General features: G+C 48.8%; 6 protein-coding genes across 9 annotated transcripts; 2 read left to right on the plus strand and 4 right to left on the minus strand.

Moving 5' to 3' along the window:
* Positions 1 to 18,043: 18,043 nt before the first annotated feature.
* On the minus strand, positions 18,044 to 43,200 carry LOC149347905 (uncharacterized). Of its 2 annotated transcripts, XM_089587730.1 has the most exons (9): positions 40,820 to 40,935; positions 40,345 to 40,438; positions 36,540 to 36,665; positions 33,373 to 33,498; positions 30,247 to 30,358; positions 27,640 to 27,751; positions 25,722 to 25,830; positions 21,799 to 21,920; positions 18,044 to 18,295 (listed from the first exon to the last, which is right to left on the minus strand). In XM_089587730.1, the coding sequence occupies exons 4-9, from the start codon at positions 33,386 to 33,388 to the stop codon at positions 18,137 to 18,139; spliced, it is 630 nt and encodes a 209-aa protein (XP_089443856.1). In that variant the 5' UTR covers positions 33,389 to 33,498; positions 36,540 to 36,665; positions 40,345 to 40,438; positions 40,820 to 40,935; the 3' UTR covers positions 18,044 to 18,136. The 2 variants fall into 2 exon arrangements, with proteins under 2 accessions (XP_089443856.1, XP_089443854.1); XM_089587728.1 differs by lacking the exons at positions 30,247 to 30,358; positions 33,373 to 33,498; positions 40,345 to 40,438; positions 40,820 to 40,935 and adding an exon at positions 43,099 to 43,200.
* A 4,807-nt stretch (positions 43,201 to 48,007) lies between these two features.
* LOC149347906 (uncharacterized) lies at positions 48,008 to 157,820 on the minus strand. Its single transcript, XM_089587686.1, has 13 exons — positions 157,661 to 157,820; positions 153,900 to 153,971; positions 153,005 to 153,196; positions 148,205 to 148,301; positions 146,502 to 146,603; positions 144,307 to 144,456; positions 126,754 to 126,945; positions 119,208 to 119,309; positions 62,456 to 62,604; positions 54,166 to 54,320; positions 51,953 to 52,014; positions 49,456 to 49,551; positions 48,008 to 48,453 (listed from the first exon to the last, which is right to left on the minus strand). The coding sequence occupies exons 2-13, from the start codon at positions 153,914 to 153,916 to the stop codon at positions 48,172 to 48,174; spliced, it is 1,596 nt and encodes a 531-aa protein (XP_089443812.1). The 5' UTR covers positions 153,917 to 153,971; positions 157,661 to 157,820; the 3' UTR covers positions 48,008 to 48,171.
* LOC149347907 (uncharacterized) lies at positions 153,209 to 186,456 on the minus strand. 3 transcript variants are annotated; one of them, XM_089587736.1, is made up of 7 exons: positions 185,929 to 186,456; positions 180,591 to 180,808; positions 172,232 to 172,422; positions 163,221 to 163,324; positions 162,452 to 162,625; positions 159,379 to 159,482; positions 153,209 to 157,835 (listed from the first exon to the last, which is right to left on the minus strand). In XM_089587736.1, the coding sequence occupies exons 4-7, from the start codon at positions 163,266 to 163,268 to the stop codon at positions 157,817 to 157,819; spliced, it is 345 nt and encodes a 114-aa protein (XP_089443862.1). In that variant the 5' UTR covers positions 163,269 to 163,324; positions 172,232 to 172,422; positions 180,591 to 180,808; positions 185,929 to 186,456; the 3' UTR covers positions 153,209 to 157,816. The 3 variants fall into 3 exon arrangements, with proteins under 3 accessions (XP_089443862.1, XP_089443861.1, XP_089443860.1); XM_089587735.1 differs by lacking the exons at positions 153,209 to 157,835; positions 159,379 to 159,482 and adding an exon at positions 166,552 to 166,635 and having other exon boundaries at positions 162,592 to 162,625; XM_089587734.1 differs by lacking the exons at positions 153,209 to 157,835; positions 159,379 to 159,482 and adding an exon at positions 166,552 to 166,638 and having other exon boundaries at positions 162,592 to 162,625.
* LOC149347908 (uncharacterized) lies at positions 173,223 to 178,587 on the plus strand. The gene is made up of 2 exons (XM_089586046.1): positions 173,223 to 173,916; positions 178,535 to 178,587. The coding sequence occupies exons 1-2, from the start codon at positions 173,223 to 173,225 to the stop codon at positions 178,585 to 178,587; spliced, it is 747 nt and encodes a 248-aa protein (XP_089442172.1).
* Positions 186,457 to 223,080: 36,624 nt separating the features above from the next.
* LOC149347909 (uncharacterized) lies at positions 223,081 to 226,988 on the plus strand. The gene is made up of 2 exons (XM_089541648.1): positions 223,081 to 223,673; positions 226,613 to 226,988. The coding sequence occupies exons 1-2, from the start codon at positions 223,081 to 223,083 to the stop codon at positions 226,986 to 226,988; spliced, it is 969 nt and encodes a 322-aa protein (XP_089397774.1).
* Positions 226,989 to 227,316: 328 nt separating this feature from the next.
* LOC149347910 (uncharacterized) lies at positions 227,317 to 264,651 on the minus strand. The gene is made up of 7 exons (XM_089587739.1): positions 264,563 to 264,651; positions 257,826 to 257,951; positions 250,343 to 250,451; positions 248,191 to 248,299; positions 244,513 to 244,634; positions 228,580 to 228,645; positions 227,317 to 227,568 (listed from the first exon to the last, which is right to left on the minus strand). Exons 2-7 carry the CDS (start codon positions 257,836 to 257,838, stop codon positions 227,361 to 227,363), a joined length of 627 nt encoding a protein of 208 aa, XP_089443865.1. The 5' UTR covers positions 257,839 to 257,951; positions 264,563 to 264,651; the 3' UTR covers positions 227,317 to 227,360.
* Positions 264,652 to 285,965: the final 21,314 nt, after the last annotated feature.

A 285,965-nucleotide genomic window follows, 5' to 3' on the forward strand; every position in this document is an offset into this window, starting at 1 on the left:
GTGATTCAAAAGCGGCAATGATTCTTGTTTGTAATCGCGTAATACCATGTTGTTACAACCTAAACCGAAATGGCTAGCGGAAGTGTTCAGTCACCCATTCATCACGCCGATATGTTTATTGCAGGCAAATGTGCGCACAGCCGGCAGGAAATAAAAATAAATGACACTCCCGAATAAATGACACTGCACCGATGTTTTCACACAGGTTACACAGTTTCTCCGGCGAGTCGTAAACCGAGCACCCATCATCACAAAACGTACTGAATGGAGCACCAAAGCGCAGAAGGATGGCGACATCGCTGTTGTTGCCGCAAAACAGTCCTACAGCCGTGCATCCAAGCTCGCGTCGCGTCACGTCGCACACACGGCAATTCTCCAGCACAGTGCCAACACGAATCGCGAACAAAATGGTAACGAATGCGTAGCCAGCAACAACGTCATGAGCACGCTTCGGTCGCGATCACTGCAACCATCGCAACGAATGCGACTAGCTGCACAACGCCACGTTCATTTCAGCATTCGGAAAGCACGGCGTGCGTAGTGAGCTCTCGAAGGCGCACATTTCACTGCCTTGACGTAAAAGCACTCGCTTCGATCGCAATCACTTTCACTACGCGGACACTAGTCACTGTGCTACGCAGCTCATGCACGCACAAAAGTTCACCGTGAGCAGCTGTTGTTCGCCGCTGTGCGTGATGATCCTCGCAGGAATTAGGAACGCTTGCAGCAACCACAAACAGCTCCATATAAACACTTCGTGACATCGTCAACGCGTAGGTCTTGCGTCGGTTTGAAGAGGCGCTCTGTCAACTACATCAGCGTCGATTTCAACTCGGGAAATTGTCGCTGCTCGCCGCTGCTGCACGCGGAGAAGTTCGCAGTCGCTCTGAACACTCGTAATATCAACATGTGGCCAATATAGTATGCCTCGCGGCATAGGTGCCACCACTACAGCCACGACCTATGCCTCGCTCCCCAGTTCAGTCGACGGACGGCCATCTTGCCCGGCAGGAGCGGATGCCTACGTCACGTAAAAAGCAGCCAATCGCTGCAATTCGGTCGCCGGGCGGTTCGCTCGTCCGCCCCAAAGTTGAAGTTCACCAACTTTCCTTTCGCCTGCCGAATGGGGCGAATGCCTATTGTCTGGTCGTTCGGTCCGCCAGTCCGCCTGCCTGGCGGATCCGCTCAAAAGCGATCGTACAACGGCCTTGAGCTGCGTTAATCCACCCAAGCAGGAGGGGGGGGGGGGGGGGGGGGGCATGCCAAACACAACAACGGTGGAAAGCAACAAAAGGGCGACGGCGCGGGAGGGAGAGGCTTACCACGACTGAATTTCCCATCCGTCCGCGCCGTCGTCAACCCCTGCCATCAGTCGTGTACATGCGAGCCGCTGCAAAATTCTCTGCAGGGTGTTGACCCCACATGCCTACAGGGCATGCATGGACACAAAAGCTTCTCTTTCCTACCTATCTTCTCCAGCGTCGCCAAAAAAAAAGTTGTTCCCTTTAGCGAAGCACACCAACCTGCAGGGGGGGGGGGGGGGGGGGATAAAGTGGCCCACGCCTTGCATTGTGCGCAGAAGGGCTATGGGCGCCCTGGAAATCTGAATGTTTAAAAAAAAAACACGTGTTTCAAGAGCGCTACGTTTGTATAGCTGTGGTGGCACCTTTCTGTTGTTTTGCTTGCTTTCTTTGCTTTCATAAATCACAACTTGAAAATTTAAGGAATTCTAACTCAGAGGATCAAGTTATTTTTGAACCAAAAAACCCTCGTTCGGAGACTCCTTTCGTTTTTTCACACATCCTGCTCGGTCCACAAAAGGCGAGGGAGATTGGTTATACTCCCACCATTGTATTCTTTTCCGGGAAGGAGAATGCCCCTTAATTTGCGTGAACCTGAATTGGTGGCAGTTGGCGGAAGAGGAACAATGCTGCCTAATTCCCTCCACCAGTACCTGTCTGCACTTGGTTCTCGCGTTCGCATCCCTGCTCTGAACACAAAAGGGGAGAGCGGAAGCAACGGTCCTCCTACATTTCTTCAATGCCGGCGTGACTCCCTGACTACGCTGCACCCCCACGCGGACTCCCATTACGCTTTTTGAGGAATAAACGTTTGCTCTCACAGAGTTTAGTGCTGGTGAGAAGTTGGCACCAGTGCGCCCTAGTATCAGTATAGTGCTGGTGAGAACACATGGCACCATTGTGCCCTAGTATCAGTGGAAGCTTCGGATTCACTGGAAATCTCTCCTCTTCCTTCCGAAGAATGCGAGATTAGCGTTTGAGTACGAGATTATTTGGGTGGAAAGCACCATTTCGGACTCGCGAATGCCACTCGTCGAAAGTGACACAAAATGCGCTCGAGTGTCTCTCGAAGAATCAGCGCTGACTAGGTCGTTCTTAGGTCTCGGAAGTGTCAAACACAATTAGAAAAACGGCGGGAAGGACGCAGACGAAGAAGAGAAGACACAAGACACAAACACAGCGCTGACTAACAATTGATATTTATTTGCAGAAGTGTACAAATATATATACATGCCTTTATGCGTGACAGAAAAACAAAAACAGATGTGATGCGCATGCCGAAGATGAAGCAAATCATCTAGTCTTTCGCCTTGCCAAGAACGCCAGCTCTTTGTCAGATAACGCGAGAGAAGGAGTGCTAATGCAACTGTCCCACAGCTGCAAAATTCTTTTAGCTTCTATTATCTCCCTTGTGATGCGGTCTTTGTTTCTCTTATAAGTATTGCATTTATCGAAAAGCGGTTTGCATTCTATTTTGCGTTCTTTAATGCATTCGAGGCAGTGAAGAGGCAGGTTACGGTCGTTGGAATTTTCGACATCCTTATTCTGCTCTCTTAATCGATCGGTCAGGCAGCGTCCCGTTTGCCCTACATACATTTTCCCGCATGAAAGAGGAATCTCATATACCAGTCCCTCAGTGCAGTCAACGAACTTATTTTGATGTCTTGTCTTGCAAGCAAGAATTGGCTCAGTGCCGGGATTACTGACGCGACTATGCATTGACAGTTTACTCGGAGCGGAGAAGCTTACTCGTACATCAGAACGTTGTGCTATCTTCTTTAGATTGTGAGATAGGGTGTGAATGTAAGGCATGACAACTGTCTTTTTCGGCTTGTTCGAGATATCAGGTTGTCGGTTTTTTCCGTTGATAAGTTCGTGCCTGAGCAGACCTTCCGCAACAGAAACCAGCATATGGATCGGGCAGCCTAGGGCAGCTAATCTAGATGCTTGCTGGGCAAAACTGATGTCGAGTAGGTGCTCACAGGATTTCTTAAGGGCATTCTTAAAACACGAGGTGACTACGGCTCTTTTCACTAGTTTGGAATGCGCCGAGTGAACTTGCAGTACTGGCTTCTTGGAACGGGGCTCATACGCCCAGCACACATGTTGGTCAGAAAATGTAATATTTAAGTCTAAAAACCGAATCGATTCACCTTCTGAAAGTCCGTGAGTCAAGGTTAGTGGATTAAGACACTCACGAAAAATGGTGAGTGTGTTATAAACATCATGCTCGTAAAATGCAGAGCTGATGTCTAAAACTAGTAAAAAGTCGTCTCCGAATCTGAAAACTTTAAAAACATTTGATCCCTCAAGACGGTCTTGCAGAAGCCGGTCGTATTTAGCTAGTGGTAAGTCACTAAGAAGAGGAGCTATACATGAGCCAATACATATGCCCTCTTTTTGAAGATAAAGGTTGTCTTTCCATTTAGCAAAAGTTGAATTAAGATAAAAAGATAAAAGTTCCAAAAACCCACTAGCAGTTATTCCCGCAGAATTTTGAAAGGCCACCACTCCAAGTTCATCAATGCCTTATCTTATCTTGAGGCAGGGAGTAGTACAAATCTTTGATGTCAATTGACACTGCACCGAGACGGTTCTTATGGCAGGCGTTCAGAAAGTTGACGACATCGTCAACTCAAACACAATGTTTTTCTATTTTTGCATTCCGCCGTAAACGCTTTCGCAGACTTTCATTACACGTGGTGGATTGGCGGGACTGACTTAACACGATTAATGCAACGCACTCTTTATCAATGGTCGTGTCGAACGGAAGACCGATATCCGTCATGGCAGATGCGCAGCGCTGCTGTCTTAGTTTAGACGGCCGGAAAGGAAAAAAAATCTGACTGGAAGTATAACAGCTGGCTCGCTTTAGATATCACGCGGTCTCCCGCTGTCCGGCTTCATGTACATTTTGTTTCGAGGGCTCGAAAGAGGCAGATGATTTGATGTCAATGAATAGAATAGATACAAAATTACCTTGTGTTACGAACCACAGCGCAGTATATGCGACGTTATCACTGCATTGTGTTTTATCTTTACATACCCACGATGAAAAGTACCCCAAAGTTCATGCAGCTATGCATCCTCTTTGTAAAGACCAAGTGCCAGAGATGCACAGAACTCGGCACTAACCGGATAGTGTCATGTGGACGCAAGTTTGGCATGATCGCCACGCACTGGAGCAGGGGATATTCACTGGAGTCACAAACGGAAACGTGCGGACGAGAGAAGCAGTAGGAATGAGCCATAGCGTTCGAGCGCAGTTCAGAGGGCCGTCAGTGTTGGAAGGATTGTCCCCCCTCCATGACTAATCACCCCAGTCAGCCGGGGATCGGAAGCCAGATCAGGGGAAATGGGTGTAAAGAAGTTGCCCCGAGAGCCTCGGGCGCGCTTTCTTTTCACTCCACAGACATGTGGAATAGTTCTGGCATTGAACTTTGTCCACTATATCACTGCCTTGATAAACCCCCCCCCCCCCCCCCCCCCCCCCCCCCTCTTAACAGTCGGAGGTCTTGTCGCTTGGAGACGATAATAGAATCTCCATTCGGTGATTCATTGCTGACAACTGACCGGGTGGAACGTGTCGAGGAGAGCTGAATCTGTGGGGTGTGTGCTTTTACCCCCTTCGCAGTTGCCCTAGAAGTGGGATGTTATGGTGAATGCGGTTATCTTAACATTTCGGGGAACGCGTATCCGGATCTAAAGATCTCAATCGAAAGCTTCTGAAAAGGAAAGCCGAGGTCAGAAAGCAGCTTGAATGGTTGTTTTTCTTCACTTTTTTTTTTTAAAAAAAAGCTGGAGCCAATTCCTATCTATTCAGCCAAACAACTATGCCCAAGAATGTGGTTAGTCAGCATGTCTTCGAGAAGACAGGGCAGCGCTATGCAGCACTTGCTCCCGGAGTTTGGGTTGAGGAGGGGAGGAGGAATAAGGGGGGAAGGTGGGGGGGGGGGGAGGCAGGGGAGAGGTTGAAGGGACCCTATAAAGAGGCCAACATGCACAGTTCGCAGCCAGTTCGATTTTGTGCCTGTGCGAGAAAGTTTTCCTTCTCCTGTCAGCGAACGAAGCGAGCAACTGGACGGCGAAGACAATCTTCCTACCCATCCAGTCCTTCACCGGTAAGCGCTACAGTGGCTTTTTTCTATCTTCCTGTACGTGTAGTGGATCGTTAATTCGGAAAATGTTAATGTGAGAAGTTAATTTACGAAAACAATTTTAATTATCCGTATCTATTAATTATCCTGCAGCCTGTTTTCTTGGCAAGAGAGAAAAAAGAAGAGACGTTAGCTAACGCTGAAATAAAGAGGTGAAGAAGAAGAAGAAGAAGTAACGCTGAAATGCCGCCGGTTTGCTCAACACGTGCTTCTTATGGGGCAGTGCGTGGCCGGCAGCGAACGCAGACTATTTGCTTGAAACAGGGTCCTGTAGGGGTTGACACGAACGCAAAGAGGAAACAAAGAACAGCGGTGGTGTTGCAGGAAGATGAAGTGGGCGTCGGTCGCCCCAAATTTCGCCTTCCATGTGTCACCGTTCATTTTACCCCGTTTTTGTTTGTCGTTTTACTCTCCTTATACTTGGCAGCCTAGTGTTTTTCCCCGTAAGAGAACAAAATACGTTACCAGCAATTCGTGACACCAACCTAGGTCACTTTTTGCGCTACCATGTGGCATATGACAGGCAAGCTTGGTTCGCCCCCCGAAACCTTTTCATGCGATATCGCACATGCCAAACAGTTCTGCTCAAAAGCATTTTTGAACGGGAAAGAATTTATGAACGCAACTTTTTTCATCTATTGCAAGATTTCACTACAACAATCAACTCGCACATCTCCCGTAGAAAACCTTTCGTTTTTGTTTCTATTAGGTTTGGGTTATTGGGTTTTTAACGTCCCAAAGCAACTCAGGGTATGAGGGACGCCGCAGTGAAGGACTTCGAAAATTTTGAGCAGCTGGGGTACGTTCTTTAACGTGCACTGACATCGCTCATTCACGGGCCTCTAGAATTTCGCCTCCGTCGAAATTCGGTCGCGGCGGCCGGGATCGAACCCGCGTCTTTCGGGCCAGTAGCCGTGCGCCGTAATCACTGAGCCACCGCGGCGCTCCTTTTGTTGCTATTAAAGTTTCTGCGATCGTCAAAAGCGTCTGCATAAGCAACAGAGAAACTTTAAAATAAAGATTTTGCTGCAGATCGGAAGAGTGGGCTATTACTTTAAAGTGATTTCCATTGATGGAGCTTACAATTTTCTAATATTCAAAATTTGTCAGAAATATTGGACATGAAATACGGCAAACGCGGATGTGCTGGTTTCTGACCCTAAACAAAATGCGATTATGAAAATGGGCAAGACAGTCTAGAGATGCACCAACTTTTATATTCAAAGAATTCCTGTCTCATTTATTTCATTTTCCCCAGTTTCTTGCATAACATAGGAGTCCAACTTTGGTTTTTATTTTGTGAAATCAGCGTGCTTGTTTCTGTCTATTTCGATTTTTCGCTCGACTGTATATTCTTCAACGAAAGAATTATGCCTTTTTAGATGGTTTATTGCCGTAATCCGGTATGTTCAAAATCACTTACATTCTATTATCTCCGCGTTTGGTCAGCATATGCGCGTCTGTTTGCAAATAGTTCACGCACAAAGCGGTTTCCTGTGATTGTCTTTTTTCTGGTCTGTCGTCTTTTGGGCTGTTTTATTATGAAGGCTTTCATTGGGAACTTTATTACAGCTTGCGCTTTTGGTCGTTCCTCAGCCCTCAGTTTGCGTCATCGTCGAAGACTCAGGTATCCCCCTTCTGAGTAAGCTCAGGAATGTCACCATGATTAAATGAACGGCGGCGCAACAAGGACACTAACAAGAGAGGGGACACCACATGCGCGCACTACCAACTGTTTATTGCATGGAAAGGTGGCATATTTAAACATACAGTTCAGGCGATGACACTCATCGCGTTATCGCTCCGAACCCAACACGTGGAAAAAAGCAGCAACATCAGGATAAAAGACAAGAAACCTTTAACATCTGCAGAAAAGACTAAAAGATTTTCATAACAGAACTTTGAGCAGGCCATCTCGTAGCAAAAGCAAAATTGCTTAATGTGTTTAACTCTGCCTTTGCTACGATTATAATCTTTTTTTTTTTTTTTTGACTGCGTTTGCTTCTCTTGTTTGACTGCTTTTGCTACGAGATGGCCTGCTCAAAGTTCTGTTATCAAAATCTTTAGTTCTTTTCTGCAGAGGTTAAAGGTTTCTTGTCTTTTATCCTGATGTTGCTGCTTTTTTCCTAGTGTTGGGTTCGGAGCGAAAATGCGATGTGTCATGCCTGAACTGTATGTTTAAATATGCCACCTTTCCATGCAATAAATAGTTGGTAGTGTGCGCATGTGGTGTCCCCTCTCTTGTTAGTGTCCTTGTTGCGCCGCCGTTCATTTCATCATGCACTAACTCGCCCCTCAGGCCATTCTTCTGAATGTCACCAGTTTAAGGTGGCCCCGAGATAGCCGTCGAGACTACAATTGCTGTCAACCTACTGCGGTACTGCAGGTTCTAGAGCAATGTACTGCGGTAGAGGCGCCTTTGTTCCTGTGCCTCATGTTAAACACTCTAAAAATGTTCTGCTGAATAACACCGCCGTTACAACTTCCTCTCTTTACCTTCCTCCCCCCCTCGCACCCCTACCCCTGCCTAGACTCTGCTGCAGGCAGACTACGACTAAAGCCCCATTACTGTCGCTAGCGACTTCATGAGTAGGGAGGGGGGGGGGGGGGGAGGGGGTGCTCTAAGTGCGACCAACCGGAGTTTTCATTCGCTAGAGGTATGTGAGCGCGTAATCTGGGTTCTATACCTTTTGGTTGGAAAACAAGCCTTGCAGAGATAGACGGGGTTTTCACTAACTGCTTCGCTGCTGCTTGAATAAACAGCGCGAACGAAGACGAGCACAAAAGACAAGGAAACGGACGACTTCGCTGACTGAAGGGGTGGGAAGGGGGTGGATGAGTCATCGCCCTCCACTATCCTTCCTTGAAAAGGTGAAGGGGGCCTGCCCCCACCCGCTCCTCGCGTGAGCGCCCTGCTGTATTGTGTCCTTCCAGCAACTTCCCTCTCTCACAGATAAAGGGGCATCTCCGCTCTCCCTTTCCGAACAAAGCCGTCTCCGTGTTTGGTGTTGGAAAATTTTAGAGGGCGCTCATTATTCTGCAAGTTGACAATTATGTCGCTATTGTCGTTTTCTTCTCTTGTGAAAAGGAGTAGCCCGCGACGCTAGCAGGCACCCAAACCATAAAGCCTCTCAAACATCCCCTTTTCATGTCCATGTAAAGTTGTAATATTCTGAGATCCTACCGTACTAATTTCCCTTATAGCCCTCATGGCGGAGCCGCGCGCTGCAGTGCGCACGTGTACAAAGTATCCAGTCACGGGACTGCCACGCGTTTTACCGCGAACTCTTCCAATGGTCTCGCCGTAGCTGGGGTTCTTGAACCCGCGAACGTAGCTTTCGCGACGTGCAGCGCGTTTTTTTCTCCCTCTATCTGCGACTTATACCCCTGCTACACGGGCGTTTCGAATGCCTTCCATCCGAACGTCATTCGACTCGACTGCCAAACGTGCGCTGCTACACGACGTTTTTGAACGGCATTCGGTTGGAATGACTTTCCAGTCGAAGGAGCTCCGCGGAGACATTCCAGATTTTGGAATGCCTTCGAAACGCGACTCAGCCCGAACCAACCAATAGCCGTCGCCGCCTCCGTCGCTTCGCCCCGCCCACCGCCGCGCGACTGCTTTCGGCTCTGTGGCTGTTCATTTCGATACCCGCTACTCGCTTTTTTCTGCTGTTTGTTTAGCAAATTGTTCGTGTTCCGTCTAAGTGAGTGCTTGCAGATAATAGTACACCAATGAACATTTACCGCGTGTGCATAAAATTTCCCCAGGAGTGCACCGATGAGGACGACTGCAGTCATACTACTGTTTACATTGGTTTACATCGCTTCGTATGAACAGCTTGTGCTCGCTTGCAAGACACAAAACGAAATATACGCTTTAGTTCTATTAAGTAATCTCTTCTCTTCTGTACCAATTGTACCCGTGCTTGTTTACGCAGTGCGACAATCTGTGGGAAGCGCCGACGCGATCGCTCGCCTGAGAAACGCTTGACAGCCGGGTTGTTGACATCGGATGATCGGCGCTTCTCGCTAATTTTCCCGGCTTCCTCCGACATGCCCAGTACTTTATTTTAAACTACTTTATCCAGAAGTATGTTTCGTGACCGTTCGCGCTAACTGATATGGCCTAACTTGTTAGTCACAAGCTAGCGACGGCGACGACTGCTGCTGGCCGTAAAGCACTGCTCGGCAGCTCGAGTCACACCGCCGCTTCCCGTTCATCGTATGCGCTTCCTGCGATGTAAGCAATAGTTGATTTCATGTCACTGTTGTCAAAACTACACTCTTTGACCATTTGCATTCGCTAAAACTTGTGAATTCGTTCTTCACAACCACCGCAATCACCGATCCAACTTTGCGGACTCGCTAGGCCTAGTCGTCGCTGAAGGGAACGGAGTCGTCGTCGGCTGAAATTGATTTGGCAAGTGGTTATCGCTATTGAGTGTCCAAGTGTGCACATGTGAAATATAGCCGTTCGTTTCGCTTATTTCCAATACGGATAATGTATAAGCGCGCATGTATTCGCACTGTCCCCTCATCAGCGTGTTTTCGCTCAGCCGCCGAACTCCCGAGGGCATGAAGGCTGACCGTCCGCCGATCGGATTCGTCGGTGTCGTTTAGCCAAAAAACTTGTCCCACTGCAATCATGTTATAGTAAACTAGATAGTTCACTATAATCACATGATGCTGTACACCGTGATAGTGCCGTTGTCGGACTAGTGTGACCGTCGTCGTCGTTGTACACTGAAAACGAGCTGAGAATTTAGAATGCGTTTGGAAACTGCCGTGTAGCACCGCGGGAGTCCGTCGAGTTCGAATGCCATTCCAAGTCTCGAATGCCATTCGACTCAGATGTCATTCGAAAGTACCCGCGTAGCACAGGTACCCGACCTGCACTGCGACCCCCTTTCCCCGTTTCCACATTCCCTGACTCCTCTGCAGCCCGGTTGACGTTGCGAACCTCTCGAGGCTCCTGTGCACACTTCACCTCTTTCGCACAGCCCTACGGATCTGGCTTTTCCCGTTTGTCGTCCTTTTTCCGTCGATATTATTTCATAGGTATTTGCGGCCATCTGCGGAGTACGTGAGTATATTCCTTGTATACGTATTTGAATTATTGTAGGTATTGCTTCACACGTGCTTACAACTCTCGACCGGCAAACCTCCAGAATATAAGCCGTAATGAGTTAGCCTTTGTCGGTACTTAATTTCAGGGTGGCAAGGTTTTCCGGATTATGTCGAACGATACGAATTAAATAAAACACTCAAGTGTGATTAACACAGGTGTTATGTGGTAAAATTTTCACCTGTATATTGCATTGCTGACTTTGCCCATGATTTTGTTAAGTGCTGCTCCCCAAGGAATTATTTCGCTGCAGTGGTGTTCCGCTTTCCATAGGATTCAGCTGCCATATAGGCTCTTGTGTCCGCCTCGCTTTTGCTCCTTTTCACATTCATATTTTTAATGGCAGCAAACCGAAATGGTGCGATGCGCACCGGTGGACGTTGCACATGAGTTAGGAGCTGTACGTCTTCGGCGGAGTTTTCTCGAGGTGGCGTGATCGTTTCGGCCTATTACATCGTCTTCCATTATTCGAACTTCGAACGGTTTTGCAACATGTTTCGTGCAAAGCATCGTGACGCTGCTGCCTTTGACGTGCACGGCAGATACCCTAGAAATTAAAGCGTCCAGAACATTCCAGTCCGTGTCCTGCAGGCAGCGAGGCTTAGTGGCTCTGGCTAGCTGCTGCTCCTAATCATGGTTATCTCATCGTCCTGGCGCGATGCTAACTGTCTGCCAGTGCAGAAAATTTGTGGCCCTCGGCAAAAGTACAGTCGCGACGGCAAAAGAAAAGTTACAGGATTGCACTTAAGTCTGCTTGAGAGCGTAAATTTGAGAGCCTTTCCCTCTCCTCTTTTTCCTCTTTCCATTTTTTAGTTTTGTTTTTTGTTTCGATCTTTTTCAATTAATTTTTTTATTCTTGTTTTCACATCACTACGGCGACCCGCATAGGAGCAATGTGAAAACAAAACGTCCACCTAATATTTCGAGGCCATGGCTATTCTGACGCCCATGGGTATTGCGACGTCTAAGCGGCTTTTTGGCATTTAATTAATTAAATAATTGCTCCACATCACTCAAATTTGGAATTTACGAATTTTTTTGCACACTACCTAATGCAATCAAACTTTTTCCATATATCTTCATAAAACGACATGAATTTGGGGGCGAAATTTGCGGACACTTTTTTATGACGCGTATATAGCCATATACTGTCTTATAAACTAGCACAATGACGTCACCGAAGCGACGAAATTCGCAAAGTGCCACTGGCGCAGCGTCGCGCTTCGCGAACACGCCTGGATCTTATCGGCATGTTCGTGACTCGAACGCCGGGCGTTGCCATCTACTGCTCCGGTAACACGTCACAGTGGTAACTATTTTTCGTCGCGACTGCGCATTTCCAGCCACCTGCTACTCCTTGAATGTGAAATTCTTGTAAGTAGAATCCTCATATCGAGCGTCTTCTACAATTTTTCAACACAAAACCCTCATACGCGGACGGCAATCTCGCCTTCTTGTTCATAAAGGCAGACGGGAGATCTGTGTGAGAGGGAGGTTGCTGAAAGGACACAATAGAGCAGGTGTGCGAACGCGAGGAGCGGTTCGAGACAGCTACTCGTCAAGGGAAAGCATCGTCGTAACTTTGGCCGACGTTACATTCGATCTCGAAAGCTGGGGGTGACTGTCGGGGCTTCAGCTTCAGGTTCGCGAGCCCCACTCACCTTTTCGAAGAAGAATACAGTGGAGGGAGTCGAGCAGGACAAAACGTGGAAGACAAACCGTGGTCCGTGAACTAGAGGTTTTGGTTGGAAGAAACCTTCCTGGAAGTCAGCTTTCAAGTTGGGTCCTTGTTTTTTTGTGTGTGTAGGGTGGCAGGATTCGCAAAGGTGGCCGGTGTAGACCCTGCAAAGTCTTTCCAGCAGGAGCAAGCGTGCGCTTCCCTTCCAGTTAGTCATTCTCGAGTGCTTTGATTCATGCTCTTGCCTTTGTAGCTGTAAGAACTTCACAAAGGTGCAAGCCGTGTGCCCTTCACGCATTCCTGTCTTTTTGTAGCGAAAGTATTTCGCCGTGAGAAGTAACTGAGTTAATCTTGGCCATTTTTCTCGCGCGACTGTTCGATTCACTGGTAATTACCGAACAGATAGCTCTGCTAAGAGCTGATCTTCCGGTAGGTGGTGTTACCGTCATTAGAAATCGGCAACAAAAATTGGTGGGGGTTCAACCGAGGAGACGTGCGATAGCGGGTGTTTATTCTTCACTTGGCGTATTCTTCATAGATTCATGCCCATATATGCAGAATTGGCGGCGAGTCCTCATATACCAGTATACCAGCGCAGTGGCGCAGCGGTTAAACGATGCGCCACTGCACTGGCTGTTTCTGTCACAGCCACTGGTAGGGAATGTGAAACCCAAGTTCCTCTTCCCGATCAACTCTCGCCCAGCTGGCGCGACGCTCCTCCGAACTTACTCGAGTCACTATCCGAGCTTACCCGAGTAACTAATCGCCCTAACCTGAGGTACTACCCAAGCTTACCCGAGTAACTAGGGTTGCTAGATAACGGCGCAACAAAATGGTACGTACGCATGTATTGGCGCTTGCTCACTAATACTGCTGACAGTATCGAACCGTCACACAATTACGGCAGCGGAACTCTAGCTTTAAAACAGTGCAGTTTCTTTCATTTTCGAAAGTAGGCGACATCATAAATTGCATTGAGAAAAAAGCCATCGCGCGATTAGGATGCCTCAAAGGAAGTGATATCCACAAAGTTCTAAAGCCCTCCTCAGCGTTTTCTGTCTACCAGTTTAAGTAGCGTGAACCTTCCACTCCCGCACGGCGCTTCCTCCTCATATAGCTTTCAAGCCACCGGTATACAACAGAACCGCTGCAATTTTGGTTTCTCGGCTCCAGTCTGACTGCAGTGGCGTTGCAGAGCCGCGGTTTTCAGCTATCGCCTACCGAGCGCTAAAGAAATCTGACCAACTATCCGAGCTTACCCGAGTAACTACCCGACCTAACCGGAGTGACAGAAGGGCACTACTGGCTCCGGGCATTTAGAAGCGCAGAGGGAAGAGATGGGGGAACGTGGGGAAGAATAACGAAAATGCCAAAGCCTTTCACTGTACTCTTTTTCCCATTCTAATTTTTTTTAAATTCTTTTAGTTATTGTATTTTTTATTGTTTGCTTTTTGGTTGTAGTTTTTTTGTTTTCATAATTTTTCTTTTAGATTTTTCTCTTGTGTATTTTTATTTTCCTGCTTATATTCTGTTTTTGTTTGTTTTGTTCTGAATTGCTGACAAGATAGTGACTGATTAGCGATGGTTAATTGTGCGGACACTTTTTGCTCACCCAACCTGCGGACACATCCTGCTGACGTCACTCACAAGCCAAGAAATGCTTTCGCATTACAATATTTAACCCGTGTAGAGCGAAATGGAGTCTTATAGTCGGCTAGGCTGACATCTTTCTTCATATATTTAACTCTCGCTCACTATCTTTTTCCCCACTTTTATCACACAGCTCACACCACAGGACCTCCTGGTTGGCCACATACCCGACCTTGGCCATGGAGCCAGCTGCCGACGCGGTCGGGTCGAAATCCCAAGCGGTGGACGTCCCACCACAGGCCACCTATTGCGGGAGCATGGAACTTAAATACGACAGAGTGTCTACGTCTATCAAGGTCCAGCTGTCCGCGGCGAAGGTGGCGATAGTCGCGCAGTTCATCGAGGCGTCGCCTTCCCTTCGGGTCGTCACTCTTTCAACGTGGCGCAGAGACGTATGGCTGTGCCACGATGACCAGTGGTATGTGGTGGACGAGTGCTTCCAGAAGCGGACTATTCGGGAGCTGAGGATCACTTCGCCATTCTTCACCGAGCTGGATGCCGAGTGTCTGGGCGCTGCCGTCGGCCGTAGCCGAAGTGTGCGCAGCGTGACTGTCAGGAATTATCCGCCGAGCACGCAGTTATGCTCCTTCGTCTGTGGCCTCTCCGCCAACATCGGGGGCAACCGGACGCTGCTGGAGGTCACCCTGAATGGCACTTTGCGTAGCCACGCAGGCGTAACTGAAGCCGATCACTAGGGCATTCTCCTAGACCACAGCGACAACAATTGGCTCCTCTTGTATAGGGCTGTTCTGTACGCGAAACGCGAATGCACCAAATGGTAAGTGCACTTGGGATTGCATTATTTCCGTTATAAGCAGCTGTAAACCTCCGCTCCATGGACTCCGCTAGTTGGTCGACGAGGCAATTCTTGGACGGCGGAGGAAGCCCCCAGTTCACCACAGGCGCACTGCTTCGATCACCCGCAGCCGCCTTAAACTTACCGTAGCATAAATGCCTATTTATTCAATGGCCTGAAATGATTTCGACGGGCGTAATGTAGTCCAACAAATACGTATAGGCTGTGGATATTCGAGTCAAATTTGGAAACTCTGCTTGGACCTTATAATTCAGAAATAATTAAAAAAAATCGTTGCTCGCAGCAGCTTGCAACAGATTAGGCTTAACACACGTCACCACGCGTCCCCGACCCCGATGTCGTCAGTCGACAGATGGAGCGACTTTGAAGGCTGACTCTTCAAGCTCAAACACTCTAGGGAGATTCCTAGCAAGAAATGGCGCGCCCATCACGTACAGTCTTTGCACAAAAATTAGGCAATGGCTTAGCTCTGGTTAAGCCTGGACATACAAGCGAAAAGCTTCAGTTACGCTTGGTTTTAAGTCGTGGCTGTCGCAGTTGGCGCACAGTGCACTGGGAGCACCACGATAGCGGTGGAGGCGTTCGGCCGTCCACACACTGCTTGTGCGGAGGAGGAGACGGAAATCGGAGCGGTTAAAATTCAGGGGGCACTTGGCTCTTTAAAGTGCTGCAAGGCGAAAGCGTTTCCTGGCACACTGCATGTCTTTTTTTGTTTCACCGTCTACTGTGCGATGTCAGTGCACGTTAAAGAACCCCAGGTGGTCGAAATTTCCGGAGCCCTCCGCTACGGCGTCTCATAGCCTTAGTCGCTTTGGGACGTTAAACCCCGTAAAGCAAACCAAACCAAACTTTTTTTCATTTTTTTGTTACATTTTTTTTACTTTTTATTACTTTTTTATTTATTTCTTATTTGAAATTTTTTCATAGTTTACTTTTTACATTTTGTTCTTCGTTTTTTTAGTTGTATTTTTTTATACGTGTAATGCTGTATGGGCTTTGTTTAATCAAAAATTAAAAGACGGACGCCAGGAGCAAGTCTACATTCCCAAGGATCCCTACCCTCTCCTACTATGCTGAAGGCCTCCGAAAAGAAAACATTCAAAGCGCATTTTTTTTCCTTGAGCTAAAAAAAAACTTTGAAGCGACCCCCGTGCACGGTGGGTATGCAAGCACCTGAATACACCGAACAGCGTGCTGCAGAGGACCTGGGGGATGTTTTTTTTTTTTCGATTGAACAGGTTTTATTTCCATCATAAAAGACGTTTATCCCATTCCCCGGCACGCAGGCCTGGGAGACCGGGAGTTCCGCGTGCGCGGTTAGAGGCTGGCTGGCAGTCCTTCACTGGCAGCGACCTTTTCCGCCAGATGGATGGTGGTGCGCTGGAGCTCAGGGTCCGGCCTTCTTAGCAGGGTCTCCCATTCCTCTATACTATCAATAGCACGCCCTTGTGACGTCAGTGGTCAGAAGTTATCAGAACAACAAGCTGTTCGCAAAGAATAGTTCTAAAAATGCCCACGACACCGAATCAGTATACTGAGACTTCAAGCAATCGTAAGCACAGCGCGGACGAAAAGAGTACCGTATTTTCCGATGTATAAGACGCACCCGCCATATATGCAGGTTGTCATTGAAAAAGGTTGTATACAAGACGCACCCGTGTATAAGACGCACCCCAACTTACCCAGTTAGGCTGAGGCTTAATTATTTATGCTTTAACAAGCGGAAGCTTTGGGCCAGTTGGTCTGACATGTTGGAGAGGAGGAATAACCGCGAACTTAGACGAGACTGAAGAACGAGAACCGCTCGTCCTGTCCTCTTCTCGTTCTTCAGTCTCGTCTAAGTTCACGGTTGTTCCTCCTCTCCAACATTAAATATGCTTGTGCGACCAACGCTAAATGCACCGTAACTGTGAGAAGTTCTTAAGCAATGCTAAGTGATTGAAAAAGGCAACACTCACGCCATACCCGCCCGCGTATTAGCAAAAAAAGCAAAAAAATTAAAGAACTCTCCTTATGTCCACAAGATTTTATTTTTACTTGAAACCTTTGAAGTCTTCATCTTCGGAAGCGTGATCAAAAAGTTCGCCCATTTCTGGAGGCAACGCGGCTGAATCATTCTCTTTGCACTACGTACGTACTACGTACACGGAGCAAAGTTGCAAACGGTGGCTAAAAAGAACTCCGGCTTGTCTTGGCTTGTCTTGACAATGGCGAGAAGGGCGACTGTCGCCATCTTTTGGCATTTCGCATTACTTTTGTTTGCGGCCTCCGAAACGGTCGTTGGTTTATGATCCCGGAAGTCGTCATCCCCGCCGTTTCATGATGAAGTTCGCCTAAAAAAGTTGCGCACGGCGGTCCCCGTATTGAAGTATTAACCTTGTTGCAACCGCGTGATTGGTAGTGATATTTTTTCCGTGAAGAAAGCTCGAACATGAACCCGAGTAATTTCAGACCTCGCAAAAAAGAAAAGAAAAATTTGCGTATTAGACGCACCCTTGTATAGGACGCATCAGCAATATTTTTGAAAAGAAGCCGCGTCTTATACACCAGAAAATACGATGTCATGGCGCTTTTAATTGAGTGCTCATTTTCTTTTCCTTCGCCACAGGGAACGCATCGGAGCACTCGGAGCACTGGAGACTATCAGTCACTATCCCACACTGATGGAGGAGTTGTGTAAACAGCTCAAGGTCAGCAAGGCGCGAACTGAGTGCTTCGTGCGGAAAGCGCTGCGTCAGTCCCAGTCTCTGGATGAGTACATGATGATGGCGGGCGTGGTCAAGCACCGTGTCCAGTGCCTCCCGAGGGACGACCACCGCACCCAGCTGGACTGCCTCAATGACTACTGCTGGGCTGCGGTGAGAAGATACCTCAAGGTGGACGACGTCTTGCGTGAGAAGCGCGATCCCGATAGTAAGTATACTTACAAGACTCCGCATTACAAGTTCCTTGCGGAAATGTGGAAGAAAAAATTTAGGTTTTAGCTCTGGGAGGCTAGCTTTGGCTTTACAGAAAGAATATATCTTCATTACTCCAGAGAGAAGTGAAGGCTAGCTCTGGATGAATAGAAAGTAACGATGTATCTTCAGTGCTGCAGAGAAAAGCGGAGGCTAGCTCTGGATAAATAGAAAGAATGAATAACCACAATTTCAGAGAGGAGCGGAAGCTCTCCGGCGCAATGGAAGGAATGAGTATATGCTCCGGCTGTATAGAAAGAATGAATACGTCTTCATTTTTGCAGAGACAAATAGAGGCTAGCTCTGGTAGAGAGAATGAATGCAGCTGGTGCCGCGTTAAGGTACACACATCAAAGACACGGCTTAAAAGTTCTTTATTATATATTTGACTTCGACGCATCAAGCTTCTATATTCTGTTGATTCCTAAAAGCTCGCATGAAGGAGTTTCTAGTGCTTCGAGGGTGTACGCTTGGCTGTAGCATCCGGAGTGTTTTTTGTAGCAAGTGCCGCGGAAAATAATAGCTGATACTTCGTTCGCAGTCGGCAGACACCAAGGCATTCGTCGCCGCTGTAGGATGCGTCGGTGCTGTCGACTGAGACCATCTCCTGAGTCCAAACGGAGAGGGGAAAAAGAGGAATCTACGTGATTCGAAAGGACAGCGACGTCGCTTGCGCACCATCGACACGCTCAAGGTGGTTATTTGTCGTTGGTCCGTGTAGTAATACTGCTGAGAAGCACCAGACACAGAAACACGCCGAGCCTCAACAACAACAGCACGCCCACCTGGTGCGCCCCCTCTCCGGACTTATTGAAAACACTGTGATACGTCCATCATACCAGAAGTGGCTGCTTAATCATCATCATCATCATCATCAGCCTGACTACGCCCACTGCAGGCCAAGGGCCTCTGCCATGTCTCTCCAATTAACTCTGTCCTAATGGCCAGCTGTGGCCACCCCATCCCTGCAAACTTTTTAATCTCATCCGACCACCTAACTTTCTGCCGCCCCCTGCTACGTTTGCCTTCTCTTGGAATCCACTCCGTTACCCTTAAGGACCAGCGGTTATCTTGCCTTCGCATTACATGCCCTGCCCAAGCCCACTTCTTCCTCTTGATTTCAACTAGGATATCATTAACACGCGTTTGTTCTCTCACCCACTCCGCCCGCTTCCGATCTCTCAACGTTGCACGTATCATTTTTCTTTCCATAGCTCGCTGCGTTGTCCTTAACTTAAGCTGAACCCTCTTTGTTAGCCTCCACGTTTCTGCCCCACTTGACTTGCAAGGTTTACAGAATAATTCAGCGTTCCTTCGAGCGAAAGGGAGATGTGGCAATATGCGCAAGGGAGCGGTTGGGAAATGTGGCAAGAAAAGTGGCAGATGAGGGAGTCCTCATACCACTCGCCAGGAGGGGTACGAAGACTCCCAGGAATCTATGAGTGTAAAGTAGAGAATGACCTTCTGCATACATGGGAATTAGCCCATTACGCTATCGCGTAATACCCTTAATTTGTACCCTCTTATTTTTATTTTCACTTGGCCGGGCACCATTTCATCAGGAGAGGGTAACAGCGTGAGGGAACCACGACCTAAGAAGGAGAAAAACAGTATATTGAAACGAATAAAATAAAACCAATGAAAACATTGCATCTGGAGTGTGATAACACAGTCATGGCGTCCAACGCGTCGCTACGGGCCAAGAAATGGCGAGCGCTATGACGAATGAATCAGCAAACCCCTCGTTGTGCGCTGAGCAGCGAAAGAAGCTGCTCTCTCTCTGATTTCTTTTATGCCTTTCCTCACTGCTTGGTTCAGGTGCACGCCGAGAGCGAAATAGTTACTGTTTCGTCCAAAACCAATTATGTCAGCTCCGCGGGACGCTAACCGGCGGCGGATGCCAACTATCTGCCCACTTGGAAACGCGGGCGAGAGCAGCAAGAAGTGCAGCAGCCGAAAGATCTGCCGTTATCTAGAGTTGTGGTTCGTGCTTGTTCTTGCTGCATGACTGAGGGGATTCGTTCCCTTAGGTTTACTTCCCCGCGATGGGTCCTTCCTAGTTTCTAGTTACTGTAACTAACAAAGGAGGGCGTCGCAGCGACACGAGTGCCACGAACAGCGCCACTGCTGCGCGCGCACGCGGTTGATAACCCTTGCTCTTCGGCTGGGGAACTAGCGGGGTGACGCAGAGACGTTTCGGCGCGGTGCGCCGCTCTCCTTCAGCGAGGCGAGACCTTCTGGGATAATTTCCCCTCTAGCTCGTCCCGTCCGGCCTCGGAGCTTCTCCTCTGCCCTTGCGTAGGCCGACGTTCGCTCGTAACCATGCTGGGGAGTCGGATGACCTTGATTCCTGAGCATATTTTGTTGCTAGCTGGCGTTATTGATGTTACCGTAATAAATGCCTTGTTTGTGTCAGCCAATGTGTTCTTTTGTTCGCACCTCACAGCAAGGCTCGCCGTGATTGGCGTGCGTTCAGTAACGCTCACAATCACGGGGTCGGCTGTTTTGAACTGTGTCGGCTGTGGTTGAGCGGGGAGAACGTATTTATCCGCCTTAATACCCCCCCCCCCCCCGTATGGCTACCATCTGTGAGTAGTTCTAGAAAGTCCATGCCTTTTCTGCAATACATTTCATGTTTACGACTTCTCAAAATGACGAAGTTGACTATACTGAATATTTTTGCCCCAGCATCATACATCGTCGCCACTGACACTTTCACAGACTGCGTAAAATAAAGCCATCGTGTCATGCACTTAGGTCAAAGCATAGTCCACATTCAAAGACTATGGTCAAAGTTGCCTTCTCTAGTTTAGCGCCGCTATAATGCGTAGTGATTACAGTTAGCGGTGAGAGAGACTCCTGTGCAGACTGCGCCCATACCGGCAATATTCGTCGTTACGCAACTCCCGCGTTCGGCGAGCCACCACGCAATGCAAGTGGTATTGATATAGTGCGCATTTTAAGTGAACAGGGCCGGGCGTGTACGGGGAACGGCGAACTCATTGTGCATAGTTAGGAAAAGGTCGCCGGGTATCACGCACTGTCGGTGCGCACTATGAACTAAAGAAACACTGTCACACAAGATTCCTTTACGAAGCTATGAAATTCCACTAACATTAGATGTCGCGTATCCAGTGACTAAGAGAATGTAATACCAAAGAGCATGTATCCGCCATCAGTGCGATAACTACTTGAGACCTGGATATGAAAAATTAATGCGTGAGACTGCACAAGAGAACCTCAGGGAGTCATCCATGGAAGGAGGTTAAGTGGCATAAAAAAACAATTCTAGGCTTTTGTTGTGAGCCTTGCTGCTACCTGGTAAACATGGTCAAAGTCGTAGGCAATCCGAGCGCCTAAGCCCAAATTTGTCCGAACATGGAGCTTTCCTCTCTGCTTTAGAAATTTCGTAATTCTCTCTGTATTCGAAAATGGGGGGCCTGGAGCCGAAAGACATAGAAATAATAAATTTATGTTTATCATGTTTTAGAGCTACACTTATATCTAAAGCGTTCGAAAAAAATTCGGTCTTCATAGACTTCTGGCGTCAGGAAGATAAAGCACATACCGCATCCACGTCACCACCGATACGTTGCCGGCAATAGTGACTTTTTAACTACAAAACAGCGCTGCGACCGACGAAGAAAGAAGTGCCCTGTGGTCGCATAGCTGTTTTGGTGATAAAAAAATGTCACGACTAGCTCAGCTTTCCGTCTTGCTGAGGAAAAACGGTAATACTGAGCGCGACATTAGACACCTTTAGCATACCGCGTACCGTGTTACCGGTACCAGAGTACCGGGAGCCTGCGCACAGCCAATACGCGTGAGCTAATCGCCTCACGCCCGGAAGCTGCGCGCGCGCCTGCAGCATCGGGACCAATCAGCGCGTGCTCAGCGGCGGTGCGGGAGCTCGCCCACCACCGGTGAACACACGCTGATTGGTCCAGTTACGACATGCGCGCGCAACTGCAGGGTACCTAGTGCCGTCAAGGCGATCTGCGCATGCGCACTGATGGCCCGCGGACTTTGGGCTGCCCGGGAACAGTAATCGCAGCACCGTATGATAAAGGTATCTAATAAGAGCATAAGGCTGCCTGCTATGCTTCTCACGTTTCTTCCGGCGAGCCATCCGTTCCTGACGTCCCGGCCTCGTACCCACGTGACGACTGCACTCCAGACGCACTGGACCCCTTCACACTGGGTCTTCCTCTGTCCACAGGCTGCCGCTGGTGCTTGGGAACAAAGCGATGCGTTTGTATTAGGAGAACTTCATAAGCATCCCAAACAATAATCAAATGAGGAAACATTCTGACAGGAACACTTGAGCGAAGCTTACAGCTAAAGCATCATCAGCCTGGCTACACCCACTGCAGGGCAAAGGCCTCTTACATGTCCCCATGTCTCTCATTTGATTCTGACTACCTTTAGTCTTACCCGTAAGTTCCTTTTTTTTTTCACTGCATGAAGTTGCCAGTCACATGCGTATGGCCGATTCCCCTTTCCTTTCATGGACATTCTGCAGACGTGCTCCTTTCACCTTTTGCACTTGTTTTGAACAAACCATGCGCAATTTCGCAACGATCAATTTCGACACTGCGCTTGTACAGACTGCGTGACCATCATGCCCCGCCAAAGTTGTGCTCATACTGCTTGCAGGTCTGCATGTACTGCGTGCCCGTGTACTGTGTGATGGCAGTGGACGCTATAAAGAACCCCAGGTGGTCGAAATCATCCGGAGCCCTCTACTACGGCGTCCCTGATGGCCTGAGTCGCTTTGGGACATTAATCCTATAAAGCCATAATCCTTTATGCTGAAGCATACTAACTTATACCCCTGCCACACGGCAAATTTAATGTCATTCTCATCGAATGACATTTGTTCGACTTAATGTCATTTTTTCTGCGCGCTGCTACACGGCAAAAACTAATGTCATTTGCAAATGATGGCGATTGCGATGGAAAGAGAGTACAGCATACAAAAAATTCGATGTATGCTTCAATACGTTGCAAAAAGTATTGCTTTGCTAATGGAAACCGATTCTAAAATCTTCATCCTCATTTTAATCAACGTATTTAGATAGGCGCGCTGTGCGAGGGATCTAAAAACGTTGATTTCAATAACGTGTTGATCACTGCTATCCACCACAAGTTCAAGCCAAGCCAAACTTCAGCCAGCGGCGGCAGGCAAATGGCAAACGTCATATTGTGAAATGCTCTCTATGGTGAAATTAGACAGTATTAGCTGTGCGTCCGCAAAAGCTTTGCGCATGCTACGGGCGCACCTTGCGCGCACTGCCGCCCGTCCTCACAACAGTTTTGGTAGGGAGCACGGTGGTTGGGTGTGACTAGCGTAGCGCGCGAGAAGCATAACATACTGTGGCGCCATCTAGACGATAGCAAGTCAAACCTCCTGAACTGAGTGCCGAAAAAAACGTTTTTCTCTTTTATTAACGGCAGTAATGAATGCATTCGAAGGCTTTGTTTTTTTTTTTTAATGTAAATCAATTGGATGAAATGAAAATGTAGATTCTAGTGCAAAGTTGGAGAAATACTTCGCTCGGGGTCGTTGCTATGACGACAGTGTACGCCGTACATAGTTATGCCTAGCATCAAGAAATTCTGAAATTTATCTCAAAAGCGACTGATATTTCAAACCTATATTGTTACGGAGGGATGAGAATGCACAAAATAAAAGCGAATACAACCGTTTAGAGCAAGCTATCGCGTCGAAAAATGCAGCGGTGACGCAGTATTCGGTCCGAAGCGGGCGATCTGGGCGTCGCCATGTTGTGAATGTTAACCACGCAAGGCTGGTAGCGAGAGTGAGTTTTATTTTTTTCCAATTCTATTTGGCATTTTTATAAACATAAATGAACGACAGCACAATCGTAGGGACGCGGAAATATTACAGTGCTTGTGACGTTTTTGTAATCGTGTTTTTCGGTGTATATTCTCACCAAGTCTCTGGTGTCGAGGGAACACATTAGCTCGGACGTCGCAGGCGAATGTGTTCAGGGAACTCATTCGATACCTAATGTCGTTTTCATCGAATGACATTAGAGTTTCTCGTGTGGCAGCAAACTAATGTCGTTTTGAACGAATGTCATTCGATGGGAATGACATTAAATTTGCCGTGTGGCAGGGGTATTACACACGCTTCTGAACAGGAATGTTTGCAAATATTTTGCAACAATACAGCTTTAATCTTCATTGCTTCTGGTCCCAGCTGCTACTTTCTGTGTTTGTGCATCAAGCAAATAGGAACATTTTCAGTGCGGCTTCCTTTCAACTTTGTGTTGCTCTTCATTGCACCCTGCGTTATTGGCTTGCGTAGACAACAAACAGGGCTCCATCCCTGAAGCTGGACGGTGCCCGAAGCAGTTCTCGCTATCAGACTCGGCGACAATTTCATTCCGCAACACTGACTAACGGAGTTCACGTTATCGGTGTATGCGACTGTTCTCGTAAGCAGCCGCATGGCAAACGTAAATTTTTTTTTTGACATATCTGCGCTTACACACTTAACATGGTGACTGATGACAGAGCATTGATGGGTGACCTTGAAGTTTCAAGTGCTTTTTAGAAGTTTCCACTCAGCAGTTGGACCTTGACTATAGTCGGATACAACCTAAGTCTGGAGTGAAGCTCCGCCCATATTAAGGACCGCCGTACTGGATTCCTTCAAGACAAAAAGTTGTCCGCTGTTGTTAAAACTTTTCTTGTTGCCTGAACAAGAAGCTAATGACAAGAAAAAATAAACTCTAGCCTCATGACAGCTGCATTAAAGCCAAGCACTAAAAAGCTAATTTCACTCACTCTTGTGATTGGCAAGCGAAGGAATACAGGACGCCGCAGACTGTAACCCACTGTGAACAATGTAACTGCTGTTTTTTTTTTAAAGTTGTGTCCTTCTATAAAAGCCAATCTGAATATTATTCTTGACATACACTGGTAAGCAGGTCTTCATGACTTGAGAAACTGAAATTCATTCCGCGTAAATTTTATTCCTCTTGTTACTGCCCTCCAGCTGTCCGGATTTGCGTTGTTGGTTTGCCTGAACAGAATTATTCCCTCATTAGTTTCAATAATACGTCACTGTACTATTCGCACGCTCGTCAACATCACTTTAGTCTCAACTTTAATCCTGTTGCAGTGTTCATGAGTTCAGGTCCTCAAATAAGCGCTGCTATTCCTCCACCGAGTGGCTTAGCAAACAGTATGTTACTGGCACGGTTTCCAGTAACCCTTATGCAAGACTTTTTTTCCATTCAACCCTGAATATGCGTCTTGTTGACGTGCAATGAAAAACAGCCGAGATATTCTGTAACCTTACTTTACGCGTATTCCACCCGTGTCTACTACTGAGGATGACTAGCGACCGTGCAGTCTACAGAGATTTTAATGCCAAAGCTTTTATTCGCCCATCAGTGGCGTTCGTCCGACGAGAGAGATCCACAGCCAATCCAACACTATCCACAAAGTAACACATACATTGGCTAAACTGACTAAGCAGTCCTTTCTTGGTAAAAAAAATAATAAAAGAACATTTTAAAAACTACTAAAGAAAAAGAACCAAAAGAAACAAATATACGCGACAAAAATGAACAATAAGTAATAACAAATATACACCTTTGCACTAAGGGTCCCCAGCCGCTCCCATATTGGTTCCTGGACTGTCCTGAGCACATCGCGAAGTGGCAGTGGAACCGGTTTCTAACAGTCCAGAGAGGAGGTACTTTGGCAACTCCCTCGCCCAATGGATAGGTATGCCAAGGTAACGACATAAAAGGAAAAAAATTGCGGGCAGGAAGAGAGGACAGGGAAAAGCTTACGCATTTCCGCTCTTAAGCAGGCGTAATTGCCATCTTCTAATTTATTCTCGCCTCAACATATGCGCCCCCACTGCACCTAAATTGCCCTCACTTTTTCTGAGCAGCGAATGCCAATGCACACTGCTCGTTTGCTCTTTCCAATCGCGGTCTTAATCGCAAGCTTTAGACAAAAGTGTAGCATGGTGTTCATAAAACACTTACTGCTTTCAGCCTCTGGCTTGGACTCTGCAGCCCGACTAGCACAGGAGGAAAGAGACACCAGTGGCCAAACCTCCGAAGGACGTTGACACATCCAAGGCGCCGATGCACCCTGCGGAGATCAGTCATACTTCTGTGCATGAACAGCTCTACGTTGTCGTTAACCACTCTGCAATTTAGTCAGCAGCCAGCACCACGGTTCTCGGCATGAACTTTGTGCATGCTGAGATGAGAGGATGCATTTAGTTTCTGTCACTGTCAGGGCGTGTGTTTGGGTTAGTTGGTTTTCCATGTCGTACAAAAGTTGGCGCAAAGAACAGGACGACGGAAGACGCAACTTCCGTCACCAGTGTGGTGTCTTCCGTCCACCATTAGCTACACAGCTGAATTCGGAGTATGAGGAAGCCTCTAAAGGATGATATTTTATTGCACCGAGCAAATTTTTACGGTGTTCCTTTGATATACCAGGAGTTTCAGGGAAGACTTCAATGTCAAAAACAGTTTTTTTCGAGCTACAACTTATGTTTTCAGCATGGTACTATTACTTTTGTAGGCAGATGAAAGAAAACAGGTGAATCGCCTTAAGTAGTAAGCCGGCTAACCATTTTTGAATAAGTAGCTAATTTCTAATAGTCCACTCTTAGAGTTAGGCACCTTGTTGCAATTAGATCTTGAAACTAGGAAAAACCACCTAGGCAAAAATAGTTTCACAACGACAAAAGAGACGAGGAGACAACGGACAGGCGCCTGTCTGTTGTCTCCCCGCCTCTTTTGTCCTTGGAGTAATTTGCGCCTAGGCGGTTTTGTTCCAAATTTCAAGATGCAAAACCGACTAGCCCGTCAACAAGCCTTACTGTGCAATTAGATATTTGTCGCCGATCATTAAACTTGGCTTATTGAAGATAAAACCTTATGATGTACCATGTGTACCAAAGGTACACAATGGTGGCTTGTTCTTTGACCTTGACGGTCGACCTTTGACTTTCACCTTAGATGGTTTTCGCCGAGTCGTCAACGTAGGGCGCATGTACAAAACGCCGCGTAGCCGGGCTTGCCTCATTAAGCATGGAAGAAGAGTCGGGACCGTCTGTCTGTCTATGCCACAGCTGCCGCTCGACCTCTGGGTATAGCCGTGGTTAAACCCTGCCTAGCTTTTTAATGCAGACATGCATTCCTGGCCTCGAGCTTGCTCTTTTCGTGTACATGTCCGGCAACTCACCTTTGGGGTTGTCTTTGGGGCTTGATGGATGGGCATTCGTTCGTTGCTGCGATGCTCGTACTTAACTTGACGTCACACTATGCCCATGCTCTCAGAGATCGAAACCGAAACTGACTTCGTTAAATGGTGTGGTAGTTAAGTCGTGCTTCGAAATTCCACCGTTCTGGACCACGAGCTACCTATTGAAGTAAAGATCTCAAAACATAAATATGTGTCTACACACCTTTAACAGGGCTAAGCGATAGCATTCCTTGGTGGTGTGCCTGGGTTGCGCCAGAAGGGACGGAGGTTCGATTGCAGCACTTGACAAACCAGTTTTTCTTTAAAGCGATATTGCCTGGCGGTGACGTCACGACCCAGTTGACCAACCAAGATCTTCCTGTCACAACACCGACATTCGCCCGGTTTTCAGCCGAACTACAGTCTTAAAGCCATGGAGTTAAAAGGGGGCTAGTCGGTTAGCCGGACAGCAGAGTAGATTGAAACCCCCCCCCCCCCCCGCACAGTCCTGCAGCGTGAATGGGAGCAACCTTTGAATTTACCTTGCCTCTTCTCTTCCTTACCGTTCTTTTCAAAAACTTTTGTTCCCTCTGTTTCTCTGAATTGGGTGCTGGCCGGCATGATTCTCAAGGCCGCGACCATCGTGATCAAATGTACCACAGACACTGCCGATAATAAGATTTCGGAAATCTGTAAACTTACAGGCCGGGGGGTCGAGGACAGCGGTTCCGGAGCAACGGAATCCATCCCGTCGATTGAGGAAAAGCAGAGATTGTGATCGTGAGTGGAGGCGGGCCCCGGCGCAGAACGACCGCTGCGGAAGAACGAAAGCGAATAAAATTAAAAGGAAATCTTAATACATCTATCTGCGCATAATCTAATGCATAACACTAATACCTAATACACGTCTCGTCCGGAGGCATGGTTGGCTTGCATAAATTTGCCTCTTCTCGGGGGCATATTGTAAACGTTGGCCAGCTTTTGCTACATGCCACACGGAACACGTGTACTCCCCTGAACGGGCCACCTGAAGAAGGCGATGCCCCGAAGACGATGACGCCCTGAAAGCAATGCCTTCTTTGTAGAGCATGAGCCGCCGCGGTGGCTCGGTTGTTATGGGGCTCGACTGCTGACGGGAAAGACGCGGGTTCGATCCCTGTAGGGAAGCTCGCTTTCCGATTGCGGCAAAATGCTAGATGACCGTGCGATGTCAATGCACATAAAGAACTCGAGGCAGTTGTGTTTATCTCTGGAGTAGGAATAGAGTTGTTGGAAGGGTCGGTGAGCTGTGCTTCAGAGACTTTTTGTAAGGTGTCAACTGGAAGAATGAGCAGGAGTGTCGCTCATTAATAAAGCATATTTGACTTTCTGAGACGATAACAAGTTTGACAGAAACAATGCATCTTTATTGTTTCATTTTGTCTATACATAGAAAGAAAAATGATTAATGTTAGAAGATCAGAAGGAGACAGCCTGGGTGAGGGAACAAACGGGAACTAATGACATCTTGGTCGAAATCAAGAGGAAGAACGGGGCTTGGCATATAATGCAAAGGCGAGATTAGTGCTGGTCCTTAAGGGCAACGGAGTGGATTCCAAGAGAAAGTGTAGCAGGGGACGGCAGAAAGATAGGTGGGTGGATGAGATTATGAAGTCTGCGTGGTACGGGGCAGCAACCGGCGAATGACAGGGTTAATAATTTGAAAGACGTGAGAGAAGCCTTTGCCCTGCAAGGGCCTAATCAGGCAGATGGTGGTGATGGTAATGTCGGTATCACGTGCCTGTAAGTTTGTATTATGTATATATTTTTATTTTTTGACACATTTTACAGTCAACATCGCTTTTTTGTACAGCGCATTCTATGCTCATTACTTGATACGCTGCTTGCTATGGCATACTGAGGCCAAACAATGTTGGTTGTATGTAGGTTGTATGGGGTTTAACGTCCCAAAGCGAATAAGGGTATGAGAGACGCCGTAGTGGAGGGCTCCGGAAATTTCGACCACCTGGGGTTCTTTAACGTGCGCTGACATCGCACAGTACACGGGCCTCTAGAATTTCTCCTCCAAAGAAATTCAACCGCCGCGGCCGGGATCGAACCCGCGTCTTTCGAGTCAGCAGCCGAGCACTATAACCGCTGAGCCACCGCGGCGGCCTGAGGCCAAGCAATGGAAAAATTGTCCATTATATTAGACAACAGATACGCAGGCAGCCGAGGAACGAGGTTCAATGCCAAGCAATGGAAAAATTGTCCATTATACAAAAGATACGCAGGCAGCCGAGGAACGAGGTTCAATGCCGTTAAAACCTAATTCTCAGCTTTTTCAAAAAACTATGCTGCTGTCTAGTCAGTGTACCCAATTTGGCATTGCTTTTTTTCTCTAGAGAAGCTGTTATAAACATGGGATTTAGTTAGAGCATATACAGTGGCGGTCACAATAAAGCAGTCCGAATCACTCGCAACTTACAGAGGTCGTAATGTGCTGAGCCCACATTAGCGCTATTAACAACGGAACCAGGACACGCACACCCAATTCTGGACAAAATCACTTTTAAACAAGAAACCTTCTATGAACGCATTTTTTTTCATTCAATGAAACATTTGACCTTAACAATCAATATATCCGCGCACAAACCGACAGCAGTATTGCATTTTTTTGTGCACTATCGTCTTTGCCCTCGCGAAAGCATTCGCCATTGGTTTTTTATGGCAGCGTTAACTGTTCGATGTGATCGGCGCTGAAACCCTTTAAAAGAAAAAAAAATATTGCTACGTATCAGAAGAATGGAGCATTAACTGAAATGTCTCCCTAACAGTGTCTTGCAATTTCCAAATTTTCAAAATTTTTTCTCGGGGAATGCTGGACAAATATAACCACACTTCTGGGAGGACATGGGGCTCTGATGTTTCATTAAGTTCGAATTGGAGCTAAAAAAGAAGGCGCCAACGTCACCAGCGGTGCGTTGCAGGTGCACAACTAAGAGCGCAAAGCCATCAGCAATGCTCCTCGTGTTGAGTTTTGTAGCGAAAGCTACATTGGCCATGAACTTGCGATTTCGCTGTGGCGGCGCTCCGAGGAGGCACAGAGACCGACCTTGAGCGGTTGCCTAGCAACCGCCGCAGCTGGCGGACGCCGCGCGCTCGCCACGCCATCTGGCGTGACCTCACACCATGGGCCTCGCCGCGGAGCCGCCGCCGCCGTTTGGTATGACGTCACACCGCTTGCCTCGTCGTCGCGCTCGCTTTCGCTACGTGTATCGCGGCATAACCGAGGTAAGCCACTGCCCATTTTTCTTGCGGGCCCCTTACGTGCTCAGGCTCTTCGGATTCCTGTGCTGGAATGGACCCACATGACTGCACTCAAGGCATACTGGACACCGGACTCCGTTGTCTTGATACAGGGTTGTCGCTATTGCTAGACCTTCGGAACAAAGCGATGCATGGGTATAAGGAAAACATTATTGACATGGAAAAAAACAATCGAATGAGTAAATTTTCTACTAGTAAATCCAGAGTGAAGGCTACAGACATAGTCGGATACAAATTAAGTCCGCAGTGAAGCTCCGCCCACGTTCAGCCTCCGCACACAGAATTCCTCCACGACGAAAAAGAAGTCCACTGCATAAACTTTTTTCTAAACACGAAGCTTAAGAGAAGAAAAAAATTAGGAGCTCTAGAATTTTGATACGTGGATTGTTTGATATTGCCACGTATCATTGTAGTGTTTGTTCACGCTCAAGGCTGTAGGAAAGGGTTATCACTTTTGTTCGTGACCCGAGAAGCGACCAGTCTAATCTCGATTGATCGCAGCCATGAAAGGCTGCATCTAGGTTTTTCCAGATTACTGTAGATGATCTTGTCCTGCTATCTGGAAGTTTCCTTGCTGGCTTTAAATTGAGCGATGCCGCTAGCGGAGGACGTTCGTAGTTCGACGACTGACGAACATGTTTGTTGCTTACGCCGCCGCCGAGTGATTCAGTTCTTTTGCGGGCGCAAGTCAGCCCAAATAAAGAGCTTCGTTTACAAGACTTCTTGGTGTCTTCTTGACCGCTGGACTGCCGTCACTACAACGTGACATCTGGTGGAGGTGCTGGGTAGCCTTCCAGGTACCGGACAACCCCTGCAAGCCGTGACGCCAGCCCTTTGAGTTATTCGCCGGAAGACCTGACTCCAGTCTACCACGCAGCCTCTGGAGCCTCCAGCCATGACGTACGCCGCAGCAGAGCGCCGTCCTGTACCTCGACGACGGGACCCAAGCCCCTATCGCCCTTAGCCAGCTGCGCTGGAGCGCCGCCCTCTCGCTCCAACTCGCCCGTCCTACGAGCGTCGTACACGGCCGAGGAAATGCGTCGAGTGGAGAACACCCGAACAGCGCCGCCCACAATGCTTCCACTGCGGAGAAGCCGGTCACATTCTCCGGTACTGCCCATACAGGAGAATGGGCATCCGAGGGCTCCCTTACGACGCCCCACGACCCCGACCCGGCCAGCGACCAGCCGAAATCGAGGATTTTTTTGCGTCGGGAAGGATACTCATCACCGAGCCGCCTATCGCGTTCTCCGTCGCCATCGTCACCGCGCTAAGTATCTCCTAGCCGAGGCTACGCAGTGCGTGGACGCTTCCCCAGCCCCCGAAGGTTAAACTGAATAAAGCAGCCTCTGGAGGTGAGGTTGCTTCTGAGCGCAAGAACTAAGATCCTCCATCGACGAAAACAGAAGACCATGCCCCCTACGACGACGACGAACCCTACGACAACGGCGACCCCTACGACAACCTACGACCCCTACGACAAGGACGACCCCTACGACGACGACGACCTCTACGAAGACGACGACCCCTACGAAGACGACGACCCCTACGAAGACGACGACCACCTACGACGACGACGACGATCCCTACGACGACGACGACGATCCCTACGACGACGACGACGATCCCTACGACGACGACGACGATCCCTACGACGACGACGACGGTCCCTACAACGACGACGATCCCTACGACGACGACGACGATCCCTACGACTACTACGACGACAAATACGACGACAAAAACTACGACAACACCGACGACAACACCGACGACGACAGAGCCAGACTTGAAGCTTTTACCTTTGCCCTTGCACCTTATTAGGAAAGCTAAAGGACTCTAAGTTCTCGAAGCCTTCTCCGTGTTTAATTTCATTTTAAAGCATCGAGACGATGCTTCTTTGGAAGGGGGGTAATGCCACGTATCATTGTAGTGTTTGTTCACGCTCAAGGCTGTAGGAAAGGGTTGTTATCACTTTTGTTCGTGACGCGAGAAGCGACCAGTCTAATCTCGATTGATCGCAGCCATGAAAGGCTGCATCTAGGTTTTTCCAGATTACTGTAGATGATCTTGTCCTGCTATCTGGAAGTTTCCTTGCTGGCTTTAAATTGAGCGATGCCGCTAGCGGAGGACATTCGTAGTTCGACGACTGACGAACATGTTTGTTGCTTACGCCGCCGCCGAGTGATTCAGTCCTTTTGCGGGCGCAAGTCAGCCCAAATAAAGAGCTTCGTTTACAAGACTTCTTGGTGTCTTCTTGACCGCTGGACTGCCGCCACTACAACGTGACAGTATAGTCAAACACTAAAAAGTGTATTTCGCTTACTGTTGCGGTTAACTAGCGGTAAAACACAGGATGCCGGGGAACGCAACAGGAACCCATGTGCTGTGCGATGTCCGCGTAAAGCCCTCCAGGAGGTCGAAATTCTTTCCGCTACGGCACCTCTTTCTTCCTTTCTTCGCTTACTCCCTCCTTTATTCCTTCCCTTACGGCATGGTTCAGGTGTCCGCCGAAATGTGATAGAAATACTGCGCCATTTTCTTTGCTTAAGAACCAATTCTCTATTTGCATTTGGACACAACTGCATTCCCATAAATTCGTGCGTGTCATGAACGAATTCCAGAGTGACAGCACAGGTGTAGACGGGTAAGAGGAGCAGGCACACGCAGAGAGCACACACTGCTGAAGAAACGGCGCATTAATGTAACGCGTGATACATAATGAGCCATTAAAAAATACCTCGAAGAAACTCTTTCGATGGTGCCTCTGATATTAGCGTGCTGCTGATGCTGCTTAAGTACTAGTACCAGTGCGACTCACACACGCGCCAGAATATTGCCACTGCACCGCCCAAATCTATTCGTGCTGTTGCTCTGCTATTTGTGCTCCGATTAGGTCTATGATATCGAGTTATACCTTCAAATCTATGTGAAAATCGATGTTCGTCTTAGTGCTTCGCCATTCCATTCCCATACACTGACAAGCTGCGGCGAATCGGACGCTGAAACAATCCAATCCCGTTACTCTCACCACTCCTTCCGAGCTCATTCATCAGCTAGCACACATCGTAAACTTAACAGAGATTGCTAATACGCAGCCCAGAACGACGCACTTAAAACACTTACCCCCTTGCACATGCATCACGGAAGTCTCGGTGCCACTAGCGCCAGAGGCAGCCTAGTCCCAGTCAGAGAAGCAGGTTTTTGCAGCTGCTTCTCTTGACGACGTCGCATCCAAAACGCCGGTGCTCCCTGCGAAGACCATGGATGCCCACGTCACTAGATGCACGCAACACCAAACAGGCAGAGGCTACCCGCGGTCCCTCCAAAGTAAGGAGCAAGTTTCGATGTCTGGGGCGCTGCAACGGCGAGGCCAGAAATTCTATAAACAACCTAGTTTTTTCGTAAGGTCTGAGGCTCTTCCGTACTCCATTCTGTATGCAGAAAGTCGCTTGCATATTTTTAGAATATTTTTACTCTTTTACAATGGACCCACATGACGACTGCACTTTGAGACAATACTGGGCACCGGACTCCGTTGTCTTGACACAGGGTCTTCGCTATCGCTGGTGCTTCCGAACAAAGCGATGCATCGTTATAAGGAAAACAGAAAACATTATTGACATCCAAAAGAACAATCGAATGAGCAAACTTTCTACTAACTTTGGTTTGTTTTGGTTTGTGGGGTTTAACGTCCCAAAGCGATTCAGGCTATGAGGGACGCCGTAGTGGAGGGCTCCGGAAATTTCGACCACCTGGGGTTCTTTAACGTGCACTGGCATCGCGCAGTACACAGGCCTCTAGAATTTCTCCTCCAAAGAAATTCCAGCTGCCGCGGCCGGGATCGAACCCATGTCTTTAGTCTTTAGGGTCAGCAGTTGAGCACCATAACCACTGAGCCACCGCGGCGGCACTTTCTACTAAGTATATTCTGAGTGAAGTGTACAGCTACAGGTCGGATACAACTTAAGTCTTCAGTGAAGCTCCGCCCACATTCAGCCTCCGCGCACAGAATTCCTCCGCGACGAAAAAGTAGTCCACTGCATAAACTTTTCTTGTTTTCTAAACAAGATGCTTATCACAACAAAAAAAAATTACGAGGTCTAGAATTTTTATACGTGGATTGTTTGATATAGCCAAACATCAAAATAGCTGATTTCGTTTACCTTTGCGGTTAACCAGCGGAGAAATACAGGATGTCGTGGATCGCGGCCCATTGTTAGGAGCTGCTGTTAAGTTGCATTCTACTAAAGAGCAGGCTCTTAGACATCTGCTTAAGCAATGAGATCAGACTTAACCCAACTTTCAAAAGTAGGCTTTTTGAGTTATAATGGCGCTTTTTTCGGCATAACATTGTCACGGGTGTAGCACATCAGAATACAGCTCAGACGTGGTAACTAGCAGATTTATTAACTGATATTGATTAGTTAGCTCTTTAACTATTATCGTTAGCCTGCCTAATTTATGAGAGGCTTGTAGCGCACCGTAAGCAATATCCATATCAGTTTTTAGAATTTCTCAAATGCAGTTACGCTCTGCACTGTGATCCAACAAACTTTGGCCATTTCAACGAGTTGCGTGCACTGGAGACGTTGTTTTGCCTGCAAGCTTCTCGAAACGGCGTGTATCTTAGCGCGATGTAGCCAAAATTTGTTGGGTCACAGCGCCGAAGGTAAGCGCGTTTTCTAAATTCTAAAAACTTTTAGTGATAATACTTACGGGGGGCTACACACCTCTCAATAATTAAGGAGCTAATAGCGATTGTTAAAAAGTTGACAATTCAATATTAGTAACCAGCCCGCCAGTTAGCACGCTAGTTAGCTGATAGCTGTTTTCACAGACGGTAATGTGCACCTACCACGAACTGCAAATAAGACCACATTAGACGAATAATAGAAGGCGCTCGTCTACCTAGCCGGAGTAACCCGGTTCGAACCCGACCCTGGTGGCCGCGTTTCGATAGAGGGGGAACCAAAAGGCACCTGTGTGCTGTGCGACATGTGGTCGAAATTATTTCCGCTACAGAACCTCTTTCTTCCTTTCTTCTCTCATTCCCGCCTTTATTCCTTACCTTAAGGCATGTTTGTTCAGGTGTCCGCCGAAATGGGATTCAAATACAACGCTATTTCCTTTCCACAAGAAACAATTTTCAATTTCCATTTGGAGAAAACTGCATTCCCACAGATGCGTGTCTTGAGCGAGTTCCAGAGTGGAGCAGTGACGTAGACGGGTGAGAGGAACAGACACAGGCAGAGAACACACAGCGCTGAAGAAGCAGCGCATTATTCTAATGCGCGATTAAAAAATTTCTCGAAGAAACTCTTTCGGTGGTGTGTATGCTATTTGTGTGCTGCTGATTCTGCTTAAAGCTGCGCTGAACAGCAATCTGAACTCATGTTTTTACCGCCGGAACTCGATCTACGCGTTCCGAGCGTTCTTAGAAACTTCCAATTAGCCCTGTGCGGCCGGTTTCCCTAATTCAAATCCGATTAAACTTCCCGGCTTCGGCCTCTTTCTTTACTTCCCCGCAGACGGTGGGAGGAGTCCACCAACCTTTCAACCAGTCCCGTGGCGGCTTGCCGCTGTGCCGTCGACGCAGTGACACGTAGTTATCGGCGAAAGCAAAGAGTCCAGGCGTATTTTTATTTTCGTGGGCCTAATTTGCAGCTATGTAGTCTCTGGCTAGACCAATTTATTCACGGACGCCTAAAAAAACAAAATAAAAGCGAAAGCAAGCCGCTACGCGACTGCCTTAAAGGCCCTCTATGCGTTGGTCGACACCGCCCACCGTCTGCGGGGAATTAAAAAAAAAGCGCGAACCGAACGTTAATCCCATTTAAGTTAGGGAAATCGGACGCACAGGGCAATCATTCGGAGTTTTTAAGAATGCTCGGAACGTTTATATCGAGTTCCCGCGGCAGAAAGACAAGTTAAGATTCCTCTTCAGTGCACCATTAATTAGCACCACCAGTGCAGTTGACACGCGCGGTCGAATACCACCACTGCACAAACGAAATCTTTCCGTACTGTTGCTCAGCTATATATGCTCCGATTAGGTCTATGAGATCGAGTCATACGTTACAATCTATGTTAAAATCGATGTTGGTCTTGGTGCTTAGCTGTGCCATTCCCACACTCTGACAAGATGGTCGCTGCGACGAATCGGACGCTGAAACAATTCTATCCCTTTATTCTCACCACTTCTTCCGAGCCTATTCATCAGCTAGCACTCATCGTAAACTTAACAGAGATTCCTAATATGAAGCCCAGAACGACGCCCTTAGCACACTTACTATTGTGCAGAATGAAGCGCAAAAGATCCACCGCGATTACCGCCAGAGGCAGCCTGGTCGCATGCAGAGAAGCCGGTTTCCAGGCTGCTTCTCTTGACGACGCCGCATCCAAAACTCCGGTGTTCCCTGCGGAGACCACGGATACGCACGTCACTAGCTGCAAGCAACGCCAAACAGGCAGAAGGTATACCCCAGGTCTTTCCAAAGTAAGGAACAAGTTTCGATGTTTTGGGCGTGGCAACGGCGAGGCCAGAAATTTTTTACCCAAAACAATAAACAACCTCGTTTCGTCGTAAGCTTTAAGGCTGTTCCATACTCCATTCTCTGTGAAAGCATTAGTCAAGCGAGAATGGCCAGCGTGTTTAGGCGAAACCATACCCAGCGATTCTAAACGATGCTAAATGATGGACTATTATCATAAGGAACTCATTTAGATGGCGGCGACTATTTGAGGGTTCTACGACCCAAAAAAGAATGTGCGTTCGACTTGCACACGCGCACATGTAGCGGGCAAGCCATCGCACTCGGCAATTATCCTCTGCTCCTTTCCTGCCGCAAGCTCACTCTGGTGTTACATTGTTATAACTTCAGTTTAACCATAGCCCACAAACTGCGGGCAAGAACATCAGCCAGCGAAAGAACGCTATACGCCCTTCATGGAGCATATTGGCGAAGGTATGGCCAGCAATTGCCGCTTAATTTTCACATATGGCAAAACACGACTGCTCAAAAGAGACCACACGAGTAACATATGAATAACATGCTTCTGAGTGTAAGTAATAAAGCAGCGGTGCATCGATTTTTCTTTCCTCAACAATCAGAAAACGGGCGCCACGAACGAGTTCGCTTTCCCAAGAATCACTAGGCTCTCGTACTATGCCGAAGGCTTTCGAAATGAGAACACGGAAAATGAATTTTATCTCACTAAGCAAAAGAAACAAACTTTTTGAGCGACCCCCGCCCACGGTGTGCATACAAGCACCTCAACGCAGCGAACACAGCGCAGCAGACGACGCGAGGCATGCCCTTGTGACGTCCGAGACCAGAGGTTGCGAGACCAGCAAGCAGTTCACGGAAGAAACGAAAAAAAAATCATTGTAAAGATATCGATCGTACAGCGGGGATTTCTAATTTAACGTGTCGGTAGTTAAATGCAATGACCAGGATATGCGCGAAAATGGACTGCCGTGACCCCTTAAAAAGAAGTATTTTGCCGCATATCAGAAGCACGGACCTTCAATATATTCTTAAAAGTATCGTACAATATTCCAATTTTCATATTGTTTGCCCGAAATTGCTGAACATCATCTCATTTTTGTGGAGCGCTCTGCAGACGGCTTCAACACGAGCAGTGCAAAACAGCTAATAATAGACCCTCAAGCACCACTGCGAAACGATAAAGCAGATTCTTAGAAGTATTCCTTGAGAAAATAATGACACTTGGTTAAGGCAACTTTGCACGTGTGACTGCGCTTGCATACGCGTCGACGACTCCTTAAAAGTTCTCGCAGGCAAAGTTGGTCTCTTCGGTTAACCACGCCTGTGCTATACGGTAGCGCTAAATAGAGCACGCCTAGAATTATCAGAATTAGGCCTCATTTAAAAAAAAAAAAGAGTTGCCAACCGAACTACACTTCCCAGTGGGCATTGGAACTCTCTTAGACATCCCATGGACGTCCTATAAAAGTCCACAGAACGTCCAGGAGAGTTTCAGTGCCCATTGGGCTCCCGCTTTCGCGATTAAAACAGCAGGTTAGGCAGCCGGCTTTGCTTTGCTCGCCAGCAACGCACGCACGCTCTGAGGCCGTAGTGTGACGAAGTCTGCGAGCTGAACTCGGCATCATGGTGACAGGGGTGAAGCCGGCGGCGAGGTGACAGAGGTGGTGCTGACGCTCACGCTGCTGTGCTGTTCCATGAACTCCGGCAAGGAATGTGCAGTGGCTGGCCCGTCTTCGTGGGATGGTCCATTAAGGTTCATAGCGGCGACATCTGGCGCTACAAACACACATTGACGACGCTAGCTTGGACGAGTTTTTCTTCTTTATAATGAAGCGCAAGACACTATTATAAACGGTTGACCACGCGGTATTCTCCCGCGACCGCTAATTAATTTATAATCGAATTTCTTCCTCGTGCTGTTTCGGTTTCAACAGCCGAACGATGTCTGTGACGTCAGGCAAAGGTTATAGGTCACGGGAGGCAAGCATAACTGCAATACATATATAATCGGTGCTTCTACATTCGTCGTCATTCGGCTTTAGTGGAAAGCTGGTTTCAGCCCTGTAGTGAATTCAAATGATGAAGCAGCTTTTTTACTGCAGTTTTCCTCCCTTCCATTCCTCCTTTCCTCTACAAACAGATGACGGCTGTCCACCGAGATATGCGAGACAGTTACAGAAGTTGCTATATCGTTTCCTCAAAAACAATTTTCATTTTCTTCATTACGGCCCCTCTTTCTCTTGTTTCACTCCCACTTCCTTCCTTCCTGTACTGTGTGGTTCGGGTGTCCACCGAGCTGCCACCACGGCCGAGGTGCAACCACAGCTGAAGTGCGACCATGTTGAAGAGGCGGAGCGGCTGGCATAGTGTAGCTATCGCTAGAAAAAATACTGGTGCTTTAGCTTTGGTTAAACTGAGTTAGAAGCGGTAACTTAACGATGGTTTAGCCTGCCGAAGTCTTGTTATGCTGCTCGTTGAGCGTCTCTTTGATATCTTCCAGGCTAAAGCATCGTAAAGCTATCGCTTCTCACTCGGTTTAGCCAAAGCTAAAGCACCGTCAATTTTATTCCTAGGAGCACCGGAGCTCCTTCCGTCGTGTACTCGGTTAAAGACGCCGCGACGTTACGCCGTATCACGTAAACGCCGCCTTTAGGCTCCTCGGCGAGCCCAAAGTCGATCACGTAACCAAAGTTTGGTTGACCTTGATGTGACCTTGACGTCCACGGCTTAATTGTGACCCTTGACCTGGCCAATTGCTTTACCCTTGGCCTGTCCAATTGCTTGAACATTGGTCTGGCCATTGACCATCCACTGGTTCTCCAAACTTATAAAGTGAAGGTTTGACATTGGAATACTGGTTTGGCGAATATTAACCAGGCAGTGTTGTTTGTGCCACTAGTCTCTATAGTTGAGCCGCTACAGTATCCCTAAGGACCACAATGTCTGGAATGGTGCGGATGAGGGTTTGCCTTAACTTGCGCGAGATTAAGATCTCTACGTGCTCGGATGCACCGCTAAGAAAGAGAAGCCGTCGGTCGGTTAGTTTTGCCAAAGGTGAAAGCATCCATCGCGCATGTCTGCATTCAGTGCTTGGCGAACGCCATACGATCATTTGTGATTTCTAAACGACCCCAACAGTATTGAAGTTTACAAACACCTTTTGCGACAACATGACAGGCTCACATTTTGTTTTCTTCCTTTTAGACGAGACGAAGATACTTACTTACCCAACAATTCTGGACGAAAAGCATTTTTCAACGGTAAACATTTCATGACCGCAATTTTTTATGTATTGCAAGATTTCGGTATAACAATCAATATATCCGTAGATCTCCCTTCGTGCCGGATTTCATTCATCTTTTCCATTAAAGTGGTTCTGAGACACCTTCCGATCAGAGCACACCAACCCACATAATAACTCCATTGTGTTGTCGTGAACACCTGAGCCAAATAATACACTTCTACACGCAGCAGAGAACACAGAATCTCGTGCGAACCCTGTTCGGGCGACATTTTCACGTTCGCACCCTCCTCCGTAGCATGCACGATCCTCCGTAAAACCTCTCCAGATATGTCTATTGCTTACGATTATTTCAGACGTCTGGCAGCTACCACGCGTAGCTGCGGCGGGTCAGGAAGCTCCGCCCTCGGCGGTAGGGGGCAGGAGCAAGTGCGTCGACCTTGCAGCGTGCGAACAGTGACAAGAAGAAAGGGAAAGGCGCGAAGACACTGAGATTTAAACTTTGACCACAGCACAACAAAAAAAAGGAAATCTTGTCAAGAGGATATTCGGGAAGCGGCGTCTTTTAACATCCCAGGCATACCGCAACTTTATTAGAGCCCCTTTAACATTTCTGCTGCCGTCAAAAGCGTTTCCCACTGGTTTTCTATAGCAGTCCTAAAAGCTCGATGCCAGCGATGGAAACACTACAACGAAGAACTTTGCAACATATCAGAAGAATTGACGATATCGGTACCTTACAATTTTCCAATACTCAAAATTTTTGTCGAAGAATATACGACATGTGTCGCATGTCCAGTACGAGGATGTGGTACGCTACCTCACTGCTGCTCTGCTGGAACCTTGGGCGGACGCCGGCTGGTGCACGGGTGTGCAACACGGAGCTGTCTCTCGATGCTGCCGCCACATTCCCCTTGCGCCGCTGCGAGGAGGAATCTGAGGGACGGAATCGGATGAATAAGATTAGGCATACGGTACGGTATAGCGACGTTACGGGGGCCGCATATGCGCATATGGGCTGTAGCAGTGAACGGTTCGGGTTAAATTTACACAGCCTGGCGTTTCAAAACGGGTTTTGGCGTCACATAGCAGACCGGAATTTTTGGTTTGGTTCGGTTTGGTTTGGTTTATTGGGGTTTAGCGTCCCAAAGCAACTCAGGCTATGAGGGAGGCCGTAGTGAAGGGCTCCGGAAATTTCGACCACCTGGGGTTCTTTAACGTGCACTGACATCGCACAGCACACACGCTTCAAGCATTTCTTGGGCGGAAACACTATACCGATGGGTCAACACCGAGGAAGATCTTCCGGTGATTGTAGGCTTGCACTGTTTGTCGTTTTGTGTGAAGTGAAAGTTTTAAACTAATTGGAAAAAGATCAAATAAATATCCACGACTGGGATTCGAACCCCGCGGCGGCGCGAACAGGCCTGCTTCGCAGGCCGCCGAGCGACAGCACTATAGGCTACCGCCGCATCCTCACACGGCTCGTGCTGAACTGCAACACCCTCTCGCGCTGTGCACTCCCCATCGTCGTATTCATCCACTAATACTGCTATGAAACTAATATTCGCGCTTTGAGCCACGTGGCTGTAGTGACAGGTGTGCACATCATGCCTTGGCGTGAATAACGTCGTGGCAGAAACATGGCACTGCAGAGCCATGCACTATGGTGTCGAAAACATTGCTGCAGAAACACGGCATTGGAGCATAGGCCGCTGGCGTACTTTGGGGAAATTGACACTGAGGATGAAAAAGTTGAATAAGTACTTTGACTTGGGCTAGTTGGTCCGTAGCCATGTTTAAAACAGAAAAGCCGCGTATGGGACAAGGAGGAACGTAAAGCAACAGTACAGGCGCCTGTCCTGTTTGAAGAGACTCATAACTCGCTCCCTGGGTCAACCTCAGTCGCGCTTTCAGGTACGTGGCAGTGTAGTTCACCTGGAGAATACTGGAGAGGCTAACAGTCCGTTATTGCAGTTAACTTCAATAAAAAGGCAGTCATCACGACATCGACCCCGCATTCTCTAGGGTAAATTATAGGAAAGAATCGAATAGAACCGCACGGAAACAATGATGAAGTAGCGGCCTTTCGATCTGTTAGTTCCTTCGTTTGAACGTATCACGAAGAAACAGTGTCCAAAGGACAAAGGCTCAGGTGCTCAGAGAAAGCATTGCAAGGGGGAAAAAAACAGTGGGACATCGTAAAGCTCGCTTTTCACCTGTACGCATGAAAACAAATGGATACTGGTTTGGTTTGGTTTATGGGGTTTAACGTCCCAAAGCGACTAAGGCTATGAGAGACGCCGTAGTGAAGGGCTCCGGAAATTTCGACCACCTGGGGTTCTTTAACGTGCACTGACATCGCACAGTACACGGGCCTCTACTGTGCGATGTCAGTGCACGTAAGCATATATCCATCAATGCTGGGCAATATTTTTTTTCAACAGGAAATAGTTTATGAACGCAGTTCTTTGGCATCATATTCCACCATAACAAGCAATCCGCAGATATCCCTCCTCGGTAGACTTGCATTTTTGTGCTACTAACACGTTTTTGTTATCGGCAAAAACGTTACCCATTGCTTTTCTATGGCTGATTGTACTCGATGCGAGCCATGGGTAAACTTTAAAAGAGCACTTTTTCTATGCATCAGAAGAATAGACCATTACCTTCAATATTTTCAAACCAGTACCTTACAATACTGCAAATCCGAAATTTTTCTCCTGGAATGCTGGACTTGTTATTATCATAAGCGGTCAGTAATGCTCTTGGTACATATAAACAAATATAGAAGTCCCATAAGTAGACCTGCGGCCAGCGACCCTTGGCGCCGAGACACCGTACAAAAATAAAAACAAATCATCAGGCTCTTATCATTCAACAGGTACACCTTAAGAGTAGCGAGGCGGAAAAAAGAATAAGATAGCTTCCCTTTCCCAAACATAAAAAGGACTTCGCTACCCTCGGCTGACCAAGCGGGATGGCAGAGATCCGTCGGTGTGCAAAGTCCCTACTGATACTATCGGGCACAAACCCAGGCCTCAAGGAAACAGTTAGCCATGCCCATCGTAACAGAAGTCACCAGTCACGTGGGCTTACTGGCATCCTGGGTCGAAACCTCCGTCGCCTCGGCGCACGTCGATTGGTCGTCGGCTGCACTGCACACTGCTGTACGTGGGCATCCATCTGGGTGGGCAGCTCGCTACCGCCATGTTGCGCTGCTAGGTGGCGCCACCTGAGTGATCAAATTACCAGCACAGTTATCATCATCATCATCAGTAAGAGCTGCTGCATAATGAAATGCCACAGGAATAGGGCCCGACCCTGGCAGTATCGACTAAGTAGGTGCTCCGCGTAGCTTGCCACATCCACGACACACCGATTTTGTCATAATGTAAGCTTCCAATTTACCAAACTTCCACCAAAGGCGTATCCCAGCGCGAATTGGACTGCCTGTATAAAACAAAAAAAACAACTGATCCTACGACATTAACGCCAACGGCATTGAACGCCTGCATCATATTGAAAAAATTAAAATTGAAATTTGATTTTTGAGGAAAGGAAATAGCGCACTATCTTCCTCGAATCTCAGGACACCTGAAGGGTGGGAATAATGGAGGGAGTGAAAGAAAATTTTGAGGGCGCTTAAGCTTCGCCTTTAAGTGTGGGACTCGATAAGGTGTTGCAGGACTGCCGTGGGTGGCGCCACAACAGGGTCCCTCAATGAAGAAGAGGGACAATCGCAATACTGCGGGAAAGGGCGGGACGCTGCAGGCACTGTACTAAACGACACACAGTTTAAAAGATCCCCAGGTGGTCGAAATTACCCTGTAGCCCTCCCCTTCGGCACCTCTCTTTCCTCTTTCCCACCTTCTTCCCCTTCCCCTTGGCGGAGGTGTCCACAGTTGCCACGCCTCTGCTTTCCTCAAAACCCATTTTCGATTTTTTGAAGAAAATATTGACAGCTTCACTACGCTAGGTAATGTCAGTTTCGCGGTGGCCCCCCAAGTTTCAGCTTCAAAAAATGTCCTTGAGCTTCTAAAGCAAAGGAAAGGTGCATGACTAACCCTCTGGGAGAGTCGGCGGGAGCTTCGAAATGAAAGGAAAGGTGCATGACTAGCCCTCTGCGACAGAGGAAACCTCATTCGCGCTTTAAGCTACAAAATCGATAGAGCAGGAGCTCCGAAAGCAAAGGAAAGACGCATAGCTGCCCCCCCCCCCCCCCACACACACCCCGGGACAGTGCACACCTCAGTCGTGCTATAACCTACCTGGCAGTAGTGACAGGTGTGCGCTGCATGCGTTTTCATTGAGAGAGTTATAGGAGAAACGGGGCTCTGAATCCGTAGGGCGTCGGCGTTCGGCGTTGGCGTTGACAGTGTTCTAGACTTCGATGATTTCTTTTTTGGAAGAAAGAAGTGCACAACTGGCTCCCTGCGTCAGTGGACGCCTGAATCACTCTTTGAGGTACGTGGGGTGGTGTAGAGACCCGGGCTCCAAGCGTTAGTGCTGACAACGTTGTGGCAGACACTCGGTACTGCAGCGATAGGCCGCAGCGTTGATTTTGAGAGCAAGCTCTCGTGATCAACCACAAACTGCCACCTGCCAGGGTCGGCGCGCTGGCTACCCAGTGTCCGGAACGCACTCAACGTAACAGATGCCAAGCCGCGTATAATTGCCCCATACGCCATAGCTTTCGCCCTCTAACCACGTTCAGCAGTAGTTGAACGACGAAAGCGTCCAGGTGTGCCTTAGCATTGTTTCCACCATCCCGAGTGTATTCAAAAGCAGTCAGCTTGAAAGGTGAAGTGCTTACCAGGTACCGAGATGACAGAGAATTATTTCGCGCCATTTCCTTTCATCAAAAAGCGTTGAGTTCAAATGGGTTTCAAACCGGCAAGGCATCGCGCCGAAAGGGTGGTGGTGTTCCGTGGACTCCCTAACGGCGCTACAACACACTGTCGCGTTCCACTCCTAAAGGCGAAGCTTAAGCGTCATTAATTAGCAGTTAATTAGTATTAAGTCATAAATCAGTATTTAGCCATTAGTTAGTAATTTGTCATTTCCTAAAGGCGAAGCTTAAGCGTCAATAATTAGCAGAATTAGTATTTAGTCGTTAATCATTAATCAGTCATTAATTAGTCAATTGTCATTACTTGGGAAATAGTCAATTATGTATGACATCACCCAGCAGTGACATTACCAGTGCCACAGAGGCAGTCAAACTGGTGCGGAAAAACGCTTTCGCCTCTAGGCACTTCAGACAAACTGCCCCCTGAATTTTTTGTGTGTTCCTTTACGCCGCCGCTGTGACTCAGTAGTTACAGCGCTCGGCTGCTGACCCGAAAGATGCGGGTTCGATCCCGGCCGTGGCAGTCGAATTTCGATGGAGACGGAATTCTAGAGAGCCGTCTACGGTGCAATGTCTGTGCACCTTAAAGAACATCGGATGGTCGAAATTTCAGGGGCAATTCCCTACTAAACTCCAATAAACCAATCTCTTAACAGCGTTGGCCAGTCGCTCGCATTAATGAATCTGGACCCCTCTTCGTGATGACGTCAGGCAACGCCGCAGAGGGTTACTTACCCTGACTGATGTAGCCGTACCCCTCCGCGCTGATCCATAGTAGCAGTAGTAGAAGTAGTAAGCAGATGTAGTAGCAGCATTGGTCAAGCTGAAGCAGCAACAGCCTTGTGGCTAGTCGTGGTCCCGGAATTCTGCAGGGATAACCGTTGTGACAGGATAATTCTTCACTATAGCCACCGAGAGGAAGGTGTCACTGACGTAAACGCCAAGTCCACAGCGGTTACTTCGACACGCACATGGAGACTGAGCATCACCCTCCTTGTCAACAAAGATCACTTACGAGTGCGCAGTAGCTCTGGAATGGCTTTCCTACCGGCAGCCCACCGGACGCGACGAAGTTATTCCAGGCTGCCGGCTCATCCATGCCGCTGGCGGCGCTGCGAAATGAAGAGTATAATTAGAAAGCGTCGACCGGGCTGCTGCAGGAAACTAACGCTCGGAAAACCCACAGTGCTGGGAACAAAGAATGTCCGCAACAAAAGAGACGTGCTCCATCGTCTAGCAGTCTGCACCAGACGAGGCTAGCGAAGCTGCTGGTCTGCGCCGGAGCCCCACAAATTTCACTGTCGCAGCTTTAAAAAACTTGGCCCGCGTTCAACGTGATTCGAACCTAGTTTACACACGCGAAAGCTCTGTCATGCTCTGTCAAGAGCTCTGTCAAGCTCTGTCCACTGTTTTAAATCAAATGAGAGGGTCGAGGTCAAGGTAAACCTCAAAGGTCTCGTACCAATGGTCACAGACTTATGACCACACGATCATGCTACCATAACTCGGCCATACTACAACGCAGTTAAGCTTCGTTTGACCTTGCAAGGCACTGAAAGTCACTGTCCATATGGCCACTTTTTCGAATCAAATGTCAGGGTCGAGGTCAAATGTCAAGGTCGGGCAACCAATGATCATAGTCATATGATCACGTGGTCGGTGGTATTGCTACCATACCTTGGGCCATACAAGTTAGGTTTGACCCTGTGAGGCATTGAAGGTTATTGTTGTTGTGGTCCCCACTGTCTCAAATCAATTATCAGGTTCAAGGACAGGTACTCAGTGATCATATCCCAATGATCACGGGGTCATAGTACCATAGCATGGGCCATACAACCACGCAGTTAAGTTTAGTTTTGTGAGGCATTGAAGGTCGTTGTTGATGTGGTACCTGCTGCCTCAAATGTAATATCAAAGGTCGGGTAACGTTGTCATACCACCCTAGCTTGAGCCATACCACCACGCAGTTACTTTGACCTCGGGAGGCATTGAAGGTCATTGTCTCATCCACATCGAAATCGGAAGTTGTACCCCGGGGAGTAGAGCTTTCGCTCAAAAGTTAAAATTCTGGGCACGCTATACAGGGCTCAAATTTGGCTGTACATTAAATAACGTCTCTTCTCGAACATTTATGTGCTTCGTAGAAGCTGAGTTATCTGTAGTTAACATTTGAATTTCAGTGCCTTCGCGCCTTTCCCTCTCCTCTCGTGCACGCTTTAAGGTCGGTTCGACTCCATTGGCCCCACCGCCAGAGCGAAGCTTCCTGACCCGGCGGAGCTACGCGGCTTACTGGCCGGCAGCGCCCATGGTCACGCGCGAAATCTGACGCCGGAAAGAATCTAATACCGGTCTCTGAGCTGGTATATGCAGCAGTTGCGATGGAGGAGTGCGCGAGCATTAAGAAGTCGCCGGAAGGCGCTCGCCAACTTTCGCACGTGATTGTGGGTTCTCTGCTGCGTGTAGACGTGCACTTGCCTCAAGTGTTCAACATAATGTCAGTAATCGAGTGTATGTGCTCTCTCGTGGGATGGTGTTTAGGAGCCCCTTTAAGTTGCGTAAGACTAATCACGGGCTGCATATCCCGCGCCATCTCTTGGCGCTGCGGGCTACTACACCATGCTGATAGTTCTGCCACTAAGACTAGTCAAGCGGCTTTCGGCTGCTCGTGCATATATGGCTATATGCCAATTGTCGACATAAATTGGCGACGTTATCTGGTCATTGTTGTCGCCTGCTCTCAGTCCCCTCTGCGGTGCAAAGGCGCCCGCACAAGTCCTTTTACAGCACTCAACCGTAGCCTCTGTGTGGTCGTGCAGTAGCGAGCCCGGGTCACGACCGAAGGGACCGCGGTTAGAGTCCCGGCTGGACCCTTTTTCTTTTCATCGCCATTGCCTTTCTTTCTACGGTGGTGATGTGGCTCTAACATCACGACCCTCTCGAACAATGGGAATTATCGTCACTCGGTCAGATCCCGGGCTTTCGCCACAACGGGACCTCTAACGCTATATCGCGTCAAGATCCCCCCTATCTCCACCACTGGCTCGTCTACCGTGAAACTGCGCACTGAGCTCGCATATTGATGGTTGGTTTGGTTGGTTTATGGGGTTTAACGTACCAAAGCTACTAAGGCTATGAGGGACGCCGTAGTGGAGGGCTCCGGAAATTTCGACCACCTGGGATTCTTCAACGTGCACTGACATCGCACAGTACACGGGCCTCGAATTTCTCCTCCAAAGAAATTCAACCGCCGCGGCCGGGATCGAACCCGCGTCTTTCGGGACAGCAGCCGAGCACCATAGCCACTGAGCCACCGCGTGAGATCACTTTTGTCTCGTAGTAGTAAGGTTGACAACAGCACTTGCGTGGTTCGATCGAGCATGATGCATGCACGGGGATCGTCTGGGACTCCGCAGATGACACCAGGCAAAGCGGAGGCACGGACGGGCATCGAGGCACTCTATATAGATGATAGATGGCGCTACTAGGGACCACCGCCACCCTTCGGCACAATCCTGGTGCTGTCTGCTTTTGGCCTCTCGATCTCTGCGCAGAGGATTCTGGGCAGGCATCATGGAACCTGATATGCACCCTTGCAAAACTTCCTGCGAGACAAAAATTCTCAGTGTGCAGTTTCAATGCAAAAAGGACAACGGTTCAGGCGGAGGGATTTTTGAAAGCCGCTGCGGTAAAGATGCGTGTCACGGTATACACCACGTCAGCGTGCGTCGACTTTCACTTTAGCCTTAGTTTTGTAGTACCCTATATAGAGTCTTAAGGTATATATTCGTTTTTGTAGCTAAAGCTACAACACTAAGATAGCTAACACACATTTTGTCGTGAGCCTCCGAATGACCTTGAAACGACCTTGAGATAACTAATGGTAGCAAATCAGCCTTATCACGTGTGGGGCACCTTGGTGCTGCACCACTTGATCTTGACCTCTCACCTTTCAAGTTGTAGGTAAAGGGCTGTAATTGCGTAGTGTCACGTGATTAAGTTTGGAGTTGCGACATGGTGTGGGGTATATAAGCTGGAGCTGTGCGCTCTGCTTTCGCTGAGTGAACACTCGGTAACTGAGAATTAAACCACCTGTAAATTTCATATTGCGCGCTTACGATCTACTACTCTCTCTGCTCTGCACTTGACACATGCTCACCGCTAAAGCAGAAAAAAAATGGCAGTGGCTTAGCTCGGCTATGCCACGCCGCCGCGAGGCACGCGGTGTGACGTCATGCCAGATGGCGCGGCGAGCGCGTGGCGCCCGCCACCTGCGGCAGTTGCTAGGCAACGGCTCAAGGTCGGTCTCTGTGCCTCCTCAGAGCACCGCCACTGCGAAAACGCAAGTTCGTGGCCAATGTTGCTTTCCCCACAAAAATTGCCGAAATTAGTGTAAGCGCGTTTGTTTTTTTCGTCACGGCAAACGTAGCTCTACTGAAGCTGTTAGTGTCTAGACCATATACCAGTTCCGCGATAACACACAAAAAGCGAGCAAACATTCTATCTGCACGCGCTCGCATCCCGAGCAGCTATAGGTGTGCCTAACTCCCAGTGGAGTACACAGACTGAGCGCGTACTCCGCTGCAGAGAGATATATTAGAACTCACACGTGCGTTCCAGCAGAAGACGCCGCCGGACGCACCTGTCCTAGCTGAAGGCAGAAGGCGGCGAGGTACCACATCCAAAAGAAAGCCGCTCCAGTTCTGGAAAAGGCGCAAAATAATTTTTCTTTTGCATGGTACACAAGGGCATACACTTTAAATCACTGCCATGTGATTCAAATGACCATGACCCATATCACCAACATGTATATAATTGTGTCTATAGCGTTGTAGCTTGTATCTCTCTGAACAAGAAGGAAGTGCAGACAGTCGGACGGTCAGACGTGCTTACTTAAATACATCATCTGCAATACACCACAGACTCCGACAGTGCAGTTACGTTTGCATTGACTAGTAACATCTGGAACACACCGAACCCATCGCGTACAGAAAACCCACGAGGCAACAAAGCTGGCTTTAGCGGAACGTTAGGAAGGACGTGACGTTCCACCACTTCTCGCTTCGCGGCGCACATGCGACCTTGAGAATAATGCTCAGCATCTAGTCAGAACACACTCCGTTCATACTGTGAAGGCAATCCGCGGACTGACTCGTTTGTTAGCGCACACTGAAGCAGCAATGGCGGCTGCTTTACAGTGGAAAGTGTCGCGGGCGGGAAGTGATGGCAGTCTGCTGCTGATTCCGCAAGCAGAACGGCTGCACTACGGTGGAGGCTTCTTCCCTACCTTGGCACTGAAGCCGTCCATAAGTACAATGCACTTCGCTTTTACTTTCGTCATTGCCGATTCCACGTCTAATAGGGCTATGGAAGATCTGGTCATCATGGCTATGTAGGCGCGCATTCCTGTACATGCATCTACAGTTTGTACATATTAAGCCTCATTACGATAACTGCCACCCTCGCTTTAGTACTACTGAATTCTTCTCTTTTGCCAGTTATATTCAGACTGATGATGATTCCCACACCTAGTTATCGGCTGTCCGCTAATCCGCGAAAGCACAAAACGTGCCCATCCCGTCGTTTATACGCCTCACATGTCCTCCTAACCTCATTAGGCCATATGACGTCCCATTTAATAGCCGCTACTTCCTCGAATAGCACTGCTAGACAAGTCTGACTGGGTAAGGTTCTAACGTTAAAGGTTGCCACCTAAGGTTTCCAATGGCGGCCTGTCCGCACCCATAGTTTCCTGCCACCCTGCGCTGCGTCACAGATCTGACTGCCGCCTAGGTCAGTTGCTCCACCAAGTACAACACCAGGGTGACCAAATCCTGTTCCAGTGAGGGTGTGCGTTGTAAGTTCTGGTCACCGAGATCAGGCCGCACCTCAGGCCTTGTTATGTAATTCCATCTACCCGCGGATCTTTTTTTTCTATCCGGTGGAGAAATGCGCGGCACCGGCTTTTGCCAGTCCCAGTCTTCTTGCCTGCGGTGAAGGACACACTACCTGTACTGTATGGCTGCCATTCCGATTTTCTTTTTTAAAATTCGAAGCCGAGGGCAGCTGACCTAAAAGTATTCGTAATAAAATCGGATACCATGCTTCAAAGAAGGAAGTCGCATTCAATTAACGTGCAGAGTCTTAGTCGAGCAAAACAAGCTATTATCATCATCATCATCACCAGCCTTGGAAGGCAGTCGCGGTGCGGCGAACGAACCCGGACGGAATCAAGTATTTAGATACACTTCAGCTGAAGGCAGGAACTCTGGTTCGCAGCTACGCGCAGAGAACTTTTTGAGCCTCCTCGAATTTATTTGAAGCAAATTCGGTTAAAACAGCCAAATAGTGGCTGTGACGTACATGAGAATTCAAGTTCACGGGATGCGTACAAAAACTAATCGCTGCTGCGTCCTGTAAATTTGCGGGTCTCTATAGCTCACCTGCCCCAAGAGCCGGAAATGATGAAAAATTGAGAAGAAGCTATCATGCCGAAGTTTTTGAATGCCCCACGGGATCCCAAGTACTTTTCTTATAAGCTACTGAACACAGAACGATTTTTTTTTCTTTATTTGTTCCTCAGACAGTGTCTTAGAGGAGGCCAAGGCTAAAGGCTAAGAGCCTGACGAGGCCTTGGCCCCTTGTACAAATTTTTGCATCAACGAACAGAACTCAGGCATAATACTTCGGCCAGTAGCAGAGAAAAAATGTAAACAATTCTTTAAAAGGCAAAATTTTACCATCCTCACATCAGTCACATCAGTCACATCAGTACATCAGTCCCAAACGATCCAAAGTTGTATGGAAACGCGGATTCTGTAAACATATCCAGGTTTGCATACAAAGGGCACAGGCAATAGGAAACATCAAGTGCAAAACCGGCACTACAAACATTATCGAATGAACCGAGTCGAGGGGAAAAAAAATTAACCCAGTGACAAAAAAAGTTTAAATCAAACTTTATCCAATTCTGCTGCAGGATCACATAGCCAACTAGAGCCAGAGAAAGGATTTTTGCCAGGAACAAAGCTTGGACAGAGTTGTCCTCTAAGCCGCTTGTGAACCCAGAAACTTGCAAACAGAAGAGGGGGAGCCGGTGCTCACCTGTGTCCTCCCCTGCCGGCAGGGCAGCCAAGTGGGGCTGGCTGATCTGCCTTGAGGCCCACCTGAACAACGATGGGGATCGGATGAACAGGACAACACTGCCATGTGCTTCTAGTAATAAGAATCAGTTATCTAGTTAGGTTTTGTCCAACTTTTTGTTGCGACGCAACACTCCGACAGCCAAAGCGAGACCTCGGGTGGCGGCCGTGGCTATGCTAACCTTGTTTCCATTGGTCGAAATGGTCGTGACGTCACAGTGCGCGAATTTCAAACGGGGCCAATTGAACTTTAGCTAGTAACCATGCAACCAATTAAAGGGATCGTATAGTGATGCTCCAAGTAAGTGAGACTGAGTTTAGTTAATTGCTTATTAACCAATTAGCGTAATTAACCTTTCTAGTCAGACAAAATAAATAAAACCGAGTAGGAAATTGGTCGAGTTGGGGAATGGAACCAGGGTCTCCGGAGTGTGAGACGAGCACATTAACCACTCCACCATGCCAGCTCGATGGTTTGGAATGAACAAAGGCGTATCTAGTGAATGCAGTGTATTCGTTCACTCCCATCTTCCTTCCTTCCCGTTACGGCGAGGTTCAGGAGTCCACCGAGATATGCGAGACAGATTACATTCTTCAAAAATCAATTTTCCAACGAGAAGAACTTGCCGTGCAGCTCGTCACCGCACTTTTGTTGATAGCAGACTCTTGTGCCCCGCTCGGTACCTAAGTCCAACGCAAACACAAACTAAAAACTTGAAGGTGCACTCAGTCGGCTCCATAAAGCCGGCGTGGGTCGACCCCCTCATAGTTCAAATCAATGACTCCCACATAGGGGTGTGCTAGAAACTCCCTCCGATAATATGGCCAGATAGCGCTCTTGCGTCACAAAGAGTAGGGATCCGACGCTCTCACACGAACAGGGTTCATTCACCTTCATTGGTGGTACTTATAAAGTCGTTGATTGCTGGTGTAATCGGCATAAGCGCTGCAGAATAGACATCCATAGCCAGACGGCCGGACTACGGAGGTCTCTCTCAAAGACGTCAGCGTGTGTTATAACGATTACTAGACACTACGCTTTCGTGAAGGTCGAAGGGAGGCACAACCAAAGAATCATTGCCGAGAGACATTCATGTACTGTACAAGGATGTACACGACGGGCACTATGGTGTGAAACACGTGTGCAGTATATGGCCGGTAACACCGATCACCTACATGGCAGGGCGGTTTTCCAATTCTGCCAACTCACATGGATACTGCATGTGATCCATGGAGCTCCTCTACTCGCTAAACTACAGAACAACAGCATCAATATCTATAACCAAAGCCATTCGCAATATTCAGCGCAGACTATACTGGACCCCCATTTACACGATATATTAATGGAAGTCCATAAACGCAACCACAACACTACAATCACCTCGCGTCGGATACCCGGTCATCGCGGGACCCAGGAAAATGAGCGGAAGAACAGCAAATAGCTTAACGCTACCAGATCATCACGGAAAACCGCACGATCTTACTACCCCGACCGAACTTACACCGACCGAATGAACAATCACACATCCTTCGCTGAGTACTGACACTCTCCTTCCTCATTCCATTATTGCTGTGCAACTTCTAATGGTTTAGTTTAGTTAATGGGGTTTAACGTCCCGAACCGACTCGGGCTATGAGGGACATCGTAGTGAAGGGCTCCGGAAACTCCCACCCCCTGGGTTTCTTCAACGTGCACTGACATCGCACAGCACACGGACCTCTAGAATTTCGCCTCCATCGAAATTCTACCGTTGCGGTGTCGGTCGAACCCGCGGGTTTCGGGTCAGCAGCCGTATCATCCAGCTCTCTGTTCAAACTGTCCGGAGATCAGGGTAGATACAGAACACATTCTGCGGTCCTGCGACGCTTTAAATTCCCTCTCGTTTTGCTAAAGTGCCCCCTAACCCCAGGATAGCTTCGCGTCGCTCGCACTCGACGGATGACAGACGGGCCTCAGCGAAGCAAGCTGTCATCTTGACCGCGACTTAGAACTCGGCTGGAATAAAAGCCCTTTCTTCCTCGGATTTTAATACAAGGTGAGTATGGGAATACTGTTTACTCCCTCAGGAGGATATTCTGGAGCCCCTTCGCTGATGAGTACATTCCTTTACGAAAATGCCCATGGCACAGTTCCTGTCGCGCATTATCCCCCGGAAAACGGCAGCTCCCACTCACCAAATGCCGCTTGCAGGCCTGAAGTGGAAGGATGCCTGCTGTTCAGCACGCGACGCTCCCATTCCAGACGACCGACTCGGACGACTCCAGACGCCCCGCTCCGCCTAAGGCGTGTTCCATCTGCGGAGTGTAGCGGTGGGGCGCCGCCGGCAGACCTGCATCATCGCGTCGAAAGAGAGCTAGCTTGGTTAGAAGAAGCGGTACCGATGAAAACGCAGTCTGGTACGCCTATCCTTCCTTCTATCGCTCCGCCCCCCCCCCCCCCCCGCCTTTATTTCCTTCTCCCTGTCCTCTCTCTGTCTCCGTTTTTTTTTCCCTGTAGCCGCAGCTCAGGTGTTTGAGGTTTCGATGTCCGATTCCGCGGCTAGCAACATCTGTTCCTTCCATTTTTATTTTTATTACCAATAAATAACCACTAACAACAACAATAACAGTGGCCAAGACAGAAAGGTCACGAAAACATGCTTAGTACTTACGAGGTCTGTTAGAAAAGTATCAGACCTTTGGCCGAAGAAAAAAACTGGCAAAACTGGAGCATTGGAAATCTAATCACCTTCAAAGTAGTCTCCTTGGGACTCCACAAACTTCTCCCAGTGGTGCTGCCTTTGTTGTAAGTATTCTGAAAAGGGCTCTTTCAAAATGGAGTTTAGCTCAGCTGTCGTTGCAGCCATTATGTCCTCTCTTGTCTGAAATCGCCCTCCTTTCAATACCCTCTTGACTTTGGGAAACAGCCAAAAGTCGCAGGGGGCCATATCAGGAGAGCACGGAGTCTGTTGAGCTACAGGAGTCCGGTTTTTCGCTAAAAAAGTCTTAATCAAGTGCGAGGAATGTGCAGGAGCATTGTCGTGATGGATGCGCCAATTTCCTGTTCACCTCAACTCCGGTTTCTTGCGCCGCACAGCACCACGTAGGCGACGCAGGACGTCCCTATAGAACTCTTTGGTCATTGTTTGACCCTGTAGGGTGCGTACTCGTGGTGTGCCCCACAGACGGAATCAAAGAAAGCTGTCAGAATCACTTCGACATTGCTGCGCACTTGGTGGGCCTTCTTTGCTCTCGGTGACATGAACTGCCTCCACTGTGACTACTGGGACTTGGTTTCCGGGTCGTATCCGTACATCCAAGACTCGTCACCAGTGATTATGGTGTTTATGAAGTCGGGGTCACTGTTTGTGGAATCTAGCATGTGCTGCAAGACTTCAACACGAAGCTGCTTTTGCTCCGCCGTGACCAGCTTCGAAACGAATTTCACCTGAACTCTCTCCATGGCCAAATCTTCGGGGATAATGGAATGTGCAGAAAAATTGCTGATCTCCACCTTTTCCACAATTTCTCGGATAGGCACATGACGGTCCCGCATCACCACAGCGTTCACTTCGGCAATGACCTGGTCATTTCGGCATGTTGATGGCCGACCGGAGCGCGGCTCGCTCTCCGCCGATGTGCGGCTATCTTTAACCCAATTGTACCACTGCTTAATCTGTGTGCTGCTCCTAGCATCTTCACCGAAAGCCACACTGAATATTCCGAACAGTTTCCACTTGGTCGTCATCCCGTTTCTGGCAAAATTTGATGCAGTAGCGCTGCTTCTATCGCTCCGCCATTTTCCTTGCAATAAAAAACCGACGAGAGCACTGCGCACTGCCTCACTCAAACGCTGCGTCCCGGCGACTGACGCTATTGGCAGGCCGGAAAATATTCGTACATGCGCACGAAGGTTCAAGGTCGGCTGGTGCAAGCGCGCTTGTTTCATATCCCTCAGGTGTTCGCAGAAAAAAATAAAGTCGGATACTTTTCTAACAGACCTCCTATAATGTCCTTGATCGCTGGTGAAATCAGAATGGATATAAGCGCTGCCAGGATTGACATCCAGCCAGACGGCTGGACTACGGAGGTCTCTCTCAAAGACGTCGGCGTGTGTTAGAACGATTACTAGAACCGAGGTTTTTACAGTTGAGACGCCGCTTGCGCTTTAAGTGCGCGAAAAGCCGCTCTAACCTTTGGTTCCCCAAACCATGAATTTTTGAAATTTCAAACGTCCATTACCGCCAAACTAACTGACGTAGGACATTCAAAGTTGTGTCAAATGATTTGTCTTCTTGCGCTGTATAGATTTACTATGAAAGAATAATATGTCGTAGCTCAATCCGTTACAACGAACACGTCGGATATAACGAAGTGTTACGTCGTAACTCGAAACCTGTTATAACGAACACGCCGGATATAACGAATGTGTAGTATGTCGTAACTCAAAATCGGTTATAGCGAACAAAACACTAGAAAATGCACACAATGAAGAATCGGAAGCGTTCCAGAGAGCTTAGCAGGATGGCACAAAGGCTTTCGCCTTGCTGCTCGTAAGGTGACTGAAGTGCTGCCTCTGAACTTTTGCATGCGGTGAACTTGTCTGCCACTGAGAACAGCGAGCCCTGAGCTGGCCGCCGACGCCTGTCGAGGCCAGGAAGGCCGCAACGAAACATGGCGTCGACGTAGGCCAGCAGCAGTGGTCCCGAAAATCCCGAATGACGTCACCATGGCATCAAAGAAAATTTCTTACGAAGGTGCGGGGAAATGAGCCCAAAACTTTCAGACTGGGAAGCTAGCGCTCAACTCATAGGCCACAAAATTTCTTACGAAGGTGCGGGGAAATGAGCCCAAAACTTTCAGACTGGGAAGCTAGCGCTCAACTCATAGGCCACGCAAAGAAAGAATTCCTTGTTGGCGAAGAAAGGTGGACCTAGAATATGCGTTGCCTTACGAATGTATGCAAATGGTAGGTGCGTCATTATTAGGCAAAAAAAATTTCAAGCTAAATGTAAATCGCACAAAATTGCCCTTGCATTAAAAGCGCTTAAGTATCCTTAGGTGCCCTCCGTAATTGTTTTCCCGATAGAATGCGCAAATTTTACACGTGCGAGACTTTATGCGCTCCTCAAGAGACTATAGAACAAAAACTGCGAAGCCGTGCGAAAACGCGATAATCGCCCGAGCAGATCGGAAACAAAGCGTCGCGGAACGAAACAATTAACTACACTAATAAGCATAGAGCAAACCTATGGGTGTGTTAACGAGCAATTTCACAAATACAAGAGAACCCACCCGAAAGGGAAATACGCACGTATAGCATGAATGACGAACACAGAGTCCTCTTTTTGGAAACGTCAGACCTCCTTTTGCAATCTGCCTTACTCGCCCACTCGGGCCATGAGAGTGTTTACCAACGTTGCACGCGATTCTCAGTATGTCGCATGATGGAATACAAATCATTACGACACCCATACTTCAGTGCACACTCCTAACAAGGGTAGTCACCGTTGAAAAGATTGAACATGGACTCAAGCGCTCCAGAGAACGCCGAACGCCGCAACCACCAGAAGCCTGCCACCAGAGGTCGCGGCAGTTTCCTCCTCAGTCGACGATCACTCACCCTGTAGTGTAACGAAGGCGGTGGGAGTGCCTCACTCTTCTGGGTCATCCCCACGCGACGCTTGTATTCCACACGATCCTGTGGGCTTGCAGACCAGCCAGACTGCACAAGGTGAATCTAAAAGTCAGCCTCCGCAATTTCGCTGCTTTACTTACAGTGTGTGTCACCTTAGATTTGGCCAAATTCTTTAAAGTAGGTTTTTTGAATCATAACAGCGCTTTTTCCGGCATAGCATTTTGAGCGGTGTAGTACGTCAGAATTAAGCTGAGACGGGCTATCTAGCAGGCTGGTTAAGTAAAATTGAATATTTTAACTATTGCTGTTAGGCTCCTTAATTACTGTGAGGTGTGTAGCGCCCACCGTAGGTAATATCCAAATCAGTTCCTAGAATTTCGAGAACGCGGTTACCCTCGGCGCTGTGGCCCAACAATCTGTGGCCATTTCGACGAGTTACGTGCACTGGAGAGGTTGCTCTGCCTTCAAGCTTCCTGAAAGCACATGCTCTTTGTGTCGATGTAGCTACAGTTTGTTGAGCCACAGCGCCGAGGTTCACCGCGTTTTCGTAATTCTAAAACCTGATATGGACATTAATTACAGTGGGCTACATACACGCCTCTCAGTAATTAAGGAGCCTAACAGTAACAGTCAAAAAGTAAACTATTCAGTATTAGCTAACCAGCCTACTAGTTAGCACGTGTCAGCTGTGTTCTAATGTACTGCACTGGTGACAATGCTATGCCGAGAAAATCGCTCTTCTAAATCAAAAATCCTATTTTTTAATAATTGTGTAAAATCCTAGTTGAAACACCCTATATATAAACATCGTCAGCGTATACTCATAAAACTCCTCCAACACCATGAAGAACTTCGGCTGCTCTTCGCTGCCTCGGGGACCCCGTAAAGTTTCGATTTGTCCAGAAGCAGCTCTTAGTAATTCACGCAGATAACGCACAGAGCCGTCTCATCCCGACAGTGCTTAATTCCAACCTATTCCTTCCCGCGTCCGTGCTGAAAAGGGTGAGTGAATGAATAAAAAGAAGCCTCAAGATGGAAAGGATTTGGTATTGTGGGGCCCAAAAACTGCTTGCGCTGTTGCAACGGTGAGGGGAATGACATTTTCGAAAGTCTCAAAAGTGATCACGCCAGAGTTACGGCTGGCTGCAAGCCTCTCAATAAATCAGGAAGGTGGGAAAACTAGTTGATGTTCTCTTTATTAGTCACCCAAAATGACTAGGTTACGGGCCAGTCAAGCTGTCAAATGGCAGGGTTTTTCCCGAAACCCTTTCACGTACCTGCCATAGATGAAAAATAACGATTTGATTTGATATGAGTTCATCACGCTAGCTGGCACGTCTTAGCTGCATTCTGTTGTCCTACACCGCTGATACTGCTATGTCGAAATAAGTGCTTTTCTCACTCAAAAAGACTTTTTAAAAAATTGCTGGCATTACTGTGTGAAACATCCAGTATAAGCTGGGGGCGGGTTATGGAAATGGAGTGTCACGTCTACTCTTGTAGTGGAAAAGCAATACCCAGAGACAGCAGTTCTTGTTTTTCCAAACGACCCCGATTTCTCCTCATGCTGACGGTTGTGCCCCCGTATCTATGTGAATAGCCCCAAGGAGTCTCCAAGGGTCTGCAAAGTATTCGCACCAACGGCGTTCCACGATTCTCAGTAAGTGCATCGAAGAGAGGCACCAACCTTTCTTGGCTGCCGGAGCTCAAGTCATGAAAATCCTCGTCTGGGCTGCGACGACCGATTTCGGCGAACCTCCATATCGAAAGCGCCGAGAGCTAGCCTGCAAATACGAAGGTTTATGGGGGTTCAACTTCCCAAAGCAACTCAGGCTATGAGGGACGCTGTAGTGAAGGGTTCCGGAAATTTCAGCCACCTGGGGATGTTTAACGTGCACTCGCTGACATCGCTCAATAAGACAAACGAGCCACTAGAATTTTAACTCTCATCGAAATTCGACCGCCACGGCGAGAATCGAACTTGGGTCTTTCGGGTCAGCAGCCAAGCGCCACAACCACTGAGCCACTGCGGCGGCCTTGTGTAAGTGGACACCAATTTAATCGAGAAGACGCAACAACAGTAGTGGTTACCCCTGCATCATTAATTCGTTACTGAAAGGGACCATGCAATGATATTGTAGCGAAAGCTACATTGGCCACGAAATTGCGATTTCGCTGTGGCGGCGCTCCGAGGAGGCACAGAGACCGACCTTGAGCCGTTGCCTAGCAACCGCTGCAGCTGGCGGACGCCTCGCGCTCGCCGCGCCATCTAGCATGACGTCACACCGCTTGCCTCGTCGTTGCGCTCGCCTCCGCTCGCTTCGCCAGCTGTGTCGCATGCCTGCTTTCGCTGCGTATATCCTCGCATAGCCGAGATAAGCCACTGTTTTTCTGGTGCGGTTAAGAAGAGCACACGAACGATGTATATTCCATCCCTCGTCACCGTAGCGCTAAAAATTTTAAAGCCATTGCTTCAATTAGCACCGAAAATATCGGCTATTAAAAATGATGCTCCTCCTCTCCAACATCAATTCATACAGGAGGGACTGCCTGGGGCCCCGCCACTCCTCATCCCGCTCACGTGAATTCGGCAGGCCCAATCAGAGGGCTCTTCTGAATGCCCATTCACGTCATGGAAGTAATAATAGTTTACAACGCGCGGGGAGGTGTCTCACTAATATTTTGCGTGCAGCGATTATTAAAAAGGTGTTCTTTTTGTAAATGTGAAGTCCACATATAGCCTTTAAATTTGAATATTAACAAAGACAACATTGCATTAGAGAATGACGTTCAAAATCATTTCAGGGTCCTTTGAACAAAAACTTAAAAACAAAAATACTTGGCTAAACGTGGTGGCGACTACACATTCCTCCTTCCTCATTCCATTATTGCTGTGCAAATCGGTTCACCCCCATTGATGGTATTAATGGCAACTTTAAATGGAATGCTAATGAGTTTATTTCTATAATAATGAAACGCATATTCTCAGAATTGTATCATCATGGTGTACTACTGAACTGCAGGACTGCTGTGGTCATACCAGTACATAAAGCCGGAGGTAAACTGAATCCATCTATCCATTTAGCCGTATCATTCAGATCAATTGCATGTGAAGTAATGTTGCATATATTTGCGCATCTTGTTAAAAGTTTTTTCTTTACTGATATTCAACAACTTCACTTACGACTAGCACTTATATTTGGACTCCGCTTTTTCATCTTACTGCGTATTGCTCGACTTTGCTAAAGAATTCGATAAAGTTAATAACTCACTGGTATTACATAAACTATGTGCGCTGAACATTCACCCTGCAGCTCTGAACTGGATGCGTGGATGTCCTTCTTCTCGTGTTCAATTTCTCAGCATTAATGACGCTGTTTGCTCTACTGTACCACTTCGTACTGGGGTTCCTCAAGGATCAGTGCTTAGCCGCTTTCCTGTTTATCTTCTATATTGCTGTGGATTGCCAATCCCCTCGGCAATTCTGTAAAGTACTCTGTATCCTGATAATAAAATAAATAAATACCTCTTGGCAAGGAACATGTCCGAAGGAGGGGGACGGGGAATGAAAAAGAGAGAGGGCAACAAGTAAGCCCCCTCCCGCCCCTCCCCGGAAGATTAAAAACTCGGTGCCTATGTCCCCCCCCCCCCCCCCCCCCAGCTGAGCGCGATTAGTCAAGGCAATCCGCTACCGCGCAAAAATATGACACGACGCTTGCGTGAAGGTCGACAAGAGGCCCAATGAAAGAACCATTGCGGAGAGACATTCATGTACTGTACAAGGATATACACGACGGGCACTATGGTGTGAAATACGTATGCAGTATATTGCCGGTAACACCGATCACCTACACGGCTGGGCGGTTTTTCAATTCTGCCAACTCACAAGATACTACATGTGATACATGGAGCCCCTCTACTCGCTAAACTACAGAACAATAGCATCAATATCTATAACCAAAGCCATTCGCAATATTCAGCGCAGATTATACTGGACCCCCATCTACACGATATATTAATTGAATCCCATAAACGCAATCACAACACTACAATCACCTTGAATCGGATACCTGGTCATCACCAGACCCTGGAAAATGAGCAGAAGAACAGCAAATAGCTGAACACTACCAGATCATCAAGGAAAACCGCACGATCTTACTACCCCGACCAAACCTACTCGGACCGAAAGAACAATCACACATCCTTCGCTGAGTACTGACACTTTCGTTCCTCATTCCATCATTGCTGTGCAACTTGGGATGGTTTAGTTTAGTTTATGGGGTTTAATGTCCCGAAGCGGCTCGGGCTATGAGGGACGCCGTAGTGAAGGGCTCCGGAAATTGCGACCGCCTTGGTTTCTTTAACGTGCAATGACATCGCACAGCACACGGGCCTTGAATTTCGCCTCCATCGAAATTCAACCATCTTGGTCGGGGTCGAACCCGCGTGTTTCGGGTCATCAGCCGCATGATATAGCTCTCTGCTTAAAATGTCCGGAGATCAGGGTAGATACAGAACACATTCTGTGGTCTTGTGACGCTTTAAATTCCCTCTCGTTTTACTAAAGTTCCCCCCTAACCCCGGGAGAGCTTCGCGTCACTCGCACTCGACAGATGAAAGACGGGCCTTAGCGAAGGAAGCTGTCTTCTTGACGGCGACTTAGAGCTCGGCTGGAATAAAAGTATTTTCCTTCTCGAATTCTAATAAAAGGTGAATATGGGAAGATGGTTTACTGTCTCTGAGGAATATTCTTGAGCCCCTTCGCTGATGAGTACATGCCTTCCTAAAAGGCCCACGGCACAGTTCCTGTCGCACATTATCCTCCAGAAAACGGCAGCTCTCACTCACCATTTCCCGTTTGCAGGCCTGAACTGGAAGGATGCCTGCTGTATGGCACGCGACGCTTGCATTCCGGACGACCCGGGCGACTCCAGACGCCCCGCTCCGCCGAAGGCTTGTTCTATCGACGGAGTGTAGCGGTGGTGCCGCCAGCAGACCTGCATCATCGCGTCGCAAGGAAGCTTGGTTAGAAGAAGCGGTACCGAGAAAAACGCAGTCGGGTACCCCTATCCTTCCATCTATCGCTCCCCCCCTCCCTTTATTTCCTTGTTCCTGTCCCCTCCCTGTCTCCGTGTTTTTTTTTTATTCCCTCCAGCCGCAACTCTGGTGTTTGAGGTTTCGATGTCAGATGCCGCGGCTAGCAACATCTGTTCCTTCCGTTGTCATTTTTTATTACCAATAAATAACCACTAACAATAACAATAACAATGGCCAAGACAGAAAGGTCACGAAAACACACTTAGTACTTATAATGTCCTTGACTGCTGGTGAAATCGGCATGGATATAAGCGCTGCCAGGATTGACATCCAGCCAGACGGCCAGACTGCGGAGGTCTCTCTCAAAGAGATCAGCGTGTGTTAGAACGATTACTAGAACTGAGGTTTTTACAGTTCAGACGCCGTTTGTGCTTTAAGTGCGCGAAAAGCAGCTCTAACCTTTGGTTCCCCAAACCATGATTTTTTGAAATTTCAAACGTCCATTACCGCCAAACTAACTGACGTAGGACATTCAAAGTTGTGTCAAATGATTTTTCTTCTTGCGCTGTATAGAGTGCCTATGAAGGAATAATAAGTCGTAACTCAATCGGTTATAACGAACACGTCGGATATAACGAAGTTGTACGTCGTAACTCAAAACCTTTTATAACGAATACGCCGGATATAACGCATGTGTAGTATGTCGTAACTCAAAATCGGTTATAGCGAACAAAACGCCAAACAAATGCACACAATGAAGAATCGGAAGCGCTCGGGACAGCTCAGCATGATGGCACAAAGGCTTTTTTAAGCCTTGCTGCACGTGAGGTGACTTGAATGCTCCCGCTGAAATTTTGTATACGGTGAACTCGTCTCCCACTCAGAAGAGTGAGCCTTGCGCTGGGCGCCGACCCCTCTCGAGGAGAGGGAAGGCCCACCGCGACGAAACATGGCGTCGGCGTTGGCCATCAGCAGTGGCCCGAATAACCCCGGATGACGTCACCATAGCATCAAAGGAAATTTTTTGCGAAGGTTCGGGGAAATGAGACCAAGACTTTAGGACTGAGAGGCTAGCGCGCAACCTATAGGCCATGCAAAAAAAGAGTTCCCTCTTGGCGAAGAAAGGTGGACCCAGAATATGCGCTGCCTTACGACTATATCGCAACGGGTAGGTGCGTCATTATTAGGCGAAAAAAATTCAAAGTTAAGTAGAAATCGCATAAAATTGCCCTTGTATTAAAAGCGCCTCTGTAGTGGTAAGTACCCTTCGTAATTATTTTCACATAGAATGCGAAAATTTTACACGGGCGAGCCTTTATGCTCTCCTTAGGACTATAGCACAAAAACTGCTAAACCATGCAAAAAGCGATAGTCGCCCGAGCAGATCGGAAACAAAGCACCGCCGAGTAAAACAAAACACTACACTGATAGGGATAGAGCACACCTATGGGTGTGTGTTAACGAGCAGTTGCACAATGACAACACAACCAGCCGAAAGGAAAATGTGCACGATAGCATGAATGAAGAACACAGAGTCCTTACTCGCGCATTCGGGCCTTCAGAGTGTTTACCAACGTTTACCGCGATTCTCAGTGCATCGCTTCACGGAAATAAATCGTTGCGACTGCTATTTGTCAGTGCACACGCGCTTTTTTTGCACCCAGACTCCTAACAATGGTGGTCACCGTTGAAAAGATTGAACATGGACTCTTGCGCTTCAGAGCTGAACGCCGAACGCCGCAACCACCAGAGGGCTGCCACCAGAGGTCGCCGCAGTTTTCTCCTCATTCAACGACCACTCACCATGTAGTGTAACGAAGGCGGTGGGAGTGCCTCACTCTTCTGGGTCATCCCCACGCAACGCTTGTATTCCACACGATCCTGTGGGCTTGCAGACCAGCCAGACTGCACAAGGTGAATCTTAAAGTGAGCCTCTGCATTTTCACTGCGATATATACAGGGTCTTTCCCCTAAAGCTTTACACAGTTCTTTAAAGTAGGCTTTTTGATTTAGAGTGCTTTTTCGGCACAGCATTGCCTGCGGCGTAGTACGTCAGGATTCAGCTAAGACGTGCTAACTAGCAGGCCGGTTAAATAATATTGATAGTTGGCATTTTAACAATAACTATTAGGCTACTCAGTTATTGTGATGTGTGTAGCCCACCGTAGTAATATCCAAATCAGTTTCTAGAATTTCGAAAACGCGGTTACCCTCGGCGCTGTGGCCCAACAAACTTTGGCCATTTCGACTAGTTACGTGCACTGGAGATGTTGCTCTGCCTGCAAGCTTCGTAAAAGGGCATGTACAGTAAAGTAACCAGGCTACATGGTTTGATTCTTAGTCGTATATTAAAGCTATTATGGCAGCCCTCAAGCTCTAAATCTCTGTATGGTAACGAGAACCCCTGTCCTCACTTTCAAAGAAATTTTGACCGTTAGAGAAGCCATGAGTTCTCTACTACACAGAATGAAAGGCAAAGAATACAGCTCGGTTACTTTCAGCGAAGACTGTATTTGGTGCGATGTAGCCAGAATTTTTTGAACCACAGCCCCGAAGGTAACCGCGTTTTCGAAATTCTAAAAACTGATATGGACATTGATTACTGTGGGCTACACAACCCTCACCGTACGTGGTGCAATAACCAGGATAATCTGGGTAGCGATCACTAAATTATCGAGATTGTCCTACAATCAGGCCAAACACGCAGACCCCGTCGTGGTGCTACCATCACGAAGTGGGACTCATTCCGCACCTCCCGAGCAGCTCGTACTATAGACACCGTATCAGACATAGCTACTTGGACCGACCCACGCCAGCGTGACGTCCGCGCCGTGACTCGCCCCCTCCCAGAGGAATGCCCTGCAGCCGCAATGGATTCCCATCTCATCCACCTATGGGAGGCCAAGGCGGGTACACGCCTCTCAGTAATTAAGGATCCTAGCAGATTATGGAGCCCAACAGGAACAGTTGAAAAGTTAACTATTCAGCATTATATAACCAGCCTGCTAGTTAGCACGTCTTAGCTGTATTCCGATGTACTACGCTGCTGACAATGCTATGCCGAGAAAAGCGCTCTTCTAAATAAAAACCCTATTTTTTTAAAAAGAATTTCGCAAATTATTATTTGAAACACCCTGTATATACACCTTGTAAACGTATGCTCATAAAACTCCTCCGAGCATAAAACTCCTCCAACACCATGCACAACATCGGCTGCTCTTCGCTGGACAGGGGACCCCATATAGTTTCGATTTGTCGAGAAGCAGCTCTTAGTAATTAACGCAATTAACGCACAAAGCAATCTCATCCCGACACTGCTTAATTCCAACTTATTCGTTCCCGCGTCCGTGCACCTACAGCGGTCAGGAGAATGACATTTTCTGAAGTCTCAAAAGTGGTCAGGACAGTAGCTACGGGAGTCTGCAAGCCGTTCAATAGACAATGAAGCTAAGAAAACGAGTTGAAAATGATGTTTTCATCATTAGTCAACCAAAATGACTTGGTCAGCGGGCGAGTCAAGCTGCCAAAGGGCAGGGTGTTTTGAGCAAACCTTTTACGTACCCGCCATACACGAAAAATAGTCTTGATTTGATTTCATCTCGCTAGCTAGCACATCTTAGCTGTATTCTGCTGTCCTACACCGCTGATAATGCTATGTCGACATAAGTGCTCCTCTCACTCAAAAAGACTTTTTAAGAATTGCTAGCATTACGGTGCGAAAAATCCAGTATATGCTGCGGTTGTGTTACAGAAATGGCGTCTCACGTCTACTCTCGTAGTGGAAAAACAATACCCAATGGCAGCAGTTCTTGTCTTTCCGAACGACCCCGATTTCTCCTCATGCTGACGGTTGTCTCCCCGTATCTATATGAATAGCCCCAAGGAGTCTCCGAGGGTCTGCAAATTATTCGCAACAACAGCGTTCCACAATTGTCGGGAAGTGCATCGAAGACAGGCACCAACCTTTCTTGGCTGCTGGAGCTCAAGTGTGGAAAATCCTCGTCTGGGCTGCGACGACCGATTTCGGCGAACCTCCACATCGAAAGCACCGAGAGCTAGCCTGCAAATACGAAGGTTTATGGGGGTTTAACGTCCCAAAGCAACTCAGGCTATGAGGAACGCACTAGTGAAGGGTACCGAAAATTTAGACCACCTGGGGTTCTTTAACGTGGACCAGCTGACATCGCACAATAAGATACACGAGCCATTCGAATTTTACCTCTAATCGAAATTCCACCGTCACGGCGAGAATCGAACTCGGGTGTTTCGGGTCAGCAGCCAAGCGCCACAACCACTGAGCCACCACGGCGGCCTTGTGTAAGTAACCTCAATTTAATCGAGAAGACGAAACAACAGTAGTGGTTACCCCAGGATCATTATTTCGTCACTAAAAGGGACCATGAAATGATATTGTAGCGAAAGCTACATTCGCCACAAACTTGCGATTTCGCTGTGGCGGTGCTGCGAGGAAGAAGAGACCGACCTTGAGCCTTTGCCTAGCAACCGCCACCGCTGGCGGGCGCCTCGCGCTCGCCGCGCCATCTGGCATGACGTCCCACCGCGCGTCTCGCTGCGGAGCCGCCGCTGCCGTTTGGTATGACGTCACACCGCTTGCCTCGTCGTTGAGCTCGCCTCCGCTCACTTCGCCAACTGTGTCGTATGCCTACTTTCGCTACTTATATCCTGGCATAGACGAGCTAAGCCACTGTTTTTCTGCGGCGGTCAAGAAAAGCACACGATCGATGGCTATTCCATCCCTCGTCACTACAGCGCTAAAAATGTTAAAGCCATGCTTAAATTAACACCGAAAATATCGGCTATTGAAAATGATGCTCCTCCTCCTCTCGCACATCAACTCATACAGGCCGGGACTGCCTGGGACCCCGCCGCGCCTCATCCCGCCCACGTGAATTCGGCACGCCCAATGAGAGGGCTCTCCTGAATGCCCAATCACGTTCCCGGAGTAGGGATGGTTCACAACGCGCAGTGAGATGCCTTAGTAATCTGTTGCGGGCAGCAATTATTAAAAGGTGTTCTTTTTGTTAATGTCAAGTCCACACAAAGTTTTTCAATTTGAAACAACAGATCTATTGAATTAGAGAATGACGTTCAAAATCATTTGAGCACCCTTCGAACAAAACTTATAAACAAAAATACTTGGCTATTCGTTGCGCCAACTACACATACACATGGTGTGCTCCTGCTTCTAAACAAACTGCAGATCGTTATGTCTGTTTTGGAGCAGTGGTCTTCTTCAGGCTTTTCAGGGGGCACTCAAGATCTACCACCGGGGGTTCTTCAACTTGCACTGAGATCCTAAAGCACGCGCCCGCTTCCGCACTCCGCCTCCACAAGAATGCGCAGGATTCGATCCCGGAACCTCGGGCTTATATATATATATATATATGCGCACGACATCATGTTCCCCTTACAGATGATGATCGTTAGCAATGGCTAAGTCTGCTATCAAGATCGAGGTCACGATTTTGTTCGCCATATTTCAATGAACTCGAAATAGAAGAACGGCTGTGAGCGGAGATTATTCGAGAATCTTCTGAACTGCGACGTGATTCATAGCCCGCAGTGAACACACAGGACAGAATCTCGCTCCGCGAAGCGGAAAGAAAGATGTCAATCTTTAAGATCAACCTTAGGCAGAGACAACAGACTTTTGTTTGCGGGGTTTGATAAGGAGACCATCCCGGCGGATGTTGACTGGGTAAGTATATACAGTCAACATCCGCTCACGTCACCAAGTGCCATCACGTGAGTGCGCATTGTGGCAACCTAGCTTGGCACAAAATGCTCAGGTCTCAGAGTTTGCTACAGGTTTTACTGTCGGTTTTAGGCGTCGTCAAGAAGTCAGCCAGCAGGGCGGCGACAGCTTTCGCCGAGCTCAGCCCATAACGAAGCAGAATCAGAATTTTACAATGCTTTTAGCAGCTACTGACGGAGAGAATGCGTCACTGTTTCACTGTGCTCATCCTCTCATGAAAACCCACCCATCCTCATTAATTATCTGAGGCCCCATGTTGGAGTGAGTGCTACTGACGGAGAGAATGCGTCACTGTTTCACTGTGCTCATCCTCTCATGCAAACCCACCCATCCTCAACTTTAATTATCTGAGGCCCCATGTTCGAGTGAATGCTACTGATGGAGAGACTGCGTTACCGTTTCACTGTCCTCATCCTCTCATGCAAACCCACCCATCCTCAACTTGAATTATCTGAGGCCCCATGTTGGAGTGAGTGCTACTGACTGAGAGAATGCATCACTACTGTTTCACTGTGCTCATCCTCTCATGCAAACCCACCCATCCTCAACTTTAATTATCTGAGACCCCATGTTGGAGTGAATGCTACTGATGGAGAGAATGCGTTACCGTTTCACTGTCCTCATCCTCTCATGCAAACCCACCCATCCTCAACTTTAATTTTCTGAGACCCCATGTTGGAGTGAATGCTACTGATGGAGAGAATGCGTTACCATTTCACTGTGCTCATCCTCTCATGCAAACCCACCCATCCTCAACTTTAATTATCTGAGACCCCATGTTGGAGTGAATGCTACTGATGGAGAGAATGCGTTACCATTTCACTGTGCTCATCCTCTCATGCAAACCCACCCATCCTCAGCTTTAATTTTCTGAGACCCCATGTTGGAGTGAATGCTACTGATGGAGAGAATGCGTTACCATTTCACTGTGCTCATCCTCTCATGCAAACCCACCCATCCTCAACTTTAATTTTCTGAGACCCCATGTTGGAGTGAATGCTACTGATGGAGAGAATGCGTTACCATTTCACTGTGCTCATCCTCTCATGCAAACCCACCCATCCTCAACTTTAATTTTCTGAGACCCCATGTTGGAGTGAATGCTACTGATGGAGAGAATGCGTTACCATTTCACTGTCCTCATCCTCTCATGCAAACCCACCCATCCTCAGCTTTAATTTTCTGAGACCCCATGTTGGAGTGAATGCTACTGATGGAGAGAATGCGTTACCGTTTCACTGTCCTCATCCTCTCATGCAAACCCACCCATCCTCAACTTTAATTTTCTGAGGCCCGATGTTGGAGTGAATGCTACTGATGGAGAGAATGCGTTACCGTTTCACTGTCCTAATCCTCTCATGCAAACCCACCCATCCACAACTTTAATTTTCTGCGACCCCATGCTGGAGTGAATGCTACAGATGGAGAGAATGCGTTACCGTTTCACTGTCCTCATCCTCTCATTGAAACCCACCCATCCTGAACTTTAATTTTCTGAGACCCCATGTTGGAGTGAATGCTACTGGTGGAGAGAATTCGTTACCGTTTCACTGTCCTCATCCTCTCATTGTAACCCACCCATCCTGAACTTTAATTTTTTGAGACCCCATGTTGGAGTGAATGCTACTGATGTAGAGAATTTGTTACCGTTTCACTGTCCTCATCCTCTCATTGAAACCCAGCCAACCTCAACTTTAATTTTCTGAGACCCCATGTTGGAGCGAATGCTACTGATGGAGAGAATTCGTTACCGTTTCACTGTCCACATCCTCTCACGCAAACCCACCCATCCTCAGCTTTAATTTTCTGAGACCCCATGTTGGAGTGAATGCTACTGATGGAGAGAATGCGTTACCGTTTCACTGTCCTCATCCTCTCATGCAAACCCACCCATCCTCATTTTCTGAGACCCTATGTTGGAGTGAATGCTACTGATGGAGAGAATGCGCTACCGTTTCACTGCCCTCATCCTCTCATGCAAACCCACCCATCCTCAACTTTAAATTTCTGAGACCCCATGTTGGAGAGAATGCTACTGATGAAGAGAATGCGTTACTGCTTAACTGTCGTCATCCTCTCATGCAAACCCAGCCATCCTCAACTTTAATTTTCTGAGACCCCATGTTGGAGTGAATGCTACTGATGGAGAGAATTCGTTACCGCTTCACTGTCCTCATCCTCTCATTGAAACCCACCCATCCTGAACTTTAATTTTTTGAGACCCCATGTTGGAGTGAATGCTACTGATGGAGAGAATTCGTTACTGTTTCACTGTCCTCATCCTCTCATGCAAACCCACCCATCCTCAACTTTAATTTTCTGAGGCCCGATGTTGGAGTCAATGCTACTGATGGAGAGAATGCGTTACCGTTTCACTGTCCTCATCCTCTCATGCAAACCCACCCATCCACAACTCTAATTTTCTGCGACCCCATGCTGGAGTGAATGCTACTGATGGAGAGAATGCGTTACTGCTTAAAGGTGCACTGAAGAGGAATCTGAACTTGTCTTTTTGCAGCTGGAACTCGATCTACACGTTCCCAGCATTCTTAGAAACTCCGATTTACTGCCCTGTGTGGCCGATTTCCCCAATTAAATCGAATTAACGTCCGGCTCCCGCCTTTTTTTTTTTAATTCTGCCTCGTACGGTGGGCGGAGTCGACCAACGCGTCGAGCGCCTTTCACCCAGTCCCGTGGCAGCTTGCCGCTCTGCCATCGGCGGAGTAATACGTAGTAGTCCGTAGTAGCAAATAGTCCGCGCGTATTTTTATTTATTTGGGCTTAATTTACGGCTGTATTATCTGCGAATGAAACTATTTATTCATGGAAACCTAAAAAACAAAATAAAGCGAAAGCAAAGCCTCCACGGGACTGGGTGAAAGGCGCTCCACGCGTTGGTCGACTCCGCCCACCGTACGAGGCAGAATTCAAAAATAAAGGCGGGAGCCGGACGTTAATTCGTTTTAATTGGGGAAATCGGCCACACAGGGCAATAAGTCACTGTTTCTAAGAATGCTAGGAACGTGTGGATCGAGTTCCCGCGGCAAAAAGACATGTTCAGAATCCTCTTCAGTGCACCTTTAACTGTCCTCATCCTCTCATGCAAACCCACCCATCCTCATTTTCTGAGACCCTATGTTGGAGTGAAAGATATTGATGGAGAGAATTCGTTACCGTTTCACTGTCCTCATCCTCTCATTGAAACCGACCCATCCTGAACTTTAATTTTCTGAGACCCCATGTTGGAGTGAATGCTACTGATGGAGAGAATGCGTTACGGTTTCACTGTAGTCATCCTCTCATGCAAACCCATCCATCCTCAAATTCAATTTTCTGAGACCCCATGTTGGAGTGAACGCTACTGATGGAGAGAATGCATTACCGTTTCACTGTCCTCATCCTCTCACGCAAACCCACCCATCCTCAGCTTTAATTTTCTGAGACCCCATGTTGGTGTGAATGCTACTGATGGAGAGAATGCGTTACCATTTCACTGTCCTCATCCTCTCATGCAAACCCACCCATCCTCAACTTCAATTTTCTGAGGCCCCATGTTGGAGTGAACGCTACTGATGGAGAGAATGCGTTACCGTTTCACTGTCCTCATCCTCTCACGCAAACCCACCCATCCTCAACTTTAAGTTTTTGAGACCCCATGTTGGAGTGAATGCTACTGATGGAGAGAATGCGTTACCGTTTCACTGTCCTCATCCTCTCATTGAAACCCAGCCATCCTCAACTTTAATTTTCTGAGACCCCATGTTGTAGTGAACGCTACTGATGGAGAGAATGCATTACCGTTCCACTGTCCACATCCTCTCATGCAAACCCACCCATCCTCAGCTTTAATTTTCTGAGACCCCATGTTGGAGTGAATGCTACTGATGGAGAGAATGCGTTACCGTTTCACTGTCCTCATCCTCTCATGCAAACCCACCCATCCCCATTTTCTGAGACCCTATGTTGGAGTGAATGCTACTGATGGAGAGAATGTGCTACCGTTTCACTGTCCTCATCCTCTCATGCAAACCCACCCATCCTCAACTTTAAATTTCTGAGACCCCATGTTGGAGAGAATGCTACTGATGAAGAGAATGCGTTACTGCTTAACTGTCGTCATCCTCTCATGCAAACCCAGCCATCCTCAACTTTAATTTTCTGAGACCCCATGTTGGAGTGAATGCTACTGATGGAGAGAATGTGTTACCGTTTCACTGTCCTCATCCTCTCATTGAAACCCACCCATCCTGAACTTTAATTTTCTGAGACCCCATGTTAGAGTGAATGCTACTGATGGAGAGAATTCGTTACCGTTTCACTGTCCTCATCCTCTCATTGAAACCCACCCATCTTGAACTTTAATTTTTTGAGACCCCATGTTGTAGTGAATGCTACTGATGGAGAGAATTCGTTACCGTTTCACTGTCCTCATCCTCTCATTGAAACCCAGCCATCCTCAACTTTAATTTTCTGAGACCCCATGTTGGAGTGAATGCTACTGATGGAGAGAATTCGTTACCGTTTCACTGTCCACATCCTCTCACGCAAACACCCATCCTCAGCTTTAATTTTCTGAGACCCCATGTTGGAGTGAATGCTACTGATGGAGAGAATGCGTTACCGTTTCACTGTCCTCATCCTCTCATGCAAACCCACCCATCCTCATTTTCTGAACCCTATGTTGGAGTGAATGCTACTGATGGAGAGAATGCGCTACCGTTTCACTGTCCTCATCCTCTCATGCAAACCCACCCATCCTCAACTTTAAATTTCTGAGAGCCCATGTTGGAGAGAATGCTACTGATGAAGAGAATGCGTTACTGCTTAACTGTCGTCATCCGCGCATGCAAACCCAGCCATCCTCAACTTTAATTTTCTGAGACCCCATGTTGGAGTGAATGCTACTGATGGAGAGAATGCGTTACCGTTTCACTGTCCTCATCCTCTCATTGAAACCCACCCATCCTGAACTTTAATTTTCTGAGACCCCATGTTGGAGTGAATGCTACTGATGGAGAGAATTCGTTACCGCTTCACTGTCCTCATCCTCTCATTCAAACCCACCCATCCTGAACTTTAATTTGCTGAGACCCAATGTTGGAGTGAATGCTACTGATGGAGAGAATGCGTTACCTTTTCACTGTCCTCATCCTCTCATGCAAACCCACCCATCCTCATTTTCTGAGACCCTATGTTGGAGTGAATGCTACTGATGGAGAGAATTCGTTACCGTTTCACTGTCCTCATCCTCTCATTGAAACCCGCCCATCCTGAACTTTAATTTTCTGATTCCCCATGTTGGAGTGAATGCTACTGATGGAGAGAATGTGTTACGGTTTCACTGTAGTCATCCTCTCATGCAAACCCACCCATCCTCAACTTCAATTTTCTGAGACCCCATGTTGGAGTGAACGCTACTGATGGAGAGAATGCATTACCGTTTCACTGTCCTCATCCTCTCACGCAAACCCACCCATCCTCAGCTTTAATTTTCTGAGACCCCATGTTGGAGTGAATGCTAATGATGGAGAGAATGCGTTACCGTTTCACTGTCCTCATCCTCTCATGCAAACCCACCCATCCTCATTTTCTGAGACGCTATGTTGGAGTGAATGCTACTGATGGAGAGAATGCGCTACCGTTTCACTTTCCTCATCCTCTCATGCAAACCCACCCATCCTCAACTTTAATTTTCTGAGACCCCATGTCGGAGAGAATGCTACTGATGAAGAGAATGCGTTACTGCTTAACTGTCGTCATCTTCTCATGCAAACCCAGCCATCCTCAACTTTAATTTTCTGAGACCCCATGTTGGAGTGAATGCTACTGATGGAGAGAATGCGTTACCGTTTCACTGTCCTCATCCTCTCATTGAAACCCACCCATCCTGAACTTTAATTTTCTGAGACCCCATGTTGGAGTGAATGCTACTGATGGAGAGAATTCGTTACCGCTTCACTGTCCTCATCCTCTCATTGAAACCCACCCATCCTGAACTTTAATTTTTTGAGACCCCATGTTGGAGTGAATGCTACTGATGGAGAGAATTCGTTACCGTTTCACTGTCCGCATCCTCTCATGCAAACCCACCCATCCTCAACTTTAATTTTCTGAGACCCCATGTTGGAGTGAATGCTACTGGTGGAGAGAATTCGTTACCGTTTCACTGTCCTCATCCTCTCATTGAAACCCACCCATCCTGAACTTTAATTTTCTGAGACCCCATGTTGGAGTGAATGCTACTGATGGAGAGAATTCGTTACCGTTTCACTGTCCTCATCCTCTCATGCAAACCCACCCATCCTCAACTTCAATTTTCTGAGACCCCATGTTGGAGTGAACGCTACTGATGGAGAGAATGTGTTACCGTTTCACTGTCCTCATCCTCTCACGCAAACCCACCCATCCTGAACTTTAATTTTTTGAGATCCCATGTTGGAGTGAATGCTACTGATGGAGAGCATGCGTTACCGTTTCACTGTCCTCATCCTCTCATGCAAACCCACCCATCCTCATTTTCTGAGACCCCATGTTGGAGTGAATGCTACTGATGGAGAGAATGCGTTACCGTTTCACTGTCCTCATCCTCTCATGCAAACCCACCCATCCTCAACTTTAATTTTCTGAGACCCCATGTTGGAGTGAATGCTACTGATGGAGAGAATGCGTTACGGTTTCACTGTAGTCATCCTCTCATGCAAACCCACCCATCCTCAACTTTAATTTTCTGAGACCCCATGTTGGAGTGAATGCTACTGATGGAGAGAATGCGTTAGTGCTTAACTGTTCTCATCCTCTGATGCAAACCCACCCATCCTCAACTTTAATTATCTGAGACCCCATGTTGGAGTGAATGCTACTGATGAAGGGAATGCATTACTGCTTAACTGTCCTCATCCTCTCATGCAAACCCACCCATCCTCAACTTTAATTTTCTGACACCCCATGTTGGAGTGAATGCTACTGATGGAGAGAATGCGTTACCGTTTCACTGTCTTCATCCTCTCATGCAATCCCACCCATCCTTAACTTTAATTTTCTGAGACCCCATGTTGGAGTGAATGCTACTGATGGAGAGAACGCGTCACCGTTTCACTGTGCTCATGCTCTCATGCAAACCCACCTATCCTCAACTTTAATTTTCTGAGACCCCATGTTGGAGTGAATGCTACTGATGGAGAGAATGCGTTACCGTTTCATTGTCCTCATCCTCTCATGCAAACCCACCCATCCTCCACTTTAATTTTCTGAGACCCCATGTTGGACTGAATGCTACTGATGGAGAGAATGCGTTACCGTTTCACTGTCCTCATCCTCTCATGCAAACCCACCCATCCTCAACTTTAATTGTCTGAGGCCCCATGTTGGAGTGAGTGCTACTGACAGAGAGAATGCGTCACTGTTTCACTGTGCTCATCCTGTCATGCAAACAAATAGCAAATGTGACACCGTGCAGAATACTAAGATTCGTCATACACTAGAATAAAGACAAAATCTAACGTCGGAAATCGAAATTACTGCCGAAATCTCAGGCACCTAATCCAACAGGTATTCATTGGCAAAAACCTTGGGACTTGAAGAACTTGCCGTGCAGCTGGTCACAGCAATTCTGAATGTAGGAGGCTCTCGTACACCAGTCTGTACCTAAGTCCAACGTAATAACAAACTGCAAAACTTGAAGGTACACTCAGCCCGCTCCAATAAAGCCGGCGTGGGTCGACCCACATATACTTCAAATCAATGACTTCCATGTAGGGGCCTGCTGAAAACTCCCTCCGATAATATGGCCGGGTAGCGCTCTTGTGTCTTAAGGATGCTACTTCCCCACACCAACAGGGCTCTCCCCCATTGATGGCATAAATGGCAGATTTATACGGAATGCTAATGAGTACAGTTCTATCATCACGAAATGCATATTCTCACAATCGTATCATCATGGTGTACAAATGAACTGCAGGACTCCTGTGATCATACCAGTACATAAAGGCAGAGGTAAGCAGAATCCGTCTATCCACTGACCCATATCATTGAGATCAATAGCATGCAGAATAATGGTACATATATTTGCATATCTTGTTAAAAGTTTTTTGTCTTGTGACATTCAACAACTTCCCTTCAATTACGACTAGCACTTCTATTTGGACTCCGCTTTTTCATCTTAGTGTATATTTCTTGACTTCGCTACAGCATTAGATAAAGTTAATAACTCACTGCTATTACATAAATAAGAGTGATCAACATTCATCGTGTACTGGATCGGTGCATTTCCTTTCTCTCGTGTAGAATTTCAGCATTAATGACGCTCTTTCCTCCATTGTACTACTTGGTTCTGGGTTCCTTAAGGATCAGTACTTGGCCCCCTTCCTTTTTTTGATCTTATATCTTGCGGTGAATTGCATTCCCCTCAGTAATGCACTCTAATGTAATGTAAAGCCAACGCAATATTCAGCGCAGGACATACTGGAAACCCACCTACACGATGTATTATTAGAATCCCATAAAGGTAACCACGACACCTCACGTCGAATACCTGATCATGACGGGGCACATGAAAATGAGCGGAAGACAACCAAACATGTACAAACAGCAAATAGCTGAACGGTACGAGAACATCACGGAAAACCGCGCAATCTTACCCTGACCCAAAGAACAAGCACACATCCTCCGCTATGTCCTGACACTCTCCTCGCCCCACGAATGCTTTGCAACTTGGGACGGTATGATACAGCTCTCTCTTCAAGCTGTCCGGAGATCAGGGCAGATACAGAACACTTCCTCTAGTCCTGAGACGCCGCCTTTGAATTCCCTCTCTTTGTGTCCCTTAACTGTCCCTTCTTCCAAGAGAGCTTCGCTTCCCTCGCACTCGACAGACGAAAAACGGTCCTCAGCGAAGTAAGCTGTCTTTTGTAGCGAGAGCTACACTACCCACAGTCTCGCCATTTCGCCGTGCGTCTGGATGGCCAGTTGTGTGCGTGCGCGAGGAGCCGAGTGACGTCAGAGCACGCAGGTGGTGTGCAGCGCCACGCGCCTCGCCGGTTGTCTGCATGTGCGAGGAGCCGAGTGATGTCAGAGCTGGTGCGCCTTAGTGCGCATGCGCAAGGGGAGGGGACGCGCTGCGGTGTGAGTATAAGACGGGAGTGATGCAGTAACGGTGAGCCATTGCCATCGAGAAGGCAGGCGTTGAGCGGCTTCGCAAACATGATAAGCTCAACTCGCCCGACCCTGAGGTTGTGGGCTGGGAGCTGGCTTTCGGGAAAAGCAGGAACGATTGGTGCAAGGAAAAGAGACCAGTAGAATTGTCTGACGAGCGAGAAAGGCGCCTAGCCAAGAGGCGACGTCAGGACGCGGAGCGGTTGCAGCGTCGCGCTTTGGCCCAACTCGGTGAGCCGTCTTCCGAGGACGTGAAGGCTCGCCGCATCACCAACCACATGATCAGACTAACTGAATGTTACCAGGGAGGAACTACAGCTCTTGCTGCGTGTATCCTGGCATAGCTGAGCTAAGCCACTGCCAATTTTTTTTAACTGGAACTTCGTACTCGGCTGGAATAAAAGTATTTCCTAAAAGGTGAATTTGGGAATATGGTTTACTGTCTCGGAAGGATATTCCAGAGCCCCTCCGCTGATGAGTACATGCCTTTACGAAAAGGCCCACGGCACAGTTCCTGTTGCCCATTGTCCTTTGGAAAACGCCAGCTCTCACTCACCAAATGCCGCTTGCAGGCCTGAACTGCCTGTTTCCGCGCTGTTCGGCACGCGACGCTCCCATTCCAGACGACCCGGACGGCTCCCTCTCCAGTCTCCGCGCAGGAGTGCAGAGGGCGTCGCGGAAGTTGTCCATCCAGACGTCGAGGCAGGCACAGTATCTCTCCCTGATGGCCCTTGGGTTTAGAGATGAATGAATACGTGTTAGTTATGCTGCGCTGAAACGATTTACTACGGTCGGGTTCAACTCAAGTCCGCACTGAAGTTCCGCTCACATTCAGTACTGCTGAAAGAAAATGCTCCGTGAAGAAAATATTCTTTCCATTTAAACAAGGCGCTAATCACGAGACGAAATTATATGCTAAAGAATTTCGACGCCTCTGGCTTTGATGATACAGTTCTGAAACAATCAGAATCTATATTTTGTTCACTGTTGTAATTGTCCAGCCGAGTAAAACAGGTCGCCGCGGACTATGGCCCAATGTTGCCAACAGTTGCATCCTACTGTAGAGAGAACTTTCTCTTCGTTATTTTGTTTCTCTTTTTTTTTTGGTGTAGCCGTCCATCGCAGCCTGGATGCTCGCTGTAATATGGTTTTTAAGAGTAACAGACCACGCCCAGTTTCTTCCTGCATTTCTTTTTCTTCGGCTCTTCCATTTCCAGCCCACAACACAAGACTAAGCACAACTTCTCATGCATAAATGAAAGCCAGCAGAACATCAAGCAAACGTGAAATTCACGCATGGAATGCGATCCAATAGAGCGACTGCTGATCTGGGCGATATGAAGCTAAGCTATATAACTGTGCACAAAACGAGTAGAGTGCTATAGTCTCGGATTTAAACAGGGCACAGATATACCGCAAACGCGATCACTACTTTGGGATTACGGCATGGGCGTTTTATGTAGGGCGAGCTATTAAAGCGGCATAACAGATTTCAGTTAATGAGCAAAACGGCGTAAACCGGACTCCTGACGGCACCCGTACTAGCGTAGCCCTCCTTCCCTGCTTTAGAAGTTGTAAATTGTAAACTTCGGGGCTTAACGTTCCGAAGCAACTCAGGCTATGAGGGAGGCCGTAGTGAAGTGCTCCGGAAATTTCGACTGCCTGGGGTTCTTTAACGTGCACTGACAACGCACAGTACACGGGCCTCTGGAATTTCGCCTTCATCGAAATTCAGCCGCCTCGGCCGGGATCGAACCCGCGTCTTTCGGGTAAGCAGCCGAGCGCCGTAACCACTGAGCCACCGCGGCGGGGCTCCTACTCTGTCGGCGAAGGATCACTCACCCACTTGTGTAGTGTAACGCAGATGATGGCGGCGCCTCATCCTTCTGCGCTGTCCGCACGCGACGCTTGCATTCCAGACGACGTCCGGTGGTGTTTCACACCACCCAGGCTGCACAAGGTGAATCTTAAAGTGAGCCTCCACAATTTCACTGCGGTATACACAGGGTGTCTCACCTTAATACTTTACACACGATTATTAAAGATAGGCTTCTGTTACGAAAGCAACACTACGCCAGTCGCCGAGCCATTTCGCGGAGCTGAGGGAAGGCCATACTGCGCACGTACGAGGAGCAGTGACGTCACACGGCGCACAGCTGGCGCGCCGCCGCCGTCGCTGCGCGGGTGACTCAGAGGTGCCGCCGCCGCGCTCGCCAGTTGAGCATGCGCAGTAGCGGCGCATAGCTAGCGTGTCCGGACCGACGCCGCTGCCGCGCGCTCTCCATCGTCTCTCTTTCTCTCTCCTCGTTGCTTTCGCAATCCTCCAGTGTTAACCACTGTTAAACCACAGCCAACTGTAATTTGAACAGCGCTTTTTTCGACAACTCATTATCAACGGAGCAGTAAGGCAGAATTCAGCTACGGCATGCTAACTAGCAGGCTGGTTAACTAATATTGAAAAGTTCACATTTTAACTATTACGGTTACGCTCCTCAGTTATTGTCAGGCGTGTAGGCCACCGTATAGGTGAGATCCAAAACGGTTTCTATAATTTTGAAAATGCAGTTACCCTCGGCGCTGTGACCCAACAAACTGTGGTCATTTCGACGAGTTACGTACACTGGAGAGGTTGCTCTGCCTGCAAGCTTCCTGAACGAGCATGTATACTTTGGCGCGATGCAGCTACAATTTCTGAGTCACAACGCCGAGGGTAACCCTATTTTCGAAATTCTAAAAAACCGATACCTACATTTAATTACGGTGGGCTCTAAGTAATTAAGAAGCCTATCAGTAACAGTCAGAGTTGACTATTCAGTACTAGTTAACCGGCCTGGTAGTTAGCACGTCTTAGCCGTGTTCTTATGCACTACACTGCTGGCAATGCTACGCCGAGAAAAGCGCTCTCCTGAATCGAAAATCCTATTTTTAAGAATTGTGTAAAATCGGAGTTGAAACACCCTACGTATAAACATTGTCAACGTACACTCATAAAACTCCTCCAACACCACGCACAACCTCGGCTGCTCTTCGCTGCGCGGGGGACCCCATAAAGTTTCGATTTGTCGAGAAGCAGCTCTTCGTAATTAACGCAATTAACGCACAGATCTGTCTCATTCCAGCCGTGCTTAATTCCAACTTATTCCTTCCCGCGTCCATGCTCAAAAAAGAGCGCGTGAATGAATAAAAAAGGAACGCAAAGCAAGAAGGATTTGGTCCCCAAAACTGCTCGCGCTGCTCCAGCGGTGACGAGATGGACATTTTCGAAAGTCTAAAAAGAGTGGTTTATTGGTTTATAGGGGTTTAACGTCCCAAAGCGACTAAGGCTATGAGAGACGCCGTAGTGGAGGGCTCCGTAAATCTCGACCCCCTGGGGTTCTTTAACGGGCACTGACAGCGTTATCGGACAGGACTTACGGCGGGCTGCAAGCCTCTCACGTCCCGTATTTCATCGTCCCTGCCGTTCTCCTAGATCGCGCGATCGGGACGATCGCTCGTTAGCCCCGGGTAGTGTCGCGGACTAGAAGACGATAAAGCGGGCAGTGACAGGGGACGGAGAGCTCGTGCTAGGCGCGTAGCCATTAAATCATGCCATCGCCATATGTCATGTGTTCCTGTGTTATCGGGCTTGCCGTCTCGTAAGAAAAAAATAAAGGAAGCTGAGAAAACTAGTTAGTTGAAGATGATGTCATTATTAGTCAACCAAATTGACTAGGTTAGCGGGCCTGTCAAGCTGGCAAAGGGCGGGGTTTTTCCCGCAACCTTTTCACTTACTTGCCAGACATTAAAAATAAACATCTGATTTGATTTCATCCCGCTAGCTAGCACGTCTTAGCTGCACTCTGTTGTGCTACGTCGTTGATACTGCTATGGCGAAATAAGTGCTCTTCTCGCTAAAAAGACTGTTTAAAAAATTGCGGACATTACTATGCGAAAAATCCAGCATAAGCTGGGAGCGGGTTATAGAAATTGCGTCTCACGCCTACTCTCGTACTGGAAAAGCAGTAGCCAGTGGCAGCAGTTCTTGTCTTTCCGAACGACACCGATTTCTCCTTATGCTGACGGTTTTCCCCGTATCTACCATTTTCCCAGCTAAATGTAACCAAGCGTTTAAGAAACGCGGGGTTTCCCACCCGTCTGAAACCAAATGAGGGTTGTTTAGTGTCGCGTGACCTAGTCTGCAGTATTTTTTTCGTTCTTCAAGATTGACTAATTAGTCAAGCTTCATTAAACTTATTATGGACTTGAGGAACAAAGTGTCAATGGAAAAGTTGTAGATCGCTTTGAGAAACAGCTTACTGAGACATTTGCAGCAAAGTAATATTTACGTAAAGTAGCTTCTTAACGGTCTTTAAAGGGAGACTGAAGCACTTTTTCTGAAAATCGGGCTGGCAGCGGCATCCTATAGTTTTTCATGCTGTATACTGGAATATTGCATCCAAATAAGGCAAAAAGAAGCGCGAATTGCCTTTTTTAGCCGAAATATGCGGCCTGTGCCGCGGGGCACGCCGCGCGGCGCGCCGCCGCCCGTGATTGGTCAAGAGAGGTCGTGACGTCACTTTGAGGACTGGAGCAGCTGCCGATGCGGATCCGGCGCTGCGTTGAGGGCAGATCACAGCTTTCCGTGTCGTTGTAAAAGCGAATACGGCGACTATTTTTTTTTTACTGACCACCGAAGTAAAGGATACTACAGTTTGCTCATTCCACGTATCGCCTGAAACCAATAAAGACACACGCAAAAAATTCTATGCCTAGCACAAGCATACGCCAGCGTCAAAGACGCGATACAGACCATGCGTAAAAGGTGCCAGCACAACATCGGCTCGTCAGGGTAAGGTGAAATTAGAAAAAAAAAAATGTTTTTCTTTCTTTTGCAATTTGAGAAGTTCCATTCTTTCTACACATGTTCCATGATCGCACTTTCCTCAGAATGCCATATTTCGGGCTAAAAAACACTTTTTCCGAAACCAGGTACCCAGCGGCCACGCCCCCTTTCCAGATACCGTCCACGTTTATCGCCAATTTTTTCAACCAAAAAGTCCACCACCTGATTTGAAAGCTTGTCTGAAATCAGCTACATATAAAAAATTTTTTGCCAACAATCGTTCACCTCTCTTTTTTAGCCAAGATAATTCTGAGACGCTGCGCACGTTTTTTCCACGTTTCTGCAACTTTCATGCAGCTGCGTACGAGTGCTTTCCCTGCCGATGAGCATTGTACTTTGTGCCGGTGTTGGTTGTTGTTGATAAGATGAGATGCTTAGAGCAAAGAAGGCCTTCGGCAGGCGTGAATTTCACGGCAATCGTTACACTCATCGTGCAAAATCAAAAGTATGTCCACGCCATAATGAGACGCCGAACGCCAAACGCGCCAGCTCCTCGACATCGAAGCTTTAAAGATTTTCTGTGTGCTTCCAGGAAGAGGATGTGCTACAGAGAAGCAGCGAATATGCCTTAATGAACATGGACGGCATTTGTGCCGCAATTACACAGAGTTGTGTGTGTATACAGTGCGGTGGAAGGGTTGAGCTCACCGAAATTCTGACAAAGCGCGTGTTTGTTAGGCTTCAAAGCACTGGACGCTGTTATTTCATTCAATGATGGTAGCATCGCACGGGCCAACGTTTTGAAGGCGTGTGGATTGAACCCAGGGCGCCGCACCATCGAGTGGCTGAGGGAAGCTGACCACAAGCGTATGTACTTTGCGGACCGAGCAACACGACAGCTGACAAAAGAGGCCCGGCAAGCAAAATTACAAGCCCAAACGCTAAAAATTGACTGCGACAGTGACTACGAAGTAGGGTACTATTAAACCAATGGCTATGAATGTGTTTGTTCGAATAAAAAATTGTTTTTCACATCTTTTTTCACTTTAGGCTCAATTATCTCAAAACAGTGTTTTTTCTTACAAAGGTACCATTATTTCCAATGTCTTTCAAGACAGACAGCTGATTTTCTTTTGCAACCATATACATAAGTGTTGGACACTACTGAACTAGAATTAAGCAATTTCACTCAGTAGTTTTTCCGTTATGAATTTTCAAATGTGAAAAGAAAGCCGAAATTTATGTACTACAGTTAGAAATTTCATTAAAAATAAAATTTTCAACACATTTCAATTATTCTAGTTCAGTAAAAAGAGCGCAAAATTTGGAACAAAATGATATATATATTACCAGGGTACACCTATTAGTTGGCGAGAAACATGTACCTCAACATGGCCTAAAATGCATGGGAAGTATAGGGCTTACCCTGTGCCCTTATCGGAAAGGAAGGGGTGCGAACAATACTCAAGTCAATTACCACCACCGGACGCCTCCTGGCTCGCCCGAAAGAGCGTCATCCTAAAGAAAAGGCCCAAAGCACTGTGTAAATCTTGTTCTCAGTACCCGGCGTTGCAGGTTGGGGCAAGAAAGTATTTCAAGTGAACGATGAAGGAGCACAAAGTTGGTGTCAAAATTAGCGAAGCGCAGTGGCCATGTACTGCGAGGCATGTGACCACAAGATAGTGACGCAATCATGGTGCGCTGGAAACCAAGCCAAATACGCGCACAAATACACTTCACTCCTGGCGCGTTCAGCAGGTGCCAGAAAATATTAATCGCTGCCTCGGAAACGTTCGCCCTTCCTAGATTTGCAGTTTAGGTTCAGTGAAGTAGTTGCCAACTATATGTGTGTTTAAAAGCCAAGCTAGCTGCAACTCGCCCGCTGCCACAACTTGATGAAGAAACCGAGTAAGGTTGCGGTGTTTTTTTGCAAAAACTCGGTTGGCATTCATTTCTCATAAATTTGCATCCGAAATCAACGTCGAACGCTTTCATATTAATTGCTTAGCTAGGATTAAACGAGATGCCGCATATGAAGAGCTTCGATGCTTGCTTGCTTTGCTTTATTGTGCTTTGCTCTGCTTGCTTGCTTGGACACGTCGAACCGAGTATAAAATCACTAACCGAGCCTTGCTGAGCACGTCTCAGGTGGTCTGGCCGCACCTAAGCTGAGGAGAGCAACACATGCTTAAGCCTCTATAAGGTTTCTTCAGGGGCTAAGTGAGCATGTTTCTACTTTTAAAAGAGGCGCTTCTTCGGAATGGTGACACGCCTCTTATGCGCGAGGAAATCGATGGAACTGTGTCATGGTTCAGCCGCGCCTTTTCGACAGAAATCTCCAGAGATCACACTAGGACAAGCTCTGTCTGTAGCCGCTCTTACGAAAGTGTTTCGAGCAGAGTAAGCTTGCTTTAGTCGGCTTGAAGTCTTCGTCACAGCAGCGAGCGGTTGTGCTGCGAGCTTGTGGTATTGCGGAAAACAGTGGAAGACGACACAGTCGCGGCCGTAGTTGTTCGTGGACACGAACGCAGAGTAGTACCTCTTGAATCTGATTCTCAAGATCGGCTGACACGTTTTGTACGTCGCAACGGACGCAGTACGAGGAACAACGCATGCAGCACGAGAAACAACGCGCGCTGAAAGCGCGCTCGGGTGCGCCGAAGCATCCCCGGCTCTTCAACATGACGTCACGCTGGCCGACATGGACGAGGTTTCCCTCTCCGCTGTTCCCCTCTCCTGCGCTCGCGCGGGGCGCGGGAAATTTGAACATTGCGTTTTTAATTGGTGATTGCGCCGCTGTTTTAGCCAAAATCGAAAAAATAATTTCGCAGACGTGATCAGCAATGACACTACTTCAAAACCCTAGAAGGTTAGCTGATTCGAAAACCACCTCAGTTTCCCTTTAACCATAACCGGCCCAATAAGAAAAAGCTTCCACATGACAACTGTGCCACTTAGTCGTCCCAAGACACGCCTTAAAGAATAAAATCCGTTCTTTCTGAAATCCTCTCCTCGATGACAATTTGGGTGCACCATAGGGCAGAGAAGTGAGCGAGCACCTGGTCACGTGACAACTTTCTTTTAAGGCCAATAAATGAAGCTACGTAAATCGTACGTTGACGGAAACAGCACTACTAGCGGCTTTTCGAGGTGGTCTAACACTTTTGCATTCGCACTTTCTTCCTGAAGTCAATAATTAAAAAGTTAGCTAATTAAACATAACTAATTAATTAACTTTGAAGAGCGAAAAAAATACTCAAGACCACGCCACGCGACTATGAACAACCCTGAGTTGGTTTCACTGGACTACGACACTTCGCCTTTTTTAAAAGTTTGGTTAAATTTAGCTCTGACACCCGGTATATGAGTAGCACCAAAGGGTCTCCGATGGTCTGCAAAATATTCGTAACATGGCGTTGCACGGTGCTTAGGAAGTGTATGGCAGACAGGTACCAACCTTCCTTGGCTACCGGAGCTCAAACCTGGAAAATCCTCATCCCGACTCCGACGAGCCTCCACATCGAAAGCACCGAGGGCTAGCCTGCAGAGACGAAGGTTTATGTTAACGCGCACCGCCATCCCACAATAAAATACACGAGCCTCTAGAACTTGGCCTGTCATCGAAATTCGACCGCCGCGGCGGGGATCGAACTCACGTCTTTCGGGTCTGCAGCCAAGAGCCGCAACCACTGAGCCACCGCGGCGGCCTTGTGTTAACCCTAATTTAATCGAGAAGATGCAATAGCGGTTCCCCCAGCATCATTACTTCGTTACTGAAAGGGACCTTGAAATGATATTGTAGCGAAAGCTATATTGGCCACGAACTTGCGATTTCGCTGTGGCGGTGCTCCGAGGAGGCACAAGGCCCGACCTTGAGCCGTTGCCTAGCAACCGCTACAGCTGGCGGACGCCTCGCGCTCGCCCTGCCATCTGGCATGGCGTCACACCGCGCGCCTCCCTGCGCAGCCGCCACCGCCCTTTGGTGTGACGTCACAACGCTTGCCTCGTCGTTGAGCTCGCCTCTGCTCACTTCGCCAACTGGGTCGCATGCCTACTTTCGCTACGTACTGTCTAAACCCAAGCAACCACAGATATCTGTCGGACGTACGAGCTAGATCCGAACGTCCTTTGCCGAGATCGGACGTCCATCGAACGTACGACCACAATCCGATTTCGGATATCCGTATTCGTACATCCGCCGGACGTACGGACAGTGTCCACTTTGTATATCTGCATGAGAGACGAGGTGTACGTCCGAAGGATGTAAGGCCGAGTATTTTCCCAGGCCATGAGTATGGACGTTTTTTTATTTCACAGAAAATTCGCGTCTTTCGTGTATGTATACTGTTTTATTTGCATCAGTTGGAGGGTTTGACGCGAAGATGTTTGTAAAATGGTGCGATTTCACTCCTACCTGCAGTGCAAGAGCAGCCAAGGAGCTAAATTTATCTAAGAGGAGAAGCAGGTGTTGCAGAATTTTGCAAGAACTCCATGACTAGTTTTATATTTATAAAACTTCTCCAAATTAGTGGAGTTGTGCGACATGTCCTCCGTTTTGCTAGCTAAACTTACCATTGAAACCATTCGTAAGAATCAAAATCCCGTGCATTCTGCTATCACCATCGCCATAGATGTCAGTTCGCGGTCAATCCAATCCAATCCATCAGTACGGCTCCGTAGCCATTGTCGCGTAGTGTTGTCGCGCAGAGCTTTATAGCTCTGTTATTATAATGTGGGGCTTTGTTCAGTCTGTATACGAAAGTAGAATGTAACTTAAGCAATTCGAAAGATACGAGAAGCGCCTGAAGCTCTTCTGGAACACCGAAATCCAGTACTGCGTCGACCTGGGTTTAAAGAAGGCTTAGTGCACATGTGATTGCCTACGAAGGTATGTATCCAGTACACTTCTTGGAACTTGCTTCTATGACAATGCAGCATGCTCATATAACATTCGTTCACAGGACAGTGGGAGCAGTAAGCGCGAGGAGATGGCTTCCACAAGTGTGTGCTGTTCTGACACTTTCGGGAGCCTACATCACACAGCTGCGGGAGCCCTCAACTCGCGCGGCTAATTCCCACTCCTGTTCAGAGTTGCGGGACGTTTTTTCGCATCGTGTTAATTTTTAAGGCATCGCTAGGTTCACTGTGCGTATATAAAGAGTGACAACGCGCGAAAGGCAGACCATAGGAAGCACGTGTAGTTCGCATTGGTTCGGAACGGAAGCTTTCCGGCTTTTTGTGCACACTCGCGCACACTGCTGCGCAGGTTAGTGCCCTAAGGCCCATGAGAATAAATAAAGAACAGATACATTGTCAAATGTGGCGTGGAAAAGTGAGAGCTGTTATTGCCTTATACTTATTGGTTGGTTGGTTTATGGGGTTTAACGTCCCAAAGCGACTAAGGCTATGAGAGACGCCGTAGTGGAGGGCTCCGGAAATTTCGACCACCTGGGGTTCTTTATGAGGTGTTTGTTAAAGTGCATTGTCGGTTCTACTTTCAGCATTAAACACTTCATTAATTGCTTCCAATGTTTTTACTCGGGCTGCTGCATATTGGCACTTGTTTAACATGACTCATGACTGATGTTTGCCGCGTTCATTTTATTTAAGAAATCCTGTGGGTGGGAAGATTACGGATGTGTGTCCCAAGCTTGCCACATTTGAAGAGTCACATTTAAGAAATTTTCCGAATATAACCCATTGCTCTGCTGATGTATCATCAACCAAAATAATATATGCGTGCTACGCATCAAATTGTTTCTGGTTTTATTGCATCGCGCGGAGTGAATAAAGCACGCATGCACCATATATGCGAATATTCGAGAAAGATCCGCCAATGGACGTACTCAACTGGACGTCCGTCGGCGGGCGAACCGTATACCTTTGGCCACCTTTCGGACGGCCGACGGACGTCTACCGGCTGTTTGCTGATGTTCAGCGGACGTACAGAACATCCGAAACAGACCTCTGTCGGCCGTCCGAAGGATATCGGTGGTTGCTTGGGTACCCTGGCATAACCGAGCTAAGCCAGTGTTTTTTTTTTGCCGCAGTTAAGAAAAGCGCACGAACGATGGATATTCCATCCCTCGTCACTGCACCGCTAAAAATGTTGAAGCCATAGCTTGAATAAACACCGAAAATATCGGCTATTAAAAATGATGCTCCTCGTCCTCTCCCACATCAACTCATACAGGCCGGGACTGCCTGGGACCCCGCCGCGCCTCATCCCGCCCACGTCAATTCGGCACGCCCAATGAGAGGTCTCTGCTGACTGCCCATTCACGTCACCGGAGTAAGGATGGTTTACTACGCGCGGTCAGATGTCTCACTAATCTTTTGCGGGCAGCAATTATTAAAAAAGTTTTTTTTTGTAAATGTCCAGTCCACGCATAGCCCTTAAATTCGATTTGAGTACTAACGAAGACAACAGATTATAGAATCATTATAGAATAATCTTCAAACTCATTTCAGGGTCCTTTGAACAAACACTTAGAAACAAAATACTTGGCGATTCGTGGTGCGCCAACTACACATATACACGGTGTACTCCTGCTTCTAAACAAACTGGAGATCGTTATGTCTGTTTTTGAGCAGCGGTCTTTTTCAGGCCTTTCAGGGGGCGCTCGAGATCGACCACCTGGGGCTCTTCAACTTGCACTCAGCTCCTGAAGCACGCGCCCGCTTTCGCATGTCGCCTCGGCTGGAATGCGCAGGATTCGATCCCGCAACCTCGGGCTCATATATATGAGCACGATTTCATGTTCGCCTGCCTTACTGATGATGGTTAGCAATAGCTAAGTCTGCTATCGAGATCGAAGTCACGGTTCTGTTCGCGGTATTTCAATGAAACCGAAATAGAAAAACGGCTGTGCACGGAGATTTTGGGGAATCTTCGAACTAAGACGCGCTTCACAGCACGCAGTCAACAGAGACAATCTCGTTCCGCGAAGCGGAAACATAAAATTTCAATGTCTTAAGAAAGGAGACGAACCTAAGGTACAGAAGACAAATTTTTGGTTGCGGGCTTTGGGGCGAGAGATGTTACAAGAAGCCCGTCGTCCCGGTTGATTTTTACTCTGTAAGTGTACACAGTCAACATCCGCTCATGTAAGCATCCAGTGCCATCCCGTGGCCTCGCATTGTGGCAACCCAGGTTGTCACCGAATGGCCAGGTCGCATGTTTTACTGTACGTTTTAGGCGTCGTCAAAAAGGCAGCCAGGAGGGCGGTGACCGCTTTCGCCGAGCTCAGCGCATTATGGAGTAGAATTCGAATTTTAAACGCATCAGTGCGTTTGGCGGCCATGTTTTCACATTCTCTTAGCCGCGAATCTTCGTCCGTTGGTCCGTCCACACCAGAGAAATCGCGACAAAATAAAACAGCCCACGTTAGCGTTTGCCTTGGAGAAGCCAGCCAGTGTCTCTAACCCTCGTTTCTCTACACAAGGCTTCCAATAATGATTCTAGTTTCTCATGTAAGCAGTGCTTTAGATGAAAACATGATAAACAGGAGTGCTTATTGCGTACAGCTTTATAGTGCGCTGCTTGCATGATATAAGCCACCAACTTTCCCTACGTTATATGGTATCGAACTCGCTAGCTGGTATTAAGGCGAAAGCCTTCAGTGGCTCACACTGTCGTCCGTCCGTTAACAAAGCGTGTTACACGCGTTTCACTCGGTAACTAAGAAAGATAAAAAGACACCAATGGTTGCTTCAGATAGAGGAAGAAAAATGAACCTAGATGCCAAGTTTGGTGACTGTAGAGAAATTAATTATAGGCAAAAATGCCGAAGTTTCGTTGAATTAGCGCGGACGTTGATATAGCCACAGGAACGGTGTTAGTCATATCCACCGGAAGTCCTCACTGCATAGTGAAAATTCTCACAGAATGGGCGGAAAAGCGTCGAATTTGTGTCAAATTACATGAAAAAATGCGTAATTAAGCGTAATTAACACCAAAGATTCTCGAAACGTATAATTTGGGTATCGATATAGCGACGGGAACGATGTGACGTCACATCCACCGGAAGCCATCACGGCATAGTGCCCTCGGCTTTCGCCTCTCTACACTTTAGTTGCAAATGTGTATTCGCAATATTTCTACTTACCCGTCTATTTCCGGTTGAGCGGACGTTCAACGTTTCATTTTAAAGCTTCAGTTACATTTCACCATTTACGCGTCCTCCAATACACCTTTCGGAGAAAAGGAAACAATCGTCGCGAAGCTGAGTAGATGTTCGGCGCATAGTTCGCATCAGATGGAGCTTAAGTGTTTAGATTCTGTCTTTTAAGCAGTGATGAGCCTTTACCTATACCACGGGCACTTCTGCGGATGTTAGAGAGATAGAGAGAGAGACTATCGTTAAATGTTGTATCGAACTACTTCGGCCCACTTCGCAACTGTTTGCGCTCAATCCAGTGCGTCTTTGCATGTAAAAAACACCTTCGCATTGACGATTTAAGTGCTTTACGCATTAGTTACTACATGACGACGCAGTACAAGAATATCAGCCGATAAACGCGGATGATAAATAGCAAATAACTTATTTTTTAGTAGCCGTTCGTTATTTTTTTTTCTCACACACGCCTCTTCGTTGTTTTACTTCGCTTGCATGGCGGAGTGAAACACACACCGAGTCACACAAAAACGTAACACAGTAGGGCGTGGAAGCTATGAAGTAAAAAAAAATGGCTGGCAGTTCAGCATTGCTAAGCACGAAATACTCTGTGGGAGCAGAGTGGGCCACCAAATTTTTGGGGTGGGCCAAGTCAATTTTAATAATTTTGGGGTGGGCCACCCAAATCTTTTAGGTGTCCCAGCTCGGTTCTTGATGTGGGTTCACTCCATTTCCAAACTTTTGGAGGTAGGCCACCCATATTTTGTGAGTTGGCCAATTCCATTTTGAGACTAGGTCAAGCCTGTATTTCAACTGAACACACCCAGATTCACTGGCAGTCAAGACTCAGCGAAGGTGATTCCAATAGCAAATTTCAGGTGTCCTAACCACAGCTGAGGCATGCCTCATGTGCCATGCCGTGTATTGACACCCTTAACCATCGGGGTGATGCGCAAAATTGAGTTTTACTGGGGCCATTGCCGTACACAGCCATTCCGTTACTGAGTCTGGCTGAGGCACCATTTTCTTCGCATCAGACTTCGTCGAAATGGCACCCTTTCTATGCGGCCATACAACGACAATACCCCATTTTTTTAGGATTTGAACCTCCGGATTAGTGCCTTAGGACTAAAATTTAGACCACCTGGAGTTATTTTAATGTGAACTTACACAACGCAGCACACGGGCGCGTTTCGAAGTTTCGCCTGCCGTAAACGCAACCGCCGATGCCAAGATAGAACACGCGCACTTTGGCTCAGCAATCCACCTTCTCGAGCAGCGGCCGAAAAATCTGAAGCGAGGAACACTGCATACAGTATCCTCTCCAGTAGGGAGTGCCCTAGGACCCTCACGACTGCCTGCAACACTCGATACCGGAGGAAGCTTTCTGCTTCATAAATAGCTACGACGTCATCAAGTGCACGGCCCAGTCACAGGCGCAAGCAAAATCTGGTACCATGTTTTCCACTCTTCCTCCTCCTCACCTGGGACGCAATCCCCTCCTCCTCCCCAGCGTGCTGGGGATACAGCAGGGCGGGTCGGGACGTGCGTCGGCGTCGCGGCCCACACCCACGTGACGAAGGCATGGCCCGAGCTCTTTCTGCTGCTGGACACCCTCCGTTGCCTTCGGCAGCTAGCACTGGGTGAGCCTCACGGGAGACCGGAGGAGCCGCCTGCAATGTGACACAAAGTAGCGGTCAGCCGCGACATTGACAACAGATGCGAGAGTGTTCCCTAAGCTGCCACAGCCGGTGCCCTCTGTTATTGGCAAAATTACAGTAGAAACCTCTTTTATAGGGAGCTTCAGAACACTCTCCGTTACTTTGGATACTTTACTGCCTTTCCTCTACGAAATGGTGTCATTGCTACTTCTCTCTTAGCGGTGGCTCCAACTCGCAGTGGTCTGCGCAACAGAGACCATTCCATGGACCTGTTCAGAGATTTCTACTCGAACTTGAACTACGTATTGGCCAGACAGAACTGCATAAGTCTCCTGAGATCCGGAAATAACACCTACCTTCGATGAACTGTAAGAGTTAGACGAAAGGCTAGAAAAGAGCCCATACAGAATACACGGGCTTGAGAGCGAGCTCACCGCGACTAAGCGACGTCAGGGCCTTCAACCCACCGTTCCACCCGTGTTGCTGCGGCTTTTCATAACGCGCTCTACGACAAAGACTGCATCGAAGCGCACGTGCCAGGAATGTGCTCAACTCCGGAGACGGTCCTCCTCTGCCTCATCTGTGAGAGCTTCCCATTCCCAGGATGGCCCTGCTCATGGTGGTCCCGCGGCCTATAGCGGCCACACTGTCGCCTCCCTGCTCCTTTCCGTATAGGAATTTTATTGCTGACATTATGGAGAACTATAGTAGCTGTGCAATCGTTATAAATATCTTCCAATATTTTCACATAACACTCTTCTATACCCTGATTCCGTAATGCCTGCATGACAGGTGAGGTTTCCACTGAGTTAAATGCTTTCTCGTAATCAATGAAGGCTATATATAGTGGTTGGTTATATTCAGCGCATTTTTCTATCACCTGATTGATAGTGTGAATGTGGTCTATTGTCGAGTATCCTTTAAGAAAGCCTGCCTGATCATTTCGTTGACTAAAGTCCAAGGTTGTCCTGCCTCTATTAGCGATTACCTTAGTAAATACCTTGTAGGCAACGGACAATAAGCTGATTGGTCTGTAATTCTTCAAGTCCTTGACGTCTCCTTTCTTAAGAATTAAGATAATGTTAGCGTTCTTCCAAGCTTCTGGTACTCTCGAGGTCACAAGGCATTGCGTATACAGGCTGGCTAGTTTTTCCTCATTAGGGAATCCTCATTAATCAGGATATAGCTCTCAATATCGAGGAGTTTTAAAGTATTAACGAGAGAGTGGCAGCTATCGTAATTAGGCTTAATAAGAGGTACAAGATGAAGGTGGTGCAGGCCTACGCGCCTACATCAAGCTATGATGACCAAATAGTTGAAAGCTTCTATGAGGATGTGGAATCGGCAATGACCAAAGTAAAATCACAGTACACTGTACTGATGGGCGACTTTAATGCAAATGTAGGTAAAAAGCAGGCTGGAGACAAGGCAGTAGGTGACTATGACATAGGTTCTAGGAACAGTAGGGGAGAGTTATTAGTAGAGTTCGCAGATAGAAATAATTTACGGATTATGAATACCTTCTTCTGCAAACGAGCAAGGATGGTTCGACAGGATACCAGCAAGCTATCTCAGGAGAATAAACATCTGATTAAGAAACGCCAAAGCATGAGGACGTCTAACTCCACAGACAGGATAGAACTAGCAGAGCTATCGAAGTTAATAAATAAGCGCAAGGTAGCCGACATAAGAAAGTTTAACATGGAGAAAATCGAGCATGCTCTAAGGAACGGAGGTAGCCTAAAACCAGTGAGGAGAAAACTGGGCATAGGCAAAAACCAGATGTATGCGCTAAAAGACAAACAGGGCAATGTCATCAGCAATATGGATAAGATAGTTGAATTAGCCGAAGAGTTCTTTCTACACAAATATATACAGTAGCGAATGTAACCATCAAGTTACTGAGGAAGGCAGTCGAACACAGGAACGGGACATTCTGCCAGTAACGAAGGAGGAAGTAAAGAAAGCCTTAGGAGCAATGCAAAGAGGGAAGGCAGCTGGTGAGGATCAGGTAACAGCAGATTTGTTGAAGGACGGAGGAGAGATTCTGCTACAAAAAGTTATCTTATCAAGGTTATCAAGGTTAAGCCCAGTGGATGCGAAGCAGCCTTCGTTTTGGATTCTTATTATTAACGTCCTTAGCGTTTGGAGGCATCTTGACCGTATACACGCCCGGCGCAAAGACACTGGCGCGGTTGCGGGCACAGAGACTGACGCGACGACGGGCGCGCGCCGCTTCATCCCTGGCGTGACGTCACATATCACGTGATGCAGCGATGGTGGCGCCGCCGCCGCGTCGCGCGCGACGGCGCGAACCGAAGCGTGGAGGCCTCCGCCGGGCGACGTCCGACGGCGCGATATGAGGCCCCATCTGCAGCCGGTGTGACGTCATCACGTGACGTCACATCATGTGATCTCACTTCAAGGTCAATGGTGGCAAACGCCGGGCGTCGCGCGAAGGCCCGAAACCTACGTTAATATGCTTCGCATAAAAACTAGCCACCCGCGGCCTAAAGCGGCCCAACTGTCGCCTCCCTGCTCGCGGTGATCCCGCGGCTTATAGCGGCCCAACTGACGCCTCTTTGCTCGAGGTGGTCCCGCTGCCTGTAGAGGCCCAACTGTCGCCTCCCTTTTAAGTGTAGAAGCCCCCGCTCTAACAACAAAATCCTGGTGACGCTTAAACGGGCTCCAAAGGGGCTGGACATTAACTTCGCTTCCCGAAAATCCTCCAGCCAGAATTTTTTTAATGTGTTTTGTAGAAGCTGAGTTATCTGCAGTTAACATTTGCATTTCAGTGCCTTCACGCCTTTCCCTCTCCTCTCGCGCACGCTTTAAGGTCGGTTCCACTCCGCCGGCCCCACCGCCGGAGGGGCGCGTACTGACCCACCGGTGCTACGCGGCTTACTGGCCGGCGGCGCCCATGGTCAGGAGCGAAATCGGACGCCGGAAAGAATCTAATCAATACCGGTCTCTGAGCTGGTATATGCAGGAGCGGCGATGGAGGAGTGTGCGAGCATTAAGAAGTCGCCGGAAAGCGCTCGTCAACTTTCGCACGTGATTGTGGGTTCTCTGCTTCGTGTAGACGTGCATTTGCCTCATGTGTTCAACACAATGCAATGAGTGAGTAATCGAGTTGATGTGCTCTCTCGTGGGATGGTGTTTAGGAGCCCCTTTAAAATGCGTAAGACTAATCACGGGCTGCACATTGCGCGCCATCTCTAGGTGCTGCGGAGTACTACATCATGCTGATAGTTCTGACTCTAAGACTAGTCAAGCGGCTTTTGGGTGCTCGTGCTTATAGGGCTATATGCCAATTTTTGACATTAACTGGCGACATAATTTGGTCATTGTCGCCTGCTCTCAGTCCGCTCTGCTGTGCGAGGCGCCCGCGTAAGTCGTTTTACAGCACTTAACCCTAGCTTCTTGTTCGTGGAGTAGCGCGGCCGGATCACGACAGAAGGAGCCGTGGTTAGAGTCGCGGCTGGGTCATTGTTTTCACCGCCATTGCTTTTCTTTCTAAGGTGGTGATGTGGCTCTGACGTCACGACCCTCTCGAACAATGCGAATTATCGTCACTCCGTCGGACCCCGGGCTTTCGCCACAACGGGCCCTCCAACGCTATCGCGTCAAGATCCCCCCGTCTCCACCACTCGCTCGTCTGCCTTAAAACTGCGCGTGGAACTCGCATACTGAGGTAACTTTTGACTCGTAGGAAGTTTGACAACTGCACTTGCGTGGTTCGATCGAGCATGATGCAAGCCCAGAATGGTCTGGTACTCTGCAGATGACACTAGGCAAATCGGACGCGCGGACTGGAATCGAGGCACAATGTAGAAGATAGATGGCGCCACTAGGTTCCTCCGCCGCCCATCGGCGGAAACCCGGTGCTGTCGGCGTGTGGCACCTCAATCTCTCCGCAGAGAATGCATCATAGAACCTTATGTGCACCGTCGCAAAACTTCCTGCGAGGCAAAAATTCTCAGTGGGCAGTGAGAGGAGCCAATGGTTCAGGTGGAGGGATTTTTAAAAGCCGTTGCGGAAAAGATGCGTGTAACGATATACACTACGTCAGCGTGCGTAAACTTTCACTTAGCTTTAGTTTTGTAGTATCCTATATAGAGTCTTAAAGGTGCACTGAAGAGGAATCTGAACTCGGCTTTTTGCCGCGGGAACTCGATCTACACGCTTCGAGCATTCTTAGAAACTTCGACTTATTGCCCTGTGTGGCCAATTTCCCTAATTGAATCGAATTAACGTTCGGCTCCCGCCTTTAATTTTTGAATTCTCCTTGTACGGTGGGCGGAGTCGATCAACGCGTGGAGTGCCTTTCAGCCAGCTCCGAGGAGGCTTTGTTTTCGCTTTATTTTGTTTTTTATATTTCCGTGAATAAATAGTTTCATTCGCAGATAATATGGCCGCAACATAAGCCCGCAGAAATAAAAATACCCCCGGACTATTTGCTTCTTTTGGATTACTACATATTTTCTGCCGTTGGCAGAGCGGCAAGCCTCCACGGGACTGGGTGAAAGGCACTCCACGCGTTGGTCAACTCCGACCACCGTACAGGGCGAATAAAAAAAAAAAGGCGGGAGCCGGACATTAATTCGATTTAATTAGGGAAATCGGCAACACATGGCAATAAATCGAAGCTTCTATATCGGAGACGAAAAGGGGGACAAGATGCGGCGCCATTCGACACGCGATTTCCTCGGTCAGGGACCCTTGTACATGTGTGTGCGCGCGTGTGCGTGTGTGAGTGCGCGAGCCGACCAAGCGGCAGGCGCCGGAAAGGGGTGCCCGCGGCCGTCCCACCGCGACCGTCCCTGAACCGGGCGGCGGGCTGTGAGGTTGACCAGTGGGGTTGACCGTCGCCGTTTTCCGGGAACTCTACTGTCCAAGGTCGGAGAGGCGGGAGCAGCGGCGGAATAGGGAGAAAGGAGGACTCGGCCCGTCATCGAAAGACAGCAGTGGTTTTGTGAGACGCTGAACGGAAACGCCGCGCTACCAATCTCTCTGTAAAGTTTTCTTCTTTTACCGTTCGGCCAATTAAACCAGTTAAGTTTTACCGGAGTTCCTTCTTTGCGGAACGTAACTAACGAACGCGTACGTAGAGGACGTACTCTCTCATGTACAAACGCGGTGGCTCAGTGGTTACGGCGCTCGGCTGCTGACCCGAAAGACGCGGGTGCGATCCCGGCCGCGGCGGCTGAATTTCGATGGAGGCGAAATTCTAGAGGCCCGTGTGCTGTGCGATGTCAGTGCACGTTAAAGAACCCCAGGTGGTCGAAATTTCCGGAGCCCTTCACTACGGCGTCTCTCATAGCCTCAGTCGCCACCACCTTACCATGTGGTGTCCACCTTGGTGCTGCACCACTTGGCCTTTGAACTTGGCCCTTGACCTCTGACCTTTCAAGTTGTTGGTAGAGGGCGGTAATCGCGTGGTGTCACGAGATTCAATTTACCATTGTAAAGTCAAGGTAAGGGGCATATAAACCGGAGGTGTGCTCTCTGCTTTCGCTACATGAAAACTCTCTTCCGCAGAAGTGAACCACGCCATTTTTATATTGCGCGTTTACGATCTACTACTCTGCCTGCTCTGTATCGATACACGCTCACCGCTAATGCAAAAAAAAAATTGCCGAAATCAGTTGGAAACACCTTTTCGCCACGGCAGCCCTAACTCTACTGAAACTGTAAGTGTCTTGACAATGTATCAGTTCCGCGATAACGCACGAAAGCGAGCAAATATTCCATATATCTCGAGCAGCTAGGTATGCCTAACTTCCAATGGAGTACACAGCCTGACCGCGTATTTGATTTGCTGCAGAGAGAGATTTCAGAACTCACACGTGCGTTCCAGCAGAAGACGCCGCCGGACGCCACCTGTCCTACCGAGAGGCAGAAGGCCGGGAGGCACCACATCCAGAGAAAAGCCGCTGCAGTTCTGGAAAAAGGCAACAAAATAACCTCTCTCTGCATGGTACACCAGCATTGGCGGTTGCTTTAGGGTGTTTCGAAAGGGTCACGGACGGTAAGTGATGGCAATCGGCTGCTGATTCCGCAAGCATGGTGGCTGCACATCGGTGAAGGCGAAATTCAAACGTGCATAATCCCCCGTGTCAGTGGATCAGAATTACGCCGATTACTTAGGTAGCTCACTGTAGACAATGGCTTGTGGAGCGAAGCTCATCAGCAGCTGATATCTGGTCATTCGAAGGATTTTAGATCGATAGCACTTATCTGGGCATTCCCTGCAATTAGCGGTTGTGTGTTTGCCTGTCTTCGCCGAGGCTTACATCACCCTTGTTCACTTTTGGCCTGTTTGTCTGAAGCATGCTTTATGGCAGGCTGCCCAACTGGCCACTGGGATGTGGGAAACCTGCCAGCTGTGTGTATATACATAGCACACATACACACACTGTGGCCGGTGACAGTTCGATTTGTGGCTGTGACGTAGAAGAGAATTCTAGTTCGCGGGAAGCATACAAAAACTAATCGCTGCTACGTCATCTAAATTCCCTCGATCTCTAAAGCTCGCCTGCCGCAAGGGCCGGAAGTGATGAAAACTTAGCTATCATGCCGCAGTTTTTGAATGGCCCACGTGATCCCAAGTACTATTCTTGTAAGCTACTGAACACAGAACGACTTGCAGCTTTTATCGAATGAATCGAGTTGAGGGGAAAAAATTAACCCAGTCCAATTCTGCTGCAGGACAACATAGCCAAGCAGACCCACAGAAGGGATTTTTCCCAGGAACAAGATTTGGATAGAGCTGTCCTATAAGCGGCTTGCGAGCCCAGAAACTTGCAAACAGAAGACGGGGAGCCGGTGTTCACCTGTGTCCTCCCCTGCAGGCTGGGCGGCCAAGTGGGGCTGGCTGTTCTGCCTAAAGGCCAACCTGCACAAAAATGGGGTTCGGATGAAGAGGACAACGCTGTCATGTGCTTCTAATAATAAGAATCAGTTATCTAGTTAGCTTTGGCCCAACTTTTTTCTGCTCAGAACAAACAGCACTATACTGCAACAGGAAAAGAAAAAGCAGTGAGAAAGAGCCCTCAATTCCGGCTCTTTTTTTATTTCGTGCGGGACTATAATTGATATTTTTTGTAGCGAAGGCTACATTGGCCACGAACTTGCGATTTCGCTGTGGCGGTTCTCCGAGGAGGCACAGAGACCGACCTTGAGCGGTTGCCTAGCAACCCCCGCAGCTGGCGGACGCCGCGTGCTTGCCACGCCATCTAGCATGACGTCACACCGCGCGCGTCGCCGTGGAGCCGCCGCCACCGTTTGGTGTGACGTCACACCGCTTGCCTAGTCGTTGCGCTCGACTCCGCTCGCTTCGGCAGCTGTGTCCACGCCTGATAACATGTCGGAGGATTGAAAAGGATAGCTCGCACGCGCCGAAACCACACTTGATCCCTTCGCTTTTGCTACGTATATCCTCGCATCGCCGAGCTAAGCCACTGCCATTTCTTTTTTATTCCTTGTACGTAAATGCGCTCGCTACACTAAAGACTTCGAATGCTTTGTCGCTGGCAGTGCGTGCAAAACCAGGAGTCCTTCGAACTAAAGAGCCGCAAAACTGTGGCTAAATACCTACGCACCATCTGCGGCCACTTTGTGTTAAAAAGAAATAGGCGATGGAAACACACTTCGGCGAAATATCCGTACATCTACATCATTTACCACAGAACAGTTTGGTTTTCTTTATGCGGGTTTAACGTCAGAAAGCGACTAAGGCTATGAGGGACCCCGCAGTGGAGGGCTCCGGAAATTTCGACCGCCTACGGTGCTTTAGCGTGCACGGACAAAGCACAGTACACGGGCCTCTAGAATGTCGCTTGAAAGACTTTAAACAGCAGCGTCGCTTTCGGTATGACGACGTGACTTGATAGTAAGTGAAGCGGCAATAGGGAGTTTTCAGCAAATGGGGGGGGGGGGGGGGGGGGGGGGGGGGGGGGGCTATTTTCGAAGATGCATGCCATATTAACATAAGCCTTCCCCGCACCCGCAGAGGAAAGTGGGGCGCCACTTTGCTAAAACTCTCCAAATGGCTCTTTTTTTTTGCACGAAATATGTAACACAAGTGCTCTTCATTCATTAAGGACAAACCTCCAAGGTGCGCGATGAAGTTCTTGCACAAGCTTTTTCTGTCACTGTGCAAGTTCGGTCGTGGCAGTGTTCTGTGAATTATACTGTTCATTTAGCTCGCGTGGCTACTCAAAAGGCATTCAGCAGAGACACGCACTTCAGAATGCAGCTAGATCCGTTGGAAACTATCCGACAGTCGAGACCAAGCCGATTCCCACCCATCCTAAACTTTACTTTTCTGAGGCCCCATGTTGGAGTGAATGCTACGGATGGAGATAATGTGTTGCTGCTTCACTGTCCTCATCCTCTCATGCAAACAAATCGCTAATGTAACACCATGCAGAATTCAGAGATTCGTTAGACACCCAAAGAATCGAAATGACTGCCGATATTTCACGCACCTAGAGCAACAGATAATCATTAGCAAAGAACAAGGCTTAGAGAAGAACTTGCCGTGCAGCTCGTTATTATGGCGCTACTAACCGTACTAAAAACAACTACCAGAAGGCGGTACCTTCTGTATTGTTCCTGTGCGTGCGTGTGCATAAAAGGCGCACTAAAAAGTGCCAAGCACTTCTTTGCAGGCCGACAGCGGAGCCTCATTTTTCACCTCTCTACTCTCGCCACCGCGACAACGAGACATGTACACACAGCAAATAGCTGAACGCTGCCAGAACAACATGGAAAACCGCGCAATCTTACCCCGACCCAACTTAATCCGACCAAAAAACAAGCACGCATCTTTCGCTAAGTCCTAGCACCTCCTCACTACATTAATGCTGTGCAACTATAGGGATGGTATGATACAGCTCTCTGACCATGCCAACTGTGCGGAAATCAGGGCAGATACAGAACACATTCTGCGGTCCTGTGACGCTGCATTTAAACCCCCCCCCCCCCCCCCCCCCTTTTCTCCAGGCGAGCTTCGTGTCGCTCGCACTCGACAGATGAAAAGCGGGCCTTAGCGAAGCAGGTTATCTTTTTAACGGGGACTTAGAACACGGCTGGAGGCCCTTCGCTGATGAGGACATGCCTGTACGAAAAGGCGCACGGCACAGTTCCTGTCGCGCATTATCCTCCGGAAAACGGCAGCTCCCACTCACCGAATCCCGCTTTCAGGCCTGAACTGCCTGTTTCCGCGCTGTTCGGCACGCGACGCTTGTATTCCAGACGGCCCGTACGACTCCCTCTGCAGTCTCCGCGCAGGAGTGCAGAGGGCGTTGCGAACGTTCTCCATCCAGACGTCGAGGCAGGCACAGTCTCTCTCCCTGATGGCCCTTGGTTTATAGATGAAAGAATATGTGTTAGTTATGCAGCACTGAAACGGTTTACTGCGTTCGGCTTCAACTCAAGTCCGCACTGAAGTTCCGCTCACATTTAGGACCATCGAAAGAAAACCCTGCGTGACGAAAATATTGTTGTGCAAGCTTTTTCTTTCCACTTAAACAAGGAGCTAATCACGAGATGAAGTTATAAGCCCAAGAATTTGGATGCCTCTGGCTTGTTTGATAAAGTTAAACATTCAGAAGCTTTTTTTTTGTTCACTGTTGTGATTGTACAGACGCGTAAAACAGGACGCCGTGGACCGTGGCCCAACGTTGCCAGCAGTTGCATCCTACTATAGAGAGAGCATGCTTTTCGTTATTTTTTTTCTCTTGTTTTTGTGCTGGTTTGGTTTAGTGGTTTGCTTTGTGTTGTTTAGCGTCCCAAAGCGACTGAGCCTATGAGAGACGCCGTAGTGGAGGGCTCCGGAAATTTCGACTACCTGGGGTTCTTTAACGTGCACTGACATAGCACAGTACACGGGCCTCTAGAATTTGTCCTGCAAAGAAATTCAACCGCCGCGGCCTGGATCGAACCCGCGTCTTTCGGGTCAGCAGCTGAGCGCCATAAGCACTGAGCCACCGTGGCGGCAGACATCCATCGCTATCTGGATGCTCGCTGTAATATGTTTTATTGCGAAAGCAATACTAGTGGCACTTTCAGCCCGTCGCGTAGCGAAGACGGTAGCTACCAAATTAGCATATTGGATTGGATTGGATTGGATTGACTTGTATTACCGATTCATCATCACAAGTGTAACCACAAGCACCACCACCAGCTACACTACCAGCTGAACCATGACGTAGCTACGGATATTGCTTTCGCAATTACCGGGATTAACCAAGCTAAGCTGCAGACATTTTTTAAAGGGTAAGCGACCACGCCCGGTTTTCTTACCGCAATTTTTTTTTCGTCTGCCCTTCCATTTCTAGCACATACGACAAGAGCGCCGCTGTTTTTAGCAGTGCAAGCAAAAATTCGAAATTGGCCACCTGGGCTTTCGTTAGGGGGCGGTGGTCACCGGAAAAAGCCATCCCCGCCACGTACCTGCGCTGCGATGTCGGAGGAGGGGCTCTGTTGAAGGGAGTCCCCTGGTTGCCTCTGTGACGCGGCACGGCCACTTGCCAGGACGTGCTTGACGCCGGCGCTCTCTGGCCCCGGGACACCCCCGAAAAAATGGTTACCGGCTCTGAGATTTGGCCATACGTTGCTATGGCGTCGCTTGAGGCGTCAACATTTACGTCACTGTGCTCTCGCACGTCACATGTCGGTTATAAGCACACCTACTCATGCATAAGTGAAAGTCAGCAGAACAGCAAGCAAGCGTGAAATTCAGGCATGGAATGCGATCCGATCTGAGCGGCAAGCCGATCTGAGAGATCTGAAGCTAAGCTAACAGTGCACAAAAACGAGCAGACTGCAATAGTCTTGGACAGGATTAGACCTCAGGCACTGCATACGCGATGAGTACTTTGGAATATCCGTTTACGGCGTGGGCCTTTGACGTAGGGCGAGCTATTAAAGCGGCATAACAGATTTGCAGTGAAATAAAAACGGCGCAAACCAGACTCCTGATGCCACCCGTAGTAGCGTAGACCTCCTTCCGTGCATTAGGATTTGTAAATTGTGAACTGTGGGGCTTAACGCCTCGAAGCGACACATGAGCCACGGGCGACATTACAATCTGCATTTCGGAGTGCTCTCTTCCAGAAGTAAAAAAACTTGCCGCTACCCATTAAGTCACGATGTTTTCGGATTGACAAAAGCTGAAATATAAAACGTACGCTTGCATTAGCATTGACAAAATATGACTAAGTCCCGCTTATGTTCTGCACTCCGAGCTGAAAACACAACACACCTGAGAACAAACGATTTCTTAATGGCTTGTACAACTTGCGATCTCGAAAAATATGCAGCGCCAAGTGACGACGGACACACGCAAGTTAGGAATCTGTGTTGCAAGGTGTAACCCAATCGTGACTGGAAATGGCTCTTGGAAACCACGATGTGTAGTTATGAGGGAGTAATTACCCATTGCCATCGCCAAGCGCAGCCATACGGCTACAAAGGAAAGCTATAGCTTTCCTTTGTAGCCGTGTGGCTGCGCTTGGGTGGATGCCAGTAAGTAATTACTCTCTTATTACAAATTTACTCTACCTTGGGTGATTCCCCTAAACATTTGACCGATCTGTAGTCATTTGCCACTCCAATGAAGTGAACAAATGGTCTGCGATTCAGATTTCACACATGGATCTGCGCACTGCTGCTAGTGTCCATTCGATCCTCATTCTTTCCTTGATGCGCGCCGCTGAAGCAGAGGGTGCAGTTCCTGCTTTTGCAAGCTGCCTTAAAGGGCAACTGACCAGGGTCTGGACATTTTTGAAAAACAAAACTACTGCGTAGATGAGGCATCGAAGATAACCTCTGCAAAATACTAGAGCCATGCGTGCCCCGCAAAGCTGCAAAATTTCAAATCAAAGCTCGCTCATTTTTTCCTTCCACAAGCAAACGTCCTCGTCCTCTACTCAGGCTCGTTTGACGTCATAGAGAATGCTTTCGCTAAAGGCCTTCCATTGGTGCGTCGTTTTCAGTGACGGGCGAAGGGTGGGCGTAGCCGGGGCGTCGCGTCGTCTGCTCGTCAGCGCCTTCCGTTTTGGTGCATGCCTTAAGCCCGCATGAAGGAAAAAAAAACTGAGGAGGGAGCGTCCGGCGACAGCCTTGAACCCCAGTCATAAAAAGTGAATAGTAAAACGGAGAGAGTCGGTCCCCCCGCCCCACCGTGATCACGACACGAGACAGCACTGTGGGTGCGCGCTTCTTAGTTTTTTTGCTCCATGCAAGCCTCCCAAAACGAGGTTTTAGTTACTTGTGCCAGTTCATGTACGGTTCAGCGTGTTCTGTGCGTGTGCCGTGTCGTGTGTGGTAGACCCTTCCCTTTGCTCGCACGCTCGACCGCGGCGCACGCACACCGCTTATTGTTCGTGCATCTTGTCTACACCTTGGCTCCGTTGAACAAGACCTTCCTGACACTACGGTAAAGAATGTGGTGGTTTGCGGTAGACACTTCACTCCGGGAGAATGCGTTCACGACGCGAGCAACTGCAAGGACACAGAAAACAAAAAAACGCGACGAAACACCGCGAGGAGGCCCAAAGAGCAATACATAGAGGGTTTTAGGAGATCCGCCGCTCCCCCCTCCTCAAATAGACCGGGTAGCAAAAACCAAGAAAATTCTTTTCAAGGCGGGGCCATGACGTAGACATGTGACGCAATTCACCAGACGCCACGCCTCCTGCTAGCATCGGAGGAGGAAGGGCGATTTTCCCTTGCGGAGCCTACTGAACGAGGCGCGAGGGAGAACAATCTCGAGGAGGGAACGGTGGGAGAAGAGCACGGCGAAGTAGCTTGATTGCGATGGCTGTAAATACGCTGTTAAAGAGTCTTTTCAAAAAATAATGCGGCCGCGCCTTTCGGGGACGACGCGTCGCTACCAGAGGGGAAGAAAATATTTTCGACCTGGAGGTGGGCAGTTTGCCTTCAAAACATTTTGCACAGGACATCTACGACTGCAGGGCAAATGCCTCTCCCATGTGGCCACCCTAACCATGCAAACTTCTTAATCTCATCCGCCCACCTAACTTTCTGCTTCCCCCTTCTACGCTTGCCTTCTCTTGGAATCCACTCCGTTACCCTTAAGGATCAGCGGTTTATCTTGCCTTCGCATTACATACCCTGCCCAAGCCCATTTCTCCCTCTTGATTTCGACTAGGATGCCGCTAACCTTCGTCAGCTTTGCTGGCCACTGCACGAGAACACTATCCTATGGCCGCAGCCGATCACGCCACACGTTAAACTGCTACCACCCTTAGGGTGCCTCGATGCCAGCGCCGCCGTCCAGGGTGGTGACACGCTTTGGCATGCGCCGCGCCGCCGTTTTCTCCGCGCTCGCCATCTTGGGGCAAGTCGCTCTTCGTGCCGCTGCTGGGGAGGGTTCGAAGCTGTGTTTTGCGCTGGATTCTGAGCTGATGAACTGCTTTAATTCACGAAAAATAGCATGCCAGGGTGTTGTGTTCCATTGTGTGCCGGCTCGGCGAAGAAAGGAGCGCGACGTTTTCTTTTTCCACGGGATGAGGGACGGAGAAAAATATGGGAAGCGAAAGTGAAGCGTGAGAACTGGAAGGCGAATGACAACGCGAAGATCTGCGAGGCAAGCCACAATGTCTGTGCTGTTTTCATGCATCATTAAAACTTCTTTTTTTGGCTAGTTTGTTCATACAGATAATGTAAAAAATTTAGCGCGAACAGACACAGACCACGAGGAAGATGAGAGACACACACACACACAAGCGCTTGTGTACCGTCTTTCTCTTGGTCGTTGTCTGCGCTAAAGATTTTAGAACTTTTTCTAAATGTCGCTAGCAGTTATGTGCTTTCAGTAGGAATAACATTATACCACACCGCTCCGCCCATCCGCTTGTAAGCACTGACTTTGTGCGGTTTGAATATATGTTTTTGCCTTGTTCGCCAAACTCGCACTGTGCGCAACAAGAATTTTTGTGTGCCTTCAAAGCTGCAGCTCGAAGCCTAGTTAGAAACGTGAGTACAGCACGTGTTGCATCGTATTGCCTGGCATTGGAAGTAGCGCGCTTTGTTTTTGAGGCGGAACATTTTGAATTACCAGTTATGTGAAGGCTTACAAGCTAAATATATGAATCATTGCGTCTTTTCACTTTCAGTGAGCTACACTCATTCCGTATCATTCACGAAGTGTCTCACGATGATCTTTACTCTCTCGCGATCGCACATTTTTTTTGTTCAGAGCCGCGGTGAAAACACGTGAAGCAGGTGGAGCCCGGTATTTGTCGAAGGAATGCGCCATTGTACTCTTTCAACAGCTGCTCTTTACACTCGATCTTGCGAGGCTTCCGGTTCACGCAGATTAAGGAGCATTCCCCTCTCTCCTTTTCAAAAAAGAATATAATAGAGGCTGACGGGTGAACCTCCCACGTGCTACCTACCCACTTTTCTGGCCAGAGTAGGAAGTGAAAATGCAGTCTATGAACAGGGAGTTTTGGTTGCAAAAACCTGCCTACGAGTCAGCCGTCCTGGAATTTTGCAAGTGGTCTTTTCGCAAGTGCTAAATTCTGCGCAGCACAAATAATAAGCCCCTTCACCTTCCTTTTCTCAAATTATTCGCGGGAATAATTTTTCTAGGTATTTGCGATTCGCAACGAACGCAAACGTTAGGCCCTCGCGAAAATTAAGTCGGTTACAGTATATGGCTGGCAATCCGACAAGTCGCGAAGAAACTTCTATTGTGAACTGGCCGTCGCTTTAAGAAAGCGGTCGCGAGGAAGCAAGGTGCCTGCGCAGTACAGAAGTTCATCCCGAATACAGCTCTTTCTTCTCCATGTAATGACACATCGCGAGGCGAAGTGCACCGTTGTCAAACGCGCAAATACCGGTCCGAGGTTAAGCCAAATTTAAGTGAAGTTAAATTTGCCCGTCCGACACCCGAATTAGTGCTGTCGCTTGGTTGACGTCCACAGAAATACTTCGTGATCCTGTGCTTATAATATCGCACCGCTTCCTTAACGCTTTTTTATTATCTCATTTGTTTGCGTGCACGCGACCAGAGGCGCGAAATGACAGTTTCATCGTCTCTCTCATTTTAGCGCCACTTCGAGGAAGATCAGTTTGAGAGAAACAGAATGGATGCACGGCGGCTCCTCAAGTCAACGGCTGTCCCGACGTTGTTTGATTTTAGACGTGTTTGCCCACATTCGGCTTGCTAGCCTAGTATCCGCATCAGATAATCTGAGGAGCACTAGAGCCTCGGATATGTTTGGGTACTGATGAATTAATTTCTTTCTTGCGCAAACAGCGCAGCCGAAGCGAAGAAAGGCGCCTGCACCGCGGCTTTTTCCTGGTTGTTCTACACCTGACGCCACAAAAGGCTCTTCGCCAACCCCTGAGACGCCACTTGACCAGGAAGAGACCCGAGCCGACTGCGATGCAAAATATTTTTGATATGCGCGGCTGACTAAAACGTCAACTAGTTGTTCATCTGCATCAACAGACGCAGTTAAAGCCTTTTGCATGTCATGCACCTTATAAACTCCGTCATGCTCTGGCAGTACAAAACGCATTGCTCTGTAAAGCAGTCACTGCAGTTAAAATAACCGCTTTGAGCATCTGAGACGGCCAAAAAGTAAGTGCTGTCCTAGCTGCACAGTGGTCATTTGCTCTAAAAGCTGCGCTTGTAAGCACAGGCTAGCTCTTTTCTCATTTATATCACTAAGCAAAAAGTGCTCAGAACTGTGAGCATATATGAGAAACCTTATACAGCTCAGCCTGCTAGCGAAAGCACGTTCTAAAGAAGGATACCGGCCGACGCTCCGTAGGCCCGCATTTCAGCGCTTGCCCCAAGATGGCGCCCACGAAGGTCGTGTCTCCACCCTGTACGGCGCAGCGCTGGGCATCGAGGCACCCTAACCACCCTGATATCACAGCGCCATCTGTGGCAGCAACTAGAAAACAGTACATCTCGCGTTTTCATTCGAGGCTGACAAGGCGCAATGGTTCTGTTTAGGTTTCCGCTCAAACGTTGTAACACCCCCTTCTCGACCTACCTCCGTTCGGCAGCTGCTAGCCGGGACGTGCTCTACTCTGCAGAGTGCTGTGGGACGGTGCGACCTGGAGCGACGCACGCCATCGGGACCGCCCCATTCCGCCCGCGGCATGTTCCGGAGAGAGTGGCGATGGGAAGGCTCCAGCGGACCTGCATCAACGCGCCGCAAGAAAGCTTGCTTAGAAGAAGCGATACCGAGGAAAAGGAGGTCTGCACTCCTACACGCTTAGAAAAAGGGCTGTAGTACTTACTAACTTTGGGGTACTAACTGGTTGTGACATATCTTACTACCTTGGTAGTAACTGCAGTCAGTAACGAGAAGGTTAGCAGCAGTTACTAACCCATGGAGTTGGTAACGGCTGCTACCTGCAGTTAGTAGCGGGAAGCTAGCAGTATTTAGTGAGAAAATGAAGAGAAACTCGCATACTTTGCTAGATTCATCGTACGGTGTGGTGGCATGGCTTCTCACATTTATGCGAACTCGAAAAATAAAAAAAGCTTCACAGTCAATTTGACTAATTCCCGAAACCATACAGACCAATCAGAGGGCGCTGGCCGTAAATCACACACATGTACGAATTATGCGAGGCGATGGCATCAACAACATTACCGTGCGCACACAAAGGTTCAGCATTCAGGAAAAGCACAAATCAAAAAGACTCTCGCGAGCTGCGCTTGCACAGGTAGATCTTTCTGATTCTTATATACTCCGTAATCAGACTCATTTACGGGCTAGTGGCTCTTCCCGGTTGCGGTAAAATACCAGCGTTAATTATGCAGTTGAGAATTTAGAAACAGCTTAGTCTACCTAACCATACGCATCTGCACAAATGTGTAAATAAAAAATCCAGTTATTGGCACGACCGTCTGAGTTATATTCTTTGACTATATTAGGGTTAAAGGAACTACTACTATCTACGTAGTAGCTAGCGACCACAGGTAGTTAAAAGATAGCAAGGGCTAGTTTTACTAACTGTACCTTGAAGATGGTAGTAAATAGCTGTTAAAAAGTAGTAAAACGAAGGCAGCAACTTTTTTTTAGGAGTGTATCCTTCTTATATCACTCCCCCCCTATCTTTTTATCTGCGTGTCTTCTCCCCGTCCTAACCGCAGCTTAGGTGCTCCAGGTTTCGATGGCATGCCGCAGCTAGCAGCATCTGCTCCTTTTATTTTAACTTTTATTGCCATTTAATAGCCCGTAACAGTATAATATGTCGTAACTATAAATCGGTTGTAACGAACACACCGGATATAACGAATGTGTAGTATATCGTAACCAGAAATTGGTTATAACAAAGAAAACACCAAATAAATGCACACAATGAAGAATCAGAAGCGTTCCAGAGTGCCCAGCAGTTTGGCACAATGGCTTTCGCCTTGCAGCACGTAAGGTGACTTGAGTGTTCTCCCTGAAGTTTACTATGCGGTGAACTTGTCTCCCACTGAGAACAGCGAGCCCTGAGCTGACCGCCAACGCCTCTCGAGGAGAGGGAAGGCTCACCGCGACGAAACATGGCGTCGACGTTGGCCAGCAGCAGTGGTCCGAATAATCACGGATGACGCCACCGTGGCATCAAAGGAAATTTCTCACGAAGGTGCGGGAAAATGAGCCCACGACTTTCACTGAGACTGGGAAACGTTCCTTCTTGGCGAAGAGTGGTGGACCTTGAACATGCGTTGACTGTTTGGTAATAGGCGTGTGCGTTGACTGCATGCTAATGGGAAGGCGCGTCGATATTCGGAGAAAAAAAATCAAAGCTAAATAAAGATAAAAAATGCCCTTGCATTCAAAGCGCCTCTTAGTCTCAAGTGTCCTCAGCTGTTTTCTGATAGAAGGCGCAAATTCTACACGTGCAAACTTTTACGCTATTCTTAAAGAGACTAGAGAACAAAAACGGCGAAACCATGCTAAAACGCAAGTGCGATAGTCGTACGAGCACTTCGAAAACGAAGCTTCCCGGTATGAAACAAATGACTACACTGATAACCATACAGCACACCTATGGGTGTGCTAACGAGCTATTTCACAAAGACAAGACAACCACCCGAAAGGAAAATATGCCCGTATTGCATGAATGGCGAACACAGAGTCCTCTCTTTGTAATCATTACACCTCCTTTTGCAACCTGCCTTACTACGTAGAGCACTCGGTCCTTCATAGTGTTTACCAACGTTTCCTGCGATTCTCAGTATGTCGTTTGATAGAAAGCAAATCGCTGCGAGTTCTATTTGTCAGTGGACGTGCGCTTTTTTGCACCCAGACTCCTATACATTGGTGGTCACCGTTGAAGAATAAACATGGAACCTTGCGCGCATCGGAGCTGAACGCGGCAATCATCAGACGCAGCGACAGTTTCCTCCTCTTTCTAGTTATTCTAAACTACCATGATCACTCACCCTGTAGTGTAACGAAGGCGGTGGGAGTGCCTCACTCTCCTGGGTCATCCGCACGCGACGCCTGTATTCCAGACGATCCTGTGGGGTTGCTCACCAGACAGGCTGCACAAGGTCAATCCTAAAGTGAGTCTCCGCGATTTCACTACGGCGTATACAGGGTGCTTCACCTAAGACTTTACACTGAACTCTCAAAAATAGGCTTTTGTTGCGAAAGCAACACTACGCGAGGCGCCGAGTCGCCGAGCTAAGGTAAGGCCATACTGCGCATGCGCCAGGAGCAGTGACGTCACACAGGTGGCGCGCCGCCCTCGTCGCGGCGCTCATCACTGTACTGCTCAGCGCTCGCCACTTGCGCATGCACAGCAGCTGCGCATAGCTAGCGTGCCGGGACAGCCGCCGCTGCCGCGCGCTCTCCATCACCTCTATCTCTCTCTCTCTCTCTCTCCTCGTTGCTTTTTTAAGACGAAACCCTTTAATGGCTCATACTGTCACGACCAAGACGAGTTAGAAAATTTGCCCGCGTTTCAGATTGGTCGAAATGGTCGTGACCTCACTGCGCGCGAATTTTGACGGACGTCCACCAAAATATGTGAGGCAGTTACAGCGCAATTTCCTTTCATCAAATACAATTTTCGACTGGTGTCCACCGAGATATATGAGACAGTTACTGCGTATATTCCTTTCCTCAAATACAATTTTCCTTTTCTCCATTACGGCCCTTCTTTCTCTTTCTTCTTTCAATTCACTTCCTCCCTTCCTGTATGGTGCGGTTCAGGTGTCCACCGAGATGACAGAATTACAGCGCCATTTCCTTTCCTCAAAAAGCGTTGCCTTCAAAGGGCAACGCATCGCGCCGAACGGGTGGTGGCGTTCCGTTGACTCCCTGGCAGCACTACAACACGCTGTCGCGTTCCGCACCTAAAGGCAAAGGTTAAGCGTCATTAATTGAAAGTTAATTAATGCACCAACGGAATGTGAAGTGAACAATCGAGTAGCAGAATGCAGCACTCAGGCTTTCGCCTTTCACCACTTTAGCCGCTAAAGTTCCTCGTAAGTTTTTTGCAATACTCCAGGTCTAACCAGAGCTAAACCACTGCGAACTATTTTAGTTTGAACAGCGCTTTTTTCAACATAGCATTGTCAGCGGACCAGTACGTCAGAATTCAGCTGCGACGTACTAACTAGCAGGCTGGTTAAGTAACATTGAATAGTTAACATTTTAACTATTGCTGTTAGGCTACTCAAACTACTTCCACGCGTGTAGCCCGCCGTAAAGGTAATACCCAAATCAGTTTCTGGAATTTCGAAAATGCAGTTACCCTCGGCGCTGTGACCCAACAAAATGTGGCCATTTCGACGAGTTACGTGCACTGACTGGAGAGGTTGCTCTGCCTGCAAGCTTCCTGAAAGCCCATGAACTTCGGAGCGATGTAGCTACAATTTGTTGAGTCACAAAGCCGAGGGTAACCCCGTTTTCTGAATTCTAAAAAAACGATACGGACATTAATTACGGTGGGCTACACGCCTCTAAGTAATTAAGGAGCCTAACAGTAACAGGTAAAAAGTTTACTATTCAGTATTAGTTAACCAGCCTGCTAGTCAGCACGTCTTACCTGTATTTTGATGTGCTACACTGCTGACAATGCTATGCCGAGAAAAGCGCTCTTGTAAATCAAAAATCCTAATTTTTTTTAAGAATTGTGTAAAATCCTAGTTTAAACACCCTGTACATAAACCTTGTCAACGTATACTCATAAAACTCCCCCAACGCCATGCACAACTACGGCTGCTCTTCGCTGCGCGGGGGACCCCGTAAAGTTTCGATTTGTCGAGAAGCAGCTCAAAGTATTAATTCACGCAGATAACGCACAGAGCCGTCTCATACCGACAGTGATTAATTCCAACTTATTCCTTCCCGCGTCCTTGGTGAAAGAGTGTGTGAATGAATGAAAAGAAGCCTCAAAAAGGGAAGAATTTGGTATTGTGCGGCCCCAAAATTGCTTCCGCTGTTACAGCGGTGAGGAGAATGAGATTTTAGAAAGTCTTAAAAGTGATGAGGCCAGTAGTTACGGCTGCCTGCAAGCCTCTCAATAAGCCAGGAAGCTGAGAAAACTAGTTGAAATGATGTTTTTATCATTAGTCATCCAAAATGACTAGGTTAGCGGGCCAGTCAAGCTGCCAAAGGGCAGGGTTTTTCCCGCAACCTTTTCACTTACTTTGCTAGACATGAAAAATAAACATCTAATGTGATTTAATCCCCAAGCTAGCACGTCTTAGCTGTACTCTGTTCTGCTACGCCGTTGATACTGCTATGCCGAAAGAACCGCTTTTTCCCTCAGAAAGACTTTTTAAAAATTGCTGGCATTACTATGTAAAAAATCCAGTATATGCTGGGGTTTGGTTATAGAAATGGCGTCTCACGCCTACTCTCGTACTGGAAAAGCAATATCCAGTAGCAGCAGTTGTTGTCTTTCGGAACGACACCGCTATCTTTTCGGGCTGGCGGTTGTATCCCCGCATCTGTATGAGTAGCCCCAGTGAGTCTCCGAGAGTCTGCAAAGTATTCGTAACATGGCGTTGCACGGTGCTTACGAAGTGCATCAAAGACAGATACCTACCTTCCTTGGCTGCCGGAGCTTAGGTCTGGGAAATCTTCATCCCAACTCCGACGAGCCTCCACATCGAAAGCACCGAGAGCTAGCCTGCAGAGACGAAAGTTTACATTCACGCGCACCGACATCGCACAATAAAATACACGAGCCTCTAGAATATTGCCTCTCATCGAAATTCGACCGCCGCGGCGGGGATCGAACTCGCGTCTTTCGGGTCAGCAGCCAAGAGCCACAACCACTGAGCCACCTCGGCGGTCTTGTGTAAGGTAACCGCAATTTAATCGAGAAGATGCAACAACAGTAGCGGTTCCCCCAGCATCATTAATTCGTTACGGAAAGGGACCTTGAAATCGTATTTTAGCAAAAGCTACATTGGCCACGAACTTCGGATTTCGCTTTGGCGGTGCTCCGAGGAGGCGCGGAGACCGACCTTGAGCCGTTGCCTAGCAACCGCTACAGCTGGCGGACGCCGCGCCCTCGCCGCGCCATCTGGCATGACGTCAGACCGCGCCCCTCGCTGCGGAGCCGCCGCCGCCGTTTGGTGTGACGTCACACCGCTTGCCTCGTCGTTGAGCTCGCCTCCGCTCGCTACGCCAGCTGTGTCGCATGCCTGCCTTCGCTACGTGTAGCCTGGCATAGCCGAGCTATAGACACTGTTTTTCAGGTGCGGTTAAGAAAAGCACACGAACGATGGATATTCCATCCCTCGTCACTGCACCGCTAAATATGTTAAAGCCATCGCTTCAATTAACACCGAAAATGTCGGCTATTAAAAACGATGCTCCTCCTCTCCTACATCAACTCATACAGGCGGAACTGCCTGGGGCCCCGCCACTCCTCATCCCTCCCGGGTTAATTCGGCACGCCCAATGAGAGGGCTCTTCTGAATGCCCATTCACGTCATGGGAGTGATAATATTTTACAATGCGCAGGGAGATGTCTTACTAATCTGTTGCGGGCAGCGATTATTAAAAAAGTGTTCTTTTTGTAAATGTCCAGTCCACACATAGCCTTTAAATTTGAATACTAACAAAGACAACATTGCATTAGAGAATGACGTTCAAAATCATTTTGAGGGTCCTTTGAACAAAAACTTAAAAACAAAAATACTTGGCTATTCGTGGTGCCGACCACACATTCCTCCTTCCTCGTTCCATTATTGCTGCGCAAATTGATGGTATTAATGGCGACTTTAAATGGAATGCTAATGAGTTTATTTCTATCATCATGAAATGCATATTCTCTCAACCGTATCATCATGGTGTACTACTGAACTGCAGGACTGCTGTGGTCATACCAGTACATAAAGCCGGAGGTAAACTGAATCCATCTATCCATTTACCCGTATTTTTCAGATCAATTGCATGTGAAGTAATGTTACATATATTTGCTCATCTTGCTGAAAGTTTTTTCTTTAGTGATATTCAACAACGTCACTTACGACAAGCCTTTCTATTTGGACTCCGCTTTTTCATCTTACTGCGTATTTCTCGACTTTGCTACAGGATTCGATAAAGTTTACAACTCACTGCTATTACATGAACTAAGTGCGCTCAACACTGACCCTGCAGTTCTGAACTGGATGCGTGGATTACCTTCTTCTCGTGTTGAATTTGTCAGCAATGATGACGCTGATTCCTCTACTGTACCACTTGGTTCTGGTTTCACGTATCAGTACACGGCCGCTTTACCGTTTATCTTCTATGCTGCTGTGAATTGCTAATCCCCTCGGCAATTCTGTAAAGTATTCTGTATCCTGAGAATAAAATAAATAAATATCTCTTGCCAAGAAACATGCCCGAAAGAGGGGTAGCGGGAATGAAAAAGAGAGAGGGCAATAAGTAAGTCCCCCCTCGGAAGATTAAAAACACGGGGCCTATGTCTCCACCTAGCTGAGCGCGATTAGTCAAGGCCCTCAGCTAAAGCGCAAAAATATGACACGACGCTTGCGTGAAGGTCGACAAGAGGCACAACCAAAGAATCATTGCGGAGAGACATTCATGTACTGCACAAGGATATACACGACGGGCACTAAGGTGTGAAACAGGTGCGCAGTATATGGACGGTAACACCGATCACCTACATGGCTTGGCGGTTTTCCAATTCTGTCAACTCACATGATACTACATGTGATCCATGGAACTCCTCCACTTGCTAAACTACAGAACAATAGCATCAATATTGTTACGCGGCGGCGAGCCGAAGAATGAGACGTGGTGAACCATGGCTATGACGTGGTGAACCATGGCTGGCCTAGCGCGGGCGCTCCGTCCCGCGCCACTGCCAGCTCCGTCTTCGTCACACTACCCGGGGCCTTCGAGGGATCGTCCCGATCGGTGACGAACAGACGGCGAAATGGCGATGGTCTTGAGTGAAGGATCGAACAATATGTAGAAGATGCTGGAGTGCTGGCCGCCACGATGAGAAAGATGAGAGAATGAGTCCCGGTCCACGAAGCATCCGGGCCGTAGGGTGCCAGGAGCTGACGGCCGAGGACTCTGGACGCACCGAACGGCAGAGGCAGGGGGTCGGTGTCTTCACGTATGGGTCAGTGGGGTCTTGGGTTGGTGGGGTCTTGGGTCCGTCGGGTCTGGGTCGTCGTGTAGTGTGGTCCGGGCGGGGGACGGGGCTGGGGTGAGCGTCGAGGTCGGTTCAGGTCGGGCGGGCTGGGGCACGGCCGTGCGGCGCTGACCAGGTACTCACAGCCGACGTCCACGGCAGGCCCAGGACGCCGAAGCTTCGTGACCAGGATGGCAATGAAGGGACCCCAGCACCTCACACCAAATGTTACGCGGCGGCCAGCCGAAGAATGAGACGTGGTGAACCATGGCTATGAGATGATTTTAATGGCCGCTGGCCTAGCGCAGGCGCTCCGTCCCGCGCCACTGCCAGCTTCGTCTTCGTCACAATATCTATAACCAAAGCCATTCGCAATATTCAGCGCAGACTATACTGGGCCCCCATTTACATGATATATTAATGGAATCCCATAAACGCAACAACACTACAATCACCTTGCGTCTGATACCTGGTCATCACGGGACCCAGGAAAATGAGCGGAAGAACAGCAAATATCTGAACGCTACCAGATCATCGTGGAAAACCGCACGATCTTACTACCCCGACCGAAAGAACAATCACACATCCTTCGCTGAGTACTGACACTCTCCTTCCTCATTCCATTGTTGCTGTGCAACTTGGGATGGTTTAGTTTAGTTTAGTTGATGGGGTTTAACGTCCCGAAGCGACTCGGGCTATGAGGGACGCCGTAGTGAAGGGCTCCGGAAATTCCGACCCCCTGGGTTTCTTTAACGTGCACTGACATCGCACAGCCCATGGGCCTCTAGAATTTCGCCTCCATCGAAATTCTACCATCCTGGCCGGGTCGAACCCGCGTGTTTCGGGTCAGCAGCCGTATGATACAGCTCTCTGTTCAAACTGTCCGGAGATCATGGTAGATACAGAACACATTCTGTGGTCCACTGACGCTTTAAATTCCCTCTCGTTTTCCTAAACTCTCCCCCTTCCTCCAGGAGAGCATCGCGTCGCTCGCACTGGACAGATGAAAGACGGGCCTTAGCGAAGCAATCGGTCTTCTTGACCGCGACTTAGAGCTCGGCTGGAATAAATGCATTTTACTTCTCAGATTCTAATAAAAGGTGAATATGGGAAGATGGTTTACTGCCTCTGAGGGATATTCGGGAGCCCCATCGCTGATGAGCACATGCCCTTACGAAAAGGCCCACGGCACAGTTCCCGTCGCGCATTATCCTCCGGTAAACGGCAGCTCCCACTCACCAAATGCCGCTTGTAGGCCTGAACTGGAAGGATGCCTGCTGTATGGCACGCGACGCTTGCATTCCAGACGACCCGGGCGACTCCAGACTCCCCGCTCCGCCGAAGGCGTGTTCCATCGACGGAGTGTAGCGGTGGGTGCCGCCAGCGGACCTGCATCATCGCGTTGCAAGAGAGCTTGGTTAGAAGAAACGCTACCGAGGAGAACGAAGGAAAACGAAGTCTGGTACGCGTATCCTTCTTTCTATCGCTGCCCCCCATCCCCCCCCCCCCCCCTTTATTTCCTTCTCCCGGTCCCCTCTCTGTCTCCCTGTTCTTTTTTATTTCATCTAGCTGCAGCTCAGGTTCTCCAGGTTTCGATGTCAGATGCGACGGCTAGCAACATCTGCTCCTTCAATTTTTATTTTTTTATCACCAATAAATAGCCGCTAACAACAACAACACTGGCCAAGTCAGAAAGTTCACGAAAACACGCTTAGGGCTTATAATGTCCTTGGTTGCTGGTGTAATAGGCCTGGATATAAGCGCTGCCAGGATTGACATGCATAGCCAGACGGCCAGACTAGGGAGGTCTCTGTCAAAGACGTCAGCGTGCGTTAGAACGATTACTAGAACCGAGGTTTTTACAGTTGAGACGCCTCTTGCTCTTTAAGTGCGCGAAAAGCAGCTCTAACCTTTGGTTCCCCAAACCATGATTTTTTGAAATTTAAAACGTCCATTACCGCCAAACTAACTGACGTAGGACAGTCAAAGTTGTGTCACATCATTTGTCTTCTTGCGCTGTATAGTGTGACTATGAAGGAATAACATGTCGTAACTCAATCGGTTATAACGAATACACTGGATATAACGAAGTTGTACGTCGTAGCTCAAAACTTGTTATAACGAACACGCCAGATATAACGAATGTGTAGTATGTCGTAACTCGAAATCGGTTATAGGGAACAAAACAAGCAAATGCACACAGTGAAGAATCGGAAGCGTGGCGGAGAGCTCAGCAGGATGGCCCAAAGGCTTTCGCCTTGCTGCATGTAAGGTGACCTAAGTGCTCTCCCTAAAATTTATTATGCGGTGAACTTGCCTCCCACTGGGAACCGCGAGCCTTGCGCTGGTGTCCGACGCCTCTCAAAGCCAGCAAGGCTCATCGCGACGAAACATGGCTCCGGCATTCGCCAGCAGCAGTGGCCCATAAAATTTCATATGACGTCACCATGGCATCAAAGAAAATAAAATTTCTTACGAAGGTGCGGGGAATTGAGCCCGAGACTATCAGACTGGGAGGCTAGCGCGCAACCCACAGGCCATGCAAAAAAAAAAGAGTTTCTTCTTGGCGAAGAAAGGTGGACTAAGAATATGCGTTGCCTAACGACTGTATGGCAATGGGTAGATGCGTCATTATTAGGAGAAAAAAATTCAAAGCTAAATAAAAATGAAAAAAAAAATGCCCTTGCATTCAAAGCGCTTAAGTAGTCTTAAGTGCCCTCACATAATTGTTATCCGATAAAAGGCGGAATTTTACGCATGCAAACATTTATCATATACCCTTAAGAGACTATAGAACAAAAACTGCGAAACCGTGCAAAAACACAAGTCGTCCGAGTAGAGAGGAAACAAAGCGCAGCGGAACGAAACAATTAACTACACTAATAAGCATACAGCACACCTACGAGTGTGTTACCGATGATGATGAAATAACTTTATTCGCACCCGTCAAGGAATCAGAGGGCGAAAAAGACGAGTCTTGACCGCCGTCATCTTCCTCCCCTTTCAGCAGGCTGGGATCCCTTGGGATTCAGCGGTGTCCAGGGCCGAACAATTTCACAAATACAAGACAACCACCCGAAAGGGAGATATGCACGATAGCATGAATGACAAACACAGTGTACTCTTTTTGGAAACGTCACACCTCCTCTCGCAATCTGCCTTACTCGTCCACTCGGGCCATGAGAGTGTTTACCAACGTTGCCCGCGATTCTCAGTTGGTCGCATGATGTAATACAAATCATTACGCCTGCCATGTTTCAGTGCACGTGCGATTATTGCACCCAGAATTCTAACAAGGGTGGTCACCGTTGAAAAGATTGAACATGGACTCAAGCGCTTCAGAGCTGAACGCCGAACGCGGCAACCACCAGAGGCCTGCCACCAGAGGTCGCGGCAGTTTCCTCCTCAGTCGACGATCACTCACCCTGTAGTGTAACCAAGGCGGTGGGAGTGCCTCACTCTTCTGGATCATCCCCACGCGACGCTTGTATTCCACACGATCCTGTGGGCTTGCACACCAGCCAGACTGCACAAGGTGAATCTTAAAGTGAGCCTCCGCAATTTCCCTGCTTTATATACAGTGTGTATCACCTCAAATTTGGCCGAATTCTTTAAAGTAGGTTTTTTGAATCATAACAGCGCTTTTTCCGGCATAGCATTTTGAGCGGTGTAGCACGTCAGAATTAAGCTGAGACGTGCTATCTAGCAGGCTGGTTAAGTAACATTGAATATTTTAACAATTACTGTTAGGTTCCTCAATTACTGTCAGGTGTGTAGCGCCCACCGTAGGTAATATCCAAATCAGTTCCTAGAATTTCGAAAACGCGGTTACCCTCGACGCTGTGGCCCAACAATCTGTGGCCATTTCGACGAGTTACATGCACTGGAGAGGTTGCTCTGCCTGCAAGCTTCCTAAAAGCACATGCTCTTTGTGTCGATGTAGCTACAGTTTGTTGAGCCACAGCGCCGAGGGTAACCGCGTTTTCGTAATTCTAAAAACTGATATGGACATTAATTACAGTGGGCTACATGCCTCTCACTAATTACGGAGTCTAACAGTGACAGTTAAATCAATTATTCAATATTAGTTAACCAGCCTGCTAGTTAGCACGTCTTAGCTGTATTGTGATGTACTACACTGCTGGCAATGCTGTGCCGAGAAATGTGCTCTTCTAAGTCAAGAATCCTATTTTTTAATAATTGTGTAAAATCCTAGTTTAAACACCCTGTATATAAACATCGTCAACGTATACTCATAAAACTCCTCCAACACCATGAACAACTTCGGCTGCTCTTCGCTGCACGGGGGACCCCGTAAAGTTTCGATTTGTCGAGAAGCAGCTCTTAGTAATTCACGCAGATAACGCACAGAGCCGTCTCATCTCGACAGTGGTTAATTCAAACTTATTCCTTCCCGCGTCCGTGCTGAAAAGAGCGTGCGAATGAATAAAAAGAAGCCTCAAGATGGAAAGGATTTGCTATTGTGGGGCCCAAAAATTGCTTGCGCTGTTACAGCGGTGAGGGGAATGACATTTTCGAAAGTCTCAAAAGTGATCACGCCAGAGTTACGTCTGGCTACAAGCCTCTCAATAAACCAGGAAGCTGGGAAAACTAGTTGATGTTTTCGTTATCAGTAAAACAAAATGACTAGGCTAGCGGGCAGTCACGCTGTTAAATGGCAGGGTTTTTCCCGAAACCCTTTCACGTACCTGCCATAGATGAAAAATAAAGATTTGATTTGATTGAGTTCATCCCGCTAGCTGGCACGTCTTAGCTGTATTCTGTTTTCCTACACTGCTGATACTGCTATGTCCCAATAAGGGTTTTCTCACTCAAAAAGACTTTTTAAAAAATTGCTTGCATTACTGTGAGAAACATCCAGTATAAGCTGGGGGCGGGTTATGGAAATGGAGTGTCACGTCTACTCTTGTTGTGGAAAAGCAATAGCCAGTGGCAGCAGTTATTGTTTTTCCAAACGACCCCGATTTCTCCTCATGCTGACGGTTGTGTCCCCGTATCTATGTGAGTAGCCCTAAGGAGTCTCCGAGAGTCTGCAAAGTGTTCACAACAACGGCGTTCACGATTCTCAGGAAGGGCATCGAAGACAGGCACCGACCTTTATTGGCTGCCGGAGCTCAAGTCTGGAAAATCCTCGTCTGGGCTGCGACGACCGATTTCGGCGAACCTCCACATCGAGACCACCGAGAGCTAGCCTGCAAATACGAAGGTTTATGGGGGTTTAACGTCCCAAAGGAACTCAGCCTATGAGGGACGCAGTAGTGAAGGGTTCCGGAAAGTTAGACCACCTAGGGTTCTTTAACGAGCACTAGCTGACATCGCACAATAAGATACACGAGCCACTAGAATTTTACCTCTAATCGAAATCCGACCGCCACGGCGAGAATCGAACTGGGGTCTTTCGGGTCAGCAGCCAAGCGCCACAACCACTGAGCCACCGCGGCGGCCTTGTGTAAGCTAACCCCAATTTAATCGAGAAGACGCAACAACAGTAGTGGTTACCCCAGCATCATTAATTCGTTACTGAAAAGGACCATGAAATGATATTGTAGCGAAAGCTACACTGGGCACAAACTTGCGATTTCGCTGTGGAGGTGCTCCGAGGAGGCACAGAGACCGACCTTGATCCGTTGCCTAGCAACCGCCGCAGCTGCGGACGCTGCGCGCTCGCCGCGCCATCTGGCATGACGTCACACTGCCTGCCTCGTCGTTGCGCTCGACTCCGCTCGCTTCGCCAGCTGTGTCGCATGCCCGCTTTCGGTGCGTGCAGCCTGGCATAGCCGAGCTAAGCCACTGTTTTTCAGGTGCGGTTAAGAAAAGCACACGAACGATGGATATTCCATTCCTCATTACTGCAGCGCTAAAAACGTTAAAGCCATATCTTCAATTAGCGCCGAAAATATCGGCTATTAAAAATGATGCTCCTCCTCTCCTACATCAACTCATACAGGCGGGACTGCCTGGGGCCCCGCCACTCCGCATCCCGCCCACGTCAATTCGGCACGCCCAATGAGAGGTCTCTCCTGACTGCCCATTCACGACACCGGAGTAAGGATGGTTCACAACGCGCGGGGAGATGTCTCACTAATCTTTTGCGCGCAGCAATCGTTAAAAAGGTGTTCTTTTTGAAAATGTCCAGTACATGCATAGTTTTCAAATTTGAGTACTAAGAAGGACAACAGATCTATTGCATTAGAGAATGACCATCAAAATCATTTCAGGCTCCTTTTAACAAAAACTTATTAAAAAGAATACTTGGCTATTCGTGGTGCACACTACACATACACACGGTGTGCTCTTGCTACTAAACAAACTCCAGATTGTTACGTCTGTTTTTGAGCAGTGGTCTTCTTCAGGCTTTTCAGGGGGCACTCAAGATCAACCACCTGGGGATCTTCAACTTGCACTCAGATCCTAAAGCACGCACCCGCTTTGGCATTCCGCCTCCACAAGAATGCGCAGGATTCGATCCCGCAACCTCGGGCTTAATCTTACTGATGATGATCGTTAGCAATGGCTAAATCTGCTATCGACATCGAGCTCACCGTTTTGTTCGCGGTATTTCAATGAAACCGAAATAGAAAAATGACTGTGCGCGGAGATTTTTGGAGAATCTTCGGAAGTACGACGTGCTTCATAGCCCGCAGAGAACACGAATCACAATCTCGCCCCGCGAAGCTGAAAGAACAATGATCACCCTTAGGTAGAGACAACAAACTTTTGGTTGCACGGTTTGATAAGGAGCTCGTCCTGGCACAAAATGTTCAGGTCTCATAGTTTGCTACAAGTTCACTGTCGGTTTTAGGCATCGTCAAAAAGAAAGCCGGCAGGGAGGTGACAGCTTTCGCCGAGCTCAGCGCAAAAAGAAGCAGAATCCGAATTTTGCAATGCTTTTAGCGGCTATGTCCTGACCTACTCTTAGTCGTGAATGTTTGTCTGTTGGTCCGTCCACACCTAAGAAATCTCGAGAAAATAAAACAGCCCCGGTTAGCGTTTGCCTTCGAGGTGTCAGCCAGCCAGTGCCTCTAACCACTCGCCTCTCTGCACAAGGCTTCCAATAATTGATTCCAGTTTGTCACAATGTAAAGAGTGCATTACAAGAAAACAGGACGAACAGGAGAGCTTATTGCGTCCTGCCTTACAGTTTACATGATGTTTATATGATATAAACCACCAACTTTCCCTACGATATGTGGTATCGAACTGGTATTTCTACTTACCAATCTTCCTGGGGTTCAGCGGACGTTGTACATTTCATTGTAAAGCTCATTTACGCGTCCTACAATACATCTTTTGGAGAAAGGAAAGAATCTTCTCAAAGCTGAAGAAAGTAGATGTTTTGCGCATATTCTCTATCAGATGGAACTGAAGTGTTTAGGGTTTGTTTAGAACTTCACCTCCATCGAAATTCACCGCCGTGGCCGGGATTGAACCCGCTTCTTTTGGGTCAGCAGCCGAGTGCCGTAAACACTGAGCCACCGCGGCGGGGCAGTTGATTTTGAGACTACGTCAAGCCATTATTTCATCTGTACACACCCAGATTCACCGGCAGTGAGATTCAGCCAATGTGATTCCAATGGCAAATTTCGGGTGTCCTAATCATATCTGAGGACATGCCTCATAACCGTGTGTTGGCATCCTTACCCTGCAGGGCAATACACAGCCATTCTTTTACAGAGTCTGGGTGAGGCATCATTTTCTGCGCATAAGACGTCGTCGAAATTGCGTTTTTTTCCATGCGGGCACACATCGACAATTCCCCATTTTGTTGGGCTTTGAACCTCCGGATTAGAGCTTTCGGACTAAAACTTAGACCACCTGGAGTTATTTTAATGTGCACTGTCACGACCCAACTTGAGACCCGCGATGATAACGGTGGCGGATTGAACAGCGGAAACTTCGAAAGGTCGTTTGACCCCCAGGATGACCCCACCAAAAAGAATGACTAGCTGGGAAGTGGTCGATGGAGCTCTTCCCATGCTCGGCTCGGTGCCAACGACCTTCCCTTCTAGAAGCGACCGACGATACGACAAGGGAAGAAAGGATGCACCTCGTCTGAGAAGACCCGGAACGAATCATAGGAAGCCAGCGCAGCTGCGGCCGCGGCGCCATCAGGCCACACCTGTGTTCGATGGACACGAGCTGCTAACAGTATTGTTGCATCGCAGTGCGGAAGAGCTGCAGACTTACATACATACATACATCTTTATTAACTCTCACAAGGTTACATCAGTAACAGAGGAGAGAGGACGCAAGGCAAAAAGCTGCGTTGGTGCAGCTTGAGGGCCACCCTGCGCCCCCTGCAGGCGGTATCGCCTGGCAGCTAATCACAACAGCAGTGGAAGAGCGCACTCACAAGCACAAAAGAAAATACAGCCACAAAATATATACATCAACATTTGCATGACGTTATGCCTCTGTTATCACTCGACATTATTGGACAAAAGAAACTGCTCAAAATTTTTATGTACAGGAAACGCATTTATAATCAACCGAGATACAAATCAAGTAGAAAGAAGATACACAAAGCTATATATACATATATATATGTTCTAATCATGATGTCAAAATGATGCACATTCAAACAAAGGAACACATTCAAACACATTCAAACAAAGGAATAAGTGTTATTAATTTATGCCGTGAAGTCTTTTCAAGTATGATGTTGTTCTTGTGCAGAATATTGAGGTAGTGTGGTAGACTATATGCCACTGACTGCTTACCGTATGTAGTGCGGCAGAAAGGTACTGACCATGACATTTTGTTCCGTGTGTTGTAAGATGGAATCGAACGAATGAGGTTGAAACTTCATAAGAGGAGATCATTCTTAGTTGAAACAGCATTTTTATACATAGAGATTAACTTGAATGGGAATAACTCTGAGAGTTTCATGATACTGAACCTTGCAAAGTAGGAAGCCGTATGAGTACACCATGGCACATTAGCTATTAATCTAATTGCTCGTTTTTGCGCCATTAGAATTTTCATTTGGTTTTGCTTGGTTGTTGTCCCCCAGACCATGAGACAATAAGTTATATGTGGCAATATAAATGCATTGTAAATTAATAATTTAACTCTAGGCGGAAGTGTGTGCCTCTGGCGGCATAGGATGCCATTAATCTTGTTTATTTTAGCGCAGATATTCTCAGTATGTTTATCCCAATTAAGTGATTCGGTCCAAACAACACCAAGACATTTCACAGCTGGCACGACATCAATTTTTTTGTTTCCTAACCAAAGGTCAAAATTTGCACGCACCATTCTGTTTTTAGCTCGGAATATTATTGCTTTGGTCTTCGTGATGTTTACCCTTAGGTAGTTCTTAAAGGACCATTGACGCAGGAATTCTAAGAACTTATTGCCGTGTTCTAGCAGCTCTCTTTCTGTGTTACCTGAGGAAAGCATTGTGAGGTCGTCTGCATACGCTATTATGTTGACAGGAAGGGGAGCAGAAAATATATCATTAATGTAATGCATCATTAATGTATCATTAATGTAATATATCATTAATGCCAGTTCCCATGGGTGTACTCTACAACAGGTGTCTTCGTTTGCTGTGTTGTGTAGTGCCGATCTTTGTGTCGCGATGAATTGCCGCCTGGTGAAAGGGCGGAGCCTTGGGCTATTTAACCTGCGCCCAAAGTGAGCACGAAGGCTCTGGGCCTTGGGTAACAGGCTCATCCAGTCGCTCGACGCTTTGAACTCTTAATTTTTGTTTCACTGCTTTTCTGCCTTTCTTTATGTAAATAAGTGTCTTAAAAAAGTGCCATTAAACCTGGGTCGGCTTGCACGAAATAAATAAGACCGGCTTATTTCCAGTCTAATCTTATTCGCGGTCTAAAAGCTCTCTCGGTTTTGAAGAAAGGAAAGGCGCATAGCTGGTTCATTTTGTCAATGGACACCTCAAATGCACCACGAACTCCGACTAAAACATTGAGTTACCGAACTTTCAGTCGGAGTTCGTGGTGCATTTGAGGTGTCCACTGACAAAATGAACCAGCTATGCGCCTTTCCTTTCTTCAAAACCGAGAGAGCTTTTAGACCGCGAATAAGATTAGACTGGAAATAAGCCGGCCTTATTTGTTTCGTGCAAGCCGACCCTGCTTTCCCTATCCCCAACATTCGAAGCTTCAGACTGTTCCTCATCCCGGACGAGCCCCCTTGGTGATGCAACTGGTCATGCTACCCGAGCCATAACAGCACTGAGACAGCGCAGCACACGGACGCCTTTCGACTTTCGCCTGCCTTAAACGCAGCCGCCGCAGCCAAGATAACACCCGTGTACTTCGGCTCGGTAGCCCGCCTTCTCAAGCAGCAGCCGAGAAATCAGAAGCGAGGTACACTGCATACGGTAACCTCTCCAGTATGGAGTGCACCCAGATCCTCACGGCTGCCAGGAACACTCGGCAGCGGAGGAAGCATTAGCGGTGCACGAGGTTTCACTTGGAGTTGTCGTTGATCAGAGCCAGAGCCCGCAAAAGCGCTGTGCCGAAAGGGTCCCCAAGTGCGTGCCCTGACACAGTTTTCCCTAACATGAACATAATCGTCTTTCCATCATGCGCGACATCACTGCGTTAATCATTTTCACAAACCAACTAGCGCAGATCACTGAACCCGCCGCGGTATCTCAGTGGCTTTGGCGTTCCGCTACCGATCTCAAGGCCGAGCGATCGACTCCCGGCCCGTGCGGCTGCAATGCGGTGGATGCCACATGCAAAACTGCCCGTGTGCTGTGCGATGTCAGAGCGCGTCAACGAACCCCAGGTGGCCGTAGTTAATCTGGAGCCAATTACAATTTTACAATTCATTTTTGCAGATCACTGGTCGTGCCCTGCGGTTAAGCGATTGTTATCTCCGTGCTTCATAAATAACTACGACGTCACCGAAGGGCACGGCCCAATCACGGGCGCAAGATATCTGGCAACAGACCTTCTACACTTCCTCCTTCTCACCTGGGACGCAATCCCTTCCTCCTCCCCAGCGTGCTGCGGACACAGGAGGGCGGGTCGGGACGTCCGTCGGCGTCGCGGCCCACACCCACGTGACGAAGGCACGGCCGGAGCTCGCTGTGCTGCTCCCGGACCCCCTCCATTGCCTTCGGCAGCGAGCAGTGCATGAGCCTGACGGAAGACCGGGGCAGCCGCCTGCAATGCGACACAGAATAGCGGTCAGCCGCGGTAAAAACAACAGATGCAAGGGTATTCCCTAAGCTTCCACAGCCGGGGTCCCCTGTTTAAACCTCACTAAAAAAATTACAGTCGAACCACCTTTTACAGGGGGTTTCAGAACGCTATCTGATACTTCGGATACGTTACTGACTTTCCTCTCCCACTGGTGTCATTGCTATTCCTCTCCTAGTGGTGGCTGGAACTCCGAGTGGTCTGCGCTAGAGACACCATTCCGTGAACCTGTTTAGAGACGTTCTCCTCGAATGTGAAATACGTACTGCTCTGACAGAACTGCTGAAGTGTGCTGTGGTACGGAAAGCAGGCTGGCGGACACAACACCTATCTTGGATGAAGAGTAAACGTTAGACGAAAAGATAGAAAAGAGCCCAGACAGAATACACGGGCATCAGAGCGAGCTCCCCAAGACTAAGCGACGCCAAGGCCTTGAACCCAGCGTTCCACCGGTGTTTAAGCGGCTTTGTTTAATGCGCTCTACAACAAGGACTGCATCGCAGCGCACGTGCCGGCAATGCGCTCAACTCAGGAGGCGGTGCTCCTTCGCCTCACCTGCGAAAGTCTCCCATTCTTCCCAGTCCCAGGATGACCCAGGTGGGACGAGCGTTGGCGTCCCACTAACACCCACGTGACGGAAGCACTAAAGCTCACGGTGCCTCGCGGCCTCCTCCGCTATGTCCTGACACCCTCCTCGCCCCATTCATGCTGTGCAACTTCGGATGGTATGATACAGCTCTCCGTTCAAGCTGTCCGGAGATCAGGGCAGATACTGAACACCTCTGGTCTTGAGACGCGGCCTTTGAATTCCCTCTCCTTGAGTCCCTTAACTCCTCCCTTCTTCCAGCAGAGCTTCTCTTCGCTCGCACTCCGCAGATGAAAAACGGTCCTGAGCGAAGCAAGCTGTCTTTTGTAGCGAGAGCTACACTACCCACAGTCTCGCCATTTCGTCGTGCGTCTGGAAGGCGAGTTGTGCGCATGCGCGTGGAACGCAGTGACGTGAGAGCACGGAGCTGGTGTGCCGTGCCACACGCCTCACCTCGCCGGTTATGCGCATGTGCGAGGAGCCGAGTGATGTCAGAGCTGGTGCGCCCTACTGCGCGTGCGCAAGGGGAGGGGATGCGCTGCGGTGTGAGTTACAAGACGGGAGTGATGCAGTAGCGGAGAGCCATTGAGCGGCTTCGCAAACATGACAAGGTCAACTCGTCCGACCCTGAGGTTGTGGCCTGGGAGCTGGCTGTCGGGAAAAGGAAGAACGATCGGTGCAAGGCAGAGAGAGCAGCGGAAACGCCTGGCGAGCGAGAAGAGCGCCTAGCCAAAAGGCGACGTCGGGGCGCGCAGCGGTCGCAGCGTCGCGCTTTGGCCCATCTCGGTGAGCCGTCTTCCGAGGACGTGAAGGCTCGCCGCATCACCCACCACGTGATCAGACTAACTGAATGTTACCAGGGAGGAACTACAGCTCTCGCTGCGTATACCCAGGCATAGCTGAGCAAAGCCACTGCCATTTTTTATGCGAAGCATACTAAAATAGCCCAACCCAGCTCCTCGAGCGCGGCGGTGTCGTTACCATTGACCTTTCGTGACCTCCATGTCATACCACGTGATGCGTGACGTCACAGCAGATGAGAAACGGGGGCCCAGCTCGCGCCGTCGCGGGAGGCGTCGAGACTAGGGGTGTGCGAATATCAAATTTTTCGAATACGAATTGAATACGAATACTTAGTTCCGAATATCGAATCGAATTTCGAATAATCAAGAACATACGCATTTAATCACTACAAAACATTTATTTGGGCACCGACGAACATCACCAACTATCGATGATTAAATGAACAGAAAAGGTGTGTGTGGCTGCACAAAAAGTATCAAAGTCTCGAACATTATTCTTAGAAGAGTGGAAATATCAGAGAAGATGGCTAGTACACAGCATTGATTAAGGCTAGCTTGCCATCAGCACAAAAGCGCGTTGTTGGGAGGACGTAAAAGGTTGTCGTGAAGGAAAACCAGCTGCACCACATGGTCAGGCAGAAGTGGTTCCCTTCTAACTGAAACGAGTCCTCCAGCCACAGAAATTGCCCTCTCACTTGGCACTGACCTGGCACGTATTGCGAGGTACTTCGTGCACAGCTCTGACTATACCAGCTTCGCAGGTATAGCCACAAAAAAGCTCACCAGCGCAGTCAGCTACGGCATGGCCCTTGAAGGAAGAAGGAATTTTTCTTCCGTGTAGGCGCCCCCATGTTGTTATGTATCTGTCGATAGGGCTTGCGGATCGAAATGAACGCCGGTTCTCACAATGAATATTCGGCTAGATACGAATATTCGCGTCGTGTCGAATATTCGAAACAACACGAATACTTGGATTTCGAATCGAATTCGAATACTAAAAATATAATATTCGAAATATATTCGAAAATTTCGAATATTCGCACACCCTTAAACGAGACCAATGTGTTTCCTGCTTCTGCCGCTAGGTGCGCTGTAGTGAACACGTGATGCTGGAGCGGCGGTATACAAGGGGGTGCGCCTGCCTCTGCTAGGCGTACACGGGATAGAGATGCCTCCTGGAGACAGGGCTGCTCGTTGGAATGAGAAGCAAAAGTTGCGGCGTGCTACAGAGACTGATGAAGAGCGTGAAGAACGTCTAGCCAAGCGGCGTGCTCGATATGCAACTCGGCGACAATATGCTTCGCAACTGACTAGGCTTAACCTAAGCTAAGCCTCAGCCATTTTTTTTATTGCGAAAGCAATATTGCTAGCACTTTTCTGCCGTCGGCGGAGGTCGTTCCTTCGCTGTCACGTGGCACGACCACGCGACAGCGTGACGTCACGACCAGAGAAGAGCAGGGGCCCCAATTCGTCTCTTTGGCCGTAGTCGTTCCTTCGCTCAGCGCGGCGGCTACCACGTGTCGGCCTCCTCGGCCCGCCGCGTGAGGGCGCTCGCTAGGAGAGGATACGGGGCGCCGCAGGCGCGCTCCGCTTAGTCATGTCTGAGAGTTGTGCAAGGCGTCGCTAGGTGGTGTTGGCCTATGCCGCAGAATGGCGAGCCCAGCGGCGTTCTACAAGTTCTCTTTCTTTCAGTCGCAACAACAAGGCATCGCGCCGAACGGGTGGTGGCGTTCCTCCCTTCTTTTACGGTGCGGTTAGGGTGTCCAAAGAGATGACAAAGAATTATTGCGCCATTTCCTTTCCTCGAAAAGACGGTAGCCACGCGTGAGCGCTGTAGACGCGGCGCACTGCGTTCCTTCAGTTGGAGGCGCTGCGCGCTTTCGCAACCTACCAGGCTTAACCAAAGCTAAGCCCCCGCCAATTTTTTAAACTGGAACTTCCTACTCGGCTGGTATAAAAGTATTTCCTAAAAGGTGAATTTGGGAATATGGTTTACTGTATCGGAAGGATATTCTGGAGCCCCTTCGCTGATGAGTGCATGCCTTGACGAGAAGGCCCACAGCACAGTTCCCGGCGCGCATTACCCTCTGGAAAACGGCAGCTCCCACTCACCGAATACAGCTCGCAGGTCTCAACTGGAAGACTCCCTGCTGTTCGGCACGTGACGCTTGTATTCCAGACGACCCGGACGATTCCCTCTGCAGTCTCCGCGCAGGAGTGCAGAGGGCGTCGTGAACGTTGTCCGTCCAGACGTCGAGGCAGGCACAGTCACTGTCCCTTATGAACCCTTGGTTTAGAGACGAATGGATACGTGTTAGTTATGCAGCACTGAAACGGTTTACTACAGTCAGCTTCAACTCAAGTCCGGAGTGAAGTTCCGCTCACATTTAGGACCGCCGAAAGAAAATCCTTCGTGACGAAGATATTGTTGTGCAAGCTTTTTCTTTCCACTGAACAATGAGCCAATCAAGAGACTAAATTATAAGCCCAGGAATTTAGATGCGTCTCGATTGTTTGATGAAGTTAGGCGTTCAGAAGCTATTGTTCGTTCGCTGTTGTGGTTGTACAGCCGCGTAAAACAGGACGCCGCGTACCGTGGCCCACTGCTGCCGACAGTTGCATCCTACTATAAAAAGAGCATGCTTTTTCGTTCTTTTTCTCTCTTTTTTTTTGGTGCAGCCATCCAACGCAGTGTGGATGCTCGCTGTAATATGTTTTTACGCGAAGCATACTACTTTAGCTACCACTTCAGCCCTTCACCCTGGTTATGCGCCTCCAAATCACGTGATACATTACGTCACACCACGTGACACGATGACGTCACGACAGTGGAGAAACGGGGGCACACCTCGCGCCGTCGCTGTGGTTGTGCGCCTCCAAATCGCGTGGTACATGACGTCACACCACGTGACTTGATGACGTCACGACAGTGGAGAAACGGGGGCCCACCTCGCGCCGTCGGTGTGGTTGTGCGCCTCCAAATTACGCGACACGATGATGCTTCGCATTCTCCAGGCTTAACCAAGTTCAGCCTCAGCCATTTTTCTGTTTTCTTCCCGCAATATTTTAAGGCGAAAGCCTTCAATGGCTCATACTGTCGTGACCAAGACGTGTTAGCAATTTGTCCGTGTTTCAGATTGGTCGAAATGGTCGTGACGTCACTTCGCGCGAATTTTGACGGGTGTCCACCGAAATATGTGAGACAGTGCGCAATTTCCTTTCCTCAAATACAATTTTCGACTGGTGTCCACCGAGGTATGCGAGACAGTTACTGCGTAACTTCCTTTCCTCAAATACAATTTCCATTTTCTCCATTACGGCCCCTCTTTCTCTTTCTTCTTTCACTCCACTTCCTCCCTTCCTGTACGGTGCGGTTCAGGTGTCCACCGAGATTACAGAATTGCAGCTCCATTTCCTTTCCCCAAAAAGCGTTGCGTTCAAAGGGCAACGCATCGCGCCGAAGGGGTGGTTGCGTTCCGTGGACTCCGTGGCAGCGCTACAACACGCTGTCGCGTTCCACTCCCAAAGGCAAAGATTAAGCGTCATTAATTGGCAGGTAATTAATGCACCAACAGAATGTGAAGTGAACAATCGCGTAGCAGAATGCAGCACTCAGGTTTTCGCCTTTCACCACTTTAGCCGCTAAAGTTCCCCGTATTTTTTTTTCTTCTGCCCTTCCATTTCCAGCCCATACGACAAGAGGACCGCTGTTTCTAGCAGGGCAAGCAAGAATTCGAAATTGCCCACCTGGGTTTACATCAGGGGCGGTGGTTACCGGAAAAAGGCATCCCCACCACGTACCTGCGCGGCGATGTCGGAGGAGGACCTCTGTGACGCGAGTCCCCTGGTTGCCTCCGTGACGCCGCACGGCCACTTGCCAGGACGGGCTCGACGGCGGCGCTCGCCTGGCCCCGGGAAACCCCCGAAAAAATGGTTGCCGGCTCTGAGATTTGGCCGTATGTTGCTAGGGCGTCACTATTTACGTCACTGCGCTCTCGCACGTCACACGTCGGTTATAGGCACACCTACTCATGCATAAATGAAATTCAGCAGAACGGCAATCAAACGTGAAATTCAGGCATGGAATGCGATCTGATCTGAGCGCCAAAGTGATCTGGGCGATCTGAAGCTAAGCTAACCGCGCACAAAAACGAGCAGACTGCTATAGTTTCGGATTGAAACAGGGCACAGACGTAAAGCTTATGCGATCACTATTTACGGCGTGGGCCTTTGACAATCTGTGATGCCGCTTATTAATTAATAGCTCGCCATACGTCAAAGGAGTGGGCCTTTGACTTAGGGCGAGCTATTAAAGCGGCATAACAGATTTCCAGTGAAATAAAAACGGCGTAAACCGGACTCCTGACGCCAACCGTACTAGCGTAGACCTCCTTCCGTGCTCTAGAAGCTGTAAATTGTAAACTTCGGGGCTTGACACCTCGAAGCGACACATGAGCCACAGGCGAGATTACAATCTGCATTCGGGAATGCTCTCTTCCAGAAGTAAAAAACTTGTCGCTACCAATGAAGAAATGGTGTTTTAGGATTGACAAAAGCTGAAATATAAAACGTACGCTTGCATTAGGATTGACAAAATATGACTGAGTCCTGCTTATTCTCTGCACTCCGGGCTGAAAACAATATAGCTTAGAACAAACCATTGCATATTGGATTGTTCAACTTCCGATCTCGAAAGCTATGCAGCGCTAAGTGACGACGGACACACGCAAGTTAGGAATCTCTGTGGCAAGGTGTAACCCAATCGTGACTGGAAATGGCTCTCGGAAACCACGATCTGTACTTATTTGCCGCTCCAATGAAGTAAACAAATGATGTGCGGTTCAGATTTCACACACGTGGATCTGCGCACTACTGCTAGGGTCTATTCGATTCTCATTCTTTGCTTGGTGTGCGCCTCTGAAGCAGAGGGTGCGGTTCCTGCTTTTGCAAGCTGCCTTAAAGGGCAACTGACCAGGGTCAGGACACTTTTGAAAAACAAGACTACTGCATAGATGAGGCATCGAAGATAACCTCTGCAAAATACTAGAGGCATGCGTGCCCCCAAAGCTGCAAAATTTCAAATCAAAGCCCGCTCGTTCTTTCCTTCCATAAACAAACGTCCTCGTCCTCTGCTCTGGCTCGTTTGACGTCAAACAAAGCTTTCGCTCAAGGCATTCCATTGGTGCGTCGTTTTGACCGACGGGCGAAGGGTTGGCGTAGCCGGGGCATCGCGTCGTTTGCTCGGGGCGTCGCGTGGTCTGCTCGGGGCGTCGCGTCGTCTGCTCGTCAGCGCCTTGCATTTTGGCACATGCCTAATGCCCGCATGAAGGAAAAAAAAAACTGAGGAGGGATCGTCCGGCGACAGCCTCGAACCTGTGTCATAAAAAGTAAATAGTAAAACGGAGAGGACAAGAAAAAAAACGCGACGAAACACCGCGAGGAGGCCCAAAGAGAAAAATATCGAGGTGTTAGGATACCGCCGCTCCCCCTCCTCAAATCGACCCTGTAGCAAAAACCAAGAAAACAATTCTTTTCAAGGCAAGACCATGACATAGACATGTGACGCACCCCACAGACACCACGCCTCCGGCTTACATCAGAGAACGAAGGGGTGATTTTCCCTTGCGAAGCCCACAGGACGAGGCGCGAGGGACAAAAATCTCGAGGAGTGAACAGTAGAAGAGCATGGCGAAGTAGCTTGATTGCGATGGCTGTAAATACGCTGTTAACGAGTCTTTCAAAAAAAATAATGCGGCCGCGCCTTTCGGGGACGACTCGTCGCTACCAGAGGGGAAGAAAATATTTTCGACCTGGAGGTGGGCAGTTTCCCTTTAAAACATTTTGCACAAGACATCTACGCCCATTGCAGGTCAAATGACTCTCCCATGTGGCCACCCTAACCGTACAAACTTCTTAATCTCATCCACACACCTAACTTTCTGCTTCACCCTGCTACGTCTGACTTCTCTTGGAATCCTCTCATACCCCTGTCAAGCGCGCAAAATAAAGTGCACTTACGGGGAGTGCACTTCAGCCTCCCGAGTGCACTTTACTCTGCGCGGTGCTAAACGGGAAAGCAAAGTGCAGTCGTAGTAAAAAAAAAATGGCGGCAGAAAATGAGCGGAATTTCTGAACAGGACGATGGAAAAGAAATAAAGACTCATAATATCTGATTGCTTAACGTGACAGCGCAAAAAAAATGAGGTTCAACAGTTTATAACGATGAAAACAAAATGAAAATAGAAAGCCAAGACCAGCCAAGCCTATCCAGAATTTTGACAACAAACAAGATGGCGGCGGGCAGCGATGTTGCGTCTGATCACGTTTACTTGTTTTGTTGCTTCGCTTGTAGCTATAACCAACGAACTTTTTCTGAAAACAGTGTTATAGCACGTAAAATAAAGTTGTAAGTACTTTTTATGCACTACAAATTTTGTAGCATTGGAATCGCTGGCGTCGAGGCTACGCACTCGGCCAGCAAAGTGTGGTCCGTGAACGCACTCCCAGCGAAGTGCACTCTTCCGCGAGTGACACTCGCTTGCGTCGTTTAGATGCGGCAAAGTGTACTTACAGCGAAGTACACTCTCCGTAAGTGCACTTAACTTGCCCGCTTGACAGGGGTATCGTTACCCTTAAGGACCAGCGGTTATCTTGGCTTCGCATTAGATGCTCTGCGCAAGCCCATTTCTGCCTCTTGATTTCGACTAGGATGCCGCTAACCTTCGTCAGCTTCGCTGGCCACTGCACGTGAGCACTATGCTATCGCCGCAGCACATCACGCCACACGTTAAACTGCCACCACCCTGAGATCACAGCGCCATCTGTGGCAGCAACTACAAAACAGTACATCTCGGGATTTGATTCGAGGCTAACAAGGCGCAATGGTTCTGTTTAGGTTTCAGCTCAAAACGATGCAACACCCCGTTCTCGACCTACATCCATTCGGCAGCTGCTGGTCGGGACGTGCTCTACTCTGCAGAGTGCTGTAGGACGGTGCGACCTCGAGCGACGCACGCCGTCGGATTGTGGCAGCAGCCTGCTCTGCGGGACCGCCCCATTCCGCCCGCAGCATGTTCCGGAGAGAGTGGCGATGGGACGGCACCAGCGGACCTGCATCACCGCGTCGCAAGAAAGCTTGCTTAGAAGAAGCGGTACCGAGGAAAACGACGTCTCCACTCCTACACGCTTAGAAAAAGGGCTGTAGTACTTACTAGCTTTGGGGTAGTAACTGGCTGTTACATATCTTACTACCTTGGTGGTAACTGCAGAACTGCAGTCAGTAACGAGTAGGTTAGCAGCAGTTACTAACCCATTGAGTTAGCAACGGCTGCTACCTGCAGTTAGTAGCGGGAAACTAGCCGTATTTAGTGAAGAAAATGAAGAGAAACTCGCATACTTTGCTAGATTCATTGTACCGTGTGGTGGCGTGACTTGTCAAATTTATGCGAACTCGAAAAATAAAAAAGCTTCACATTCAATTTGACTAATTCTCGAAACCAGGAAGACCTTTCCGAGGGCGCTAGCCGTAAATCACACAGATGTACAAATTATGCGAGGTGATGGCATCAACCACATTATCGTGTGCACACAAAGGTTCAGAATTCAGGAAAAGCACAAATGAGAAAGACACTCGCGCACTGCGTGTGCATAGATAGATCTTTTTCACTCTTATATACTCCGTAAAGGGACTCATTTACGGGCTAGTGGCTCTTCCCGGTTGCACTAAAATACCAGCGTTAATTCTGCAGTTGAGAATTTAGAAACAGCTTAGTCTACCTAACCATACGCCTCTGCACAAATGTGTGATTACAAAATCGAGTTATTGGCACGACCGTCTGTGTGAGTTATATTCTTTGACTTTATTTTAGGGTTAAAGGAACCATTACTATCTACGTAGTACCTAGCGACCACAGGTAGTAAAAAGATAGCAAGGGCTACTTTTACTAACTGTACCTTGAAGATGGTAGTAAATAGCTGTTAAAGAGTAGTAAAACGAAGACAGCAACTTTTTTTTAGGAGTGCATCCTTCCTTATATCGCTCCCCCCTCTCTCTTCATCTGCGTGTCCTCTCCCCGTCCGAGCCGCAGCTTAGGTGCTCCAGGTTTCGATGGCAGATGCCGCGGCTAGCAACATCTGTTGATTTCATTTTTCTTTTTACTGCCACTAAATGCCCGTAACAATATAATATGTCGTAACTATAAATCGGTTGTAACGAACACACCGGATATAACGAATGTGTAGTATATCGTAACCCGAAATTGGTTATAACGAACAAAACACCAAATAAATGCACAAAATGAAGAATCAGAAGCGCTCCAGAGAGCTCAGCAGTTTGGCACAATGGCTTTCGCCTTGCAGCCCGTAAGGTGACTTGAGTGCTCTCCCTGAAATTTTGGTATGCGGTGAACGTGTATCCCACTGAGAACAGCGAGCCCTGAGCTGATTGCCGACGCCTCTCGAGGAGAGGGAAGGCTCACCGCGACGAAACACGGCGTCGACGTTGGCCAGCAGCAATGGCCCGAATAATCGCGGATGACGTCACCGTGGCATCAAAGGAAATTTCTAGCGAAGGTGCGGGGAAATGAGCCCACGACTCTCAGACTGGGAGGCTAGCGCGAAACCCACAGGCCATGCGAAAAATGAGTTCCTTCTTGGCGAAGAAAGGAGGACGTAGAATATGCGTTGACTGTTTGGTAATAGGTGGGTGCGTTGACTGCATGCTAATGGGAAGGTGCGTCATTATTAGGAGAAAAAAAATCAAAGCTAAATAAAGATAAAAAAAATGCGCTTGCATTCAAAGCGCCTCTTAGTCTTAAGTGTCCTCAACTGTTTTCCGATATAAGGCGCAAATTCTACACGTGCAAACCTTTATGCTATTATTGCGAAAGTAATACTACTTGGATTGGATTACATTACATTACATTACATTAGATTAGAGTAGATTACATTGGATTGGATTCGATTGGATTTGATGGATTGGATAGCAGTGGATTGGATTGCATTGGATTGCATTGCATTGCATTGGAATGGAATGGATGCGATTGGATTGGATTGGACTGGATTGTATAACCGATGCATCACCACAAGTCTAACCACAAGCACCACCACCAGCTACACTACCAGCTGTACCATGGCGTAGGTACGGATATTGCTTTCGCAATTACCGGGCTTAACCAAGCTCAGCCACAGCGAAATTTTTCTTAAGAGACTAGAGAACAAAAACGGCGAAACCGTGCTAAAACGCAAGTGCGATAATTGTCCGAGCACTTCGAAAACAAAGCTTCCCGGAATGAAACAAATCACTTCACTGATAAGCATAGAGCACACCTATGAGTGTGTTCACGAGCAATTTCACAAAGACAACGCAACCTCCCGGAAGGAAAATGTGCACGTATAGCAATGAATGACAAACACAGAGTTCTCTTTTTGGAAACGTCACACCTCCTTTTGCAACCTGCCTTACTACGTAGAGCGCTCAGGCCTTCACAGTGTTTACCACCGTGAAAGTAAATCGCTGCGAGTGCTATTTGTCAGTGGACGTGCGCTTTTCTTTGCACCCAGGCTCCTAACATTTGTGGTCACCGTTGAAGAATGCACATTAACCTTGCGCGCGTCAGAGCTGAACGCAGCAATCACCAGAGGCAGCGACCTTTTCCTTCCTTTTTCGACCATGATCACTCACCCTGTAGTGTAACGAAGGCGGTGGGAGTGCCTCACTCTTCTGGATCATCCCCACGCGACGCTTGTATTCCAGACGATCCTGTGGGGTTGCTCACCAGCCAGGCTGCACAAGGTGAATCTTAAAGTGAGCCTCCGCAATTTCACTGCGGTATATACAGGGTGCGTCACCTTAGACTTTACACTCAACTCTCAAAAATAGTCTTTTGGTGCGAACGCAACACTACGCGAGCCGCCGAGTCGCCGAGCTGAGGTAAGGCAATACTGCGCATGCGCCAGGAGCAGTGACGTCACACAGCACACAGGTGGCGCGCCGCCCCCGTCGCGGCGCTCGTCACTGTACTGCTCCGCGCTGGCCAGTTGCGCATGCGCAGTAGGGGCGCATAGCTAGCGTGCCGGGGCCGCCGCCCCTGCCGCGCGCTCTTTATCCCCTCTATCTCTCTCTCTCTCTTCGTTGCTTTTTTAAGACGAAACCCTTGAATGGCTCATACTGTCGCGACCAAGACGAGTTAGAAAATTTGTCCGCGTTTCACATTGGTCGAAATGGCCGTGACGGTAATCCACCGAAATATGTGAGGCAGTTTTCCTTTCATCAAATACAATTTTCGACTGGTGTGCACCGGGATATGTGAGACAGTTACTGCGTATATTCCTTTCCTCAAATACAATTTTCCTTTTCTCCATTACGGCCCTTCTTTCTCGTTCTACTTTCACTTCACTTCTTCCCTTCCTGTATGGGGCGATTCAGGTGTCCACCGAGATGGCAGAATTAAAGCGCCATTTCCTTTCCTCAAAAAGCGTTGCGTTCAAAGAGAAACGCATCGCGCCGAACGGGTGGTGGCGTTCCGTGGACTCCCTGGCAGCGCTACAACATGCTGTCGCGTTCCACACCTAAAGGCAAAGGTTAAGCGTCATTAATTGGCAGTTAATTAATGCACCAACGGAATGTGAAGTGAACAATCGAGTAGCAGAATCCAGCTCTCAGGCTTTCGCCTTTCACCACTTTAGCCGCTAAAGTTCCTCGTAAGTTTTTTGCAATACTCCAGGTCTAACCAGAGCTAAACCACTGCGAACTATTTTAGTTTGAACAGCGCTTTCTTCAACATAGCATTGTCAGCGGACCAGTACGTCAGAACTCAGCTGCGACGTACTAACTAGCAGGCTGGTTAAGTAACATTGAATAGTTAACATTTTAACTATTGCTGTTAGGCTACTCAAATTACTTCCACGCGTGTAGCCCGCCGTAAAGGTAATACCCAAATCAGTTTCTGGAATTTCGAAAACGGAGTTACCCTCGGCGCTATGGCCCAACAAACTGTGGCCATTTCGACGTGTTACGTGCACTCGAGAGGTTGCTCTGCCTGCAAGCTTCCTGAAAGCACATGAACTTTGGAGCGATGTAGCTACAATTTGTTGAGTCACAAAGCCGACAGTAACCCCGTTTTCTGAATTCTAAAAAAACGATACGGACATTAATTACGGTGGGCTACACGCCTCTAAGTAATTAAGGAGCCTAACAGTAACAGGCAAAAAGTTAACTATTCAGTATTAGTTAACCAGCCTGCTAGTCAGCACGTGTTACCTGTATTCGGATGTACTACACTGCTGACAATGCTATGCCGAGAAAAGCGCTCTTATCAATCAAAAATCCTTTTTTTTTCAGAATAGTGTGAAATCCTAGTTGAATCACCCTATACATAAACCTTGTCAACGTATACTCATAAAACTCCTGCAACACAATGCACAACTTTGGCTGCTCTTCGCTGCACGGGTGACCCCGTTCAATTTGTCGAGAAGCAGCTCTTAGTCATTCACGCAGATAACGCACAGAGCCGTCTCATCTCGACAGTGCTCAATTCCAACTTATTCCTTCCCGCGTCTGTGCTGAAAGAGCGTGTGAATGAATGAAAAGAAGGCTCAAGAAGGGAAGAATTTGGTATTGTGCTGCCCCAATATTGCATCCGCTGTTACAGCGGTCAGGAGAATGACATTTTCGAAAGTCTTAAAAGTGATGAGGCCAGTAGTTACGGCTGCCTGCAAGCCTCTCAATAAGCCAGGAAGCTGAGAAAACTAGTTGTAAATGATGTTTTGATTATTAGTCAACCAAAATGCCTAGGTTAGCGGGCCAGTCAAGCTGCCAAAGGGCAGGGTTTTTCCCTCAACCTTTTCGCGTAGCTGCCATACATTAAAAATGAAGATATGATTTGACTTCATCCCGCTAGATAGCACGTCGTAGGTGTATTCTGTTGTTCTACACCGCTGATACTGCTATGCCGAAATAAGCGCTTTTCTCCCTCAAACAGACTTTTTAAAAATTGCTGACATTAGTATGTGAAAAACCAAGTATATGCTGGGGTAGGGTTACAGAAATGGCGTCTCACGTCTACTCTTGTAGTGGAAAAGCAATAGCCAATGGCAGCAATTCTTGTTTTTCCTAGCGACACCGATTTCTTCTCACGCTGGCGGTTGTGACCCCGTATCTGTATGAGTAGCCCCAAGAAAACTCGGAGAGAGTCCAAGTATTTGCGACAATGTCGTTGCACAATTCCTAGGAAGTGCATCGAAGACAGATACCAACCTTCCTTGGGTGCCGGAGCTTAAGTCTGGAAAATCCTCATCCCGACTGCGACGAGCCTCCACATCGAAAGCACCGAGAGCTAGCCTGCAGAGACGAAAGTTTACATTAACGCGCACCGGCATCGCACAATAAAATACACGAGCCTCTAGAATTTGGCCTCTCATCGAAATTAAGTTAAACCAACCGTCTCTGGCGGGGCACCTCTGGTGCAAGGAAGACAGAGAAGAACCTGTGAACTTTTACTGGCGCATGTAAGGGATCGGTAGCGTTCGCGGGGGTCATTGGAACGCGGCTGGGGGCACTCAAAGCGGAGCGTCTCCTTTCTTGGAACGCGGCCGCTCGCGGACGCGCCGGGAAGTACGGGTGTCCACCCGCCCCGCGGAACCGATTCGCGCACGTTCTGGCACGAATGTGTATTTGTGTTTGTTTTTATTTTATTTTGTGGTGGAGAGAACGTTCTACTCCGCACATGCTGGCACGACCGTGCGTTTGTTTTTCTGGAAAGGGTGTTACCCTACGATAGTTGGAGGGCTGACCATGCTCTCGATTAGCCAATGATATGAAGAATGTAGAATGATTGGGTGCTACGGAATGTGGGCCGGGCCTTTAGGGCTTTAAAACTGGGCCCCGGAGCCGGAAGCGGGGTTCTGCGCTAAGGTGAGATGCTACGCATCTTCGGCTACGCCGAGTAGGGGCCTCCCCTAGTATTAGCCAGTTCCGCCTTTTTGTTGTTTTGCATCTTTTTGCTGTTTAATTTGTCTCGAGTGCCTGAACTTCTATCTATTGTAAATTACTGTACATAAACTGTACATAAGTTTTCCCTTTATCCCTACGTCTGAAATCATCACAAGACCGTCTCTGACGGGGCACCCCTGGTGCAGAGGTCAAGCTTCAGTCTTCGAGTTGAAACCAACCGTCTCTGGCGGGGCACCCCTGGTGCGAGGAAGACAGAAAACCTGAACTTTACTCTTGGCTATTCGTGGTGCCGACTACACATTCCTCCTTCCTCATTCCATTATTGCTGCGCAAATTGATGGTATTAATGGCAACTTAAAATGGAATGCTAATGAGTTTATTTCTATCATCACGAAATGCATATTCTCAGAATCGTATCAACATGGTGTACTACTGAACTGCAGGACTGCTGTGGTCATACCAGTACTTAAAGCCGGAGGTAAACTGAATCCATCTATCCATTTACCCGTATTTTTCAGATCAGTTGCATGTGAAGTAATGTTACATATATTTGCTCATCTTGTTGAAAGTTTTTTCTTTAGTGATATCGAACAACTTCACTTACGACTAGCATTTCTATTTGGACTCCGCTTTTTCTTCTTAGTGCGTATTTCTCGACTTTGCTACAGGATTCGATAAAGTTTACAACTCACTGCTATTACATAAACTAAGTGCGCTGAACACTGACCCTGCAGTTCAGAACTGGATGCGTGGATTTCCTTCTTCTAGTGTTGAATTTGTCAGCATTAATGACGCTGATTCCTCTACTGTACCACTTGGTTCTGGTTTCACGGATAAGTACACGGCCGCTTTACCGTTTATCTTCTATGCTGCTGTGAATTGCTAATCCCCTCGGCAATTCTGCAAAGTATTCTGTACCCTGAGAATAAAATAAATAAATATCTCTTGCCAAGAAACATGCCCGAAAGAGGGGTAGGGGGAATGAAAAAGAGAAGAGGGCAATAAGTAAGTCCCCCCCCCCCCGCAAGATTAAAAACACGGGGCCTATGTCCCCACCTAGCTGAGCGCGATTAGTCAAAGCCCTCAGCTAAAGCGCAAAAATATGACACGACGCTTGCGTGAAGGTCGACACGAGGCACAACCAAAGAATCATTGCGGAGAGACATTCATGTACTGCACAAGGATATACACGACGGGCACTATGGTGTGAAACAGGTGCGCAGTATATGGACGGTAACACCGATCACCTACATGGCTTGGCAGTTTTCCAATTCTGCCAACTCACATGATACTACATGTGATCCATGGAACTCCTCCACTCTCTAAACTACAGAACAATAGAATCAATATTGTTACGCGGCGGCCAGCCGAAGAATGAGACGTGGTGAACCATGGCTATGAGATGATTTTAATGGCCGCTGGCCTAGCGCGGGCGCTCCGTCCCGCGCCACTGCCAGCTCCGTCTTCGTCACACTACCCGGGGCCTCCGAGCGATCGTCCCGATCGGTGACGAACAGACGGCGAAATGGCGATGGTCTTGAGTGAAGGATCGAACAATATGTAGAAGATGCTGCAGTGCTGGCCGCCACGATGAGAAAGATAAGAGAATGAGTCCCGGTCCACGAAGCATCCGGGCCGTAGGGTGCCAGGAGCTGACAGCCGAGGTCTCTGGACGCACCGAACGGCAGAGGCAGGGGGACGGTGTCTTCACGTTTGGGTCAGTGGGGTCTTGGGTCGGTGGGGTCTTGGGTCCGTCGGGTCTTGGGTCCGTCGGGTCTTGGGTCGTCGTGTAGTGTGGTCCGGGCGGGGTACGGGGCTGGGGTGAGCGTCGAGGTCGGTTCAGGTCGGGCGGGCTGGGGCACGGCCGCGCGGCGCTGACCAGGTACTCACAGCCGACGTCCACGGCAGGCCCAGGACGCCGAAGCTTCGTGACCAGGATGGCGATGAAGGGACCCCAGCACCTCACACCAAATGTTACGCGGCGGCCAGCCGAAGAATGAGACGTGGTGAACCATGGCTATGAGATGATTTTAATGGCCGCTGGCCTAGCGCGGGCGCTCCGTCCCGCGCCACTGCCAGCTTCGTCTTCGTCACAATATCTATAACCAAAGCCATTCGCAATATTCAGCGCAGACTATACTGGACCCCCATTTACATGATATATTAATGGAATCCCATAAACGCAACAACACTACAATCACCTTGCGTCTGATACCTGGTCTTCACGGGACCCAGGAAAATGAGCGGAAGAACAGCAAATATCTGAACGCTACCAGATCATCGTGGAAAACCGCACGATCTTACTACCCCGACCGAAAGAACAATTACACATCCTTCGCTGAGTACTGACACTATCCTTCCTCATTCCATTGTTGCTGTGCAACTTGGGATGGTTTAGTTTAGTTTAGTTGATGGGGTTTAACGTCCCGAAGCGACTCGGGCTATGAAGGACGCCGTAGTGAAGGGCTCCGGAAATTCCGACCCCTGGGTTTCTTTAACGTGCACTGACATCGCACAGCCCACGGTCCTCTAGAATTTCGCCTCCATCGAAATTCTACCATCCTGGCCGGGTCGAACCAGCGTGTTTCGGGTCAGCAGCCGTATGATACAGCTCTCTGTTCAAACCGTCCGGAGATCATGGTAGATACAGAACACATTCTGTGGTCCACTGACGCTTTAAATTCCCTCTCGTTTTCCTAAACTCTCCCCCTTCCTCCAGGAGAGCTTCGCGTCGCTCGCACTGGACAGATGAAAGACGGGCCTTAGCGAAGCAATCTGTCTTCTTGACCGCGACTTAGAGCTCGGCTGGAATAAATGCATTTTCCTTCTCAGATTCTAATAAAAGGTGAATATGGGAAGATGGTTTACTGCCTCTGAGGGATATTCGGGAGCCCCATCGCTGATGAGCACATGCCTTTACGAAAAGGCCCACGGCACAGTTCCCGTCGCGCATTATCCTCCGGTAAACGGCAGCTCCCACTCACCAAATGCCGCTTGTAGGCCTGAACTGGAAGGATGCCTGCTGTATGGCACGCGACGCTTGCATTCCAGACGACCCGGGCGGCTCCAGACTCCCCGCTCCGCCGAAGGCGTGTTCCATCGACGGAGTGTAGCGGTGGGTGCCGCCGGCGGACCTGCATCGTCGCGTCGCAAGAGAGCTTGGTTAGAAGAAACGCTACCGAGGAGAACGAAGGAAAACGAAGTCTGCTACGCCTATCCTTCTTTCTATCGCTCCCTCCCCCCATCCCCCCCCCCCCTTTATTTCCTTCTCCCGGTCCCCTCTCTGTCTCCCTGTTCTTTTTTATTCCCTCTAGCTGCAGCTCAGGCTCTCCAGGATTCGATGTCAGATGCGACGGCCAGCAACATCTGTTCCTTCCATTTTTATTTTTTTATCACCAATAAATAGCCGCTAACAACAACAACACTGGCCAAGTCAGAAAGTTCACGAAAACACGCTTAGGGCTTATAATGTCCTTGGTTGCTGGTGTAATCGGCCTGGATATAAGCGCTGCCAGGATTGACATGCATAGCCAGACGGCCAGACTAGGGAGCTCTCTCTCAAAGTCGTCAGCGTGCGTTAGAACGATTACTAGAACCGAGGTTTTTACAGTTGAGACGCCGCTTGCTCTTTAAGTGCGCGAAAAGCAGCTCTAACCTTTGATTCCCCAAACCATGATTTTTTGAAATTTAAAACGTCCATTACCGCCAAACTAACTGACGTAGGACAGTCAAAGTTGTGTCAAATGATTTGTCTTCTTGCGCTGTATAGAGTGACTATGAAGGAATAACATGTCGTAACTCAATCGGTTATAACGAATGCACCGGATATAACGAAGTTGTACGTCGTAACTCAAAACTTGTTATAACGAACACGCCAGATATAACGAATGTGTAGTATGTCGTAACTCGAAATCGGTTATAGGGAACAAAACAAGCAAATGCACACAGTGAAGAATCGGAAGCGTGGCGGAGAGCTCAGCAGGATGGCCCAAAGGCTTTCGCCTTGCTGCATGTAAGGTGACCTAAGTGCTCTCCCTAAAATTTAGTATGCGGTGAACTTGCCTCCCACTGGGAACTGCGAGCCTTGGGCTGGTGGCCGACGCCTCTCAAGGCCAGGAAGGCTCATCGCGACGAAACATGGCTCCGGCATTCGCCAGCAGCAGTGGCCCCAAAAATTTCATATGACGTCACCATGGCATCAAAGGAAATAAAATTTCTTACGAAGGTGCGGGGAAATGAGCCCGAGACTATCAGATTGGGAGGCTAGCGCGCAACCCACAGGCCATGCAAAAAAAAAAAAAAGAGTTTCTTCTTGGCGAAGAAAGGTGGACTAAGAATATGCGTTGCCTAACGACTGTATGGCAATGCGTCATTATTAGGAGAAAAAATTCAAAGCTAAATAAAAATGAAAACAAAAAAATGCCCTTGCATTCAAAGCGCCTAAGTAAGTAGTCTTAAGTGCCCTCACGTAATTGTTATCCGATAAAAGGCGGAATTTTACACATGCAAACATTTATCATATACCCTTAAGAGACTATAGAACAAAAACTGCGAAACCGTGCAAAAACACAAGTGCAATAGTCGTCCAAGTAGAAAGGAAACAAAGCGCAGCGGAACGAACAATTAACTACACTAATAAGCATACAGCACACCTACGAGTGTGTTACCGATGATGATGAAATAACTTTATTTGCACCCGTCAAGGAATCAGAGGGCGAAAAAGACTTCAGTCTTGACCGCCGTCATCTTCCTCCCCTTTCAGCAGGCTGGGATCCCTTGTGATTCAGCGGTGTCCAGGGCCGAACAATTTCACAAATACAAGACAACCACCCGAAAGGGAAATATGCACGATAGCATGAATGACAAACACAGTGTACTCTCTTTGGAAACGTCACACCTCCTCTCGCAATCTGCCTTACTCGTCCACTCGGGCCATGAGAGTGTTTACCAACGTTGCCCGCGATTCTCAGTTGGTCGCATGATGTAATACGAATCATTACGCCTGCCATGTTTCAGTGCACGTGCGATTATTGCACCCAGACTTCTAACAAGGGTGGTCACCGTTGAAAAGATTGAACATGGACTCAAGCGCTTCAGAGCTGAACGCCGAACGCGGCAACCACCAGAGGCCTGCCACCAGAGGTCGCGGCAGTTTCCTCCTCAGTCGACGATCACTCACCAAGTAGTGTAACGAAGGCGGTGGGAGTGCCTCACTCTTCTGGATCATCCGCACGCGACGCTTGTATTCCACACGGTCGTGTGGGCTTGCAGACCAGCCAGACTGCACAAGGTGAATCTAAAAGTGAGCCTCCGCAATTTCGCTGCTTTACATACAGTGCGTGTCACCTTAGATTTGGCCCAATTCTTTAAAGTAGGTTTTTTGAATCATAACAGCGCTTTTTCCGGCATAGCATTTTGAGCGGTGTAGTACGTCAGAATTAAGCTGAGACGTGCTATCTAGCAGGCTGGTTAAGTAACATTGAATATTTTAACAATTACTGTTAGGTTCCTCAATTACTGTCCGGTGTGTAGCGCCCACCGTAGGTAATATCCAAATCAGTTCCTAGAATTTCGAAAACGCGGTTACCCTCGGCGCTGTGGCCCAACAAACTGTGGCCATTTCGACGAGTTACGTGCACTGGAGAAGTTGCTCTGCCTGCAAGCTTCCTGAAAGCACATGCACTTTGTGACGATGTCGTTAAAGTTTGTTGAGCCACTGCGCCGACGTTCACCGCGTTTTCGAAATTCTAAAACCTGATATGGACATTAATTAAAGTGGGCTACATACACGCCTCTCAGTAATTATGGAGCCTAACAGTAACAGTCAAAAAGTTAACTATTCAGTATTAGCTAACCAGCCTACTAGTTAGCACGTCTCAGCTGTGTTCTAATGTACTGCACTGGCGACATTGCTATGCCGAGAAAATCGCTCTTCTAAATCCAAAATCCTATTTTTTAATAATTGTGTAAAATCCTAGTTGAAACACCCTATATATAAACATCGTCAGCGTATACTCATAAAACTCCTCCAACACCATGAAGAACTTCGGCTGCTCTTCGCTGCACGGGGGACCCCGTAAAGTTTCGATTTGTCGAGAAGCAGCTCTTGGTAATTCACGCAGATAACGCACAGAGCCGTCTCATCCCGACAGTGCTGAATTACAACCTAATCCTTCCCGCGTCCGTGCTGAAAAGAGCGTGTGAATGAATAAAAAGAAGCCTCAAGATGGAAAGGATTTGGTATTGTGGGGCCCAAAAATTGCTTGCGCTGTTACAGCGGTGAGGGGAATGACATTTTCGAAATTCTCAAAAGTGATCACGCCAGAGTTAGGTCTGGCTACAAACCTCTCAATAAACCAGGAAGCTGGGAAAACTAGTTGATGTTTTCGTTATCAGTAAAACAAAATGACTAGGTTAGCGGGCAGTCACGCTGTTAAATGGCAGGGTTTTTCCCGAAACCCTTTCACGTACCTGCCATAGATGAAAATAAAGATTTGATTTGATTTGATTGAGTTCATCCCGCTAGCTGGCACGTCTTAGCTGTATTCTGTTGTCCTACACCGCTGATACTGCTATGTCGCAATAAGGGTTTTCTCACTCAAAAAGACTTTTTAAAAAATTGCTGGCATTACTTTGAATAACATCCAGTATAAGCTGGTGGCGGGTTATGGAAATGGAGTGTCACGTCTACTCTTGTTGTGGAAAAGCAATAGCCAGTGGCAGCAGTTATTGTTTTTCCAAACGACCCCGATTTCTCCTCATGCTGACGGTTGTGTCCCCGTATCTATGTGAGTAGCCCTAAGGAGTCTCCGAGAGTCTGCAAAGTGTTCACAACAACGGCGTTCACGATTCTCAGGAAGTGCATCGAAGACAGGCACCGACCTTTATTGGCTGCCGGAGCTCAAGTCTGGAAAATCCTCGTCTGGGCTGCGACGACCGATTTCGGCGAACCTCCACATCGAGAGCACCGAGAGCTAGCCTGCAAATACGAAGGTTTATGGGGGTTTAACGTCCCAAAGGAACTCAGCCTATGAGGGACGCAGTAGTGAAGCGTTCCGGAAAGTTAGACCACCTAGGGTTCTTTAACGTGCACTAGCTGACATCGCACAATAAGATACACGAGCCACTAGAATTTTACCTCTAATCGAAATTCGACCGCCACGGCGAGAATCGAACTGGGGTCTTTCGGGTCAGCAGCCAAGCGCCACAACCACTGAGCAACCGCGGCGGCCTTGTGTAAGCTAACCCCAATTTAATCGAGAAGACGCAACAACAGTAGTGGTTACCCCATCATCATTAATTCGTTACTGAAAAGGACCATGAAATGATATTGTAGCGAAAGCTACACTGGGCACAAACTTGCGATTTCGCTGTGGAGGTGCTCCGAGGAGGCACAGAGACCGACCTTGAGCCGTTGCCTAGCAACCGCCGCAGCTGCGGACGCCGCGCGCTCGCCGCGCCATCTGGCATGACGTCACACTGCCTGCCTCGTCGTTGCGCTCGACTCCGCTCGCTTCGCCAGCTGTGTCGCATGCCCGCTTTCGGTGCGTGTAGCCTGGCATAGCCGAGCTAAGCCACTGTTTATCAGGTGCGGTTAAGAAAAGCACACGAACGATGGATATTCCATTCCTCATTACTGCAGCGCTAAAAACGTTAAAGCCGTAGCTTCAATTAGCGCCGAAAATATCGGCTATTAAAAATGATGCTCCTCCTCTCCTACATCAACTCATACAGGCGGGACTGCCAGGGACCCCGCCACTCCTTATCCCGCCCACGTCAATTCGGCACGCCCAATGAGAGGTCTCTAATGACTGCCCATTCACGTCACCGGAGTGAGGGTAGTTTACAACCCGCGGGGAGATGTCTCACTAGTCTTTGCGCGCAGCAATCGTTAAAAAGGTGTTCTTTTTGAAAATGTCCAGTACATGCATAGTTTTCAAATTTGAGTACTAAGAAGGACAACAGATCTATTGCATTAGAGAATGACCATCAAAATCATTTCAGGCTCCTTTTAACAAAAACTTATTAAAAAGAATACTTGGCTATTCGTGGTGCACACTACACATACACACGGTGTGCTCTTGCTACTAAACAAACTCCAAATTGTTACGTCTGTTTTTGAGCAGTGGTCTTCTTCAGGCTTTTCAGGTGGCACTCAAGATCAAGCACCTGGGGTTCTTCAACTTGCACTCAGATCCTAAAGCACGCGCCCGCTTTGGCATTCCGCCTCCACAAGAATGCGCAGGATTCGATCCCGCAACCTCGGGCTTCATCTTACTGATGATGATCGTTAGCAATGGCTAAATCTGCTATCGACATCGAGCTCACCGTTTTGTTCGCGGTATTTCAATGAAACCGAAATAGAAAAATGACTGTGCGCGGAGATTTTTGGAGAATCCTCGGAACTACGACGTGCTTCATAGCCCGCAGTGAACACGAATCACAATCTCGCTCCACGAAGCGGAAAGAACAATGATCACCCTTAGGTAGAGACAACAAACTTTTGGTTGCACGGTTTGATAAGGAGCTCGTCCTGCCACAAAATGTTCAGGTCTCATAGTTTGCTACAAGTTCACTGTCGGTTTTAGGCATCGTCAAAAAGAAAGCCGGCAGGGAGGTGACAGCTTTCGCCGAGCTCAGCGCAAAAAGAAGCGGAATCCGAATTTTGCAATGCTTTTAGCGGCTATGTCCTGACCTACTGTTAGTCGTGAATGTTTGTCTGTTGGTCCGTCCACACCTAAGAAATATCGAGAAAATAAAACAGCCCCCGTTAGCGTTTGCCTTGGAAGTGTCAGCCAGCCAGTGCCTCTAACCACCCGCCTCTCTGCACAAGGCTTCCAATAATTGATTCCAGTTTGTCACAATGTAAAGAGTGCATTAAAAGAAAACAGGACGAACAGGAGAGCTTATTGCGTCCTGCCTTACAGTTTACATGATGTTTCTATGATATAAACCACCAACTTTCCCTACGATATGTGGTATCGAACTGGTATTTCTACTTACCAATCTACCTGGGGTTCAGCGGACGTTGTACATTTCATTGTAAAGCTCATTTACGCGTCCTACAATACATCTTTTGGAGAAAGGAAAGAATCTTCTCAAAGCTGAAGAAAGTAGATGTTTTGCGCATATTCTCTATCAGATGGAACTGAAGTGTTTAGGGTTTGTTTAGAACTTCACCTCCATCGAAATTCACCGCCGTGGCCGGGATTGAACCCGCTTCTTTTGGGTCAGCAGCCGAGTGCCGTAAACACTGAGCCACCGCGGCGGGGCAGTTCGATTTTGAGACTACGTCAAGCCATTATTTCATCTGTACACACCCAGATTCACCGGCAGTGAGATTCAGCCAATGTGATTCCAATGGCAAATTTCGGGTGTCCTAATCATATCTGAGGACATGCTTCATATGCCATACCGTGTGTTGGCATCCTTACCCTGCAGGGCCATACACAGCCATTCTTTTACAGAGTCTGGGTGAGGCACCATTTTCTGCGCATAAGACGTCGTCGAAATGGCGTTTTTTTCCATGCGGGCACACATCGACAATTCCCCATTTTATTGGGCTTTGAACCTCCGGATTAGTGCTTTCGGACTAAAACTTAGACCACCTGGAGTTATTTTAATGTGCACTGTCACGACCCAACTTGAGACCCGCGATGATAACGGTGGCGGATTCAACAGCGGAAACTTCGAAAGGTCGTTTGACCCCCAGGATGACCCCACCAAAAAGAATGACTAGCTGGGAAGTGGTCGATGGAGCTCTTCCCATGCTCGGCTCGGTGCCAACGACCTTCCCTTCTAGAAGTGACCGACGATACGACAAGGGAAGGATGCACCTCGTCTGAGAAGACCCGGAACGAATCATAGGAAGCCAGCGCAGCTGTGGCCGCGGCGCCATCAGGCCACGCCTGTGTTCGATGGACACGAGCTGCTAACAGTATTGTTGCATCGCAGTGCGGAAGAGCTGCAGACTTACGTTTCCTCCTTGCCAGTTCCCATGGGTGTACTCTACAACAGGTGTCTTCGTTTGCTGTGTTGTGTAGTGCCGATCTTTGTGTCGCGATGAATTGCCGCCTGGTGAAAGGGCGGAGCCTTGGGCTATTTAACCTGCGCCCAAAGTGAGCACGAAGGCTCTGGGCCTTGGGTAACAGGCTCATCCAGTCGCTCGACGCTTTGAACTCTTAATTTTTGTTTCATTGCTTTTCTGCCTTTCTTTATGTAAATAAGTGTCTTAAAAAAGTGCCATTAAACCTGGGTCGGCTTGCACGAAATAAATAGGGTTGGTTTGGTTTATGGGGTTTAACGTCCCAAAGCGACTAAGGCTAAGAGAGACGCCGTAGTGGAGGGCTCCGGAAATTTCGACCACCTGGGGTTCTTTAACGTGCACTGACATCGCACAGTACACGGGCCTCAAGAATTTCTCCTGCACAGAAATTCTAGCCGCCGCGGCCGGGATCGAACCCGCGTCTTTCGGGTCAGCAGTCGAGCACCATAACCGCTGAGCCACAGCGGCGGCACGAAATAAATAAGACCGGCTTCTTTCCAGTCTAATCTTATTCGCGGTCTAAAAGCTCTCTCGGTTTTGAAGAAAGGAAAGGCGCATAGCTGGTTCATTTTGTCAGTGGACACCTCAAATGCACCACGAAATCCGACTAAAACATTGAGTTACCGAACTTTCAGTCGGAGTTCGTGGTGCATTTGAGGTGTCCACTGGCAAAATGAACCAGCTATGCGCCTTTCCTTTCTTCAAAACCGAGAGAGCTTTTAGACCGCGAATAAGATTAGACTGGAAATAAGCCGGTCTTATTTGTTTCGTGCAAGCCGACCCTGCTTTCCCTATCCCCAACATTCGAAGCTTCAGACTGTTCCTCATCCCGGACGAGCCCCCTTGGTGATGCAACAACTGGTCATGCTACCCGAGCCATAACAGCACTGAGACAGCGCAGCACACGGACGCCTTTCGACTTTCGCCTGCCTTAAACGCAGCCGCCGCAGCCAAGATAGAACCCGTGTACTTCGGCTCGGCAGCCCGCCTTCTCAAGCAGCGGCCGAGAAATCAGAAGCGAGGTACACTGCATACGGTAACCTCTCCAGTATGGAGTGCACCCAGATCCTCACGGCTGCCAGGAACACTCGGCAGCGGAGGAAGCATTAGCGGTGCACGAGGTTTCACTTGGAGTTGTCGTTGATCAGAGCCAGAGCCCGCAAAAGCGCTGTGCCGAAAGGGTCCCCAAGTGCGTGCCCTGACACAGTTTTCCCTAACATGAACATAATCGTCTTTCCATCATGCGCGACATCACTGCGTTAATCATTTTCACAAACCAACTAGCGCAGATCACTGAACCCGCCGCGGTATCTCAGTGGCTTTGGCGTTCCGCTACTGATCTCAAGGCCGAGCGATCGACTCCCGGCCCGTGCGGCTGCAATGCGGTGGATGCCACATGCAAAACTGCCCGTGTGCTGTGCGATGTCAGAGCGCGTCAACGAACCCCTGGTGGCCGTAGTTAATCTGGAGCCAATTACAATTTTACAATTCATTTTTGCAGATCACTGGCCGTGCCCTGCGGTTAAGCGATTGATATCTCCGTGCTTCATAAATAACTACGACGTCACCGAAGGACACGGCCCAATCACGGGCGCAAGATATCTGGCACCAGACCTGCTACACTTCCTCCTTCTCACCTGGGACGCAATCCCTTCCTCCTCCCCAGCGTGCTGCGGACACAGGAGGGCGGGTCGGGACGTGCGTCGGCGTCGCGGCCCACACCCACGTGACGAAGGCACGGCCGGAGCTCGCTGTGCTGCTCCCGGACCCCCTCCATTGCCTTCGGCAGCGAGCAGTGCATGAGCCTGACGGAAGACCGGGCCAGCCGCCTGCAATGCGACACAGAATAGCGGTCAGCCGCGGTAAAAACAACGGATGCAAGGGTATTCCCTAAGCTGCCACAGCCGGGGTCCCCTGTTTACACCTCATGCAGCCGCCTGCATGCCATGTGACACTGGATAGCGCTCAGCCGCAGTAATGACAACAGACGCAAGACTATTCTCTAAGCTGATACAGCCGGGGTCTCCTGTTTACACCTCATTAATAAAATTACAGTACAACCATCTTTTGCAGGGCGCTTCAGAACGGTATCTGATACTTCGGATACCTTACTGACTTTCCTCTCCCACTGGTGTCATTGCTATTCCTCTCCTAGTGGTGGCTGGAACTCCGAGTGGTCTGCGCTAGAGACACCATTCCGTGAACCTGTTTAGAGACGTTCTCCTCGAATGTGAAATACGTACTGCCCTGACAGAACTGCTGAAGTGTGCTGTGGTACGGAAAGCAGGCTGGCGGAAACAACACCTATCTTGGATGAAGAGTAAACGTTAGACGAAAAGATAGAAAAGAGCCCAGACAGAATACACGGGCATCAGAGCGAGCTCCCCAAGAGTAAGCGACGCCAAGGCCTTGGACCCAGCGTTTCACCGGTGTTTAAGCGGCTTTGTTTAATGCGCTCTACATCAAGGACTGCATCGCAGCGCACGTGCCGGCAATGCGCTCAACTCAGGAGGCGGTGCTCCTTCGCCTCACCTGTGAAAGTCTCCCATTCTTCCCAGTCCCAGGATGACCCAGGTGGGACGAGCGTTGGCGTCCCAGGAACACCTACGTGACGGAAGCACTAAAGCTCACGTTGCCTCGCGGCCTCCTCCGCTATGTCCTGACACCCTCCTCGCCCCATTAATGCTGTGCAACTTCGGATGGTATGATACAGCTCTCCGTTCAAGCTGTCCGGTGGTGGTGGTGAAAACTTTTTAATAAACAACAGGAGAGTTTGCAGAACAAAAATGGCCCTTTACATAGGTGGAGTCCTTAGTCCGGGACCCCGCTGGACGAGGCCGCTACTCGCGCCCGTTGGACTAGAGCCCTTTGAGACTCCAGCCCCGAGCAGTTGAGCAGGGCTGCCTCCCATGCCTCTCGGGAAGGGGAAGGATTGGGGGGAAGGGAAGGATTCTTTTGACAGGCCCAAACCATGTGGAAGGTATCGGAAACTTCCCCACAGTGAGGGCAGCGCCCATCAATTTTGGGGTCGAAATGTTTCACTATTGCAGGACACAACAGAGTGTTGGTCTGCAAGCGCCTCAGAGTTCGCTCATCAGCTTTACTCAGGCCCTTAGCAGGGACCGGGAAAAGACGATGGCGTTCGCAATAGTCGTCCAGAATTTCTCTGAACCGCAGAAGCGGTTGCACAATCTCCGAGCCGGAAGAGCCTGGGTGAGGTGCCCGGTAGGTAAGCGCTCGGGCAGCCGCGTCCGCAGCCTCATTACCTCTAACGCCCTGATGGCCTGGTGTCCAAACTATGCGTTTGGGCGAAGGGTCCGATTCCCTCACTGCGCGCTTTAATATACTCCAGGCTGAAGGTGAAATCTCGCCAGCCAGGTAGTGTTCGGAGATCAGGGCAGATACTGAACACCTCTGGTCTTGAGACGCGGCCTTTGAATTCCCTCTCCGTGAGTCCCTTAACTCCGCCCTTCTTCCAGCAGAGCTTCTCTTCGCTCGCACTCCGCAGATGAAAAACGGTCCTGAGCGAAGCAAGCTGTCTTTTGTAGCGAGAGCTACACTACCCACAGTCTCGCCATTTCGTCGTGCGTCTGGAAGGAGAGTTGTGCGCAAGCGCGTGGAGCGCAGTGACGTCAGAGCACGGAGCTGGTGTGCCGTGCCACACGCCTCACCTCGCCGGTTATGCGCATGTGCGAGGAGCCGAGTGATGTCAGAGCTGGTGCGCCCTACTGCGCATGCGCAAGGGGAGGGGACGCGCTGCGGTGTGAGTTACAAGACGGGAGTGATGAAGTAGCGGAGCGCCATTGAGCGGCTTCGCAAACATGACAAGGTCAACTCGTCCGACCCTGAGGTTGTGGCCTGGGAGCTGGCTGTCGGGAAAAGGAAGAACGATCGGTGCAAGGCAGAGAGAGCAGCGGAAACGCCTGGCGAGCGAGAAGAGCGCCTAGCCAAAAGGCGACGTCGGGGCGCGGAGCGGTCGCAGCGTCGCGCTTTGGCCCATCTCGGTGAGCCGTCTTCCGAGGACGTGAAGGCTCGCCGCATCACCCACCACGTGATCAGACTAACTGAATGTTACCAGGGAGGAACTACAGCTCTCGCTGCGTATAGCCAGGCATAGCTGAGCAAAGCCACTGCCATTTTTTATGCGAAGCATACTAAAATAGCCCAACCCAGCTCCTCGAGCGCGGCGGTGTCGTTACCATTGACCTTTCGTGACCTCCATGTCATACCACGTGATGCGTGACGTCACAGCAGATGAGAAACGGGGGCCCAGCTCGCGCCGTCGCGCGAGGCGTCGCGACCAAGGAGGACCACGTGATGCGTGACCTAACGACATAGGAGAAACGGGGCCCCAGCTCGCGCCGTCGCGCGAGGCGTCGAGACTAGGGGTGTGCGAATATCAAATTTTTCGAATACGAATCGAATACGAATACTTAGTTCCGAATATCGAATCGAATTTCGAATAATCAAGGACATACGCATTTAATCACTACAAAACATTTATTTGGGCACCGACGAACATCACAGTTCAACTATCGATGATTAAATGAACAGAAAAGGTGTGTGTGGCTACACAAAAAGTATCAAAGTCTCGAACATTATTCTTAGAAGAGTGGAAATATCAGAGAAGATGGCTAGTACACAGCATTGATTAAGGCTAGCTTGCCATCAGCACAAAAGCGCGTTGTTGGGAGGACGTAAAAGGTTGTCGTGAAGGAAAACCAGCTGCACCACATGGTCAGGCAGAAGTGGTTCCCTTCTAACTGAAACGAGTCCTCCAGCCACAGAAATTGCGCTCTCACTTGGCACTGACCTGGCACGTATTGCGAGGTACTTCATGCACAGCTCTGACTATACCAGCTTCGCAAGTATAGCCACAAAAAAGCCCACCAGCGCAGTCAGCTACGGCATGGCCCTTGGAGGAAGAAGGAATTTTCCTTCCGTGTAGGCACCGCCATGTTGTTATGTATCTGTCGATAGGGCTTGCGGATCGAAATGAACGCCGGTTCTCACAATGAATATTCGGCTAGATACGAATATTCGCGTCGTGTCGAATATTCGAAACAACACGAATACTTGGATTTCGAATCGAATTCGAATACTAAAAATATAATATTCGAAATATATTCCAAAATTTCGAATATTCGCACACCCTTAGTCGAGACCAATGTGTTTCCTGCTTCTGCCGCTAGGTGCGCTGTAGTGAACACGTGATGCTGGAGCGGCGGTATACAAGGGGGTGCGCCTGCCTCTGCTAGGCGTACACGGGATAGAGATGCCTCCTGGAGACAGGGCTGCTCGTTGGAATGAGAAGCAAAGTTGCGGCGTGCTACAGAGACTGATGAAGAGCGTGAAGAACGTCTAGCCAAGCGGCGTGCTAGATATGCAACTCGGCGACAATATGCTTCGCATCTGACTAGGCTTAACCTAAGCTAAGCCTCAGCCATTTTTTTCATTGCGAAAGCAATATTGCTAGCACTTTTCTGCCGTCGGCGGAGGTCGTTCCTTCGCTGTCACGTGGCACGACCACGTGACAGCGTGACGTCACGACCAGAGAAGAGCAGGGGCCCCAATTCGTCTCTTTGGCCGTAGTCGTTCCTTCGCTCAGCGCGGCGGCTACCACGTGTCGGCCTCCTCGGCCCGCCGCGTAAGGGCGCTCGCTAGGAGAGGATACGGGGCGCCGCAGGCGCGCTCCGCTTAGTCATGTCTGAGAGTTGTGCAAGGCGTCGCTGGAGCGACGTGCTGTGCGCAAACGCCGGCGCCGTGCCGAGGAGACAGATGAAGAAAGAGAAAGGCAAGAGCGGTTGGCTAAGCAACGCGCCTATGCCGCAGAATGGCGAGCCCAGCGGCGTTCTACAAGTTCTCTTTCTTTCAGTCGCAACAACAAGGCATCGCGCCGAACGGGTGGTGGCGTTCCTCCCTTTTACGGTGCGGTTAGGGTGTCCAAAGAGATGACAAAGAATTATTGCGCCATTTCCTTTCCTCGAAAAGACGGTAGCTACGCGTGAGCGCTGTAGACGCGGCGCACTGCGTTCCTTCAGTTGGAGGCGCTGCGCGCTTTCGCAACCTACCAGGCTTAACCAAAGCTAAGCCCCCGCCAATATTTTTAAACTGGAACTTCCTACTCGGCTGGTATAAAAGTATTTCCTAAAAGGTGAATTTGGGAATATGGTTTACTGTATCGGAAGGATATTCTGGAGCCCCTTCGCTGATGAGTGCATGCCTTGACGAGAAGGCCCACAGCACAGTTCCCGGCGCGCATTACCCTCTGGAAAACGGCAGCTCCCACTCACCGAATACAGCTCGCAGGTCTCAACTGGAAGTCTTCCTGCTGTTCGGCACGTGACGCTTGTATTCCAGACGACCCGGACGATTCCCTCTGCAGTCTCCGCGCAGGAATGCAGAGGGCGTCGCGAACGTTGTCCGTCCAGACGTCGAGGCAGGCACAGTCACTGTCCCTTATGAACCCTTGGTTTAGAGACGAATGCATACGTGTTAGTTATGCAGCACTGAAACGGTTTACTACAGTCAGCTCCAACTCAAGTCCGGAGTGAAGTTCCGCTCACATTTAGGACCGCCGAAAGAAAATCCTTCGTGACGAAAATATTGTTGTGCAAGCTTTTGCTTTCCACTGAACGAGGAGCCAATCAAGAGACTAAATTATAAGCCCAAGAATTTAGATGCGTCTCGATTGTTTGATGAAGTTAGGCATTCAGAAGCTATTGTTCGTTCGCTGTTGTGGTTGTACAGCCGCGTAAAACAGGACGCCGCGTACCGTGGCCCAACGTTACCAACAGTTGCATCCTACTATAAAAAGAGCATGCTTTTCGTTCTTTTTCTTTCTCTTTTTTTTTGGTGCAGCCATCCAACGCAGTGTGGATGCTCGCTGTAATATGTTTTTACGCGAAGCATACTACTTTAGCTACCACTTCAGCCCTTCACCGTGGTTATGCGCCTCCAAATCACGTGATACATGACGTCACACCACGTGTCACGATGACGTCACGACAACGACGTCACACCACGTGACACGATGACGTCACGACAGTGGAGAAACGGGGGCCCACCTCGCGCCGTCGCTGTGGTTGTGCGCCTCCAAATCACGTCATACATGACGTCACACCACGTGACTTGATGACGTCACGACAGTGGAGAAACGGGGGCCCACCTCGCGCCGTCGCTGTGGTTGTGCGCCTCCAAATTACGCGACACGATGATGCTTCGCATTCTCCAGGCTTAACCAAGTTCAGCCTCAGCCATTTTTCTGTTTTCTTCCCGCAATCTTTTAAGGCGAAAGCCTTTAATGGCTCATACTGTCGTGACCAAGACATGTTAGCAAATTTGTCCGCGTTTCAGATTGGTCGAAATGGTCGTGACGTCACTTCGCGCGAATTTTGACGGGTGTCCGCCGAAATATGTGAGACAGTGCGCAATTTCCTTTCCTCAAATACAATTTTCGACTGGTGTCCACCGAGGTATGCGAGACAGTTACTGCGTAACTTCCTTTCCTCAAATACAATTTCCATTTTCTCCATTACGGCCCCTCTTTCTCTTTCTTCTTTCACTCCACTTCCTTCCTTCCTGTACGGTGCGGTTCAGGTGTCCACCGAGACTACAGAATTACATCGTCATTTCCTTTGCTCAAAAAGCGTTGCGTTCAAAGGGCAACGCATCGCGCCGAAGGGGTGGTGGCGTTCCGTGGACTCCCTGGGAGCGCTACAACACGCTGTCGCGTTCCACTCCCAAAGGCAAAGATTAAGCGTCATTAATTGGAAGGTAATTAATGCATCAACAGAATGTGAAGTGAACAATCGCGTAGCAGAATGCAGCACTCAGGCTTTCGCCTTTCACCACTGTAGCCGCTAAAGTTCCTCGTAATTTTTTTCTCTTCTGCCCTTCAATACGAAGAGAGGACCGCTGTTTTGAGCAGTGCAAGCAAAAGTTCGAAATTGGCCACCCGGGTTTTAATCAGGGGTGGTGGTTACCGGAAAAAGGCATCCCCACCACGTACCTGCGCGGCGATGTCGGAGGAGGACCTCTGTTACGCCAGTCCCCTGGTTGCCTCCGTGACGCCGCACGGCCACTTGCCAGGACGTGCTCCACGCCGGTGCTCGCCTGGCCCCGGGACACCCCCGAAAAAATGGTTGCCGGCTGTGAGATTTGGCCATACGTTGCTAGGGCGTCGCTTGAGGCGTCACCATTTACGTCACTGTGCTCTCCCTCGTTACATATCGGTTATAAGCACTGCATAAATTAAATTCTGCAGAACAGCAAGCAAACGTGAAATTCACGCATGGAACTGATCTGCGCGATCTGAAGCTAAGCTAACCGCGCACAAAAACGACCAGACTGCTATAGTTTCGGATTGAAACAGGGCACAGACGTAAAGCTTATGCGATCGCTATTTACGGCGTGGGCCTTTGACAATCTGTTATGCCGCTTATTAATCAATAGCTCGCTATACGTCAAAGGAGTGGGCCTTTGACTTAGGGCGAGCTATTAAAGCGGCATAACAGATTTCCAGTGAAATAAAAATGGCGTAAACCGGACTCCTGACGCCACCCGTACTAGCGTAGACCTCCTTCCGTGCTCTAGAAGCTGTAAATTGTAAACTTCGGGGCTTGACACCTCGAAGCGACACATGAGCCACAGGCGACATTACAATCTGCATTCGGGAATGCTCTTTTCCAGAAGTAAAAAACCTGTCGCTACCCATGAAGAAATGGTGTTTTAGGATAGACAAAAGCTGAAATATAAAACGTACGCTTGCATTACGATTGGCAAAATATGACTGAGTCCCGCTTATTCTCTGCACTCCGGGCTGAAAACAATATAGCTTAGAACAAACCATTGCATATTGGATTGTTCAACTTCCGATCTCGAAAGCTATGCAGCGCTAAGTGACGACGGACACACGCAACTTAGGAATATCTGTGGCAAGGTGTAACCCAATCGTGACTGGAAATGGCTCTTGGAAACCACGATCTGTACTTATTTGCCGCTCCAATGAAGTAAACAAATGATGTGCGGTTCAGATTTCACACACGTGGATCTGCGCACTACTGCTAGGGTCTATTCGATTCTCATTCTTTGCTTGATGTGCGCCTCTGAAGCAGAGGGTGCGGTTCCTGCTTTTGCAAGCTGCCTTAAAGGGCAACTGACCAGGGTCAGGACACTTTTGAAAAACAAGACTACTGCATAGATGAGGCATCGAAGATAACCTCTGCAAAATAATGGAGGCATGCGTGCCCCAAAGCTGAAAAATTTCAAATCAAAGCCCGCTCGTTCTTTCCTTCCACAAGCAAACGACCTCGTCCTCTGCTCTGGCTCGTTTGACGTCAAACAAAGCTTTCGCTCAAGGCATCCCATTGGTGCGTCGTTTTGACCGGCGGGCGAAGGGTTGGCGTAGCCCGGGCATCGCGTCGTCTGCTCGTCAGCGCCTTGCATTTTGGCACATGCCTAATGCCCGCATGAAAGAAAAAAAAACTGAGGAGGGAGCGTCCGGCGACAGCCTCGAACCTGTGTCATAAAAAGTAAATAGTAAAACGGAGAGGACAAGAAAAAAAACGCGACGAAACACCGCGAGGAGGCCCAAAGAGAAAAATATTGAGGTGTTAGGATACCGCCGCTCCCTCTCCTCAAATCGACCCTGTAGCAAAAACCAAGAAAACAATTCTTTTCAAGGCGGGACCATGACGTAGACATGTGACGCACTCCACAGACACCACGCCTCCGGCTTACATCAGAGAACGAAGGGGTGATTTTCCCTTGCGAAGCCCACAGGACGAGGCGCGAGGGACAAAAATCTCGAGGAGTGAACAGTAGAAGAGCATGGCGAAGTAGCTTGATTGCGATGGCTGTAAATACGCTGTTAACGAGTCTTTCAAAAAAAATAATGCGGCCGCGCCTTTCGGGGACGACTCGTCGCTACCAGAGGGGAAGAAAATATTTTCGACCTGGAGGTGGGCAGTTTCCCTTTAAAACATTTTGCACAAGACATCTACGCCCATTGCAGGTCAAATGTCTCTCCCATGTGGCCACCCTAACCGTACAAACTTCTTAATCTCATCCACACACCTAACTTTCTGCTTCACCCTGCTACGTCTGACTTCTCTTGGAATCCACTCATACCCCTGTCAAGCGCGCAAAATAAAGTGCACTTACGGGGAGTGCACTTCAGCCTCCCGAGTGCACTTTACTCTGCGCGGTGCTAAACGGGAAAGGAAAGTGCACTCGTAGTAAAAAAAAAATGGCGGCAGAAAATGAGCTGAATTTCTGAACAGGACGATGGAAAAGAAATAAAGACTCATAATATCTGATTGCTTAACGTGACAGCGCAAAAAAAAAATGAGGTTCAACAGTTTTTAACGATGAAAACAAAATGAAAATAGAAAGCCAAGACCAGCCAAGCCTATCCAGAATTTTGACAACAAACAAGATGGCGGCGGGCAGCGATGTTGCGTCTGATCACGTTTACTTGTTTTGTTGCTTCGCTTGTAGCTATAACCAACGAACTTTTTCTGAAAACAGTGTTATAGCACGTAAAATAAAGTTGTAAGTACTTTTTATGCACTACAAATTTTGTAGCATTGGAATCGCTGGCGTCGAGGCTACGCACTCGGCCAGCAAAGTGTTGTCCGTGAACGCACTCCCAGCGAAGTGCACTCTACCGCGAGTGACACTCGCTTGCGTCGTTTAGATGCGGCAAAGTGTACTTACAGCGAAGTACACTCTCCGTAAGTGCACTTAACTTGCCCGCTTGACAGGGGTATCAGTTACCCTTAAGGACCAGCGGTTATCTTGGCTTCGCATTAGATGCTCTGCGCAAGCCCATTTCTGCCTCTTGATTTCGACTAGGATGCCGCTAACCTTCGTCAGCTTCGCTGGCCACTGCACGTGAGCACTATGCTATCGCCGCAGCACATCACGCCACACATTAAACTGCCACCACCCTGAGATCACAGCGCCATCTGTGGCAGCAACTACAAAACAGTACATCTCGGGTTTTGATTCGAGGCTAACAAGGCGCAATGGTTCTGTTTAGGTTTCAGCTCAAACGATGCAACACCCCGTTCTCGACCTACCTCCATTCGGCAGCTGCTGGTCGGGACGTGCTCTACTCTGCAGAGTGCTGTAGGACGGTGCGACCTCGAGCGACGCACGCCGTCGGATTGTGGCAGCAGCCTGCTCTGCGGGACCGCCCCATTCCGCCCGCGGCATGTTCCGGAGAGAGTGGCGATGGGACGGCACCAGCGGACCTGCATCACCGCGTCGCAAGAAAGCTTGCTTAGAAGAAGCGGTACCGAGGAAAACGACGTCTCCACTCCTACACGCTTAGAAAAAGGGCTGTAGTACTTACTAGCTTTGGGGTAGTAAGTGGCTGTTACATATCTTACTACCTTGGTTGTAACTGCAGAACTGCAGTCAGTAACGAGTAGGTTAGCAGCAGTTACTAACCCATTGAGTTAGCAACGGCTGCTACCTGCAGTTAGTAGCGGGAAACTAGCCGTATTTAGTGAAGAAAATGAAGAGAAACGTATAGCAATGAATGACAAACACAGAGTTCTCTTTTTGGAAACGTCACACCTCCTTTTGCAACCTGCCTTACTGCGTAGAGCACTCGGTCCTTCACAGTGTTTACCAACGTTTCCTGCGATTCTCAGTATGTCGTTTGATAGAAAGCAAATCGCTGCGAGTTCTATTTGTCAGTGGACGTTCGCTTTTTTGCAACCAGACTCCTTACATTGGTGGTCACCGTTGAAGAATGAACATGGAACCTTGCGCGCTTCGGAGCTGAAAGCGGCAATCATCAGATGCAGCGAGTTTCCTCCTCTTTCTACCATGATCACTCACCCTGTAGTGTAACGAAGGCGGTGGGAGTGCCTCACTCTTCTGGATCATCCGCACGCGACGCTTGTATTCCAGACGATATCCGGTGGGGTTGCTCACCAGACAGGCTGCACAAGGTGAATCCTGAAGTGAGTCTCCGTGATTTCACTACGGTATATACAGGGTGCTGCACCTTAGACTTTACACTCAACTCTCAAAAATAGGCTTTTGTTGCGAACGCAACACTACGCGAGTCGCCGAGCTGAGGTAAGGCCATACTGCGCATGCGCCAGGAGCAGTGAAGTCACACAGCACACAGCTGGCGCGCCGCCCCCGTCGCTGCGCGGGTGACTCAGAGGTGCCACCACCGCGCTCGCCAGTTGCGCATGCGCAGTAGTGGCGCATAGCTAGCGTGCCGGGGCCGCCGCCGCTGCCGCGCGCTCTCCATCGCCTCTCTCTCCTCGTTGCTTTTTTAAGACGAAACCCTTTAATGGCTCATACTGTCACGACCGAGACGTCTTAGCAAATTTGTCCGCGCTTCACATTGGTCGAAATGGCCGTGACGTCACTGCGCGCGAATTTTGACGGTAATCCACCGAAATATGTGAGGCAGTTTTCCTTTCATCAAATACAATTTTCGACTGGTGTCCACCGAGATATGTGAGACAGTTGCTGCGTATATTCCTTTCCTCAAATACAATTTTCCTTTTCTCCATTACGGCCCTTCTTTCTCGTCCTTCATTCACTTCACTTCTTCCCTTCCTGTATGGTGCGGTTCAGGTGTCCACCGAGATGGCAGAATTGAAGCGCCATTTCCTTTCCTCAAAAAGCGTTGCGTTCAAAGAGCAACGCATCGCGCCGAACGGGTGGTGGCGTTCGTGGACTCCCTGGCAGCGCTACAACACGCTGTCGCGTTCCACACCTAAAGGCAAAGGTTAAGCGTCATTAATTGGCACTTAATTAATGCACCAACGGAATGTGAAGTGAACAATCGAGTAGCAGAATGCAGCACTCAGGCTTTCGCCTTTCACCACTTTAGCCGCTAAAGTTGCTCGTAATTTTTTGAAACACTCCAGGTCTAACAAAAGCTAAACCACTGCGAATTTTTTTAGTTTGAACAGCGCTTTTTTCAACATAGCATTGTCAGCGGACCAGTTCGTCAAAATTCAGCTAAGACGTACTAACTAGCAGGCTGGTTAAGTAACATCGAATAGTTAACATTTTAACTACTGCTGTTAGGCTACTCAAATTACTGCCACGTGTGTAGCTCGCCGTATAGGTAATGCCCAAATCAGTTTCTAGAACTTCGAAAACGGAGTTACCCTCGGCGCTGTGGCACAACAAAATGCGGCCACTTCGACGAGTTACGTGCACTGGAGAGGTTGCTCTGCCTGCAAGCTTCCTGAAAGCACATGCACTTCGGAGCGATGTAGCCACAATTTGTTGAGTCACAAAGCCGAGGATAACCCCGTTTTCTGAATTCTAAAAAACCGATACGTACATTTAATCACGGTGGGCTGCACGCCTCTCAGTAATTAAGGAGCCTAACAGTAACAGGTAAAAAGTTAACTATTCAGTATTAGTTAACCAGCCTGCTAGTCAGCACGTTTTTCCTCTACTCTGATGTACTACACTGCTGACAATGCTATGCCGAAAAAAGCGCTCTTGTAAATCAAAAATCCTATTAAGCATGAAATGCTTTTAGCCCCCGTTGTCGGCAGTGTGGTGACGTCACGCCGAGACCTAGAGCCATCATCCGGGCACTGAAATCCACTCATCCGGGCACTGAATTCCCGTCATCCGGGCACTGAAATCCACTCATCCGGGCACTGAAATCCACTCATCCGGGCACTGAATTCCAGTCATCCGGGCTCTGAAACGAGCACATCCGGCCACCGTACGAGACTTAACGAGATTTAACGAGACTCTCTAAGCCCTCCTACGCGACCGGCATGCAAGCACCGGTTGGTCTCCAAACCAGACAAAAAATAACTGCTGCCAGTGCCTTCTCAATGTTTATCAAGATATCAGTGGAGCTGTGGGTTTGATAATGCACGGAATTATAATTTCCGATTTCTAATAAGGCGTGCAAAAAGCACATAAATACCACGTTACACTTCGTTGTCATTAGTGATCCGGGGGAGAAGCGCTGCGTTCAAAGGGCAAGGCATCGCGCCGAACGGATGGTGGCGTTCCTCCCTTCCTTTACGGTGCGGTTCGGGTGTCCACCGAGATGGCAGAGAATTACTGCGCCATTTCCTTTCCTCAAAAAACCTTGCGTTCAAATGGCAAGGCATCGCGCTGAATGGGTGGTGGCGTTCCTCCCTTCCTGTACGGTGCGGTTCGGGTGTCCACCGAGATGACATTAGGCCCGTAAACATTTCATGCTTACTCTACTCTCGTTTACGGGAGAGGCAGAGATTTTTTTTTTAAGAATTCTGTAAAATCCTAGTTGAAACACCCTGTACATAAACCTTGTCAACGTATACTCATAAAACTCCTCCAACACCATGCACAACTTCGGCTGCTCTTCGCTGCACGGGGGACCCCGTAAAGTTTCGATTTGTCGAGAAGCAGCTCTTAGTAATTAACGCAGTTAACGCACAGAGCCGTGTCATCTCGACAGCGCTTAATTCCAACTTATTCCTTCCCGCGTCTGTGCTGGAAGAGCGTGTGAATGAAGGAAAGAAGGCTCAAGAAGGGAAGAATTTGGTATTGTGCGGCCCCAAAATTGCTTCCGCTGTTACAGCGGTGAGGAGAATGACATTTTCGAAAGTCTTAAAAGTGAAGAGACCAGTAGTTACTGCTGCCTGCAAGCCTCTCAATAAGCCAGGAAGCTGAGAAAACCAGTTGAAAATGATGTTTTCATCATTACTCAACCAGAATGACTAGGTTAGCGGGCCAGTGAAGATGCCAAAATGCAGGGTTTTTCCCGCAACCTTTTCGCGTAGCTGCCATACATTAAAAATGGAGATATGATTTGACTTCATCCCGCTAGATAGCACGTCTTAGGTGTATTCTGTGGTTCTACACCTCTGATACTGCTATGCCGAAATAAGCGCTTTTCTCCCTAAAAAATAAAATGTTTAAATTGCTGACTTACCGTGTGAAAAATCGAGTATATGCTGGGGGTGGGTTATTGAAATCGCGTCTCACGCCTACTCTCCAGCTGGAAAAACAATAGAAAGTGGCAGCAGTTCTTTTTTTTTCCAAGCGACACCGATTTCTTCTCCCGCTGGCGGTTGTGACCCCGCATATATATGAGTAGCCCCAAGGAGACTCAGAGAGAGTCCAAAGTATTTGCAACAATGGCGTTGCACCATTCCTAGGAAGTGCATCGAAGACAGATACCAAACTTCCTTGGCTGCCGGAGCTTAAGTCTGGGAAGTCTTCATCCCGACTCCGACGAGCCTCCACATCGAAAGCACCGAGAGCTAGCCTGCTGAGAGAAAATTCTATGTTAAAGCGCACCGGTATCGCACTATAAAATACACGAGCCTCTAGAATACTGCCTCTGTCGAAATTCGACCGCCGTGGCGGGGATCGAACTCGCGTCTTTCTGGTCAGCAGCCAAGATCCACAACCACTGAGCCACCTCAGCGGTCTTGTGTAAGTTAACCATAATTTAATCGACAAAATGCAACAACAGTAGCGGTTCCCCCCGCATCATTAATTCGTTACTGAATGGGACCATTAAATGGCATTGTAGTGAAGGCTACATTGTCCACGAACTTGCGATTTCGTTGTGGTTGTGTTGCGAGGAGGCACAGAGAGCGACCTTGAGCCGTCGCCTAGCAACCGCCGCAGCTGGCGGACGCCGCGCGCTCGCCGCGCCATCTGGCATGACGTCACACCGCGCGCCTCAGCGGGAAGCCGCCGCCTCCACCGTTTGGCATGACGTCACACCGCTTGCCTCGTCGTTGCGCCCGCCTCCGCTCGCTTCGCCGGTTGTGTTGCAAGACTGCCTTCGCTAGGTATGTCCTGGCATAGCCGGGCTAAGCCACTGAGCTAAGCCACGAACGATAGATATTCCATCCCTCGTCACTGCTCCGCTAAAAAAAATAAAAATCTCTGCCTTTCCCGTAACCGAGAGTAGAGTAAGCATGAAATGTTTACGGGCATAACACGAAGCGTACGCGGACACGACGAGACGCAGGCCTGACAAGAATGTATATGCAGCGCGTACGAAACTGACAAGTGCGTAGAGGCGAAAGCGTTTTCCGCACCACTTTGCCTTATAGGAGGTATTCACTGAGGCCGCGCTACCAGACGGCGCGAGCGTCGTCGCGGCAGGCGCGCCATGTTTGCGGTCGTTTCAGGCCAGCTCGCGCAGTGTCACGGTGCGCCGTGAGGTACCCGGCCTGAACTGTTAATGATCCGTAACATATTTGTACGTTGTCGAATACGTCAGCGACCACTTATCTTTGTGGAGCGCGTATTGTGCATGAAGTTTGCAGCAGAATTCTTCTGCGCCGTGATATAACCGAGCTGCCTCAACTCGGCAGCAAAACTGGCTGGCTGCGCTGCACGCAAGAACGTACACGACTTGCAGCTTTTAATATCAGTTGATAACTGTCAGCTAGTCATGCAGGGCACATCGTGGATAAACAGCACGATTAATTACCGAAATTCCAGAACTGCCACCGCAGAAATTGATAATTCAAGCGCCTAGCTCTAGTCCGCGAACTGCTGACGCTTCTCAGACGTACGGTCTTTCAGCAGAAAGGCAAAGCGTCATAGCTGCCTTATTTACCGGACAGAACGGCCAAACAAATACTGCCATGCGCTCGCTGCACGAACGGCAGACACAGCGAGAATGTTTTGCAGTTTTGATTGTAGCTACGTAGCGCTGCTTCGTATGCACAAGACCGTTTTCGCAGCAACGCAGTGTGCAGCCGTTCCGCTAGATTCAGTTGTAACACGTCACTTTCAGCAGGTAGAGATGACAAGTTAAGCTACAGCTAAGTGAACAGACCCTTCGAATTACTCACCTCTTCAAAAACGGCACTTCGGCCGTCGGCACCGCGGACGTCGGCACCCACAACACGACTCTTGGACTCACCTGCTTGTCAAGTAATTGCACCCTCTCATAGGTTTATATCCTTTAATTCCTTGGCCTGCCAGCAAACTTAAGCCGTGCACAAGGTGGGCCTCGATACCGGTGAATTCAACGCGCGGCAGCAGTCTTGTATACGTCGCACACCATGCCGGTGCCTCCGCATTCCTACGGGGGGTCGACCTTTTCACAAAGTAGAACATTCTGAGCGTGCCCGCTCTTTTCTGCTTCGCACACTTCACGGAATATTCACTCAGTCACGCGGCGGCACGGGTCGGACCGAAATTACGTGCGGCGAGACGCGAAATACACTCACATTTAACCCATCACCAGCTATTCAAACGCTGCCGCTGGCTGCGGCGGCCGCGCGCGCGACCATGTTTCTCTATGGCGCGACCACCAACATGGCGAATGCCGCGCCGGCCGCTAGCGCCCCTTGCGGATGACGTCATGTGAATACCTCCTATATGACACTGGTGACGTCACCACTGGATTACGTCACACATAATTGATGACGAAGTAATGACAACTTACTAATTAGTGACTAATTACTGATTATTGACTAAACACTAACTGCTAATCAATTGCGCTTAAGCTTCGCCTTTAGGTGTGGACGCAACAGCGTGTTGTAGCGCTGCCAGGCAGTCCAAGTAACGCCACACGCGTTCGGCGCGATGCCTTGCATTTTGAGCCCGAAGCTTTTTGAGGAAATTACGCAGTAATTCGCTACCATCTCGGTGGACACCCGAAACGCACCGTACAGGAAAGGAGGAACGCCACCACCCGTTCGGCAGGATGTCTTGCCCTTTGAACCCAAAGCTTTGTGAGGAAAGGAAATGGCGCAGTAATTCTGTGTCATCTCGGTGCTCCTGGCCACCAGGGTCTACGAGGCAATGAGGCCGCTGATGCGGCCGCCCGAGTGCTCACACACCGGGCTCCTCATCCTAGCTCTCCTGGCTCAGAAGCTCATAAACCGCTTCTGCGGTTCCGCGAAATCCTAATTCATTATTGCGACAGCAACCGTCTCTACCCAGTACCTGCCAAGAGGCTGAGTAAGGCGGAGGAGCGAACTCTGCGGCGCCTGCAGACAGGAACTCTTGTCTGTCCTGCCATAGCAAAACACTTCGATCCGAACACAGATGGGCGCTGCCCGCACTGTGGAGAGATCTGCGATATCTTTCACATGGTGTGGACATGTACTCAGAATCCTCACCTTCCCCTTTCCCCCACCCCCACCCCCACCCGAGAGGCATGGAAGACTGCCCTCCTCAACTGCTCCACACTGGAGTCTCAAAGGGCTCTAGTAAAGCGGGCGCGAGACGGGGCCTCGTCGTGCGGTGTCCCGGACTAAGGATACCGACCATGTAGCAGGGTTTTTTGACCCTCAAACTCTCTTTGCATATTAAAGTTTTTCACCACCACCACCGAACCGCACTGTAAAGGAAGGGAGGAACGCCACCACCAGTTCGGCGCAATACCATGCCGTTTGAACGCAACGCTCTTCGAACTACGATGTGCTTCACAGCGCACAGTGTACACCGCCGGCGTAATTTCTTTGTGAATGTCACAACCTTTAAGATCAACCAAAGGTAGAGATAAATTTTTCGTCGCGGAGATTGATAAGGAGCCCTTCCCGGAGGATGACTGCCCATGTGAATACAGTCAACATGCGCTCACGTGACGAAGTGCCATCACGTGACTTTGTGCCAACCCAGGTTGGCACAAAATGTACAGGTCTCAGAGTTTGCTGCAGGTTTTACTTTAGGTTTTAGGCGTCGTCGAAAAGACAGCCAGCAGGGCGGCGACCGCTTTCGCAGAGTTCAGCGCATTACGGAGCAGAATTCGGATTTCATCAATGCGTTTAGAGGTTATGTTTTCGCCCGCTCTTAGACGCGAATGTTTTTATTGCGAAAGCAATACTACTTGCACTTTGCAGGGTGACCACCATCGTGCCGCGGCGGTGACCATCATTGACCTTCATTTGACCTTGATTGCATTAGTTGGATTAGATTGGATTAAATTAGATTGGATTGGACTGGACTGGGTTGGATTAGATTACATTACATTAGATTAGAGTACATTACATTGGATTGGATTTGAGTGGATTGGATTGGATTGAATGGGATTGGATTGCATAACCGATGCATCACCACAAGTCTAACCACAAGCACCACCACCAGCTACACTACCAGCTGTACCATGGCGTAGGTACGGATATTGCTTTCGCAATTACCGGGCTTAACCAAGCTCAGCCACAGCGAATTTTCCGTTGGTCCGTGCACACCTGAGAAATCGCGAGAAAATAAAACAGCCCAAGTTAGCGTTTGCATTGGTGGTGCCAGCTAGTACTGTCTCTAACCACTTTTCTCTCTGCGCAAGGCTTCTAATGATGATTGCAGTTAGTCATCATGTAAACAGTGCATTACAAGAAAACAGGACGAACAGGAGTGCTTATTGCGTCCTCCCTTACAGTGCACTGTTGACATGATATAAACCACCAACTTTCCCTACGTTATATGGTATCGAACTGATATTTTCCACTTGCCAATCTACTTGGCATTCAGCGGATATTGTACATTTCATTGTAAAGCGTCAGTTACATTTTATCACCTAGGCGTCCTACAATAAATCTTTAGGAGCAAATTAAACAAACTCTTCGCAAAGCGCAGTAGATGTTTTGCGCATATTTCGCTTCAGATTGGACTAAAGTGTTCAGGTTTCGTTGTTGAAGCAGTGATCACCACTTACCTACAGGAATGGCGCTTCTGCGGATGTTAAAGATCCTATCAAAGCTGCTTCCGCCCACTTCATAACGGTTTACTTCTCTCGAATGTGTCTTTGCATGTAAAAAATATATTCGCAGTGACGAGTTAAGTGATTTACGCATTACTGACTACATGACGACAGCCGAAAAACGCGGATGAGAAACAGCGAATAACTCAATTTTTAGTAGGCGTTCGTATTTTTTTGCACGCACCCCTTAGTTGTTTTACCTGGCTTGCATGGTGGAGTGAAACACAAAGCGAGTCACACAAAACCTAAATATAGTGCTGTGTGGCATCATTAAGGAAAAAAAATTGCGGGCAGTTCAGCATTGCTAAGCACGAAATACGTGCGAAAGCACGGTGCGCCACCCAATTTCGGGGTGGAACAACGAAGTTTTCAAAATATTTGGGTGGGCCACCCAAATCTTGGTGGTGTCCCAGTTCTGTTACTTATGTGGGTTCACTCAATTTCGAAACGTTTGGGGGTGGGCCACCCAAGTTTCGGGGGTGGACCAATTCCATTTTGAGACTAGGTCAAACCTGTATTCCAACTGGACACACCCAGGTTCACCGGCAGTCAGGTTCAGCCAAGCTGATTCCAAAGGCAAATTTCGGGTGTCCTAACCATATCTGAGACATGCCTCATGTGCCATGCCGCGTGCTGGCATCCTTAGCCTGCAGGGCCATCCGCAAAAGTGAGTTTTACTTGGGCCATTGCCATACACAGCCATTCCCTTACTGAGTCTGGCTGAGGCACCATTTTCTTCGCATCATACGTCTTTGAAACGGCCTTTTTTTTTCTATGCGGGCATACATCGGCAATTGCCTGTTTTGTTAGGCTTTGAACCACCGGATTAGTGCTTCCGGACTAAAATTTACACCTCCTGAGTTCTTTAACTGACACAGCGCAGCACGTGGGCGCCTTTCGAAGTTTCGCCTGCCTTAAACGCAGCCTCCGCGGCCAACATAGAACGCGTGCACTTTAGCTCGGCAGTCAACCTTCTCGAGCAGCGGCCGAGAAATCGGAAGCGAAGAACATGATATACAGTGCCCTCTCTAGTATGGAGTGCACCCAGACCCTCAAGACTGCCTGGAACACTCGGTACAAGAGGAAGCTTTTTGCTTCAACAATAGCTACTACGCCATCAAGTGCACAGCCCAGTCACGGGTGCAAGTTATCGGGTAGCAGACCTCCTACTCTTTCTCCTCCTCACCTGGGCCCCAATCCACTCCTCCGCCCCAGCGTGCTGCAGACACGGGAGGGCGGGTCGGGACGTGCGTCGGCGTCGCGGCCCACACCCACGTGACGAAGGCACTGTCGGAGCTCGTTCTGCTGCTCCCGGACACCCTTCATTACCTTCTGCAGCGAGCAGTGCATGAGCCTGACGGGAGACCGAGCAGCTGCCTGCAATGTCACAAAGAATAGCCGTCAGCAGCGGTAATGACGACAGATGCAACACTATTCCCTAAGCTGCCACAGCCGGGGTCCCCTGTTTACACCTTATTAACAAAATTGCAGTAGAACCCACTTTTGCACGGCGCTTCCGAATGCTATCTGTTACTCTGAATACTTTACTGACTTTCCTCTCCCACATGGTGCCAATGCTACTTTTTTCCTAGTTGTAGATCCAACTCCGAGTGGTTTGCGCAAGAGAGACCATTCCATGGACCAATTCAGAGATGTTCTTTTCGAACTTGAAACATCTATAGATGGCCCTATTGTGATACATTCCAGCGGCTAAACAGACAGGGACGAAGGTAGTGCGTACGTACAAGTGCTTATTTCAGTACCACCGACGGACGTCTGATGCCCACTGTCGGAGCAGACGACAACTAATACAGGACTTGTCCGCTCCGACAGGGGGCGTCTGGCGTCCGTGGGTGACTTCATTACTGCACATACAGCCACCGCTGCGCACGACTAGCGGAACAACCATATTAAAATTATTAAAATTGTTTATTAGATATTGTCACGTGCTGCGCATGGGCTCTGAGGAACAAAGAAGACGTGCGGCGGCTGGAAGAAGAAGAGAAAGTCCAGTATCCTGCCGCCGGCGCACCAGGCTCTTCTCGACCTGCCTTGTAAATAGTATTTGTAAATAGAACCTGTAACAGTGTGGTGCAGGTGCTGGGTCGATCACCACGGACCCCTCTCGCAACTGCTGCAGCCGAAGAATCGCCGGATTGCCACCGTTGCCCGTGCAAATGCCCAAGGAAGCCGACGCACGTCCGACCGGCGCAGCAACGGCCGCTTGGCAGCACTACCGTGAGCCGCGGACGTTTTCCGGGAAGGCTGGCGAAGACGTGGATGATTGGCTCACCAATTACAAGCGGGTGAGCAAATACAACGGCTGGGATGCCACTCTTCAGCTGGCCAATGTCGTCTTCTTTCTCGATGGCACCGCGCTAACTTGGTTCGAAAACCATGAGGCATCAATAACGAGTTGGGACCGCTTCATGGACGAGCTCCGCAGCTGCTTCGGGGATACCGTTGCCAAACGAAAATGCGCTGAGCAGTCTTTGCTTCAGAGAGCGCAAGTGCCTGGAGAGACCTGCACGACTTACATAGAAGAGGTCTTGAAGCTGTGCAAAGTCGTTAATCCCAGTATGTCCGACGAAGATCGCGTTGGTCATCTCCTCAAGGGCATCGCAGAGGACGTCTACAGCTTTCTTATTAGTAAAGAAAATTTAGACTCGCCCACAGATATCATCAAGCACTGCCGCACCTTTGAAGCTCTAAAACTGCGTCGAATTACTCCCAAGTTCGGTCGCCTGCCTAACGTCACCACCGTCGCCAGCGTGGATTTCCACGAGCCTGTGAATGCGGCGACTCTCCCTGACGTCATTCGTCAAATCGTGCGTGACGAGCTCTCCCGGCATCAAGATGTTGCGCGCCGCAGTGAGGTCCCGTATGAGAGCTGTTCTGTGCAGGCGGCTCCCGCCTACAGCTCCACCCCTTGGAGTTCGTCTGGCCAGGCCCCTACCAGTGCTCCTCGCATTGATTACAGCGACGCTCCCCGGATCACCCGCCCCGGCCCCAGGGCGCCAGCTCGTCCGCAACGCCACCTGCGGCAGCCGGAGTACGATGGTCGTTTCGACACTGGCTACGAGGAGTGTTATCCCGAGTGCCCCCCCGACCCACCACTTTGTTACCGCTGTGGTATGGTCGGTCACATCTCTAGATTCTGCCGTCGCCGGGGCCAGTATTCCCGCTCCCAGCGCCAATGGTCATACCCTCGCCCCAGTTTCAATGCGCCTGTTCATGACCGTGTCTTCACATCGTCTCAGCGCCCATCCAGTTACGCGCCACCACGGAACGACTCCCCTGCCTCTGACCGAAGTCTGACTCCACCTCCGCACCGCTCTCGCCGCTCGCCTTCTCCCCAACGTCGTTCCCCACCGTCCCCGGGAAACTAGCGTGTGCGGCCGATGGAGGTGCGGTCGCCGGATCATCGATAGTGCCAATTCCTCTGCCCATTGTTATGTTAAGGAACCGCCTTGAAGTTTTAGTGGACGGTATTTGCGTCATGGCCTTAGTGGACACTGGTGCCACGGTGTCAGTGATGAGTTCAACTTTCAAGAACCGCCTGGGTCGTAAAATAATGTTCGCTTGGGATCGTGCTGTTATATTCCGGGGTGTAGGGGGAGAATCATTGGTTCCGATTGGTATTTGTTTTGTGAATGTAGTGATCGCTGGCCACATGTTCCGAACTGAATTCACGGTGCTCCCTCGTTCTACGCATGACATCATCCTCGGTATTGACTTTTTGCACCAGTGCGGCGCTACTCTCGTCTTCCGCAGTGGTGGCATATCGTTAAGTCCTGGCCTTCGGTCAGCTCTCATAGAAGACTCGCCAGTGGTTGCCCAAGTGTTTTCTGTCTCTGAAGATACCGTCGTTCCAGCAATGTTTGCCATATTCGTTCCCGTTGTGTCCTCGAGCACGATTTCTGATGCCTTCGATGCTGTGGTGGAACCTTGTTCCCTTAACTGTGCAAAGAAAAGTGTGCTAGTACCCCGCAGCGTCGTCCATGTGACCAAGGGCCATGCCACTCTTTGGACTGTCAATCACTCCAACGAACCTGCAGTATTGCCATGTGGTTTAAAACTTGCTGGCTTTGAACGTTTTTCTGTACCAGTTGCCGCGATCACTGACAACGTGTCTCGTCCAACTAGACGCCGCGATCTGAGCGACTCTCAATTCCTAGCCATGGTCAACAAATCCCTACCCACTAGCGACCGCCAGGTACTAGTGGCCGTTCTTATGAAGCATGCTGACGTGTTTGACTTTGGTCGCGACCAACCACCGCCGATTCCAGCTTCCCGTACCCATCACATGATCAATACTGGATCTGCACAGCCGATTCGACAGAAGCCATACCGCGTCTCGCCTTCCGAACGTCAGATAATCGATGAACAAGTCCGTGACATGTTGCACCGCGGCATCATTCAGGAATCCTCAAGCCCGTGGGCTGCTCCAGTGATCCTTGTCAAAAAGAAAGATGGCACTTGGCGATTTTGTGTCGACTACCGCCGGCTTAACACTGTCACAAAGAAGGATGTTTACCCGCTCCCGCGCGTTGATGATGCCATTGACTGCCTCCACTCAGCCTCCTACTTTTCCTCGGTGGATCTACGGTCCGGGTACTGGCAGATCCCGATGCACCCGCAAGACAAAGAGAAGACAGCATTCGTGACACCTGACGGGTTGTATGAATTTAATGTTATGCCTTTCGGCCTTTGCAACGCTCCTGCCACTTTTGAACGATTTATGGATACGCTTTTACGTGGCCTGAAGTGGCAAGTTTGCATGTGTTGTCTGGACGATGTTGTTATTTTTGGTAGGACCTTCGCCGAACATAACAGCCGCTTAGCCATTGTCCTAGACTGCATAGAGAGAGCGGGCCTCGTGCTGAACTCGAAGAAGTGTCGCTTCGGTGAACGCCAAATTACTGTGCTTGGTCATCTCGTTGACAAGGATGGCGTCAGACCCGACCCGCAGAAGGTTGAAGCTGTAAGCAGTGTCAAAGAACCCAAATCAGTGAAAGAGCTCAGGAGTTTCGTAGGACTTTGCTCATATTTTCGGCGTTTCGTTCCCAAGTTTTCTGATTTAGCCTACCCGCTTACAAGTCTCCTGCAGAAAGACACCCCTTTCCACTGGACTCCCGAATGCGACTCCGCGTTTCGGCAGCTCAAGTTTCTCCTCACCTCGCGGCCAATATTACGTCATTTCTGCCCGACAGCACCGACTGAACTCCACACTGACGCCAGCGGCATCGGCGTGGGTGCTGTGCTTATCCAACGCCATGAGGGCAATCAACACGTTGTCGCTTATGCAAGTCGCACCCTCAGCAAGTCGGAACGCAATTACACTGTAACAGAGCAAGAGTGTCTCGCCGTTGTTTTCGGCGTACAACGGTTTCGTTCGTACCTTTATGGACGTGCTTTTACAGTCGTCACAGACCACCATTCTCTGTGCTGGCTGGTCAATCTACGCGACCCCTGCGGTCGGTTGGCCCGCTGGGCGTTACGCCTCCAAGAGTTTTAACTTCAAAGTGTCTTACAAAAGTGGCCGCCAACACGCCGACGCAGATTGCCTCTCGCGGCTGCCGCTCACGGTTACTACTTCCGATGATGAAAACTTCGACGACTATCTCGCTGCCGTTTCCCAAGAGTTTCCAGATCTTGGCACTTTCCAGACGGAACAACGCAAGGATCAGCACTTGGCGCCGCTTTTTGCCGAAGCCCGTGACCCGACATCCGCAAGCCCTTTCTGCATTCGCGACGGTTTACTCTACAGAACGAATTACTCGCCTGGAGGTGCGCGCTTTCTCCTCGTCGTTCCGGCTACTCTGTACTCCTCTGTTCTGCAGGCAATGCACGATGACGTCACGGCTGGGCACTTGGGGTTTGCCAGGACCCTTAACCGCATCAAAGAACGTTTTTACTGGCCAAAAATGCGTCATATGGTTCAGCGCTACGTGGCCACCTGCGTGCAGTGTCAGCGGTTCAAGCTTCCCACGACTTCTTCGCCTGGACGCCTGCATCCTGTGCCACCTCCAAGCACGCCATATGAACAAGTTGGACTCGATCTGCTCGGCCCGTTTCCCCGCTCGTCCAACGGTAACCGCTGGATTATAGTGTGCGTGGATCACCTCACCCGTTACTGTGAGACCGCCGCCCTACCTTGCGCCACCGCTGCTGAGGTCTCGCTCTTCCTTCTTCGTGCTGTCATCCTCCGGCATGGACCTCCTCGAGTTATCAGTGACCGCGGTCGCCAGTTTTACGGCAGACGTTGTGGAAGAGCTCCTGCGTCTTAGTTCATGCCATTTTCGCCACTCGACGCCGTACCACCCCCAGACTAATGGACTGGTTGAACGTACCAATCGGACACTCACGACCATGCTGGCCATGTATGTCGATTCCCGCCATCAGAACTGGGACGACGTGCTTCCCTTCATTACATACGCCTATAACACGTCGAGGCATGAAATAACTGGTTACAGCCCATTCTTCCTCCTTTATGCCCGTCCGCCTCGAAGCTCCCTCGACAGCATCTTACCTTTCTCTCTCGACACCGAGCCTTCTATTGCCAACACTCTATGTCGCGCTGAAGAAGCCCGTCGGATTGCCCGGATACGCACCTTGGCATCACAGCATCGCTCTAAGCAGCGTTATGACCGCCGGCGCAAGGATGTCTCCTACCTGCCCGGTGACGTTGTATGGTTGTGGACGCCCCTACGCAAGCGTGGTTTATCAGAAAAGCTGCTATCCCACTACACAGGCCCGTTCATCGTTGTTGCTCGCCTCAATGACCTCAACTATGTCATCTCTCCCCAATCAACGCAAGGACGCCGCTCAAGGACAACCCAGGTCGTGCATGTCGCACGGCTGAAGCCATTCCACTCTCGGGATCCCGATTGATTCACTGGCCCAGAGGGCTTCGTCTGCGAACGGGGAAATGTCACGTGCTGCGCATGGGCTCTGAGGAACAAAGAAGACGTTCGGCGGCTGGAAGAAGAAGAGAAAGTCCAGTATCCTGCCGCCGGCGCACCAGGCTCTTCTCGACCTGCCTTGTAAATAGTATTTGTAAATAGAACCTGTAACAATATGTTAAGTCTACGGTGAAACACCCAGTGCGTTAGGTAAGTAGAGAACGCTTCTTTAACTGGCCACAAAGAACACAGAAGTAACAATGAGTCTCATCACACATATAGAGAGGACAATCACTAAACCAACAATCTGTACATAAACAGAGCAATCACCACGCGTTCTCTTCCGCCCCTTCCAAACGGTAGTTTATGTGGGGAAGCTGGTCGTCTACTGAGCAGGAGCACCCGGGTTCGAAACCGAACGCGGCGGCCGCGTTTCGATGGAGGCGAAGCGCCACAGACGCCCGTCTCCTGTGCGATGTCAGTGCGTATGTCAATGCGCATTACAGCAGTGCCTCCTTTATAAGTGCCTGCAGGGTGAGGGACCAAGTGGCCTCCTGCCTTCTCCCCCAAACCGGGTAATGCAGCGCCGCCCCGCGCCTACGACGCCGAACTACCCTCCAACGAACAGTACTTGTAGAAATTTGCGCTTTTCTTTTCAGCGAAAATATTTTCACAAGTAACGGAGAAACGTCAGCATTAATAAATTTATGAATAATACTACAAAATAAAAAAATTCAGGGGGCACTTTGGCTCTCTAAAGTGCTGCAAGGCGAAAGCGTTTCCTGGCGCACTGTTTGTTTTTTTATGTTTCATATTTTTTTTTGTTTTTATTGCTCCTTTCCTTATTTTTATTTTTCTTTATTCTCTTATTTTTATTTTTGATTTTTCCTTTTCTTGACTTTATTCCTTTTATTTTACTTATGAAACCCAGGCATTCACTAGATGCGCCGTTATTCATGCTCGAACCTTCAGCCTTCGTGGCGTAGTGGTAGCGTCTCTGCTTCAAATGCCGAAGGCCCTGGTTCGATTCCCACCCTCGGCGCAGGTTCTTTTTAAGCAGTGACGCCGAAAGGCGGAAAAATCTGCCGACAGCGTCTGTTGACACGGCTGCCGACAGGGTCTGCTAACGACAGTACGAGGCATTAAATAGACTTTCGCCTTAAAACGTGCGTGATGGTCTCTCCGACTACTGGCCTCCCACTGGAATGGTGGAGACAAATTCAGGGGGCACTTTGGCTCTCCAAAGTGCTGCAAGGCGAAAGCGTTTCTTGGCCACTGTTTGTTTCTATTTACTTTTTATTTTTCATAGTTTGTTTTGATTTATTTTTTGCTTCTTTTCTTAATTTTTATTGTTTCCTAATTTTTATTTTCACATCTTATTTTTATTTTGTTTTTGTTTCTGTTTATTTTCTTATTTTAATTTTTTATTTTCCTTTTTTTGACTTTACTCCTTTCATTTCATTTATGAAGCCCATGCATTCACTAGATGCGCCTTCATTCATGCTGGAACCTTGAGCGTTTTAAGCAGTGCCGCCGAAAGGTGGCCGAATCTGCCGACGCGTCTGTCGACACTCCTGCCGACGCGTCTGCTAACGACATTGAATAGGTTGGGGCAACCGAAAAGGAAATAAAAATAATAGGCCCCTGCCTGCACCGTTTACACACAACAGGCTTAACCCAATTGAAAAATAAAAGAGGAGGCCCGTAGGCAAGTTGTAATTTGACCACCCGTGGGTGGAAAACGACAGTATGAGGCATTAAAGGCTTTCACCTTAATATTCGTCCAATGGCCCTGAGAGCAGCATAGTACATGCGTTCCACGAGTCGGCGTCGCCGGCTTCCCGGCGGAACGCTACGGACGGTTCCGCGGTTATTTCATAGCAGATGTGTTTACGTTCTTCCGCACAAGTAGTATTATGAAGGACTCCTGCATTTCAGGAGTGAGCTCGAAGGAGCAGGATGAAGTTTCGAACAGTCGGAACCATAAGGCCAACGGCACGGTCACCCGTGCCCGAAAAGGGCCTGGGCAGCGGCCAGAGTCCGAAAAACGAATTCGCTATCCCATTGCTATATTTAAACACAAAATTCATTCTAAATGTTTTTATCGATGCACAGACCAATGGACAGCGTACTTGGCGTTTCAGTAGTACGCGGCGCTCCTCGGTGCTAGGGTAGGGCTAGTCGCAGAGCTCGTGCATGTGGCCGCCATACCCTCCTCGACTGAAGGAGCGGAGGGAAACCAAATCACCGCCATCTTGCATCACTTCAAGCCGTTAGGCTTAACAAAGGCCGTGAATCCCCGCTAAAATATCTCGCAGCCGAAGCACGCGTTCCAGAATCAGGTCGCCCACGCAAATGCCGCCAACATCTCGTTACCGGCCATAGAATGAAAGACAGACGCGGAGAGTTCATCGGCTAAACTAGCAGAGAAGTGCGTTTAACTCTGCGACGCAGCTGTGTCCAAACAACAGAAAGCTTTCATCGCCGATCAAATAAAAACATAAGCTGCGGAATGATGGCCAGATGCTCAAACCACACTGCACCGGAGTAACCTTGTCTCGCTGTGAACCCACCTGCCTACCTTCGCAGCCCTGGTAGATGGTATCGTTTCCCACTACTAGTGGACGCTGCAGACCTCACCTTATGCGATGACGTGTCGATCCGCCGCAATGACAGCCGCTGTGGAAAGCTGTTGCTTGTCGCATGTATAACTCCAGGTGTCCTCCAGAGTGTATCCGTCAGCGTCCAGGAGCCCCCGATGCGCCTTCTGATGAAGGCCGGTCTCGGACTCCAGACAGTGCGCACTGGCATCCTCCTGGCTGACGTTGGTGACGTGTCTGGTTAGGCGGATGGTTGATCTGTGGGAAGGCCACGTAAGCGGAACACCGCGCGATCACGTGCTTTCCTCCTCTCTCTCCTTTGTTTCTACAAGTATCGCGCTCCCCCTTGCGTCAGTCTTCTGTCCCACCTCCTCAGTTCCCTCTCCCTCACGGAAATTGATTTTGAGGAAAGGAAACACCTAATCGCTGCTGAACATCTAGCTATAATCTAGGTACACACCCGAACAGCGCCGACAGTACAGAGCTGGACGGACGGAAAGGAGGAAAAGAGAGACACCGGAGTGGAAAAAGAGATGCTGCAGTGGTGTTGCGGCGCCCGCGTTTCAATGGAGGCGAAGCGCAAAGGGCGTTCAAACACTGTGCGGCGTCAGTAGATGTTAAAGATCCCCAGGTTTGGTTTGGTTCTGTTTTGGTTTATTGGGGTTTAACGTCCCAAAGCAACTCAGGCTGTGAGAGACGCCATAGTGAAGGGCTCCGGAAATTTCGACCACCTGGCGTTCTCTAACGGGCACTGACATCACACAGTACACGGGCCTCTAGAATTTCGCCATCATCGAAATTCGGCTGCCGCGGCCGGGATCAAAGGTGGCCGAATAGTTCTCGAGGAGTCAACTATGGTACCCCTATCTTTCTATATTTTTTCACCTTTGCCCTTCCCTCACGACGTGGTTAAGCGTCCACCAAGATTGAGATAGTTACTCCCTCTTTAATTTCCTGATAATCACCCCGCCGCTGTGGCTCAGGGGTTACGGCGCTCTGCTGCTGACCTGAAAGACGCGGGTTCGATCCCGGCCGCGGCGGCCGGATTTCGATGAAGGAGAAATTCTAGAGGCCCGAGTACTGTACGATGTCACTGCAAGTTAAAGAACCCCAGGTGGTCGAAATTTCCGGAGCCCTTCATTACGGCGTCCCTCATAACCTGAGTTGCTTTGGGACGTAAAACCCCAATAAACCAAACCAATTTGCCTGATAATTGGTTATGCATTCAGTTGTGTCCCGCCGCAGTGGCTAAGGCGGTCGTCTACTGAGCCGGAATACCCGGGTTCGGACCCGACCGCGGCGGCCGCGTTTCGATGGAGGCGAAACGCATAAGGCGCCCATGTGCTGTGCGATGTCAGTGGATATTACAGCAGTACCTCATTCGTACATTGCCTGCAGGCTGTGTGTCCGAGTGGCCGCCTGTCCCTATCCCCTCCCCCAAACTGGGTGATAGCGCCGCCTTGCGTCCACGACGCCCAACTGCCCTCTAAAGAAAACACTTCTTAATAGAAATGTGCGTTTTTTCTTTTAGACGGAAATATTTTCACAAATAACATAAAATATCAGCATTAATGGTATTAAAAAAATCAGGGGGCACTTTGGCTACTGGCGCACTGTTTGTTTCTATTTATTTTTTATTTTTCATATTTCGTTTTTTATTTATTTTTGCTCTTCTTTTTATTGTTTTTAATTTTTATTTTCGTGCCTTTTTTATTTTGTTTTCATTTCTGTTTCTTTCCATATTTTTATTTTTTCTTTCCTTCACTTTATTCCTTTTTTTTATTTGTGGAACCCATGCATTCACTAGATGCGCCTTTATTCATGCTCGAACCTTGAGCCTTCGTGGCGGAGTGGTAGCGTCTCCGCTTCAAATACCAATGGCTCTGGTTCGAATGTAGCCCCGTCCTGTCCTCATTTTTCTGTGTCCTGTTTCAACGCTACGTTTGTTCGTTCAGATTCTGGTTCGAATCCCACCCTCGGCACAGTTTCTTTTTAAGCAGTGACGCCGAAAGGCGGACAAATTTGCCGACGTGTCTGTCGACACCGCTGCCGACAGCGTCTGCTAACGATAGTATGAGGCGTTAAAGGCTTTCGCGTTAAAATTAATGCTAGAAATATAAAACTTATGAGGATGGCTAAAAGAGGTGCGCCACTGCACGGTCCCTCAGTGAAGCACACGGACAACCAAAATACTGTATGGATGGGCGGGGTGCAGCCGGCACTGTACTAAATGTTAAACTAGTAAAGATTCAAAAGGTGGTCGAAATTACCCTGAAGCCCTCCACTGCGGCACCTCTCTTTCCTCTTTCCCACTTTCTTCCCCTTCCCCGCGGCGCGGCTGGGGTGTCCACACTTGCCATGCCTCTGCTTTTCTCAAATCCCATTTTCAATTTTTTGAAGTGAAAGCTTCGCTACGCTAGGGTAAAGCCAGTTTCGCGGTGGCCCCCAGTTTCACCTTCAAAATAATGACCTTGAGCTTCGAAAGCAAAAGAAACGTGCATAACTGGCCCCCCGGGGAAAATGGACACTTCAGTCGTGCTTTAAGATCCGTGGCTGTAGTGACAGATGTGCGCTGCATGCGTTGGCATTGACAACGTTGTGGCACAAACAGGGCACTGAAGTCATAGGCCGTTAGCGTTCATTGGTGTTGGCGTGGGCTGCGTTTTAGACTACGATGATTTTTTTTTTAATGAAAGGAAGTGCATAACTGGCTCCCTGGGCCAGTGGACGCCTGAATCGCGCTTTGAGATACGGGGGGTGATGAGACACAGAGAGATGTAGGCTGCTAGCGATAGCGCTGACAACGCTGTAGTAGACACATGGTACAGCAGCGTTAGGCCGCAGCGGTCACTGGGTGAGCGAACTCTCGCGATCAACCATTAACTGCCACCTGCCAGGGTGGGTGCCCTGCCTATCCACTGTCCGGAACGCGCTCAGCGTTACAGACGCCAAGCCGCTTATAGTTGCCCGATACGCAGTAGCTTTCGCCCTCTAACCAGGTTTATCAGTAGTTGGACCGTAGCTATTTTGCAAATGAAAACGTCCTGGTGTGCATTACCAATTTTTCCACCATCCCGAGTGTAGGCAATAGTAGTTGTCAGGTTGAAAAGTGTAGTGCTTACCATTCACCCATTAACGGTCAGTGACCATCAAGCTGGGCTTAATGTCAGCCATGGAAAACTTCAATACGTCCTGCAGCCCACACAATAAGCTTGGCAGGTGCCTTCATGGCGACTATTCAGTGCAGCTAAATATTTCCGACAAGAATTCCGCTACAGCAGTCCGCTACAGCAGCCGCCGCTTCCATCTAACCAGTGTAGCATTGTTCGCTGTAGAGTCGGAAATAACCTCATTTTAACACAAACCTACCGCAATTTACGCCAGAAACTTGTCAGCGGTGCCTTTCTCTTAGCCGGCAGCGTCCAACCTCAATAAGCAGCTATGCGTTCTAGGTAGGTGGCGTTTGAATCCCAATTACAGTCGACGGCACTAAAAACTCAATATAAAGCAAATAAGTGTCCGTTTGAGAAGGCAACGTTCCGGTTTGGTTTTGGTTTATGGGGTTTAACGTCCCAAAGCAACTCAGGCAATGAGGGACGCCGTAGTGAAGGGCTCCAGCGTTCCGTCCCTGGCCAGTGGCTTTTGAATCCCAATGACAGTCGACGACGTTCAAAACTCAATCTAAAGTAAACAAGTGTCCGTTTGAGAAGGCTGCGTTCCACACAGTCGGTAGAGTTCCATTCTCTCATATAAGACCCACCCTCAGTCGACAGTGTTCAAGTCACAGTCGGTATATCGTCCCATGTAATTTGTAATCGGCTGCGTATCGAGACGCCGAGACGTGGCACAGTTCGCGCCGCCTCTTCTTGCAATGGGAATGACCGCGGAAAATGACAAGTTGGAGGCGTCCAGCATCACTCGCTCCTGGACGCGCGGCGATGAAACGCCGAAGACTTAGTAGCAATCTCCACGGGCACAGAAGTGCACGTGTTGCCAAACTCTCTGAGAGCGGACTAAACGTGCTCGATGGTCTCGCTACTTACCGGCCACTGGAATGCTGGAAAATGTTCACGCAATGGCCGTGACAGCAGTGTCGTACGAGTTCCATGCGTCGGCGGCTTCCTGACCGGACGCTACACGAGCGTTTCTGCGGGTATTAACGCGACAGCATGAAGGGCCCCGTGTCGCAGAAGAGCCGATGTCGTCGTCGGCGGTGTTGGCCGTGAGCGAAAAATCCCAGAAGCATTAACAAATAAAACAGAGTAGGAAATCGGTCAAGTTGGGGAATCGAACCAGGGCCTCCGGAGTGCGAGTCGAGCAAGCTAACCACTTCGCCTCGCCAGATCGATGGTTTGGAATGAACAAAGGCGCGTCTAGTGAACACGGCATTGTCTTGGGTGCTTTAGAAACATGTACTACTGTGGTGTATATTCCTCTCGGGTGTCCACCGAGTTATGAGAGAGGCGTCGTTTCCTTTCCAACGGACAAGGCGTCGCGCCGAACGGGCGATAGCGTTCCGTGGACCCCTTGTCAACGCTACATCACGCTGCCGCGTCCCACTCTTGAAGACAAAGCTTAAGCGTCCTCCAATTTTTTCGCAGATGTGTTTACGTTCTTCTCCCTCACGGCAAATATAATGAAGGTCGTCAGTGTTTCAGGAGTGAACTCGAAGGCGCATGATGTACTCGTAAAATTTTCTCGAACAGTCGGAACCACTGGGCCTACGGCACGTTCGCCCGTCCCGGAAACTTGGGCAGCTACCAGTCTCCAAAAAACGTATTCACCATCCCATTGATACATTTAATCACGATATATTCTTTTATTCTAAACGTGTTTATCAATGCACACCCATGGAAGGCGTTATTGACGTTTCAGTAGAACGCGGCAATTCGCGACGCTAGGCCTAGTTGCAAAGGCTGGTGCATGTGGTCGCCATAGCCTCTCCGCCAAAGGGGCGGCGGAGAAGTTAATCGCCGCCATCTTGAGCAACTTCAGGCCGTCAGGCTTAGCGAAAGCCTCGATCCCTTCCTCGATCCGAAGCACGCGGTCAGGAATCAGCACGCACACGCAAATGCCGGCAACATCTCGTTAGCGGCCATAGACTGAAAGACAGACGCGGAGTGTTCATCGGCTAAACGCAGAGTTCGTCGTCTGAACACGCAGACAAGTGCGTCGAACTCTGCAACGCAGCTGCATCCAAACAACTCGCAAAACTTTCATCGCCGAGCAGATGCAGATGTAAACTGCCAAATGATGCCCAAATGCTCAAACCATACCGCACCGGAGTAACATCGTCTCGCTGTGGACCCACCTGCCCACCAACGCAGCCCTTGTAGATGGTATCGTTTCCCATTACTAGTGGACGCTGTAGTACTCACCTTATGCGATGACGTTTCGATCCACCGCAGTGACGGCCGCTGTGGAAAGCTGTTGCCCGTCGCATGCGTAACTCCAGGTGTCCTCCTGAGTGTCTCCGTTAACTGCCTCTCTCAGGGTCCGGACAACGCGCACTGAGCTCCTCCAGCTCCCACTTTGCAGACGCGTCTGGTTAGGCGGATGGTTGCGCTGTAGAAAGGTCACGTCAGCGGACCACCACGTGATCACGTGCTTTCCTTCTCTCTCTCTCCTTTCTGTTTCTGCAAGTATCGCGCTCCCCTTTGCGTCAGTCTTCTGTCCCACCTCCTCAGTTCTACCCCAATCACGGAAATTGGCTTTGAGGAAAGTATAGGCGCAATCAAGGCTGTACGTACACCCCCCCGTCAAAAGTATACAGCCCAAGGGGTTTGCTTGCGAGGCCTGCAGCATGCCTTTTTATGCATCCTCAGCGACCGTAATCTTTTGAAAGAGGAATGGCTTTGCGTACTCAATTCTCCCAAGGTTTGGACTGCTTGATGTGCTAGGGAGCACCGCTACAAGCAAACCCCTTGGGCTGTATACTTTTGACGGGGGCTGTACATCTAGGCACACACCCGATACGCGCCATCAGTGAAGAGATGAAGGACGGAGTGCAAGAAGGAAAAGAGAAAGAGGCACCACAGTGGAGTTCCATACATATACCGCGCCCGCGTTTATTGATGGAGGCGAAACGAAAAACGCGTTCATATGTTCTGCGGTGTCAGTGCACGTTAAAGATCTCCAGATGGCCGAAATTATCTGTTAAGGCGAAAACCTTCAATGGCTCATACTGTCGTGACCAAGACGTGTTAGCAAATTTGTCCGCGTTTCAGATTGGTCGAAATGGTCGTGTCCCTGCGCGCGAATTTTGACGAGTGTCCACCAAAACAAGTGAGAAGGTTACTGCGCAATTTCCTTTCCTCAAATACAATTTTTGACTGGTGTCCACCGACATATGCGAAACAGTTACTGCGTAAATTCCTTTCCTCAAATACAATTTTTATTTTCTTCATTACGGCTCCTCTTTCTCTTTTTTCTTTCAGTCCACTCCTTCCTGTACGGTGCGGTTCAGCATCTCGCAGCGAGCGACAACATTGAAAACCAGTAAGAACAAAACAACAAGATCCCACACAAAATTGTGTGGGTACCGGTGCACACGGGGGTGGCAGGAAATCAAGAGGCCGACAGGATAGGTTCAGCTGTCCACCAAGACGACAGAGAATTACAGCGCCATTTCCTTTCCTCAAAAAGCGTTGCGTTCGCATCGCGCCGAACGGGTGGTGGCGTTCCGTGGACTCCAACACGCTGTCGCGTTCCACTCCTAAAGGCAAAGATTAAGCGGCATTAATTGGCAGTTAATTAATGCACCAACCGAATGTGAAGTGAGGAATCGCGTAGCAGAATGCAGCACTCAGGCTTTCGCCATTAACTTCTTTAGCCGCTAAAGTTCCTCGTAATTTTTACGGCACCCCTTTGTGTCTGCTTTCACTACCTCCGTACTCCCCTCACGGCACGGTTGTGTCCACCAAGAAGTGGGACAGTTATTCAGCCTTTCATTTCCTGATAATCAGTTGTGCTCTTGTGCCTCTTTTTAAAGCATGAAATGCTTTTAGCTCCCGTTGTCGGTAGTGTGGTGACGTCACGCCGAGACCGAGAGCCAACACCCGGGCACTGAAACGAGACCATCCGGGCACCGTACGAGATTTAACGAGACTCTCTATGCCCTCGTACAGGACTGGCATACAAGCGCCTGTAGCTTCGCGCCGAACGGGTGGTGGCGTTCCTCCCTTCCTGTACCGTGCGGTTCGGGTGTCCACCGAGATGACAGGGAATTACTGCGCCATTTCCTTTCCTCAAAAAGCGTTGCCTTCAATGGGCAAGGCATAGCGCCGAACGGGTGGTGGCGTTCCTCTCTTACCTTACGGTGGGGTTCGGGTGTCCACCGAGATGACAGAGAATTACTGCGCCATTTCCTTTCCTCAAAAACCTTGCGTTCGAAGGGCAAGAGAGAGAGAGATAAAAAAATTATTTATAGTCTTTGAAGAGGAAGCTTTCTCTTCTGGCGCAGGCGGGCTGCTGTCGCTTGGTGGCCTTATCTCGGACCTCGGCGACCTGGTCAGGGGGCTATTGCAATCTGCTTCTTTGATAGAAAGTCGTGATTTCCCTAAAAGTGAGTAGATGGTCCATCTCTGAGCTGGCCCCGTGGTTTGGAAACGCGTCTGGTCCTGCCCGGATAGTTAGTTCTCGGGCTATGTTGTTGACCTTTTCGTTTCCTGGGAGGCCTGAATGTGCGGGGGTCCATATTATTTTGGCTAGAGTTTTTGGGCGGTATTTGCTAATTAGTTTTGCAGCCGGGGAGTGTACTCTGCCTGTTATGAAGTTAGTTATCGCAGTTTTTAAGTCGCTTCGTATGGTCTTTTCCTGCGAGACTTTTATGCACATGAAGTTATTTATCGCAGTTTTTAAGTCGCTTATTATATGGTCTTTTCCTGCGAGACTTTTATGGACATGGCGTATGCTATTGCTGCTTCTTCTGTACTTTTCGCTGGTATGGTAGCAGCTGCTATGCATTCTCCTTTGTGGTCAGCTATAGCCACAACATATGCCTCTTTGTGCCTGTACTCGGCAGCGTCGACATACAGCTCTGACCTGTCGTCTTTAAGTTTATTGTGCACATTTGCCGCGTGGGCTTTCCTTCTGCTGATGTTGTGAGAGGGATGCATTGGGAGGGGTGGTATTATGATACGTTCCCTTATTTCCCCATCGAGATCCATGATTTCATGCTTACTCTACTCTCGGTTACGGGAGAGGCAGTTTTTTTTTCCGACACGCGGCGCTTACAACTACTACGACGCCGAAGGCTTTTCGTTCGAACGACCTGTGCAGACCTTTCTATCGGGCTAGAGCAGGCTTTGGCTAGACGGTTGTCGAAACGCCTCCTCTCTTGACTGTTGGAAACCGGTCCCGGCGCCGCTTCCGCCGTGCTACCGCGAGGTGCCCACTGCAGTCCAGTGAAAAAGCGCCCAGGGAGCCCTTGTTGGAAAGTACGCGGGGTACAGGCAAAAGCCTAGCATGCCTAACCCGCGCCAAACGATCCTGCATTCGAAGCCAACTCGCGTATGCGCATGTTTCAACGCGTGCGCGTCGCTTGTGGTAAGAAACATTTCTGCTAGTGACCGGAGACTAGTTCAGCACTTACGAAGCGAAAAACTTCACTAGGTTAGTCAACACCGCGCTTCGCGTGAGCCGGAGCCCAGATTTGCCACTTATGCGCATGCGCCAAACTGAGCAACGTCACGCGCAGCGCAGGTGGCCGCCGACTCCGTAATAAAAAAGAAAGGAAAGAAATAAAATATCAGAAATAAAACAAATAAAAGACAAACAGTGCGCCAGGAAACACTCTTATCTCGGTGGACACGCGAACCGCGCCGTAAGGGGAAGGAAAATGAAAAGAAAATAGACCAGATTCTTTTACCCTCGCACGCAGGCTGCTGGCGCGCCCCTACTCTCGACACCAGTCGCCATCTATCGGCGCGCGCGGCCCGATGGACTGCGGGTTGCGCCGGCTCCGCGCGTAGAATGCATGTTTACGTGTTCGCTTCTGTCGTTGTAGTGCTTCATTATAACGTATGAGGGTCTGTGCTGTGCGTCACTACTCACATTTTCCCTCTTCCAGACAGTACTGCGGTTATCTTGTGCGCAGTTAGTCGTTAACGTGACTTCTCCGAGTTTTTTTTTTCGTTCATTTAGATGTGAGTAAGTGAGGCGAGGCAGTGCGCGTCTCCCTCGTTGTTTGTGCCCACCATGATGATATTGATATTGATGATTAGCGCTTGTGTCCTGTCTTCACCTTTTCTGTGGCTCGTTTTTCGCGCTACGTTTTTCAATGATGATATTCTGCTGGCTCAGGATTCCAAACGCTGGCACCGCAGCGGCGACGCTGCTCCACCGAGCCGCTGGTGCGGCGGCGCTGCTCAGGGAAATTCTGGAATAGTACTGCAAACAGCAAGGATTTTTCCCGCGGAGTAGTCGGCCAGGTAGCGTACGGACTGGAAATCGGCACTTCTAAAGATTTCTGCGCTGGCATGTCGTTTGTTGCCGTCTTTTACGTGCGCTATCATCTATGATAATTTTAGGCACAGGAATGCGGATTTATTGATTTGATTCAGTGGTGTAGCAACTGGATAGGCGAGCTGCAGACTGAAGGTTGTCCCGACGAAGCGCGTGTTTTCGATTACCTCCTTGCGCTGAGCTGAGCTAGCTCTAGTTCCTATTAAACACATTTCATGCACAAGATTGTAAGCACGACCGCTACTGATTTCAGTTGCTCTTTCCGCACGCATGTCATAGAGATCAAGGGGAGGTAAAGGGTTTACCGTAGTGTCTTTCTGCTTTTGCTATCTACCTTAATCATAGGAAAATATGAGCGATCTTAATACATTCATTCACACTTAGCCAAACGCCTACGCAACGCTGTCACACGCGGCGAGAGCTACCGAATAAAATGAACGCGACTTCGGACCTCAGAATTCGTGAACGCTGGATTCGCTGCTAATATCTATTCAAGCTTTGATAATTTGAGCAAAAGTACGTTTTCGTGCACCAGGTTACATAAACCATGCCAAATTTTGTTTTTTGTTGGCGCTGAGACTCAGATAAGTCCACAGCGGTAATTTGTTGACAAACTGGCACACCACGCATGCGACAAGAAAGCCCTGTTTGTGGGTGGTACTTTATGGCCGAAGGATTAAAGGGGTTGTGAAAAGAAAATGAAGCTGCCCGATTTTAATTTTTACTGCTTCCATAAACATTAGACATGCTAATTCCGAAATATTTCGACTCAATATTGAGTCTGCATTTAATAAAGCCCGTTCGAAATCGCTGCCTTTTTGAGCTCATGAAACGACCATGCGCCGCCGTCGGCTGGCACGCGCACTACTCGACTACGTCATTTTAAGATCTTCAGAAACGTAGAGATATCTTCAACTTTCGTTTGCCCTAAAATAATAGCTTTATGAGAAATTCAGAAAGTGAAACAAGGTTTTCCAATTATTTGCACGCGTAATTGCACTCTGTTAAACTGCAGCGCGTGGTCATACATCAATCACTGACCTGGGACCAGTTTCGGTTTCGGTTCTGCTTCTCCATTCTCCTTGGCTTCAGTATCAGCGGCTCGACATAGCCTTGCTTACGTGAACCTATCTAGGTGGTGTTCCTTGACAGCGGTGGTTTGAGTCAGAGAATCGAGCTGAGCAAGGCCAGCCCATCTCGACGACTCTCTCTTTACACGAACTCGATACGAACGAGTCAGCTATCGCGGCGCGCACCAGCTCCGCGCTTCTGTTCTTTGCTGCAGAAAAATATATTCCAGAAGCGTGAAGAGGGTTAGGCATAATTTGCAGATGGGGCTGCGAGTCAACCCACCCCCTGCGATAGAGATGACTCGAGTCCACGACCGGGTTCGGAGGTTCACGGTCGCGGCTCCCGCAGGCAGAGGTGTCGCGGTCTCTCGGCATGACTGCTACTTGCCGGGCGCGCGACGTGCCGTTGCGAGCGGCGTAACGACGACTGACAGCAGCTCGCCGCCTGCGCCCAACCGATGTCAATGACAGGCCGCACGCGGCGCGTCGCACTGACAAGGGACAGAATGCGAGCGCGCAGAGCGCCAGCGTCATAATGACGTGGGGACGCGTTTCTCGGGGCCGGCCTGTCAGCCTGGATGCCGGCCGCCGGCGTCAGAAAAACACGCTAGTATTATTTTTTCACGCTCATAACAAGCACTGGAATAGATGAATGCCAAAAAATGAATCATTTTTGAGGATAGTTGGCTGATGCCGAGTTGCTGGCAGTATTCAATTCGGCGATACAAGCAAATTTCATCCAATGACCGCTTTATTTACTGCCTGGTCGCCGCTCGCATAGCTGGCATTTGCTAGCTCCGCTGGCGTCGCAGAAATCGAGCATATCTTTATTTTATTATGGGACAGGTTCACAGTTAAAGGGGTGACGAGAGTAGTACCTTTTACAGCGCTGACCAGTTCCGAAGCTCCCTCAGCTGCGGTATCGATAGTGTCGATGCAAAACCAGGTAGGCTTAGCGACGACCAGGGCCGCCGGCAAGCCTCGATCGCAGCTTCATCGCCCGGCGCGTCCGCAGGCGGCGTCGTTGCCGAAAGCTCGGCATGCTGCCACTGCTCGAATATAACAGGCAGCCTTTCTGATAGCATGGCGCTGTTTTGTCTTTTCTGGTGCGAATGTGAAATACAGCGAGGCTGCACGCCGGCCGGCAAACCTGGATCCCGTCCGCTGGCGTCATAAAAATGAGCTAAATATTTTTCTTCATGTAAATAATAAACTTTGGGAGCAAGAAGTGTGGAAAATAGATCATTTTTGAGGATCGTTGTACAATGCCGAGTTGCTGGTAGAAGCAGCAACTGTAATACGAGCAAATTTCTTGCCACAACCGCCGCTCAGCTGCCGCTGCCCGCGGCCGTTGCGGTCCGGCTTGCGCGCCTGGCGTCCGCTATATAGCTTCGCTGCCGAGCGCACCGCAACAATGACCATATATTTTGTTGTGAGACGATGCTGTTGACAGTAAAGCGATGCCAAAAGCAGGCATTTTATCATAAATCAGGCTACTTCCGAAGCGCTGTCCACCGCGGCTTCGGTGCGAAATAGGCCTAGCGACGACCAGGGCAGCCAGAGAGCAGTGCAGTTCGTCGCCCGGCGCGCCCGTGTCCAGCGCCGTTGCCGAAAGCGCGCTACGTGGGCAGGCATGCTTTGTGGCCGCCCGAGTACAGCCGGCAGTCTTTCTGATAACATCGCTATTTTGTCTTTTCTGGTGCGAACTTCAGTAGCCAAGCAGCGCGCAGGCGCTGGTGTGCGGTGGCAAAGTGTTACACCGGATGTGGGCCGGGCATGAGTCAAGTGGCGCAAAGATGCTTGCCGCTCCGTGTCCCTGCTTGCTGTAGGCGGCAGTTCGCAAGCGGCGACTGGTGCGGCCGCCGTCCAAGTTTTCGCACATGTGTCAGCTTGAGAGCTAGCAGCTTGAGAGCTAGCAGACTCCATTCCGAGCAGACGACGGTGCCACATTCGAGTCAATATGCGTGCTGTAACCTCGGTCAACTATGGCTAAACAGGCCTCGCTAAGCCGCCATGTTGTGTTGACGGCAGAAGCCTCTGATTGGCTTCTTAAAATGACGTTTTCTGCGAGTTGAGGGGGACGCGCGTTGGGAAACCGAAATTTAGTTTTTTTCGCTATTCAATCAACCCAGACGATGAAACGAACCAAAGTATACTATAGTAAGAAGGATCAGAATTCCAAATACACACGTCGTTCAAAATTTTCGGAAAACGTTTCACGACCCCTTTAAGAGTGCATGGGAATGGGAACTGCATGCTAGCCGCACACCTAATACTTGATATTGAACAAAAAGATTTTTTTTTTGCAGTGGAGCACGAAGACGGTAGCGATATAAGCACGACCGCGTTCTAAGCGCCAGCACAATTCACGTGAATGTCAAACTAAATGTCATTAAGGTGGCGGTCCCACTCTGAAGGTGAGCGGGAACCATTTTTGGTGATATTTGTACGTCGACTGTACCTCGCTCGTTCGCTTCATAAATATGGTTCAGATATCTCCGAAAAGCTAGTTTTCTCTGCTTTCAAAAGATGCATTTGGTTTAACGGTAGCTGCAAATTTTTTTCAACTGTAAAAGAAAACGCAAAGATGAAAACTGGCAGTTGAGCTCAACTTGTCTCAGGAAGTGCAAAATTGTGAAAACCTCTTGCACCTAGAGAAATATCTTTCGAGATACTTTGAGATCTGATGCTAGTGCGCATATTTAAGCATTTAGAAGTACGTGTATAGATTAGTTTATTAGCCACGCATGTTTGAAAAGCATAGAAAACAGAACAATGTAATCTGCAATAACTTTCGGGATATGCAATGCACTGCGGCGACTTTTAGTACAGTTTGAGATCGTCTAATCGCTCTTCCATTCTGAAAATTTCATCCATCTGCCTTGTTTAGTTTAAAAGTTATTTTTGATCAAAGTTAGCGTTTTTTCGAAATAGTTAAAAACGGAATGCAATACTGTTCAGGTAACCAGAACGTGGCAGTTCTGATATTTTGCGTGAAGAAACTTAATGCTTCGCTCTACGCGGCTAAGCATCGCCATTACTCTACGGTTTTTGGGGAATGCGCAATGTCTAGTTGATTTTAGCTACCTTTTTTGTTCTCCTTATGAACGGCACAAGCTGTTGAAACGTTCCGCGGCTTCTTTTTTTCTGGCAAATATACTCTTAAAATGTCGGTCTCTCATTCTTTTAATCAACTTGTAACAATTGCTAACAACAAAGTCCACAGAATACAAACAATAATAGCAATAACGCAGCGACATGCGATAAATGTAGTTAAATTTAGTAAGTAGCGCCATCTACACACATGCACGTGTACTAAATAATCACAATTAAAAAAAATAACGAGTGTGGCGCTGCTAAACATTTACAATCAGGAGGTGTTCACGAGAGGGAACGATATCTCTACGATGTTTCCACGTTTCCCTCGATTTTGCCCATAGAGTTTCTTACTACTACCTAGAGGGAAAGCTGGCGGCGCTGCACTTCAGCCAACATGGACGCTCAAAGCATCATGGGGCGGTGAGCTACTTGTTGCGGCACAGTCGTAGTTTTTCGGGAACACAGAGTGGCAGTACTTAGGCGTTTCATTCCGAAAACGTAGTTCGTGTGTGCGCAGACGACTTTCGCGCGAACGCAGTGTGCAAAAGCCATAGTAGTGAAGACGCGACGACACACGACGCCAATAAAAGGTTTTACTCTTCCGAAATGCCATTAAAAAACCTCTTAAAGTATCTAAACAACAACATTTTTTTTAAAAAACATATTTACTTTTAAAAGTGCGCCTGTTAATTACGAAATATTAGTTTTTTTAGTGTTCATCACTTGGCCAATAGGAAAGCTAGTCATGTCTTATTTTAGGCAAACTTTGCACTTAAATGCTTTTCTGCTCGTTTGTTGCAATCATTAGACAAGATATTGAATGTTAGGACGTTTGTAGCTATCAAACAGCTTTATTTTTTTTATTAATTTTTGGCCAAAAGTTACAGTTCCGCAACAAGTAGCTCACCGCCCCATGATGCTTTGAGCGCCCATGGTGGCTGAGGTGGTCACGTGGGGTCTCCATGCAAACTCCCATAGACGGCTTGCCAGCTTTCCCTCTAGGTAATAGTAAGAAACTATGATTTTGCCCTATGTAGTGTGTGTCGAACTTCCAAGCAGATTTCCGCCATATTGTTTTGCTGGATTGTTATGTAGCGTAAAGCTAGTAAAGCCGCAGTACGCGGGTCAGAGCCGAGTTTTGCGCGAGTGTGCGCCACCTGTTATGCGCATGCGCGAGAACCGCGTGACGTCACGAGAGGCGCAGGTCCGCAGGTGCGTCGCCTCCTCGCCGCAGCCGGTGCGAGCTCCTCGCTGCCGGCGCCGCCGGCGTGCGCTCCTCTCCGACGTGTGACCTCGTGTTTACGACAGTTGCGCCACGCGCTACTGCGCATGCGCGAGGAGGGCGCGCGGAGAAATGACGGTCGCGCTCAACATGTAAGCTCTGGTAAGCTAAGGAGAGTCGAGCCGCTGCCAAACGGCGCAGAAGACTGGGAAATGCAAATTCTTCCGATCCCGAGGTTGTCGCCTGGCAGTTCGCCGTCGAGCAGCCAAGGCGAAATGTGCGGCCGAAACACCGGAGCGCTTTACGCTACGTATATCCAGGCATAGCAGAGCTAAGCCACTGCCAATTTTTTTCACCTGACGCTACGAAACGCATTCTGGGCGTCGTATTTATATATATAATACATTTTTCGAGGACAGCTTTGGCATTGCTAAAGCGACAGGAAAGGGAACAGACAGGCTTTCGCTTCGTGCTGCCGGTTGTTCGTTGTTCCGGCTAGCGCTGTGGAGGGGTAGTTGGAGAGCGCTCGATTCGCCTGCACTCAATGCACCAGTTCGGCAAAGTTCTGCGGCAGCGGCGGTGCGGTGGGTGTGTACCGCTAGTTCAGGCACTTTGAGCGCAGTTTGGCACTGTCTGCTTCCAAAACGGATGGTCGAGTGCAGGCCTGATCGTCGCTAGCCTTTGCGATGCCAATGAATTGCAGCCAGCTGTTTACAGCCTACATCAGCGGCAGCCAACATCTCGTATCTCATGAAGAAATGTGCAAACAGCACATCACAATAACATGTTGCCATGAACCAGCCTCGATCCGTTTCTTTGGAGAACTCGAGCAGCGTTCTAGCTTGTCGACGAGTGAAAGTTACTTGAGTCTCCGCCGTTTATCACAACCCGCAAACCATCATCTGCTTCCATGGCGGCTGCAACTGCACTATTTCAGCACTAACCATGGAGCAGGTGCAGTTTTCCTGAACTAGACTCGCACTTCTTTCAAACGAATGCCGTGGTTCAGAGGGCGCCATGACCACCGCTGAAATGAATTCATGTGGTATATAAGTCGGGTACAGCTCAAGAACGGAGCAGCACATGTCCATCAAAGGAGACCGCCCAGCCAAGCGCGTCGACCGAACAGTTTTCGGTTCGGTCTCCACAGGTGCGCCGCGACAGCACCGGTGGAGACTGAAGCCGCCACGACCATCTGTTGCCGAATATGACCCCACCTGTAACATTCAGCGCTTTTGCGCAAAAGACGTTCTCGCGCGGACATATGCGAAAGGTGAGCACCCCAGCCCTCTCCCCCCCCTCCCTCTTTAGTGGCCAGTGCAGCTGAGACAATAAACGGGGGCACCACACCTACTAGTATCTTCGCCTTTCTCCCTGTCTTTTCCTCTGCTCCAGCTCAGGTGCTCCTAGAGACGATGGCGGATGCCGGGGCAGCAAAATCTTTTCCTTTCTTTTTGCGTTATTATTCTTTTAGCCTTATCCCGAACAAAGGACTTCCACACTCGGCGACACGGGGACAAAGCGCCGACTCCTTCGCTCTCTTTCGCAAGCTTGGCTGCATGCACAGCCACACAAATCGACGTGATTGGCTGGAGAGCTCCCTCTGAGTTGCGAGTGCCGCTTCGTTCTTTAGTTGTAACCAACTATAGTGCTGAGAAGTCCCCTTTTCGGGAACTGGCACAAAGGACCGCCCCCTCCCCTTGCTGCGCGCCCCGCCTGCAAGCGGGGTAGACTAGCGCCGCAGGAAAAGGAATTCTCGGGAAATGATTACAAGCACGTTATAAGCGGTGTTTACATGACAGGTTGAGTTGAGGATTTGAGCTGAAAACCGGTTACTGGGTTCATGTAAACACCTAAGAGTCGGGTCCGGGAGTCGAGGGAGCGAGTCCAGTCAACTCCGCTGCAGGGGGTGGGTTGACTCACTCGACCCCAACAGCAGATAGCACGTAAACCGGTCGGAGTCGGATTAGTGGAAGGGGAGGTGATAAATGCGAACCTGTTAATCGCTTGCACCGTATAGCGCCTCCGAGGCAGCCGTGCGTGCCGCAATCTTCCAGGCTGCCACTGCCCTTTCCCGCTGCGCCGCTCGACGCTTGGTGCCGCTGCTGTTGAACCGGTCGCGACCCGCTAAAATCGAGTTCATGTAAACATGCAGTCAAGTTGGGCTGACCTTCCTCAACTCGATCTCCTGGCTCGACCCGCCGAAATCGGGTTCATGTAAACGAGGCTATAGTTGCCTGACAATAGACGGTGTGAAAATAGCAGCTGTTCCTTCAGTTTCCAGGTGCGCGCGCGTGGACACGCACACATACTCACACACATACGCGGGCGCACTTTTTCAATCTTTGATCCAACCAAATCGAGGCAAATCGACGCAAGGCAAGAAAGATATACATTTCAGCACGCGATGGAAAATTCTGGAGTGAATAAGCAACCTAATGATGCAAACTGAATGCAAGAAAGATGTACTATCAGCGTCAAATGAAATGCGAACAAAACACCTGAAACGCGAGCACAAAAAATCAAGCATATTAGAGGCTGGAGATGAAAGACAGGTGTGGGCTATTAACATTTCAGAAGAGCGGTCTTTTTCGGCTTCGATGGGAAAATCAACTGCTCATGTATTTTGCCTCCCTAGTATAATATCTGCGAGTTGTGCTGTTCGCGTTTCAATTGGCTTGTTCGCGTTTCAATTGACGCTGATAGTACGTCTAAAATGAATAAGAGCACGCAGCTGAGGGTCCAAACGAGACAGGGGAGGGGGTCGCCCTAAGTGCCTACAGAACTATCGCTTTGTAGCCGACCCCTTTTTTTTTGGCAGCGTTCCTGCACACATCGCCCCCCCCCCCCCCCCAACCCCCCCCCCCCCCCCCCCTTCTTCGTACAATGTCTATAAAAAAGTCTCAAGTCCGCCTCGTGAATGGTATGCATCTGTATACTGCATTTTTGTGAACCTTGGCGAAATTCCGTCTAAGTTGATCGGAATTGGTTGCAAGGTGCCGCCGCATGCACGACGAATATTTGCTTCTGAGGTAAACACATTCTGACACCCTGCGGTGCTAACCCTCTCAATAGCAATTTCACGTATCTTGCGCAATGTCGATTTATCTCAAGGGTAAACAGAAATTGACAATTGCCCACTTCTCTCTGCCTTTTTCTTTACCAACCATAGTTTATAAGGTTGGAAAGGCATCTGCTGAGCGTTGACTAAATTGTATAGCTGTCTTTGTTATAGTTTTCTTATCATAGATGCAATACCATTTGATAAAAAAATATATTTTTTTCAGCGCTAGAGTTTGCAGGTTACACTCTAGACCAGGAGTGTTCCGACTACTACTAATATTACTATGCATCAACAGTGACGAAGTGATTGCACGCGCAAAAGACGAGGGCAGAAGGAAGGACACAAGAAAGGCACCGATTTCAACTAAAAGGTTCATTGCAAAAAAAAAAAAACGCTAGAACTATATACATGAGACATAAACATAAATAATTTGCTTTATATCACACCTTCCTTATTTTTGGCGTCCGCTTTCTCTTTTCGCTTACTTAGTAATTTGCGCTGTGCAATTATGTCGACAATTATCACTAACTCTCCCAAGTTTCCACTGTATCGACGTTGTGCCTTTTGCGATACGGGCTGGGCAGCATTATTTTTTTTCTTTTTCTTTGCTCCCACTAATATACACCATTTTACGAGGAGCGGGCAGGAGAGGGAAAAATACTCTCAAACACGTGCGCTGCGCGACACCCCACTGTTGCCGTCCTCCCCTGGGCTGATAATGCGGCGCTCGGAGCAACGTCCGCGGCTGCTTAGCTACCGGTCAAGCGCGTTTGCGTCTGTACAACAAAAGCAGCATTGTTGTACGGAACACCAACGTCTTCTAGACATCACTGTTTTATTGTAGGTTGCGGAAATAGTAGACGAAAGTAGAAAAAAACGCCGCCAGTATGTACGCGCACCATGTTATGCGAAGGTCTCATCACGTCTGCGGTGTCCATTTCTTCACCGCTTTTCCGCCAGTCCCGAGTTGCATTGGCAGTGGACGTAGTTGGTGAACAAAACATACTTGCGCCAACAAAAAGCTAAACGCTAGCGCAGTTTGTGAACGAAATGCAGACAGAAACAAACCTCTGCCTGTGCCTAATATAGGGCGCGGAACGAAGCGCAGCGCCTGGGTTACCAAACTATAATCTGTGCATAATTTTAAGAGATCAAGTATTTGGACGGCCTTGGCAGAGCTCTTTTTTAATTCAGCAGTACACTATGTGAGGACTTCACAAATTTGGCCGCAATTTCTTTTCGCCGCCCCACATGATCGTCAATATCGGGAGGGTGTGGGGATCGCCACCTGAAAAAAATAAACATGTCGTTAGTGCAAGATTACTAATTTAATTTGCACAGCATGGCATGAATAGAAGCGGCGACATGAACTTTTACCCAACTGCAAAGTGAGAAAAAATGCAGCCATGGCAACGTAAGATGAAAAAATACACGGCATGCACAGGACGGTAAACTCTGCAATGCATTGTAATAAATTATTCGACTGAAATCGCATCGAATGCACTGTAAAAAAATCCGCACTATGCATAACCGTGCCAGAGATACAAGAAACGCAGCGACTTGAGCAGTGCCCCGACCCATTTGAGATTGGAATTCTCAACACAGGTCGGCGATTCTGCCTGTCAGTAAGCGGTAATAGCATTCCGTTAGCGTACCAACCTATTAGATCGTGTAATTGCACATTTTCTGGTATTTATTTGTGCACCAGTAAGTGCTGGCGGGAGCGGAGAAGGCGAGAATGCGAATCGCTTTCAGTCAACTGGCTTGTAACGCTCGTAGTACGAACAGCAAGCGGCAGGAGGGGCCGAATTTCAATTTCATAGCGCGTATCTCCGCAAACAAACATTCTAATCATCAGAAGTGGATTCGTTTCGGTCATGTACTCGCTGTTTCCAAAATGTTCAGTTTGTAAACGGGGTACTCTGTCGCAAGCTAAGCATCTAAACCGTCACACTCGCCATGTCCAAGCAGGCAGCGAAAGCGTTCATGAAAAACTGCGCTCCACGAAAAACTAGATAATCATTGCCCTCCGCGATCTTGTGTTTCAACACATTTTGCTTCCGTTTTTCTAACATGCAACACCGTACGACGTTTGCCCTACAGGCAACCGGCGACAAAAAAGCACGCGTGAACTGCGAGCTTGGCCCTCACCGTGCTGATCGTTCGCTGCGTCGAGGAATGGTCGCTTGCTTCCAGTTGGTTATTGCAGGAGCTAATGGCATAGCACACACGAGGATGGACACGAGGCGAACGCCCACCCAAAATTTCTAGGCTTTGCAGGAATAAAACGGGCGAATGACACTTTCAGAGATCGCACGCTGCTTCGGCTGCAGCCCACCGGCTGCAAATTATCAGTCCAAGATGGCGTCGGCGGTAGGCGGCGCTCGAGTAAAACAAACATGGCGGCGCCCAGGTATCGAAACTAAAATCATGTATATGTCACGACATTGAAAACAGTAAAGTCTGTAGTCGGGTAAAACTCAAGAACGAAACGGCACATTCCGTCAAAGGAGGCCCTCCAGATAGTAACAATGACGGTACAGCTTTCTGTGGCTACTCAGCCAAGGCTAAACAAGAGAGGGAAGGAAATGGTCCTCTGTTCCCGTGCTGGGCATCCTTATCCGGAACAAGGATCACCCCACCTCTTACGCCGTTTGGACAAAGACGGTACCCTCTTTGCCCCGGCTCTCCAACTTTTTCCCTTCACCCTTCCGGAACCATAGACCGAATAAAGGCAGCCCCACTCTCCTTGGCTTTGGCAAGGGACAGGCAGAGAAAGAAGCATGCGGAACCACCCCAGCCAACACCTCCCCCCACGCACGACGGGGACTAGCAGCCGGGTTTGCCATGGTTCGTTTGTAATCCTCTGAAGGCAGGCGCAGCAGCAAAAGAAAAGCCTTCACACAGCAGGGGTCAAGAAAGGACCGGCCACGTATCTCAACATCTCAACCAAAACCAGTCTCGGGTCGCTGGGGGCAAGACGGGTAGACACTTTCTCAGTGATGGATCAGTGTCGTAGCCTGGTGGCAGAATATGAACTACTGGCAAGATGGCGGCAGTGGAACCGCCACCTTAAAACGCATCAATGTGCTCCCTTTGATAACGTCAATACTTCCTGCAACACAGCCACGCTGCGGAAGTATGCCTGGCAATGTTTTTTTAGCGCCCGAAGCGCGGCTATATGCAGGCGCGGCCGCGGAGCTGCCGCAGTCCCCAAAGAAACGCCCGCACCGCGGCGCACCAGTCGGCGGAAAATGGCCGCGCCCAGCGGCTCTGGATTCTGGTCTATAGGTTTTAAGGAAAGGAAACGAAGCCTGTCTCTCTCATATTTCGGCGCAAGGGGTCCTGAAGGACACTCGGCTAGGCGCCAGGTGTAGATGGCTGCTCCCACGTCGGCACAGAGAGCCCGAAGATCTCCGCCGCTGCGCGGGCCTCCTGGACAGCCCGAAGCTGGCCGTGTAGTGAAGCACTTTTTAGCACTTTGTCCCAATGTTCCTTGTTCTTGGAGTAGGCGTCCCTCGATGCACAACCGCACAGCATATTGTTCAAGTCTGCACGGTCACTGCACTGGTCACACACATGTTGTCCGTCGTAGTCTGCCTGTCTCTCATATCTTGGTGTGCACCCGAAAGGAGTGGACACCACAGTGCATGTCTCTAAAGCAACCTTCTAAGACAGGATCGTATTCACTATACGCGCGTCTCCTCCTCCGCCTCCGTACAGGCAGTGTGTGAACGGCCGAACGCCTCCACGGTTATCGTGGTGCTCCCAGTGCATTGTGCGCGAACTGCGACAGCCATGACGTCAAACCAAGCGTAACTGAACCTTTTCGCTTGTATATCCAGGCTTAACCACAGCTAAGCCACTGCCTATTTTTTCAACCTGTTCGCCGGACGGAATTATCTAGCGAAGCGCTGCATAGGCTTCCTTCTGCGCTCCTATATCTGGCAGCAACGGCGCGGCTACGGCGGTCGACTAGGTTGACTTAAATGAAACCGAGAAAGCACGAGATATACAGGTCTGCAGTCTCAACATTTGGGGCGATACAGCATACCCGATCGCTAAGTACAAGAAGAAGGACGACGGGATGCACGACGCGAGGCAGCTTTTTACAATGACGAACCTTTGTGATGTGCTGGCTCTCGCCCAGCCACTTCAGTGCGGAGAACACTGAACACTACTGGACACTGAAGCCATGCAGTTACTTTTAATGAGTCACAAATGCGATCTTCACTGGTAATGTCTGAAATAATGCTTTTTTATTCGCTTGGCTTTAATACAAGTGCACAGAAGAATGGATAGAACTTTACCTCAAGCTAAAACGAAGTTACGTTTGCTCTGCAGAGCTAAATATTGTTACGTGGCAGGAGGCGTTCACGCCACGCATAACACTGGTGCACTCACGCTGAACAGAACACAAGCACAGGGCGCACCGGATGCCAAAACACAGGCCACTGCCCAGGATTCGGAGCCCGAGCACGCGCCAAGCGCCCTCTCACTTCGTCTGCTTCATCTTCTCTGAGTAGACCCGTAGCATGACCCCCGGGCGCAAAAGCACCGTCGCGGTGCTGCTTAGCGAGTGTCAGAAGAAGGTAGGTGGTAGGGCTTAAGGCGCGACACGTGCACAATATCGGAGGGTGGAGTACGGGAAGTGCACTCGGGGAAGGCAGGCTCAATCTCGTGTGTGACGGCTGTGACTTGGCGCAGCACACGATACGGGCCCACATATCGAGAAAGAAGCTTTTCCGAGAGCCCTACACGGCGAGAAGGCACCCAGAGGAATACAAGGGACCCAGGCAAGAAGGCACTGTCCAGGTGGCGGCGGTTATAGTGCTGTTGCTGAGAAGCTTGGGAGGCTTGCAAGCGGGAACGGGCGACTTGGCGAGCATGGTCTGCATGGGCAATGGCTTCACGGGCGTATTCAGAATGTGGCGGAGGAGATGTTCGATACAATGTGTCAAGCGGCAGTTGAGGCTCACGGCCGTACAAGAGGTAAAACGGAGAGTAGCCGGCAGTGTCGTGGCGGGATGAATTATATGCAAATGTAACGTATGGGAGTGCGACGTCCCAGTCTCGGTGATCAGAGGAGACGTACATGGCGAGCATGTCGGTAAGCGTGCGATTGAGTCGCTCAGTGAGGCCATTAGTTTGGGGGTGGTAAGCGGTTGTCAACTTGTGCTTAGTTGAGCACGCGCGAAGAATGTCGTTTACCACTGCTGAAAGGAAGGTGCGGCCTCGGTCAGTGAGCAGTTGGTGGGGTGCTCCATGATGAAGAATGACGTCCTGAAGAAGAAAGTCGGCGACATCAGCGGCAGTACTCGTGGGGAGCGCACGTGTTATCGCGTACCGGGTGGCATAGTCTGTGGCTACTGCAACCCATCTGTTCCCAGAAGTGTACTCAGGAAAGGGGCCGAGAAACTTGGTCGGGCGAATAGAGTCGGGGAGAATGCAAGGGTTCAGGATCGATGGTTGGGAGATCGAGGTGTAGGACGCCTTGCGAGCAGTCTATCAGGGCGGAGTGTTCTGACAGGAAATCGAGGCCGAGGATGAGGTCATGAGCACAAGGGTTCAAAACAGTGAACTGCACCGGAAGGTCATGGCCAGCAACACTAACGCGTGCAGTGCAGAGTCCGTCAACACTAACTGTTCCGCCGTCCGCGACACGCACTCGAGACCGAGCCGGCGTGAGAACTTTACGTAAACGACGACGAAGTTGTGCACTCATGACAGAGATATGCGCACCAGTGTCGACAAGCGCACGCACGGGGACACCATCAACACAAACGTCTAGTTGGTTCAAGTGGGAGGTCTGTAGAGGATTTGCGGGCCTGGTCGTGGATGCAGCGTCACCTCCGGGAGCTGCATCAGCTAGTTTTCCAAGTCAGAACGGTCGTATGAGGCTGCAGCCGAGGATCGAAGGGGCTGCGGGGATCGGAAACGACGGCCTCGTGGAGATGGAGAGCAGGAAGAACGACGTGGTCGGGAGCTGGCGAGATCATTGGCCGAATCTGATTGGTCATGAGGTGGTCGGGGCGGAAAACGGCGGGGCATATCTGAACGGTTGGCATAGGAAAGCTCGGTGCGAGGAGTCGGAAACCAGCTATTGCGGCAGTGCCGGGAAATGTGGCCGACACAGGAACAGTTGAAACATATTGGGCGATCATCAGGCGTCCGCCACTCTGCTGGATTACGGTAGCGACGAAAGTACGGAGCCCTTGGACGGAAAACATTCCTGGTTGGTGGTCGGACGCTAGAGTTCCCGATGGAACAGATAGCAGGTGAGAGATCCAAATTTGCGAGTTCCTCTCGCACGACGGCTTGAATGAGGGAGACATCGGGCAGGGGGTGACTGGGGGTGGTAGGTTGAGGGGCCGCAGGTGCACCGGCCTCCATTTCGCGGCGAACGATCCGGGTGACTGCGTCGGTGATGTTGAGAGGCGAAGTGGGAGGTGGGCTAGGTGGTGGCTGCTGCAAAACACACGATGATGTGGCGGCCGTATGGGGAAGTCGTTCAAACTGTGGAAATATGCGCCGGCTCTTGACTTGCTCGGAGACGGCACTCCTTAATAACGGCATCCACGGTATCACATCCTTTGCACAGAAGCAAATGGAAAAGGTAGTCCGCGATCCCCTTTAGGATGTGGCCCACCTTTTGGTTTTCCGACATGGAGGTGTCAACCTGGTGGCATAAGGCAAGGACGTCTTGTATGTACGTGACGTAACCTTCACTGGAGGACTGAGCACGCGACTCAAGGTGTTTTTGGGCTGCGAGCTTCGAAGCATCTGCAGGTCCGAACAGAGCGCGAAGCTTTTCCTTGAAGATGTCCCAACTCGTTAGTTCGTCCTCGTGGGTGTCGTACCATTGCCTTGATGTGCCAGATAAATAGAAAATTACGTTTGCCAGCATGACGGTGGGGTCCCACCTGTTATGGGTGCTGACACGTTCGTACATCGAGATCCATCTCTCGACTTTTCCAGTTGAGGCACCGGAAAAGATGTCGGGGTCACGGGGATGAGCCATGACCATGAATGTAGTGGCAGTGGCACTTGGCGAGTCGCCGGGCTTCGTCATTGTAGCGGTCCCGGTGTAGCGACCGCTGCGAAGCTCCGTGATGGAACAGAACGAGAGGAAGGGGAAAGTCCTCACCTCCACCAAGATGTTACGTGGCAGGAGGCGTTCACGCCACGCAGAACACTGGTGCACTCACGCCGATCACAACACAAGCACAGGGCGCACCGGATACCAAAACACAGGCCACTGCCCAGGATTCGGAGCCCGAGCACGCGCCAAGCGCCCTCTCACTTCGTCTGCTTCATCTTCTCTGAGTCGACCCGTAGCAATATTTTAAGTCATTCTGCTTGATAACTGGTTTTTGGTCCGGTATTTGCTGTTTTCGCCAGGTTCTGATTGACCAGCAATTCTAAAATTCAGGTAATGTACGAAATAACACTGCATGATTTTGCCGATAACATAGCGATGATTAATCGTTTTCTAGGATAGGTGGTGAAAAAACGTTCATGTTGAAGCTCGTGGAAGCGAAAATAAAGAAAAAACTATGCAAGTAGTACTTTTTGCGGGATAGTTCATTGTGACATGAGTGAAACAGCGCGCAAGAAGCCCGAAGGCGAAATGAAGAAGGAACAGGAAAGAGCGCTGATTTTTTTTTTCTGACAACTGAATTTTATTCAGCGAAACTCGTACAATGTATAGGAAGGCACTGGCAACGATAATCAGATGCAGTCAACGTCACATGGTGTAAAGAGCAATAAAAGCGATAAAAACATAACAGGGTGATAAAGCTAAGAGTCAACTGAATCTCAAAAGGGATGATAACAAAATGAAAAAAAAGTACAATTGATCACTATAAACAGTTAATGTAACAAGGTGTAAAGAGCCATAAAAACGGATAAGACATCAATAGCATGTAACAAGAATAAAACCGATAAAAACTGACGAAAAGAATTGTGGAAAGAATGAAAACTGACTAATGTGACAACGTGGGGCTAAAAAAAGTGCACAGACCTTAACAATGAAACGATAAAACAGTAACACAAAATGACTGAAACACGCGTAGTCAGCAATAAAAATTAGCAATGTTGTTCCAAAAAGGCAAGTTCACTCCCGTACAATCATTTTGACGCGTCACTGACACATTCCAAGCCCTTTCTCTTTATATAGAAGGCTTGCTTCAACTCCCGGGCTACGCTGTCCCTACTTCTATCTAGAACAACAGTTTCGCGTAAAAGAGACATGCATTTGCATTCTTTGCAATGAAGCTCTAGATTAGAGCCAGTGCCTTTTTCAAGTGAGCGCTCGTGTTCACTTAAACGTTTGTTCAAGCACCTTCCGGTTTGTCCAATATAGACTTTGCCGCATGTAAGCGGAATCTGGTAGATCACCCCTTCCCTACACCTGACGAATTTGTTGGCATGCTTTACGCCACAGGTTTGATCTCTTGGTTTTTCGTTATTAATCCTATGACACAACGTAGCTAGCTTACAAGCGGCAGAAAACACTACGGGAATCTTATATTTCTTGGCAACTTTTTTTCAAATTATGTGTTACACGGTGGGAATACGGGACAACGGCTGGTGTCACCCTCTTGTTGCTTTCGTATATTCCTACTGCCGGACTACAGTGCTGCTCTGTATTTTTTTTTAAGCCCTAAGAGATGCCCGGGACGTAGTCCGGGTGATTGCCACCTGAAAACGGTCCCCTGCGTTCAATTTACGGACACACCCACATAGAATGTCGCGTCCAGGCTTCTCATAATGAGAGCCCGACAGAACGCGAACAAGCTGCAGACGTTGATCCTTGCCCTGTTCGCCGCGCGACTGAAGAGCAGACATGCGGATTAAGAGGCGCAAACTATCATACTTCGATGCAGAAATGCAACACTAGCCGCGCAGCCGATCCGTCGGCGAACTTTTCCCCCTCCACGGCCGTTGCGCGTCGCATTGGCCCATATCTAAATGCGATAAACTTGTGGAAGCTTGTGCCGCTGCAAAATTCTCTGGAGGGTTTTGACCCCACATGCCCACAGGGCATGCATGGACACAAAAGCTCATGTCCTTCTCTTTCCTACCTATCTTCTCCAGCATCGCCAAAAAAAAGTCGTATTTGTTGGCCACTTTTTTTAAAATACGACATTCCAGTTGTTTTTTCAGCGCCCTGCAAGCTGAAAAGCCTATGCCCTAGAGTGAATGGTGAGGAGAGAAATAAGGGATGCCTAACGAAGCACCAGTTCAGATATGTTGGTTGCAATGTTAGAATCCTGTATGAGATACCCCTCAGTTGTGGAAGAGTGCCAATCTGGACGTTGTTTGAATAAGCGCTTGCGGGAACACGAAAGATGCCTTGAGCAGGGGACCGGAACAAACTCCGCTGTTCATTGTAAATCCTGTGATAGGGCAGGGACATGCGTGCCATTGCTAAAACATACACGGGTTATCGGAAGAGGCAATGATGAGGTCTCTCGGGTGTTGACAGAGGCGTTCCATATCAGGAAGAAGGGATCTGTTTGTGTCAGCAGCACCTCGGTGAAGTTGTACTCCAACGAGTACAAGTTTTTAGATAGGATTATCTGACAAGATGTGTGATCGAGCGTCGCCAGGCGTGTGCGCATGTACGCAGTCTTCGGAATGTCAGCAGATTCTGTACTGGAACCAGTGTATAAAATGACTGTTTCATCTGGCAATAAATTTAGTTGAGAGTAGCGCTCCTTTGTGTCTGTGTTCTATCCCCGTCCTTTCTTAGTCGTTTTGAGCTAAAAGCTTTTACATTACTAAGATGAACCAACTCGCCCAGCAGAACGCGTTACAGATTGCTTCAACGTCCGGTTGACACAAGTTCCAGAAAAGCCACTTCAACTCATCTGTTAAGCATCGTCGCTCCTCATGCCTGCAGCTAGCGTGACAATATGTCAAAGCACGCCGCTGCAGACATGACACAAAAGCCCACGCACTGTGATGCGGCCTAACGACCCCGTCCATGAGGGGAATTTGACGTCTCCCGTAATCCCCCGCCATTCGGCGCCCTCCCTTTTCCTGGTGGGTTGACTGACTCTTTTCTGTGCGGTTGTGCGGAGGGCCCAAGAAAAAGGACGTAATGGGCATTCCACTAACGCGACCGGATGCGGTACACACAATACAGCGCCACGAACTTCACTGTTTCCTCCAAACATCAGCCGTTCCCTTGCAGCAATCACTACTAAAGTGGTTGTGTAGATATTTACTTTTCTCACTCCTCAAACATGAGTTTAACTTATTGCGGTACTGCTCGTATTTAGTCAGGTCTGCAATCGACTTCGTTTTTAAAAATTTTTTGTATAGTTTGACTTTATGCTTTATTCGTTTCAGAGATTCGTGGTTGATCCATGGCTTACGGCCTTTTGTGCACTTTTTGTTGAAGCGTTTTTCAGGAAAATGCTCATAGTAAACGCGCTTCAATGTACAAATAAACGCTTCGTAGGCAGCATCAGCAGAATCGCAGCATTTAACTGTATTCCACTGTTCCTTCATAACGCTATGAAAGGCATCCAAGTTTCTTGGCGTGATACTCTCATATGACGTTTCTATGCTCTGACGCTTTGGTTTGACAGCAGCTTTCGAAAGAAATAAGTGATCCTTTTCCCATATTTTGTCTGAGCACAGCGCGCCTGATAAAGTATCATCTGTATCTGTATTAGTGATAAAGATATCAATGAGCGTCGCTGTGCACGCAGTAACCCGAGTGGACATGTCTGCGATAACGGTATGCGATAACTGGCGTGTCTGCGCTAACGGTTCATTATTCATCCATGGCCACATAGAATGCCACGTCCAGGCTTCTCATGGCGAGAGCCCGACAGAACGCGAACAAGCTGCAGACGTTGATCCTTGCCCAGAAGCAAACATGCGGATTAAGAGGCGCAAACTATCATATTTCGATGCAGAAATGCAACACTGGCCGCGCAGCCGATCCGTCGCTGAACTTTTCCCCCTCCACGGCCGTTGCGCATCGCATTGGCCCATATCTAAATGCGATAAACTTGTGGATACTTGTGCCGCTGCCTTTCTTCAGCATTGCGGTTCAACCACCCGCACCAAAACTCGCTGGAATATTGCAAAATGATGTAGTTGGGTGCAGCACTGCCTCGCTCTTGGGAGGGAACTGCGAGAAGGACGGTGGGAAGCAACGAGAGAGGGAGGGAGGAAGGGGGAAGCTTACCAAAACTGGATTTCCCATCCGTCCGCGCCGTCGTCTACCCCCGCCATCCGTCACGTACATGCCAGCCGCTGCAAAATTCTCTGGAGGGTTTTGACCCCACATACCCACAGGGCATGCATGGACACGAAAGCTCATGTCCTTCTCTTTCCTACCTATCTTCTCCAGCATCGCCAAAAAAAAAAAGTTGTTCCCTTTAGCGAAGCACACCAACCTGCAGGGGGGGGGGGGGGGGGGGGGTAAAGTGGCCCACGCCTTGCATTGTGCGCAGAGGGGCTATGGGCTCCTTGCAAATCTGAATGTTTAAAAAAAAAATGTGTTCCAAGAGCGCTACGTTTGGTTAGCTGTGGCGGCACCTTTTTGTTGTTTTGCTTGCTTTCTTTGCTTTCATAAATCACAACTTGAAAATTTAAGGAATTCTGACTCAGAGGATTAAGTTATTTTGGAACCAAAGACCCTCGTTCGGAGACTTCTTTCGTTTTCACACATCCTGCTCTGTGCACAAAAGGCGAGGGAGATTGGTTATACTCCCACCGTTGTATTCTTTTCCGGCAAGGAGAATGCCCCTTAATTTGCGTGAACCTGAATTGGTGGCAGTTGGCGGAAGGCCCCATGCTGCCTAATTCCCTCCACCAGTACCTGTCTGCACTTGGTTCTCGCGTTCGCATCTCTGCTCTGAACACAAAAGGGGAGAGCGGAAGCGACGGTCCTCCTACATTTCTTTAAAGGTGCACTGAAGAGGATTCTGAACATGTCTTTTTGCCGAGTCAACGAACTTATTTTTATGTCTTGTCTTGCAAGCAAGAATTGGCTCAGTACCGGGATTACTGACGCGACTAAGCATTGACAGTTTACACGGAGTGGAGAAGGCTACTCGTACATCAGAACATTCTGCTATCTTCTTTAGATTGTGAGATAGGGTGTGAATGTAAGGAATGACAACTGTCTTTTTCGGCTTGTTCGAGATATCAGGTTGTCGGTTTTTTTCGTTGATAAGTTCGTGCCTGAGCAGGTCTTCCGCAACAGAAACCAGCATATGGATCGGGTAGCCTGCGGCAGCTAATCTAGATGCTTGCTGGGCAAAACTGATGTCGAGTAGGTGCTCACAGGATTTCTCAAGGGCATTCTTAAAACACGAGGCGACTACGGCTCTTTTCACTAGTTTGGAATGCGCCGAGTGAACTTGCAGTAGTGGCTTCTTGGAACGGGGCGCATACGCCCAGCACACATGTTTGTCAGAAACTGTAATATTTAAGTCTAAAAACCGAATCGATCCACCTTCTGAAAGTTCGTGAGTCAAGGTTAGTGGATTAAGACACTCACGAAAAATGATGAGTGTGTTATAAACATCACGCTCGTAAAATCCAGAGCTGATGTCTAAAACCAGTAAAAATTCGTCTCCGAATCTGAAAACTTTAAAAACACTAGATCCCTCAAAATGGCCTTGCAGAAGCCGGTCGTATTTAGCTCGTAGTAAGTCACTAAGAATAGGAGCTATACATGAGCCAATACATATGCCCTCTTTTTGAAGATAAAGGTTGTCTTTCCATTTAGCAAAAGTTGAATTAAGATAAAAAGATAAAAGTTCTAAAAACCCACTAGCAGTTATTCCCGCGGAATTTTGAAAGGCCACCACTCCAAGTTCATCAATGCCTTATCTTATCTTGAGGTAGGGAGTAGTACAAATCTTTGATGTCAATTGACATTGCACCGAGACGGTACTTATGGCAGGCGTTCAGAAAGTTGACAACATCGTCAACACAAACACAATGTTTTTCTATTTTTGCGTTCCGCCGTAAACGCTTTCGCAGACTTTCATTACACGTGGTGGATTGGCGGGACTGACTTAACAAGATTAATGCAGCACACTCTGTATCAGTGGTCGTTTCGAACGGAAGACCGATATCCGTCATGGCAGATGCGCAGCGCTGCTGTCTTAGTTTAGACGGCCGGAAAGGAAAAAAAATCTGACTGGAAGTATAACAGCTGGCTCGCTTTAGATAGCACGTGGTCTCCCGCTGTCCGGCTTCATGTACTACATTTTGTTTCGAGGGCTCGAAAGAGGCAGATGATTCGATGTCAATGAATAGAATAGATACAAAATTACCTTGTGTTACGAACCACAGCGCAGTATATGCGAAGTTATCACTGCATTGTGTTTTATCTTTACATACCCACGATGAAAAGTACCCCAAAGTTCATGCAGCTATGCATCGTCTTTGTAAAGACCAAGTGCCAGAGATGCACAGAACTCGGCACTAACCGGATAGTGTCGTGTGGACGCAAGTTTAGCATGATCGCCACGCACTGTAGCAGGGGATAATCACTGGAGTCACAAACGGAAACGTGCGGACGAGAGAAGCAGTAGGAATGACCCATAGGGTTCGAGCGCAGTTCAGAGGGCCGTCAGTGTTGGAAGGATTGTCCCCCTCCATGACTAATCACCCCAGTCAGCCGGGGATCGGAAGCTAGATCAGGGGAAAGGGGTGTAAGGAAGTTTGCCCCGAGAGCCTCGGGTGCGCGTTCTTTTCACTCCACAGACATGTGGAATAGTTCTGGCATTGAACTTTGTCCACTATATCGCTGCCTTGATACAACCCCCCCCCCCCCCCCCTCTTAACAGTCGGAGGTCTTGTCGCTTGGAGACGATAATAGAATCTCCATTCGCTGATTCATCGCTGACAACTGACCGGGTGGAACGTGTCGTGGAGAGCTGAATATGTGGGGTGTGTGCTTTTACCCCCTTCGCAGTTGTTCTAGAGAGGGGAGCTTATGGTGAATGCGGTTATCTTAACCTTTCGGGGAACGCATATCCGGATCTAAAGATTTCAAGATGTCAGAAGGCAGCTTGAATGGTGGTTTTTCTTCACTTTTTTTTTTTAAGCTGCGGCGAATTCTGATCTATTCAGCCAAACAACTACGCCCAAGAATGTGGTTGGTCTGCATGTCTCCGAGAAGACAGGGCAGCGCTATGCAGCACTTGCTCCCGGAGTTTGGGTTGAGGAGGGGAGGAGGAGGAATAAGAAGAAAGGAGGTTTCTTACAAAACACGGGGGAAGGGGGGGGGAGGGAAGGAGGGGAGAGGTTGAAGGGACCCTATAAAGAGGCCAACCTGCACAGTTCGCAGCCATTTCAATTTTGTGCCTGTGCGAGAAAGTTTTCGTTCTCCTGTCAGCGAACGAAGCGAGCAACTAGACGGCGAAGGCAACCTTCCTACCCATCCAGTCCTTCACCGGTAAGCGCTACAGTGGCTTTTTTCTATGTTCCTGTACGTGTAGTGAATCGTTAATTCGGGAAAAAGTTAATGTGAGAAGTTAATTTAAGAAACCAATTAACTTGTTAATTAACGTTATCTATTAATTATCCTTCAGCCTGTTTTCTTGGCAAGAGAAAAAGAACAGACATTAGCTAACACTGCAATGCCGCCGGTTTGCTCAACACGTGCTTCTTATGGGGCAGTGCGTGGCCGGCAGCGAACGCAGACTTTTTGCTTGAAACAGGGTCCTGCTTTCTTAAGGCCAAGCGAGCGTAGGGGTTGACACGAACGCAAAGAGGAAACAAAGAACAGCGGTGGTGCTGCATGAAGTGGGCGTCGGCCACCCCAAATTTCGCCACCGTTCATTTTACCTCGTTTTTGTTTGTCGCCTAGTGTTTTTCCCCGTAAGAGAACGAAATACGTTACCAGGAATTCGTGACACCAACCTAGGTCACTTTTTGCGCTACCATGTGGCATATGACAGGCAAGCTTGGTTCGCCCCCCCCCCCCCCCCCCCCCCCGAAACCTTTTCTCCGAGCGATATCGCACATGCCCAGCAGATCTGCACAAAAGCATTTTGGAACGGGAAAGAATTTATGAACGCAACTTTTTTCATCTATTGCAAGATTTCACTACAACGATCTTCCGTAGAAAAGCTTGCGTTTTTGTTGCTATTAGGTTTGGTTTATTGGGGTTTAACGTCCCAAAGCAACTCAGGGTATGAGGGACGCCGCAGTGAAGGGCTTTGGAAATTTCGGCCAGCTGGGGTACGTTCATTAACGCGCATTGACATCGCTCAGTACACGGGCCTCTAGAATTTCGCCTCCATCGAAATTCGGTCGCCGCGGCCGGGATCGAAATCGCGTCTTTCAGGCCAGTAGCCGTGCGCCGTAATCACTGAGCCACCGCGGCGCTGCTTTTGTTGCTATTAGTTTCTGCGATCGTCAAAAGCGTCTGCATAAACGACAGAGAAACATTATAATGAAGATTTTGCTACAGATCGGAAGAGTGGGCTATTACTTTAAAGTGATTTCCATTAATGGAGCTTACAATTTTCAAATATTCAAAATTTTTGTCAGAAATATTGAAAATGAAATACGGCAAACGCGGATGTACTGGTTTCTGACACTAAACAAAATGCGATTATGAAAATAGGCAGGACAGAATAGAGGTGCACCCACTTTTATATTCAAAGAATTCCTGTGTCATTTATTCGCCCAACTTTGGTTTTTATTTTGTATAATCAGCGCGCTTTTTTCGGTCTATTTCGATTTTTTCCTCGACTTTATATTCTTCAACGAAAGAATTATGCCTTTTTGGTCAAATGTTTAGGGGAATCCCCCAAGGTGGAGTATATTTGTGTGGAGTAGATTATGCCTTTTTAGATGGTTTATTGGCGTAATCTTGTATGTTCAAAATCGCTTACATTCTATTATCTCCGCGTTTGGTCAGCATATGGATGCCTGTTTGCGAATAATTAACGCACAAAGCACTTTCCTGTGATCGTCTTTTGGGCTGTTTTATTATGAGGTCTTTCATTGGGAACTTTATTAGAGTTTGCGCTTTTCATCGTTCCTCAGCCCTCAGTTTGCGTCATCATCGTCGGCCGCTGCACCACCATCTCGTTCCCAGGCGACACTCGCGCATCCTTTGTGGGAACGGAGACTCCGCTACCCCCCCCCCCCCCCCCTTCTGAGTAAGCTCAGGAATGTCACCACTTTACTTCAAGGTGGCTGCGAGGTAGCCGTCGAGACTACAATTGCTGTCAACCTTATGCGGCACTGCAGTAGAGGCTAGGCAGGCAAAAGGCCTTTTTTTCTGTGCCTCATGTGAAACTTTATAAAAATGTTCTGCTGAACAACACCGCCGCTCCAACTTCCTCCCTTTACCTCCTCCCCCCCCTCGCACCCCTAGCCCTGCCTAGGCTCTGCTGCAGGTAGAGTACGACTAAAGCCCCTGTATTGTCGCTAGCGACGTCATGAGTAGGGGGAGGGGGGGGGGGGGGGCTCTAAGTGCGACCAACCGGAGTTTTCATTCGCTAGAAGTATGTGAGCGCGTTATCTGGGTTCGAGACCTATTTGTTGGAAAACAAGCTTTGCAGAGATAGACCGGGTTTTCACTACCTGCTTCGCTGCTTCTTGAATGAACAGCGCGAACGAAGACGAGCACAAAAGACAAGGAAACGGACGACTTCGCTGACTGAAGGGGTGGGAGGGGGGGGGGATGAGTCATCGCCCTCCACTATCCTTCCTCGAAAAGGTGAAGGGGGCCTGCCCCCACCCGCTCCTCGCGTTCGCGCCCCTGCTCTATTGTGTCCTTCCATCAACTTCCCTCTCTCACAGATAAAGGGGCATCTCCGCTCTCCCTTTCCGAACAAAGCCGTCTCCGAAGGAGGGTGTTCGGTGTTGGAGAATTTTAGAGGGCGCTCGTTATTCTGCAAGTTTATTTATTTATTTATTTATTCATTCAAGTTACCCCTAAAGGCCCTCCAGAAGAGGGTATTACACATGGGGGGGGGGGGGTTACAATCATAAATAATCGCGATACATTTTAACAAATAAGTGTAACAAAAAATGTTAATTAAAACATAAGGCATCACACAAAGAAAAAATGAACACTAACAAAAACAGCAAACTTTTACACATTTCTCTCACAGCGAAAAAGCTCTTGGAATTTTTTATTGTCAGTTTCTGTGGCGATGACTGATGGCAAAGTATTCCACTCAGTGATAGTACGGGGAATGAATGAATTGGCATAAGACGATGAATGACAGTTTACGCGTTTAACTTTGATCACGGCGTGGAAAGACAGCATCAGGTGACTGAAACAAACCCCTGCGAAGGGATGGGTGGTGATAAAGCTTATGGAAAAGGGTTAAGCGAGCAAGTTTACGGCGATATGACAAATCTTCCAGTCCGTACGTTTTTTTAATGCTGAAACGCTTGTGAAGGGTGAGTAGTCTGAAAATATGAAACGAAGAGCACGGTTTCGCAAGGATTCAATGTTGACAATTGAGAAAGTTGACAATTATGTTGACAATTGTGTTGACAAAGTTGACAATTATGTCGCTATTGTCGTTTTCTTCTGTTGTGAAAAGGAGTAGCCTGCGACGCTAGCAGGCACCCAAACCATAAAGCCTCTCAAACATCCTTTTTTTTCAGGTCCATGTAAAGTTGTAATATTCTGAGATCCTATCGTACTAATTTCGCGTATAGCCCTCATGGCGGAGCCGCGCGCTGCAGTGCGCACGTGTACAAAGTATCCAGTCACGGGACTGCCACGGACACGCGTTTTTCCGCGAACTTTTCCAATGGCATCGCCGTAGCTGGGGTTCTTGACCCCCCAAACGTAGCTTTAGCGACGTGCAGCGCGTTTTTTTTTTCTCCTCTCTCTGCGACTTACCCGACCTGAACAACAGCGACCCCCTTTCCACATTCCCCGACTCCTCTGCAGCTCGCTTAAAGGTACCCTGCGACGTACATAATGCATGGGTTCTTTATTATTTGTATGCACAGTAAGGGATATTGTGAGTCCTGAACGCGCAATGAGATCGCCGAAATAAGAATATTTGATATTTTAATCTTCGCTAGAAATGCTTGTTTCGAGCCCATGGTGTCGCAACGCGGCGGCCATTTGCGGCAGCGGAAATAAGGTGGCATCCAGATAGGGCGCTGCCTTTCTCATTGGTTGGGCGTCCAGTTTGCATATTGTTCCTTTATATTTACGAAATTGATCCAAAATATTATGTGTCTGGGTACTGAAAGCTTTTCGCATGCCACAAAAAACTGGAAAGAAGCAGGGAAAGCGAACGAAAACTAACAAGAATTCAGCTAGGGGCGACACTTTCCATTCCGCTTCAAACCTTCGTGGCGGCCAGCGCTGTTCAAAAAACGTTGGCTCAGACCAGAAAGCGCGCGCGTCGGACCGGCCGTGACCGTACCAAGACGGCAGCGAAAAAAAAGCCAGTCGACACACCTTGCCCGAAATTGTGAAGAGAAAGGCCGGACAGGAGACGGGAGTCGAGTTTGGGGGGGAGGAGGGCTACTGCCCACTGCCTTCCAGTCCGACTAAAAAAGAAACTTCGGGGAGCTTCCTTTGTCGTTAGTCCCCCTGCCCTGACAACGGCGTCGCGTACACGGGGGGAAGACGCCGTCAAAATGCGCGGCTGTCTACAGCCCCGACAAAGCAACAACTGCATGCACGCTTCCGCTGCGTGTGCGCTAGGCGCGGTTCTGATTGGTAGCGCCCAATCTCGGTACTGGGTGAGTGAAATGGGTGAGTGAAATGGGTGAGTGAAATGCGTTTTCGTCTGAGCATTTCATTTCGAATTTTCAGAGTGGAATAACTTTCGTTTGCATGCTCCGATTTCAATAATTCTTTTTGCTCTGGTCTCTGGAAAGCATGATGAATCTATTTAATGATAATAACGGGTACTGAAGAAATCATCGCGGTGCCCCTTTAAAGGGCTGGAGACACCAAATTTTTGAAGCTATAAAAAGCCTGCTATGGGATTCCTATGTATGCAAGGGCACTCAAGGCCAGGTGTTGGACGCAACAAACGTTTAAAAAATATTTTAATTCGGTTCCAAAGATTACCTAAATGCTCACTCTCACAATATAGACCCATCGCTAGCGCCAAAATACAGTGACGTACGATGAGCGGGGCACAGCCGCGTGAGCGCAGACTGCGCAGTCGACGCACCAGCTAGCCGCGTTTGCTGCTAACCGCCACTCGCTCGGTTTGCGGCGCGCCGTTGCAAACAGCGTCTCAACGTCCGATTGCAGCTCGTTGCCTGCGTCCGGCCTGCTAGATGTCAACGGCGGGCCGCTCGCGGCAACGACGGGAAGCGGCAGCGTCATGATGACATAGGGCGCACTCCTTGGAGCCGGGCGGTCTGCGCCAGTCTTCGTGCCGAACGCCGGCATCTGAAGAACGCGATAGTATTGTTTGTTCACGTTCATAGCAAACCCTGGGATATATGAATATCAAAAATGCATCGTTTCTGACGATCGTTGGCAAATACCGAGTTCCTGGTAGAAGTGATGACTGCGATGCAAGCAAATTTCATCAGCCGGTTTTGTGCTGCTGTTACCTGGTGCGGATCGCCTGCCGTCTGCTAGCTCTGTTGCTGAAGACGTCGTGGAAATCGAACATATCTTTTATTATGGGACGAGTTCACAGTAAAGGGGTGCCGAGCGGAGCACGTTTCTGAGCGCTGGCCAGTCCCGAAGCGCCCTCAGCTGCGGAGTCGATATGCGAAAGCAGCTAGGCATAGCGACGACTAGGGCAGTCTGGGACCAGCGCGCAGGTCGTCGGCCGGCGTTGCCGCAGGCAGTGTCGCTGCCGAAAGATACACTTTTAGCACAGTCATGCTGTCGTATCTCGAATCTAGAAAGCATCCTTTCTGGTAGCATGGCTGTTTTGTATTTTCTTGTGCGGATGTGAAGTACGCCGAGTCTGCCGGCCGGTAGGTCAGCCTGGATACCGTCTGCCGACGTCATAAAAGCGAGCTAAAGAGTGTTCTTGACGTAAATAATAAACCATGGGACAAGAAATGTGAAAAAAGTGTCATTTTTGAGGATCGCTGACCAATACTGAGCTGCTGGTAGAGGTAACAACTGTGATATGAGCAATTTTCTCACAACCGCGCCTAGCAGCTGCCGCTGGCGCGACGTTGGGGTCCGGCTCGCCTGGCGCCCGCTAGCTCCGCTGCCGAAGGCGTCGAGGAGATTGACCATACTACTATTTTATTGGGAGATGATTCTGTTAACACTACAGCTATTTGTGAAAAGTAGGCCTTTTATTATAGCGCAGACGACTTCCGAAGCGCCGGCCGCTTGCTAAACAGGCTATAGGCCTAGCGACGACCACGGCAGCCAGGCAGCAGCAGAGCTCGTCGCCCGGAGCGCCCGCGAGCGGTGCCGTTGCCGAAAGCTCCCAACATAAGCAGACATGCTTTGTCGCTGCTCGAGTATAGCTGGCAGTTCTGATAACAAGGCGATCTCGTCTTTTATTGTGATATTTGTACACCATCCCAAGCAGCGCTCAGGTACTGCTGCACGGCAGCGAAGTGTGACACCGGTTGTGGGCGCAGCTTCGGTAGAGCGGCGCAGCGATGCTTACTGGCATTTTGCAAAGTGTTTCGCATCCTCACGCGAATCCGCGAAGGCGATATTAGCGTGCGAACAAAAAAAAAAGTCGATGTCCTCACTCATTGGAATCAGATCTGTCAGAATCCGAGCTGCTGGGACTAGACGTGCAGTAGTTTGTTTTCATGCGCTGGTCAGCACATGTGTGGGAAAGCAGACGATGCAGCAGTAGGTGCGTCACAACATTTGTGGGCCCACGTGACCAAGCGAAGCAGTTGATCTTCCCCCTCTGTGACGTCACTGTACAACTCGGCGTTCCGAAACCGAAACCGAAAATCGTTCACCTAAAAATGCTATAATAAATTATTCACTGTGAATATATGAATCTTTGGGTGTGTATCATGCTTCCTGGAGCCATAAGAAACGTTTGAAACTAAGAACTCGCGAACGACAAATTTGGTGTCTCCACCCCTTTAACGTTGCGAACCTCTCCAGTGCACCCTACACCTCTTTCGCACCGCTTGTCCCGCTCCCACTGCGACAGCCCTTGGGACCTGGGTTTTCCCGTTTGTCGTCCCTTTTTCCGTCGATATTATTTCATAGGTATTTGCGGCCGGCCGTCTGCTGAGTACGTGAGTATAATCCTTGTATACGTATTTGAATTGTTGTAGGTACTGCTTCACACGTGCTTACAACTCTCGACCGGCAAACCTCCAGAATATAAGCCTTTGTCGGCACTTAATTTCAGGGTGGCAAGGTTTTCCGGATTATGTCGAACGATACGAATTATATAAAACACTCAAATGTGATTAACACAGGTGTTATGTGGTGAAATTTTCACCTGTATATTGCGTTGCTGACTTTGCCCATGATTTTGTTAAGTGCTGCTCCCCAAGGAATTTTTTCGCTGCAGTGGTGGTCCGCTTTCCATAGGATTCAGCTGTCCTAGTCTCTTTTGTCCGCCTCGCTTTTGCTCCTTTTCACATTCATATTTTTAATGGCAGCAAACCGAAATGGTTCATTGCGCACCGGTGGACGTTGCACATGAGTTAGGAGCTGTTCGTCGTCGTCGGAGTTTGCTGGAGGTGGCGTCATCCTGACTGGCTCTTGCAACTTTCCTGCAGGAGCAGCGTGCGCCCACTTCCAGTTAGCCATTCTCGAGTGCTTTGATTCATGCTCTTGCCTTCGTAGCTATAAGAACTCCACAAATGTGCAAGTCATGTGCCCTTCACGCATTCCATTCATTTTGTAGGGAAAGCTAGACTACTCTATCTGGGACGCATTTCGACGTGAGAAATACCTGAGTTAATCTTGGCCGTTTCGCTGGAGCGACTTTTCGATTCACTGGTAATTGTCGAACATGTAGCCCTGCTAAGAGCTTAACTTCCGGTAGGTAGTGTCATCGCCATTGGAAATAGGCAACAAAACATTAACCGGTTTAACCGAGCAAACGTGTGCTAGCGGGTATTCATTCATCAATTGGCGGGAGCACTCAAGATCCGTTTTAAGGGTATGACGTGATATCTTTCATGCATTGATGCCCATTTATGCAGACCTGGTCAATCTCTATAGTTAACAATCACAGGTGGCGGCGAGCCCTCATACCACTACCAGCGCAGTGGCGCAGCGGTTAAACGATGCGCCACTGCACCGGCGGTTTCTATCACAGCCACCGGCAGGGATATGCGACCAATGTTGGTCTTCCCGATCAACGAGCTGGCGCGACACTCCCCAGAACTTGCCGAGTCACTATCCGAGCTTGCCCGAGTAACTACCTGACCTCACCCGAGTCAGTACCCAAGCTTACCCCTGTAAATGGAGTTGCTAGGTGACGGCACCACAGAATCACACGTACGCATGTATTAGTGCTTTCACACTAATACTGCTGACAGTAACGAACCGTCACACAATTACGGCAGCGGAACTCTGGTTCTAAACAAGTGCAGTCTCTCTCTTTGTCGAAAGTAGGCGACATCATCAATTGCATTCAGAAAAAGCCTTCCCGTAAATAGGACGCTTCAAATGTCGTGGTAGCCACACAGTTCTGCAGACTAGAGCCCTCCTCAGCGTTTTCTGTCGGCCAGGTTAAGTACCGTCAGGCTTCCACTCCCGCACGGCTTTTCCTGCTCATATAGCTTTCAAGCTTCCGGTATACAACAGAACCGCAGTAATTTTGTTTTCTCGGGTCGAGTGCGACTGCAGCGGCGTTGCATAGCTGCGGTTCTCGTCTACCACCTACCGAGGGAATGGCGCCGCAATGGAGAGAGGAGTCTTAGAGGGAAGGGGTTATCTCCTTTCATCTACCATTCCCTGCCCTGCATTGTCATGCTAGCAGGGTCATGAGAAGCGGCCAGCACCACTAGCTGGAAGGAGGTCCTTTGAGGGAGAAAAGCCGCTGCGTTAAGTTGTATCCGCGTGTAGACAAGGAAGAACAGCGCAAGCTACACAGGGACGAGAAAGAAGACGAGACACACACAGCGCTGTTTTTTTTTTTGAACCCCGCAGCAATGAAAGGATATCAGGTGGCATCACCTGGTTGCTGATTCAGAAGCTGAGCGACCGTGCCCTGCATGAAACTGCTGTGATGAGTGGTACCAGGCGGTGCGGGTCATAACAGGCAGCGGAAGGGATTCCCGAGGTACTAGAAATGACCTTGAATAACACATCGCGGGCTAGTTGGTTCATCACAAGGCAGAACAGAGCAAGCTACACAGGGACAAGAAACTAATAGACAAGAAAGCTGCGCTGTGTGTGACTCGTCTACTTTCTTGTGCCAGTGTAGCTTACGCTGTTCTGCCTTTTGTGATGAACCAACTAGCCCGCGATGTGTTATCCGCGTTGAAGTACGCAGCGCCAAGGCACGGATACTGGCGGATACAAAATAGACAAACTTTTAGCGCTTGCAAACCAGGACGAACCTGAAGAAGATAACAGGTGCTCTATACTAAGTGCTCCTCCTCATTTGCACACGCTAAAAGTTTTGTCATGTCATACCAACTCGCCTCAAGAGCCACTCTGACAAAAGAGACGACTTCCGGTGGCAGCCTGAAATCGGAACCGGAAATACCACACGCTTATGCCGAAAGAAAGTAGCGTCACTTGTCAATGATTGGCGGTACTTGAAAGGGCGTCAGACGCCATAGATGAGATGACCACGGCCTGTAGGTGTCGAATGTGCCCCTGTCTCGGCGCATTTCTGTTCTTTGTGGTGTGCATCTCGCACGCTCTCCTTGCTCCTTTCGCAGCCTTCCATCGCAGCCATTGGTGCTGTATATCCTGGCGTGCAAGGCCACTTCTGCTTTTTGCGATCGACAGTTCGCTCAGCCCCACTCGCTGCTTTCGCTGTCTGACGCGCTGCAGCACTCGCCCGTATTGCTCTGGCGATGGTAACGCGCTTGGCCGCCCTCTCACCTTTGTGTGCGGGTACACACAGGTGTCAGGGAGAACGTAATTACGGCTTTGTATGCCTTAATTCAATCAACTCAAGTTCACGGTGACGGAAGGGCACTACTGGCTCCGGGCATTTAGAAGCGCAGAGGGAAGAGATGGGGAACGTGGGGAAGAATAATTAAAGGATTGCGCTTAAGTCTGCTCAACAGCGAAAATGCCAAAGCCCTTCCCTGTTTCCTTTTGGTTGTCGTTTTTGTTTTTATTTTCATTAATTTCTCTTTCCGAGTTTTTTCTTGTTTTTTTCCTAGTTATGTTGTTTTTACGTTTTTTTTTTCAATTACTGACTAATCAGTGATTCTTAATTAGCGATGGTTAATGCTGTGGACACTTTTTGATCTCGCAACCTGCGCACACATCCTGCTGACGCCACTCATGAGCGAAGAAATGTTTCCGCATTACAATATTTAACCCGTGTAGAGCGATATAGAGCGAGATGAGTCTTATATAGTCGGCTAGGAAGGCCCGTCATTAAATGATAAATCACAGCTCCCGATTCGTTCTGCTTGATGTTATGGACGTTTTTCTTCACATAATTAACTCCCGCTCGCTATCTTTTTCCCCACTTTTATCAAACAGCTGACACCACAGTTTCTCCGCTTGACCGCGGCCATGGAGCCAGCTCCCGACACGGTTGGGTCAAAATCCCAAACGGTGGACGTCCCACCACAGGCCACCTATTGCGGAAGCATGGGACTTAAAGACGACAGCATGTACACGTCCATAAAGGTGCAGCTGTCCGCGGCGAAGGTGGCGATAGTCGCGCAGTTCATCGAGGCGTCGCCTTCCCTCCGAGTCGTCACTTTTTCAACGTGGCGCGTATGGCTGTGCCACGATGACCATTGGTCTATGGTGGACGAGGACTTCCAGAAGGGGACTATTCGGGAGCTGAAGATCGCTTCGCCGTTCTTCACCGAGCTCGACGCCGAGTGTCTGGGCGCTGCCGTCGGCCGTAGCCGAAGTGTGCGCAGCGTGACTGTGAGGAATTATCCGCCGAGCACGCAGGGACGCTCCTTCGTCCGTGGCCTCGCCGCCAACATCGGGGGCAACCGGACGCTGCTGGAGGTCACCCTGGATGGCACTTTGCGTAGCCACGCAGGCGTAACTGAAGCCAGCCAGTGGGGCATTCTCCGAGACCACAGCAACAACAACTGGCTCCCCTTGTATAGGGCTGTTCTGTACGCGAAACGCGAATGCACCAAATGGTAAGTGCACTTAGGATTGCATTATTTCCGTTATAAGCAGCTGTAAACCTCCGCTCCATGGACTCCGCTAGTTGGTCGACGAGGCAATTCTTGGACGGCGGAGGAAGCCCCCAGTTCACCACAGGCGCACTGCTTCGATCGCCCGCAGCCGCCTTAAACTTACCGTAGCATAAATGCCTATTTATTCAATGGCCTGAAATGATTTCGACGGGCGTAATGTAGTCCAACAAATACGTATAGGCTGTGGATATTCGAGTCAAATTTGGAAGCTCTGCTTGGACCTTATAATTCAGAAATAATTTTAAAAAATCGTTGCTCGCAGCAGCTTGCAACAGATTAGGCTTAACACACGTCACCACGCGTCCCCGACCCCGATGTCGTCGGCCGACAGATGGAGCGACTTTGAAGGCTCACTCTTCAAGCTCAAACACTCTAGGGAGATTCCTAGCAAGAAATGGCGCGCCCGTCACGTACAGTCTTTGCACAAAAATTAGGCAATGGCTTAGCTCTGGTTAAGCCTGGACATACAAGCGAAAAGCTTCAGTTACGCTTGGTTTTAAGTCGTGGCTGTCGCAGTTGGCGCACAGTGCACTGGGAGCACCACGATAGCGGTGGAGGCGTTCGGCCGTCCACAGACTGCTTGTGCGGAGGAGGAGACGGAAATCGGAGCGGTTAAAATTCAGGGGGCACTTGGCTCTTTAAAGTGCTGCAAGGCGAAAGCGTTTCCTGGCACACTGCATGTCTTTTTTGTTTCACCGTCTACTGTGCGATGTCAGTGCACGTTAAAGAACCCCAGGTGGTCGAAATTTCCGGAGCCCTCCGCTACGGCGTCTCTCATAGCTTTAGTCGCTTTGGGACGTTAAACCCCATAAAGCAAACCAAACCAACCTTTCTTTCATTTTTTTTGTTACATTTTTTTTTACTTTTTATTACTTTTTTATTTATTTCTTATTTGAAATTTTTTCAGTTTAATTTTTACATTTTGTTCTTCGTTTTTTTAGTTGTATTTTTTATACGTGTAATGCTGTATGGGCTTTGTTTAATCAAAAATTAAAAGACGGACGCCAGGAGCAAGTCTACATTCCCAAGGATCCCTACCCTCTCCTACTATGCTGAAGGCCTCCGAAAAGAAAACATTCAAAGCGCATTTTTTTTTTTCCTTGAGCTAAAAAAAAAACTTTGAAGCGACCCCCGTGCACGGTGCGTATGCAAGCACCTCAATACACCGAACAGCGTGCTGCAGAGGACCTGGGGGATGTTTTTTTTTTTTTCGATTGAACAGCTTTTATTTCCATCATAAAAGACGTTTATCCCCTTCCCCGGCACGCAGGCCTGGGAGACCGGGAGTTCCGCGTGCGCGGTTAGAGGCTGGCTGGCAGTCCTTCACTGGCAGCGGCCTTTTCCGCCAGATGGATGGTGGTGCGCTGGAGCTCAGGGTCCGGCCTTCTTAGCAGGGTCTCATTCCTCTATACTATCAATAGCACGCCCTTGTGACGTCAGTGGTCAGAAGTTGTCAGAACAACAAGCTGTTCGGAAAGAATAGTTCTAAAAATGCCCACGACACCGAATCAGTATACTGAGACTTCGAGGAATCGTAAGCAGAGCGCGCACGAAAAGAGTACCGTATTTTCCGATGCATAAGACGCACCCGCCATATATGCAGGCTGCCATTGAAAAAGGTTGTATATAAGACGCACCCGTGTATAAGACGCACCCCAACTTACCCAGTTAGGCTGAGGCTTAATTAATTATGCTTCAACAAGCGGAAGCTTTGGGCCAGTTGGTCTGACATGTTGGAGAGGAGGAATAACCGCGAACTTAGACGAGACTGAAGAACGAGAACCGCTCGTCCTGTCCTCTTCTCGTTCTTCAGTCTCGTCTAAGTTCGCGGTTGTTCCTCCTCTCCAACATTAAATATGCTTGTGCGACCACCGCGAAATGCACCGTAACTGTGAGAAGTTCTTAAGCAATGCTAATTGATTGAAAAAGGCAACACTCACGCCATACCCGCCCGCGTATTAGCAAAAAAAGCAAAGAAATTAAAGAACTCTCCTTATGTCCACAACATTTTATTTTTACTTGAAACCTTTGAAGTCTTCATCTTCGGAAGCGTGATCAAAAAGTTCGCCCATTTCAGGAGGCAACGCGGCTGAATCATTCTCTTTGCACTACGTACGACTACGTACACGGAGCAAAGTTGCAAACTGTGGCTAAAAAGGAACTCCGGCTTGTCTTGGCTTGTCTTGACAATGGCGAGAAGCGCGACTATCGCCATCTTTTGACATTTCGCATTACTTTTGCTTGGGGCCTCCGAAACGGTCGTTAGTTTATGATCCCGGAAGTCGTCATCCCTGCCGTTTCATGATGATGATGATGATGAAAACTTTATTTATAACAAGGGAGTTTTGGACACGTCGGTCCTTGGGCCCCCGCACGGCCCCACTGCACTCAAACGTTCATGTCCCGGAGGCTCATGACGCTGGCAGCCCGGCCGGTGGCGATGGCTTGCTTGGCCGGGTCCTCGGAGCGCAGTAGGGTCTCCCAAGCCTCCCATGAGGTAAGGTGCTCCAGGCCCCGCGGGGGAGGATCCGCCGGGCAGAGGAAAAGAATATGGTCGAGGGTGGCTTTGGGGTGGTGGCAGAGGGTACAGGAAGGGTGAAGTTCGCCTAAAAAAGTTGCGCACGGCGGTCCCCGTATTGAAGTATTAACCTTGTTGCAACCGCGTGATTGGTAGTGATATTTTTTTCCGTGAAGAAAGCTTGAACATGAACCCGAGTAATTTCAGACCTCGCAAAAAAAAAAAAGGGTGCGTATAAGACGCACCCTTGTATAGGACGCATCAGCAATATTTTTGAAAAGAAGCCGCGTCTTATACACCAGAAAATACGATGTCATGGCCCCATTAATTGAGTGCTCATTTTTTTTTTCCTTCGCCACAGGCAACGCATCGGAGCACTCGGAGCACTGGAGACTATCAGTCACTATCCCACACTGATGGAGGAGTTGTGTAAAAAGCTCAATGTCAGCAAGGCGCGAACTGATTGCTTCGTGCGGAAAGCGCTGCGTCAGACCCAGTCTCTGGATGAGTACATGATGATGGCGGGCGTGGTCAAGCACCGTGTCCAGTGCCTCCCGAGGGACGACCACCGCACCCAGCTGGACTGCCTCAATGACTACTGCTGGGCTGCGGTGCGAAGATACCTCAAGGTGGACGACGTCTTGCGTGAGGAGCGCGATCCCGATAGTAAGTATACACACAGGACTCCGCACTACAAGTTCCTTGCGGAAATGTGGAAGAAAAAATTTGGGTTTTAGCTCTGGGAGGCTAGCTTTGGCTTTACAGAAAGAATATATCTTCATTACTCCAGAGAGAAGTGAAGGCTAGCTCTGGATGAATAGAAAGTAACGATATATCTTCAGTGCTGCAGAGAAAAGCGGAGGCTAGCTCTGGATGAATAGAAAGAATGAATAACCACAATTTCAGAGAGGAGCGGAAGCTCTCCGGCGCAATGGAAAGAATGAGTATATGCTCCGGCTGTATAGAAAGAATGAATACATCTTCATTTTTGCAGAGACAAATAGAGGCTAGCTCTGGTAGAGAGAATGAATGCAGCTGGTGCCGCGTTAAGGTACACACATCAAAGACACGGCCTAAAAGTTCTTTATTATATATTTGACTTCGACGCATCAAGCTTCTATATTCTGTTGATTCCTAAAAGCTCGCATGAAGGAGTTTCTAGTGCTTCGAGGGTGTACGCTTGGCTGTAGCATCCGGAGTGTTTTTGGTAGCAAGTGCCGCGGAAAATAATAGCTGATACTTCGTTCGCAGTCTGCAGACACCAAGGCATTGGTCGCCGCTGTAGGATGCGTCGGAGCTGTCGACTGAGACCGTCTCCTGCGTCCAAAGGGAGAGGGGAAAAAGAGGAATCCACGTGATTCGAAAGGACAGCGACGTCGCTTGCGCACCATCGACACGCTCAAGGTGGTTATTTGTCGTTGGTACGTGTAGTAATACTGCTGAGAAGCACCGGACGCAGTAAGACGCCGAGCCTCAACAACAGCGCGCCCACCTGGTGCGCCCCCTCTCCGGACTTATTGAAAACACTGTGATACGTCCATCATACCAGAAGTGGCTGCTTAATCATCATCATCATCATCATCAGCCTGACTACGCCCACTGCAGGGCAAAGGCCTCTGCCATGTGTCTCCAATTAACCCCGTTCTTTGCCAGCTGCGGCCACTGTATCCCTGCAAACTTTTTAATCTCATCCGACCACCTAACTTTCTGCCGCCCCCTGCTACGTTTGCCTTCTCTTGGAATCCACTCCGTTACCCTTAAGGACCAGCGGTTATCTTGCCTTCGCATTACATGCCCTGCCCAAGCCCACTTCTTCCTCTTGATTTCAACTAGGATATCATTAACACGCGTTTGTTCTCTCACCCACTCCGCCCGCTTCCGATCTCTCAACGTTGCACGTATCATTTTTCTTTCCATAGCTCGCTGCGTTGTCCTTAACTTAAGCTGAACCCTCTTTGTTAGCCTCCACGTTTCTGCCCCACCTGACTTGCAAGGTTTACAGAATAATTCAGCGTTCCTTCGAGCGAAAGGGAGATGTGGCAATATGCGTAAGGGAGCGGTTGGGAAATGTGGCAAGAAAAGTGGCAGATGAGGGAGTCCTCATACCACTCGCCAGGAGGGGTACGAAGACTCCCAGGAATCTATGAGTGTAAAGTAGAGAATGACCTTCTGCATACATGGGAATTAGCCCATTACGCTATCGCGTAATACCCTTAATTTGTACCCTCTTATTTTTATTTTCACTTGGCCGGGCACCATTTCATCAGGAGAGCGTAACCGCGATCATAATTGCTATCAAATTCATAAAAAAAATATCTGTGTACCCACCGATCGGCTCGAAGAGGTATAATCCCGAACTGCAGAAGACATCCCACCACGTGAGGGAACCACGACCTAAGAAGGAGAAAAACAGTATATTGAAACGAATAAAATAAAACCAATGAAAACATTGCATCTGGAGTGTGATAACACAGTCATGGCGTCCAACGCGTCGCTACGGGCCAAGAAATGGCGAGCGCTATGACGAATGAATCAGCAAACCCCTCGTTGTGCGCTGAGCAGCGAAAGAAGCTGCTCTTTCTCTGATTTCTTTTATGCCTTTCCTCACTGCTTGGTTCAGGTGCACACCGAGAGCGAAATAGTTACTGTTTCGTCCAAAACCAATTATGTCAGCTCCGCAAGAGGCTAACCGGCGGCGGATGCCAACTATCTGCCCACTTGGAAACGCGGGCGAGAGCAGCAAGAAGTGCAGCAGCCGAAAGATCTGCCGTTATCTAGAGTTGTGGTTCGTGCTTGTTCTTGCTGCATGACTGAGGGGATTCGTTCCCTTAGGTTTACTTCCCCGCGATGGGTCCTTCCTAGTTTCTAGTTACTGTAACTAACAAAGGAGGGCGTCGCAGCGACACGAGTGCCACGAACAGCGCCACTGCTGCGCGCGCACGCGGTTGATAACCCTTGCTCTTCGGCTGGGGAACTAGCGGGGTGACGCAGAGACGTTTCGGCGCGGCGCGCCGCTCTCTTTCAGCGAGGCGAGACCTTCTGGGATAATTTCCCCCCCTGCTCGTCCCGTCCGGCCTCGGAGCTTCTCCTCTGCCCTTGCGTAGGCCGACGTTCGCTCGTAACCTTGCTGGGGAGTCGGATGACCTTGATTCCTGAGCATATTTTGTTGCTAGCTGGCGTTATTGATGTTACCGCAATAAATGCCTTGTTTGTGTCAGCCAATGTGTTCTTTTGTTCGCACCTCACACCAAGGCTCGCCGTGATCGGCGTGCGTTCAGTAACGCTCAAAATCACGGGGTCGGCAGTTTTGAACTGTGTCAGCTGTGGTTGAGCGGGGAGAACGTATTTATCCACCTTAATACCCCCCCCCCCCCCCCCCGCCCCCGTATGGCTACCATCTGTGAGTAGTTCTAGGAAGCTCCATGCCTTTTCTGCAATACATTTCATGTTTACGACTTTTCAAAATGACGAAGTTGACTATCCTGAATATTTTTGCCCCAGCATCATACATCGTCGACTCTGACACTTTCACAGACTGCGTAAAATAAAGCCATTGTGTCATGCACTTAGGTCAAAGCATAGTCCACATTCAAAGACTATGGTCAAAGTTGCCTTCTCTAGTTTAGCGCCGCTATAATGCGTAGTGATTACAGTCAGCGGTGAGAGAGACTCCTGTGCAGACTGCGTCCATACCGGCAATATTCGTCATTACGCAACAACCGCGTTCATCCAGCCACCACGCAATGCAAGTGGTGTTGATATAGTGCGCATTTTAAGTGAATAGGGCCGGGCGTGCACGGGGAACGGCGAACTCATTGTGCATAGTTAGGAAAAGGTCGCCGGGGATCATGCACTGTCGGTGCGCACTATGAACTAAAAGAACAGTCTTTGTCACACAAGATTCCTTTACGAAGGTATGAAATTCCACTAACATTAGATGTCGCATATCCAGTGACCACGAGAATGTAATACCAGAGAGCATGTATCCGCCATCAGTGCGATAACTACTTGAGACCTGGCAATGAAAAATTAGTGCGTGAGACTGCACAAGAGAACCTCAGGGAGTCATCATCCATGGAAGAAGGTTTAGTGGCATAAAAAAATCCTAGGCTTTCGTTCCGAGCCTTGCTGCTACCTGGTAAACATGGTCAAAGTCGTAGGCAATCCGCGCGCCTAAGCACAAATTTGTCCGAACATGGAGCTTTCCTCTCTGCTTTAGAAATTTCGTAATTCTCTCTGTATTCGAAAATGTGGGGCCTGGAGCCGAAAGATATAGAAATAATAAATTTATGTTTATCATGTTTTAGAGCTACACTTATATCTAAAGCGTTCGAAAAAAATTCGGTCTTCGTAGACTTCTGGCGTCAGGAAGAAAAGCACAGACCGCATCCACGTCACCACCGATACGTTGCCGGCAATAGTGACTTTTTAACTACAAAACAGCGCTGCGACCGACGAAGAAAGAAGTCCCCTGTGGTCGCATAGCTGTTTTGGTGATAAAAAAAAATCTCTGCCTCTCCCGTAAACGAGAGTAGAGTAAGCATAAAATGTTTACGGGCCTAATGTCATCTCGGTGGACACCCGAACCGCACCGTACAGGAAGGGAGGAACGCCACCACCCGTTGTAGTGCCGGAGCTCCCATTTCGCTGGCTAGCTTCTCTGAAAACAAGCGCTGCGCGCCCGCCGGCGCTCAAAGCAGGCCCTGACTCTCGGACAAGTCGCGACATGCAGCGTGACTCATCCCGTCGCCGCGGCGCCGACACGGACCCTTCCTCCTCTCCTCCTCTCCGTCGGTGCGAACTCCTCAGACGTTCGCCGGCTCTCGACCATTGGTCTAATTTGAACGGTGGCCAGTGATTGGAGGATTTGAACGGCTGGCTGCCGTAACCGTTACCAGCGGCTATAAAAACGGAGCCGCGCTGAACCCGAGCAGCAGACGGGCAACAGAAGAGCCATCACGCCGGAGCTACGCTCGCCGCCGGGGCCGCCCTTCTTCTGTGTGCCTGCCCGTGGTGCTCTTGACCCTTGTATCATGTAAAAGCCCTAGTACATACTGTACATAAACGTCCTTTTACTCACCGTCGCCTCGACCGTTTCCTGGCTCGGACACCCAGTCCCAACAGTGGTGGCAGCGGTGGGATGCCTCAGACCCTACAGTGGATGGCAGCTGCGGGATCGACCGGCGTCATCTACCTCGGCGCGGTGAGTGCCTGATGTTTTCCCCTCAGTTCGCCAGACTGCTCTAGCACACGTGATTGTAGTTTAGAGTAGGGCTGTGTGTTGCACTGGAGAGAGCTTTGCTGTTTCGAGCCAAGTCGGAGCGCTTTGAAACGAAAGCTGGTGCAGAGGGCGTAAACGAGGCGTTGTTGGAAAGAATTACTTGCGCGTGTCGTACTAGTAGCGCTATAGTAGTGAACGGCAAGGGAATTCTAAGAAAAGGGCATACTACAAGAGGCTATTGTGCGCGATGGAGAACTTCAAAGTGAAGGAACTCATCGAAATTTGTGAAGAGTTGGGCATTGATTTTGGCCCCGCAAAACGAAAGCATGCGATTCTTGAGATCATGCGGAAAGAGGAGGTAACGGCTGAGGAAGCCAATGAGGCCTGGGAAGAGATCACAGAACGCCGTGAGCACGAAGAGGCTGAAAAACAGAAGCAGCTTGAGCGCGAAGAGGCAGAAAAACGGAGGCAGCTTGAGATAAAACGGCATGCTCGCGCTAAGAAACTGATGGACCTGGAGCTTGAAGCACACGAGATCTTTTATGAGAGAGATAGAACATTGTTCGCTCTGCGTGAGACCAACGGTCATCAGCTGAGAGACAGGCCGCAGCCCTTCGTGATCGCCGAAGATATGGCGAAATATCTTGCGGAGTTCGAGCGCGTCTGCGAGAGAAAGCGCGTTGAGCGGAATGGTTGGGCACAGAAGTTGGTAGCCCTGCTTTCCAGCGAAGCGTATGACGTTGTCAAGCGCCTGTTGGACGACGGCTTGGCGGACTACGATGAGCTGAAAAGCTTCTTACTGACGAGATATAACGTGTCACCGCGGGACCTTCGCCAAAGGTACCTGCGAGAGAATAGCAACCCATCGTTTAACGATTTTCCGTACCAGTTTAAAGCCGACATTTTAGAGTGGCTCGAAAATGCTGAAGGGTCGGAGGATCGTGACACAGAGGTAGAGTGCGTAGCTGTAGAGCAGAGCTGCCAGTGCGGCACAGAGGAAGGTAGTCCGTACGGGGCAGATGTAACTGCTGCTGTAACATTGGGAATTGCCCCGCATTCGCCAACTGAGAAAACCTCTACATCATCGGATAAGGTAGTCACAGCATCGGACGATGCACTAACAGAGGTCTCGCCCATTGAGATTGTGGCGGAGTTACCGGAAAGCGAATCTCCTAGCGTGTCGAAAGCAGGAGAAGTTGCCGAACAGGGCAGAGAGGACGTCCGTCTGGACATTAGTGAAAACACTTGCGCCGACGCAAGCGAAGTAGATGAGGACGGCACACCGTGTTGTGCAGCGCATTCAACAGAAATGCAGAGACCTGAGACTTCCGATCAACGGATGCGGACGCATATAGAGTTTGCGGACGCTGAGTTGTGCGCTAGTGTTTGCAGCGAGCGATGCGAAACGAGTCCCGTGCTTTCGCACTGCTCTGAGCTTTGCGACTTTCCAGAAAGCAGCTGCAGTAGCGGGAACAACGCGACTGAGTGCAGAGCCGACCCTCATCCGCTATCAGCTGAAACGCGCCAGGAGCACGACGCGAGCTGCGTGTCAACACTAATGTCAGGAGAAAACACTGGTTCGTCTGCGCCTGAAGAAGCTGCTAAGGCGCTGGACGACAGTGGAGAACAGAACGTTCCAGACGACATAGGGGCGGTAGACGTCAGCCCGTCCGAGAAAGATGAGGACGAATGCGCACTCAGAGACGCTGACAAGGAAGAACGCAGTTTCGAGGAGGCTAGTAAAGGCGCCAAAGACAGGCCTGATCTAGGTAGCACATATGAATCAGCTGACAATCAAAGCGACGTTGTCAGAGAACAGAAACTTAGGCGACGGAAGCAGAATGTGCTTTCACAGGCGAAAGTGAAAGGAAAGCTCGCGATAAAAAGCTGCAACCGGAAGGAAAGGCACCGCCAGTTCAGGAATGTGAGCTATCGCCACAAGGTGATAGCGAAACAAGAGAAACAGTGCTGCCGTCGAAAGGAGAGGAAAGGCAAGCTCAAGAGAGAGAGCTGTCACCGAAAGACGATGGAAGGCAGGCAAAAGAAAGAGTGGTGGCGCCGAAAGATGAAAGGCAGGCATAAGAAAAACAGGCGCCGCCGAAAAGAGAGAAAGGGCAAACGCGCGAAAACTGGTTTCCACCATCGGAAGCGCCAGCGTCGCCGGCAAAACGACTTCAGTAAAGTCAGTCACGTTGTCAGCCCTGAAACTAGCGTCAGAACCAGAGCTAAAGAAATGTGCGAGGCATTACTATCGCGCAAAGCGAAGCGCATAAGTGTGTCGGGGCACATAGGTCTGGGCAGTAGAATAAACTGCAAAAAGAAATCGTGCAAACATTCGCGCGGAAAAGTGCACCAAGGCACCAAACCGAGATTCAAGAGAGCGCTGCCCGGGAGGCGAAAAATTAAGGAGCGGGACAAGTGTGAATCTTGCCGCCACCACAGAGAGAGCGAGACGCGCAAAGGCACGTGCTCTCATGCGGGCTCTCGCTTTCCGCTGCATTCACGGGAGAAACCGCGCTCCCACAGAGAGCGGCACGCGCGCGGAAGGAAAGCGCGTGTACGGCTCAAAGAGCGAAAGATTGTACGAGGCCGCAGTGACAGGGGCAAGAAAATTGCCAAGAAGAAACCGTCTAAGCGCTCAGCCAAGCACAGTTATCGCGATAGAAAGCCGCGATTCGAAATGACGCCACTTAGTAGGCGTAAAATCAAAAGGCCGTGTAGAGGCGAACTACACACCGAGCGGAAAGGCAAACGGATGCGCGAGAAAGTCAAGACTCGTGCAAGGTCTGACTTGCCCCCACGAACAGAGAGAAAGAAAGAACGGTCCCATTGGAAGCGTTGCGCACTCGCTATGGGACGTCGCGACTGGCGTGCGAAGCGCAAAGAAAGGGACAAGTTGCCAGTCTATGAAAGCGAATCGCTCTCGTACTGTAGCTCCCGTAGAAACTGGAAAGACAAGTACAGAGAGAAAGAAAAGCGCGTCTACCGTGAAAGAGGCAGAGACGTTAGCTACCACGGTAGTAGAGAGAGAGAGAAAAGCGCAGCTACAGCGAAAGAGGCAGAGTCATTAGCTTCCGCGGTAGCGGGTGTCGTGTAACGTCCGTTAGAACCGAGTTGAACGCGAACGCAGACGCACTAAAGGCCGTTGTACGATCGTTTTTGGGCGGATCCGCCAGCGAGCGAACCGCTCGCTTTCGGCCTTCGCTCGGGCGTGGGGCGGAATGGGTGTTGTACGATCATTTTGGAGCTGGCGGACGAGGCGGATGGTTTAAAGGCCGTTGTACGATCGTTTTTGGGCGGATCCGCCAGCGAGCGAACCGCTCGCTTTCGGCCTTCGCTCGGGCGTGGGGCGGAATGGGTGTTGTACGATCATTTTGGAGCTGGCGGACGAGGCGGATGGTTTAAAGCGTTCCGATTGGCGCGCCCGGGATTGCCGTCTGTCCAATAGCATGCTCCTGTTGGCAACCTAGACAGCGCGAAAACGTGGTCTTTTTTTGCTCCTCGGCGACCGGCACATAGGCTGAACTTCGGCATAGCCATGGCGTGGTTTTTGAAGTTCTTGCTCTTGTACGCGGCTCTCGTCAGCTACCAGATGAGTAGCTCGGCTGTAGAGGTTTTGACTGCTTATATGGGCAACACAAACAGGGTGAACTGGCCATTAGTCGCGCAGTTCGTCGCTGCCGACGCAGTCATTCAGCAGCAGCGTAAGCGTAGGCGCAAGCCTATACGACGTTGCGTAGGGTTCTCTGTGCTGCTGAATGATAGCAGTGATGTCGGGTGAATATGACTGTTATTATTTTCAACTGGTAACCGTCTTTGCAATCAAACACATGCTTTTAGTGAGTTTCCATTGTTTGCAGAAGCAAACCGACATCCTGAGTGGAGTACTTTAACACAGACGTTGGCTGCCTACCTACAACATAACTGCAAGCAAAAAAATAATGGTGCATTTCATGACAATGGTTTGCTAGATTTGAGGATGGTGACCTTGTGGAACACACATCAAACATCTGAACAAGATGAAATTGCTGTGACTGAAATTTTATGATTCTGGTTCACATACCGCGTACCTCATGTATAGTAGGATAAAACTTAAAAGAAACAGCAGTTGTTAGCACTCGGTCATGGCCCGAGGCATCCTGTATTACTCCACTAACCAATAACAGTAAACAAAATAAGTTGTTCGATGTTTGACTTTATTAATCTATCCAGGAATCAGAATTCTAGAGCTTATCATTTTTTCTTGTAATAAGCTTCTTATGGTAGTATACAATAAAAGTTTTAACAGCGGACTACTTTTTTTGGCGCGGAAGAATTCTGTGCGGCGATCCAGATGGCAGAGCTTCACTGCAGACTTACATTGAATCTGACTATAGTGTTCGTTGATAACATGTTCTGACAGCCAAAAACCAAAACTGAACATTGGTTGTTGGCTGAGCTTAGATGCCAATTCAATGCAAACAAAAATATTTGTTGTAGGAATAGATACGCATAGTTAACATGAAACAAAAAGAGACAACCCGCAACAAACACCTCACTGATACTGCCAACTGTCCAAAGCGATATCACGAACAGTGTATGCTGGACTGTCCTACACAAGAGGTGACGTAGAGCAGATGCCTCTGTGTGCTCTTAGATAAAAGGGAATAGTACCGAGGCTTAGTCCATGCTACTGCTTCTGAAGTCAAGGTGACCTTGACAAGATTGGTTGTTGCATCTGTAGAGAGGGCATCTGCTGCTGCTGATGTGGACTGCTTGTTCACAGCCTTTAACAATGCTCTGTCATAGCACGTTAAAGAACCCCAGGTGGTCGAAATTTCCGAAGCTCTCTACTACGGCGTCTCTCATAGCCTTAGTCGCTTTGGGACGTTAAACCCCATAAACCAAACCAAACCAAACCAGATCATTTTTGCCCAGCTTGGTTCTTCAGCTGTGGGAAATCCAGCATCACCTGTATATCATTCTTCTTGTGTCCCTGTTCACTCCCGCCACACTTCAACTCTATCCACATCATAGTATGTGTGGTCAAATGACATCAAACATGCCACTGTCTCTCATTAAAGAAAAGGTGTATGTGTATGTGTGTATTATGCATGCATGAAAAAATCAGCATATTTTAGCATGTTACCATCAGATATGAATGCATCTATACATGAGGAAATTACAATGTTCCCAACCTTTACTAATATGGAAGATCAGTGTTAACTGCAGGTGTTTACAATATCACAGAAAAATAACGACGCAATAATACTGATTTCTTTTCTGATTTTTTTTCGTCATGTTTTTCACACCATTACGAAAATCGAAATAGAAATACTACTCAGTGGCTTCAAAGCGGATATGGTGCGCATCACTGTACTAAAGTGCACGCTTTTGTTCTGCAGTGACAGTGGGCAGGCCGCTTCCTTTTACCAGTGCTTCCTGAGGTGACATTGCAGTGAACATTGTGCAAACCAGTATGCAGCATAGTAAACAAGTGTCGAAAGTTCTGTTGAGAGCCAATCAATGTTGACATGCACAGAAACAAGGTGGCGTATTGTGTGTATGACCACAAAGCATTCTTAACTGTCCCATGAATTTAAAACAAAGTGGTTGGTCCGTATTTCAGAAAAGTATACATGTGCCATCCTCATTAATCCATACATAATTAGATAAGGGAGTAAGTACACTGGCCTAGAGGTTAAGGAAATGCAAGAACCGATTTGGAAAGTTTACATAGCAAATATTGGCGGAGACTAGGATAGAATGCTTTGTATAGTCAAGGGAATGGGAACTGCTTCATATTTTGCAGTTACCTCAAACAAACACAATCATATGAAGCAGAATGCGAAAAAGTTAATTTTCAGAAATAAGAGCTATGATGTCTCAGGACAGAATGAATTGAAAAATAAGCCATTGAAGTATGTGTGGGCCATAGATGCTTAAGTTCTCCAGTAAAGCTCTACAGCAATCTTGAAGGTACGTCCTTTCTGATCAGTAAAAAATAATATGAGAAATTTTAAGGGCAACTCTGATTCCCAAAGCAGCAAGCAAAAGAGAGAATCTGTATTTGTTAATCGATATACGCACCACTTGTTATATATAGAATAATGTCGTACTAGTTACTAATTACCAATTTCTTAGCAAAATACCCTTATTCCACTGCTAGTCTGGGTTGCAAGGAAACGAATTAACTGAGCCATCAGTAGTCATAAGGAAGTTGAAAAGAAAACAAGTTGAAGTCAGGCCAAAGGATGACGAAGAAAAACAGAAAGGCAGTGATGACTTTTGTCTTTTATTGCTATCTCTTTGCTGCAATCTGATGATGAGAGCTTTTAAGCTCAACCAATTGCCCAGTTAATACTATCCTTAGTACATGTGACTATATACAAGTTACATGCATAAGCATACACATGTAGAATTCTCACTGAGCCACATCATGAAGTCAGTGTGTTGCTCAGCTGAGCAGAACAGACAAGCACAAAGAGAAGCCTGGTCAACAACAGGTGGGTGCACTAATGCATGTTTAGCTTTAAAATGAGCGAATGTACGTAGCTAGAGCTAGCTTGTGCAAAGTTAGCCCAAATGCTACTATTGTGTAAATCTGCCCAGATATAGTTTGAAATAAATTATGAACAAAGTTCTCAATGAACACGTTATGCATAAGAGAGCATTGTACTGGTTTGCCGAGGTGACCGAGTGACTGAGCACTATATCAGATCTATTTGTTTTCATATTTATCACACCTCAGTGGTCCTAAATGACGTTAGTTTAGTAGCGAGCTTTAAAATGGTGTGCCAGGTAGGAGCTCAGTGAGTTCGTAATTTATAGCATGATTTCTGTAGTAACCACTTCGAAGGACAGTAAGATACACAGCCTTGTGGGATGCAAGACCGTTACAGCCTTCTGTGGCACGAACAAAAACGAATCTTGAAATTCAGTGGCATATGAGCTAAATGAGGCACAAGAGTGTTAGTGCACCTAGTGCACGAGAGACTACAAGTTGGGACTGATTAGTTGGGGACGTGTTGGTAAGGAGCAAAAAAAACCTGCATAAGATGAAGACATTCAAATATGCACTTTTAGTGCTGTCACACTGGACCTTCAAAATGGCCTGAGAAAATAAAACAAGCGGCTCAGGACTGAACTAATTCAAGGATTCTAGTTAAGTTAGATTTGTGCCATGTGCCATTAGAATACCCAAGTTGATGACACACAGGGGAATTGAATGCAAGTAACTTGGAAGACGGTGATACTAACAACACGTCATGGAGTAAATATCCTAGGTTGTGGGTGGGTGTATGAGGATTATTAGGTATTTGAGCCAGTATACAGTGAATATACCTTTATCGGAAGGCCTTATAAGTTGGCAAAATGTAATGCTGACAATAAAAAACAATATTACTGCATTCTTAGTAACGTTAGCAAACAGGACAACCCAGGGCATGCTAACTGTTGTTTTGAACTGAAATGCTGGTATTGATTGCAATATGGCACACCCCATATGGCTGTCAGTGAAGGCATATGACAAAACACTGAAGGGACGGTAATAATGCATGTAATGAAAAGCTGAGGCCCAAAGGTGTTCCTTGGCGGACGTCCGAGATTGCAGGAAAAGGCAAGATACATAAGAATTGGCAAGGGAAATCTGCCGAAGGCTGGCTGTTTAAGCTTGGATCCAGTTTAGAGCTATTGGATGCAAGTTAAAGCACAAGAAAACCAGCTTCACATAAATAGGGGATTCGAATGCTTTTTCAAAGCAAAGAACAAAAGCATCATAGGGGGATGTTGCAGTCAAGGTGCATGTCGTGAAGAACAAGAAAAAGTTGGCTATTGCAGAAATGTCTTCTAAAAGCTTGCCGATTTGAATCAAACAACTTAATGGGCCAAAACAATCTAGCAGGGTCAAGAGTATGAAATGTGTTTGGTGATTTGCAGCACATGCCAATAACACAAATAGGGCCATAGGTGCTGGGTGATGAAGGATTAAAAACAGAGGGGCCAGGCTATAATAAGGCAGGAAGCTATCTGTACAGCATGCACTAGATATGCCTATACAACCTACTTCCTCTCCCGTTGTTGCTTTCTGTAAATTTCACAGAACTTGATCATAGCGTACTGTGGGGTGCACCGGTGGCAAGTTGGCATATCGAAACTGTGCTAAGGAACGACGACAGAGCAAGAATTGCTACCCTGTGCAGTGATGTTGTTACCATCGTCTTTGTTCCTAGCGTAGCTTTACCAGCTCCACAGGGCTTATTTTGCAGTCTGCAAGTAGTCATGTCTGTAGCAAGCAGTCACAGGCAAATGAAGGTGGTAGCAGACAGACATATGCAAGTGCATCGACGAGATCTTCTCAAAGCTTCGAGAATGGCTTGTTAAACAAAGTGCTGCGGCTGACCCAGGAAGCGCCGCTGAACAACCGCTTAACAACCGCTTAACACCAATAAGGCCGATTTCGCGAGCAGCTCTGCAACAATAGCATTGCGAACACATCCAGTTTCATACCACTGATCCCCGGATCGAAAAGGACCATGAGCAAAAAAATCAACAGACACTGTCATTGCCTATGAGGTGCTTCAAGACCACTGTATTTTTCTGATTGCAGTGGAAACCAACATCCCACTTAAACTGAATACTGCCAAGCATTTGTCAATATTGACTTAACACTGCTAAGCAAAAAGAGAAAAAAAGCAATGGCAAAGGTTTTCTCAATATTTTTTTCTTCTTTTTCATCAAGACTCGTTATGCTCAACTTGCTCTGTGGTCAGTTTTGATTGCAAAAGCTGCTGCCACACTTTTTATTTTTTTTTCTGCACTACATCAATTGAAATGCTCATGAAAAACCGACTTATGAGTTGGCACATATTAGAGATTTGTACACTGTCAATCAGTCGTGATTCAAAAGCGGCAGTGATTCTTGTTTGTAATCGCGGAATACCATGTTGTTACAACCTAAACCGAAATGGCTAGCGGAAGTGTTCAGTCACCCAATCATCACGCCGATTTGTTTATTGCAGGCAAATGTGCGCACAGCCGGCAGGAAATAAAAATAAATGACGCTCCCGAAGATACATTTGCACTGCACCGATGTTTTCACACAGGTTACACAGTTTCTCCGGCGAGTCGTAAACCGAGCACCCATCATCACAAAACGTACTGAATGGAGCACCAAAGCAAAGGATGGCGACATCGCTGTTGTCGCCGCAAAACAGTCCTACGGCCGTGCGGCCAAGCTCGCGTCGCGTCACGTCGCACACACGGCAATTCTCAAGCACAGTGCCAACACGAATCGCGAACAAAATGGTAACGAATGCGTAGCCAGCAACAACGTCATGTGCACGGTTCGGTCGCGATCACTGCCACCATCGAAACGAATGCGACTAGCTGCACAACGCCACGTTCATTTCAGCATTCGGAAAGCACGGCGTGCGTAGTGAGCTCTCGAAGGCGCACATTTCACTGCCTTGACGTAAAAGCACTCGCTTCGATCGCAATCACTTTCACTACGCGGACACTAGTCACTGTGCTAGGCAGCTCATACACGCACAGAAGTTCACCGTGAGCAGCTGTTGTTCGCCGCTGTGCGTGATGATCCTCGCAGGAATTAGGGACGCTTGCAGCAACCACAAACAGCACACTTCGTGACACAGCCAACGCGTAGGTCTTGCGTCGGTTTGAAGAGGCGCTCTGTCAACTACATCAGCGTCGATTTCAACTCGGGAAACTGTCGCTGCTCGCCGCTGCTGCACGCGGAGAAGTTCGCAGTCACTCTGAACACTCGTAATATCAACATGTGGCCAATATAGTATGCCTCGCGGCATAGGTGCCACCACTACAGCCACGACCTATGCCTCGCTCCCCAGTTCAGTCGACGGACGGCCATCTTGCCCGGCAGGAGCGGATGGCTACGTCACGTAAAAAGCAGCCAATCGCTGCAATTCGGTCGCCGGGCGGTTCGCTCGTCCGCCCCAAAGTTGAAGTTCACCAACTTTCCTTTCGCCTGCCGAACGGGGCGAATGCCTATTGTCTGGTCGTTCGGTCCGCCAGTCCGCCTGCCTGGCGGATCCGGAGCGGGACAAGTGTGAATCTTGCCGCCACCACAGAGAGAGCGAGACGCGCAAAGGCACGTGCTCTCATGCGGGCTCTCGCTTTCCGCTGCATTCACGGGAGAAACCGCGCTCCCACAGAGAGCGGCACGCGCGCGGAAGGAAAGCGCGTGTACGGCTCAAAGAGCGAAAGATTGTACGAGGCCGCAGTGACAGGGGCAAGAAAATTGCCAAGAAGAAACCGTCTAAGCGCTCAGCCAAGCACAGTTATCGCGATAGAAAGCCGCGATTCGAAATGACGCCACTTAGTAGGCGTAAAATCAAAAGGCCGTGTAGAGGCGAACTACACACCGAGCGGAAAGGCAAACGGATGCGCGAGAAAGTCAAGACTCGTGCAAGGTCTGACTTGCCCCCACGAACAGAGAGAAAGAAAGAACGGTCCCATTGGAAGCGTTGCGCACTCGCTATGGGACGTCGCGACTGGCGTGCGAAGCGCAAAGAAAGGGACAAGTTGCCAGTCTATGAAAGCGAATCGCTCTCGTACTGTAGCTCCCGTAGAAACTGGAAAGACAAGTACAGAGAGAAAGAAAAGCGCGTCTACCGTGAAAGAGGCAGAGACGTTAGCTACCACGGTAGTAGAGAGAGAGAGAAAAGCGCAGCTACAGCGAAAGAGGCAGAGTCATTAGCTTCCGCGGTAGCGGGTGTCGTGTAACGTCCGTTAGAACCGAGTTGAACGCGAACGCAGACGCACTAAGCCGTGCGCTCTGAGCAAGGCTGCCTTCGCCTCCTCGTGACCTACGTTTTGTCTCTTCGCGAACAGCTGTTAAGTTCGCTCGCAGATCGGGGAAAAATTGATACCCTCATTTGTGGCCTCAGCTGAGTGTTCTCCTGGCCGAGTGATCTCAAGAGAGCAAATTTATTTTGCATTCATTTCATTCCGAGTGTTTCATGTGTTTGACACTTTGTGTGAGTTTATTACTTTCAAGTTCTCGTATCCCACATGTGTCTCTTGTTGGAGAGGGAACAAAAAGGGGACAGAAATGTAGCCAACAGAGTTTTGTGACATTGAAGTCTGGTGTTTTGACGGGTGACGGAGGGCACTTGCTCGTGTTGGGTGTTGCCTGTTGTCGGTCGGTTCTTGGCAACATGCAGAACGATCAACGACCGATGCTGAGAAGCAAGCTCTTCCGAAAGACCGAGCGAAGCTGATCCAGTCACCTGGGCGACAAGGCTGCGGAGCAGTGATCCTGTCCTGACGAGCGGGACCCGTTCTCGGAAAGGAGCCTGGAGCTTCCTGCGGCTGAACACCGGACGAGAACTTGGAGGAGCCTGGCGTACGAGCGCGCCCCGCATCCGAGCCACGCGGAAGTAGCTCGTCTTCGTGGCGCATTGTCTGGCGGCGGTGGTGCTGTAGTGCCGGAGCTCCCATTTCGCTGGCTAGCTTCTCTGAAAACAAGCGCTGCGCGCCCGCCGGCGCTCAAAGCAGGCCCTGACTCTCGGACAAGTCGCGACATGCAGCGTGACTCATCCCGCCACCGCGGCGCCGACACGGACCCTTCCTCCTCTCCTCCTCTCCGTCGGTGCGAACTCCTCAGACGCTCGCCGGCTCTCGACCATTGGTCTAATTTGAACGGTGGCCAGTGATTGGAGGATTTGAACGGCTGGCTGCCGTAACCGTTACCAGCGGCTATAAAAACGGAGCCGCGCTGAACCCGAGCAGCAGACGGGCAACAGAAGAGCCATCACGCCGGAGCTACGCTCGCCGCCGGGGCCGCCCTTCTTCTGTGTGCCTGCCCGTGGTGCTCTTGACCCTTGTATCATGTAAAAGCCCTAGTACATACTGTGCATAAACGTCCTTTTACTCACCGTCGCCTCGACCGTTTCCTTGCTCGGACACCCAGTCCCAACACCGTTCAGCGCGATGCCTTGCCATTTGAACGCAAGGTTTTTTGAGGAAAGGAAATGGCGCAGTAATTATCTGCCATCTCGGTGGACACCCGAACCGCACCGTAAAGGAAGGGAGGAACGCCACCACCCGTTCGGCGCGATGCCTTGCCATTTGAACGCAGCGCTTCTCCCCCGGGCCCCTGTGCGCTGCGCGGCTTTGCTTCGATGCGCGAAGCCCCTAAGAGATCACGTATGAGAACGAAGTGTAACGTGGCATTTATGTGCTTTTTGCACGCGTTATTAGAAATCGGAAATTATAATTCCGTGCATTATCAAACCCACAGCTCCACTGATATCTTGATAAACATTGAGAAGGCACCGGCAGCAGTTATTTTTTGTCTCGTTTGGAGACCAACCGGCGCTTGCATGCCGGTCGCATAGGAGGGCTTAGAGAGTCTCGTTAAATCTCGTACGGTGCCCAGAGGTTCTCGTTTCAGACCCCTGATGACTGGAATTCAGTGCCCGGATGAGTGGATTTCAGTCCCCGGATGACTGGAATTCAGTCCCCGGATGACTGGAATTCAGTGCCCGGATGAGTGGATTTCAGTGCCCGGATGATGGCTCTCGGTCTCGGCGTGACGTCACCACACTGCCGACAACGGGAGCTAAAAGCATTTCATGCTTAAAATGTAACGACTAGCTCAGCTTTCCGTCTTGCTGAGGAAAAACGGTAATACTGAGCGCGACATTAGACACCTTTAGCATACCGTGTACCGTGGTACCGGTACCGGGGTACCGGGAGCTCGCGCGCAGCCAATGCGCGTGAGCTAATCGCCTCGACGGCGCGCGCCACGTACCCGGAAGCTGCACGCGCGCCTGCAGCATCGGGACCAATCAGCGCGTGCTCAGCGACGGTGCGGCAGCCCGCCCACCACCGGTGAACACGCGCTGGTTGGTCCCTGTTACGACACGCGCGCGCAACTGCAGGGTGCCTGGCGCCCTCAAGGCGATCTGCGCATGCGCACTGATGGCCCGCGGACTTTGGGCTGTCCGGTAACAGTAACGGCAGCACGGTATGATAAAGGTATCTAATAGGCGCATAAGGCTGCCTGCTATGCTTCTCACGTTTCTTCCGGTGAGCCACCCGTTCCTGACGTCCCGGCCTCGTACCCACGTGACGACTGCACTCCAGACACACTGGCCTTCTTCACACTGGGTCTTCCTCTGGCCACAGGCTGCCGCCGGTGCTTCGGAACAAAGCGATGCGCTTGTATTAGGAGAACATCAGCATTCCAAACAATAATCAAATAAGGAAACATTCTGCTAGGACCACTTGATCGAAGCTTACAGCCAAAGCATCATAGCCTGGCTACACCCACTGCAGGGCAAAGGCCTCTTTAGCGGGTGTGTAAATGTAAAGCTCCTCCGTGCTCGTCATGGTTTAGAGATGCGAATGCATAAATCTGACTAAGGTATTTGTTTGGGCTAGTCGGTACATTGTTAAAACTGAAGGCACAGCGCACGGAAGACAGGACTAAGGAAGGGACAAACACAGCGCATAAATCTGAGTTAGGTTGGCATTACCTTCACAAGGAAAAAGTGAAGAAACACACTATCTTACATGTCTCCATGCCTCCCATTAGATTGATTAGGTGTACCCGTAAGTTCCTTTTTTTTTAACTGAATGAAGTTGCCAGTCAGACGTGTATAGCCGATTCCCGTTTCCTTCATACCACTCTGAAGATGTGCTCCTCTCACCTTTTGCACTTGTTTTGAACAAACCATACGCAGTTTTGCAACGATCACTTTTGGCACTGCGCATGTACAGACTGCGTCACTATGATATCCCGCCAAATTTGTGCTCATACTGCTTGCAGACCTGCGTGGCTCAGCAAGACGCGGAACCATTTCCTGTACAGCTAGAAGCTACGACGAGGTGTCACTTTATATCGAGAGAGGTGTGCCAATCTAGCGCTATACACAGGGATGATGCAGGCTAAACAGTTAGCCTCTGGTGGAAGCGGATAGCATGTGCGATGCCCTGGTGCGTTTGTATTGAGGCAGATTCTTGTTCAGCAAGCGGATTCTCACGCGCTCCCCAGAGGGCACCACATACTCGATGACGGCAAAAAGTAACTGCAGAAAACGATCTTTGTGTGCGTAGCCGCTTCCAGTAGACACGATGCAATCAATAAATGTAGTGGTAACCGATTGTGTTGATAATTCAGGAAAAAGCTTTCGCGGGTTTTACTAGTTCTTGCAGCGCTTTTTCTACTGTCATTTTTGTGAACTGAAAAAATCTCTATAGGTTCCTATGCGTCCGCAAATAGGATTACGACACGTTTGGCTTGGCTTTGTAGGATTAACATGCCAAAGCGACTCAGGATATGCGGGACGTCGTACTGGAGGGCTGTGGAAATTTCGAACACATGGCGTTCTTTAACGTGCCCTAACATCCGCACGGTATAGGGGTCTCGACTCTATTGAAATTTGACAGCCGAGACCGGGATCGAGCCCACGTCTTTCGGGTCAGCATTCGAGCGCCATAACCACTGAGGCACCTCGGCGGATTTGTCACGGGTTCGACTCCGCCCACGGAAGTCTCATTCCAATGGAGGCGAAATGCTAGAGGGCCGTCTGCTGTGCGATCTGCACGCTATAAAGAAGGCCAGGTGGTCGAAAATATCCGGAGCTCTCTACTACGGCGTCCCTCATGGGCTTAGTCGCTTTGGGACATTAATCCTATAAAGCTAACTCAAATGTGCCATAATCCTTTATGCTGACCCATACTAACTTGCACATGCTTCGCAACAGAAATGTTTGCAAATATTTTGCAACAATACAGCTTTTATATTTATTGCTTCTGGTACCAGCAGTGTTTGTGCATCAAGCAAATAGGAAACTTTTCAGTGCGACTTCCTTTCAAATTTGTGTTGCTCGTCGTTGCACACTGCGTTATTGGCTTGCGTAGACAAGAGGGCTCCTTCCCTGAAGCTGGACGCTGCCCAAAGCAGTTCTCGCTGTCAGAGGCGGCGACAATTTTATTCCGCAGCACTGGCTAATGGACTTCACGTTATCGGTGTATACGACTGCTCTCGAAATCAGCCGCATGGAAAAGGTAAATGTTTTTTTTTTACATCTGCGCTCACACACTTAACGTGATGACTGATGACTGAGCATTGACGGGTGACTTTGCAGTTTCAAGTGCTTCTTAGAAGTTCCCACTCAGCAGTTGGATCTTCACTATTGTCGGATGCAACTTAAGTCTGCAGTGGAGCTCCGCCCGCATCCAGGACCGCCGTACTGAATACCTTCATGACAAAAAGGTGTCCGTTGTTGTTAAAACTTTTCTTGTTGCCTGAACAAGAAGCTAATCACAAGAAAAAAATTAAAAGCTCTCGACTCATGACAGCTGGATTGAAGTCAAACACTAAAAAGCTAATTTCAGTGACTCTGGTGATTTGCAAGCGAACGAATACAGGACGCCGCAGACCGCGGCCCAGTGTGAGCAATGTAACTGCTGTTTTTTTTTAAGTTGTATCCTTCTATAGAAGCCAGTCTGCACATTATTCTTGACATACACTGGTAAGCAGGCCTTCATGACTTGGAAGACTTTGAAATTCGTTCCGTGTAAATTTTATTCCTCAAGATACCCGTGTACTGTGCCATGTCAGTGCACGTTAAAGAACCCCAGGTGGTCGAAATTTCCGGAGCCCAACACTACGGCGTCTCTCATAGCCTTAGTCGCTTTGGGACGTTAAACCCCATAAACCAATCCTCTAGTTACTGCCCTCCAGCTGTCCGGTTTTGCGTTGGTTGGTTTGCCTGAACAGACTTATTCCCTCATTAGTTTCAATAATAACTCACTGTTCTATTCGCACAATCGTCAACACCACTTTAGTCTCGCTTTTAATCCTGCTGCAGTGTTCATGATTTCAGGTCCTCAGATAAGCGCAGCTATTCCTCCTCCGAGTGACTTAGCAAAAAGCATGTTACTGGGACGGTTTCCAGTAACCCTTACGCAATCCTTTTTTCCGTTCAACCCTGAATATGCCTCTCGTCGACCTGCAACGAAAAACAGCCGAGATATTCTGTAACCTTACTTAACGCGTATTCCACCCGTGTCTTCTATTGGGGATGAAGAGTGCAGTCTGGAGATTATAATGCGAAAGCTTTTATTGGCTCATCAGTGGCGTTCGTCCGACGAGAGAGATCCGTAGCCAATCCAACACTATCCGCATAGCAATACATGCATGGGCTAAAGTGGCTAAGCATTCCTTTCTTGGCAAAAAAACTAATAAAACACATTTAAAAAACTCCTAAAGAAAAAGAATACAAATAAAAAGCAATAAAAATAGGAGACAGAAATAAGCAATAAATAATAACAAACATACACCTTTCCCCTAAGGCTTCCCTGGTCGCTGCCATATTGGTCACAGGACTGTCCTGAGCACATCGCGCAGTGGCAGTGGAAACGGTATCCAACAGTCCAGAGAGGAGGCGTTTTGGCAACTCCCTCGCCCAATGGAAAGGTATGCCAAGGTAACGACATAAAAGAAAAAAAAAATTGCGGGCACAAAGAGAGGACAGGGTAAAGCTTACGCATTTCCGCTCTTAAGCAGGTTCAATTGCCATCTTCTAATTTATTCTCGCCTCAATATATGCGCCCCCCCGGAACCTAAATTGCCCTCACTTTTCCTGAGCAGCGACTGCCAATGCACACTGCTAGTTTGCTCTTTCCAATCGCAGTCTTAATCGCAAGCTTTAGACAAAAGTGTAGCATGGTGTTCATAAAACACTTACTGCTTTCAGCCGCTGGCTTGGACTCTGCAGCCCGACTAGCACAGGACGGAAGAGACACCAGTGGCCAAACCTCCGAAGGACGTTGACACATCCAAGGCGCCGATGCACCCTGCGGAGATCAGTCATACTTACGTGCATGAACAGCTCTACGTTGTCGCTGACCACTCTGCCATTTAGTCAGCTGCAAACACCACGGTTCTCGGCATGAACTTTTTGCATGCTGAGCTAAGTTGTTGCATTTAGTTTCTATCAATTGTCAGGACCTGTGTTTGGGTTAGTTCGTTTTTCAGGTGGTACAAAAGTTGGCGCAAAGAACAGGGCGACGGAAGACGCTACTTCCAAGCCAGTGTTGCCAGTGGCCGTTGGCCAGTGTGGTCTCTTGCGTCCTTCATTTGCTACATAGGTGAATGCGGATTATGAGGAAGCTGGAGAAAGCCTCTAAAGAATGATATTGTATTACACCTAACTATTATCTACAGTGCTCCGGTGTTATGCCGGGGGTTTCAGGGAAGTCTTTAATCTCAAAAACAGTTTTTTTAGCTAAAAAATGGTTTTCTGCATGGTATTAGTATTGTAGGCGGACACCAGAGAACAGGTGAATCACCTTAAGTAGCAAGCCGGCTAACCAATTTTCAATAACTAGCTAATTTCTAATAATCAACTATTAAAGTTAGGCGCCTTATTGCAATTAGATCTGCAAACTTCAAAAAAAAAAACCACCTAGGCACCAATAATTTCACAAGGGCCAAAAGAGACGAGGAGACAATGGATAGGCGCCGGTCTGTTGTCTGCTCGTCTCTTTTGTCGTTGAAGTTATTTGCGCCTAGGTGGTTCTTTTCATAAATTTCAAGATGCAAAACAAAATAGCCCGTCAACAAGCCTTACTGTGCAATTAGATATTTGTAGCCAATCTTTAAACTTGGCTTAACGAAGTTAAAACCTTATGATGTACCATGTCTACCGAAGGTACACAATGGTGGCTGTAGCTCGTTCTTTCAACTTGACGGTGGACCTTTGACAGTTCACCTTAGATAGATTTCGTCGAGACGTCAACGTAGGGCGGATATTTAAAACGCCGCGTAGCCGGGCTTGCCTCATATGGAAGAAGAGTCGGTACCGTCTGCCTATCTATACCACAGCTATCGCTCGACTTCTGAGTACAGCTGTGGTTAAACCCTGCCTAGCTTGTTAAGGCAGACATGCATTCCTGGCCTCGAGCTTGCTCTTTTCGTGTACGTGTCCGGCACCTCGCCTTTGGGGCAGTCTTTGGGGCTAGATGGATGGGCATTGGTTCGTTGCTGCACGGTGCTACGCGGCCTCTTGAGCAAAGCTAAAACTTGGCGTTAAGCTTTCCCAATGTACAGGAAAGAGGCCAGCATTTTGAAGGCCTCGAAGAAAAACAAAAAACGATTGAATATCTGAAAACCTTAGGAAACACACAATTGCCTCGATAGGAAACACACCTCCGCAAAAAAAAAAAATACGCTCACGTGTTACAAGATGAACAAAGATTAAGCGTCAGGCAAAGATTAAGCGTCATTAATTGGCAGTTAATTAATGCGCCAACAGAATGTGAAGTGAACAATCGCGTAGCAGAATGCAGCACTCAGGCTTTCGCCTTTCACCACTTTAGCCGCAAAGGTTCCTAGTAATTTAAAGTAAAGATCTCAAAACATAAATATGTGTCTGTACTCCTTTAAGAGGGCTAAGCGATAGCGTTAATTGATGGTGTGCCTGGGTTGCGACAGAAGGGACGGAGGTTCGATTGCAGCACCTGAGAAACCAGTTTTTCTGTAAAGCGATATGGCCTGGCGCTGACGTCACGACCCAGTTGACCAACCATGATTTTCCTGTCACAACGACGGTAATCGCTGGGTTTTCAGCCAAACTACACTTTTATATCCATGGAGTTAAAAAGGGGCTAGTCAGTTAGCTGGACAGCAGAGTAGATTCACACCCCCCGCCCAGTCCTGCAACGTGAATGTGAGCAACCTTTGAATTTACCTTGCCTCTTCTCTTTCTTACCCTTCATTTCAAAAACTTTTTTCCCTCTCTTTCTCTGAATCGGGTGCTGGCCGGCATGGTTCTCAAGGCCGCGACCATCGTGATCAAATGTAGCACAGACACTGCCGAAAATAATCTGTGAACTTACAGACCGGGTCGAGGACAGCGGTTCCGGAGCAAAGGGGTCCATCCCGTCGATTGAGGAAAAGTGGGGATTGTGATTGTGAGCGGAGGCGGGCCCCGGCGCAGAACGACCGCTGCGGAAGAACGAAAGCGAATAAAATTAAAAAGGAAATATTAATACATATGCGCATAATCTAATGCATAACACTAATACATAATACACGTCTCGTCCAGAGGCATGGTTGGCTTGCATAAATTTGCCTCTTCTCGGGGGCCTCTTGAAAACGTTGGCCAGCTTTTGCTACATGCCACACGAAGCACGTGTACTCCCCTGAACGGGGCACCCGAAGAAGGCGATGCCCCGAAGACGACGACGCCTTGAAAGATATGTCTTCTTTGTAGAGCATGAGCCGCCGCGGTGGCTCGGTTATTATGGGGATCGACTGCTGTCGGGAAAGACGCGGGTTCGATCCCTGTAGGGAAGCTCGCTTTCCGATGGGGGCAAAATGCTAGATGACCGTGCGATGTCAATGCACATAAAGAACTCGAGGCAGTTGTATTTATCTCTGGAGTAGGAAGAGAGTTGTTGGAAGGGTCGGTGAGCTGTGCTTCAGAGACTTTTTGTAAGGTGTCATCTGGAAGAATGAGCAGGAGTGTCGCTCATTAATAAAACATGTTTGACTTTCTGAGACGATAACAAGTTTGACAGAAACAATGCATCTTTATTGTTTCATTTTGTCTATACATGGAAAGAAAAATGACTAATGTTAAAAGATCAGAAGGAGACAGCGTGGGTGAGGGAACAAACGGGAAATTATGGCATCCTAGTTGAAATCAAGAGGAAGAACGGGGCTTGGCATATAATGCGAAGGCGAGATTAGTGCTGGTCCTTAAGGGTAACGGAGTGGATTCCAAGGGAAGAAAGGATAGCAGGGGGCGTCAGGAAGTTAGGTGGGTGGATGAGATTATGAAGTCTGCGGGGTACGGGGCAGCAACCGGCGAATGACAGGGTTAATAATTTGAAAGACGTGAGAGAAGCCTTTGCCCTGCAAGGGCCTAATCAGGCCGATGGTGGTGATGGTAATGTCGGTATCACGTGCCTGTAAGTTTGTGTTATGTATATATTTTTATTTTTTTGACAGATTTTAAAGTCAACGTCGCTTTTTTGTACAGTGCATTCTATGCTCATTACTTGATACGCTGCTTGCTATGGCATACTGAGGCCAAGCAATGTTGGTTGTATGTAGGTTGTATGGGGTTTAACGTCCCAAAGCGACTAAACTAAGGCTATAAGAGACGCCGTAGTGGAGGGCTCCGGAAATTTCGACCACCTGGGGTTCTTTAACGTGCACTGACATCGCACAGTACACGGGCCTCTAGAATTTCTCCTCCACAGAAATTCAACCGCCGCGGCCGGGATCGAACCCGCGTCTTTCGGGTCAGCAGCCGAGCACTATAACTGCTGAGCCACCGCGGCGGCCTGAGGCCAAGCAATGGAAAAATTGTCCATTATATTAGACAACAGACATGCAGGCAGCCGAGGAACGAGGTTCAATGCCAAGCAATGGAAAAATTGTCCATTATATTAGACAACAGATACGCAGGCAGCCGAGGAACGAGGTTCAATGCCGTTGAAACCTAATTCTCAGCTATTTCAAAAAACTATGCTGGTGTCTAGTCAGTGCACGCAATTTGGCATTGCTTTTTTTCTCTAGAGAAGCTGTTATAAACATGGGATTTAGTTAGAGCATATACTGTGGCGGTCACAATAAAGCAGTCCGAATCACTCGCAACTTACAGAGGTCGTAAACTGCTGAGCCCACATTAGCGCTATTAACAACGGAACCAGGACACGCACACCCAATTTTGGACAAAATCATTTTTAAACAAGAAACCTTCTATGAACGCATTTTTTTTTTCATTCAATGAAACAGTTGACCTTAACAATCAATATATCCGCACACAACCCGACAGCAGTATTGCATTTTTTTTTGTGCACTATCGTCATTGCCCTCGCGAAAGAATTCGCCATTGGTTTTTTATGGCAGCGTTAACTGTTCGATGTGATCGGCGGTGAAACCCTTTAAAAGAAAAAAAAATATTGCTACGTATCAGAAGAATGGAGCATTAACTGAAATGCCTCCCTAACAGTGTCTTGGAATTTCCAAATTTTGTAAATTTTTTCTCGGGGAATGCTGGACAAATATAACCACACTTATGGGAGGACATCGGGCTCTGCTGTTTCATTAAGTTCAAATTGGAGCTAAAAAAGAAAGGCGCCAACGTCACCAGCGGTGCGTTGCAGGTGCACAAATACAAGAGCGCAAAGCCATCAGCAATGCTCCTTGTGTTGAGTTTTGTAGCGAAAGCTACATTGGCCATGAACTTGCGATTTCGCTGTGGCGGTGCTCCGAGGAGGCACAGAGACCAACCTTGAGCCGTTGCCTAGCAACCGCCGCAGCTGGCGGACGCCGCGCGCTCGCCACGCCATCTGGCGTGACCTCACACCATGGGCCTCGCCGCGGAGCCGCCGCCGCCGTTTGGTATGACGTCACACCGCTTGCCTCGTCGTCGCGCTCGGTTTCGCTACGTGTATCGTGGCATAACCGAGGTAAGCCACTGCCCATTTTTCTCGTGGGCCCCTTACGTGCTCAGGCTCTTAGGATTCCTGTGCTCGAATGGACCCACATGACGGCTGCACTCAAGGCATACTGGACACCCGACTCCGTTGTCTTGATACACGGTCTTCACTGTGGCTGGCACATCGGAACAAAGCGATGCATTGGTATAAGGAAAACATTATTGGCATACAAAAGAACAATCGAATGAGTAAATTTTCTACTAGTATATCCTCAGTGAATGGTACAGATATAGTCAGATACAACTTTAGTCCGCAGTGAAGCTCCGCCCACATTCACCCTCTGCGCACAGAATTCCTCCACGACGAAAAAGAAGTCCACTGCATAAATTTTTCTTGTTTTCTAAACACGAAGCTTAAGAGAAGAAAAATATTAGGAGCTCTAGAATTTTGATACGTGGATTGTTTGATATACTCAAACATTAAAAACCTGATTTCGTTTACTGTTGCGGTTAACCAGCGGAAAAACACAGGATGCAGGGGAACGCAATAGGAACCCGTGTGCTGTGCGATGTCCGTGTAAAGCTCTCCAGGAGGTAGAAATTCTTTCCGCTACAGCACCTCTTTCTTCCTTTCTTAGCTCACTCCCTCCTTTATTCCTTCCTTTACGGCATGGTTCAGGTGTCCGCCGAAATGTGATAGAAATACTGCGCCATTTCCTTTCCTTAAGAACCGATTTTCTATTTTCATTTGGACACAACTGCATTCCCATAGATTCTTGTTTGTCTTGAACGATTTCCAGAGTGACAGCACAGGTGTAGACGGGTAAGAGGAGCAGGCACACGCAGAGAACACACACTGCTGAAGAAACGGTGCATTAATCTAACGCGTGATACATAATGATCCATTAAAAGATACCTCGAAGAAACTCTTTCGATGGTGCCTCTGACATTAGCGTGCTGGTGATGCTCCTTAAATGTACCAGTGCAGTTCACACACGCGGTAGATTACTGCAACTGCACCGCCGAAATCTTTTCGTAGTGTTTCTCTGCTATTTGTGCTCCGATTAGGTCTATGAGATCGAGTTATACGTTCAAATCTATATGAAAATCGATGTTCCTCTTAGCGCTTCGCCATTCCATTCCTATACACTGACAAGCTGCGGCGAATCGGACGCTGAAGCAATCCAATCCCGTTACGCTCGCCACTCCTTCCGACCTCATTCATCAGCTAGCGCCCATCACAAAGTTAACAAAGGTTCCTAATACGCAGCCCAGAACGACGCACTTAAAACACTTACCCCCTTGCACATGCATCACGAAAGTCTCGGTGCCACTAGCGCCAGAGGCAGCCTAGTCCAAGTCAGAGAAGCAGGTTTTTGCGGCTGCTTCTCTTGACGACGCCGCATCCAAAACGCCGGTGCTCCCTGCGAAGACCATGGATGCCCACGTCACTAGCTGCACGCAACACCAAACAGGCAGAGGCTACCCGCGGGCCCTCCAAAGTAAGGAGCAAGCTTCGATGTCTGGGGCGCTGCAAAGGCGAGGCCAGAAATTTCTTACCCAAAACAATAAACAACCTAGTTTTTTCGTAAGGTCCGAGGCTCTTCCGTAGTCCATTCTGTATGAAAAGATTCGCTTGCGTATTTTTAGAATATTTTTACTCTTTTACAATGGACCCACATGACGACGGCACTTTGAGACAATACTGGGCACCGGACTCCGTTGTCTTGGCACAGGGTCTTCGCTGTCGCTGGTGCTTCTGAACAAAGTGATGCATCGGTATAAGGAAAATATTAACATCCAAAAGAACAATCGAATGAGCAAACTTTCTACTAAGTTTGGTTTGTTTTGGTTTGTGGGGTTTAACGTCCCAAAGCGATTTAGGCTATGAGGGACGCCGTAGTGGAGGGCTACGGAAATTTCGACCACCTGGGGTTCTTTAACGTGCACTGACATCGCGCAGTACAAGGGCCTCTAGAATTTCTCCTCCAAAGAAATTCCAGCTGCCGCGGCCGGGATCGAACCCGCGTCTTTAGGGTCAGCAGCCGAGCACCATAACCACTGAGCCACCGCGGCGGCACTTTCTACTTTCTACTGAGTGAAGTGCACAGCTACAGGTCGGATACAACTTAAAGTGGCCCGGAAACACAATCTTAGTTAACTGTTTTGCCTGCTGATTGCATACGGTGAGTTATAATGATGCTATTAGCGTCGGTAATGATGCGTATATTCCGTTTTATAATATTTTAATGTCCTCCCAAAAACAACTTCATGGCTCTGATGGTGTCGCCACACAGTGGCCGGTTTTTAGCAGCGGATATGGCATCACCTGGCGCGAGATTGATGACTCGACAAACAGTAAATATACTGCAAATTGTGTGAATAAATATAGACACATTTTGTCACCTGTCTGCGTTTTATATTAGATAACAAAAAACAACTTGTTTGTCTTAGAAAAAAGCCTACAAGGCAAGTAAAATAAAAATACACTACCAGGGGCGCTCTGGCATGGAAACGACGCTGCCCGTCTCAGAAAGAACGAGTTACAGAGAGCAGGTAACCATGGAGTACAAACTTCCGCGACGTGCTCTGGCTGGCTGTTTTGATTGGTTGCGCCAGGTGCCATCATTGGGAGAGCGAAATAGGAGTGGGAAGCCCCGCCAAAATCGAGCTGAGGGCAGCCTTTTTTTGCTTGGATTTTCAAATTTCTTCACTGAATAATTCCCGTTCCTGCGCATCGATTTTTGTAATTCTTTTTAAGTCAGCATCTGTGTGACATAAAGAACCCACCTGAAGTATAGCCGGTATCCCCCTAAGCAGTGTTTCGCAGCCCCTTTAAGTCTTCAGTGAAGCTCCGCCCACATTCAGCCTCCGTGCACAGAATTCCTCCGCGACGAAAAAGTAGTCCACTGTATAAACTTTTCTTGTTTTCTAAACAAGATGCTTATCACAACAAAAAAAATTACGAGCTCTAGAAGTTTGATACGTGGATTGTTTGATATAGCCAAACATCAAAATAGCTGATTTCGTTTACCGTTGCGGTTAACCAGCGGAGCAATACAGGATGCCGTGGATCGCGGCCCATTGTTAGGAGCTGCTGTTAAGTTGCATTCTACTAAAGAGCAGGCTCTTAGACATCTGCTTAAGCAATGAGGTCAGACTTTACCCAACTTTCAAAAGTAGGCTTTTTGAGTTATAATGGCGCTTTTTTCGGCATAACATTGTCACGGGTTTAGCACATCAGAATACAGCTCAGACGTGGTAACTAGCAGATTTATTAACTGATATTGATTAGTTAGCTTTTTAACTTTTATCGTTAGCCTGCCTAATTTATGAGAGGCGTGTAGCCCACCGTAAGCAATATCCATATCAGTTTTTAGAATTTCTCTAATGCAGTTACGCTCTGCGCTGTGATCCAACAAACTTTGGCCATTTCGACGAGTTGCGTGCACTGGAGACGTTGTTTTGCCTGCAAGCTTCTCGAAATGGGGTGTATCTTAGCGCGATGTAGGCAAAATTTGTTGGGTCACAGCGCCGAAGGTAAGCGCGTTTTCTAAATTCTAAAAACTCTTAGGGATAATACTTACGGGGGGCTACACACCTTTCAATAATTAAGGAGTTAATAGCGATTGTTAAAAAGTTGATAATTCAATATTAGTAACCAGCCTGCCCGTTAGCACGCTAGTTAGCTGATAGCTGTTTTCACAGACGGTAATGTGCACCTACCACGAACTGCAAATAAGACCACATTAGACGATTAATAGAAGGCGCTCGTCTTCCTAGCCGGAGTAACCCGGTTCGAACCCGACCCTGGTGGCCGCGTTTCGATAGAGGGGGAACCGAAAAGGCACCTGTGTGCTGTGCGACATGTGGTCGAAATTATTTCCGCTACAGAACCTCTTTCTTCCTTTCTTCTCTCATTCCCGCCTTTATTCCTTACCTTAAGGCATGTTTGTTCAGGTGTCCGCCGAAATGGGATTCAAATACAACGCTATTTCCTTTCCTCAAGAAACAATTTTCAATTTCCATTTGGAGAAAACTGCATTCCCACAGATGCGTGTCTTGAGCGAATTCCACAGTGGAGCAGTGACGTAGACGGGTGAGAGGAACAGACACAGGCAGAGAACACACAGCGCTGAAGAAGCAGCGCATTATTCTAATGCGCGATTAAAAAATTTCTCGAAGAAACTCTTTCGGTGGTGTGTCTGATATTTGTGTGCTGCTGATGCTGCTTAAAGCTGCGCTGAACAGCAATCTGAACTCATGTTTTTACCGCCGGAACTCGATCTACGCGTTCCGAGCGTTCTTAGAAACTTCCAATTAGCCCTGTGCGGCCGGTTTCCCTAATTCAAATCCGATTAAACTTCCCGGCTTCGGCCTCTTTCTTTACTTCCCCGCAGACGGTGGGAGGAGTCGACCAACCTTTCAACCAGTCCCGTGGCGGCTTGCTGCTCTGCCATCGGCGGAGTGGCACGTAGTGATCGGCGAAAGCAAGGAGTCCACGCGTATATTTATATTCGTGGGCCTAATTTGCAGCTATGTAGTCTCTGACTAGACCTCTTTATTCACGGACTCCTAAAAAACAAAAATTTAATTAGCAGTACCAGTGCAGTTGGAACGCGTGCTCGAATACCACCACTGCACAAACGAAATCTTTCTGTACTGTTGCTCTGCTATATCTGCTCCGATTAGGTCTGTGAGATCGAGTTATACGGTACAATCTATGTTAATATAGATGTTGGTCTAAGTGCTTCGCTGTGCCATTCCCATACACTGACAAGATGGTCGCTGCGCCGAATCGGCGCTGAAACAATTTAATCCCGTCATATTTAACCCATCTTCCGAGCCTATTCATCAGCTAGCACCCATCGTAAACTTGACAGATATTCCTAATACGCAGCCCAGAACGACGCCTTTAGCACACTTACTGTTTTGCAGCATGAAGCGCAAAAGATCCACCGCGATTACCGCCAGAGGCGGCCTAGTCACATGCAGAGAAGCCGGTTTCCAGGCTGCTTCTCTTGACGACGCCGCATCCAAAACTCCGGTGCTCCCTGCGATGACCATGGATACGCACGTCACTAGCTGCACGCAACGCCAAACAGGCAGAAGGTATACCCGCGGTCCTTCCAAAGTCAGGAGCAAGTTTCGATGTATAGAGTGCAGCAACGGCGAGGGCAGAAATTTCTTCCCCAAAACAATAAACAGCCACGTTTCGTCGTAAGCTTTGAGCCTGTTCCATACTCCATTCTGTGAAAGCATTAGTCAAGCGAGAATAGCCAGCGTGTTTAAGCGAAACCATACCCAGCAATTCTAAACGATGCTAAATGATGGACTATTATCATGAGGAACTCATTTAGATGGCGGCGACTATTTGAGGGTTCTACGACCCAAAAAAGAATCTGCGTTCGACTTGCACACGCACACATGTAGCGGGGAAGCCATCGCACTCGGCAATTTTCCTCTGCTCCTTTCCTGCCGCAAGCTTACTCTAGTGCCACATTGTTATAACTTGAGTTTAATCATAGCCCACAAACTGCGGGCAACAACTTCAGCCAGCGAAAGAACGCTACACGCCCTTCATGGAGCACATTGGCGAAGGTATGGCCAGCAATTGCCGCTTAATTTTCACATATGGTAACACTCGACTGCTCAAAATAGACCACACGAGTATTATATGAATAACATGCTTCTGGGGTTAAATCATAAAGCAGCGGTGCATCGATTTTTGTTTCCTCAACAATCAGAAAACGGGCGCCACGAGCGAGTACGCTTTTTCAAGAATCACTAAGCTCGCGTACTGAGCTGGAGGCTTCCGAAAAGAAAACAAGAAAAAGGAATTTTATTTCACTAAGCAAATAAAAACTTTTTGAGCGACCGCCATCCACGGTGTGCAAGCAAGCACCTCAAAGCAGCCACCAGCGCGCAGCAGACGACGCGAGGCATGCCCTCGTGACGTCAGAGAGCAGAGGTTGCCAGACGAGCTAGCAGTTCGCGACAGGAACGAAAAAAAATTCATTGTAAAAATATCTAGCTTACAGAAATAACTGAAACCTCAGGGATTTCTAATTTAACGTGTCGGTAGTTAAATGCAATGGCCAGGGTATGCGCGAAAATGGGCTGCCGTGACCCCTTAAGAAGAAGTATTTTGCCGCATATCAGAAGCATGGACCTTCACTATATTCTTAAAAGTATCGTACAATTTTCCAATTTTCATATTGTTTGTCCGACATTGCTGCACATCATCTGATTTTTGGAAACCGCTTTGCTGACGACTTTCACACGACGATAGCAAAACAGCTAATAATAGACCCTCAAGCACCCCTACGAAACGATAAAGGAGATTCTCGGAAGTATTCCTTGAGAAAATGACGGCACTTGGTTAAGCCAACTCTGCACGTGTACTGTGCTTGAATACGCGGCGACGGCTCCTTGCCGATTAAAGACTTGTCGATAGAAAAGTTGGTCATTTCGGTGAACCACGCCGCGCTCTACGTTGGCGCTAAGTCGAGCACGCCTAGAATTGTCACAATTAGGTCTCATTCTATAAAAAAACAGAGTTCCCAATCGACCCACACTTCTTAGAGGGCATTGGAACTCTCTTGGACATCCGATGGACGTATTATAAATGTCGAACAGAACGTCCAGGGGAGTTTCAGAGCCCATTGGGTTCCCTTTTTCGCGAATAAAACAGCAGGTTAGGCAGCCGGCTTTCCTTTGCTCGCCAGCAACGAACGTACGTCCACGGCCGTAGTGTGACGAAATCTGTGAGGTGAAGTCGCCAGCCAGGAGACAGGGGTGAAGCCGGCGGCGAGGTGACAGAGGTGGTGCTGACGCTCACGCTGCTGTGCTGCTCCATGAACTCCGGCAAGGAATGTGCAGTGGCTGGCCCGTCGGCGTGGGATGGCCCATTAGAGTTCATCGCAGCACCCTCTGGCGCTACAAACACTCACTGACGACGCACGCTTGAATGCGTCTTTTCTTTTTTTCTAATCAGGCGCAAGATATTATTATACACGGATTACCACGTGGTCTTCTCCTACGACCGCTAAATAATTTATAATCGAATTTCTTCCTCGTGCTCTTTCGGTTTCAACAGCCGAACGATGACTGTGACGTCAGACAGGGGTTATAGTTCACGTGAGGCAAGAAAAACTGCAATACATATAATCGATGCTTCTACATTCGTCGTTATTCCGGCTTTTCAGGAAGGCTTGTTTATGCACTGTAGTGAATGAAAATGATGAAGCAGCTATTCTATTGCAGTTTTCCTCCCTTCTATTCCTCCCTTACTCTACACACAGATGACGGGTGTCCACCGAGATATGCGAGGGAGATACTGAAGTAACTATTTCTTTTCCTCAAAAACAATTTTCATTAGAGAATTTTAGTATAGCGTTAGCGTGATAGCGGACCTAAGGGAAAGCACGTTAGCGTGCCGCAAGCAACTTATCCCCACAGACAGTTTTAGTGTAGCGTTTTGAAAACGCTAAACGCCATCTGTTTGACATGGATGCGAACGGTCCTTCTAAAATGGTCGACATTGCCGCTAACTTGCCAAAGTATAATATTACCAAGTTTTTAAAACGAATTATTAGTGCAGCGTTCATTTTCGTCTGCAAAATGACCCCGAAATTGAAATAAAATGAAATAAAAACGTAAAACAGTGGCGCCATCTAGTAAAGGCAGTGTTAACTACAAGCCGTCGGAGCAAGAATTTTTGCCATCACATGACGTCTAATGCTCAAAAAAACTTTTATAAATTTAATATAAACTCTCTTTACATAATTTAAGTCCATAAAACACGGCGAAAAACCTCCAAATCTATTTTTGTCTCGTTCCAAACGTTTTTGCTAGGTTTATGCTGCGTTTCGGACCGTTGCAGACGGTAGCAGTGCAGCTTGAGGTTCCATTAGGCTTGCGCGCTCCAGAATCGAGATCGTATCTCAAAAACTGGGCTGAATTGCAGCTTAAACTTTATCGTCGAAGAGAGGTAAGTCATAGCGAAAAGAAAAAACACTAGTAGTTGCCATTAAACCTGCCGACCGGAATCGTAAGAGCTGCTGAATCGGATGAAGCGGGCGGCTGTCGCTTGTAAGGACGCCGCCATGTTTCCACGCTAAGGGCGCAAAAGCCGCAACTGCCGCAACGCACAATTCTGATAATTGCGTGCGTACGCTAACGCTATTTCCCCGTTAGCGTTCTGCGCATGCGCACTCTGGACCCGCTATTCCGCTATGCACGCAATTACGCAAAACCCGCAATACTAAAACTCTCTAATTTCTCTTGTTTCACTCACACTTCCTCCCTTCCTGTAAAGTGCGATTCGGGTGTCCACCGAGGTGCGACCATGGCTGAGGTGCAACCACGGCTCAAGTGCGACTATGCTGATAAGGCGAAGTGGCTGGCATAGTGTAGCTGTCACTACAAAAAGTAACGGTGGTTTAGCTTTGGTTAAACCGAGTGAGAATACGCGGTGAGAATACCTTCGCGTTGGTTTAGCCTGGCGAAGTCTTGTTATGCTTTTCGCTGAGAGCCTCTTTGGTACTTTCCAGGCTATACCATCGTGAAGCTATCGCTTCTCACTCGGTTAACCAAAACTGAAGCACCCACTAATTTTATTCCTAGTCGCGCCGGCACTCCTTCCGTCATCTGCTCGGGTAAAGATGGCGCGACGTTACGCCCTATCAGGTAAACTCGGCGTTTAGGCTCCTCGGCGAGCCCAAAGTCGATCCCGTGACCAGCTTTTGGTTGACCTTGACGTGACCTTGACGTCCCCGGCTTAACTGTGACCCTTGACCTGGCCAATCGCTTGACTCTTGGCCTGTCCAATTGCTTGACCATGGGTCTGCCATTGATTATCCACTGGTTCTCCAAACTTATAAAGTGAAGGTTTGACCTTGGAATACTGGTTTGGCCAATATTAACCAGGCAATGTTGTTTGTGCCACTAGTCTCTATAGTTGAGCCGCTACAGTATCCCTAAGGACCACAATGTCTGGAATGGTGCGGATGAGGGTTTGCCTTAACTTGGGCGAGATTAAGTTGGTTTGGCTTGGTTTATGGGGTTTAACGTCCCAAAGCGACTAAGGCTATGAGAGACGCCGTAGTGGAGGGCTCCGGAGATTTCGACCACCTGAGGTTCTTTAGCGTGCTCTACGTTCTCGAATGCAGAGTCGCCGTCGGTCGGTTATTTTTGCCAAAGGTGAAAGCATCCATCGCACATGTCTATATTCAGTGCTTGACGAATGCCATACGATCATTTGTGATTTCTAAGCGCCCCCAACAGCGCAGTTATTTACAAAGACCTTTCGTGTCAACATGACAGGCTCACATTTTGTTTTATTCCTTTTAGAAGAGACGAAGATACTTACCCCACTATTCTGGACAAGAAGCATTTTTGAACGGGAAAGAGTTTATGACCGCAATTTTTCATATATTGCAAGATTTCGCAATAACAATCAATATATCCGTAGATCTCGCGTCGGCAGGTTTGCATTCTTTTTTTCTACTAAATTGGTTCTGAGACACCTTCCGAGGAGATCACACCAACCCACATAACAACTGCATTGTGTTCTCTTGAACATCTGAGCCAAATAATACGCTTCTACAGGCAGCCGAGAACCCAAAATCTCGCGCGAGAGTTTGGCGCGCCCTTTTCGGGCCACTATTTCATGCTCGCACCCTCCTCCGTCGCATGCACGATCCTGCGTAAAACCTCTTCAGATATGTCTATTGGTTACGATTATTTCAGGCGTCTGGCAGCTACCACGGCTTAAGCCAATATGCTGCGTAGCTACAGCGGCTCAGGAAGCTCCGCCCTCGGCGGTACGGGGCAGGAGCAGGTGCGTACACCTTGCAGCGTGCGAACCGTGACAAGAGGAAAGGGAAAGGCGCGAAGACGCTGAGATTTAAACTTTGACCACAGCACAACAAAAAAACAAGGAAATATTGTCAAGAGGATATTCGGGAAGCGGCGTCTTTTAACATCCCATGCATACCGTAACTTTATTAGAGCCCCTTTAACATTTCTGCTGCCGTCAAAAGCGTTTCCCACTGGTTTTCTATAGCAGTCTTAAAAGCTCGATGCCAGCGATGGAAACACTACAACGAAGAACTTTGCAATATATAAGAAGAATTGACCATATCGGTACCTTACAATCTTCCAATACTCAAAAAATTTGTCAAAGAATGTACGACTTGAGTCGTACTTCAAGTACGAGGATGTGGTACGCTACCTCACTGTTGCTCTGCTGGAACCTTGGGCGGACGTCGGCTGGTGCGCAGGTGAGCAAGACGGAGCTGTCTCTCGATGCTGCACGCGACATTCCCCTTGCGCCGCTGCGAGGAGGAATCTGAGGGACGGAATCGGCTGAATAAGATTAGGCATACGGTACGGGATAGCGACGTTGCGGGGGCCGCATATGGGCATATGGGCTGTAGCAGTGAACGGTTCGGGTTAAACTTACACCGCCTGGCGTTTCAAAACGGGCTTTGGGGTCACACAGCGGACGGGCATTTTTGGGGCGGAAACACTATTCCGATGGGTCAACACCGAGGAAGATCTTCCGGTGATTGTATGCTTGCAGTGTTTGTCGTTTTGTGCGAAGTGAAAGTTTTAAACTAATTGTAAAGGGATGAAATAAATATACATGACTGGGGTTCGATCCCGCGACGGCGCGAACCGATCTGCTTCGCAGGCCGCCGCGCGAGAGCACTATAGGCTATACCGCCGCATCCTCACACTGCTCGTGTTAAACCGCAACACGCTCTCTCGCGCTGTGCATTGCACATCGTCGTGTTCATCCACTAATACTGTTATGAAACTAACATTCGCAAGTTTGAGCCATGTGGCGGTAGTGACAGGGAGGTGTGCGCATCATGCGTTGTGGCAGAAACCCGGCGCTACACAGCCATACACTATGGGGTTGAAAACATTGCTGCAGAAACAGGGCACTGGAGCATAGGCCGCTGGCGTACTTTGGGGATATTGACACTCAGGATGAAAAAGTTGTTTGTAGAAGTACTTTGGTTTGGGCTAGTTGGTCCGTAGCCATGTTTCAAACAGAAAAGGCGCGAATGGGACGAGCACAAGAAGGAACGTAAAGCAACAGGACAGGCGCCTGTCTTGCGGCTTTACGTTCCTTCTTGTTCTCGTCCCATTCGCATCTCTTCTGTATGAAGAAGTTAGTTTGGTTTATGAGGTTTAACGTCCCAAAGTGACTGAGGCTATGAGGAACGCCTCAAAAAGTTGAAGACGCTCATAGCTCGTTCCATGGGTCAACCTCAGTCGCGCTTTCAGGTACGTGGCATTGATCTTCACCTGGAAAAAAACTCATCCAGCACAATATTTCGTGCCTGGCAAGGCGAAACTAATTGCAAAGAGGTGAAATAAATATCCACGACTGGGATTCGATCCCTCGACGGTGTTTTTGCAGTTAACCTCAATCAAAAGGCAGACATCACGCCATCGAACCCGTTTTCTCTAGTGTAAATTACAGGAAAGGATCGAACAGAGCCGCACAGAAACAATTCTGCAGTAGCGGGATGGCAGAGATCCTTCGGTGTGGAAGGCCCCTACTGATACTATCGGGCACAAACCCAGGCTTCAAGGAGACAGCTAGCCACGTCCATCGTAACAGAAGTCACAAGTCATGTGGCCTTACTGGCATCCTGGGTCGAAACCTCCGTCGCCTCGGCGCACGTCGATTGGTCGCCGGCTGCACTGGACACTACTGTACGTGGGCATCCATCTGGGTGGGCAGCTCGCTACAACCATGTTGCGCTGCTAGGTGGCGCCTCCTGAGTGATCAAATTACCAGCACAGTTATCATCATCAGTAATGGCTGCTGTATAAAGAACTGAAATAAACTAGACTAGGGCCAGACCCTGGCAGTAGCCACTAAGTAGACGAGTCTAGTTGTCTGCGCAAGTTGCCTGGGGGCCCGAAATTCGCAGGTCACAGCTGCTTTATGACCGATGACCTGTCTTTACTGTTGACGCATCTAAGCTAAAACTGTCCTTGTGCTCGGCGCCTGTCTTTGTGCTCTTCTGGTCTGTGTCTTTTTTGCGTTTTGTTTGCTTAAGTAGCTAAAAGTGTACTTGCTGCCACATAAGTAATCACATTGCAAAAGCTAATATAACAAAACTTTCACTTTATATACGTGTGATCTCTATTAAGGGTACAATTAGCACTATATTCGAACACAACTAAAGACCACAGCGGCGTTTTCCTGCCAGAGGACCCCTTCCAACCAACGGCGTAGGGCGATACTCATCACCATGCTGCCAATTCACGGAGTGGCAGATTCCCGCCGCGGTCAACGAGATGTAGGACAGATACTGGGCCATTTCCTTTCCTCAAAAACCACTTTTCAATTTCCTCTTTCTTCCTTTTCTTTTATCCCTTCCCTTACGGCATGGTTCAGGTGTCCATCAAGATGTGACGGTTACTTTGCGGTTTCCTTTCCTGAAAACCAAACCAAACAAAAGAAGTGGGCCGCCGGCGTTCATTGGGTTCATTGGTGTTGGCGTTAATGTTATAGAGCCCGTTCATTTTAAGGCGAAAGCCTTTAATGCCTCATGCTGTCGTTAGCAATCCGTGTTGATGCCGTGTCTGCGTCCGTGTCGGCAGCCGTGTCGACAGATGTGTCCGCGTTTTGACGGGTGTCCACCGAGATATGTAATTCAGTTACTGCGTAATTTCCTTTCCTCAAATACAATTTTCAGTTTCTCCATTACGGCCCCTCTTCTTTCACTGCCACTTCCTCCCTTCCTGTACGGTGTGGTTAAGGTGTCCACCGAGATGACAGAGAATTACTGCGCCATTCCCTTTCCTCAAAAAGCGTTGCGTTCAAAGGGCAAGGCACCGTGCCGAATGGATGGCGGCCCTCCGTGGACTCCCTGGCAGCGCTACAACAAGCTGTCGCGTTCCACTCTTAAAGGCGAAGCTTAAGCGTCATTAATCACCTGTAAATTAGTGCTGAGTCATTAATCAGTAATTTACCATTAATTAGTAATTTGTTATTAATTCGTCATTATGTGTGATGTCATCCAGTGGTGCGGTCACCAGTTTCACATAAGCAAAGTGGTGCGGAGAACGCTTTCGGCTCTACGCACTTTAGACAGTCAAAGTGCCCCCTGAATTTTTTTTTTGTTCTCAGGAAATAAACGGCACACAACTGGCTCCCTGGGTCAATGGGCACCTCAATCTCGCTTTCATGTACAGAGCTGGTCAAACGTTTCCAGGTCATAGGGTCCGCTTTTCATCGCTATATCCTGGCACCTAAGATGCCGATAAAGCTATCAAGGTTCCCGGGAGTCAAAACTACGCTACTACTACCCTCTACAGCTCATTTGAGCTTCGTGGGCGCCACAGCTGCCTCAATATACTGCTGGAAAGCAGACCCTGTGGCCTGGGAACTTTTGGCCAACCCTGTACAGCACGTGGCGTTGGTGTCCATCTGCAAAAGCCTGCTTTCGCTCAATATTTTGTGCTTAGTAATGTTAAATCGCCAGCAGTTTTTTTTTTCGCTTTTTTTTACAATTTTCCTCGGAGCCAGGCAATGGTAAACGTTTCGGAAAGCGCTTTTTTGAGAACATGAAAACAGTCAGTCGGCCGCTCAAGGAGTCGCTTGGCCCGCACGCTCAGACAAAAGCGATGGATGAAAAAGAAAGTGCCAAGAAATGTACGGGAAGATTTATCAGGACACCTGAACAGTGAGGCAGTACCATCTCATCATTGACGGTTTATGGGGGTTTAACGTCCCAAAGCAACTGAGGCTATGAGGGGCCGTCTAATCATTTCAGTGTCGATGAGCGAAGGGCGCGTCTTGACGAAGAGGAAGAGGCGGAGGAGAAAACATTTATTGCAACACTGTAATTAATTTGGAAAGGGAAGTGGGGATGGTCGTTGCGTTAGGTGGCAGTCCCTATTCCGGGACGCCATTGGCCGCCGCCGCTGCCCTTGCTCTCTGGACCAGGGCCCACTGGGCCTCCAGGTCTGAGCTGGACCGTCAACGCCGCTTGCAATATCAACGTGAGCGAGCGTTTGACGATCCCAAAGTGGTACACAAAGCGTCAAAGAAAGTTGGAGACGGCTAGAACGAGGGAACGCAGTCCACATGCAAACGAAATGCTGGTAGAACGCCAACGCCGCTCGGACGCCAAAGTCGAACCCCGAGTGAGTGAAAAACATTTAATGCTCCAAAAATCAGGTTTTAGCGGTGGGCCGATGTCTTCATGTCTTCGGCCTCTTCACAAGGTCGGCGCCCCTATTCCAGGGCACCGCTGAGTCTTGCTGCTTCGCAGGCGTGCTGCACCAGTGCCCTTTGGGCCGTGAGCTCGCTGCTGGTCAGCAGGCCCTCCCATTGTTCCGCATTCGGGTCATTTAGCTTGTGAAATGTTCTGTTACGTTCGCATTCCCATGTGATGTGATATAGCGTGGGGGTTGCTCCGCACCACGGACATGTGTCCCTGTATTGTGTAGGGAACATCTTATGTAGTATGTATAAATTGTGGAAAGTCCCTGCTTGCAGTCTCCGCCAGCAGACCGCCTCGTGCTGTGTTAATGATGTGTGCGGTGGTGGGTATTTGAATCTCCGCCCTCTGTGATAGTTTAATATTTCTGCATACGTTGGTTCCACCGTCATGGGGTCCTCCAGGGTTTCCGACTGCCCTGCTCGGCTCGTGATCTCGCGAACTAGGCTGTCTACCCTCGAGTTACCCTCTATCCCGGTGTGTGCCGGTATCCAGAAAATCCTGTGTCTTAAGGTCTTATTTGGAAGCTTTGCTTCGAGGAGGATCTTCAGCGCTTCCTTGCTTATTTTGCCCTGTATGTAGTTCCTGCATGCTGCTTTGGAGTCTGTCAGGATTATCAAAGACTTGTTCCTACGGCAACCTTCGGCCGCCGCTAGAGCTACGGCAGCTTTCTCCCCCTCCGTTACCGCGAAAGACGCGGGTTACATCCCCGCCGCAGCGGTAGACTTTCGATAGACGCGAAATTCTAGAGGTCCGTGTACATCGCCATGTCAGTGGACGTTAAAAGAAACCGGGTGGTCGAAATTTTCGGAGCCCTTCACTACGGCGTCCCTCATAGACCGAGCTGATTTGGCATTTAAAACTCCCATAAACCATAAAAAGCCAATTTCGAAGCCATGACAGATGCGTGGTCTAACGGAACACCCCGCGAACGCCAGTGCCGCTTGAACGCCAATGTCGAAGCCCAGAAAGACTAGGGTTAGATCCCGGCCGCACCGGTAGTCTTTCGATGGATGTGAATTTATAGAGGCTCGTGTAGTGTGCGATGTCACTGAGTGTCACCTACACTTCGCGCACGTTTACGTGGGAAGCTCCCAGACACCCTTAGAGCGTGTGGGGGTAGCGGTCTCGGACTCAAAGGAGATGCCCTCGACTCAGCGTGGCAAACTCAGCGGAGACCAGCTACCAAGTGACAAGAGGTTTTTGGGCGTTCGGTGCCCAGCTTTCGCTGGTCGCAAGCCATAGAGAATGGGTCGGAGCCAAAAGTTCACAAACAATAACAAAGTTTATACAGCAATTGAGATGATACAGACGGTTTCACAATCACTAGTACAGACACATACAAAGTGATTAATTGAACAATGCAACACGTGCAAAGTTAAACTCGAGAGAGAATGCAATACAAAGGCAATATTGCACCTGAAGTGCACTAACACACGAGAGAGAGGTAAACAAACAAAACACAATTTGTTCACCGGGCACTGCGGCAGTCCGACAACCCGAGTTCCACGAAGATGCCGTCCCGCAGACTGGCGAACGTTGCCTCGTTGGTCCGATGCTGGCCGAGTGGTGTTTTCCCGGGAGTCGAACGGGCGCGCTTCGATGAAGCTTAAACGGCGGTCCGGACTGACTGATAGCTTTCAGCGTCCTTCTTTTATAGGCTCGCTCTCAAGTCTGTTTGTTCTACGCGCCAAAGTAGGCGCGCACATACACGCAGCATCTCCCGTGTAGTTTCCCTTCCTTTCTCTCGCCGGCCGCGCGTCCTCATTGGTTAAAGTCAGGAGTCGTTTCGCGAAGGTTCCAGCGTGTTCTAGCGTGGCGCCATCGTGGCGGTGCCGCCGATGTCCGAGTGCAGAGGAGGGGGAAATGTCTTAGCGCACGCAAGGCTTCCCCCTCTTCCCCCGGTTAACAGTAGAAACGACTCGCACGTTCTAGAGAAATCGGCGTGGATGACTCATTCCTTCGGCGCACGCCGTGGCGTTGAGCGGTGGTGGAGGGGAGAGAGAGGCACGCGCTCGGCGGGGGCTTTCCCTCTCTCCCGTTGGGCTCGCGCCGGCGAGACGTCGTGCGCGCGGCGGTTTTTTCTTTGTTTCTAAAATGCGCCGAATTTTGTGACACTGAGCGAGAAAACCAGGTGGTCGAAATTTCCGGAGCCTTTCGTTACGGCGTCTCTCATACCACGAATTGCTTTAGAATGTTAAAACACTCCTAAACCATAAAAAGTCAATGCGAAGCAATGACGGACGCCAGGGCTAATGAAACGCCAGAGGAACAGAAACTCCGCTTGGACGTCAATGTCGAAGCTCTGAAAGATGCGGGTTCGATACCGGCTGCAGCAGGTCGAATTTCGTTGGAGGCGAAATTCTAGAGGCCCGTGTACTGTGCGGTGTCAGGGCACGTTACAGCCCCAATTAGTCGGAATTTTTGGAGCCCTTCACTACGGCGTCCCTCATAGGCCGAGCTGATTTGGCATTTAAAACTCCCATAAACCATAAAAAGCCAATTTCGAAGCCATGACAGATGCGTGGTCTAACGGAACACCCCGCGAACGGCAGTGCCGCTTGAATGCCAATGTCGAAGCCCTGAAGGACTCGGGTTAGATCCCGGCCGCACCGGTAGTCTTTCGATGGATGTGAATTTATAGAGGCTCGTGTAGTGTGCGATGTCAGTGAGCGATAAAACCAGGTGGTCGAAATTTCCGGAGCCTTTCGTTACGGCGTCTCTCATACCACGAGTTGCTTTGGAATGTTAAAACCCTCCTAAACCATAAAAAGCCAATGCCGAAGCAATGACGGACGCCAGGGCTAACGAAACGCCAGAGGAACCGAAGCTCTGAAAGACGCGGGTTCGATACCGGCTGCAGCAGGTCGAATTTCGTTGGAGGCGAAATTCTAGAGGCCCGTGTACTGTGCGGTGACAGGGCACGTTAGAGCCCCAATTAGTCGAAATTTCCGGAGCCCTTCACTGCGGCGTCCCTCATTGCCCGAGTTGCTTTGGGATGTTAAAACCACCATAAACCATAAAAAACCAATGTCGAATCCGTGATGGACGCTAGAGCTAGCGAAACACTGAGTAACTGTTGCCTGAATAAGGCCAAAAAAAAGGTAGGATGGAGTTGTAGTAAAGATAAGATGGAGTTATAGATTTTTCATGTGCGTTCTGTTTAATGTTTTATGTGGGTTTAACGCCCCAAAGGGACTCAGGCCATGAGGGACGCTGTGGTGGAGCGCTCCGGAAATTTCGACCACCTGAGGTTCTTCAACGTGCACCGACATTGCTTAGAATTACTTTTACTGTGCAATCGATAGAGTTGCTGCGTTTTAATTGACTAACACGATAAAAGTTCGAAAGACTATAACGCCAATAAGCACCTAAGGGTAGGTAGCGGCGAAAACAGGAGGAGTCAAGGTACCAGAAATTCATGTTACAGCATTCCATATCACAGCGTTCCCGGTGTGGCCCGGCTATGAGATGCTCGCTACGTGCGGCTTCGTTAAAGAGAATAATTTGTTTCGAGAAACGTGCTTGAAGAACCTAATACCATTTAGGCACGCAGAATACACCCTAAAGTAACTAAAAATTTGCGGAGTCGGTCAGTGCTTCAAAAGAGCAAGCCTAAATTGGTTTTCCCCTGGATACCCATGCACTGAAGCTGACAACATACGGGTTCTTCTCGCAGGAGTTTTCAAAATTGATAAAAGCTAGAAATTGTAAACAACCGATAGAGCAATGATCCTAAATCGCACTCACCATGGAACGCTGATTGAAATTCTCCGGGTATCTAGGAGGTGAAGACGTCTGAGACGCTCTCGTTTCTGCCAGGCACTGGCGGAGTTCAGAGACGCCGAAGCTCCGCGTTGATGACAAAATCCTTTGCGCCGCAGCGAGGCGGACGTGGCGTCCGCCTGAGGTTATATGAGTCCTCGAACCCTGCGCGTATATCCGTTGCTGCTGCTGCCAGAGACTGCTGCACGTGGTTTCTGGGTTTCTGTGATAGTGTACTAGAATACTCGAAAGTATTCTAGTTCACTATACACGCGTGACGAGTGCTACTGGCCCACGCACCCACGCTTTTCGCTTCCCTTTTATTACCACGGCGCATGCGATAGCAAATGATGATGATAATGATGACCTGTTGGCGCTGTCTGGCGAGCACACGCTGACACGGTGCTGCGCGTAGCTTGCCATGTCCACGAGACACCGATTTCGTCACATTGTAAACTTCCAATTTACCAAACTTCCACCAAATACGTATCCCAGTGTTTATTGCACTGCCTGTATAAAAAATATAAGCTGAGCCTGTATCATTAACACCAACTCCAATGAACGCCGGCATCATATTGAAAAATTGAAAATTAAAATTCGATTTTTGAGGAAAGGAAATAGCGCGCAGTATCTGTTTCGCCACTTGGTGGACACCTCAAGAGAGGGAATAAAGGAGAGAGTGAAAGGAAAATTCAGGGGTGCAGTTTGTTGACCCAAAGTGCGGTGAGGTTAAGCGCGGTGTTGCTGCTTGTGTCACATGTGTGGTTAACATGTTAAGCTTCGCCTCGGCCGGGATACATGCGACGTTTTTTTCGACGACATTCGCGCGGCAGAAAACGACGCGGCGGCGCGACGCCCGGCTGGAGATACATGGAGCGTTGAAGCGGCGGCGTGCCGCCGCGTATCCCTCGACGCGAAAGCAAATGTGATCAACAAGTGGCAAACACCACTGTGCAAGGAGGTCTGTGAGAACAGCGACGCTGACCATTCTGTTAAAATCAGGAAAGTTCCACTTCGACACCATTGTACAAATTTTAGCACGCGCTTAAGTATCTATAATTTGCGTGCTCGAATGCATGCCGTCGCGTACCTTTGAACGCCCGCTCAGCCGCGGACACCAGCGGCTGCGGTTTTCTTCGACACATTCGCTTCAGGGAGGGAGCGCAGGCATTCCGATCCAAGATTCGGCCGTGTACTCCAAAAAAAAGCGACATTTCAAGTCTGATGAAGCGTTTATTTTCACAACAATAACATTTCCGTGCCAAAAACACTGCGTAGCTCGACGGCCGTGGCGGCCATGTTGGCGGCGGCAGACAGAGGACCGGAAGAGCGGGCTTGCTGCGCTGCTGTTGGCTCGCTTCAGCCGCCGCTTCCGGCCTCACCGGACGCCGCGCGTCAAAATTGGTTTTTCAGGAAAGGATATGTATCTGCCGCGCATATCTCGGTGGGCACCTAAACCTTGCCGTAACAGGAAGGGAGGAAGATGGGAGTGAACGAAGTCACCGTATTCACCAGACGCGCCTTTGTTCATTCCAAATCATCGAGCGGGCATGGCGGAGTGATTAGCGTGCTCGTCTCGCACTCCGGAAACCCTGATTCGATTCCCCAACTCGACCAATTTCCTACTCGGTTTTATTTATCTCTCTGGTCTGACTAGAAAGGTTAATTCAGCTAGTTGGTTAATTAAGCAATTAACTCAACTCAGTCCCACTTACTTGAAGCATCAGTATACGATCCCTTTAATTGGTTGCACGATTACTAGCCAAAGTACAACTGGCCCCCTTAAAAATTCGTGCACTGTGACGTCGCTACCATTTTGACCAATTGAAACATGGTCAGCGTCGCTACGGCGGCCACCTGAGGTCTCGCTTTGGCTGTCGGATTGTTGCTTTCTCAACAAAACTAAGAGGACTCTGACGCTTCACCTTCAAGTGTGGAACGCGACAGCGTCTTGCAGCGCTGGCAGGGAGTCAACAGAACGCAATCGGCTGTTCGGTGCGACGCCTGGCCCATTGGTAACATCTTTGAAAGCATTTTCCATGCTTCCAGCGGAAGCTGCCGCCTCGCCGATGATCCTAAGGGCGATGCCGCTAATGTTGCCCTTCGTATAACTCTTGCATGTTTCTTTCGAGTCCGTTAGAATGTTCAGCATATCATCTGGGTGCCAGCTCACGCAGGCGTAGCAGGAAACGAAAGGGCGGACAGCCTGGCTCGAGGGCTCACTTACCGAGCAGGCTTATCGGACGCCCCGGAGTTACGGCTACTCACGTGCGAGGGAGGCTACGCAGAGACCCTACAACTTTATAGGGGAACTAGATTGAGGTATCCACCACCACACAGAGCACTGACTAGGGAAGAGGCTGTAGGATGGCGTAGGCTACAGACGAACACTTTTCCTAACCTGTACATATACAGCAAAATGTCACCAACGCAATTCAGATCAGACTGTCCCTGGTGCGGCGGTACACCTACACTCTATCACATTACCTGGGAGTGCGAAAGAAACATAGCATTCCACAATTATCAAACACCGAGTGAGGAGCAATGGGAGAGCTGTCTCTCCAGCAGCGAGCTCGAGGTCCAGAGGGCCTTGGTACAGCACGCTGTTGAAGCGGCACGACTCAGTGGAGCCCTGGACTGAGGGCCCACCCTTGCTCGAAGACTCAAGTCGCCAGCGCCCAAGCAGGACGACCAAGAAGTCTTCATCTCCGCGAATCTCTTGAAAGAGCAATAAAAGTTTTCTCTCTCTCTCCATGCTTCCAATGCTTTCAATAACTTAATTGATGATTTACACAATCTAAATTTTCTTAATTACCATCATCAAGCATTGCTTTTTCATTCTGAGCATTTTTGACACCTTTGAACCCCTGCTTTACTCAAATTTTTATTTATTATTAATTAATCAAATAATTACAACAATTTCATTAACTCGTCATCGCCTATCACACACCAATCAATCATCAATCACTAGAACCACAAATTACCATGATATAATTTTTTTACGCAGCCCCCGATTCCCGACACGCGGTGCCGACTGGCCGCCGTGGTGACTCAGTCGGTTACGGTGCTCGGCTGCTGACACGAAAGACACGGGTTCGATCCCGGCCCCGGCGACGGCGTTAGAATTCCGTGGAGGCGCTCCACGTTTACGCTCTATTCATTTTAAGGAAAGGAAGAAGGAAGACCTCATAACTGGCTCCCTGGGTCAGTGGACGCCTGAATTGCGTTTTGAGGTACGTTGGGTGGGAGAGAGAGAGAGAAAGAGAGAGAGAGTAAGATGTGGGCTTCAGGCATTGACAACGTTGCGCCAGAAATGGCGCTGAAGCGATAGGTCGCTGGCGTTCATTGTGTTCATTGGTGTTGACGTTGGCAACGTTTATTACTCCGATCATCTTAAGGAAAGGAAGTGCGCATAACTAGCTTCCTGGGTCAGTGGACGCCTGAATCGCGCTTATATATGTACGTGTGGTGATGAGAGAGAAAAGTGGGCTGCATGCGTTAGCGCTGACAACGGTGAGCGAACGCTCGCGATCTACCATTAACTGCCAGCTGCCATGGTGGCAGGGTGGGTGGAGAATTTAATTTAGGTATAAAGACAAACGAGAATTTCTTACCACTTATGCGGGAGAACATCTCGTTCCTCTCGGTCGTAACTCCTCCCATGGTTGTGACAACCTCGCGAAATACTTGCACATTCTAATCAGGCTAATATTGGAAACGTAATAACGAAAGCCTGTCCAACAAAGCCCCTGAATGTAATCATCCATTTACAATATTGGGCCTATTACATGATCTACTTGGGTAGACACCTAATTTTGGTGGCATGCTTTCGCCTCTACAATGATGAATTATCACGTGGTATTGGCCTTCATGATGTAACAATAGCGCAAAAGGAACACGAGGGACGGAAAGGAAACGACGCAGACAAGCGCTAACTCGCCACTGGGGTTTATTGCTGAAACACGCCATGTATAGAAGTCACTTTAAAAACACAAGAACGGAAAGCTTGCAAGGTCAAAATTCAATGTCAGAGTTCGAGGTCAAAGTTCAATGTTAACTGTCAAATTTCAAGATCGTAGGTCAATTCGGGAGGTCAAAGTTCAAGGTCAAAAGTGGTCCACTAAGTGGACCACACATGGTTAGGTATATGCGCATAGCAACACTAGCGGACTTATCTCAAGGTAGTTTCAAGGTGATTCGGAGGCTCACGTCAAAATGCGTCCCAGCTATAGTAGTGTAGTTTTCGCTACAATAATCAATGCTGCATCCGAAGCAAGCGCAGTAGTTTGCATTCCCACCGAAAGTATTAAAGTACAAACATGATAATTAACGTTCGGAAAGTGTTACACGGATGACTCCTGCGAGAAGAAACAAGGCTGTTCGCTCTTGGACGTGAATGCCGAGCCGGTTCTTGGATGGTTAGTGGTCTCCTTCGCCGTCGAAGCAGAGATCTCTGCTGTGCGGCGAAACCTTGGCGCCGCAGGTATCCACGAAATGGTCGATGCAACTCATGGGGCACTGAGTCCTTAAATTTTCTGTCGACCCACAGGATGCATTCTAAGAAGAATGGTGCAAAATACATATATGTTAAAACCTCAAAATATTCATCAGGAAACAATGAAAGCAAATCTCATCATCAAAATCACCAAGGGGAATCGTCAGGGAACAAACGCGGGTTGATGAGATCCTAGTCGGAATCAAGAAGAAACGGGCTTAGGCGGGGCATGTAATGCAAATGCAATATAATCTATGGTCGCTAAGTGTAACGCAGAGGATATTAAAAGAAGGCAAGCGTAGCAGGCGGTGGCAGGAGGTTAGGTGGGCGGATCAGATTAAGAAGTTTGCAGGGATAAGCTAGCTGCAGCTGGCACGGTGTAGGATTAATTGGAGACATATGGGCTAGGCCTTTGTCCTGCATTGCGCGTAGTCAGGCTGATGATAAAAAATCTTAAGGTGGCACTTTGTATTTCAAGGCAGAAACACTGCTAAATAGTGCCTTTTAAATGAGTATTTAAGGCGATCTCGTGCGCAAGAGAACGAATCCTCTGATCTTATCTTCGGTGTTTATTGCACATGTCCGTCAGGACAACATATGTTGCTCTGGGTCAATAAACACAACAGTTCCGAGTTCAGCTGGTGGGAGCCACCGCTATTTTGATCATTTTCTCTTGAAAAATTCCAAATTGTGAATCAAAGTCCTAACTTGTTACTTTCGTTATCATCATCAAGTGCATGCGGTTCCATCTGAACCCTTAGAGTGCCCATACGTTTAAAAATCATGTTTTCCCGGCCTTGTTGGCTTTTCATCATCAAAGTCCTTAGAGCGGACGAAACCGTGAAATGACAAAAAAATAAGAGGTGTGAAGAAAGCGCTTTTCCAATACTTTAGACGTTTAACGACCGTTCAAGGTGTAGTGGAGTTGTAAGAATTGGAATAAATTTAACTGAGCGTTAATGGCACATAATATGTGGTAATGACATCATAGGGATAATTTCGGACTGTATACTTTAGTGCATCGCAAGTAAACATGACAAGGCCACTTGCTACGAAGATGCGACAGAAATGCGAAAAGAAAATACCACATTTTCATGCAGAACAATGTGGGAGTCTGAAGAAGAGCTAATATAAATGTTATTGATAACGGAGCCCACCCGTTGTGCGCCGAATTTCGCCATATGCAATTTTGCTCTATTTGAAATGATTTGTGGGTAAGTAAAACCTAGCAGTTATTACAAGACGGGCAGCCTCGCTGAGCGTCCACGTGTAGCTCGGCGAGCAACTGCTGACTGCGCGATGTATTAGAGAGGGAGCGCATTCATTGGTTTACTTCGAAGCAGCACTTCAGATGAACGTAATCTGCCATGGCGATCTTAGAAGGTGCCTTTGATACCTAAACCAACACACCGCCCTTTATGCGTACAATTTTGCTGTGGATAATTCTCGTTTCGCGCGCTTTGGGTGAAGAGCGGAAAGCACTTTAGCCGTAAAGTTACTACTTTGAGAATTATGCCATTCTTCAGTTCTTGTGACGATTGCGAATTTGGTACCTTGAACTTTCAGTGTATCTTTACTGTATGAAATGGTGATTCATTTCATAAATGGGGCAATTCATTTCCCATATATGGAAGAATACTGCAAGAAAATTCGATGGGCGCTACATATCACCGCTACAAGAAGCCGGGGCCATGTTACCGGGACTGAAGTTCCGCTATGGAGCGAGCAACCTCGCGAGATTTCAAAATATGGCCATGAAGGATACGTGTGCAACACGAATGCAAAATTTTAGACATTTCTTTCCACATTTTTGGTAACCACTGAAATGAACGCTTTCCAACTGTGCTCACATCTGTCCGCGCCGTACTGTTTTTTGAATCACTTACGTTGTCCTTTATATTCCAGGCCGAGCACGACGCAGTTTGCCTCCGTGTAGTAGTATTCGCCCTCGCAAACCATGGGATCTGCAAGAATTGAATGTTATTCGCAATTTGGTTGAAGGGTTATTTGATTAAACTCAAAAGAAGTTCATGGTGATAATGGCTACAGTGGTGCTGGCGGTATTTTATATTTGTTCTTTGGCGCGAGCATATTTTGTGCCTTTTTTTTTGAGCGGAAGCTCTACATCTCTCTTGGGAAACCTCAAGGTCACGTCGCTCCGAAGTATGACCTTCAAGCAGCGGAGAAGGGGTGTGGCTATGACGTCATATCATGTGACTCGCCATGCCTCGGTGCCGCTGCGGCGCGCAGAGCCGGCGGCGTTCGCTCGCTTTCGCAACTGCGCCGTTCATCTGATAGCAAAGTTAAACTACAGCAAACCATGTCCGACCATGCTTAATCGAGCTTCCACCCTATAAAATAGGTTCAGTTGCGTTGAACCCCAGCTAATTTTTTCTTCGGACCAGTTCATGTGATTGCCATAGGGGAAACAACACTCAGTAGACATCATTGTTTCGATCTAGTCAGTTCCTGTCATACTAGAAAACCGGGAGTACTCGAAAGTGTTTCGCAATTGGCTTAATGAAAGCTATGGATGTCACTGTGAACCTGAAGTCTTCCACTCCGCAAATATATTGCGACCTTGCTGAATTCTTGCTTTCTGCAAGATTAAACTTTTAAGTATCAAAGGGCCTTCTAATGCGGTCATCTGCAGCGCTGTGTGCACGACAATGCACGGCTATAGAATCCAACAAGCGCCCGCAAAGAACCTCACAGTTCGCTTTCACGGCAGCATCGTGAGTCGTATACTAACATACCGCCGGCTAAAGTGAAGGTGAACTTTCCGTCTTCTCCCGCTTTCACAAAAAACGGAACTTCACGCCTGCATAGAGAGAAAAACGCATTATTATGAAAGCCTAATAATATTTACCTTTAGAACAAGGTTTGGTTTGGTTTGGTTTGGTTTGGTTTAAGGGGTTTAACGTCCCAAAGCGATTCAGGCTATGAGAGACGCCGTAGTGGAGGGCTCCGGAAATTTGGACCACCTGGGGTTCTTTATCGTGCACCGACATCGCACAGTACACGGGCCTCTAGAATTTCTCCTCCAAAAAACAAGTTTTGTATACAGGAATAATTCATTAAGTGATAATAATCGAGTATTTATGATGCCGTTTAGTGTCCACAAGTGAACTCAAGTTGCCTGCCCGTGCCTGGACAATTACATGGTCGGATTGCGCATCTCGTTTATTTTTTTTTAATGCATACTGTGTTATTATAAGGCCAGACAGAGGGAATATATCTATAGTGACAACATATATGTGTCAGTTCTGAGGGATGTAAACATGAAAGGCGCACCTGAGTAAAAAACAAAATAGACGAAATATGACTTAGCACAATGATTCCAAAACTACTAAAGGGAACAAAAACGAATCATTGCACAGGAAAAACTATTACTTTTTACCGCCAAAATGATCAACATCGGTAATACATCCAATAGAAAACTGCGCTTGCTGTAAAAAGAACAAAAGGAAAAAGAAACGCCAAGTAATCATGAACACTCAAGTACATTGATTAAAGCGCACTCAGACTTATCTGTGCAGTATGTTTGTGAAAAAAAAAACTTTTTTTTTCGAAAACTCTATCGCTTCTACAGCCAAAGCCACTGATATTACAAAAACATTATTCTGTCTTGGAGAAGAAAAGGCCTGCCAAAAATTTTAATGATTACTTGATATAAATTTAGTCACCTAAAGATTAGTTCTTATGCAAAGTGCCAATTTATTAAGATCTACAATAAGCCAAAAATGAATTGCTAGTTGGTTATACTTACAGTCGCGGTAAATAACGCGAGCCAAACGTATCCGTTGAATTTCCTCCCATGCATTACCTTAGGCGCTCTAACATAAGCATGAAAATTACACGTGTATGCCCATGCGCAAATAAGAAAACTTTGCTCAGTGGTTATGGCGCTCGCCTGCTGACCCGAAAGACGCGGGTTCGATCCCGGCCGCGGCGGTTGAATTTCTTTGGAGGAGAAATTCTAGAGGTCCGTGTACTGTGCGATGTCAGTGCATGTTAAAGAACCCCAGGTGGTCGAAATTTCCGGTGCCCTTCACTACGGCGTCTCTCATAGCCTGAGTCGCTTTGGGACGTTAAACCGCAAAAACCCAAGAAAAAACCAAGAAAACTTTGATGACTCCTTTACATAACGCGTTAAGAAAATGAAGAAACTACAGCGTGGCTTCGTATTGCTTCGAACAAAAACAGTACGTGTTCGTTGCAACAAAACTGCCTTGTTAATTATTACAGTGCAACCGTCGTTTCCTCGCGCGGACACAAATTCGCAAGCTTGTACATGCGATTGAATGAAAGCAGGAAGCCTTCATTGCACCGCCATTGTCGTCCTAATCTGAGCACACTCACTACCTTATCCGCGAGTGTCCTTTGAATTCATAATACATTGCGATTTACAAAAACACAAAGGACAAAGCAGAAGGTATGTAGACGGGACCGACGCCAGTCTTCAGCTGCCGTGCATTTGACAGAAACAGTGCGTATATCGCAGTCGAGAGGTGCCCCCTAGCTAATGACTTCGAACGGTGTCATAGTCAGTAACATATCCAACATTCGCAGACATAAATTTTCAATATTGAAAAACTAAGATTTCGTAATGAAAATATTGAAGGTAGTCGTCCATTCTTCCGACATGCAGCGAAATGTTCCTTTTATAGTGTTTCCATCGATCGCATCGAACATTTAAGACCCCCATAGAAGACCAATGGTGAACGCTTTTCAATAGAAAAAGAAAATGAAATGCTGTACTCGGGTGGTCTGCGGATATATTGATTGTTGGGCTTGAATGTTGCATTATATGAAGAAATTGCGTTCATAAACTCTTTTTAGGTAAATAAATACCTTTGTCCAGAATAGTTGGGCATGTGTAAACACGGATTCTCTAAAATAACCGTCCGAGCCACAGTGAAAATGTAGTCTAGCAAATACACCAATTTCTATTTGTGTCAGCGCATCACCCGTATCTCTGTCACCAATAGGTACCTCCAATCATAGCGGAATAGATACAACTCGTGTTTAAGCCACTAGCGTATTAAACTGCGGCGCATGCTCTGTTTTTGTTCAAATAAACGCCATTTGAAGACTACCGTCCGTCCCAAGTGCATATGTTCTGTTTTGCCCTTTGTGTTTTTTCCCTCTCTCAAGCGACGGGCTTTAAAATTCATACACCCATTTCTGAGTCGCCGAGACTACGCCCTTAATACGCGATTGTAGCGTTCAGGGCCGTCCTTATTTGTGACTGATACCACTCATGTGCTAATTTGCTACTGTATAGAGATTACTCCCAGAACTGTCTAGTAAAATTCTGAGCATAAAAAAATAGAGTACGCATCCTTGCAGCCAGACACTTGTACTGTTTTTCTCTCTGACAAGGCGTTTGTATGATTTTGCCATTACAGTTTAAAGGAACCCTGAAACATAGTTATTTTCCCCTCTTCGATTTACTGCATGGTCTGCGGTGCCTTCATCAAGGCCGATTCACACGATGGTCCGTTCGCCCGCGGCCCGCGCATCACGTGCTCATGCGTCACCACATTGAGAGGCGCGCTGTCGGCCCGCGGACTGGTCAAGCAAGGAAGCTCAGGTGCCTCTCCCCTCACGGGAATTAGCGGCGGCCCGCGAAGATGCGTGCGCTATCTCTGGCAACTGGGCTCCCAAGAAGGCCCAGGCCATTGAGGAATTGGACAAAGGGCCCCACCCACTCTGCAGGATTCCTTATGCAGTTCAATAAAGTTTTTCTTTCATTCAATCGCACAGTCATGGGTCGGGAGGAAAGACCAGTTCGACCAGCGTTGCCAAACACTTTAAAATAATCTGGCAACTGTGGTACACCCAGCGCGCCGTCTGCTCTTTTGGTCCGTTGCATCCGCTTGACGTCATCGGATCTCAGACCAATTTTGTTGCGAAAGCAACACCACGCGAGTCGCCGAGCCGTTTCGGCGGAGCTGACGAAAGGCCATACTGCGCATGCGCGAGGAGCAGTGACGTCACACGGCGCACAGCTGGCGCGCCGCCGCCGTCGCTGCGCGGGTGACTCAGAAGTGCCGCCGCCGGGCTTTGCCAGTTGCGCATGCGCACTAGCAGCGCGCAGCTAGCGCGCCGGGGCCGCCGCCGCTGCCACGCGTTCTCCATCGCCTCTCTCCCTCCCCTCGTTGCTTTCGCAATCCTCCGGGTTTAACCAGAGCTAAACCACTGCCAATTTTCTGTGGCGTTTAGTGGCGTAAGGTGAAGCGACCTTAATGCATTCACACGACGTACCCCTGTACCGCGGACCAGATGTCAGGCGACGTCCCACTTCCACTTCGTGAGGTTTCTGGCTGTGGTGCTGATGAACGTAGCATGGTGGAAGATCACGTGTATGGCTAATCTTATCGCGACCCGCACGGGTGAACAGAGGTGAAATACTTGAGGAGTCGCGATAAGCTGGTTAGACATCCCCACGGCCTTTCTCTGCGCGCGGGTCAGACACGGACCGCATGGGACATCCTCCGTGAGATGGTTGGTTGGTTTATGGGGCTTAACGTCCTAAAGCGACTGAGGCTATGAGAGACGCCGTAGTGAAGGGCTCCGGAAATTTCGACCACCTGGGGTTCTTTAACGTGCACTGACATCGCACAGTACACGGGCCTCTAGAATTTCACCCCCAAAGAAATTCAACCGCCGCGGCCGGGATCGAACCCGCGTCTTTCGGGTCAGCAGTCGAGCACCATAACCACTGAGCCACTGCGGCGGCCATGACTCGGACCATGAGCCAGTGGCCAGTAATATGAATCTACCTTTACGAGGAGGTCCCCCCGACAGTCGTGTACTATGGGACCTCCTTCTGTACTGATTTTATTGTATTTGTATTACTATGTGCGTATTAAATAAACTTGAAACTTGAAACTTGATTGATAAAAGCAGTTCTCATTAAGCCACTGCAGACAGCCTGGTTCAGACGTAAAAGAATTAGGATCTCCGACGAAAGGCACTCATACTTGGGCGATGTCTCAGTTTCTGGGAAAACCAGCACGAACGTGGCAGTCCGCGTCACGGGGTCCATCTCCGTTCGGTTCGCTGCCACGCACTTAAGCAGGCCTTCTTCGGCCGGGTCCCAAATGGCAACAGTCAAAGGAGGACGCCCCGACGTCTGTCGCAAAGAAAAAAATTGCAGAAGCAGGCAGCGCACATATAAAGCGCCGTCATTTCGTAAGAATGTCTTCTGGATATGGTTCACTTTATTTCAGAAAAGTGCAAACACCCTTTAAAATAAACCACAGGCCGAAAGCTAAAGGAAATAGCTTGAAGATGCCTGTGGCTCATCTAAATGCCATTGCAAAAAATAAAATAAACACATACATACAACGGTGGCAGGCCGCATACTAGCACACTATAGCAAAGAAATTACAATATAAAAGAGGTTGGTATACAGAAAAAGTAGTTTTCAAACTATCAAAACATTATTCAGAAGAGCTAAAGCGTCCCCTCGCTTGCTAAATACTTTTTTTTTTCTACGTACAAGGTATCCTGATGCACTTTTAAATAGTAATTCAAGATAAAATCTAGGGGCTTTACTGGCAGGCGCTTTACCTCAGCCATAAGCGTCGACTGATGCATAGTGGCCATCTTTGTGAATTGGGCCAGCCTCCATCCTTGAGTCTGATGGTTGCAAGCAGGAGGTGGCAGTTTCGTGCAGTTTGGATGCATGTACAGCCTTGGGAAAGATTTGAAGCCACTTCTCCTGCACTCTAAACTGCAATACGCCTATATGGAAGTAAAAAGAAACTATATTTGTTTGTTTGTTTGTTTGTTTGTTTGTTTGTTTGTTTGTTTATTGGGGTTTAACGTCCCAAAGCGACTCAGGCTATCAGGGACGCCGTAGTGGAGGGCTCCGGAAGTTTCGACCACCTGGGGTTCTTTAACGTGCACTGACATCGCACAGTACACGGGCCTCCAGAATTTCTCCTCCAAAGAAATTCAACCGCCGCGGCCGGGATCGAACCCTGTCCTCTAGCGCACTAGATTTTATAAAACGGAGTAGGCTAGAATACACCCTACTCCTTTTTTACTGTTTTCTGTTTAGAGTGTGACTTTGTGCAGTTCAAGGGTGATCTCACGGCGCCTCTGCAGCTATGCAGGTATCTTTAAGGGTGACACAAACTACAATCCTCCTTTTACGGCTGACATTCTGAACCGCAAGTCTGTTACAGATGCCCCTTTAGGAGATACAGAAGCAGGCCCTGTAGCCCGAAGTCATCTGATCATGGCTGTACAGGGCAAATCACACTTAGAGGGAACACGGCTCCGTGTAGCTGCGCACGTGTGGAACACTATTGCGACGAAACCGGTGGCAAACCCGCAAAAAGGAGCAGATGACACGAAGCACCACGTGGAGCTCCCTCTTCTCATGTGCCACTGTGAACGGGTTAGGTGCAATGGCACTCCGCAGATACGCAGCCAGGCGGAGCGCGTTCCCTCTAAGTGTGATTGACCCTGCACATGCCTGCGCCGCCACAGTGGCCATTAGTGATTGGAACGATATCGGAAGTAGGTACTGTCAGCAAGAAAAGAAACGCGAACAAGACGGCAGGGCCACGAACAGCAAAAGAAGAAAATCTTACCCAGGGGAAGCTTAATACTAAGAAGCGTTAATCAAATAATAGTAGAAATAAATATGAATGTATGTACCTGTATGTACGCCCCCCCTTATGTAATGCCTTCGGGCCTTTAAGGGACAAATAAATGAAATGAAATGAATGAATGAATGAATGAATGAATGAATGAATGAATGAATGAATGAATGAATGAATGAATGAATGAATGAATGAATGAATGAATGAATGAATGAATGAACCTCGCTTGTACTCGCTCTGCATGAGCTGACGTTCTGGTTCTTTTTTGTTGCCACCTTACTTTTCTTGCTCGCGTTTCATTCGTTGCTTATAGTAGTACTTCGGTTGAGAACAGCTACAAAGTACATTGTCAGCAAGCGTCCCTGACACTCAAGGTGACAGAGCTAGAGAGTCCAGAGCCGTCGAAAATCGGAATGCCAGAGCCAGACTGCAGTTAACCGAAATTCATGAGTATAGAGGTGTACTGCACCGTGAAGCTGTCCGTCACGTCGTAGTGCAGCTTCCGGGGTCCTCCAGGAGGGAACAACTTGGTCTCCACCAATGAAGCGGCCGCCAGGGCGACAAAAGCAAACATGTAGACACAGCGCATAATGATGGCTTCCCGAAGGCCTGAGCGCTGAAGCAGTGAACGCGTTGCCCTGTGCAATGAGACGCCGCACTTCTTCGCAGGCGATGCAACGCTCACAGACCTGCTCTACAGTCGCAGTGAAGACCGTCAAGCACAGCTGGGCCTGTCGGTAGTAATGAAGCCCTCTGGAATTAATAGTGCGCGCGGAGGTTCTCCAATTGGTCGAGCACGTTGGCAAAGTAATTGGGTGGTAACCAATCCGCTAGTCTCTTGCCGCTTTTACGGCCCGCCGTAAATGCGGTGGGGACTGACTAATAACAACGTGGAACTCTTTCGTGATTACTTTTGCTGCTCCTTTGCAGGCCATGCTGTTTGAGCTCTTGGTGCGCTATCATGTTGTCACACTTTCGTGGATGCAGAAACAAGAACTCGGCTGAGCGGCTATAGAGCACTCCAGTCAATCTGACGCAGCAGCATTATGAACCTTTCTCTTTTTCATTCAGCCAGCTTTTCTGAGGCTCCCTACAGAGCTGAACGGCCGATATTGCAGATACGGGAGTCTAATTTCAACTATTGCATCAAGGGCGTTGAGGTGGTGTTGTGGTTACGAAACTCCGCAACCCCGTGCAAGTCTGATGGCTAATGGGGACGGCTCATCGCTACGACCACGGCAGACACTCGGAGGGAAATTAGGTTGGAAGGAAGAGAAAGGATTCCGTGGCAGGAGGGGGGCTATGGCGATACCGTAGGTAGGCGTAACCGGAAGCTGGGTACCGTGGAAAGAGGAGTGTGTGGTCAGAACGGAGGAGCATGGTTAAAATGGAATTAGCAGGTTATGGCGGAGCGTAGGAAGGCGCAGTTGGGGAGTGGATTCTACACCAATCATGGAGAGTTGATGTACTCTGAAAGGAAGGCGAGGGTTAAGTGGAAGTAGGAGACTATGATGAGAGAGCATTAAAAGGCGTAACCGGAAGGTGGTTACCGTGGAAGGAGAAAGGTATGGCGAGAGCGTAAGGCACAAGCGCGGTATAGTTGACATGAAAATCAGCCCGAAGGTAGGAGGGTTACCGTGGAAGGAGTAGGGACAGTATGACGATAATGGAGGAATGCAGCACGTACGATCCATCTGGGCCGCGGCTGCGAAACGCTCAGTCCGATGATAAGGTCATCGGTAGTGCCGCGCACCTAGAGCGGGTGAGTAGAGAGGACAGCTCGTCGAAAAGCAAGTAAAACTAAAAACGGCGCTCTGACACTATAGAGATGTGAGGTCACTCTCATATTCTGTACCTCCACATGCCGCAAAACGAATTCCTTAACAGTAATCTCTGAGTCTCCCGCTACACAGTGATAATCAACCT

This window comes from Amblyomma mixtum, chromosome 4 (assembly GCF_055824585.1).
Source record: "Amblyomma mixtum isolate Tamu chromosome 4, ASM5582458v1, whole genome shotgun sequence".
Classification (NCBI taxonomy): Eukaryota; Metazoa; Arthropoda; class Arachnida; order Ixodida; family Ixodidae; genus Amblyomma; species Amblyomma mixtum.

Excerpts from the sequence above, each read along its gene's own strand:
- LOC149347905 (XM_089587728.1), bottom strand. The coding sequence starts at position 43,181 with ATGCCCACGTACAGCAGTGTGCAGTGCAGCCGACGACCAATCGACGTG. Across the intron at positions 21,921-25,721 it reads CAAGCCAGAGGCTGAAAGCA|CACCAGCGGCAGCCTGTGGA; the intron begins GTAAGTGTTTTA and ends TTTGTTCCCAAG. Across the intron at positions 18,296-21,798 it reads GATGGCTCGCCGGAAGAAAC|GAGATGGTCTCAGTCGACAG; the intron begins GTGAGAAGCATA and ends GTTTGGACTCAG.
- LOC149347906 (XM_089587686.1), bottom strand. Across the intron at positions 148,302-153,004 it reads AGGAAGGGATTGCGTCCCAG|GCTAGCTCTCGGTGCTCTCG; the intron begins GTGAGAAGGAGG and ends TCGTATTTGCAG. Across the intron at positions 119,310-126,753 it reads AGGAAGGGATTGCGTCCCAG|TCTGGCTGGTGTGCAAGCCC; the intron begins GTGAGAAGGAGG and ends CACCTTGTGCAG.
- LOC149347908 (XM_089586046.1), top strand. The coding sequence starts at position 173,223 with ATGCCCAAGGAAGCCGACGCACGTCCGACCGGCGCAGCAACGGCCGCT. Across the intron at positions 173,917-178,534 it reads TCAAGATGTTGCGCGCCGCA|CGCCGCCCCGCGCCTACGAC; the intron begins GTGAGGTCCCGT and ends CGGGTAATGCAG.
- LOC149347907 (XM_089587734.1), bottom strand. The coding sequence starts at position 180,761 with ATGCCAGTGCGCACTGTCTGGAGTCCGAGACCGGCCTTCATCAGAAGG. Across the intron at positions 172,423-180,590 it reads TCGACACGTCATCGCATAAG|GCAGCTGCTCGGTCTCCCGT; the intron begins GTGAGGTCTGCA and ends GTGACATTGCAG. Across the intron at positions 163,325-166,551 it reads AGCTCCGGCAGCCAAGGAAG|CCTGTCTGGTGAGCAACCCC; the intron begins TTTGGTATCTGT and ends CACCTTGTGCAG.
- LOC149347909 (XM_089541648.1), top strand. The coding sequence starts at position 223,081 with ATGGAGCCAGCTCCCGACACGGTTGGGTCAAAATCCCAAACGGTGGAC. Across the intron at positions 223,674-226,612 it reads AAACGCGAATGCACCAAATG|GCAACGCATCGGAGCACTCG; the intron begins GTAAGTGCACTT and ends CCTTCGCCACAG.
- LOC149347910 (XM_089587739.1), bottom strand. Across the intron at positions 248,300-250,342 it reads CGCTGTCCTCGACCCGGTCT|GGTGCATCGGCGCCTTGGAT; the intron begins GTAAGTTCACAG and ends TGATCTCCGCAG. Across the intron at positions 244,635-248,190 it reads CAAGCCAGCGGCTGAAAGCA|CACCGGCGGCAGCCTGTGGC; the intron begins GTAAGTGTTTTA and ends TTTGTTCCGAAG.